Here is a 288,358-nt window from a genome sequence, read left to right on the forward strand (position 1 = left end):
CCTCTCCATCCCACCTGTTGCACCCCACCAGGGCTGGTCCCGGTGACAGTGTCGGTGGAACTGCTCCTGTAGACATTTCGCATCGTTCCAAACTTTACCCAGGGACTCTCTTTACAGAACAAATAGCAACTGGGCTGCTTTGTTCAGCGGTGGCAGGCAACAGAGAAAGAAATCGGAGCCAGGATTCTAATCCGCAAGGTTACACTGGAAGCAGCCCCAGGCTAGTTGTCAAGCAGTTTCATGGAGCTGAGACTCTAGTTGCTATGTGGCTGAACAGGGAGCTCGCCCTCTGCTCCACGCCTCTTTCTCACGGCCCCTGGAGCTCTGCAGAGACCTTGGCTGTGAGCAGCTAGCCCGCCAGCCTGGGGATGAGCTCCAGGAGGGGATGGAGGCAGGGTGTGCGCGTACAGGGGGCTGTGGGCGGGTCTGAGGCTTGGGCACAGCTGCGCTCCTGCGGGGCGGGGGTGTGGACTGCCGGCTGCCCGGGTTTTGCAAGGTTGTCCCCTTGCTCAGACGTGGCCACATGCATCTGTCCCAGGGGCTGGTCATGCGCTTTTCTGTCTTCTAGCAAACAGACAAGACCTGGAAAGGGAACTACTTTGGACGGCAGGGGAAATGCTTGGGTGGGGCCTTGGGTCAAGCTGGGGCAAACTCTCCATTGGCCAGCAGACAGGGGTCCAGGCTGTGAAACTTTGCCCCTGGTTAAATGTCTTTGAACGAGGGAAGGTACAGGACAAAATGACAGCGTCATCTGGGGAGGGGTTGAAAGAGAAAGTGGGCGTAGAGGGAGGCATGCAGAAGTGAAGTGGGAAGACGCATGGCAGACCCTGGGAGCCTGGAATCCGAGGGCACCAGCTTCCTGGGGGAAGAGCGGGACTCAGTAAGTGTGCAGCTGACAGTCAGCTTTTCCTGGACCTTGAGGACGCAGGAGGGATGCCTCCTTCAGGAGGGGGCCTGGGAACTACCCTGCTCTTCACACCTGTGCACTCGAGCAGGTGCGCACAGACGCCCCGACACACACACCGACAAGAGCACACACGGGTCCCCCTGGTTCCAGGGGCTGGTAAGCTATAGACCAGCATCTCCAACAGAAATAGGATGCCAGCCAGCTACGCAATTTAAAATTTTCTGGCACACATGTTAAAAAAGTAAAAAAAAAAAAACCCAGATACAATTCATTTTAATAATATATTTTGTTAATCAAATATATCTACAGTATGATCAGTTCACCACGTAATCAAAATAAAACTGATCAACGATCTATTGCATGTCTTTCCACGTCACAAAGTTGTGACTCTGACGAGCCCACTGAGAGGAGAGCTGAGTTCTGATGCTCTGCGGGTGTCACCAGGACAGATCACTCATCCATCTGCACCACGCTCCCTGTTTGTAAAACGAAGGGCTCAGGCCAAGGGGACACCTTGGGCGGGATGAATTAGCTCTAGAATTCGAGCAGCCCTCCCAGGGCTTCAGGGCCCTCCCACCGTCAGTGGTGGCTTAGGATGGTTGCATGGAGGGAAGAAAATTATGGGGAACACTCAGAATGTTCTGGAAAGCCAGGTTTCCTGGGGAAAAAAAGCCCCGATTTATCAATGCGTGATGTAGATGCTCCCACCCTGGCCCATCTCAAGCTCCCGATGACATAACAGCCATCTTGCCAAATTCCCAGAAAGTCTCAGCTGGCTTGTAGGAGGCAAGGCAGAGCCCGGGGCACCATGGTGAGTTCACTCCTGAGGCGGAAGCCCGTTGGTCACGGTGAGTGTCAGGGTCAGCTCCACGGGTGTGCGACCGTGAATGGCGCGGGGCATTAATACCCTGTGGTCATCCTCTTAAAATTCTTAATGACTTAAGTTTTGAATTTGTGTTTTGTAAGTGAAGTCTAGTGGGGCAATAAAGCATGTGCTCGCGTGGTTACCAGGGGATAAGGGTGGGGAGGGATACATTGGGAGATTGGGATCGACATATACGCAGTACTGTATATAAAATAGATAACCAACGAGGACCTGCTGTAGAGCACAGGGAACTCTACCTAATAGTCTGTAACGGCCCACATGGGGAAAAGGTTCTAAAGAAACAGTGGACATATGTATACGTATAAGTGAATCACTTTGTGTACAGCAGAAACTAACACAACACTGTAAAGCAACTATACTCCAAAAATAATTTAAAAACGCCAAAACCCATGTGTCCTCTTGACTCCAATTGGTCTGTCTCTTGCTGCCTCCCTGGGATGGGGCTTCAGATGCAAGCTCCCCCAGCCCCTGGCACCCCAGATGCCAGCTGGCCTCTCCCAGGTGCCCTCTCAGCAGCCACTGCCATCTTCCCACCCAGTGGGGACCTGAGCACAGCACGGGGGGAGGCGTGGCCTGAGACGGTGACAGCAGGGGACCCCGTGCAGGCGAGCCACCTTGATCCCGGCACCGAGCGTGTCTTGGCCCGGAGGCTGCTGTCCCTTGGGGGCTGCCGTGGGCTGGGCCATGGTCCCTCACTGCAGCGGCTGGCAGAAGGGGGAACCCTGCTGAGCCCCAGGATGGGGACCCCAGGAGCCTGTGAGGGTCTGCACTCACCCAGGGGATATCCCCCTGTTCAAGGGGGTGACAATCAATAGCAAATACAAAACAACATGGCAGGTAGTGAGAGAGGGAGAGGAGGGGGAAGAAAGGAAAAGTTCTCAAATGTAGTGTCTTTATCAACACATTTTCCCTGCTGTTTGAACAAGGAGGCCTGCACTGCCACTGTGCACCGGGTCTGCCAGTTATGAAGCCAGCCCTGGTGAGCACCGCTGGGCCCTGACCAGCGAGGGAAGAGAAGAATTCATTAGGCCGGCAGGTGCGTGGGATTGAGTGGCCACACTCCTACGTTCAAGGCCGAGTTCCAGCATGTAAGGCCCCTCTTTTGCCTTTTTATTTTCCTGTACCTCCGTCCCCCACCTGCACTTCACATCCACGTCATGAAGTTCTCAGAGGTCCATCCAATCCATTCTCCACCCATTAACCGATGCTTATTTATATCTATGAACAAGCATATTAAAACTCCTTTGTTGTTTTGTAGTGTTTGTTTCAAATTATATCCCAATGGTATTGTGATGTTATGCTCTTCGTTTTTCTTCATTCTGCATTACTATTGTCCTTTTGAGGCCCAACTATTGGCTCTGCAGACCTAGTTTATGCCACCTGGTTGCTTTGATTGCTGGCGAGGCTGAAAACCTCTTCATACACTCACTAGACTAGGGTTCCCCCGCCGTGACACGCCTACTCAGATACGTTGCCTACTTTTCTATTCATCTTTTTCTCTGGCTAATTTGCCAGAGTTCTCTACATATTCAAAATACCAACATTTATCTGTTATAAAAAATGGCTGGAACTTATCCCAGATAATATTTTCACCCGTCTTTTTTTTTTGTCTCAGATGCCAGTTACAGAACAGAAATCTTGACTTTCTTTCTTTTTAAATATATATATATATATATTTTATTGAAGTGAGTTGGTTTACAATGTGTGTTAGTTTCAGGTGTACAGAAAAGTGATATATATTCTTTTTCAGGTTCTTTTTATTGGCCACACCATGTGGCATGTGGGATCTTACTTCCCTGACCAGGGATTGAACCTGTGACCCCTGTGATGGAAGCATGGAGTCTTAACCACTGGACCACCAGGGAAGTCCCTCTTTTTCAGATTCTTTCCCTTATAGGTTATTACAAAATATTGATTATAGTTCCCTGTGCTATACAGTAGGTCCTTGTTGTTTATCTATTTTATATATAGTAGTATGTATATGTTACTCCCAGATTCCTAATTTATCCCTCCCCCCTTGACTTTCAAATTAGTGAAATCAATCAAATTTTTCTCTTCTGGCCTTTCCTTTTTGTATTTTGTTTAATAGAGCTTTTCCCAGTCAAGGTTATAAAGAGAGTCACCTACATTTCCCTCTGGTTTTATAGTTTTCCATAGTTTTAAATCTATTTTCTAGCTTTCTAGATTCACCTATTATATTTAAATAGGTTCATGAAGCTGAAGTTTTTGAAATTTTAATTGTGTGAAGTCCAAGATTGGCCTTCTACAATTCTACAACTTTACACAAGGATAGAAAAAGTGGGCAGAGCTCCAAGGAGCCCACAGGGAGAGGGGCTGGGACTCAAATAATGAATCAGACTGAATGCCAAGTGAGGAGCTGTTAACAGCCTAGGATGTGGCAATTAGACGCTCCTACAGCATCCCTATGCAAGCTAAGAATTCCCAAATAGGATTACCTTTTTTTTTTTTTTTTTTTTGCGTTACGCAGGCCTCTCACCGTTGCGGCCTCTCCCGCTGCAGAGCACAGGCTCCGGACGCGCAGGCTCAGCGGCCATGGCTCACAGGCCCAGCCGTTCCGCGACATGTGGGATCTTCCCGAACCGGGGCACAAACCCGCGTTCCTGCGTCGGCAGGCAGGATCTCAACCACTGCACCTCCAGGGAAGCCCAGGATTCCCTTTTATCCGAAGCTTCGCTTGTAACCAGGTCTCTGTCCCTTTGGGCTTATATTCTGTCATCCTCTGATGTGCTAAGCACTTGACGTGAGGCCCAGGGATGCCTGGCCTGCCTGTCCGCTCTCAGACACCCGTGGACACCCACTAGCTGTGAGCCCTGGAGGGCTGCCCTGTCCCTGGCACAGGCTGGATTGTCACTCCCCATTCCTCACCCTCCTGACTTTTGAGGACACAGACATTGGGATCTGCTTGTCTGCAGCGGCTCTGGACTCTGTCTTCAGTCAGGTTCCCTTTAGCCCCACAAAGGAGGCCCAGCGAAGAATTGTTGCATGATTGAACCTGAACTCCAGGGGCCTCAGAGGGTCCTGGCTGGAATGCCGTGCACTTTCCATGGCCTTTCTGAGTTGTCCACTGACTGCTTTAGCTCCTCGCTCCTCTCCACAAACATCCACCCAGCACCTAATGCTCGGTGACAGGATGCTAAGAAACAGGCAAGAATTTGAAGAAGCAGCTCACATGCTGGTTGCAAAGATTCACGCATGAAAATACAATCTGATAATGGTGATGGCCGAGGCAGTGCACCGTCAATGTGCATTTGCCAAGCCCCTGGCATATGCCGGGCAGGATTTTCGGCACTGAGACAGAGGATGGGGCAGGATGGGGCAGGGGCCCCCATCTAGAAGGGGTGTGTAATGCTATTAATAGCTAGCTTTTATTGAGCAGTTCCTTGTGTGCCAGGTGCTTTTCTAAGTGCTTCACTTGTCTGTACTCTTTCTATTACCATCCTTCTTTCGTATGCGGGGAAACTGAGGCCCAATGAGGCCAAGTAGCTGTTCCAAGGTCACACGGGTCCTAGGAGTCAGAATCCTGTATTTGAACCCAGGAAGCCTGGTGCCAGAAGCCCTGTGGGGTGGCCCGTCGGAAGAGACCTATGGTGAAGGAGCCCAGAGGGGAAGATATACTATTTTCTAGACTTCAAGTGTCCTCCTGGCAGCAGTGCCAAAGTAAAGGGGCACCCAGGACACATGTTAGCATGTGTTACACACAAATGGGCATCCCATAATCTCAGTTTTTGGCATGACAACCGTCAACGAGGCAGGTAGTCTGTGTCAAGGGATGTGCCAGTTGTAAGGGATAAAAAATGCGCTGCGAAATGGACCGTGGGCACTTAATAAGTGTCTGTTGAAAGAATGAATGATTGAGGTAGTAACTGAATAAACGAGAGGCAACGTCTCTTCTTCAGGTAGGCCAGCCAGGTGAGTGATATCACTCTGGTCCGTTTGATGGATAAAAGGCAGCGGAATTGCCCAGAAGGGCTTGTGACTGGCGAAGTCTACAGAGGGATGTGTCAGGGGCACTCACGTGCAAAGTTGTTCCTGGGCATGGCTTTGAAGGAGGAGCGTGAGGTCGTTGGGCGGAGAAGATGGGAGGGGACATACGAATGACGTCGTGGTGGGTTTAGGAAGCCGGTGGGCACGTGAGGGGAAGGAGGCAGGGTTTTATGCCGAAGCCTTCTGGTCAGGTGCTGGGCGAGGCAAGACAGACGTTTCACAACTCCCTCCCGCCTGCAGCGTGGTGCCGGGGGCCATATGCGGGTGGGGGCAGAGCCCGGGAGACCACTCAGGAGCTGGGGGCCAGATTGCAGGAAGGCAGTGGCGGCAGTGATGCTTGCGAGAGAAGATGGAAACGTGAGGACACATTTTCTGGGGTGGGACATTAGAACGACCACTACAACCGCAGCGTCTCTTGATGATGGACTAGATGTAGCCAGCGAGGAGGTGCTGTGACCTAGGCTGACTCCTGGCCCAGGTACCAGGCGGACGCTGTCACCCACTGAGATGAAGATATGGGAATGCAGGGCGGAAGCTACTTGGGGAGGTGGTGGAGGGCAGTGCTGGGGCTCCTGTTTAGTGATGATTCTCTCCTCTCCTGCAAGACTGCAGTCACCCCTTCTCTTTCTCTATGTGCTTTGGGAGAAGCTGACCCAGGGCCAAGTTCCAGGGGGCCCTGCAGGTCATAACTCAGCCCTGCCTGCTGTGATGAGCCCTGAGACGATGATGTGGCCCAAGTTGCACAATTGAAGTAAACCTTCTGAGTCTCGCTTGATCCTTGGGGAAGACGTGTGTCTTGTCTCTCTCTCTCTCTCTCCCTCTCTCGCTCTCTTTCTGGGGCAGCCACCCTGGGGGCAGGAGAAGAGTCAGCCTCACAAGGAGGCGGACATCCTGAGCTAGACAGAGACACGTACAGGAGTCAGGGCCTTGGGAGCATGGCTGTGCCACCAGACGAAAGCCCTTCAGAAACCTGTCCGACCTTGATTCCCTGTTCTGTGAGCCAAAAATTCCCTTAGGGTTCAAGTCTGTTTGAATTGGGTTTCTGTTAATTATAATTGAAAGCATCCTAATTGACACAGAAGAGCAGACTTCTGGTTGGGGAATCTGGAGCTCGGAGAGGGAATTGACGTAGAGACGGAGAACCAAGAAGCAAAGCCTCCGCTCTCGGAGAGAGGAGCCAGTGAGCTCTCGGAAGCAGAGGGTGGTTTGTAGAAGTGGCTTCCACACCACCGGAGGCTGCAGGAAAGGCAGTAGGGGAGCAGTGGGAAAGGTCTGGAAATCCTGTAAGGCTTATAAACCGCCCTGCGCCAGGGGCTGGCACGTAGAAGGTCTATAATGCAAGGTGACTCTACTTAGAAAAATGAAATGTCTATTTGTTTTGGTAGCTGGTGAGCCCCTGGTGACCCTCATGAGAGCCGTCAGGGTCGAGGGTAGCGGTGGAAATGGAGGTTGATTCCAGGGCACCTCGGGTGGACCTGTAGACAGCCAGGGAGACTGCCTCATCGTCAAATACAGATCAGACAAGGAGAGAAGAAAGGCAGCTATTAGCAAAGGAGTTTTTCAAGATGAGAGAAGGCAAGCAACGTGTACAAGCTGAGTGGAAGGAGATTGTAGCAAAAAAGAGGGAGAAGGTGGGGATGGAGGGTGCCCTTGAGAGAGGTGGTGGAAGCTGGGATGGGGCGCCTGGGAAGGGTGCTGGCCTTGGTGGGGCCAAGACACCGCTCACCTTGCCAGGTGGGAGAGGGAGGAAGGTGGGTAGGAGTGAAGGGGGCTCAGGATGGCAGGGAGACGGGGAGGCCAAGGCCGGAGGGCGTGGCCAGAGGGGGCTGTCAGAGCTCACGTCTTCCAGGGGGAAGCAGGTACATCCAGGCGTGGCCTTGGCCGTGGGTAGCTGCCGTGGGGAGGAGATGTACCTCGCAGGAGGCAGAGGCAGAGACCATCCTCCACGCGCCTGCCGCAGCACCAAATACACACCCACACACACATGGCATTCTCCCATCCTCCGGGCGTGCACCTGCCCGGTCTCACCTCTCACCCACCTCCCACCCTCACGCAGGGAGGCAAAACACATTGAAAAGGGGTGGGTAGGAAGGGGAGCCCCTGAGGATGTCGCACGTTACCTCCAAGTACTTGGGGTGGAGTGTTAGCCCCTCGGAGGGACAGTTCACTGCGGAGGTTCCGTGGCCCAGGTGGCCAGTCCGCAGTGGACAGACCGAGGTACGAGGAGGAGAGGGCGGTGGTCCAGGCCTGCCGGCTGCCATCCCCAACGGGGATGCTCCTGTGGTTCGAGGGGCTTTTCACCTGGCTACACAGCAGCAGGGTCCCTGGAAGAGTCGCTGCTGGCTATACAAGCAGGAAGCCCTGGTCACGGCTCGACCTGCCCTAGACCACTGCTTCCTGCTCTCCTTGCGAAGTCTGGAGAGTCAACCTCAAAGCCAAGTGCGCTGAGCACACAGCCCAGCTGATGTGTTAGATCCCACCTGGAGGCGGCAAACCAGGAGCCCAGCCCCAGGAAGAGAACTCTGTCTCAGTTTCCCCGATATCCAGTACCCCTTCTGTTGCTCACCTGAGCACGGACGCGTCATGAGCTGGTCCCTGTAGCAGCTCCACCCATTCGGCTCCAGCTAGCAGAAGCGATTCCACGGAGGAAGCCTGGAAACGTTGCTGCAGAAAAGCTGGCTGAACTACAGTGTGGGGTATGCAGCCGGCCTGGTTGGCACAAGGCCGAGCAGCGTGGAGGTGATCCAGTGGCCTTGCGTGGAGCGGCGCAAACAGGAAACAGCCTGCCTGTCATTCCTGGGTCCCTGGAGGAACACGGGAGCCTAGGGAAACCAGTTCTGGACACCTGCTGGAGCCAGGCACAGGCCCAGATCGCTTTTGTTTTGCCAGATTTAAAAATTTAAAACTTGGGGGAGGGGTGGTAGCGGGAAATGCTTTCACTGCATGTGTTTACTTTGGCATGGGACATGGGCTGGCATCCCTTAAAATGAGTTGGCGCCTGGCTGGGGAAATGCATTGTTAGGTCTCTTTGCAGCCCCATTCCCGGCTCAGCGTGCCCCAGCCGGCCCTGCCCTGGTGCAGTTTGCAGGGAGCCTGGAGCTGGGGCCGGGAGCCGGGTCTCCACCCACGTCCTGGGTTATTTATGGGGAGAGGGACGACCAGCCATCTGCAGTTTCCCCTGTGCCTCTTCCTAGGCCCAGCCTCCCTGTTTTAACCTGGCCCTGAGCGACCCAGACCGGGCAGGGGCTGCGGGCACTCAGAGCTGGTACTCAGGGGGCGGCCCAGGTGAGTCTCACCTGCCCAGGAGTGGTGATACGGCTCCCTGACACTGGGCACTTGGGCTGCCTTGGGGTTCCCAGCTCAGTGGTGTGTCCTGCCTGCCTTCCACAGTCCCACTGGCTTTCTGCTGCTGCTGCTGCCCAACAAGTCCCAGGAGACACACAGCTGGGCTGATTTACAACCATCTGCCCGAGAGTGTGGTTTCCACAGGGCCGCCCAGCCTGAAAGCAGCCATCGCCAATACAGGTGTTTGTGGGTTTGAATTGAGAAATTAGTCCATCATCTTGGTGCACTCTGCCAGAAAAAGAAAATGACTTTACAGCAACTATACTTCAGTGAAAACACACACACACACGTATTCCTATTGGACAGCACTGGTATATGAGATGCATTTTCTTTCTTTTCTAAACATTATTGCTGCAGGATTGGTTTTTATCTTACTTAAGTATCACTCATGCTCTCAATTATTCTTTAAAGATTGTCAATGATATTCTGGTAAATTCCTCTATACATTGCCAACCACCTCGGTCCAGAGGACAGAGATGATCTAGAATAGCTGGATTATGTCATAGGATCATTTCTAGAATTCTTAATTTGATGACCTCAAAAGATGTTAATTCTATTACTTTCAATACCCTTGGTTATTCTCTTTGACAAATAAATCGTCAAAACAGGGACGAAAGGACTTTTTATGAAGTTAACCCCATATTTTGTTTGATCGCTGGTACCCACAGTGTAAGATGTTCTCCTATCACGCCTGGAAAGAAAGCCCACCGTGGTACTTCTCGCAGCAGCGGGTGGGAGAGGAAATGAAGACCGGACGAGTCTTGGGAACGAGGACTGACCAGCTGGCGCTCCTGGCACCCGTCTTTGCCCTCAGCCTCCTCTCGGCAGACAGCGCTCGGTCGGTCCTTGTGTTGTGAGAGACGTCACGGTGAGTCGTGAGTCCTCTACTGATAAAGACGTCTCTCCTGAAGCACCACCCCCTAGACGCCAAGGCTGTCTGGAAATAGTCTGTGGCGGGGGAGGAAGAAGAAGGGGGAAGAGGGGGCATGGTCACAGGAAGTGGTTAGGAGTTCTATTTCAGTGGGATGAGCCATTCACGTCACTCATGGAACAAAGCTTCCACAAGTACTAGCACTGTACTTGAGAATATTATCCATACATTATCTAAATCCTAGATTCTGCTGAGATTGTTCCTTCCAGGGTTTTCTGATATTTGACAACTCCTAGGCCCAGCTATCACCCTTAAAAAGCACAGGCTTGGGCTTCCCTGGTGGCACAGTGGTTGAGAGTCCGCCTGCCGATGCAGGGGACACGGGTTCGTGCCCCGGTCCGGGAAGATCCCACATGCCGCAGAGTGGCTGGGCCCGTGACCCATGGCCGCTGAGCCTGTGCGTCTGGAGCCTGTGCTCCGCGGCGGGAGAGGCCACAACAGTGAGAGGCCCGCGTACCGCAAAAAAAAAAAAAAAAAAAAAAAAAAAAAAAGCACAGGCTCCTCCAGGTGGAAAATGGACAGAGGGCATCTTGAACAAGAACTCACTGGGAGTTTCAGCTTCCTCAGGCCGGGCTCTGCCCCTTCTCCTAACCTCAGTGTATGAACACTCCTGGTGAAGGGCAGCGGGGTACGCCATCCGTGGGGTGACGTAGCCTGTCCGGGAAACTATTTAAGAGCATTTACCTCTTAACTTCAGAACTGAGTCACGCCCTAAGCAGTGGGCTCAGCCAAGGGCATGTGGACACTCATCCTACTTTCTCTTCCTGCCAAGGCCGGTGAGCGGAAAGGAAGCAGAATCTGGGGGGAGTGCATATTAAAACTCTGCCCTCTGCTTATGTAGCAGTCAAGGGCACCAGCAGCTGTTTCGCGGCTCTCTCACAGCCAGCCAAGGCCTAGCACTGGCCGCAGAAGCTCTGTGAAAACAAAGACTACCTGATTAGCCCCTTGATAACTGTCCATGGCACTGTTAACCATGACCTCTCCAGGTAAAAGTGTCAATAAGTGAGTCAACACAAAGTCCCAGAGGCTCAGAACAGAAGTGGCGGGTGGTGGGGGGGCTGACCCCATGTCCTCCATGACCACAAATTCCATCTTCCTTTCTGGCTGGGCTCTGTCAGCTTGGGTGCAGGGCTGAGCTGGATATTTCAACTTTTGGAAGAACAGGAAACTGGGCAATGCTCCTACACCTCTGCAATGGTGATGTGGGAACCTGGAGAGCCTTGAATCTGACCTGTTCTACATCTGTGCCTTGATTTTGCTCAAGGGTTCAACGGCCAGGTTGGAAATCACCATGGGAGCCAGGCTGTTAGCGGGTTCAGTAGGATAGAGTTTATGATTTCAGGCAGTGTTGAAAAATTAGGATTTCCCCGAAGATTCCTCATCTCAAAGGTATCCAGTGATGCTTCTTATTATTACTTCCTTGTCTTGACCTAACTTGACCGAGATTAATCAAATCTTGGGTACAGATAACCTTACCCAAAATGCAAACAGTGCCCCAAATTCACAAACACAGCACTTCCTTTGATACAGCTGAAGAATAACTTTACTGCAGACCGTGTTATAAACCTGGCCTTGCCTGGGTTCCCAGCCCTCAGTCCATCCGTCCAGCACGAGTCCTCTTTTCTATAAGGTGAAGCAGGTGGTTCCTTCCAGCTCTGTAGCTCTCCTTCCTTCCAGTCAGTACCAGGGCCTTCTCATAATGGCCTTTGTTGTTTCTTCCTTTGAGGCATGGTTTCCAGGCTTCGGAACCCTCAAGCGCCCCCGAAGCTATTCATCTTTAATCCCTTCCCCTGCTGCCCTGGCATCTGATCTCACCCTTTAGCTCATCCAACCTCCTTATCCTACCAGATGCTCCAACGGCAGAGCTAACTGTGAACATTTAGGGCCTGGAGCAAACCTTTCAGAATCATTCTTCCTCTGCTCTGCATTAATTACCAAATTAATCACTCTTTGGAGAGAGGGCTTCTTTCCTCCGTTGCTTCTCCCGCGGGCCTCCGGAGCACAGCTTCTTGGAATGATGTCTGTCTGAATATATGGCAATCGATCAAAGTCTGGCTGCTTTCTGACATCCAAAGAGCACCCTGGTGGTGTTTTATATTTTCCTGCATTTGTTCCAACAAGTCTTTATTTTTGGTGAGCCTGAGTTTTCTGGGTTCTCTGTGCTTATCCATCTCAAGTCCCTGCAAACTAACTCATTCATGTTCCCATCCCTAACCTTTTAAACAAATGTATTTATTTTTAATTGTGGTGAAATACACATCAACTTGACCATTTTCACCATTTTTAAGTGTTGGGTGCCGTGGCATTAAGCGCATTCATATTTTGTGTGATCGCTGTTATCCTCCATCCACAGAACTGTTTCCATCTTCCCAAACTGCAAGTCCATGTCCATGAACAACAGCTCTCCATCCCCCTCCCCCAGCCCCTGGCACCCACCGTCATTCTGCTTTCCCGTGTCTGTGAATCTGACTTCTCTGGGTGCCTCCTGTAAGTGCAGTCATACGGTAGTTGTCTTTCTTTTGCTGGTTTATTTCACTTAGTGTGATGTCCTCAGGTTCATGCATGTTGTTCCCTGTGCCAGAATCTCTTTCCTTTTTTAGGCTAAATAAAATTCCATAATAGGTATATACCATATTATCCATTCATCCATCAATGGGCACTTGGGTTGCTTCCCCCTTTTGGTTCCGGTGAATCCTGCTGCTGTGAACATGGGTATGTAAATATCTGAGTTCCTCCTTTCAGTTTTTGGAGGTAATGACCAGAAGCGGAATTGCTGGACCACATGGTAATTCTGTTTAATGTTTTGAGGAACCACCATACAGTTTTCCATAGTGGCTGCACCGTTTTACATTTCCATCAACTACATGTAAGAGTTTCAATTCCTCCCCACCCTGGCCAACACTTGTCCCATCCCTATATCCTTTTCATTTACGATACATTTCATCACAAGGCGTAATTCAGGAGAGGGCAATGAAGTCTCAGAGAAGAATGAAGATAACGGGTTTCTGGAAGAGGCAACAGTTATTGCAGGAGGGCTGGCTGTGTCATATTTTCTAAGCAAGGTATTGCAAATGGTCATATACGTGGGCAAATATGTTTATAACTAAAATATACATCTATAAGTTAGATGTTCACATCTATTAATGTAATGTATTTAGATGGTAGAACCAAGCTCGTTCACCCAAGTAGTTCTTTGAACAAGTGAAGGTAGGATTCTTGCAGGCATCTTTCTGCACATGGCTACGTTCTTGGACAATATCTAAACAATGTAATTTCACATTTGGAAATCAGTGTCACCGGCAGGAATAACCCTCATACAGACAACGAGACAGTAGACAATTAGGGTGGCCAAGTTTACTTAGTTCAATTGTACATTTTAGGGCAAATCATTTAAGAGGTTCCTGCTTTGAAAGAACAGAACAAGAACCTGTTAAATTAAGAAGAAACACTGGATTTCAGAGTTCATCTCTACAATGAAATTAGTATAAGCGGTGTGTCCCTCCTAGGCTTGTCTCTTTAACTAGGTCACTGCCATGCTTCCCTCTACTTACGCAGCAGCTCAGAGATGAAACGGTTTTAGAATGATGCTGGCTGAACAATGAATGGCCTTCGAATCGTTTAAGTAAGGCAACTATACTCCAATAAAAAAAAGAGTAGCAACGTGAAAGAACCAAGTAGGAGTCGAGGGGTTAAACCCGCTGACCCCTGTGCCCCGCTATAGGCCACGTCTCCTACTTCCCCGAACAATGCCATCTTGAGTTCTCGAGTGCTTGATTTACAGCGATATAGAAGGCCCAGTCTTGGAATTCTCTATGCATAGAAATGGGCATTGTGGATTTCAGCCTGCTGTTTGGCAAGCCCTCAGCCCAGATGGGGTTCAGTAACGACTCCTGCAAGGTGTTTAATCAGATCCTAGAAGAGCCCATGACTGCCGTGTTTAATTATTCCGATTTAATGGAGCATTCAGCTGGATCCCACTTGGTTTGCGAGCAATGATTATGGTCATGGGGAAGAGGGGCCGAGGACCCAGACAGACACCCGGGACCCAGTGATGCGCTACACAGAGATAGAGGAGCTCTGCCGGGGTCTGACATCTCCAGCTGCAGATGTGTATTTATAGCCACTGAAACGGCTCTGAACCTCCTCCTGCACATGGCCTTCCTCCCGACTTCACCACAGGGAAAGGCTGGGGGAACAGCTGAGATTCAAACAACAGAACTTCTACTCCAGCACCTTAACGGCCTGATTAATGGGTGCTGATGACCAGGACATTGGGAGTCTAACCCTTCATCGTGCTCTTTAATAAGCAGGGAAAGGTATTGCATGTCAAAGGGGCAGGTTATTTTTTATTTGCTCCTGTGAAAAACCAAGCTGCTCTGCAAATTTTAGGTAGGTCTCTGATATGAGGGCTGGAAAACAGAGGGTGGTATATTTCAGAGTCTGCAGACGCTAATGGTTGAGTCAGAATTTTGATTGTAAGGATTGAATGGGGCAGTGAATTTTCTTATATTAAGATGAACTGGAGGGCGCTTATAAGATTTTTTTTTTTTTAAGTAACTTAAAGGCCCCGAATCTTATATAAAACGCAAGAATGTCACCTTTGGAAGTGACGCTCATTTAAACCTTTTGTAAAGTTCACGAGGAGATTTTCTTTGGGCTTAAGCTTCTGCCTAATTCCTGCTACTGAAAGTCAGGAAGCTTGGTCTTTGGGTTAACTTGGAGGTCATAGGTCAGAAACCCAATGCATTCCTTGGATTTTGCGGGTTTCTTACCATGTTCCCTCGCTAAGGAGCATAAACAAACACATTTCTCTCCCACCTGCCTCTGAATTAAATCCAGTCGACTGTATCTACTCTCCTTTCTGCTAGTGACTAGCATGCCCAAACTGTGTCGGCTAGAGCTAGGGAAATGCTTTTAAACTTGTAAGCACCAAATCCACAAACGCTCAAGTGAACTGGAACTCTTTCTTACTAACCAGTCACCCAAAAGTGCAAAGCATATGTAAAAATTTTCATCACCTCCTCCCGTACACCCCCAATCTTGGAAATTCTCAGGAAAAAAAATTGGCTTGATTTCAGAGGATCTGAGATTACTTAATAACCTCCAGAGGTTGGGACTACAAGTGGTGGGCCTTTGCAGCTCAGGAAGGCTTGCGTGAGTGCGGTTCACAGTGACTGCGGCAGAGGGGTGGCTTTGCCATAGATGGCCGCTCGTTCTAGTGACCCACCTTCCTTGTTGGAAAGAAAGTAGGGTCAACTCTTCAAGAAGTCATATTCACAGCTTCTCCACAACTGGAGATTGTCGGTCCATCTAAATGTCATGTCTGTTCTCTCCTTAAATTGCCGTCCAGGCTTCCCGGGCCAACAGTTTACATAATGTGGAGCAAGACACGTTAACATCCACGTGCTCGACACCTAACCACAGTCACAGTTCCTGAAGAAATCTATCAAGAGCATGATTCTTGGGCTTCCCTGGTGGCGCAGTGGTTGAGAGTCCGCCTGCCGATGCAGGGGACACGGGTTTGTGCCCCGGTCCGGGAAGATCCCACATGCCGCGGAGCGGCTGGACCCGTGAGCCATGGCCGCTGAGTCTGCGCGTCCGGAGCCTGTGCTCTGCAACGGGAGAGGCCACAGCAGTGAGAGGCCCGCGTACCGCAAAGAAAAAGAAAAAAACAAGCGTTTTGAATAGATATCTCTTTGGTCTTTGGCTCTGCAGAGAAGCAGCTATGGTTTATGGCTTCATGAGTTTGATGGAGACTTCGGTTAATGACATGTCATCGGTTTCTGCATTTTAATGGGTTAGCAGGACAGCCAACTCCTGACATTTCAGAGATAATTGTGGTATCAGTAAAGGCAGGACTGTATTTTTACGCTCTCCGCCCCTGCCCGATGTAAGCTATATTTTTAACGATAAACCTGCTCCTTGAGACTGAGAAGAGCAGGATAAAGCCTCTGAAATACGAATTAACTTTGCCACATACGAGAATGGCCTGAATACATAGTAGATCACTGCCTATGGTTAGAAAAAACCTGCTTGATATCACTTATTCTAAAATAAAAATGGTTTCTAGTAGATACATTCTAATATTTAATTAGTTTGTACCCAGGAAGTCCTTACAGAAAGTCAACGTGTTTAGCTGCTAAGGGGGGGGGTACCTTTTGTAATTAACAGTGTCTACGAGGATGCCAAGTTGCTCAAAACCACGCACACTAAGGGGAACACGACACAGGGATTTTCTACAGGTTGGCTGTTCACTGGAAACATACGTTTGAAAAAAGTTGAGCAGGCCAAAAGTCATGCGGCCATGTTCTCTGGCATGGCCACCTGGCAGACTTGAGAGATGATTCATTCTTTGCCGGTACAGACTGAGAAGTATATCTTCAAAAAACCCCTTCTGGTCTGTAGGTGTGCCCTAGGGAGGTGGGATGACTCTCCATTCAGCTAGGTTTGGGCCAGGTTCCTTTGTTTTCTCGAAGCAACGTCAAACTTGGTATCCGCTTGGTTGCCCTCTGAAGCAAAAGCATCCATCTCTGCCCAGTGACGCAGAGCTGCACGCAGGCCCTGGCCAGGACACACAACTAGCCGTAGTTCAGCTTTTACTGAAGGCAAGAGATGTTTATGGCAAACTGTCTGGTGAACATGCAGTCCAGTGATTCCTCTGAAGCTTAGGGCTTATCCCTGAACCAAACCTTTCCCTCCAGTCTCCCACTCAGCAGCAGCTCTGTGGGTTCTACCTGCGAAGACATTGTCAAGTGTGACCCAACTTCTTGCCCCCATCTTATCTGCCCGCATCATCTCTCACCTACATGGGTCTTCCTTCTCTACTCTTTCCCTTATCCCAGGCGTTGGTCAACGATGCTAGTGAGTGGCCTGCAAGCTAAGAATGGCTCTTCCATCTTTAAAGGGCAGTAAATGAGAACTGAACAGGCAACAGACAGTACGTGACTCTCAAAGTCTAAAATATCGACCGTATGCCTCATACAGAAAGTCTGCAGGCCCCTGTTCCATGCAACTCCTTCTGCTTTCGGAGTCAGAGTAAGCCTTTAAAACACAGGACGTATAATGAAGTAAACAAAACAAAACAAAAATAAAACACAGGACACGTTACCGTGCTTTCCTGCTTCAACACCTTCCTTTTGACTTAGAATAAAATCCAGACTGTACTATGGCCTAGAGTTACTTAATGATCTGGCTTTTACCTGTCTTTTCTAACGTCTCCTTCTTTCCCCATCACTACCTATTTTCCCTATATCCTTTCTACAGACTCGGGGCCTTTGAACTTGTGTCCCCTCTGCCTGGAAAACTCCCCCCAGCTCACCCTGGCCTGCTCCTTCCCCACCTTCAGAAGTTTCCTACCCACGGAGGTCTCCCCAAGCACACTGTCTACACCTCTGTTCCTCACCTGTAGAGAGGGAATGATCTAGGTAGCTGTCCTTTAGGGTTGCCATATAGACACAATGGACACAGAACAGGGCCTGGCACACGGTAACGAGTCAAACAATGTCAGTTATTACTATAGTTACTACAGTATAATTTTAATAGTAATTAAGGGAGCCCATCCCAGGCACTGTTTATTTCTTTGAGTTTCAAATAATCGGATGCCTGTCTCCTCTTATTAGACTGTATGCGAAGACAGGGCCCAGCTGGTCTCGATCACTGATGGCTCTTCCACTCCTGGCAAGTGCCTGGTTCACGGTGAGAGGGAGAGCGAGGAGGGAGGAAGATGCCTACCTGGCCCACGAAGCCCTGGCTTCCTGAGAACCCGCAGTCCCTGGATGTGTCCCGGAGGTGCGCCTGTATCTTCTGCAGGGGTGGCTTCAGGAAACAGCCTTATGAAGCCTCCCGGTCTATCCGCTGCAGGACCGTTTAGTTTTCAATACGCCGCTCATGTGAATGAAGCCCACGTGAGAAATCCCACTGAAAGGTAAATTCTAGGAATCACTCTCCTTCCTCCAAATTCTCGATACGGTTTCTGTTCTCGGAAGGTGGAGAACTTTGTACCGTGATTACTGTGGTTCCCTTCCCACTCTGGCTCACGTTCTGTCTTCTTTCTGTCTCACCTTTGATTCAAGTTTGCAGTTTACTCCTTCCTGATTATTCTTCAAATCCCTGTTACTTTATTGCATTTATTTTCTTGTAAGCAAGACCAAATGCTTTGCTGAATTAAAAATTAAAAAAAAGATCAAAATGAAAGGCAATCTTGGGTAAATCACTTGACTTTAGCCTCAGTTTACTGAGCTGTAAAATGGGAATCCCGGCACCCACCTAGTAAGGATACTGTTAGGATTCAATGAGATCTATGAGAAGGTGTAGAGGACAGTGTCTGGCACGTGGCAGCCGTTAATCGGTACTAGTAACTTTTTACTTTAAATCAGGTTGGGATTCTGTAAGAAGGCTCGGTAGTACTCAGTACAGATTAAGGTCCTAAATTACCAGGAATAAATTCTCATACACTCAGATTGTGGACATGTTAGAACCCCAAAGTCTACATTCACCTGACAACACTGTTCCTTGTGTGGACTCTTTTAAACATTTATTAAAAAAGCAAAATGTACGTTCATCTCAAATAGAACAGTTAAAAATGGTAAAGCAATATAAACAACTTGTTACTAGCAGCATCCAGTTGTTAGAAGGAAGGTCCTGCCCCACTCCTCACTCTGCTTGGGCAAGCTCAGCCTTTGCTGAGCCCGCTGCTACCTACACCGCCCTCCAAAGTAGTGCAGGTGAAACCAACGTTTATAAAATTAACAATTTAAGGTTAAATAAGCTTAAATAAGGGTGTTAAATACAAGACACTTCATCAAAGCTTCTGTACAAAGATAAAACAAATTTGGCATCGTACAAGTGATTCTGCTGGCTCATGGCACACAGGGGAGCTCTCGTAAGTAAGCAGGTTGACTCTTTTTTCAACAGAGCATTAACTATACAAAAGTGAACTAAGAGTTGAAGTAACTACTCAGTGAGCCATTTACAAGGCATATGTATCTTTTCTTTTCTTTTTTTTTTAATCAGAACACTGTTAATATTCAGGCACCGTCTGCTCCTGCAAATAAATAAGTCTCTAAAGGAACTGCATTTGAACTCATGTTAGACACATCAGTGCTTTTTCTGTCCCCCTCCCGACACGGCTTTTCCAACTATTTCCCCTGCCTCTTTCTTATTGCTATGATAATGTGGCTGTAGAAATAAAAACTACTGTACATCCAAAAAAATAGAGCACCTTTAACATTAAAGTATATGTCTGATTATTTGTTCTCATGTTTATTTTACAATTCTAAAGCCCAAGCTATGGTCAATTGTTTTAATATCTCTACCAAGTCACCTGATATATAGGACATAAAACCCAACCCTCGTCCCTCAGGAGGGAAGCCCATGCAGAGCTCCGTTTCAGCAGAGCCTCAGAGGGCCACACTGACGCCAGAGTTTACATTCATCTCGACACCAGCGTTACATTCATCTTCACGAGCGTTGCTCTCCGCGGTCACACGGCGGCTCCCTGTGCTGCTGGGGGCGTGGTGCTAGACAGAGTGGGACAGCAAGCACAGCTACGGTGGGCTGGAAGCACAGCGAGAAACCACATGTTGGCGACTGTGAAGGGACCCCGGGCTTCCCCGGGGCCCCTGGTTGGGCGGCGCTCAGGTTACGGCTTTTTGTCGATGGTGTTGAAGAACCACTCCGTGAACTTGCGCAGCTGGGCCGTGGCCGTTTGCGACTCCTCCTGAAGCCGCAGGTTGTCCTGCCTCAGATGCTGCACCTCGGCCTGCAGCACGGCCTTGTCCTGCTTTTCCTGGGGGAAGGGGGTGGAAACAGATGGTCATGCATCTGCCGGACACGCTCTCTCCTCCCAGCTGCGGTCCGAACGCTTCTACCCCTTTTTTTTTTTTTTTTAGTGATTTACTTATTTATTTCTTGAGGTGAGAGGGAATCTGATTGCCCGCTCTGGTTTCTGCCAAAAACAGGGGGGTGGGGACGAGTAACTCAGAATATTCTTTCCTTTCATCCCACTTTGCTCCCAACAGGAAGCGAGACAGCTGTTATACGGGAAGGTGATTAACCACAGCCTATACTATCCTCTCTCTGAAAAAGGGGGCCTGGGAAAAGGTATAGCCTTGGACAGGAGGGCAGAGCTTCCCGGGTGCACCTCCTTACTGGACAAGTCGGAATCAGCATAGCTGCTGATCCTGGGCTTGTTTATCATGAGCTCATCTCATCTTAAAGCTTTCCTGGGACAGTGTATTTCCCTAATGACCTTCAAAGGGTGCCACTAAAAACTATGTACAAATTATCAAGATGTTTCAGGGGCTTCCCTGGTGGCGCAGTGATTAAGAATCCACCTGCCAACGCAGGGGACACGGGTTCGAGCCCTGGTCCGGGAAGATCCCTCATGCCTCGGAGCCACTAAGCCCGTGCGCCACAGCTACTGAGCCTGCGCTCTAGAGCCCGCGAGCCACAACTACTGAGCCCGCGCGCCACAACTACTGAAGCCCACGCGCCTAGAGCCCGTGCTCCGCAACGAAGAGTAGCCCCCGCTCGCCGCAACTAGAAAAAGCCCGCACTCAGCAATGAAGACCCAACACAGCCGAAAATAAATAAACAACTAGTATTAAGGAAAAAAAAAAGATTTTTCGTAAGAATCAGACCTGGAGTTTCCAACAGACAGTAACAGAAAACGTACAAGTTTGAGCTCCCAGACGCTGAAAGGGATGTCTTGCCCCAGACAGAGGGAGGGGGGGGTCACTGTCACAGTGGCGGTGGGAGATGACTTGATGGCTAACTCCGCAGAGGCACCTGCAGCCCTGTGCCCACGGCCGTGTGGTGTGTCGGGGGCTAAGACTCTTCAGGAGACTGGCCCCCTCGGCGTGTCTGGCCCTGCCCTCGAGCTTTGCTGCTACTTCCTGTCCCTTCTCACCTCTCGACCAAAGAAAGACACCGGTCCCAAGTGGAGGCTGGTGTTAGAACTCATTGCTGACTCAGCCCACTTCCCTCAGTCACAAGAGCTCCTGGCCGCCCCACGCCCCAGGGCTCTCATTCCCAACACGGCTCAGACATCCCCAGGGCCCTGCTGCGGCTCAGTTGCCCACCTCTCCTGACCCCTTGACCCTTTAACTCCACCCATGGAATGCGTCCTGTGTCACCGAAACCTGCTAAACTCTCAAGCTTTTCCCTGGATATTCCCTTTATCTTCAGCTAGACATGAGTCTTGACTCTCTCCTGGGGATGAGGGCTTGTTCTGAAGAGCACAGGGCCTGGAGGCTGCCAGGTCAACACCTCGCCCCGGCTGCCCGGTGCAGGTAACTTCTCTCCCCTAAAATCCCAGCTCCCGTGAGAAGCCTGACATGGGCTGTAAGACCTGCCACCCCTGCTCTTTGTCATGGTTGACTATATCTCCACTCCCTTCCATCATGGAAGATTCTAGAATGTGGTTCACCTTTCTTCTTTCTTCCTCCATCCCTCATGTTTATTGATGATCTTAAGATGCCGTAGATGTTCCACCTGATTCAGTCTCTTTGTGACCTCGAAAACTGTCCTCCTCACGCCCCCTCCTGGGGCCATTTCCTGTACCTTGAAGCTATTACTGATAACCGCACATCTTCCTAAATGCTTCGAGCTCCCACTGCCTGACCACCGCCTCTTGTCTTTCTAAAATAATTTCTCCAGTATCCACCCCTCCAAAAATGATCTAATCTACCAATCTTACCTTATTGTCAGCGTCCACTGACACCCCCTGTGATGACATTATTCCTTCTCACCCACCTTAGACTCTGAGTCCCTCAGTTTAATCACATCCTATACACACTGAATGGTCCTTGTCTAACGCTACTGGTCTTAATTTCTTGTCTGAAATCGAATATTGGTTAAGTTCAACTCTCTAACTTTTCTACACCTACATCTGGAGACAGGGTGACCAGCTGGCCCAGCTGGTCTGGGACGTTCTTAGTTCCAGCTTTGAAAGTTCTGTGTCCTGGGAAACCCTCCATGCCAAGCAAGCTGGGACAGCTGGTCATCCACACTGGAGGAAAATACCTAACTTATGCTGCAGTCTTACCAAATACATCTGGTCCAATTATCCTTCACTCTACACCTTACCCTCCATCCTTAAATCTCTCAACCTCCTTCCCATCGCTCACCCTCGGCTCTGGAATAAAGAAACAACCAGAGGGGAACTTTGCCAACCTATCTCTGTTTGGACTACAGCCATGCCTTGCTTTGCAGATACCAGTGTTTTACAAACTGAAGGTTTGTGGCAACCCTGCACCGAGCAAGTCCATCGGCGCCATTTTGCCAATTACATTTGCTCACTTCATGTTTCTGTGTCACGCTTGGTAATTCTCCCAATATCGCAGACTTTTTCATTATTATTACATTTGTTATGGCGATCTGTGGTTTTCAATGTGCTGTAATTGTTTTGGCATTGTTTAGCATAAAAAGTATTTTTTAATTAAGGTATGTGCATTGTTCTTATAGACATAATGTTATTGCACACATAACAGACTACAGTATACCATAAACATAATTTTTATATGCCCAAAATATTCATGTGATCCAATTTATTGTGATATTCACTTTATTGCAGGGGTCTGGAACCAAACCTGCAATATCTCTGAGGTAGGCCTGTACTCGTGTATGAAGGCATGTGTGCACGCATGCACACGGACACACACACAGACATGCACACACACTCTGCTCTGGTAACTATGTGTGGACGGTCCTTACTCCCATCCAGGCCAGCTCCCTCTTTGTTAGGCTCAGGACATTATTTCCCTCCCAAATGGATCATCTCCACCAGCGTTCATGCCGGCTGTCACCTCTCCCTTCTTCCACCAACAAAACCCTCCCCACGGCCCCTCCCGGCCTCACCATCACCCTCCAGCTACAGCACTCCATTCCATTTCCCCGGATAGCAAAGCGGCTACGGATAACACGGTGCTGGTGATCCAAAAAGAGCTCAGCAAATGTCTGTGGAATGAATGACTTCACATCTTTTGAGGACCAAGCTCGTACAGGGTGATGGGTAGAGCAGACGCTGACTCAGTAGGAGGAAGCAGCTTGGGGAGACCAGGCTTCCTGATAGCAACTAACTCTTCTTAGGTCAGCTCATAAATGTTGGTGCAACCGATAACTCACTGAACTGAAAAACGCTAGCCTCATTCTGCATTTCTGCCTCATTCTGAAGGCTGGCCATCCAGGGCTCAACCTCATTCAGTCCGATCTACAGGACCTTGTGTCCCCTACAATGCAATACAGTAGCTGTGGGCAGGAAGATGGAATCAGACCTCAGGAGTGTCCATTTCCATTTACTGTTGGGTTTTGATTAGGGCAGTTATCTTTCTTGAGTGTCTTTTTTTTTTTTTTATTCCTAATAGTTAAAAAAGGTTGATTGTGTGAGAGAAAGAGTTCTGAGCACGGGCTTCCAATCGATTGCTTTACCTTCCGAAGGTCGGTCTGCAGCTGCCGAAGAACCAGCTCCAGCTGGTTGACTTTCCCGGTCAGTGTGGATGGAGACCGCCCCCTAGCAAGGAAGGAAAGACTTAGAAAGACTCAAGCGCGCTGAGGTCAAGACACCGCGGTCAAGAGTTCTCGTTGGTAAAGTTTTCACGTAAAACATTCTACTGGGCGCTTAGAGCCCCGCAAGGAAATAAATAAGATTATGTCAGATGTCGAAAGTGAACGCATTGCCGCTTTGGTGGAAAAATCCCTCCTGGGTCGCTTTTGATTTAAAAGGGGATTCAGAATCTCTCTACAGGCATACACATTGGTAAGAAAGCAAAAGATGGGTGATCTAAATGCAGTTAGCAGCTGAGATTAGGTAGCCCAGAACGAAGTCCTGAGAACCAAATATAGACTCCATGTCCCCAAGTCTGCCTTTCTCTGTGAAGGAAGTATCAAGAGGCTCATCACCAAGATGGACACGCAAGTCGTTGATAACTCGAGTTGACAGAGAAGTTGGAACTAGGCGTGGGTGACACTGAGAGAACATATGCTCTGTGGTGATGAGCACGCCGAGGACACAGGGGTGGAGACGGCTCGCTCTCGGCACCCCTCAGCGGGAGCCGTGGGGCTGGGGGCGGGACCAGGGCTGGTGGGCGGGAGCGTGCCCTCGGCAGATGGAGGACGGTCAGCGAGGTACCCCCGTCTGATGCCGCTGCAGTGATCAGGGCAGATGCTGACCGGGCATCACACCCCCCCCACCCGGCCCGAGAGCCTCACCGCCAAGGGCACTGACTACACGTCTTGGCAGGACCCTCCCGCGGAGCACAAGCTCCACCCACCCGGCAGCGCAGAAGCCGACTCGGGCCGCTCGGTCCCTTCTCTGGGTCCTGAAGGGCTGGGGAAGGCAGGTGGAAATGGTTTCCTGGCTGTGGCCGGGGCTGAGCTGAATCCCTGTTAACAACTGGGGCCCGGGACACGGGAGGGAGGCGGTCCACAGGAGTCACATACCCAGCGGCGTCCATGAAATCTTTGCCACTGCCAGGATCGACACATAAAGGCAGCTCCTGGGCCCCTTCCAGGTCCTGCTCGGGGTGCATATCTGTCAGGGTGCAGAAGGATGCCACTCTCTGGTCTGGGGATGGGAGACACACACAGAAAGAAGCATTAGTAATAGCCGCAAGGCACCGTTTCTTCGTGGAAATGAATAGTTGCTAAATAAAACCTTCCCCCTCCCCCCAGTCAGTTACTGCCCTGTGTGAAACAAAACAAAAGAACAAACTCAGGCAAGCTGCTGACAATCGGAAAGCATTCAGACTGGCCGTCCTTCTGGGCTGCATGGCACACTCACATCACAGCCGGGGGAGCAAGGAGCAGACACTGGATTGGCTAGAGCCAGTCTTTCTTCTGTCCACGTCCCAAAAAAATGCCCAAGCTGCTGGCTGGGCGTGAAAGAACGGCGTCGGGGGATGACATGACTGATTCACAGAACCAAGGAGAGGGACCTCTCCTCAAACTCCCCCCAAAGCCGGAGAGCTTCCTTGAGACAATGGCCCGGACACATCACCCTGTGCGTCCCCGACCCTCCGTGCTTCCATAACCATGCAGACGTGCAGACAATGAAACAGAAAGAAAAGGTTACGGAGGATGGAGACCCCACGAACAGCCCCAGACAATCACCTAGATAGGACGTGTGGTGACAGAGTAGCCCAAGTTCTTCATCTGAGTCAAGACCTGAAATAAGATTCAGAATTTTCTTTTGAACAGTGATATCTCTCCTCACTTGAGCGCCTCTGGGGGCCCACATCAGGCTCAGGTGATGGAAATACAGCTGTGTGCGTGTGAGGGGCACGCGTGTACACATGTGTGCCGGTGTGCACATCTGCATGTGTGTAAGTGTGTGTACATGTCTGCCTGTGCGCATGTGTTGTACTAAACCAGGAACTGCCCCGAGAGACGGTATAGTATTACGCGTCGCCAAAGAGCGTGGAGAGATGGTGCGCTTCACGTGTCATGGTCCTGGCCGGACGCACGGCTGTCGTGACACAACAATGGTAAGTGGCATGCCACACACGTGCCAATCCGGCTGCAGGAAGGCGTGACCACTTGGGGTTTGCTTAAATGACCAGCTCCCTGAAGGTAAAGATAGTGGTGGTGAGAGAGATTAGCTGCATATTCTCGCTAAAACCCTTAGAGGAAGATCTGCAGTGTTTACAGCAGCGAGGGCAATGATCAGCTCGACTACCCCTCCTTAGCACGGGGCCACTTCTGTTCCTGGCACCAGTGACTTCACATCCAATGCCTCAAGAGCTAGGCAGGAAAGGGAATGTGATGTTCTTCGGAACGGGAACCAGACTGGCCCAGCTCTGGGCGCTGAGCTCTGACACAAGAACGCTGGCCCAGAAATGCTGAATGGCATGCAGAGAAATCCTGGTTTCAAGCAAAAGGTACAGGGGAGAACCAGGGACACATCTGATCATCCACCACCCACCCACCCCCCGCCCCCTGGTACCCAAGCGCATCCACACTTGGGATCCGAGGGATACAGCAGGTGTGTTAGTGCTGCAGTGGCTTTTTCACGTGATTTGATTAATGGCTGAGAAATCGCACCGGGGTCCGTGTCAGGGGTGCTCTGATCTTAATTTATCCCCCTCTGTCTCCCGCTGGCTGCTGGACGCCTCTCCTAATGAGGCTACCTGGTCGTCTGGATTCTGGAGGGTCACGCACATCCCGTTAATCAGAGAGGATGGCGGAGGGGCCGGGGGCCCTGGAAGGAACTGGGCCTCAGGGATGGGGGCACCCACAGAGTCCGGGCCCTCTCAGAGCTGTGCTGAGTACCCCGCCTGATCGATCGTACAGCAGGCTCCCCAGCCACGTGTCCCTTTCCTCTGTCGTGACACCTCAACGCCCGTGACAGGTACGCAGGTGTCCTCAACCGACATTCCTGTAAAGCTTTAAGGGGCCCTTCTCCACGCTTTGCATCTTGTACAGGATGAGAGGCCTTCTGTAACTATACATTCCTGAGAGACAACCAAGCTCCCAACTTGGTACAGACTAGTAGGGGTTTTGCACCTGATGAAATAATTTGTAATTTAATTAAGATGGAGAGCATAACTTGGGCACTGCCTACTTTTACACCTGATGGGAAGTGACCAGCAGAGGTGGGCAGGAAGGAACGGGGCACACAGGCCGGGGGTGAGTGGCCCTGGGGAGGGGTAGAGGGTCTGGTCTACCGGAGTGTCCAAGATAACCCTCTGTTCTGTGATGGCCCCAAAGCAGGGAATGCTTCCCAGTTACAAAAAATCAACAGCAGAGGCATTTTTTATTCCACGGTGAATTTAACTACGGACCAAGAGGAGTGAAAGAAAAGAACTTATTCTTCTCACTTTTTAAAAGAGTCTCATTGACTCATCCACATTTTATGCAACCCGGCAATAATCTGGTTAGCTTGTATCTTTCTTAATATACTTGGCTCTGATGGTCAAGTCTAAATATCTCAATGGAAACGTCTTAGCTCGCTTCATCTATTTTTACCTTAATTGACAAAGTACCCACATATTTGAAGAAACAGAACTTGCTACTGGCAGCCACTCAAACATTCTTTGGGGAGAAACAAGGTCCCACCGGTCAGGAGGCAAGAAGCCAGAAATAGTTTTGCCAACAATGTAATTTCACAAAGAGGATTTCACTTTGAATCTGAAAAGCCTGGGAGGTTGAAATGCAACCAGAATGCTACTTGATTAAGTACAGACACTAGACTCCTCTGTCAAGGAGCTAATCTTAGTGACAAGTTTCCAGTGGGAGCTTTCTTCCTCCACAGCTTATTTCTGTAATGATAAATATTCAGTAACCAAAGTGATTACTGACATGGAACCGAAAGGCACAGACAAAACTGTAAGAAAAGGGAGGCTCGGGGCATGAACTTCACGTAAATGGCGAGCACAGTTTCCAGTCACCCACACCGTTTGGTTTTTCCCTTTTCTGTTCTTTCCCGTGCACGCAAATCTGGCTAAGAGGGGACATAAGGGCATGGCTTACACGTGAAACAATCCTTCCCTTGAAAGAATCTTCAAAAAACCTGATTCCCATGTCCGTTTCACTTGTACCATTTATTTTTTTGATTAGTATAGTTGATTTACAATGTTGTGTGCCAGGGTGGTTCAGTTTTATACACATGCTCTTTTCCACGGTGGTTGATTACAGGATGTTGAATATAGTTCCCTGTGCTACACAGCAGGACCTTGTGGTTTACTGTCGGTTTCTTATTTTAGTGCATTTAGCACTAAACAAGAGGGTGAACAGTCAGCAGACTATTCCGTGTCAATCTAGAGCTGACATGGCACAACAGTGGCCTGCAAATAATCCCTTCGACTCCAGGCAAGCTGCGTGGAGCAATGTCAGAGACCCGTAAGTCCAGGCCTGAATCGGGAGGGACGGGTGCTCTGATCAACTATAGCCATGTCTGCCGAGGGTGTAGAACAGGAGAATGTATGCCAGATGTATGCCATACGAGACATGCAGGTGTGAGGCTAAGTTAAACTAAACCTATTTCCACAAATGAGGCTGTTCTAATATGTCTTTGCTACAGCTACAAATTACAGAAAAGCTGGGGCTCTCTAGCTACAGGTAGAAAATCACAGGTTCTGTTTCTGACAACTGGGCTTATCCAATTGTAGCTTATTTAACTGACTGCCGGGAAAAAGAACATTTTTAAACATAAAGTACCTTGGTTTAGCCTTTTGCAGCCTACTGATGAACGACGCAAGGTAATGGTCTAGAATCTGAGTAATGAACAAAGAAAAGCTCTGGATTTATTCTTTAAGATACAAGTACTGTTGTCTGGTCCGCAACAATTTTCTTACTTTTGAGAGAATTTAAGTCAATTTACTATAGGAAATTAACGGTGCATTTTTCATCTAAGTAGCTGTCATTTTTCTTTTCTTTCCTGTTTCTTTAAACCTTAGGAGTCTTACCGTATGTCCCATCTTGTTTATGCTTATATGCACGCAGTGATTAAATAACAGTAACTAACAACTTCATCAAATTTAAGCTGAAGCTTCAGAACCGAAAAAGTTCTCATCATAAACATGTATGCTTATTGCGCTCTGTTTAAGAAACCAAGGGCAGTGTAAACTTCCATTTTCTCAGAAAATACACTTATGTGGAATATTTCATTCCCATGGCAGTGCCTGACAAATGAGTTGTTAATTGTGCACGTGTCACGACCACACACATCCACTTGCAACAGTGACCACCAGCGGGAAAGAGCTGAAATCCCGAGGGGAGGAAAGGCCTGTGGGGATGCATGCAGGACGCTGACACGCAGAGAGCCTCCAATCACCAGTTTATAATGCTGCCCTTGACACCTGTTTCCACGTAAGACAACATCATCCACTCAACAAATGCTGGAGAACACACCAACTGGCAACCTCTGATATTTTGATAAGAGAACTACTTTAAATCCTAGAACTTTTAAAGACACTCCACTCTTCCCTTCCCCGGCTTCACTGTCCGCCCCACAGCTGGCTTTGCTAGTGGGGTTTGTTCACTTGACCATATTGGGGGCATGGGACCTCTCTCTGTCATTCGGTCCCTCTATACTTCACATTATTTTATGTCATAAGGGAAGTGACAGATGATGGTCTCAGTGCCTAACACTGATGACAGGTGTTGTGTAGGAGTTCTGATGGGCCGAAGATCACATCTCACCCTTCCCCCCTAAACATAACAACTGCCCACGTGACAACAGGCCAGAACTGGGACTCGGCCAGTTTTCAAACCTGTCACAGGAGAGGGCAGTGAGGGGCGTGGGCTGTGGTGGGAATCGCACTTGGCACTTGACTCACCTTCTCTCTCCCAAGCCTATGAAGGAGTTCTCAATGTTTAGACACTGGTTTTTGGAGTAGAGCTGCATTACCTATCTATTCACTTACTAATTAATTTTTAACAATGCTGCATAGCATTTCTCTGTTGGAAGCTTTTCTATTCTTTTAAATGACTGGCAGCAAGCAAATTCTCAGGAATGAGACTGCTGGTCAAAGGGGGGGTATTTTCTGGCTCTAGTTACGTACTGTCATATTGCTTGAACGCAAAGATGGATCATTTTATAATCTTTATAATGATACCAGCTGTGAGCATTCTTCATAGCTTTCCAGAGCTGCTGCATCGTTTTTCATACTCAAGAGATGTGAGCTGGTACCTCATTACTGTTTACATTTACATGTGTGGTTGAATACTTTTCAAGTCCTTATCTACTGTATGATCCATCTTTTGGACTGTGCGACACATGACTTGACCGTTTGCTTATCGGGCGTTTGGCATTTTTGGGGGGTCATGTTCCTTCATTCACTGGAGACACCCAGGTTTTATCCATCACATTTATTACAAATCTTTCGCATGTTCCTCTACTTCCTCTTTTATTTTAATGTTCTCGTCCAGGTTCATAAAAGATCTAAATATTTAAATACTTTTATCTGGTCATATGACATTCTGTATGTTCTCTCATTACTCCATAATTATGGCACTGGCATGCTTCCAAAACATTAATCTTTCTGTCTTTGCTTTTTCTAGAATTGACTTTTCTAATTCCTAAATCCAAATGGAGTACATAAATTCCACTCCCATTTAACTCTTAAATATACACAGATTTCAGCCTAGGCTCTTTTTTGTCCCTTCAAAAGGACTCATTTCTATCTTCTGAATCCTTATTATGCTGCTTTATTGCTATTGATTTATAATAAACTTTTTTGTTGACCATTGTTCATCTGTTTTCCAAATGAATGCAAATATCCTTTAGATATTTGAACTGAAATGATACGAAGTCTGTGAATTAACTCAGGAAGGGCTCTCCTCTTTCCCATGTGCTTTCTATCCATTCCTATCCTTTCACATATTACGACTTTTCAGGTATCAAAGTGTCCAGTGCTTTTCTCTCATTATAATTCTAATGATGGCTAACTCCCAAGGAATTTATAATTTGATCTTGCTGATGTACCTAAGGTGTTCTTTATGACTGCTAAGTGGAAGGCTGTCTGCAAAGGTGGCTGTGTGCACATGCCACCCCTCATACCAGAAGGAAGAGCCTACTTCCATCCTGGGATTTGGGCTGGCCTTGGGGCTTTCTCTGCCCAATAGAATGTGGTGAATATAATGTTCTGGGTCTTGAAACACCATGTATCTTCTGCTTATGGTCTCCTGATTCCTTAAGCCACATGTGAAGAAGTATCATTACCCGCTGGAGACAAGGGTCCAGCTAGACCCCAGCTGTTCCAGGTACAGACACATGAGTGGAGTCCCTTAAGGCTCCAGACCCAGTTGAGTTCCAGCTAAATATACCCACATGTGTGACCTCAGCTGAAACCATAGGAAGCAGAGGAATCACTCAGCTGAGTCTAGCCAACCCATGGAATCATCAGACATAACAAACCACTGCTGTCTTCAGCCATAAATTTTGGGGTGGTTTGTTATACAGAAATCGATAACTGAAAAAATTAACAATGCTTTGAAATGAGGCTTATAAAACTATGAAATATATTTTAAAATATCTCACCTACTCTATTTTATAATCTCTAATAATTTCTTTTTGATTTTTAAAATATTTCCTAGATATAGAATCATATCTATAAATATTTCTTTACTTCCAAAATTTATTCCCTTTTTCTTTTCATTGCTTGTTTAAATGTCAAGGATTCCAATACAAAATCAGAGGACACAGTCTCAAAGGATACCCTTGTTTAGTTTCTATACTTAAGGGATCTACTTAAAACATTAAAAACATTTTTTTTCCATTAAGTATCCTGTAACTACTTGGTATAGTGCTATGTAACTATACTCAATATCCTGTAATAATCTATAAGGGAGAGGAATCTGAGAAAGAATCTATCTATCTATCAATCTATCTATCTATCTATCTATCTATCTATCTATCTATCATCATCATCTCTATACACGTGTAACTGAATCACTTTGCTGTATACCTAAAACTAACACAACATTCTAAATCAACTATGCTTCAACAAAATAAATTTTTTTTAAAAGTGCTAAGGGAATGGATCACACCCGGTCACCACCATACCAACCTGTGTCACAGCGGGGCTGACACCGATACAAAAGAATCTGATTAGCCAAAGGTCTGGAGTTGCAAATTCCTGAATTTTCCTGAGCTGACTAATGTCTCAAGGTGGCATGCTACCCTACGGAGTAGCACAGAAAACAACTGAAATTTTTAAACACAACCTCAACTCTTTCCACATTTTCTGTAAAATGTTGATTGGAAAGTTCAGAAAGGTCAGGTAACCAAAGTCCTCTCCCCCTGCAAACAGAATCCCACATTCTTTCAGTTGAACTTAGGTACCCCTGCCCCTGAGGCACTGGCTAGCTGGGATGTCTGTGCTTTTTCCTCCTTTGTCTGACGATGCCAACTCCCAGCTAGCCTCTAACTCCAGCTCAGAAATACCCTGAAGAATGGAACTGCAGAACTGGAGGGTAGGGCTGGGAGAAGCCTTCCAGGTTCTCTGGAAAGGAATTCATTTCATAGACAAGCAGGCTGAAACCCAACACAAGCATGTACGTTAGAGGACTGGTGTCCAACACTCAGTGTCGGCACAAGGTGTGTAGCTAAGTGACTTGTCCAAAGGCCAGCAGCCCAGCCGTAGGACTGCGATCACAATCACAGCCCCCCCCCCGGATGGAAAATTCAGTCACTGCTGTCTGCACCATTTTGCTTTCTCGCCCTCCCACCTGCAGCCCAGCTCCCTGAAAAACTCCACTTCACAGCAGCGATTTTATTCGGAAGGGGTGGAAGGGAGCCAGGCAAAGACACAAATGAGGGTGGAGACAAAGTGATATGTGTTGTTTTAAATCAGAAAAATGGACACAAAATGCAGAAGAACCTCAGAGGTTACAAATTATGCTGTGAGCTGAGACAGCCCAAGGGTGCACAGGGCCCTGTGCATTTGGACCTACTGGCTCCTTTGTATGAGCTCTCCTCATTCGGTTATCTTGATCTGCACTTGCTCAATAGAGATAAGATAAATTGAAGAAGCAGGCTTCCCTTGAGAAACTCATCATCTAATAGGAAGAGACAGAGAGGTGAATAATGCAGAATTCAGTGTGGTAAGCACTACGCTAATATCTATGCAGTGGGGGAATGGAGAAGACAGAATGGAAGTTCTTACACTCTCCTCGGGCAGTAAGACAACAGTGTGCACGGAACGGGCCAGAGACAATGCTGCTCCGTCTTGCCTGGGCCGCTCTGGACAGAGGGGAGACTGTGTTCGTGCCCTCTGGGGCTCGGTCACGTCGGGCCAGCGTTCGGAGGGGCTGTTATAATGCACCCTAACCATCTTCTGGTTGAGAGGAATGAAGGCTGCGTTACCAAGCAGACGGGGGCATTCTCGAGTTTCCACACGGGACGAGTATTGTAAAGCAGCAAACCCCAAACCGTTGTACTCTGTCTAGTAAGGGAGCAGAAACAGCCCGTGCCTGTTGCAGGAGTTTCTTCCCAACACTTTCCCCGCCCCCCATCTACCAGAGCTAAACGTCCCTGTACTGAATTAAGGTGTCCCTGAATTAGCTTGAGAGGAGCTTTCGACTCACCCCTCCCCCAGACTCCCCCCCAAATGGTGCTTAGGACCAGAGGCACTGATCCCAACTGATGAGAGAAACTGCCTAGCAGGGCAGCTCGTTAGACAGGAAGTCAGGGCAGCTGACCTCCACAGCCTGCAGCAGCCTGACTGCAAAGTGCACCTGCCCCTCCTGGGAAAGGAATCTGAATCCCTTTCCTGAAGCCTGCACGTCACAGGTGACGGGAACCGATGACCAGAGCTGGTGAGTCAAAGGAGAGGGAAAGAAAAGGGCCACTCAGGTGGCCATGGCCATCCCTGGGGGGCGGCAGTGAAGACGCAGACACACAGGGGAGTCTCAGACAGGTCACCCAGGTGCAGAGGCTGTGGTCATGGAGAGAATGTAGCAGCAAATGGCAGAAAGTCTGAATCCGGGTCGCCGGGGTCCCTGGACCCACGCGTAAGGTGCAGAGGGTGCCTGGGAGGCAAGCGTCTCCCTTGTCCGTGGCCCCCTTTACCTTTAGGCTGGAGAAAAGGTGCAGCTTCCCCTCCTAAATTCACAGAAGCTTTCTCCAGAGATCGTGGAGGGCAGTGTGACAGCCAGAGGGCCCCAGAGATCAGCCAGCCCAGCGCCATCCTGACCACATGGTTAGAGGAGGAAGCCGGGGCCCGTGCCGGGTGACCCGCTGGGTCAAGGAGGCCACATCAGAGTCTGCAGGGACCCCAAGCCACCAGAGGCCTAGGCCTGTGCTTGTTTGGGTGGCTTGGACCTCTGAAAGGCTTTCTCCTCCTGTCTCACCTCGTCACGCTGGGAGGAAAGACAGAGTCTGTGTCCTAGATCCCCACCTCTACATTCCAGGTAAGAAAACACAGGTGTCAGAGGACAAGTGACACCTGCCAGGTCACAGCTGGCGCCTGACCTGGAAGCAGGTTTGGGGCCCTTTGCCCGGTGCTGCTTCCCTGCGTGCCTGGTTCTCCCTAAGGAAAGGCCCTCAGTCTCAGCCCAAGCCATCCCCTGGTTTTCCTCTTGGAAGATGCTCAGAGCATCCAGACGTTAACCCGGACGATCCCTGTGTTGCTGCCCCGGCCCCAGAGGCTGTGAGTCTTTACCTTCAAACGCCCGGGCAGCATCCACGAGGTGGGACCAATCTAACCCCGTGGCCGTGTCCGGGAGGGGCATCAGGCCGGGATCTGCGCACTTGGACTTATCTGATAAGGACCCATCGGAGAACCAGAACTCATCTAGACAGAAACAAAACCAGAGTGTCAGTCAGGTCACACAGCACGGGTACCGGCCGGGCCCTCAGAGGGGCCCAGGGAGCTTTTTGTAAAAGATCTCCTGTCCCAGTAAAGAAACAGACATCCCACCGCAGTCACCCAAGAGACACAGCGCTCGAGAGGAGGGGCTTTGTGAAAGAGCCGCGACCTCCAGGCTCACTGAGAGGTCGCCAGCCGGCAGGGGCCGGGTGCAAGATCTGGACTGAGCCTTCACACGAATCAGAAAAGCAGAGGTGAGCTTCTCCCGGGTGGGCTTCTCCCGAGGACACCACCCCAGTCTGACCACCCTCAGGATCTCTTGCTGTTTCCCTTGGGGTGACTTCCCCCTGTGGGAAGAGTGTTGAAGCCTCTACTGTAAAAACGGTTGGGTGCAATCTCTTTTGTACATTTCGCTATGTACAAAAATGGTGGTTGGATTACTCTTTTGACTTAATGAGGCAGCTCGATCACTGGCTAAACCAAAACCCTCTCCCTAACTGGCACCGAATGTTCGCTAGTCTTCCTTTCTCTGTGCAAACAGGCCTTTTACATTTCTTCTCTTTAAACTCTCATCACAGGACTTGAAGCGTTTTCGTCACTAGCCATACTGGTTGTTAGGAACTCATTATGCATCTGTGGACAAATTTCCCAAAGGCTGGACCTTCTCTAAGGTGCCTCTCCTGGCCCTGCCCAGAATGTGGTATGCAGCTGCTCGCAGACACATCTGACTAATTAGACCAATCAAAATAATGACCACCTGGCCGTCTGAGCCCGCAATTAAGGAGGGGATGTAATTAACCAAGTGCACCTGTAATTTTAGCGCCCACATCCTTTGGGGAAACTGTGAAATGCTCGCACCTGGACCAGGACAGAGGATGCCTGTGATCTGGCCTTGAAGGACCCTAATGCTCTGTTTCCCAGCACCTTCCACATGCAGCTCTTAGCCTACCTCTAACAGCGGCTAGAGCTAACGATGAAGCCACTCTGTTTTTAACATTAACCTGCTTAAAGGTGGAACCGTCGCCCCCTCCATCTTGAAGGGAAACCAGTAACGGGTATTTTATCAACGCTGTTCCCGCCACCCTCCCTCTCCAAATGCTCCAGCGTGTTCTATGTGTGATGTCCTCTGTCCTTGTCTGCTTCTCTCCTGATGGGCCCCTCTGAACCCGGGGAGGCACCGAAGGGCAGAGGCTGGGCTGACCCCGCCCAGGTCCCGTCTTCACCCAGAATTTAAGGTTCAACCACCCCCACCCCGCCACAGAGAGAAAGGTCAGGAAGCCCAGGGACCCTCAGTCACTTCCCGTCTCTCAAACACATCAGCTGTCTTGCTTAAAGCAGGTTTTCTGCACCAGGTGAAAAGAAACTATTTGACTAGGTGGGAATTACTTTTGCCACTGATTTCCCTGCGGCTGAGTTGGTCAGGAATAGGGGTGTGCGTGTCGCAGCTCTGGGAAGGGTGCCCCGGGCCAGCTGGAAGCCGGTGTGCATGGGGCACGTCCCTCACCCCCTGCCTCTCCTTCCCTCGCTGGAGAGGAAAACATCATGGAGTGAAAAATTGTTCAGCTGAATGAACATTTTTACCGAAAGTACAGGCTCTTGGTCATGTATCGCTAAGAAATGTCAACCTGAGGATTTTCTTTGCCTCTATAAAGAAATAACCCTTCACCTGAGCTTCTGGTATCGCCTAAAATCAAACCTGGTACACATTCTGTGCGCTGTCTGCTTTCTCCCCAGCACCAGCAGACGACACCCTGACTGGCTCTAACAGGAATCAAGGCAGACAGCAAAATAATAGAGGGCAAGAGGGGAAGAGGCAGCGAGAGAGGAGGGCTGGGCTACAGCCCCTTGTCCCTTCCTCCTGTCCCTCCTGCGTTCGTGAGCTCAAAGAGCATCTTCCCCAAACACCCAATGGGGGACTGACAAAGGAGCCCTGACCATCTTGGATTAAAGATCGGAGCTCTCGGGCTTCCCTGGTGGCGCAGGGGTTGAGAGTCCGCCTGCCGATGCAGGGGACACGGGTTCGTGCCCTGGTCCGGAAGGATCCCACATGCCGCAGAGCGGCTGAGCCCGTGAGCCGTGGCCGCTGAGCCTGCGCATCCGGAGCCTGTGCTCCGCAACGGGAGAGGCCACAGCAGTGAGAGGCCCGTGTACCGCAAAAAAAAAATCGGAGCTCTGACTCTGTGTGGCACCAACCTGAAGTTTGGTGGCCGGGAAGCTCCCGCCCAGAGTGAGCGTGTGTGGAGTGAGTGGGCCTAGCGACCCACAGAGCAGGGGTGTGTCACAGTCAGAGGCAAACCCAGGGCACCCTTCTAACCTCCTCCAACTTCTATGGAGAACCAGGAAGGAAAAGGAGGGACATTTCTTCTTTCCTGTAAACAGTCACTCCTCTCCCCGTTGTCAATGGGACTTGCGTGTTTATTTGACACTACAGAACTGGCAAAGACGCTTAGTAAACTGGAGAAGGTTCCCTCCCTCAAGAGTTTATTTGGAGTACTATCCACTCTACCATCTACGGTATGTTTGTTAAATGCCTACCGTATGCCTAAGGATGGCGTGGAGCAGTGGGGAAGACAGGCAAGGCCACCCTCCCACAGAGCTGACACGGCAAGTGACATGGGGAGAGGGAAGAAACAAATGAACAAGATCATACAAGCAGCAGCATGTCGGAGGGAGGCCTGTCCGAGGAGGTGACAGTCACCAAGACACAGCCCAGCAGCAGCTGCCTGGGGAAGAGAAGTTCCGGGAGGAGAGCTCCGAGGAAGCATGGATTGAAGTCCAAATGCATTGTCACTCAGTAAGCAGGACGACACCAGTGTCAAGGAGTGTCACTATATATATATATATATATATATATATATATATATATATATATACATATAGCTCCGGACGCGCAGGCTCAGCGGCCATGGCTCACGGGCCCAGCCGCTCCGCGGCATGTGGGATCTTCCCGGACCGGGGCACGAACCTGTGTCCCCTGCAGGCGGACTCTCAACCACTGCGCCACCAGGGAAGCCCCAAGGAGTGTCACCTTAAATGAAGTAGGAGCCGCCTAAGTTCCTCTCTGTATTGTTTTTTTTGGCTGCACTGTGCAGCTTGCGGGATCTTAATTCCCTGACCAGGGATGGAACCTGGCCCCTCGGCAGTGAAAGAGCGGAGTCCTAACCACTGGAACATCAGGGAATTCCCCTAAGTTCCTCTCTGAATTATCAAAATGACAAGCACCGTACACACTGCTATATTTAAAATAATCAACAAGGACCTACTGTAAAAAAAAAAAAATTAAAAAATAAAAAATTTTTTTAAAAAAGCACCTAAAATTTTTGCAACGCTTGGAAAATCATATAATTGGAAAAAAAATTACTTTTTTTTAAATTTTGGGGTCCAAGCCTCCAAACCACCAAAAATTCTTTATAATACTTATAACTGACATTAGGTATCACCCAGCTGACATTTACCCTGCACCTGCTGTATTCTGGGTCCCACCAGGTACCGTATCGGTACCTGGGGATGGGATGACCACAGGCGCAGGTTCTGCCCTTGAGGGGCCGACAGGAGCAGGTGAGTCCTGCTGGTGCTGCTCTGGGGTCTGGGAAAGTACGTACAGGAACCAGCCCCTGCGCTTGGCGTGACCACAGCAGCTGTAACTGGGCTGTTCCCTGAGCTTTCCAGATGGGGAGGAAAAGGCGCGACTTAGGTACCAGAGCCTGTTATTTCAAGGCCAGTCCTCTCGAGCCACTGCTGTTCCAGAGCCCACGCTGCTCCTCCGGCCAACCCAGGAAAGAAACCGACTCGCGGCTTCTGAAGGGCAGCCAATGTCCAGGCACCGCTGCCGGGGCCTCTGCTCTCTGGCCTGGACATCAATCTTGGGGCTTCCTGTTTGTTTATCCCGACCCTGAAATCTCGGGGTCCAGCTTTACTGAGTCTGACTTTCTCGCTGTTGTTATAAATGCGGAGGAGCCTTCCCGTTAGCATTTCCTGGTGGTCAGATAGCTGTGGTTTCACAATTACTCTCCAGAAACCAAGGGATGTTTATTACAGTGGAAACTGAGAACATTTGAAAAAAAGAGAAAGAAGCGCCACATAGAGTCGGAGAATACTCTTCCTCTGATGGCCACGGATGCTGTCTGCAATGCCAGCGGAAGCAAGGGCAACTCTTCTGCAGGCGGCCGCACACCACTAAGTCTGCACCTGGGGTCTGTGGCATCTTGAGTGGGTACTAAATTATAAGGAAAACACTAATTTCTTTTATTTCTGCTAAAACTGGCTTTTAAACTTCAAGGAGCATCCTTTGCGAGGGGCCTAGGTCACAACTATAGGATTTGGGAACATATAGAACCTAATACCTTGTTGGGTTTTTAAAATTAATTAATTTATTTTATTATTTATTTTTGGGCTGCGTTGGGTCTTCGTCGCTGTGCGTGGGCTTTCTCTAGTTGTGGCGAGCGGGGGCTACTCTTCGTTGCGGTGCTCGGCCTTCTCATTGCGGTGGTTTCTCTTGTTGTGGAGCACGGGCTCTAGGCGCGTGGGCTTCAGTAGTTGTGGCACGTGGGCTCAGTAGTTGTGGCTCACGGGCTTAGTTGTTCCACGGCATGTGGGATCTTCCCGGATTAGGGCTCGAACCCGTGTCCCCTGCACTGGCAGGCGGATTCTTAACCACTGCGCCACCAGGGAAGTCCTAATACCCTGTTTTTATTTTTCAAAATTTAAGAACTCTTGTTCTAAAAGTCTACCCACATAGGAAGATTTCTACCATTCCTTGGAGAGTTTCATAAAACTCCATTTCGTAAAAAATCAGTAATTCTCTTTAAACATGCTTTAAACCTGCGAATGCTTGGGACTGCACCGAACAGAGCCAGGTAACCACATGGTCAAGCAGACAAGGATACTATGAGCGCTTTTGAATATCACTGGTTTTCGGGCCTGTGAACTGTGTGTCAAAATGGCCACTCCCTATTCTTTTCTTCTACCTGGGCCCCAAAAGAAATTTTACTCTGAAATCCACCAATGATGGAAACAAAGGCCCTAAATGCAATGCAGAAAGATCTCAGAATTGTTTCAATTGTTCGAGCTGGTCATATTTTTGTACCTCCAAGTTGAAGACATAATGATACAGCACATTCAGGGATCCCCAAACCGCCCCCAGGAAATATATATGAATCACGACATGAGTCACATCCAAAATGTGTTTGTTAAGTGTCATCTGTCTTCCAAGGTTGGATTAAGATCCTGGTCTCAGGAGAAGAGAGATTCTGAGATGGGCCCAAGTTTGAGACTTGGAAAAGCTAAAACTGTCTGAACGAGCAGCCTGTGACTGATAATTACATGGAGAAAAGGTGCGGCGATGAGGTCTCCTGAGGCTCACTGTGAGAAGATGGACTTGCCAACCCTCCCCTGTGCTGTCCTTGCTCCAGATCAGGAAACAGATCCAAATGAGTCTCTATGAGTGGAAGGTCAGATGCTTCCTGGGAAACTTTAGGAGGACACATGTGCCTCTGCGTATCCTTGCTCAACCTCTGTAGCTAACGAACCATCCAGGGCTACACGCTCTGGCAGAACTAACCTAACTGCCACTGCAAGTTTTCTCGTGAAGCTAAGTCTCTGAGAAGCTAAGAGAAACACCTGGGCGACCCCAAATAGTCCTCATTTCTCGCTCATAGGCATCTGCTGGCCACAAGCTCCCACTTGTCAACTCTCTGGCTTGTTCCAGGGTCAGACTGTTGCAGCTACTCTCAGAGCGAGATCTGCTCACAGGGGCTCTGCTGAGTGACCAGAAACCACAGAAAGCAAAAGATGGCTGAAATCTGCCTCGAGCAGATACGGGAATAATAACCACACAGGTGACTGTGGGCGTCAGGGGTCCCAGGGGCGGGCATCCTCCCAGGGACAACCAGATCCTTGCAGTTGAGCCTCTTGGTGGGGAGGGAGGAGGGAATCAGAGGTGTCTTGGGGGAGACACATTAATTCAAATTACTCCCAGCTCCCTTTTATATATATATATATATATATATATATTTTTTTTTTTTTTTTTTTTTTTTTTTTTGCGGTACGCGGGCCTCTCACCCTTGTGGCCTCTCCCGTTGCGGAGCACAGGCTCCGGACGCGCAGGCTCAGTGGCCATGGCTCACGGGCCCAGCCGCTCCGTGGCATGTGGGATCTTCCCGGACCAGGGCACGAACCCGTGTCCCCTGCATTGGCAGGCGGACTCTCAACCACTGCGCCACCAGGGAAGCCCCTTTATTTATATTTTGTCATTTGATCCACCAAACCTAGAGAATTTTTTTTTCTGAGTAGGTTGTGAAGTTTAGAAATTGGAGGAGTCACATGGCCAAATAAGGTTTCATCTGAGAAGCGCAAACAGCAAGGGCCACTCTTACTGCTTTTCCCAGAAGAAGAGACAATGAAGGCAAGTCAGGCAGTTTTTAACCTGGATAGTGGAGAGTGTATCCTGCCTGTTTCCATTGTACCTCTGAACATACTAAGAAAGGATACAGGGACGTCCCTGGTGGCGCACTGGTTAAGAATCCGCCTGCCGATGCAGGGGACACGGGTTCGAGCCCTGGTCCGGGAAGATCCCACATGCCACGGAGCAACTAAGCCCGGGTGCCAAAACTACTGAGCCTGCGCTCTAGAGCCCGCAAGCCACAACTACTGAGCCCACGTGCCACAGCTACTGAAGCCTGACTGCCTAGAGCCCGTGCTCCGTAACAAGAGAAGCCACTGCAATGAGAAGCCCGTGCACTGCAATGAAGAGTAGCCCCTGCTCACCGCAACTAGAGAAAGCCCGCGCGCAGCAACGAAGACCCGACGCAGCCAAAAATAAATACATAAATAAATATTTAAAAAAGGATAAATCGGCATACCCAGACAATAGAACAGTAGTCAACACTAAAAAGAAGTGAGCTATCAAGCCGTGGAGGAAAGTTAAATGTATTTCTGGAAAGGCTACACCCTGTATGACTCCAACTATATGACACCTGGAAAGGACAAAACTATGGAGACAGTAAAAAAAGAACCACTGATTTACCAGGGGTGAGGGGCAGAGAGGGATGAACAGGTGGGGCACAGAGGCTCTTTAGGGAGATGAAAATACTCTGTAAAATACTACAATGGTAGGTACGTCATCATGCATTTGTCCAAACACATAGAATGTACAACGCCGGGGCGGGGGTGAACCCCAATGCAAACTATGCACTTTGGGTGATGAAGATGTGTCAGTATCCTCTGACAAATGTTTCCTGTGGTCGGGGGCAGACTGAGCACCTGCAGGGGCAGTGGGTGTGTACCTGGGAAGTCTGCATACCTTCTGCTCACTTTTGCTGGGAACCTAAGACTGCTCTAAGTAAATGATGTTTATTAAGAAAAAAAATGTGAAGCTAAAAAAAGGATAGAGAGTTTACCCTTAAGCAACGTGGCTGTTAGGGGCGTGGACCACCCACACAGTGGAAAATCTGCATGTACTTTACAGTTGGCCCCCATATCCGAGGTGCCACATCCCCTGATCCAACCAACCGTGGAGCATGTAGTACTGTGATATTTACATGGAAAAAAATCTGTGTGTAAGTCGATCTGCACAGTTCAAATCCCTGTTGTTCAAGGGTCAATTGTGCGTCTTCCACATGGAAGCAAATGAAAGGTAGAATGTAAGAACTACAGTAACATCTATACTGTAGATTTCACAATCATACCTCAAGCATTTTTAAGTGGAAGATATGACATCTGCAAGAAAATAGAGTTTTACTGGTTTTAGGAAAGCTTTAAGAGGCCATTAAAGTTACCTATTTACAAAAAAGGGCAAACATTTGGAGAAATATTGGGGTATTAGAATATGTCTCTCTGACCTTCATACCTTTATCAAGAGGGAGTATTTCTCCAATTTAGGCAAATGAACTTTTCATAACAGGCAGGATATTATGTTACTTAAAGAAATAGATGGGCTTCCCTGGTGGCGCAGTGGTTGGGAGTCCGCCTGCCGATGCAGGAGACATGGGTTCGTGCCCTGGTTCGGGAAGATCCCACATGCCGCGGAGCGGCTGGGCCCGTGAGCCATGGCCGCTGGGCCTGCGCGTCCGGAGCCTGTGCTCCGTAACGGGAGAGGCCACAACAGTGAGAGGCCCGCGTACCGCAAAAAAAAAAAAGAAATGGATTAAGAATTTTATGAGACAAGGTTCATTTCCAATTATGTTAAACATTAGAAAGATTATTAGAACTTTTATTTCATTTAGCCTGGGACTTATATGTGTATTATGAAGTTCAAATTGGTTCCAAAGATAATGCTTTCTACGATGAAATTTAAGAAAACCCTGACAAGGAATATATTTCTGATTTAATCCTCATTCTTCCTATACAATAGAAATTAACTATGAAAAAATGAAATAAAGCTAACTAATGTTAAAAAAAAAATCACCCTTCAACACTGACATGTTAATAGGAAACTAACACTATGTAAAAAGGAAAGATTTTAGGATTTGAAGGAAAATCACCTGGAAATTATCTAGTCAACCTGTGTCCAATAAATTGGAGTGAACTAGACACAGAATCTAAGTGATGGGACATGGTACCACGTGGGAAGAGCCAGGGCTGGGACCCAGGTGTCCCGATGCCCACCTGCCACCTTCGCCTTCACCAGATCTGGAAGATCAAGAAGAAACAGACAGAGGAGGCAAGAAAACCAACCTTCCTCCCTGCATGCTGCCCACTGGAAAATCTACCACCATGGCACTCTTTTCTCTTTATCAGGTTTAGACACTTTTTTCTTTAAGGATGTAGTAGCTGAGCTGAGTATAAAGGTCACTATTTTACCTGCTAAAAACGTTTAATACGGGTTTTTCAATTTTCTGAAAAATTGGCAGTAGTGTTCAACTTTTAAAAAATGTCCACTTTGGGGCTTTTACCACCTTCAAAAATCACTAAAAGAGAAAACACACCACCAAATGATATACAGTTTAAAGAATAAACAAGTCCCTCCAACCCCCGTAGGAGACCCACCCCAGAGAGCCCACGAGGACAGCTCGGGCCACCCCGGGCACTTACTCCGCAGGCTTCCCATGCTGGGCGCCGGCTGGGTCCGGGGTGGCAGGGTGCTGTGGTAGGGCGGGGTGGTGCTGAACAGGATGTCACTGGGCAGGGCCTGGTCAAGGATGGAACTTCGGGAGCTGCCGAAGGAAGAACCCCTCCGGTGGCTGCAAATGCTCTCGTCCGAGAGGGTGCGGTACAGCGAGCGGCGTGGGGACAGGTTCCCATAGAACGAAAACTAGGGGTTGAGACAGGAGGAGGGAAGGGAAAACAGATGTCAGAAAGCTGACAGCGTGAAACTCATCTGACTACCTTAGGCGGGGTCCCGTACCACCGTGGGAGCATCTCTGAGCAGCAGGTGCGCGCACAGCCTCAGCCTAGGGATGCTACAACCAGGCACGCAGGTCACCGAGGCAAACGCACAAGGGCTTCCTGCAGTTACTGGGTTTGGCTCTTTTCCTCCTTTGATGTTCTGTGAAATATTACCACGAATTAGACAGGCACAGCTCTGTTCTGAAATGTTAAATGGAGGCTCCATAAGCTTTTAGCTGTGGCAGCTTCTGGAAATACAGAACGCTGCCATTTCGGGCAACACTTATTCAAAACCACACCTAGCGCTGGCTTGATCTTCATTGGAAATGACTACCTTTTAATATTAGGTGATTTCTGTACCAATCAACTACATGCGAGGTTCAACCTAATCTAGGTCATAATAATAATATTAGTTTTTGAGCGCTGCAGCTTTCTAAGCCACACACAGATTCAAGAAAGACAGTATTGGTCCAGGAAAGTCTTACTGTCTACATACTTTAAAGTTTCACTCACAGAAGTCTATTACAGTTGTTGAGAATTGAGTTATAGTAATCAATCGTAACCAGATTTAAAGAAACCATTAAAATTATTGTGTTAAATCACAGATAGGGTAGGGAAAGCTCCTACTAAAGAAGCAAGTAGTCAAAAACTCAAGAAAAATTAAATCCAATCTGAATTTCCAACTTCTTCTATATCCTGAACCACGTTCCTTTTACATCAATAATAGTAAAAGCCAGAATGTTTGCATCAAGCAAATACAGAAATGGTTATTTACGTCTGTGAATGTAAAGTATTTCTATTGTATGTGTCCCTTTCATCCTGTCAAGTCTGTCCAGCTGATGAATGGGAACCAGAGTGTGTGCGAACTGCAAAGTTAAGTTTGCGCTACGAAAAGAAGGCGATTTGTCTTAGAAGAGAAAAAAAAACACATGTCAAGGAGAAGTTTGTTCCTATTAAAAGAAAAGCTATTTGCACTTTCGGTACAATAGCCCGCACCCAAGCTTATACAGTACCGTATACATGATTTGATACGAGTTAAAAAAAAAAAAAAAAAGACTCATTCTGTTGAGCTCTTCCGAGATTCCCTCTTCACACACAACCAGCAGGCTCTTCAGAACACGATTACAGGCCCATTAGATTAAAGCGGCTTTGAGGTAGTATCTCATGAGAGTGTTATTCTAAGAACACAATTAGGTTAATTGCAGCACTGTTTTATGATAGGGAAGACGGTAGCACAAAGCCTTGCTGTTTATCTTGATCACAGTCAAGATGGCCATGCCTGACTTTTTTCTTTTCATTTGGACAAGAGAGCGCTGAATCAGAAGGGAGAAAGGCCTGCTGCATTCCACGGCTGACTCTGCCACCAAGTATTTATGGGAACGTCACATTTCATCAGTTGGGGCCTCAGTTACTTGCCAGAAGAGGAGATTGGGCTGGATTACCTGGGAGTCCTTTTTCACTTTCCATTACTTAACAAAGTGGTTTAAGAGACTGTAATAATACATAATAAAACTAAAACTAATAAGGACAATAAAGTCATCTAATGGTAGCGAGGGTCTGCGCCCTGGTGACGAAGCCGTGCCCTCGAACGTGAGGTTGGTCTGTGAGACTGACGCGTGGCCTTTCCTTGTGAGTGGGCACGGTTTACAGGCACGGGGCAAGTGCCATCTGATTTATGACGCCAGGCAGTAGAGTACCTAAGTCCAGCCCATTTCTGGAACAGGATTACCCCCAAGCAGGATGGCTTGGAGAACTCTATCCTTGGTACAAGTTCCGGAGCAAAAGTCAGGCGGTGTGAATTTTAACAGCTACTATTTCTGATGACCTGTTATATCCGGGTCCTCTGTGAAGTTGGTTCTTATCTTTGCTGTAACTCTGTAGTACATTTATCATTGCTTCCTTTTTTCACAGGATGACGCTGGGCCAAGAGATTAAGTCACATGAACAAAATCACACGGCTGATGGTCACTGCAACCGAGAACTGAGGCCAGGCCCGCCTGCCTCTAGCTTCCTCTGTCCGTCTAGAAAGCTGCCCTTCCTGACCTCTCCCAGGCTCACTCTGCTTCCTGGGGGAATAACAGTGAAAATGGCCAACCGGGCACAGAGCTGTAGGTAGGATCACGAGAGAGGCCACATGTGGGAGAACTCTGGAAGCCCTGGTGTCTCTTTACGCTTTTCCTTAGTGTTTCCGGTCACTTCAAAGCTACACAAAAGTCACTAACCTTTCTCCTCCCCTCCTCCACGGAGGGGCTGTCGGGAAGCATCAATTTCAGAAAGTCTTCTTTGGAGAGCACGTGCTGAGTTTCTGAGACATCATCTCCCACCACTGCCTGCTGCTGAGCTGCGGTGGACAGGAGACCCATCTCACCATACAGCCTGGTGAAACAAGGCAGAAGGAAAATGAAGGTGAGTCATCGGCCTATCTGTAAAACGCCGGTAGCCTTATGAATTAAAATCCAGTCACCAGCTTCACCCACCACGTTCATACACACACAGCTCTTCTTAGTTATTGAGCTGATTCACTTCTGCTGCATTTCTCCCAGATCCCCGTGCCATCCTACGTTCGTGAAATGAGTGCAAACTTAGGTTTCTGAATAATGCAGAACAAATCAGATCCCCAAAGCCCTGAATGAGAAAAACATAGAGCCAACGGTTCAAATAAGGCTGTGTCTTCCCTTTCCTAACCTGTGTCAGAAAACACAGTTTCAATAATTCATTGGAGATTATCTCGTGTTCTTTGAAGGAAGCCTGGTGCTTGTCCGGAATTTGAGAAAGCCCTTCTCTTGTGGCTGGGCAAACCCACGCACCGTCCACCCTGCAACACGGAGAGCCAGACCCCGGGGAACCTGATGTTGAACAGTAATCCATCCGGGTGCATGCCAAGCATGTTTATTATCAGCCCTTTCGCAAAGCTGTTTGGATAAATGAAGCAGCTGTCCCCCTTGATTATCAGTATATAGAAATGTATTTATGGACAACAAAAGACTGTCTAGCCGAATTACTGTTTTCAGCTCTTTTCCAGGGAGAAAACTGGGGAGCCGTTTTTAAAAGGTTTGGTCTGCAAATGTAATCTGAGCCACGGAACATTCCTGAAGACACGGTAGGTGAAGAACCAGGGGCTTGTACTGTCAGCAGAGGCGGACGGGCCGCACGACCTGAAACGTGATGCTCCAGGAACCCACGGCCCAGGGCGGCAGCTTGCAGAGGATGACCTGTGTGTGACTGTCCTGCATCACCGAGATGACCCCATCTCTAAAGCCAGGCTCCTGTCTTGCAGGGTGACGGCTCACTGGGGAATTATCAGGATATGAAACTCACATGAACATGCTCAAAATTAAGAACGATTTATCGGAGCTCGCTATGGCTCTTGCTTTGTTCCTGAGGTAGGTCAGGGACTTTTTGGCTCGGTAAGTAGCAGCAGTACTGGTGACATGAAAGCAGTGGCTGGGGAAGAAGCTTTCAAAACTTTTAAATGTGACTGAAGATGTGGTTGTCTTGGGAGCTGAAAAAGAACCCAAGACCCGGGGGATGGGGGCTCTGCACGGAACCCCCGTGGGAAGGCCCACCATGGAGGGTTTGTGACGAGGCCGTCAGACGTGCCCATCTGTGGGCCCTGAGATTTGGGGGTGGACGTGCTCAAGAGCTCCAGCCCTATCTGCTTTGGGAAAGACGTAGGGAAGAACAAAACAAACCCAGGTCTCGTCAGTAACTGCTGAGATAATAAGGTAACACCGAAAATCACTAATAGAATGCACTATTCCAGTTTCCCTATGTGTTTGAATAAAAATTGCTAGCCTTTTTTCCTGCTAACTTAGTGACTTTATTAAAATTGACAAATGATACGTCAGTAAGTATGCTCCGAGGGTCTACTACGTGTGACTCACGAGGAAGTACAGAGGTGAGCAGGACATGGTACGTGAATATAAAAGCAAGGAACAGAAATTTGTTTTAGGGACTCTGCTGGTGGCGCAGTGGTTAAGAATCTGCCTGCCAACGCAGGGGACACGGGTTCGAGCCCTGGTCCGGGAAGATCCCATACGCCGCAGAGCAACTAAGCCCGTGTGCCACAACTACGGAGCCTGTGCTCTAGAGCCCGCGAGCCACAACTACTGAGCCCACGAGCCACAACTACTAAAGCCCGTGCACCTAGGGCCCATGCTCCGCGATAAGAGAAGCCACCGCAATGAGAAGCCTGCGCACCGCAACAAAGAGTAGCCCCCACTTGCTGCAACTAGAGAAAGCCCACGGGCAGCAACGAAGACCCAACGCAGCCAAAAATAAATAAAATAAACAAATTTATAAAAAAAAAAAAGAAATTTGTTTTAATTTTATATGAGAACATCAAGGAAAGAGAAGACTTTTAAAGAGAAATATAAATGCCAACATTTAAAGAGCTTTACCAAGATGTTTCTCGATTACTCTTTTTTAGAAAATCTGTTTCTACTGGGGGCGGGGGCGGGGAATACATTAGCTTTGTCCATGCCCCAGATGCCCAAGGTTTGCCTAGAGAAGAGCCCCCCGGACACCTTACCCCTGACACTCAGCCACTTCGGGTTCCTCGGGTGGCGGGCTGTCTTCCGATTTCTTCCAGCCGATGACATATTTGTTCATGGCCCCTTGCCGGTGGTAGGCCTTGGACACGGACCCCGGGGCCTGTTGACTGCTGCTGTGAGACACGATGTACACTTTGGACGTATCCAGAGACCCACTAATTTTGGAACCGTGAGCTGAGGGGCTTCCTGAATGGCGTGAACCACTGGGGAGAAAAAGACAGAAGCTGCGATACAATCAGATCTCAGCGGTGCGGGCACGTTGCCAAACTCAGAGCCACCACGCACGACTCCTGTCCTTCTCTGTGAGCAAAATCTGGCAGCGGGGGGCAGATGTGGCCGCCTCTCTGCCACGTGCCTTTGGAATGCCCTGCTTCCCACAGGCCAAGGGTGTTCATGTGCAAAGCTGTACGCCTGTGGCCAGAAGGATGTTCAAAGCCCAGTCAGGGGAAATCTAATAGAAAAATGGGCACCACAGTGATGCCTCAGAAGGAAAGAAACTCAAATGGTGAATAAACATAAGAGGAAGGGCTCAACCTCTGCCATCCCCAAGGAAACCAGTGCAAACCACTGCAGGGTATCAGGGCACACTCACCAGACTGGCAAAAGTGGGAGCCTCTTATGATGAGCGTCCAGTGTTACCAGCACCTGGGGCAATGGTCACAAGCCCGATGTGCTTTTCCATTTTCCTCATTCAGGCTTGATGAAAATGTCTTTGACCCCAATAGTAAAATATTTTAAAGTTAAACTCTAAGAACAAACGTATGGAATCCATTTGACGAGCAACGTGGCAAAAACCCGTGTCTAGCAGCAGTAACGTTGCTCTAAAGGTTTCCTCTGAAGCAGATCAACATTCTAGAATGTTGGCAATAAGGTTTTCATGAATCCTTTCCTTCTAGACTCACGTTCTTATTTTAGAGTTTCACTGCCAACTCTCAATCCTTTACGAAGAGTAGAGTATGATGACATGAATAAGTGTGAACGACAGGTAATCACATGAGCCATTTACAGGAGAAGCCAGGATGTGGGTTTTTTTGCTTTGTTTTTTTGGCAGTTGACTTGTTTCACTTTGCAAAAGCTTGGTTAGGCTCCTATGAATGCTGCTTTGTATTCTGAGCTCTTATCTAAGTGCCCTGCCCTCGTAGGAGAAAAAAAAAACAACCAACCAACCAAAACGGGTCTGCTGAATTAAAAGCATGGAGCGGCAGGGGAGCCGTCTTAATGGGTGGTGATTCCTGCACACCCCTCCCTCCAGCCCCGTTCTCGCCTCGCACCAGTGCGGCTTGTCTTCAGGGGTCGTAAGTCCCCGTTCCCAGTTCTCAGTGCAATCCCGGAATCGCACCACAAACATAATGGACGCTTGCTCTACTCCTGGATGGCTGTTGGGAACGTGCGCGTGTGTGGCGGAGCTGGTGGGGGTGGCAGTGATGCTGGTGGTGAAAATCCAGAATCAGAGTATTAAGAATGTGCCATAGATGGTCTGTGAACTGCGAACAGTCGACCGCTGGTGCCTCCTATTTCCTTAGGCAACCCAAGGCACTGGGTTACTAACTCAATCAACAAGCATTTATCCACAGTCTTCTTAGACTTCCCTCCTTCACTCAACAAACATTCCAATGCTTGTCAAGTTCAAGGACCTGTATGTACCAAGTGCTGTGGCTACAGAGTGAAGGAGACAGGCCCAGGCTCTCTAGATGAGAGGAGGCAGCAGCCTGGGGTGAGATCCACACTGAGTACAAATCATGTCAACCAGGGTTGAGCGCTGAGAAGCAGCTAAAACATGGTGGGATACATGAGTGCGTGGGCTGGAGGGGTGACTAGCCAGGATGCTTGGCGCTGATGCCAGCCCCCAAGAGGCTCTCCTGCTCTCCTGTTCCCTGGACTGCGCCCAGTCACAACTGAGCCCCTGGGCAGTGGGCCTCAGCTCCGAGCTGACCACACACTCAAAGGCCGACGGTACTCATCAACACAGGGAACGTGCGTCCCGGTCTGGGTCCTGGCATTTCAGGATCTGCAGAGCCTCAGCACCACTGTGGTAGGTGGGTCCCTTGTGCATTAATGAGCCAAGTTCCTTTTACCTCAACACACTGACATTTCAAGTCTTATTTTAAATGTAAAACTATTAACAGATAACACTTAAAAATACTTGAATATTTTAAAATTAAAAAAACACTTTAAATTATTGAAATCTTATTTTCTCTAGCTCTCCCATATGGGTGAGGGGACAGACAGGAGGAAGTGTGCAAAAGAGTTACTTTAATGATGAATTCCACATGAGCAAAAGCCTGCAACTGGAGTTGAAATGTGGCTTTAAAGTCACTGTCAACTAAGAAGGGCAAGAAAAAGGCACCTGGATGGGAAAGGAGCCCCTCACTCAGCACATGGCCCTTCTGCAACCGCTGTGCACATGTCCAGCGTAAAGGGGTCGAAAGAAGGAACGTCGACCAGAAATGCAATCTAGCAGTTTCCTGTGCTTTCTACGAGTCTGACCCATCACATTAATGAATGCTTAAGGTGTTCCAGAAAATTGACTTCAAATCCCTATAAATATCCTGACTCTATTCATAAAAGAAGGTGCTCTGAAAGCGGTTTCCACTGAAATTTTCCTCAACGGTAATACAAAATTCTGTTTGTGATGCCAATTACATCTCTCTAACGAGGTATCAGGAAATCAGCCATTTTACAAAACCTTCTACACTCTGAACAAGACACCAGAAGATTATAAAATCCCAAGATGGTTTTTACAGCCTGGCCAATTCAAAACTGTCTCTGAAAGTAAGACAGGAATAATTCAGGTAACCAAAGCCACTGATAACACTTAAATATTATTTTAGCTAGTACTAAACCTATTTAAAGTCAAATTATTAAAGAGAGCTGGTCAAAAGTAATAGGCGTTTCTACTTTGAAATAGTTTCCATATCCTGCACTCCGTCTGCCCAGGGGAAGAAGACAGAGCCTATGGTGGGTGCTCAGGACGCCCTGTCTGCATCTCCTCCCCCTTCTCCCAGGGACACGATCCTCTGATTTTCTTCTGAGGAAGTGGCTCTCTTCCCCAGTCTCCAGCTGCGCGGTTTGGCAGACTGACCCCCAGGCCCCCAGAGCACAGTGATTAAAGCCAAGAACACGTGAAGAGAAACTGGTGGCAGGGCAGGGGGGCATGTCTGCAGGAACTTGAAAAGATCCGCACTTTCTTCCTGTGACAGGGGAGCAGTAGCACGGGAGGCCTGCAGGTGACACAGCAGGTGACACAGCCATTCTCACCGCTGAGATTTCAGGGCCGTCCTGCCGAGCCCACGGACCGGGGGGACCTGGTCTCAGGTGACATCATGTGAGCTGCTGTGTCAAAGCAGAACCTTCACAGTTCTGGCCTGCGGGGTTCCATAAGCCAAAATACTACCTTCGCTGTGTGAGCTAATTCGTGTGCAGTTTTCTTTAACTTGTCACATAAATGCCCTCGAATGACACAAATGATGTAAATGTAAGACACAGACGACGACGTTAGCAACAGGAGAAGGAAAGCAGAAAGGCGGCAGTGAGCACGTGTGTGCAGGCACCCTCGTGTTTTAGGTTTGTGTAAAAAAAATTAATCTACGGTAATTTTCCGGGACTTAGAAGTTTAAAACGTTTTTTCAAACAAGATCAGACATCACATGACATCAGTCATGAAAATAACAGCACCACTGATGAGGTCTCGGCCTCGACTGAGAGGAAAGCCGAAGCGATTCATGTGTCTGCTTTGTGGTCACAGCTACTCTCCCTTCTGCCCGTCGGTTCGCCCCTCCCGGCTTGGCAGTGGCCGCGTGAGGACGGGCAGAAGGTCAGAGGGCAGCGGGCTCGGCCTGGGTGAAGGCGGCCGAGGAGAACAGGGGCCGGCACTGGGAACCCCACGGCCAGACTCAAGCACCATCGCTGGAGAAGTGCCTCCGCCGCGGCCTTAGGGACCTGGAAGGATAATCCCATCAGGGTTCATCTGACTGCCCTCCGGCAGCTAGAAGAGTTCTGAGGAAAAGTCAGACAGTCACTCAGAGCTGAAGCAGGGAAGGCCTTGGAGACAGCAAGGAAAACGAGAGCGGTCGTCGGTGTGCAGTAAATTCTACGCACAGCCAAACCTGAATGAAAGCGTTTCTCTGCCTGGTCTTTGAAGGGAGGAATCACCAATTATGAGTTTTAAAGTCTCTGTACAGACATATGTCAAACAGGAGTTTAAAACTACTCATGACTATATCCTGCACATTCGTAGTTAGAATACAATTCCTTTAAATTTAGCTGGTCTTTTTTTTTTTTAATTGGACTGTCACTGTGAACATACTTCCATTGGCGCACACACTGGTGAGAGGGGGCCCGCGGACCAGGGGAGAGCGGGGCACGGGCCTTCGGAGGGACGACGAGAGGCCGCCCCTCGCCCCCGTCACTGTCCACTATCCCCTGAGCGCTGTCCAGCTTGCCATCTCCTGAAAATCAGGGACAACAGATTGAACTGGGAGAGAGAGATGAGTGGCCTGGTAAGGGCCGTGAGCATCTCTGTTTAGTTTTCTCTCAACTTTCAAGAGAAAGGAAGATAGAAATCACAAACGTATTCGTGTGCACATTTCAAAGGAGACTCTGGAAGCATTTCCTCTGAAGTCAGGCCGCGTGGCACACAGGTGGCAATGACCTCAGGTGCCTGCTGGTCCTACTTCGGGCCCCTCTCCCACCCCAGCGCAGGCGACGGCGCCCAGGGTGCCCGGAGTGGGCGCCGGTGGCGGCGCGGGGACTTACCTGGAGTGGGATGAGATCTCGCTGAGGTCGCCCAGGCTGCCGTCGGCAGCATGGCCGGCGGAGATGCTGGGCGCATAGCCGTGGACCGCGTACATCTTGGCCTGCTCGTCGTCGGGCCCCGGGATGTCCGAGTCAGCCCACTGCTCCGCCTGCCCGTGGACCAGGGACCTGCTGCCTGCCAGGTGCATGGGGCCGAGGACCGCGGTGGGCATGCACGGGGCCGTGTCGATGCCACTGTCCGTGGAGGCGCCCTTGATGTACGTAAGGCCCGGCAACTCGGGGTCCATCAGGTCCCCGGACCCAAAGTGCTTGTCATCGCTGTTGCCAGAGGTGTCGCTGGAGAGTGTGTTGCTGCTGGAATGGCTGGGGCAGCTCTTCTCTCCAATCTTGAGAAGAAAGAGAAACGGGAAGGCTTCCAACAAATCCCACACTTTGCTTCTTCGTGAAGAGGTCATTCCCCCCCGGACTCAGGAAGCCACAAACCAGATGATTTCACCCGAACCCCTTCTGCTCACTTGTCAGTGAGAGGCAAGGAAAGAACTTCCTTGTAAAAAATATCCTGGTTTCATGCAAAAGTCCCCCTGAGTCATAATTCCTCCATCATTCATCTTAACCTAAATGGGTATCTTTTCAAGTTTTTGTTCAATTACTTGTGCATGAAACGCCAAAGTATTGCCAGGGTGTCGCTAACCAGAAAGTAATCAACGAAGGTTACAGAAGCTGAGAAAGCACGTGGGGAATCAATAAAAGGAGGACAGCAGCCCTTCCTCCAGAAGATGCTCCTACGGCGAATGGCAGGGCCAGCCCTGCGTTTGGGGCTGAAGACCCAGGTCTGGATCACAGCGATGGGGCTTTGGACAGCCACTCGATCCCTCCCTCTGCTTATTACTCTAAGCCCAGCGATCACTGCATGGACCCAACCAGCTCACGTGCAGAAGCACGGCGTAAGCGCGAGACATATGCCCCAGAGCCCAAGTCAGGGCAGCCCCGGGGGGCTGACGAGATGGGGTGCTCTCGGGAGTGCTCTGAGATCCCTGGAAGACGAAGCCAAGAGAACAGGGTAAATGTCCCCGTCTGAGGATGTCCTGGTACAGACATGGCCCCTCTCCTCAGGCTGGGGAAACTAACGAGGCCCAAATCGTCAGTCGTGAGACCCAGCCGAGCCCCGATCTATTTTCAAGTGGTTTGGCCTTTCCTTCCTTCCTATTACATCCTCAAGCAACTCCCCTTGCCCTTTGTTATCACGCATGGATCTTCTGTGCAGGTGGCATTGATCGGCTCCATGAGGCTCGAGACGAGGTGGGGATACAGCTGAGAGACGGAGGCCACGTGTTCGCAGGTAACACTCGGCTAGCTCTACAGCTGGCCGGTGACGCACGGAGGAGACGGAAAGGAACAACTCAGCTCAAGGCCTCATCAAACGCCCACAGGTTCTGAAAGATCAGCTGCTTTATAAGGTTGGCCTCATTTGGCAACAACTACAGTTCCTGTTTTCACGTTTAACTGGAAGTTTTATTTCATTGAGCTACAGTCACCGACATGGCCCGCTTTTTCATTTTTGCGGAAAGTAAACCGAACCACGCGGGCACTGTGGGAACACCGGCTGCCTGTCAGTTGGCTGGGGCTGGTATTACTGCGCACCACCCGCGGCTGTCCACTGAGCCCCGGGCAGAGTGTCGCCCACCACACACCCCGCTCCACAGGTTCCGCTTCTGTGCTGTGCCCACAAGTGGGTAAGAGTTCACAGGTTAAAAATACCAAGGATCAAATGCTGAGTCTACAATCTTGGCTCTGCCAGTAATTTACGGTATGACCTTTCTTTGTGGTTCTTTATAAATCAAGGAGGGAAAAAAAAAAACCAAAAAACCCTTAGCTTTTCATTTAGTTTTTTTTTTTTTCCCCTCCACCCAAGAGCCTTGTGAGGTAAAAGACACCCCTGAGAATCCCTGGCAACAACGGTAATAAACCGCGTGTGCTGAGATGATCACAAGGGCCGAAGGAACGCTAGTTCACGAGGAAAGGACTCACATGAGAAAGCTTATTGGGGGAATCCTTGCAGCCTCCATCATTCTGCAGGCCTCTTTCTTTATAGGAGCTCAGGACTTTGGGAGGTGGGCCGTGCCATTTGGTTTCTGTCACAAAGAGAGAGAAGACTTAACATTTCATTTCTCGTGTTAACGAAGGAGCGAAGAAATGCAGGAGCCGAACGAATGGTTCAGTGACCGCGAAGAGGACTGTGGTTCTAGGACCTTCTCCCGGTCCCGCTGATGGAGACACCCTGGAGCAGGCAGAACTGCCCACAACGCTCATGGTCTGTTCCCCAGGCACCACCCGCCGTGACCACGTCCCAGACGACGTCGCGAGGTCCAGCGGCCAACTCGCACAGGGCGGGATGCAGCCGACCAGACGTGCACGGCTGAAGGAACGAGTGAGGGAGAGGGCAGGAGGGAGGGGCGCCTCGGGGCAGGGGTCCTTGTTACCGGGGTGTCTGCTTCCTTCCATGGCGTCCTCCCGCTCCCTGGGCCCTTCACATTCCAAAGGGCCGGAGCCCTGGTGCTCAAGCAGCAGGGGAGACTGGCACCTGGAAAGAACACAGAGCTGAGCCCGCCTTGCCCCCCATCATCCCACCACTGTCCTGTGTGTGTGCTGGCTCCCCGAGGGGCAATCCCAGGGACCCCTAAACAGAGGCTGTCTGTGGCAGATGGAAATGCAGTCTGCCAGCCCAGCCCTGCCTGAGAGACTTAGAGCATCTGGAACTGGGGGCTCTTGTTTCACCACTGGGTCCATAGAGGCACTTGGATGACACTGTTTACAGATAAAGGAGGTGGCCGACGCCAGGGGATGGAAGGACTGTCTGGGGTCAGACGGCTCGTCCCCGATGGGCTGAGGATGGGCTCACTGCTTTTGCTGTCGCTGTTTCTCTTGTGCACTGATACTTTCTTATATCAAAGTTTTTAAGGAAAAAGAAAATCAGGTTGATTGGCGCTAGACTACATCCAGGTGGACTTTATTTTATGAAAACCCCCAAATAGGACAGTTCACTCTTCCAAAAGAAACTGCAGAAAACTTATTCACGTTACAAAGGGACACCTACTTACAGAATCCCAGTTACAGACCCCGGTTTGCAGAAAAAGCCAGAAGTGGTTTTTCCATTGACAGAAAAGGCTCCCCTCTACTTTAAAAATGCAGCTCAACGGAGAAGGATTTCTTGAAGTACCACTTTTAAGAACCCCCTCTAGGATCTAAGGTAGGGAATGCACGGAACTCGGACTGCAAAGCTCTACTTCTCAGCCCAAACCGGAAGGAAGGAGCATGCCGGGGAGAGACGTTTCCCTGGGCACGTGCGAGAGCAGTAATAGAAGGTTGTCTGGTCCGGTGAAAGCCTCCCCGGCTGACCTGGCCGTTCTCTTGTCTAATCAGTGCAGCCAGCTCCTTTGAGCAGCAGAGACAACACTGGGCCCCAGCAGCACACAGAAACACTGCTGCCCTGAGCCAGGCCCGCATCTCCGTGGGAAAGCACACCCGCCCCGCTGTTTCCCCTGACTGACTGTATCAGTAAATTCTGTGTCCTGTTCACAGGTGCCCTCAGGGTCCTAGATGCTCTGCTCACACACTACAAGGGACCTGCTAAATCTGCCTTCTCTGATTCTGGGCTGGGTTTGGGAGAGAAAACGCTTGCAAGAGAGGCTGTGAATTTATTCCTCGTCAGCAGTTCAAGTGAAGGGAAACTCCCAAGGGCCATCGCCCACAGGGTCTCCAAATCCTTAACTTTTACATGTTCAGAAAGACTCTCCCTTATTTAAAAAAAAAAATCAGACAAGCTCAGAATACAGACAAATGAGTGCCACCTCCATAGAAATGATGAGCTATCCAGCCTGGATGCACCCGTCCTATCAAAGGTCTGTCTTCATTTCTCTGTCCCCCAGTGGCCCCGTGCACAGTAAGCGCTTCTCAATGTGTCCCGCAAACAAGTGCCCCCCAGGGGCCCGCAGAAAGGTGAAAGTGAGCGGTACCCGTCGTATCCAGCTTGTGGTCTCCAGGGTCCGCTCCCGCCGGGTCCGGGATCACTGGAGGAGGACTGGTTGCTGGGTGAACTTCTGAAAGGTTGACTAGAATCAGTAACCGGGCCCTGAGGGGTCTGCAGGCTGCCAACATCCTGACCTGGCTTGTTTTGTTTTACAAGTGAATTCATTCTTCAGTGATGCAGAAAAGGAGAAACACGCATCGCAGTCATGGACAAATAAACTAAGAATTGGTGATGCCATGAGATTTCAGGTGGTTTACGGTTGGTAATTTATTATAAGAAAGAGATGTGGCGGAAACAAGGCTTCACCATCTAAAGATTTCAAGCACAGCTAATGGCGCCAGTGAAACACGCGGAACCCCCAAGAACACAGAATTATGCAAACATCACTACTACTCGGTCTGTGAGACTTAATGCAAGGCACGTTGTGGTTCTATATTTAAAATCCATACAGAGAGAAAACCCTAAATTTCTGGCAAAGCCACGTATTTCCACACATCGATTGAATGCCATCCTATTTATTTCAGACACACAAAAATGAATGATCCTCGTGAGAATTCACTTGATGAAGATGTGCTCGCCAACTTCCCTGTTGCTATTAGGACCCTTCCTTATAATTTACTAAATTCTATGTTAATAAGGGACGCTCTGCAGACCCCTTTCCTTCCAGATGTCACCCTTTTCACCTGGGCTATGTACTATGTGCATTTCTCTGAATATGGGAAGTTTATAAACTCAGCAGACCTTTGAGAAGAGACCAAGAGCCCAGATGACTTAGTGTCAAGTTGAAGTAACACCATTCCTGCACCCACTCTTAGAAGAATAGACTGGAGGAAGCAGAGGAAGACCACGTGTTTTCATCTTAGCAATTATTAGTAATACCTGTATAGGCTCCCTATGTGCCAGGAATGGTTCTAAGCAGTTTACCTCTCTTGATTGACTCAATTGTCCTAATGCCCTGTGGAGGTCTCTATGATTGCTAAATTGATCTTTCAGACGAGGAAACTGGAGACTGGGAAAGGCCGAGTAACAGGCCAAGGTGATGACCCGTCAAGCCAACAGCCTGGCCCAGTGTCTGCTTACAGCATACGTTCTATTAGACGAGAGCCTGACAAGACATTCGGAGGAAACTCACGGTGTCTCCATGGCCCATAAGTTATGCGAAAGTTAAAACAAAAGGAGTAGGAATCAACAACCACAACAGAACAAATTTACTACGTTGTTCACTTAAAACTACCTTTGCGAACTATGCAACCCCCGAAAATTCTCACCAGCTTCTAATGCTGTTGGATTTAACTTTTAAACGAGTGCATTCTCTCAGGGAAAAACTTAATTTTAAGCTCAACCCCCTTTGCTTAAAATGAGAGAGAAAAACAAAGAGATGCTAATGATCCTAGGACCTCTGAAAATACTACACCCACGAGGGTGATGGGATTTCATCGCTGATTCTGCGGCTTTCTTTATACTCAAACCGTTCATATTTATCTAGACGCTCCTGCAAAATGGTTTCTCGGATATCTTTCCCGAGACGGTGTGGAGAGCGGGTTGATAGGAGGATCGCGGTGAAGAGGGATGGCCGTGGCCCTGGGGGGCAGCATCCGTGGGGAGGACCTGCACGCCATCAGCATCATTGCTGGGCCAGGAACCCAAGCACCCCAGCATCTGGGGCCCGCCTGGCCACCCTGCCTGCCCACTTGGTCAGAACAAGCTAACTCAGAAATGATTAAGCCACATAAAAGTCCCCCTGACCCTCTGAAGTTCTAGCTGCAAGAGCTTCACAAGGGCCGCCCATGAGGAAACGGTACCAGCCTTACCTGGTGCCGTCGGGCAGCTTCCGGTCAAAGGAGGTGCTGCGTGGGATGGCGGCCTGGGTCTGTGGGAGCAGCGGCTGGCACTGCAGCCTGTCAGGCGTGCCGGGCACCGGGGAGGCCCTGGGCAGGGGCTGCAGGGCGGGCGTGGGCACTCGGTGCCATGTGGTGTTCCTCCGGAAGGGGGTCTTGTACTCACAGGGGGTGCCCTCGCTGTCGAGCTTGTACTCCACCATGGGGATCCGGCAGAGCTCCGAACACCCTCTGTGAAGCCAAGAAGAGATGGTCGGGGGGTGCTCAGCGCCGAGCCCTCAGCACCGTCCCTCGCAACCGCACACGTGCTTCTCGGGGCGCACAGACAGTGATGCAGAGCCATCACCCTCAGGAGCAGCCCTGGCGACGGTGACCTTGTCTGTTCACCCCCCAGCGCGGGTCAGGAGGAGGCAGTCTCGCGCCCGTGGCTCTGATTAACCGACAGATACACCTGTCAGGTGTTTCATTCATAGGCTCTGTCTCTCCAGGTAGCCTGCAAACTTCGTGGACAGACTGCCGTGTATCTTTAACCACTTTGCACACACTCAATCACCTGCACTGAACATGGGGGATAGATAAACTTCAATCGATGAAAAACGCCTCATACATGATCTAAACAGATAGCTCAAAGTACAGTTGTATCATCGGGGATCAGAGTCACATGTTATACCAAGTCTGAGAAAAGTGAGAAACAAACTTCGCAAAAAGCTGTCACAGCCAAGGGAAAGCCTGAGTGTCCATCCTGCCAAAGTCACGTGTGGTCTTAGTTACACGGTCACTCCCACGGGTCCTCACAAGGTCATCTCCTGTGGGCTCAAATGATCAGTCAGGGATGTAAGACCCTTTAGCCTGAAAAATGTGATCTCAGACACCCCTCAAGTTACACCGTGCACGTAGTGCTACTGACTTGACCAAAGTGACCTGCAAAGCCAACTGGTGCTGTTTGGCCAGGACACAGGAAGCCTCGGTGAGTCTCAGATTGGAGTGTCAGGGTAAATCACCCCAAGTTACCACATGAATGAAGCCATGCCTCTACCTAGACGTTCCGGAGTCAGCGGAAAAACTTTCTCATATTCACTCTAAGAAATCTATTAAGGTGATAAGGTATCGCTCTTTAAACAGGAGACTTTCATCCTCAAGATGGTGGAGTAAAACTTTTCAGAATCATTACAAAAGAACAAAGAGAACAAAAACCAAAAACAAAGTGGACCATCAACAAAACTTGGAGACACCAAAACACAGTATATAAAGATGGAAGGCAATATCGAGACTGGAAAATCTATAGAGAAGGACAGTAGATAAGCTGTCACCTAGGACTGGGGATGGGAATAGAGAGTGTCTCTAAATCAGAACAAGGTTTCTTTTTCAGGTGATTAAGATTTTCTAAAATTAGAATGGGGTGATGGTTGCACAACTCTGAAAATATTCTAAAAATGGGTAAATGCTATGGCGTGTTAAATAGATTTTAATAAATTTCATGAATTAAAAGAAAAAAGATGGAAGGCAAATGGGAGAACGTCAGTGGTGGAGCAGAGAAAGGCAAACCCAAGGGTGTGCAGAGGGAAAGACAAAGAGAAGCATGGCCATCCCCTTGCACACTTGAACAGGTGCAGGAACAGAGGGGCCACAGAGAGCGGAAGGGGAAGGGAAGGGGTGAGCAGAGAAAAGTGTGACGCTGGGGTCCAGGCGGCACTGGGCCCCGCCTGGCAATACCCACCCCTGCCTCTCGAGGGCAGGAGCAACGGTCTCGGGAACCCAACCTGAAAGGAGGGACTCAAGGTCACGAGGTACCCAGAAGAGCACAGCTGAAAACAAAAGGTGAAGTAAAAGCTTCACTGGAAATGAGACCCCGAGTTGCTCCTTCCTGCAAACCCAGCTTCAGGGTCACGCCTCAAATAAGAGGGATCTTTCTCCAGAGTAAAGACAAGCAGGTGTACACCACCTGATCACCCTGCCATGAGGCTCACCACTTTTGAAATTTAAAAAGTGGATGGCTAAAATTCAAAATAAAAAATCCAGTAAGACAGGTGGAAGGTAAACTGAGGAACTCGCCCAAAACGTTACAGGAGAGCAAATGCAAGAAAATTCAAGTTCAATCTCAGAAGTCTAACATCTACCTAACAGAGAAAGAGAAGAGAGGGAAAAAAGTGGGAAGAAATGATTAAGAAATAATACAAGAGGGCTTCCCTGGTGGCGCAGTGGTTGAGAGTCCGCCTGCCGATGCAGGGGACGTGGGTTCGTGCCCCGGTCTGGGAGGATCCCACATGCCGCGGAGCGGCTGGGCCCGTGAGCCATGGCCGCTGAGACTGCGCGTCTGGAGCCTGTGCTCCGCAACGGGAGAGGCCACAACAGTGAGAGGCCCGCGTACCGCAAAAAAAAAAAAGAAACAATACAAGAAAATTTCCAGAACTAAAAGATAGGTAAAACCAGATTTGACGGTCTCTAGTAGAATGAATGGAAAAAAGGTCTGTATCAAGACGTATTACTGTGGAATTCAGAGTCCTGGGTTAAAGCAGAGACCCTAAGTGTCTAGTGCAGAGCCCACACAAAGGCCTGGGTCACTGAACGGTCTGTTCTTCTCAACAGCAATGATGGGTGAAAGGTTCTCACCTGTCAAATCAACAGTACTTGGAGCTTGGGACGGAGAGAGGGATAGAAACCAAAAACAATGCTCTGCTTTTTGGCTTGGGAAACCAAATGGATGGTGGTGCCACCCTTTGAGAATAGAAGAAATGAACAGAATAAAGCATCCTAAGGAGATACGTATGCCTGTTACACAGAATGGGGCAAGGATTATCTCTTTACCAGTAAACTTGACTTTTATTATCTTTTATTTTACCCTCCTTCCCCCAAAGCAAAATTCACCTCTCTTTATTATCTAAGCAAGTTTAAATTACTCTTGATTTACTGAATGTGCTAAGTTACTGGTCAAATTTAATTAAGTCGAGATTTACATTGGACTGCAGTTTTTTAAATAAAATGCCAAGACGCTACAATTTTTTGCTCACGGACATATTGTTTCCTAGTGTTTTTCTATTTAACTAGATACCACATCCCCTGGGACTACTGACTCGTGCATATGGCCAATGACATAATCAGAAATCATAAAGGTGGGATATTAGTATACATCAAAGCATCAAGAAAACCGACTCTTGTAGTCCCCCGGAACTGATGCTGTAAGCAAGTCACTGGATGTTCAGGTGAGCCTCAGCCTTTGGTGTCTCAAAGGCTGAAGGTGTCTGAAGCGTCCAAGTCAAGGAATCTCTAACAGAGACCAACCAAAGTGACAGGTCCCGGAGTTATGTTTTGAATGAAAGGCAAGTGAACCTTGAATCCTAGGGACTAAAGGGCACCTTGCATTTCCAGTGTTTGCTTGGGTTCCCAGTTGATTGGGTTTGGTTTAAAAAGAAAGAATGAGGGGCTTCCCTGGTGGCGCAGTGGTTAAGAATCCGCCTGCCAATGCAGGGGACACGGGTTCGAGCCCTGGTCCGGGAAGATCCCACATGCTGCGGAGCAACTGGGCCCGTGCGCCACAACTACTGAAGCCCGTGCGCCTAGAGCCCGTGGTCTGCAATAAGAGAAGCCACCACAATGAGAAGCCCACACACCACAACAAAATGTAGCCCCCACATAGCAACGAAGACCCAACGCGGCCAAAAATAAAAAAAACAAATAAAAGTATTAAAAAAATTAAAAAATTAAAAAAATTGAAAGAATGAGAAAAGAGAAGGCAGATGGCTGGGTAGTACAGGGTCTAATTCATGCTCATAGATTGTAGTCTTCAGTAAGATGCTGTAATTTAGCTTCAATCTTGGATGAAAAAAAGGTTATATAAATGCATAATCATGAGTAATATTTGAGAGACCACTGACAAAAACTTGCACCATGCATTAGGCTGAAGAGAGAGTCAGGGTTGAATATTTCATTTCCAACCTCTCGCACAAGGTCATATGTAAATGATCTTTTAATACTAAACACGGGCATTCTTTTGCCCTGATAAAAATCAGCTTAAAGAATGACTTAATTTTAAAATCAAAATTAATTCTGTTATGACACTTTTACAGTAACTACTCTTACAAAAGAGATTTTTGCTTTGTTTACTTCTATGACCAAGACAGCCAATAAACATCACTAATTATAACGTATCATCAAACCTAGTCAAACTCAGCTCTGCTCCAGAAGTATGAGGAAGTCCTTGAAGGATACATATGGAAATTCAACCAAGTTTTAGGGAAATGGGAAGAGGTGTAGAGTAAGAATTACACATTAGTCTGCAGAGGGGCTCACGCTCCAGCAGGTGCCAAGAACTGCACCTGCCCGTGAGCACACCTCTCTCTCCCCCTGGGGTGGCCGGACACCAGGCAAGATCTCAGCTCATCTGAGCATCCAACCTGGCACTGCTGTGAAGGGCACACGGCACACATTTCTGGGAAGTAAAGGCCAGTTCAAACCCAAACTGACCAAGTGCAAAAAAGACAGCACAAGAAGTCATCTCCGAACAAGTGAGCTGCTAATCTTGTGTGCAACTGAGCCATGTTCTGAAGAAAAGACTTAAGTCTTTTGCTTTCCCGCACTGGTGCAGAAATCCAGACGTCACTGATAAACGTGCTCCATCTCCTTTCGACACACCAAATCGAGTCGATGGATGTGAATGGCATTTCTAGCTTCTGGCACCGTTGTTTTTTTTTTTTTGCGGTACGCGGGCCTCTCACTGTTGCAGCCTCTCCCGTTGCAGAGCACAGGCTCCGGACGCGCAGGCTCAGCGGCCATGGCTCACGGGCGCAGCCGCTCCGCGGCATGTGGGATCCTCCCGGACCGGGGCACGAACCCGTGTCCCATGCATCGGCAGGCTGACTCTCAACCACTGCGCCACCAGGGAAGCCCTATAAACTAAATTTTTAACACTGCTTGTCTAGCCAGTAACTTTTCTGAGGCTAATAATCTCTCTCAGCCATCTATCCTGGAAGGGAAGACTTTCTGTAGACAAGAACATCATAAAAAACGTGCCGGTGAAAAATGTGACACTACGAAACTGTAAGAATAACAAGTGGTTCTGTGAGTTGCAGCCCTCAGAGGATCTTACGTTTGACTGCTTTAATCTGACAAACAATCCCATTGTCCCTCTAAACCTGGCACTGTGGACTCCGCAGGATGGCTTATTCCTGTGCGAGGGACACTCAGTAACTTCTTCACATCCACACGCATCTGTGCTCCCCTCTGCTTCCGGAAGCTCCCGAGACCAGGGTTTCCCACCTGTAGATTTCTAGTCTGCGGCTGCTCCCACATCCCGGCTCCTGGGCACGGCCAGCGCAAAGGTGGTGTCCTCTCTATTCACAGCTAACAGGCACCCACGCTCACTGCCCAGCACTGGAGCTACAGACGCACAACTTCAGAGACACCAGCAAGGTCCCCGAGATGGCATCATTCCTTTCAAATGACACCTCCAGTCTCCCAGAAGCACCCTCCATTTAGCACCAATAAGTGGGCACTTGAAGCAGAATCGCTGCTGGCCAGGTTGTGGACCCAGCTCTTTAAAGGAGCCGTTCAACCTCAGCAGCCTGGCCATCAGGACCATCACTGTCTGAGCCCAGCCAAGCTGCAGTGTTCTCTATTCACTTCCAGCAGGAACCCTCTACAGCAATCAAACTGTTCTCCACTGAAGAGAGAAGTCTATGCCCTGGGCTCAAAACCCAATGTGTAGCTCAGAAATGGGACAATCTCTTTGGACCCACGCTTCTCCTCCTGCGAGCGGAATGGTGACAGCAGAGGGTGTGTCGAGATTAAATTATACGAAGTATGCAAGCTTCCCAAGGCAACAGCTTCAAAGAAAGAAGTTAGTTTCAAACGGATACTATTAGTTGTTGCTTCTGTAGAGACAGTCAATATAAAACAGCAAAAGGCCCATACGCTTTCCTGAAAGTTCTTTCTGGATAGTATATATTTATAGAATTATAGAATTGTAAAGTTTAACTTAATGTAACAATCGGAAGTACAGAAAAGTTTAGAGCTGTGAAGTTCCCTTCGTGTACATTCATCTGTAGAAGAATGCATCATTAGCCCGTTACTTTCTTCTTTCATCTTATATCAAAGCAGGACCCGTGACTTTCAAAAACGATGAAAGGGGAAACGTCCTAGGGATAATAAATAGGGATAAATACTTTTGAAGAGTAACAACAACGATAACAAAAAAATTCCCCAAACCTAGAGAACTGAGAAAAGTTTAAAGGAACAACACGTATTCTTTTTGTTCAAAAAAGTTGAATAAATTAGCAGGACGTGGAGTGGGTAAACCATGGACCCCACAGCACGGCTTAATCATGTAATTACAACTTGCATTTACTCTGAAATTGCCTGTTGGTTTCACTTTGTTTGGTGGCGTCACAGCAAACCTTCACCTGAACCCACTAATCTAGTGACGTCTTCCAACATACTGCGATGTTATCTGTTACTTCTAACCCACACTTCCCTTGTGTGACACTTTACAGGTTTCCACCTACACTACACCATTTCAATTTCACAAAAATGTCTGAGGCAGTACAAAGGACGTGTCCAATTTTCAGAAGGCTCAGAGACTTTGGAAAGGTGAGACAGCTTTCACCCTGGAACCAGGAAGCTGACTCCTAGCTCGGTACTCTTTCCAAAACACATGCCCATCTCCTTAGGAAGCTATCAAAGAACAGTTAATGAGGCCCACATCCTGTCAGTTTCCACTAGGACCTGAAGGAGTCTTTGGAAACAAAGGCAGATAGATCCCCTCAAAGGAACTACCTGCTTCTTTTATATTATGCACTTTGTCAAAGAGCCCTCATAGCCCTAGGGATTGAAGTAATCACCGATATTTTAATCATTTTAATGTCTGTTATGCTAATAGCCTGCTAACAGCTAAAAGACTCTTTCCAAATTATACAACAAGGTGACAGGGATAATTGGGGCTCATTCACTCGAATCACAAACTCTTTCTGCTGCATAAAAAACTTAAACGCTTCCAATAGGGAGATAACTTACTGTAAAGGTAAGGGCAGTGTCAGGTTTGAAATAGGCACTAAATGATATATTAATTCACTTTTCTACCAATTTCCTTAATTTAAGATAAAAAAAGACACCTAGACTACAGATAGTAAAAGAGACATCTAGACCAGAAACCCACTTGACCAAGCCCTTTGAATTGAAAAGGTGCGTGTCTATTACACGGGAAGTGAGGCTGGCTGGTGCTGAATAATTCATCAGCTTCTCCAGGCCTTTCCTTCTCACCAGACACGGGGTGGAATGTGTCTTCACCCTCTGCACCCCAGTACCTAACACAGCATTCGACTTAAAACAGGGCCAAACAGTTCTTTGTGAAGCCAAACACTTCCTTTTTTTTTTTTTTCCTTAGAAAGTTTGTTGAGGAACAACATTCTATTACATTATATACTTCACAGTTCAACAGAGGACTCAACAGCTATGTGACGCCTGACTTTTAATGAATATATTTCCACGAGAGCGCATATTCACTGGCTGTCCATCACCACTGCCCAGTGTCACTAGTCAAGCATGAGACAGTTACTCGCCTAACGGACAGAAAGCTCGTGCTTTACTGTCCCCCTTGGCATCCTGGTGACTGTGTCGATGTCACAACATCTCAAACTGCCAAAAAGGCAGAGGTACTAAGGTGTAGATGACTGACGGGAGGGTGTGAGAGTGTTTGCAGCATGAGATACTTATTCTCCAGATATAAGCTCTTGCTCTAGTTTGAGAAAGCCATTTTTAAGTAGCAAAACTATAAATGGGAAGTCCTGTACTTTAGAATGCCACACAGACAAAAAGGAGCCCATGGATGTAAAGATTATGCCTGTCCTTTCCATTTTTTTTTTTTCGGTACGCGGACCTCATCACTGTTGTGGCCTCTCCCGTGGCGGAGCACAGGCTCCGGACGCGCAGGCCCAGCCGCTCTGCGGCATGTGGGATCCTCCCGGACCGGGGCACGAACCCGTGTCCCCTGCATCGGCAGGCGGACTCTCAACCACTGCGCCACCAGGGAAGCCCTGTCCTTTCCATTTTTAACAGCCCTGGTGCCCAGCAGCTTCTAGCACAAACTACTGCAGAGTGAAGGAATGAACGAAAGAAGTGAATGCATAGTAAACGTAAGGCAACCTAGCTAACATTCGTTCTGTAACTCAATGTTTATATTCTAGGAGGGATAAGATAATTCAAACATTACATTGGAGGACTGAGAATTGTGACCGTGCTTCAGGTTACTTTGGGAACCTCAAGTTCCATATTTTTTTCACAGTTCACATTAAAATTCATAACTTGAGGGCCCATGAGCCAATACCAGATGGAACTGATTTTTCTTATCTATACACATAAATTGGAAACCTCATCTAAAACCTCACTTTAATCCAGATTACAACACACTATCTATCTACCTACCTATCTATCTGTCTGTCTACCTACCTATCTATCTATCTATCAACTGCTAATCTGACAAAATTGAACTTTCCTTCCCATTTCTATTTCCACGTCCCCTCTGTGTACTTTGGGGAGTTGAACGGTCACGGCAACCAGCAGCCAAACAGAAGACAAGAACATACAGCTTCAATTTTATAGAATGATCAGAGAACAACAAATTAAAGTCATGACAACATGAGATAATTTCCACTGTTTTGCATTATATAGAAAAATATGTCTTGGACAGTATGTCAACAAAGTATGGAAAATCACACAAAACAGATGCGCCACAGCACAGAATTTCATTTCCATTTTTATTGGACATAGTTACTAAATCACTCACATTGTATAACAACTCGTGCATAACTCTGGTGAGTCGTTATTTCCTTTGTATCAGCCTTTTAAGTTGATGTGTTTTCCTTAAAATGGCATTGATAAAATGTCAGTCACCTTTGAAGGCTAGGGGCTGGGGCCATGCCCTGCCTTGCAAAACCAAGGAATGCTTAATTAAGAGTTTTGAAAACTGTTCTTCATCATTGCCACAGAGACTGTCTGCCTGGGAAATGTCCTTGCTCCCTTTCAAACCTCATTTCCATTTGAAGACTGCAATTCCCTAACTGCTTCTGGCCACTCATTCCCAATCACTACGCAGCCTCTCCCGGATCCATTCCCAGCACGAGATGAGTTAATAAGCATTCCCAAAGGGAACCTTCCCTGCTTGGTGTTCTCTGGGACTCCACAAGGAAAATAAAATATGGCTCTGCTTTCCTTTCAAGCCAAGGGACAGCTGAGTTATCAGCACTCTGAGGCTTGAGAATGGGACTTCAAAATGCGGGGTGCCTTCTGATTCCACATAAATACTTCCCCAGCTAAAGACTTCATTTAATCCAGCAGCTTCTGAGTCATAAGCAAACACCTTCTGACCTGTGGACAACTAGGAGTGAGTCTATTAAATGACAGGCCTCTCCCACTGCTGACAGGAGCGGATGGGCTCTGAGGAGAATTACCTTTCCCTGATGTCCTGCGGGACAAAAAAAAGCTGATCATGGAAAAAACGAATTGAGGCATTTTTCACTCTTTTATTCACAATGTTTATGAAGACTGAAATTATCTTCTAATTCATTAACTTGGCCACTTTGCTAGTCCTTATGGCTGTTATATTAAAGACAACTTAAAAGGAAAAATTACACACACACGTCCATTTAAATGAATGTTTTCTTTTGGCTGCCTCCCTGACAAGGCTTAAGACCCAATTTGTGAAAGATGGGGTCATTTTCCACGCCACAAATCAAATGTGTAGTTTTACCTGGAGGAATCTCTTTGTATATTTTGCTGCAGGAGTCATGGTACTAAGTGATATTTCATTTAAAAGGTTTGGACTTTATCGACAAGGACCCACTGTATAGCACAGGGAACTCTACTCAACAGTCTGTAATAACCTACATGGGAAAAGAATATGAAAAAGAATGGATACACATATATGTATAACTGAATCACTTTGCTGTACACCTGAAAGTAATACAACATTGTAAATCAACTATACTCCAATATAAAATAAAATTTTTTTTAAAAAGTCTGTACTTTAATTTTCAAAATGAGCAAAGTGCTGCTCATTTCTTCTTTTACACCCTCCTCTACAATTCCTTTAAAAAATCTAATAGGGCTTCCCTGGTGGCGCAGTGGTTGAGAGTCTGCCTGCCGATGCGGGGGACGTGGGTTTGTGCCCCGGTCTGGGAAGACCCCTCATGCCGCGGAGCGGCTGGGCCCGTGAGCCATGGCCACTGAGCCTGTGCGTCTGGAGCCTGTGCTCCGCAATGGGAGAGGCCACAACAGTGAGAGGCCCGTGTACTGCAAAAAAAAAAAAAAAAAAAAAAAAAAAGCCTAATAATGCAGAAGGCTAAACTTGCTTAGAGTGGGGAGGAAACGTAAAACGACATTTCACATAAAAGACCCCGAAAAGCCAAAACAATCTTGAGAAAGAAAGATGGAGCTGAAAGAATCAGGCTCCTGGACTTCAGACTATACTACAAAGCTACAGTAATCAAGACAGTATGGTACTGGCACAAAAGCAGAAATATAGATCAATGGAACAGGACAGAACACCCAGAGATAAACCCGCACATATGGTTACCTCATCTTTGATAAAGGAGGCAAGAGTATGCAATGGAGAAAAGACAGCCTCTTCAATAAATGGTGCTGGGAAAACTGGACAGCTACATGTAAAAGAATGAAATTACAACACTTCCTAACACCATACACAAAAATAAACTCAAAATGGATTGAAGACCTAAATGTAAGGCCAGACACTATAAAACTCTGAGAGGAAAACATAGGCAGAACACTGTATGACATAAATCACAGCAAGATCCTTTTCGACCCACCTCCCAGAGAAATGGAAATAAAAACAAAAATAAACAAATGGGACCTAATGAAACTTAAAAGCTTTTGCACAGCAAAGGAAACCATACACAAGATGAAAAGACAACCCTCAGAATGGGAGAAAATATTTGCAAACGAAGCAACGGACAAAGGATTAATCTCCGAAATATACAAGCAGCTCAATATCAAAAAAACAAACGACCCAATCCAAAAATGGGCAGAAGACCTAAATAGACATTTCTCCAAAGAAGATATACAGACTCCCAACAAACACGTGAAAAGATGCTCAACATCACTAATCATTAGAGAAATGCAAATCAAAACTACACTGAGGTATCACCTCACACCGGTCAGAATGGCCATCATCGCCATCATCAAAACACCTACAAACGATAAATGCTGGAGAGGGTGTGGAGAAAAGGGAACCCTCCTGCACTGTTGGTGGGAATGTAAATTGATACAGCCACTATGGAGAACAGTATGGAGGTTCCTTAAAACACTAAAAATAGAACTACCATACGACCCAGCAATCCCACTACTGGGCATATAGCCTCAGAAAACTATAATCCAAAAAGAGTCATGTACCACAATGTTCATTGCAGCACTATTTACAATAGCCTGGACATGGAAGCAACCTAAGTGTCCATCGACAGATGAATGGATAAAGAAAATGTGGCACATATATACAAGGGATATTACTCAGTCATAAAAAGAAATGAAATGGAGTTATTTGTAGTGAGGTGGATGGACCTAGAGTCTGTCATACGGAGTGAAGTAAGTCAGAAAGAGAAAAACAAATACCGTATGCTAACACATATATATGGAACCTAAAAAAAAAAAAGGTTCTGATGAACCTAGGGGCAGGACAGGAATAAAGACACAGATGTAAAGAATGGACTTGAGGACACGGGGAGGGGGAAGGGTAAGCTGAGACGAAGTGAGAGAGTGGCACATATATACACTACCAAATGTAAGATAGATAGCTAGTGGGAAGCAACTGCATGACACGGGGAGATCAGCTCGGTGCTTTGCGACCACCCAGAGGGGTGGGATACGGAGAGTGGGAGGGAGACGCAATAGGGAGGGGATATGGGGATGTATGTATATGTATAGCTGATTCACTTTGTTATACAGCAGAAACTAACACAACACTGTAAAGCAATTATACTCTAATAAAGATATTAAAAATAACGAAACAAAACAAAAAATGACGTTTCATACTCAACATCACAGTCTAAAGCAAACGGCTGTCACTGCACGGATAATTTCCTGTGTGTGATGCGAGGCTGCCGGACAGCAGCGAGCACTTTTATCCGGGTGCTCAGAGAGTCGCAGGCAGAACCAGGATCCAAAACTAACAAAAACGTGGGTTTGCAAATTTACAAATTCAAATTCTCAGAAAATTGGAAGGCTGAACCGAAAGCATTTCAAATGATACATGCTAGGCTTAAAAGCTTCCTGGCTCCTGGAAATGTGGGTGACAGGCAGGCCAATTCTGGAGTGTTTACTACCAGGCGATCAGCTAGTTCTAATCCTGGCTAAGGTTAAAAATATAGAAGACGGTTATTCCAGATTGAATGGGAGAAAAATCTGCATCTTCAGGGAATGACATTAAGGATACTCTGAGGAGACGAATGCAAAATCTCTAAATATCTTGAATAGCTTCAATAAGAGAATTTGCATTTAAAACAAAGAAAGAATTAATTATGTGCAGACCAAAGCAGATAGCATGCCCTTGGATAAAAAAATAACAGGCGGGACTTTTTTTTTTTTTTTTTTTTTGTGGTACACGGGCCTCTCACTGCTGTGGCCTCTCCCGTTGCGGAGCACAGGCTCCGGACGCGCAGGCTCAGCGGCCATGGCTCACGGGCCCAGCCGCTCCGCGGCATGTGGGATCTTCCCGGACCCGGGCACGAACCCGCGTCCCCTGCATCGGCAGGCGGACTCCCAACCACTGCGCCACCAGGGAAGCCCGGGACTTTTAAATGGTAGTTTTTATTTGTTTATTTGCTTTAGCTGAAAAACAACTCCGTATTTCTTAGGAGATTCTATTTTTCTAAATCATATGTTTTAAATATCAAATATAACGATAACTTTAACATTTTTATTAAGCAGATCTCTTGCAAGCTTAAAAGAAATGTCTTATTGAGTAACAGTAGACCAAAACTAAAAATAGGAGAGAAATGTTGTTTTTTAATTTTGGGAGAACATGGTAACAGTTTTGTCTAATTCTATAGAAGTAATCAGCCTCTAAGACAGATGAAAAGACTTGATTCTCACCACAAAATTTACAAACCTATAACTCTAGCCAATGAAGAAAGAAATTTATCTTATGGAAAAATTTCTAATAACTGGTTTAAAATTTATTTTAAAAGGCTAACACTTACAAAATTATTTTAGTTTCCAAGTTTAAAGGATTTGTTTTCTGTTATTTCCAAGACTCATTTTTTAAGAAAGTAATTTTTGTCTCTGATTTTCTTGTACGCATACCACCATGAGTGATTCATGGGATTCTTGGGGAGCAAATGGATTTAATGGGACAGAATCCTACAAGGCAACAAGAAACTCCTTGGGTATTTCCTGCGACATGCGTCTACTACTCTCAAGAAGAATTTCAGCTCGTTAACTTTTATTCTGCAAACTTACTGGGCAGATAGAGGAAACAAGACCATAGAAAGTCAAGCGAGAGGCAAATGGTAAGATAACCAATAGAAACACACTTTTGCAAAATTTTGCACATTAACCAGAGAGGAAGGTGGTATACCATTGGTTTGTTTTCTAAAAAAGACCATGGTTTAGAGCTCCTCTATCCAATATGGCAGCCACGAGCCAGATGTGGCTAACTGAATCTTAATTCGTTAGTTAAAATGAAAACTCCTTTTCCTCAGTCACACTAGTCACATTTCAAGTGTGTGCTACCCATGTGGCTAGTGGCCACTGTTTGGGTGGTACAGATATGGAACATGTCATCAGAGAAAGTGCGACTGGACAGTGCTGGTTTGGAGGATGGGCAAAGGAGACGGACAGGGTAGAAAGAGTGACCTGAGTTACTACAGCAGATCAGAAAGTGGGCACAGTCACCCTGCTATCTTTGAGTAAGGATTTCTTTTACAGCATGAAAAAATTCAAATGACTATCCTAAAGTTTTAGTTTATTTTCCTTTTAACTAAAATGAGTAAGGTGTTGATCACGCCAGAAGGTGTTAAGTGCCTTACACATTATTGCCTTATTTAATCTTCATCACAGAGTACGAGGTAGGCAATATTGTAATGCCATCTTACAGATACTAAGGGACGCTTAGAGAGAGCATGTGACCCACCCAAGATCACACAGCTAACGTCTGGATTGCAAGCATGCTTCATCCCTCCAAAGCCAGGGCTCTTGGCCAGCCAGCAGGGAACTGCATTTGAGACAGAGGCACAGAAAATGCACTCCAGATACCACTATAGACACTGCTGCACAACAGGGGCCAAGGCCAGGTGGGTGGCTTGTTCTTAGTGAGAGTTTTTTCTCCCCTTGGCCTAATGCTTCCTTGATATTGAGCATGAGAACTTTCTATTGACAATGGAATGGTATCACTTTCTAATCCCATTCTTGTCCCTAGCCCCCACCCATCCGCTCTGAGCTTTCCAAGTCCAGCCACTTCTTTTCCTAGGTGTCCCATGACAGCTTTTGAGAATGCCCTGGACCAGTTCAACCAGAATGCAGTGGTCACCAAACAGTGTATCTGATGTCCCAATATTCCTCCACACATCGATATCCTAAATCAATGAGATCTCTTAAATATCCTGTTAACCAATGACTTCAACGTCCCAACAAAATGCTTAGAAAATGACAGTTTATCACTTATTATATACTAATGACTTTTTTAAAGCTCTCTGAAGTTGCCCGAATGGTTGACATCCAGACCACTTAGGTGGAAGGTGCACGTGACCACACTTTCTGAGGACCTTGCAGGATAGCACCTGCCACAGAGGCCAAGAAGGAGCGAGCGCGGATGAGAGCCTACCTCCGAGGCGAGCCGTCGTCGTGGGGCTGGATGATGGCTACCTTCACAGTCACCGAGGTCCGGAGAAGGTCGATCATCTGCTCGTGCGTCAGCGTGGCCACGGCCACCTTGCAGATCTCCACGAGGCGGCTGCCCTGACGAAGGCCGGCCTTCCACGCAAAACCGAAAGGTTCCACGTCTGCGACGATTCCTTCGAAGTTCACGTGGAAGCCCAGCTGGCCGAGCCCGTTCCTCCTCAGGGTCATTTCCACAGTCTCGCAGCCCCTGGTCACGATCTAAGGGGGAAGGGGACCGTGAGGGGTGGCACTGCGGGGGGGGCACACATCCCAGCGACAAGATGACAAGACAAGGACACGGTTCAATCCAGACTTTACCGTAATTACCCCTGGCATCAGGCGCAATGAAAATAACAAAAGTAAAACAAAGGTTTCATTCTTCAAAGGCAAACCAGGTACAGGTGTCCTGCTTTTTCCTAGAAGCCACTGACACAGAGCCTGTGAGATTAAGACGGGCTCTGATAACTCCCCCCTCTCCTTTCTACGTCACCTAACTTGGCTCTTAAGCATATAAATTCCATTGTTCCAGATGGACTGAAGCAACTGAAAACATGTGAAGCCTTTCACCCATCAAGCAATAAAACCTATTAGACAATTTTTTTTTTTTTTTTTTGGCCGTATGGTGTGGCTTGTGGAATCTTAGTTCCCCGACCAGGGATGGAACCCGGGCCCCTGCCAGTGAGAGCGCCGAGTCCTAACCACTGGAGAGCCAGGGAATTCCCTGTTAGACAATTTTAGTCAACTTAAAAAAATGGCCCAATGGTGCAGCAGCTATGGAAAGCAGCATGGCAGTTCCTCAAAAAATTAAAATGGAATTACCATGAGACTCAGCAATTCTACTTCTGGGTATATACCCAACAGAATTTAAAGCGGGGTCTCAAAGAGGTACACCCAGGTATTTGTACACCCACATTCTTAGCAGCGTTATTTACAATAGTCAAAAGGTGGAATTAACTCAAGTGTCCATGGACGGTTGAATGGATATGCAAAGTGTGCCATATACAAACGGTGGAGAAAAAAATGGCCCAAAGCCCTTCCAAGCTAACAGTTAGCGCCCTGCCCACAGGATGGGCAGCAGCAGGAAGTCAGACTGTCAGGAAAACCTTAAGTGCTCTCTGTGCACCAGGCCTGCGGACATCCTGTTCTAGCCCCTAGGATCCCTCTCCTGGGGACAGCCTGCCCTTGCCTGCCCTTGCTTGCTTGGGTGCTAAGGACCATTCAGATCAAATGTGGCCAGTCAGCTGGCCTCCTTGGTGTCTGTAGACAAGCATCCCACTCAGTGAACTAAAGCACCAATAATTAGTTAATGCCACCCTCAGAAGTGCTTAATGAGAATAGCCCACATGCACTGAAAGAAAAACATGGGCTCATTGAGAATATCATTTGATGACCACGACATCACTTACTTGTGGGCAGCTGGAAGTTGCGAGGTATCATACCCGTATCCCCCAAAGCACAGAGTTTCAGTTTTCATAAATGCTTCATTTCCATGAAACACGCTCTGAATACACAGATTCCTATTTAAGAAGACCTATGACTGTAAGTACAGCTGTGGGACCGGGGCTGGTTCATGGTTATCACTGGTGTGGCGGACGTTACCGTGGTTATTACCGCCACGGCGCCCACCCTGCTAATCAGGCACACATGACAGCTTGGGGCTTAGGAAAATGGGGAAAGGGATTGCTGGTCTCAGTGGTGAAGTTTTGAAAGACTGAAGTTTCCAAAGTTACGAACTGAACTAATTTAAAATTGTTGAAAAGGCACTTTTGTAATATATACAACCTGAATAAATTTGTCCTTCACTTCTTTTTCAGCTTTGTTTCAACGAAGCTCTCTGACCAAAAGACTACATCTGACATGTGCCCAGCCTTCTCTCCAATATGGATGCAATTTTCAGCTGAAATTTAACATCCATATATCAGATTGAAGAGTGAAAGGTTTTTCCGAGTCCTACCTGTTCTGTCTCTTGCTCTTATTTCTTCCAACCACCTGCCACGTCCCCTACTTTTTGCGATTTCTTGGCAACAGGAGAGCATTCAACCAAGCCTTTTTGCGGTACGCGGGCCGCTCACTGTTGTGGCCTCTCCCGTTGCGGAGCACAGGCCCCGGACGCGCAGGCTCAGCAGCCATGCGTGGCATGTGGGATCTTCCCGGACCGGGGCACGAACCCGCGTCCCCTGCATCGGCAGGCGGACTCTCAACCACTGCGCCACCAGGGAAGCCCTAGGTGGGAGCTCTTATTCCCCACCTGTGTCTTTACCTGCATAGCAGACACCTTTGATTTCACTTCCCACCACTAGAAAATGCAGAGTTCACCATCTGCCCAGTAGCACCCCTTCCCCATCTCTCCACTACGACAGCTTCATCCTCTTCCTTTCCATTTCTGTTGCTCCTGTCCTGCACCAGCCTTTTGTTCTAACCCCCCAACAGTCTTTGGGTTGGTTTGTTTCCACCATCTCCTGTTACAAGTCATCCGAGATACAGAATATACTTCCTCAAATATATTCCAGATTATCCGGCACCTTAGTCACATTAGCAATATAGTCATTTTTCTAGGAAAATGGTAGAATGGGGTCCACAGAACAGTGAATGTGTCAGAACCTACGGGACGTGCATTTTGGTGGTTGGTGAAGGGGGTGTGTTTATGTTGTATTTTCCGGAGCACAAATTATGATGACTCAGTAGGTCTCCTAAAAAGACGTATTTGCAGTATTACTAAAAGCACAGTGTGCCCTGACACTCACAAGATAACTCAATTCTCCAGATACGTAAACTGATCACACACTTAATCATCCCTGAATCACATCTCAGCTTGCACACATACGCCCTCAATACTGTTGAACACACTGAGGCCCTTTCCTGTAAAGAGCGTCTGCAAATAATGACATTATTTCTCCAAGACCAGCAGACACTGACATGATTGCATTGTCTCATCTACGTGGTCTGGAATAATAAAAGGTTTATATTTGGTGGGAGGAAAGGGGGCAGGAAATGGGTATAATTTCTCTTTTTCTCATGATCCATAACCGACTAAATCGTCTCTAATTAATGAAATATCCATCCCCTTGGGGGAAGATTCACACATGAAAAATTCTTTCGTCAAAGCACATTTTGTTCTTATATTTCATTTATTCTTAAAATTCTATTGTATATGCTCAAACTAAAATCTGTATCTTCCTTTGTTAAAATATGAAGTAGAAATACAACTGTTAAATACCACGGACATCATGGTTTTGTACTGCAAATAACAATCTTTTTTATGACTTTTTTCTTCAAGTCTTTCTAACTTAACGGGTAATTCTATAAAACCTCTGTAAGAGACTGGCTGCAAGATTACTAACATATTTAATCTGGCAGACTAAACAAAAATACCTGTTGTGTAAGTACGCAGAGGTGAAACAGCGAAGAGGGCTTACTCTGACCATCAGTATGGTCAACGGTGATTCTGTGCCTATTAATTTCCCCCCGGGAAGGTACTGTCGTGCCAGCCTCTACAAACAGACATAATATCTAGTAAATTCTTGTCCTTCCTTGAAACACTATGAAAATATATCCCGATGTTCCCTTTGGAAAGTTGGCTTCACTTTTCCTTTCCAATCAATTTGTAATGGGTGTTTCGCCACCATTCATGGATTCAGCAACAGCTCTAAAGGACACAGCATTGAAAATCAAACCCTATAACACAACACTGTTAATCAACTATACTCCAATATAAAATAAAAATTTAAAAATTAAAAAAAAAATTAAATCAAACTCTACCCCTAAGAAATAGTAATTCACTTCCTAGGTGATGTAACTGGGGAGGAAGTTCCACAGCAGAAGCTACTACGAATCTGGGATTGCAGAGCTAAGGATGGTGGATAAACAGAAACCTGTACTTACCCCCAATCGCTGGACAATTTCCCTGACGTCTTCGGCACAGTTGTCCACCGAGGACAGAAGGATGCATTCTCCTCGTTCGTAAAACACTTTGATACTCACTAACCCAGATGTCCACCCAATGACATCCCTGCAGGAACAGTTAAAGACCACGTTCTTGGAATCCTTCTCGATCAGCATTATGAACTCGTTGGAAATCCCAAGGAGACACTCAATGTCCGAGGACTGGCCAAAGTCCCGCGCCACAACGTGCCACGTGATCGCGCCGACGCTGAAGAGGTGGGCATCCTTCCTGGGCTTTACTTTCTCCTTCTTCTTGGCACCCAGGGTAATGAAGCTGAATTTCGCGGACGTATCCACGGTGGCGGTTGTGACAAAGTTCTCCGCCAGGTCCTTCAAGTACTCCTGCCTCGTCCGAGTGGCCATCGCTCGAAACTTCTCTGATTTGTGGGCTGCGTTTTCTGCATTGATTACTTTCGCTAAAAGGAAGTCCCGGAATACTGCTGACTTTGGGAAAGTTACGCCTTTGGGAATTGGTGGACCAAATGGTGGCACATCTTTTGATCTAGAAACTCCAACACTGAGGGAGGAAAAGAAGAAACAAGATGAATTGTGAGGCCGTAATAGTTAGCTTCAGAAATGTGACATACACCCACACTTTCGACTGAAGCCAGCTACTTTGTAGTCTCTTGGTATGCTCATTTCTGGGTATCAAGTTTTTCTTTGTTTTTAGCAAAACTTTTCAAACTTAGTAGTTGAGGGGGTGTTAGGGGCTGAGTAGTGTCCCTCCAAAATTTGTATGCTGAAGTCCAAAACCCCAGTACCTGGGAATGTGGCTGTGTTTGGAGATCAGGTCTTTCAAGAGATGATTAAGTCAAAATGAGGCCATTAGGGTGGGCCTTAATCCAGTCTAACAGGTGTCCTTACAGAAGGAAACCTGGACACACAGGAAGATACCAAGGATGCACACACACAGAGGAGAGACCATGTGAGGACACAGCAGTTAATCTGTAGGCCAAGGAGAGAGGCCTCAGGAAAAACCAAACCTGCCAACCCCCTGATCTTGGACTTCCAGCCTCCGGAACTGTGAGAAGTAAGTGTCTGTTGTTTAAACCACCGGGTCTGTGGTCCTAGTCACGGCTGTGCAAGCGGACTAAGGTAGGGATGAGGGATCTGTAGCCAGGCTGGTGCTCTGTGGCTGGTCACCACTGAGAGGCAGCGACACTTTCAACAGCAGTGCCGTTAGCCCAGCCGGCTATTCGCGATCTCACTGCTATTGGACACAGTGATCATGCTTACAGGGCCCAAAGTTTTGAATGTCACTTTTTTTAAGGAAATGCTCACTTGATCACGTTTTGAAAATCTAAATGAAGATTTTATAGGAGCAAAGTTTTAAGAGATTCCAGAGACTGAAAAGGTCAAATGTATAGTGACGGCAATAACCATCTTAATATGGCAAAACCAATAATGCTCTCCCCTGTATCAGACAGAAGCTTTCGCTGTCTCAAATCCTTTTTGAAATAAGAGTGAATTAATGAATGAGCAGGTGAAGGACTGGAGTGAGTGAATGAATGAACCCCACAGCACGCCCCAGTTACTGAGCAGCTACTGCAGACCAAGAATGGGAACCAACCCCACATCTGCCCAGGCTGGTATTTTCTGTGTTGGGATAAACAAAGGAAGCAACCTACGTTTCATCTTCTTCATGGTAGAAAATCCTGAAAGAGGTGATTCAGGAATGAAAACATTAGGTGTGAATTCCTTTTCTGGAATGTGGCTGGTTAGACTCCAAATAGGTCACAGTCCCCAGGGATCCCTCCCCTTTGCTGTAACCTGCACACCCTTCCGCGGCGTTCATCATTTCCGGGGAGAGAGCTATACGATGGAAGAGGGTCTGGGCGGGGCCTTAGCTGGCGTGAAAAGGGAGGGAAGGACTGCTTCCCTTTGGGACAGAAGACCAAACTCACTCACATGCATGGTAGTAAAGGCGCTGAACCAGAGAGGGAGGTGGGGGGACTTGACTCATGTCCTCAAGGAAGGTCCTAGGAACATCGTGGAGGTTTCAAATGGCCGAGGGGCTGACACCATATATGACCCGTCTTCCCCTCACTACCATCCTTAGGAATAACCTTCTAGACTGAGTAGGAATTAACTTGTCCTCAGGCGTTATTTCGTAGAGAGCTGTCCCAAAGCTACATGTCTGGACTGTGGGTAGTGTAGCCACACCTGTTGCTTCCCCACCAGAACGATCAACCAGCTCAAGTGGCCTCTCAGTGCACTGGACCCTGCCCTCCCGACACTGGCCATAATCAGCTCATGTGATCACCTCTCCTAAACATGGTTTTCTCTTCCAGTGATGGGCACAGGTTCCTGGAAGTATTTTACCCATGGAACGCTGAGGAGGTCAAATCCCATCTAACACCTTACAGGATTACTTTTTGCACTTAGCTCTGTGGATCTCAAGCTACTGTCTGTGGATGCACTTAAGCCGAAGCATCAGGGCGAACTTTTTATATCTAAATGTGTTCCAAGACGGCTCTCACTGTGGAGCTCCAGAGTGGGCAGAGAGAGACATCTGTTAACAGGGCGATTCTTCTTGTCCCAAATTATTAAGCCAAATGTCTAACTGGACACCTCCACTACAGTGTATGGTGCAGTGTGGCTCGATAAACCACTATCCTATGTATCTCAGATCAAAGTGGTACCAAAAAAGAAGCAGAATCCAGGCACAGCTGTTGCTATGATCACTATTACTACTATTACTAGCCCATGATCACCATGATAGTCTGAGAATGGGGATCAATTAGAAACCCCTGGTTACAAAAGCTTATATAGTCCGTAATGCTTTCAAGCAGAGTTAAGATGGAATATTCTTTTGCCAGACCGGGATAATTCCCAGTGGGTGGAAACAAGAGTATGTTTTAGAATTTCTTATTTTACCCAAATAACTTGATAGCATTTACTGATGATTTAGACATAAGACCCCTCCACTGAGGGCAACGGTACAAAGAAGAGCCTTCCTTCACGTGCCAGTTAAAGGGTTTTAGGAAAGCAACGTGGGGTACAGCAGATTCCAGGATCCGGTGCTCCTCGTAGGAGTCCAGCTCCACCACTTTCTGAGGGACTCTGAGTTACTTAATCCCTCAGTGCCTCGTCTGTGAAACGGGGGTTAAAACAGTACCATCCTCAAAAGCACGCTATGAGGATTAAACAAAATAATGCATATGCTAAGCTATTATTAACTCAACTGTTAGCATGACTACAATTGCCACAAACAATTATCGTTTTCATCGTCGATTTAACATTACCATCTAATGCTTGTAAGAAGGGGACACATAGTAAGTTTTCTAAAATGGAAGTCATCGTTTTATATAGATGCTACTTCCCTTTTAAGTGACAGTTAGCTACTAAGCCTCCACACAGCAAGACGTTTACTCATTCAGTTATTAAAGGATGCATTTTGCAAAGAGTTTATCTTGAAAAGCACACAAACACATAAATCCCTCAGAGTTAGCTCTACAATGGCTACAACCATTGAAGTGAAAGAATCTCGCATAAAGAAACAGGTAATCAGTTAAGTTTGCTTTTTAATGATTTTAGGCTAAAATTACATAACATGGAGCTTTGTGGATGTTGCCCCATTATTTCTTTCTAGGTTCAACTGGCCCCAGCATCACCGAGAGAGAGCCCTGCTGTATCCAGGGGGCACGCCTCGGACTTCTCTGGAAGGTGGGAGCCTGCTCTTTCGCACTCCAGACGCGTGCCCTGGTTAGCAGCACGCTTTTATCAGAGGAGGGCATCTCGCCCCAGCAGTCTGCCTGGACCATGCCTCTGAGCTACGTGGTACTACAGGTCGTGATCCGCCAGAACTCACTGCCACTCAGCGCCTGTGCAAAGCTCACGGGACGAACGACGCACGGGGGTCACAGGAGTGTGTGCGGCCAACCCAGCCTTCTATAAAACGCGCCCGTGATTCAGACGGAGCAACCTAGAAAACAGCAGACCTGGACTATATTTTATCATTTCCTTGGAAATTATTTTAATGAATTTATTTTGTGACTGGTATGTTTTGAGGAAATCATAGGAAACAGACCTATGAGGTGTTTCTGGAAAACCTGGGCACTGTAACCTTATTCCCTGTGACAGAGTAAACACATCTTCATAAAAATGTCATGGAATCGATTTGACTAGTTTTCCAGAAGATTACAATTGATTCTTTGAAGGACACTCATGAGGTGGTAAGTGTGATCATTATGAATGTTTATGAGGCACTTCCAAAACCTAGAGGCACTCCACTGCTTTACATTTGAATCTCATTAGTAAATGATAATTTAGTGATGGCAACGTGGTATCTGCAAAGGCAATGACCCCATCTTTGAACCATCTGTACAAGCTGGTTTCTACCACAGGAAACATAATGCAAGCCACTTTGTTGATAGGTAAGATCTATATCAAAAGCATCCCTCCCCGGTCATTTAATTAAACACAGAAAACCTAAAAGAGATAAAAATAAAGAGGTATTATTTATCCTTAAGATTTTTTGTGCTAATCAACCACCTCATGATAGAAGCATAAACTAAAGATAGAAAGTAATTAAAAATACTTGATTTGACCTAAGAATAGCAGCCTCTACAATAACACCAAATACAATAAAGCCCTAGGCTTATGTTTCCAATCCATTAGGAAGGCTCATTTAAGATTACTCTGCATAATTACCATTCATCAGGGGAGATCCCAGAAGAATAAGCCGACTGAGCATGTTTGCACCAACGTCACCGGTTTTAAACGTACCGTTTATACAGACTAGATGTGCTTTTTTCAAATATCACTTTTTTTTTTTTTTTCAATAAAAAGTCGTTCTGAGCATTCAGGCCAGGGGTCTTGAACTGAGGCGCATACAAGTATCACCACGGGGGAAAACCATGCCGATGGGGAGAGCGTGGGGTGGGGATGCAAGCTGGCGACACCAAGCACACAGGCCAGTCTCCTTGCCCCTAGGAGGGCACGGCTGCAGTTCACAGGCCCCTCTGCCCCCTCACACGTACCCAGGCCTGGGCCCCATCCAGGTCCGGGAGGCTGCTCAACCGGTAACCACTGCTTGAAGATGAGCGCCAGGAACTCTAACAGGTGTTCTGCATAATTCCTGCCATTCATTCCTCATAACTACACATTGAAGTGGGTACTATTATCCCCAGTTTTCAGAAAAGGAAATGAAGGCTCCAAAACATAAGCTAGCTCGTTACAAAGCACCATGACGGGGCAGGAGAGCTGGATTCTCACTCAGGTCAGAGACCGGCTCTTTTACTGACACCCCACAAGGCAGGAGCCTTCGGGGACAGCTGTTTCCTAAGGAAGAGCATGGGTACAGGAAGGGCAGACCTCGTCAGTCTCGGGATTCCGAGGCACCTGGATGGCCTTTTGAAATCACCAAAGCGAGTGTCAAACCCCTATCTCGACACACCACCACACCACCGTGTGTGTGTGTTTCCAAGCTCTTAGACGGGAAGAAACATTTTACCACCAGAATGCGCTTCTTTCAGGGAAGCACTGAAATGGCCAGATCCTCCACTTCTGAGGCTGCTATCAATCAAGCGATGGTCTGGCAGGGACTGGAGGAAGTCTTTAACATTGAGGAAAGGTGAAACCTAGGACTGTGAACTGCTAGGAATTTCACTGTTTCAAAATGGGAAGAAGGCAATAATTTCTTACAGAAAGTACCTGAGTGTAAGAGTTCTCTGGTGGCGCAGTGGTTAAGAATCCGCCTGCCATTGCTGGGGACACGGGTTCGATCCCTGGTCCGGGAAGATCCCACATGCCGCAGAACAACTAAGCCCGTGCACCGCAACTACTGAGCCTGTGCTCTAGAGCCCGCGAGCCACAACTACTGAGCCCGTGTGCCACAACTACTGAAGCCCGCGTGCCGAGAGCCCGTGCTCCACAACAAGAGAAGCCACCGCAATGAGAAGCCCGCGCACCGCAACGAAGAGTAGCCCCCGCTCGCCGCAACTAGAGAAAGCCCGCGCGCAGCAACCAAGACCCAACGCAGCCAAAAATAAAATGAAAGAAAAGAAAGAAAAGAAAAGAAAGAAAGAAAGAAAGAAAGTGCCTGAGTGAAGACTGTGGGAAATATAATTAGAAAAAAAAAAGGATAATTATGGGCATAGAAATAATAATTGGAAAACTAATTGGAAGACATTTTGGGGAATGAGGTCCTGTTGGAACAACCCTGGGAGCATGAAACGCCAGGGACTCACCTGTAACACACATTTTCAGTGCATGGATTATGCACTTTGACTATGACAAAGACATGTTGAAAGTGGGACCGGATGCTTTTTGGAGTAAAAGGAAGTGCTCCAGGCTCTTGGAAAACAATGGTCACGATGTCATTTCCTATGTGCCTTTTCCTCAGGAGCTGCAGTCAGGAAAGTGAACACACAGAGTTACAGACACGGTTTTCTGTAAAGACAAGATACGTAAATGTACACAATTCACTCAGCATTCAATTTCAAGGAGTTTTTTAGAAAAGCAGAGTCATCCTTCGGAAGCTAGGGCTCCTTGACATGGCTGCGTCCAAAGACCTATGGAAAGAAAAGCCTCAATATTTAAGTTCATCTTTTGCTTTGAAAGGCAACTGGCGTTCTCTCTCCTTTTCATCTTTATCACTTTTTGCCCTGAAATGACAGCACATTAGAGCTAAAATCGCTTTAAGGAATCTTGTAGATTAAGCTCTTCGACTTAAAAGGAGGAGACGGCAGAGCGTCCAGGGGAAGGTACAGTGGCTGAAAGTCCTGCACGAGGGTGTCAGGGGCTTACATGACACGTGCATTTCTGCAACAAAAATACAGAAGACTGTTATTTTGGCGGCTGATATATTCAAGCTAATTAACTGAAATCTAGCCTTTTCAATGTATTTCAGGAACAGAGAATTCCACCAGATTAACAGTTGGAAAATCCAATAAATTACAAGTGCATCAGGAGAGAAGGAACCCCAGGTCAGTAACACCTGAACCCCTTTACTTGCGATGTTCCTTCTGCCGAGAATGCCCCCTTCACCCCAAGTCTCTCCTAGACCACTCAGGTCTCTGCTGAGCTACCAACACACTGGAAAGAATGTCCTTGGAGGGACTGCACAGGCCCTGCACCCATACCCCAGGCCCATGGCGACCACATTAGCTGTCGTGTCCTGTTCTAAGTCTTGGTTTACTTCTCCTGAGTCAGGTCATAATCATGACGAGGGCAGGAGATGTATCTCGTTGACTTTTGGTTTCCCAGTTTCTAATGGGCTGCCCAGGACACAGCAGACACCCACACACACACTGGCTAAGTGAAATAACAAGCGTTACAAACACACAATCACAGCCACGTAACACCGCGCAAGAAAATTGTGACCAACTCTGAATACACACCAACAAATCCATACACTCCGTAAGCTTACGCACCTAAAGCCATCAGGATCTGTGCTCCCAGAGTCTGGGACCCTCAGTTTTCACAGAGACAGTAATCCTTACATGAGTTGGTGATGTCACTGCAGGAACGGGGTAATCTCGGGTAGTAAATCTCTCTTTACGAGCAATAACAGAGGCAACAAGCTCGCGCTTAAATTTATTTGGCACTTACAGAACATACTTCACTGTAAAGAGCATTAATTTCAACTTTTAAAAACCTTTTAAACCCAGATACAAAAAGGATTTCATTGTCAGGCCCCTGACTTGTGATCTAGCACGATAAAAGGCCTGGAAAAGTGGGAACGAAATGTCCTTTCTTCCAGAGTTCCCTACTATGGGCCAGTTAAATCGCTGACTCATATGGTTGAAAACTGCTATTTAAATCCCGATGGTTAAAGTTATAAACACACAAAAATCGTTTTACTGCCTGAGTGAAGTTTTGAAAGCTATACTAATATCCATTAATGAGCCAGCTGTCGTCTTAAAAATGTTCGCTAGATATTTAAGTAAAAGGTGACATTTTAAGATGCACGTAAAAAAATCAGTAGCAAACTAGTCATATATTCACTGTGCTACTATTTACCCATCGTAGAGTGGACACAGATGTTAACCACAGTAAACATTTCATGAAAAGAAAAGAAAACAAGGCAAGCACACGTATCTAAAACAAGCGTCACGGGACTTCCCCGGCGGTCCAGTGGTTACGACTCCTCGCTTCCACTACAGGGGGGGGCGGGGTTTGATCCCTGGTCGGGGAACTAAGATCCGGCAAGCCGCACAGCGCTGCCAGAAACATAAATAAAAAAATAAAACAAGCATCATGACAAGCTGAAAACTGTACGAGGCTAAGATGTATTCTTCCCTCGTTTCCGCAATAACTGAAATACATGATTCACATGTACCGTAACAGGACAACAAAATTCAGGAACAAATGAAAAATGGAAAGAAAAGCTGAACTACCTAACAGTGTGTTCAATGTATTTGCTGAGCACGAACACAGTGGCCTACACTGTACTTTCCTCTGTATCCTTGAAACGTGGGAATTCTCGAACTCCTTGAAACACGGGAATTCTCAGACTGACGAGAAGATAGATGGAGCTTGCGGGGGCCAAGGCCACGTATGGAATTCTAGGCCCCTCCTTCCTCAGTGACTAGGGCGTCCGCTGGCCACCCTCCTGGGCTAACCTCAGAGGGCAGCCCAGCCTCATTAGTCAGTGAAATGCAGACAGCTATTCCTACCCATTTCTCTTGCTCCTCAAGGAAGACCATGGGTCCAGTTCTACACTTCACCACGGGAACATTTAAAGCGCAAGTGAAAGGAAACTTTAAGGCTAGTTACCTCGACGACGTGCCAACCCACCTTTGCCCCTTTCTAAGCATATTCTTTTGCTTTGTAAAATGGGCTAGAAATAGTTTTAAAATTCTAGTTAATTTAACCACGGTCACAAAATGCACTTTGTAGAAAAAGTGCGGGGGAGGGCGGGGAACAAGGAGATTCATTAAGCAGGGGAAAACAGGGCTTCCCTGGTGGCGCAGTGGTTGAGAGTCCGCCTGCCGGTGCGGGGGACACGGGTTCGTGCCCCGGTCCGGGAAGATCCCACATGCCGCGGAGCGGCTGGGCCTGTGAGCCATGGCCGCTGAGCCTACGCGTCCGGAGCCTGTGCTCCGCAGCGGAAGAGGCCGCAACGGTTAGAGGCCCGCGTAACACAAAAAAAAAAAAAAAAGAGGAAAATAAAATCTCAAGCTCTCTGTAGAGAATAAACAAAGAAAAATGAACACCTGGGCCATCAATAGGATATCTGAATCTTTTCAGAGACTAAAGAAATACAGCATCTGGCAGGTTCACGGAAACATTCATTGTCAGACAGTAAACAACCTAAGTAATTCTTGGGCTTCTTATATAAAGGTTAGGGTTCTCTTCAGCAGTTAGTTATGTCTTGTTCTAACTCGTCAATGAAATTCTGTAGAAGTCGACTCCGGAAATGGAAGGGGAAAGGGCACGGCAGCCCATAAACCAGGTTGGCCCAGCAAGACAGCAAGGCAAGTTCCTGGTCACCAAGACGCCGCCGGTGCTATTTCGGGGATTAAGGAACGACGTCTTCTAGGCCTTTCCAGACGTGAGAAGCTCCTAACACTTCTTCAGTGCCAAGAGGGCCAACTCAAGAGTCTTCAACCGCGAGAGTGAGTTAATAAATATTGTATTAGATTTAGAGTCAATTCTGCTAACTTCCCGACACTTGATTCAAGCTGTGAGCCAGGAATAAGCTCTTGGTATGACGAGGAAAGTGAAACTGTGATTCTTCACCCAATTCCCTGACAAAAAACGTACAGATGCTACAGAAATAGCAACCTGTGGGTTTATCTTCAATTCCTTAAACACACTTCAGGGTTTCACAGGTCCAGTTTTAACTTCGTGCAAGAACTGAAAGCAAGTGGAAACAACCAACCTCCAGGCAGCTGCATATGCATCGAAAATGGCATAAAGTTGAACTTGGTTAGATCTACCAGCCTCTATGCAAATAGGTTAAATTCTTTGTTCAATTCTTTTTTAAAAAAACCTGGGAAGTTTAAAAAAAAAAAGCATGTTGCACCTAATTCTGGAGGAGAGGGGGAAAGAGGCTGCACCGTAACAAGAAGATGTGACGCGGCTGGGATGTCGTTCAGAAGTCGTCTCTCAGGGTCAGCGATGAGAAAGCTTAATTTGAAACTGGAGAAGGCGGATCTCCAGAGAGAGCTTCTTGTCTTAAGAAGCAAACATGTGAAAATGAGCATGATTTCAAAGAGAAAACCACATCGTTTAATGATTACAAGTTCTGAAATTCAAAGAGATGAGTTCAGAAGTGAGGAACAAAATTAAATGTATCCCCCTTTGAAAAAACAATCATAAATTCTGGATCTCAGTCCTTGGGGTATGGTCGGAAAGCCCCAGCAGTAGGAGCAGGGCTGACAAAGACTGGTCTGTCCTGATCCTTCCCGGATTCTGACCCCGTCACCCCCCTCCCCTTCTGGACAGCCACCCTATCCCTGCAACACGCCCACCTGTCTCTGCAGCAGGCACCTTGCGTTTGCCAACCCTTGCTTAGAAAGTGTCTCCCCTTTACACGGTGTGCTAGCTTCTCCTCCTTCAGAGACCGTCCTAACTTTGCACACTTGCACACAGAACATACACAAACACACATGCATGCACACAACACAGCCCCCTCATATTCTCTGTACTCAAAAGAGCATGTACCAGTGGTCAGAATTTTGCTCTCATTTTTAAGAGGCATCTATAAAGTTTCCTGTATAAAGACACAGAAAAAGTGAACATAGAATAGTAGTCTGACCAGCAAGAAAGAGGCGGAAAACCTACACACATTACCACATAAATACAAAAGATCTTGCCTCCTTTGCTTCCACAAAAAAGTGACCTCTAATTAACCACTGTGATCTCAGATCAGTAAGAAGAGTTCAAATTTAATTACCGTTTCAAGGATGCATTGCTGATTTACCATTCTATATAACCAATATAAAAATACTATATAAAATATTTTACCAATGGCAAGAGTAAAGGCACAAACCAGCTAAGCAAGACTGAATATTTTGGAAACGGAGGAACAGAAATAAACCAAGAATGCGGATTGTTAATGATATAATAACAAAGTGAAGATAAGAAAAGATTATGACGACACAAATGTTTCTCTTCTGAAACTGGGCAATACCAGCCCTTCTGCAAAGCAATAATTCTTATTATCTGGTATAAGTATACATTCTTCTTTCTGGCCTGGGAATAAAGCTAATCATGGAAAGCTGGATATGGCTTTGATGCTTCCAAAATATTCCAGATTACTATTTATAGGTGAACCCAAGAGCAGTCAGGACCTGGCTGTAGAGAGAGCACTTAATGAGATAGATTCCTCCAATATTTAAATGGCTCCTCAGCTGTACCAATTAGGGACTTACAGAAGTATGTACACAAACCTTTTAAGGCAGGGGCTGACCATCTGTCTAAATTATATGGAGAAGGGGTTCCAGCCTAGCCTAACAAGCTCTGTCCCTATTTCCTCTGTAGATATCAAGCCCATCCCTAGGCTAAGACCAGGATTCTTCAGATGGAATCTCAGAAACCCAGGGGTTTTGTCTTTTTCCTTAGGGACCTCCATGGAGCTCGGAAACCCCTTCCAAGCAGGGCAGTTCTAACATTACACATGCATTCACACACACACACAGAAGTTTACTGTGTGCCAGGAACCATGCTACCTTCATCTGTTTATATACTTAGTTTGTCTCTGCCAAAGTGAAGTCCCACTGATAACATCCCATGATGGCTTAACTACGATCTGTCTATAGGACAAGCAGGAGGGAAGCAGCCAGGGGAGATAGCCCTGGGAAAAGTGGACTGACTGACTGCCAAGCAGACCCAGAGAGAGACCTGGGGGATTTGATTGAAAAGGGAAAACACTCCAAGAACGGGCTTCCTTATCTGGCTACGTTTTCTTTGTAAGAGTCCAGACATTCCAAAGACTGAACTCTCTTGCAACTGTCATGGGCTCTCTGAAGACTTTTAATACATCTTGGAATCAGCTTTCAGCTTGATTTATTTTTACAAGAGCAAACACAAGAAACTGTATCTGATGTGGATGCATCTAGAACAGTGAAATAGTCACAAATACCACGGGGCTAATGAGGCCAAAGTCAGAGGCGCAATTCACGTACAGACCAGTTAACTTTGCTAAGTTGTGTGGCCTCAAACTGCAGTCATGAACCCGGATGGTCACTTCAGACACTTATGCCCTTGGTATTACCATAATCTGTGGGCACGGGTGGGGTGGGTGCGAGAGACGGCAAAGTAGCACCACCCGCAACAGATTTGGAAAGTCCGTGTTCCAAGACTGCACGGTGCCATCACTGATCTATGACCAGAATATTCTGGTCGTCGTTAGCAAAGTATTAAATGTCAAAGTAAAAATGATTTTCTGAAATTATTGATAAATTAGTCCCTTCCTTTCTTAACTATTCAGGCCTTAGCTTTTCATGATAGGTCTTCAGCACTGGGAACAGGAAGATAAAATGCAAATTAAGTCATCTAAAATACTTGTCCTCTCTATCTCATAAGTTATAAATTATAATAACACCTAAAACTTATTGAGCACACTCTGTGCCAGCACTATTTTGAGTGCTTTATACATATTAACTCACCTAATTCTAACTACCGTCTAAGAAGGGTTCATTCATTCATTCAACAAACGTTAACTGACTGCTCTCCACGTTCTGGGCAGTGGTTCTGTGTGCATACAACACTCCGTGAAGAAAGAGGTAACAGTCTCTACCTTCAGGGATAAAGGAAAATAAAGCACAGACAATTGTGCCCAAGGTCACAAAGCTAAGGAGCTGGGATTCATATCCAGGAAGGTTCTAGAATTCTTGCCCTTAAGAGCTACATTTTTCTGCTGAAGCTTTTTGCCAACCTAGGAGGAGGAAGCCTCAAAGAAGGCCCTAGAATCACGGAATTCTAACACTAAGAGGGAGATGCTATGCATCATCTTGTCCAAATACGCTCAGGTGTGCCACTCCTCCCCACTTCCAAACCCTCGGAAGGTATCTCAAAAATACAGCATTCTTCCCGTCTGAGCCTCGGTGTAGAGCTCTTTCTTCTCAGTACGGGGCTCCAAGCCCCCACTGTTGGCCACCTAGACCACATCCTCATTAGATAATTGTCAAATTTCTTGAGAGACTAAGAATCTTTTCCAAGGCCACAAGGCAAATGACTGACTACAATAAGTTCAGGATACAAGTCCAATGGCTCTTATCCCCCATCCTACACTCATCCCTGTTATACTGTGATTACTCGCCTACAGCCTACGTTGAGCATGTAGATTTCCCAATGAAACGCAGATAAGATCATGTATATTCTACACATAGCAGGAGCAATTAAAAAAGCAAAACAAGCAGTCTTCTACCTCTAATGCGTGGGCATAACATTCAATGCCACGGATTCTCACTCGAGATAAAAAAGGAAAACAAAAATGGAACCAACAAGTCTTTAGGCCACGGAGTTTGTAATATACAATCTCAATGTACAGGGATTTTTGTTTTCTTAATCTCCCATCTGGGAAGTTGAAAACACCCACGTACCTCACTCCCCACCCCCATCCTTCCATCCACGTTTTTATGTGCAGGACTTTTCGGGGAGAGTTTCAGTGAAAGAAACTCTGGTACAAAGAACTCATAAAACCACACTTTTAATTACTGTTCAATAGAAAGGGGACGGGGGAAGCCAGCTTTGAGTTCTGGTAACAGCAAAGTCAAGGGACTTCGAAATTTCAGAGGTTCCCCTCTGAGAAACAACGGAGTGGATTCGGAGTCCAGTGACTCAGGTAACTGGGGAGCTGGCAGGGCCTTGTGGGTTGAATGCTCCATGAGTGGGGTCCAAAGGCACTGGTTCTATTTCCACTAACCTACTGACAGAGTCTCTGGGCCTGAGTCAGCCCTACCAGGTTTCTCAGCAACAACTCACCCAGAGTTTAATTACTGGATGATCGCAAAAGTAACTGCATGGTCTAAAATTGAGCATCTTAACGTTGACTGAGTCTATATGGCATTATTCCAAATAAACGTTTGAAGAGCTAGAAACCCTTTAGTTTACAACATGTGTAAAATTCATACGTGTGACCTAGGGATTGTAACTCCATGTCATAAAAAACATACAGACGTGTGATCAAAAGACAGATCCTCTGAAGGTAATGGGCAGAACTCTGATTACTAGAAAACCCTGTAGAAAATACAGGAAGGACAAGGGATTGAGGTTAAGTATTAGGTAGAAAAAACCCATCTAGCAATTACCACGAGAAGAGGAATAAACAGAGGAGCTGCAGCCCCAAATGTGACAAAGCCGGGCTGGAGGTCAGGGGCCTCTTCTTCCTCTTGGCTGGGGGATCTAAGGTGGTTCTTCCCACCTGGGAACAGGGCAAGTGGCCTCGCTGGAAAAATGCACCCCTTGACTACCTTCATTGCATTTCATGAGCATTCAGAAAAAATGTAAAAAAGAAAGACAAAGTTCTCTGCAACAATTAAGTTTTATTCACATGACAAATGCTTATCGAGCAACTACTATGTAGTCCCTGGTGCTTTAATTTAGCGCAAGGGAGTGCAGTTACGTGACATCAGCAAAATTAAGTTTTCTAAGCGTGGAAACAAACCTTGCTTTAACTCTGCACTCACCCCAAATGTAATCAAACCCCTAAAATTAAAGAACGCCACGAGTGAGTTACAAGATTCTTTCTTAACAATATTTTCTAGAAGTTATCTACCCACACGCAGAAACGGAAGGTCAGGTTACATTAGTTGACCTCTTCTGTAATTAATACAGTTGACACTGCTTCCCATTAAGATTTTGCCTGGCAAGCAATCCAGGTGAGTGTGGAAGAGTTTCTAAGTTCTGTAAGAAAAGAGTGCAATAAAACTTGTGCCATAATAATCCCTTTAAAGCCCAAACACTTCCAGATGATAAAAGAGTCAAAGACTATGAATGCCATTCAAAGAGAAAAACCTACTGATTCTTTGCAAATTCGAGATACACTGATAGCATGGAAGGGCTGCCCTCGGAGGTGGCATCTGTTGTGGGGGTGGGGGGTGGGAGGAGGCCGTACCTGCTGCCTGTTGTTGGGCGTGTGTGGGAGCATGGTGCACACATGGAACATAAGCTCGTAGTCTTTGTACGTCGTGTACAGGGAATGCGTTCCTGTAGAATCAGCTGAAAACAAAGATTAATTGCAAGAACAAGTTAGGCCACTGCAGACTAGCAATTCAACACTTAGAAGGTCATTATTACAAAAGGCAATTCAACCGAAAAGAACAGACCTCCCAACGATAAAGGACCAGTGTCTTGGGGGTGGCCCCGCTCTCTCACTAGGCCCTGTTTCTCCCACTTTCCAGCCCACGCCTGCGGCCTGAGTTTTGCCATCTGCTCTCACCCAGGCGCTTTCTACTGAACGCGTGGTTTCCCCTCCCTTTTCTTCTACACTCTTGCCTTCGCAGTGCTAACTTAGATGACCCACATGGGCGAGATGCTGCTGCCACAAGAAGTACAGGTGAGCACAGGAGGAGGTGTGGCCTGGCGCCGGTCTGGGTGCAATTATTAGACGGGGCTGAGCTAACCAGAAGTTATCCTTGCCCCATCGTGTGTGTGTGCACGTGCGTGTGCGTGTGTCTACAGTTAATTATCAGTTGTTCTTGGGCACTTGACCCTCCAGAACCCAGAAAAATGAAACAGGATTGACTTCATATAGAAATGGGAATGAAAGATGTTAAGGATTTCTTCCCCGAATGATGGAAGTAATTTTCTTCTCTTTCTGACAGGCAATGCGATGATGCAGTCATATGACTAAGACCAGGGAGGATGAATGTGATCTCTTACTGCATATGATGCACTGATACATGTTAAAAAAAACTATGACATCTGAATCCCTGTTAATCATACAGCTATTCATCTTTTGAAAAGCAGAATGATTCTGTGCAAATTCGAAACCCATCTGTATTATCAACAGATTACCTCACTGAGAGTTTCAGACACCCAAACCAACAGTGACTATAAAACGTTTAAATAATAATTTTAGGACGGAGGTTTGAACCACTTTGCATATGGATAAAGACAAAAAGATAAATAGAAATTAAGATGTAAACAGAACTCAAGACTGCCCTTCTCAATCCTTGATCTATATACAGGTTTATCGTCTACCTTTTAAACAACAACAAACAATACTGTTCGATATTATTGAAAACAAAGTTTATTCCATTGTGTTTGTTGGGGAAACTCTAAGTAGTGATCTTGGGCTAACCTTTTTTTAATCTGAAAATTAAAATTTTTACTTTAAGAACATTAAAACACTTCACCTTCATGGGCATTTATTATTTTCTTTCTAAATCATGCAACATATTCTTATTTCCAACATTTATATCCAACTCAGAAATAGTCCTGAAAATCCTCTAGAAAAAAGTATTGCATACAGTTTTGTGCTGAGAGGTACTCACAGAAGGAAATTTCACGCCTAAGGGGAGTATGTAGAATGTTAATCTATGGATACTGATAAATTAACTTGCAGACGGTCAGAGAGGATATTCATCTAATAAGCTCTATATTATCCAGCCCCCATTTTCTCTTTTAGCTGTTCATTAAATGCATATTTGTTATTTTTCTTAGGACTTCTTAGAGAGTAATCTTCCATTTCAACTGTCTTGTCTCAGGATCTTAAGGATGAAACGTGGCTTTGGAAGTGAGCAGGCCGGTCATGATGGAATGACGACTGCTCCTCCCACGAAGAAGTAACACTGAAGGTCAGAGGATGAACTAACCCTGCAGGTTCAATGACTCCCCTCACAACGTAAGTTACTACGATGCTTAAAATTCAGTATGAGAAATGCTGACAGATATTTCACAGTCTGGTCAATGGGCTTCAGATTCAGGAAATCATAATGAAAAAAGAAAAACGCACTTTTAGGGGGAAGCGGGAGAAACACTCTCAAAAATGTGGTCATAATTTGTCTATCTCAAGTAGTGCTAAAGGACGAATTTCTAAAATTAAGTATTCAATATTTTCAAAGTTTTTATTTTAAACATCAGAAGGGTAATGCAAAAGGTCAGCTCAAGCTTGTTCAGGGGTTTGCTGCAAATATTTCTGTTCAAAAGGAGATACAGGGGGGCTTTCCTGGTGGCGCAGTGGTTAAGAATCCGCCTGCCAATGCAGGGGACACGGGTTCGAGCCCTGGTCCGAGAAGTTCCCACATGCCGTGGAGCAACTAAGCCCGTGCGCCACAACTACTGAGCCTGCGCTCTAGAGCCCGTGAGCCGCAACTACTGAGCCCGCGTGCCACAACTGCTGAAGCTCGCGCACCTAGAGCCTGTGCTCTGCAACAAGAGAAGCCACCGCAGCGAGAAGCCCGCACACTGTACCAAAGAGTAGCCCCTGCTCACCGCAACTAGAGAAAGCCCGCACGCAGCAACGAAGACCCAACGCAGCCAAAAATAAATAAATAAATTTATTTAAAAAAAAAAAGAGAGAGAGAGATAAGGGCCATCACGGCAGTCTCCGGTTTTATCATTCTCTGCAGCCAACCAAAGAAAGGCCGGCCACGGCCTGGGGGTCTATATTCTACTGGATAGCAGAGCACCTTAGCGGCTCACAGCGCCTCTGCTCCTACCCCATTTCATTCTGTACTTAAGAGAGGAACAACCCATTTTAAAGCTGGAAGGGACATCTCAGATACTCTAGCCCGAAACTCTGACTTTTCTTTGTGAAGAAAATGAGGCCCAGATTTGCCCAAGGTCCTGTGGGCAGGCGGAATGAAAACTGCAACACAACTCTCCTGTATTTAAGAAGGAAGATATTTTTTTTTGCCCACTTCATGAAAGACATACTTTTTATTTGACCACTCCATGAAACATAATTCTTAGAGACCTCCTCTCTAAAGGCATGCCATGATTTCTTTGCATCTCATAGAAGGTCCTGCTCATAAAAATAGAAGACTCGCTGATTATTAGAATCAACATATCAAAATCTTGTTCTGAAGTTATCATTTCCTTGTACCAAAGTACTTAGCACTACCTCTGTAACGTATTAAAGACGTCTCTCAAGCCATGAAAACTCCCAGCTGATGTCAATTCTATACATAGGAGAATATCTGCATTACCTCTGTTGTAGTTTTATAGAATGTACAGCTCAGAAGCTCTTAAAATGCTTCCCCAATCCACCCCACAGCAGAGGGACGGCAGGCATGCATAGCAATGAGTCCACGTTGGCAGTGGTTCTCCTGGAAGGACGTCCCTAAGGCTGGCACGCCAGCACCTCTAGGGGGTATGTGACTGTCTGTGGGCAAGGGGAGTTTGCACAGGAAACAGAGGAGAAAATCAGAAAAGGTCTCACTGATCCTTCTTAAAAGATGTGGATACTTGCGATGGCTGTCACAAATTATTTTCTAGCCTTAATATTTCTGAGGCATGAGCTATACACATTCAGCCTAATAGTCAAACTCCAACCTTGGCGTGTGTGGAGGACACACAGGGCCCGCATGTGAGCCAACACCGTGTCCAGGTCTTGCGATCTATCCTCTAAGTGTTAACTTTCAAAAACAGATCAAAACCCCAGAACTGATGACAGGCCACGCGCACCAAGAATGGCACCACCGGCGATCTAGGCAAGTATCTCTGATGGTCGCAAGGTGAGCGGGCCAGGGGCCGCAGGGGCTCAGGTGGCCTCCATGCCAACCCTGGCTCGGCCACACGTTGACCCTCCCCCAGGGAAGAGTCCCCGCCGGCCCCTCCTCTAGGGCTAGATGCCCCCCCAGACCTCCAAGTTCAGAATCTATCTGCTCATCCTTCATTAAAAGAGCAAGCGCTCAATTGCTTGACGATAAGCAGAATTTCCCCAGATTCACAAAATTATCCTGCCTGGTATTTTTACCAGGTGTGCTGAGAGCAACTAAATGACAACACAAATACGAAGGTGAAATGCTTCGAATTTATGAGGGCCATAAGGAACACGGTTACCTAAATGGAGAGACAAGACAAATTCACACATCATAGGAGGGGACCTGACTAAGGTTCTTGGAAAGCAGCATGCGTCAGCTTTTTCATCACTGCTTCAGCTCCCCAGGTAACATCGTGAAAACGGAAACAAGCAAAGATAAGGCCGTGAGCACGGCCTGAGTGGATGTGGTGATGTTTAGACTTTCAGAAATGAATGCGGGGCTCATCCTTGCTGCAGTGGGACAGGGTGTAACGGACAGGTGAGGTGAAAAGAAAGAAGAACGTATTAAAAGATTATTCACCAAACACCGGGGAATCTCTGCTCTTGTTACATGGGAACAAGAATTGACCCTTTGAGCTTATGAGAGACACAGAGCTCTTGAGAAATGTGCCCCCTCTGCTCATCTGAGGAAATCTCAACTCCATCCCAAATAAGCCAGCTCGGCTGCTGCAGGGGGTCAAGAAGGGGAGGGCTCGGGATCGCTAGCTTAGATGTCTGGGGGTGCGCCTACTTTTGGAGCATTAAATCTGTGCACACACAAGCAAGTCTGAAGCTTACTTTTATTGTCCAGCTGAGCCCGGTATTTACTAAATCCTTTCAGCCGCACCCTCTGGCCCAGCAGATCGAGGAATTCTTCAAAAGCTGGTCCGGCCGTCTCGTTGTTGTACATCTCCTCCTCGGTGCTCTGGCCGGCTCTGCAATACAGGATCCCGATCTTGTGCTGAAAGCTCAGCTGAAATGGGGCAGAAAGGGAATTACTCGGCAAAGAGTATCAGACAAGGACGCCTGAAACTAAGCAACATTGTAAATCAACTCTATTCCAATATAAAATAAAAATCAAATTAAAAAATAAAATGGGGGCTTCCCTGGTGGCGCAGTGGTTGAGAGTCCGCCTGCCGATGCAGGGGACACGGGTTCGTGCCCCGGTCCGGGAAGTTCCCACGTGCCGCAGAGCGGCTGGGCCCGTGAGCCATGGCCGCTGAGCCTGTGCGTCCGAAGCCGTGCTCCGCAACGGGAGAGGCCACAACAGTGAGAGGTCCGCGCATCAACAAAAAAATAAAAATAAAAATAAAAATAAATAAAAAAATAAAAAAATATAAAAATAAAATGAAAACAGAAAGTATCAGACAAGCTAACTTCCAGTAAAATTAAAATGACAAAGAGCTGAGAATTCTGTTCTCAGGAAAGCATGTCAGGACAATTCCCATAAGCTAAGAAGCAAAAGAATAAGCAGCTGTCACTGTACACAATACTCCAAATACATAACAAACCCAGAAACCCGAACATAACAGTTGGAGAAACGTCAGACACCCTAAGAAATATGATGAATGGCCTTGCCCATGTGGGAGTTGCCAGGTTTCCAAAATGGAGAGCCAGGTTCAAGCGTTTATTTAAAAATACAACTGTGGAAATATTTAATCTCATACCCTCTACACAGTCATGAGCATTATCTTCCAAGTTAGAAAGAGAAAAGGGCTGCACACTTTAAAAAGTTTTCCCTCTCTGGTTCCTCACGCTTTTCTGTTGTCGTTATTTGAACATTCATGGAAATATGAAAGACTGTAATTTAAAAAAGCAAATCAAATTCAGGTCTGGTAAGGAAATTGCGATATACGTATAGTGATAGAATAATGTTTTGTTTCCACAAAAGTAACTCTGACTCAACAATTACAGTCATTTCTACATTTTTGACTGGCTTGAAAACATCTGCTAGATATACAATAGGCCATAAAGAATTTTAATAGGAATTGAAGATTTCCTGCTGTAGCTCTATCTCCCTGTCTATCCCGTATTGTGCTGGAAGCTACCACACTGCTTTCTCCCAAGGCCAGGGAGAAACTGGATCCACCTTTACAGCTTTCGTATTTTCCCTAAAGAGGGACTACTTGTCACTCAGGAAATCAGGGCACTTCATCTTACTAGCAGCAATCTGAGCCTCCAAAGGCTGGCGGATTATCAGCCCTCTCTGATTCCCTAAAGGCATCCATCCGTAACACTGTTCACTTTTATTATCAGCTGTAAAACAGAGCCTTTAATCAAAACTCATAGCTGACTAGATCAGTAAAATAAGGTAAAATGGTACTCATTTCCCTTGAGTGGCAAAGTGATCACAGCAGTCTCATCCGGGTGACCAATGACAAAGTACAATCCAAGCAAGGTAGGGATCCGCCTGCTTGGGGCATCTCGGCAGAGATGCTAGGGGAAGCTCAGAGCTGGGCGGGCAGCCGACCGCCAGTACATTCTACACACATTCCACCTCCTGAGTGCTACGGGGGAGAGGGGAGGAACCAAACGAGACATCAATCACCTGTTCCTAATTGGACCGGATAAGCTACCTACAGGGATGGCTCCCACGGTGAGGGGTTTGGGGGGCGGGTAGAGAGCGCACAGGCCCCAATCACACAGTGAAGACAAGGATCCAGGCCCTGAATGTGGGGCTATGAGATGCTGGCCATAAGCTGTTAGTGTTATGAGCTGTGCTGTACTAGTCCTTTAGCGGCGTCAAGACAGAAAAAACATTTCTATTTGCCCAGGGATTGAGGAATAAATGTTTCTGATCAACTCAACTATCCAAATAAATGAGACACCACACTTAACGCAAACAGACCATCATCCTCCAAAAGCAAGGAGTATAATACAAATGTCTCATATTATTTCACTAATTGTTTCAGAACACTAATTGTTCTGAGGGACCCAGAAGACACTCCAGGATCTTAGAGTACTTTAGGAAACACTTGGGATTGGCAATTGTCACCACAGATGTGGATCGCCTTGGTGACTGCCAGAACTGGATAAATCCTCTAACGGGACCTCTACGAGACTGCTGTACCTCCTCGACACCATGATGCTTGGACCTCCCGCCTGCTGTTAGAAGCGGATTTCCGCTCTCCCCAGCTGTCCGGCCCTGGCCTCATGGAGAGTCCCCCAGAGATCCTGTGGAGTGATTAGCGGGCACCGGTACCCAGGGCCCCACGAGCCCCCGCCCACACATCCTCCACACCCAGCAGGGGCGGCCGTACCACCACCCACATCCTGGGAGCTCACTGTCCCAAGGCTGCCACCCTGTCTGTCCCCCTGCCTGCCGCCCCCCCAGAGCCCTGCCACCTCTCCTGGTGCCACCTCTCCTGGTGCCACCTCACGTCGCACCCCTGCCACACCTGCAGCTTGTCCCAGGCAGCCCCGCCATCCCCAGCAGGAAACCCTTCCTCTGCCTCTTTGCGGAGCAGGCCCGGAGCAAAGCTGTCTGGGGCCCCAGGGGTGGGGCCGCGGCGGCCCCATGCGGGTGGAGCAGAGCCTCCCTGGACCAGCACAGTTTCTCTCTGATTCCTGACTCTTGCGGACCTGATACTTCCTGTGGACTCAGGCAAAGGCCAAATTCCTGGAGAGCTGAAGCCCCCGGAGCTTCCCTGCTGAGCGCGGTGCCATCCGCTCACACCCCTCTCCTTCTAGCCATCGCAGACCAGCCTGTGTCTACATCCCAACTGGGAACAGGACTTGCTTTCTACCCAAACAGCCCTGGGCCCATGGGAATCAGGGGATGAGGCTAAATTAGACTTCAAAGCCCCCAGGTGTCTTGCCCCAGCTCCTAGAGCTCTGCTCCAGTGACTGAGAATAAACCACTGTGGCCTGTTTACTACAAGGCCTGTGATTCCACTAAAACAGTAAGAGGATGAGACACGGTGTGAAGGAAGAGACCTCTCTCACTCCAATCTCTTATAAACCTCACAAAATCAATGGAAATGCAACACCAAGGCTGACCCCCTCCTGCCCGTGGTTCACCAGAAAGCTGGCACACCTCTTCAGCCTGATCGCAGTTCCAAGGGGAGGACAGACTCCAGGTCCCCATGAACTAAAACCCCCAGTTCTCTCGGAACAAGGCTTTGTTTCTAAGCCCTCTACACCTCAGGCTGAGTCTAACCACGCCCCCGTCCCACTGACCTTCCTTTAACTGTTGTGATGCGAATCACAGCCAGTCCCACTGTCCTGGGGTGAACGAGGCCGGCACTTGGGCGTCACCACGGTCAAAAACTAAAAACACCCACTTGCCCAAACTCTATACTGCTCCCGTGCCCAGAGTTGGACACACAGACCCTGCACGGACAGGCAGACGATCCCTTGCCTCCTGGGACTGGATAAAAACTGAGTGCTCTGTTCCAAAGGCCAGAAGCCCCGTCATTATTGACAAGAAAATTTAAATTTAAAGGAAGGTGACAAAAAACAGAGCCTCAGAATGGCCTCGAAAATAAATTCAGGTGTGCAGGAAAGTCCTTCCACTGCATCCTCCCAACTCAACCACCTGCTCTAAGCGTGTAGTATCATGGATTTAGACCCGCTTGACTTCGTGTCAAGTAAACCTGGTACGTGAGTGAACATACATCTGGGTGAGGAGGCAAGAGCAGAAGGGGTGATTGGCTTGTGAACAAATTAATCCAAAGATGCCCTAATATTCTAAGTTAGTGAGCTGTCATAATGTATCTGAATTAATTTTTTAAGAAGTCAACCTAGTGGGGAAAGATAAATTAGGAGTTTGGGATTAACAGATACACACTACTATATATAAAATAAACACAGGGAACTATATTCAATATACTGTAATAACCTAAATGGAAAAGAATCTGAAAAGGAATACATATCTACGTATAACTGAATCACTTTACTGTACACCTGAAACTGACACATTGTAGATCGACCACACTTCAATCAAAAAAAAAAAAAAGTCAACCTATATAATCTTAGGAATTCACCTGTTATACAAACTAGGATAGTCTTTTAAAAAAGGAAAAAATGGTATCTTAGAGGTTGGGAGGTGAATTTATGTAGATAAAGTAGCAAAACTTTCAAAGTCCTGATTGATAATTACTTCCCTTATGATTCTCCATGGCATGGAGTCTTCCTGTTCAAAACATCTTACCAAATGCAAAGAACGGAATGAATGACCCGATACCCACCATATCTCCCACTGATACAACATACCTTGCGCAGAGCAGATAAACACAGTGACTGCCAAACCAGGAATGGATCCCAAACTCCAAGAAAGCAGAAAACGACAATATGTCCTTTAAAGTATTTTTTCAAGAGTAAAACCCCTTAAGACCAGTAACATAAAACTGGCCCATCCCCTCCCTGGGAAGATTTTCTATCAGGAAAGTAGATAAAGACAGCACTACCCAGAAGTGACTCACAACACCTCGACAGGTTAGGGCAGCTTTTAAGGATCCTTTGGAAACCAGGATGTTAGAAAAGCTGTCTAATATCTTTCAGAGATGAGCATAAATAGTAAGTAGCTCTTGCTGACGTAATATGGAAATGAGATACCACTAAGAGTCGGGGGGCGTTAAAATGTCATATTGTACACCATTATGAAAGTATACCAGAGTCAAATAAACATAATCTCAAAAGAAAAAACACATGAATACAGTCAGAGCTCTAATTGTACTGGTGTGCTTAAAACAAGCACCCAGTTCTCAAAATTAATTCATTGACGTCAGATTGTTAACAGGTGTCCATTCAAAGTACCTGAAGGCTTAGTTGAAGAGAAATTCCCTGGCAGAGCCATTTTTATAACCTTCACTGCTTCCCACCGGCCCAGCTCCTGGACCTGTCCTGCCGGACAGACATCCCAAGAAGTGTCTGCTTCATTCTGTGAGGAGACAGTCACCTGTGGCTGCTGTAACGTCTCTCAGGGCTTGGGCGTCAGGATCCAGGCTGGGGAACACAGGGCCACCTGTGGACTCCTCCACAGCAGCCTGAGGGACCAAGCACCTCATTCGCCAGGCACCTGCTACCCAGCAGGTGAGGGACATGTAATCAAGGGAGAAGCAACAACACACCAGAAACATAAAGGGATGAAGACCACGGGGGTCGGCACCTCTCTTCCAGACTCTTCCATGACACGGAAGTGAATGTGTAACAGAGCAGGACCCTATGGGGCCTTCCCAGGACAGGCCCCTCCCCCATATCCTCTGCTCTAGCTCCTCACTGAAGTACCCAGATAACAGACCAGATAACAGTATCTGACGCCTATTTCCTGAGTTGTTTTTCAGATGCTAAAACCACCCCCAAATGGAAGAAATTACTTGATGATCATGAGCACGTAGCTCCCAGACCTTCTGGTGCCTAAGGACTGACCACCATCAGCCAATCAGAGAACTGTGCATGAGCTGATCACAGACCCTGGGGTTCCTCTCCCTCACCTGGCCTTTAAAATTGCTCTGCTGATCAAAACTACAATGAGGTATCCCCTCACACCAGTCAGAATGGCCGTCATCAAAAAATATACAAACAGTAAATGCTGGAGAGGGTGTGGAGAAAAGGGAACCCCCTTGCACTGTTGATGGGAATGTAAATTGATACAGCCACTATGGAGAACAGTATGGAGGTTCCTTAAAAAGCTAAAAATAGAACTACCACACAACCCAGCAATCCCACTCCTGGGCATATACCCTGAGAAAACCATAATTCAAAAAGAGTCATGTACCACAATGTTCATTGCAGCTCTATTTACAATAGCCAGGACATGGAAGCAACCTAAGTGTCCATCGACAGATGAATGGACAAAGAAGATGTGACACATATATACAATGGAATATTACTCAGCCATAAAAAGAAACAAAACTGAGTTATTTGTAGTGAGGTGGATGGACCTAGCATCTTTCATACAGAGTGAAGTAAGTCAGAAAGAGAAAAACAAATACCGTATACTAACACATATATATGGAATCTAGAAAAAAATGGTTCTGAAGAATCTAGGGGCAGGACAGGAATAAAGATGCAGACGTAGAGAATGGACTTGAGGACACAGCGAGGGAGAAGGGTAAGCTGGGACTAAGTGAGAGAGTGGCATGGACATATATACACTACCAAATGTAAAACAGATAGCTAGTGGGAAGCAACCGCATAGCACAGGAGATCAGCTCAGTGCTCTGCGACCATCTAGAGGGGTGGGAGAGGAGGGGTGGGAGAGGGAGGGTGGGAGGGAGACGCAAGAGGGAGGGGATATGGGGATATATGTATACGTATAGCTGGTTCACTTTGTTATACAGCAGAAACTAACACACCACTGTAAAGCAATTATATTGCAATAAAGATGTTAAAAAAAAAAAAAGAAGAAGAAGAAAAAATGCTCTGCTGAAACCCTTCGGGGAGTTTGAGGTTTTTGAGCACAAGCCACTCATTCTCCCTGTACTGGTGATTTTACAATAAACGCTGCACTTTCCTTCACCCAAACCCGGTGTCAGGAGATTGACTTTACTGCACCTACCTGCAGGTGAGTGGACTCAGGTTTGGTTCGGTGACAAATGCTGTCCTTCCCACCAAGCCCTCCTGAACTCTGAGTCCCTGGACCAGCAGCGACACACCCGCTCTGTCCCTCCATGACAACAGGATTTCCTCAACTGCCTCATGACATGACCATTCTAAAAGCGCTTTACCAGTGATGACCATGATGAACTCTTCTGTGGGATTTTAGAAGCCAACTGTTCAAGGTTCAAGTTTTGGTTTGGTTTAGTTGTTGTTTTTAATATATCAGCCTTCATTCTTGAGAAAGACAGACTGCAGGACTATCCACTCTGAATGTCACAGTGCCTGCTTCCTCTGGCTGAGAATGCAGTGTTAATTTCCTAGTGCAATTACAACTTCATCTCTTAGGATCCCAGCCATCTGAGTATCAAATACTCCACCAATATACCACAGGGAGTGTGTTACTGGGTCCACCAAGAAATCCCGCACACTCCCTCCAAGACATGAGAAAGAATTGTCCTTGGGAAATTCTGGAAAGACATCACAATTGTCTTTTTCTTTCTGCAAAGCATGTATTTAAAAACAAATCCACACATTTAAAATAAAATGCATACCCTTGGGCACCGACCACTCAGTTTCGCCTCCAAATTATCTTGCATCTGAAGTTAAAAGGCTTCTTTCCATCTTCTGGGCCACCACCTAAATCCTGTCCATCATTAATTCTCTCCCGGATGCTATTAATGATCACATAATTGAGCTCCAGGCCATCACCAGGCTCTACCTTCACCAGCCTGTCCAGTACCCTTCTACCAGAATAATGGTCCTAAATTACGGCTACGAGCATGTCACATCCTACCGGCAAACCTTCAATGTTCCCTACCACCTCCTGGATCCAGTGCTAACTCTTTAGCCCAGCATTCACTCCAGCCTCAACATATTTTGTGACTGTTGTTGTTTTAACTCCTAACCTCCCTGCGTGTGCCCTTCTCTTGTAAAGAAACTGGCCATAGTTTCTAAAAGAGCCAACTGCTCGTATCTCCCTGTTGGAACTCTACTCAAGTCTAAAGGCCCAGTTACAACACCGCCTCCTTCAGATGTTACTTTCTCTTTGCCCAGAGCACACACTGCATTTCTATGTCTCCATGACCCATGACTACACTAACGGCCGTGGTGTTCTTCGTCTTAATGGCCCCAAGGGTAGGGACCAAGTCTTAGCTTCAAGCCTCCTGATACGTGCTGTTCACGGCCATCTGTTAGCATGACACTTTGCACATAGCAGACAAGAATAAATGTTAGTTCGGGGAAAGGCCCAACGTGAGTTCTTTACACCCTGGGAAAATACACCAGCGGTCTCTAATAATCATGAATCAGATCTGCTCCTGCTGGCTGGGACATACCAAAACCCTGGTAAAAACAATGCAAGTCACAACGCAGCAGGAGGTGCATTGCACTTATTATTAAAGGCATCATGTTACTTAACTAGTATAGAGGCATAGTTGAGAAAAACTGGAGGAAAATGCTTTAAGGCATTAAAAATAAATGATCTCCAAAGGCAGATGGATGGGAAAACTCCAAAACATTCAGAAACATGGACACAAAGTCCCGCACACTTACAGTCTCCCACGTGATACACACCCCTTGCTCATCAAGTTTGAGCAGCTGCTCCGACACCTTGGGTGAGCTCGAGGCCTGCCTCAGGCACTGGATGCTCAGCTCTGGAATGACGTATTCCAGGACTTCTTTGAGAGGGAGTCCCCGTGCAGTCCCATGCCTGGCGGTAGAGGGTATGGCATCTTCCAAAATCGCTCCTCTCAGGGTTGTCAGCTGCAGGGGCAAATACAACATTCCGGTTAACACTTATTCCTGGCTACCTCTTTAAAGCATAACTTTTTAGTTGCCTTAAAAAAAGAGGAAGAGAGAATGGACTTGAGGATATGGGGAGGGGGAAGGGTAAGCTGTGACAAAGTGAGAGAGTGGCATGGACATATACACACTACCAAACGTAAAACAGATAGCTAGTGGGAAGCAGCCGCATAGCACAGGGAGATCAGCTCGGTGCTTCGTGACCACCTAGAGGGGTGGGACAGGGAGGGTGGGAGGGAGGGAGACGCAAGAGGGAAAAGATATGGGGACATATGTATAACTGATTCACTTTGTTATAAAGCAGAAACCGACACACCGTTGTAAAGCAATTATACTCGAATAAAGATGTTAAAAAAAAAAAGAGGAAGAAAGCTAAGGCTCTTTTTGGAGTGGGGCAAAAGAGGCTAAAAGTTCTCGATCTGAAAAAGCAAATTCAACACTCAACAGTCAGTCTTTGAACAACCGAAGGATTCGTGCGTCAGGAAGGAGCTGATATAACCAGACGTGCGTGAAACACGAGGAGGATTGAGACAAAGCCCTGCCCGGGGACATTAAGTCACTCCCACCACGATCGGAACCGACAGAAGAGGGATGCCGAGGATGAGCCGGGGGTCCTAGGGCCAGGCTAGCCACAACGACCTCCTCCATCCTTCCGTTTTCTTTTTCCCATTTTTCTCTACATCATCTTCTTTTCTTCCACTTTTCCTATTTAACCTTCCATGGCTGGCAATTCCCGAGGCTGAGTGGGGCGATCCCGTGGCCCCCGTGGGCAGGTGACCCAGGGCTGGGAAGACCACCACCGGACTCTGCCTCCTGATCTGTGATATGTCCTCAAACACGTCGTGAAAGCCTGGAGCCACTAGTCTGACACGTGTCATCTAAGCCCAGGTCAAATATGCGGAGAGAGGAGGCCCAGCACGGCCAGCCGAGAGCTCTGGTTCTAATCCCACCCCTCCGACAAAGCAGCCGTAGTGACGTGGTAACAACGGCGCCTAGCATTTGCACAGAGCTCCAGGGCACCGCTGTGCAACAGGACTTTCTGCGGTGATGAGACCGCCCTCCATCTGCACTGGCTGATACGGGAGCCACCAGCCCCGAGTGGCTGCTGAGCGCCTGACCCGTGACAGGTGTGACCGTGGAACCACATTTTTTATTTTATTCAATTACCTTAAATTTAAATAGTCACACGTGGTTAGTGGCTACTGAACGGGATGCTGCAGGTCCGTAACTTACAATATGTCACCTCCAGAGAGGGCTTCCTTTCCTCTTTACGGCACAGAGCCCAGTTCACGGGAGCACCGATGCACAGGCAGTGGGCACCAAAGTGCCAGGCTTGGGCAGGGCTGGCGAGGGGCTCTCTGTACCCTGATGCAGAAGGGATCACATTCTGGACTGTGTGGATGACACATTCCCATCTAATTACAGTGGTCAAGAGGATAAAACCTGAAGTGCAGGCCAGATCTAGTTCTTCATATAAATCAACATCCCCGCCTACAGAGCTCCACGCATCGGCCATATGGTGTATAACAGTCGCACTTTTCACTCAAAGCAAGACCAGCGGGGAAGTAGCCTGGGTGCTGGCGGGACAAAGTGCAGGGCCACAGAGCTGCTGCACCTACAGACACGCTAAGCCAACACCCACCCCACGGGCGGCCTCCTGGTTTTCTGCATTCGACGCTGAAGTCGTCCTTCAATTCTGACATGAATCATAGAGTTCAAGTTTGTCCTCTGCTTCAGGCCCGAAAACCTTGCATTTTGATCATTTTATCCTTTCTGTCATGTAAGGTGGCAGTCAAATCACTGCCACATCCATCAAAGGTCTTCACATTTTCTACTTTGAACAAAACACTCTAAGCCCTTTTGGTCACCGGAACGGCTGGGATCACAGCACTGACAATGAAAGCAACGCCTTAACCAAGCGGTGACCCCGAGGCCCAGCCCAGGACACACCCATGAGCGCCCAGTACCTCGCTCGTCCTGAAAGCCACCCGGTAGTTGAACTGGGACCCTTCTTTCTCCTTGGGGTCTTCCACCTTCTCCCTCCGGATGCTGACTGCCACAGGGCCGAGGTTCTCATCAATTCCAAAGTAGTTCTGGTGCTCTGCAATGGAAGAGAGCAGTGGCATGAGGAGAAGGGAACAAAGAACAGGGTGGGTATCTTTCAGTGTGTGTATCTAATCCTTGAAGACGTACAGTGGCTCTGGTGCAGGATTCCCCCAGATGTGACCCATTTATTTGCCTCCAAATCAGATGCACTTTTTTTTTTTTTTTTTTTTGCGGTACGCGGGCCTCTCACTGCTGTGGCCTCTCCCGTTGCGGAGCACAGGCTCCGGACGCGCAGGCCCAGTGGCCATGGCTCGCAGGCCCAGTGGCCATGGCTCACGGGCCCAGCCACTCCGCGGCATGTGGGATCTTCCCGGACCGGGGCACGAACCCACGTCCCCTGCATCGGCAGGCGGACTCCCAACCACTGCGCCACCGGGGAAGCCCCAGGTGCACTTTTAACCTGTCATTTTCTACTACTTCATCCTCCCATTCTGCTTCTCACTGGTTCATAAGCCGCGCAGGAGCCCCAAAGTTGAGTTTGGCATCACTGGAAAGAGTTTTGCCACCTTAGAAACTGTTAAAAAAGGAACCTGGCGACTTGAAGAACCGAGCCTGAACAGTGTCCCTCCAGCTGGGAAGGTCACCTCCTCTGGCTGATTACAGGCAGCGGAGGTGAGCTAATCTGCCACTCAGACGAGCCGGATTCATCTCGGAGAACAGGGCGGCGGCGGCAAAGACCGCCCTGTCACGATGATGTCATGGAAGCACCTAAGGGTCTAAAGCAAAATGGATCAGCTGACAAAAAATGGATAAAAGGTCATTAAGCTGCTGGGTCCAAATTATAGCTCCTAGAATACTACAACTTAGTTTACTATGTTATCAGCTCATCATTTCTTTCACATAAAAGTCAGGGTCCCATAGAGATCTAAATGCACACAATCTCACCAGAGGAATGCACGCTGGGGCCCTCCTGTCCACCTAGCACAGGGACCCCCGAGGACATTCTTCCTAAGAGACGGTCATTAGGCTTTTATTTATACACTCAACAAGTGTGCACCAGGCACTATCTCAGGAGCGGGGTAATAATCCAGAAAAACTCCCCGCTCACGAAGCACGCGTTCTAGTCTGAGCGCTGCCAGTGACAGCAAGCTCACTGCTTTGTGAGAATCCCTTTGGACACGTGAGTGAGCGCTGCTAAAAAGAAGTAAACATGCTTCACTGCAACCAGACTTTGTAAGTGTTGTCTTCTGTAAGGACCCAAACTTAACACTCAGGTGTGGTCCGACGCATACAAAACAGAGGGTGCAATCAGCCAAACGTTTATTCGTACTGCTCCTGGATTTTAGCAACCCTTCACACCAGTAATCCGTGCAGAGCAAGTGGTCCATGCAAAGCCCCTGGTGTTATTCACTTATTTCCTACTGAACTGCTGTCTGGGCCGTTCTCCAAGATGTACACTTAAAACATTGATTTTTTTCACCCCACAGGCAAAACCGCTTCTATCCCTTTTCAATGTCACCTTAGTGGTTCTGGCCAATCTTTCTGACTTAACAGTTTTCAGTTAAAAAGAAACATACTATATCAAACGTTTGTAATCTTGAAAAAAAAGCCATAGGTGTTCTAAAGGCTTTGGGTTATGCTAACATTTTCTGCCATAGTAATTTCTGAAGGAATAGAGAATGTTATTCAGAATGTGGAAAACAGGTGAAGTTCAACAAAGAAAAATGGCACTTGTATCACTCAAGGAAAATATTACCTGAAGCCGCTAATGAATACTGGCTACATCTTAAAAGGCAGATCATTTACGTTTTACTTCTTGCAACCAAACGAGATAAATACTGCCATAATTTCCCTTTTAGGCCAGGCAGGGCTAGAAGAGCAAGTCGACTCTTTTAGGGACTAAAAGGTGAATTACTGACTTAGTTCTAGACTCATATGATAGGAAACGAGCCTTTGTTTTTCATGGATAACTCTGGTAACAGTCTGGTTAACTGTTACAAACCTGTAGGGCTCCAGTGAACTTAAACATACATTGAAAAAAAAGAGTTATTTACCCCGAGGAGTTATTTATCATCAGCTTGATACATTAAGAACCCACTTCAAGAAGTTACCGGACGAAGTGAGAGAGTGGCACGGACATATATACACCACCAAATGTAAAATAGATAGCTAGTGGGAAGCAGCCACATAGCACAGGGAGATCAGCTGGTGCTGTGTGACCACCTAGAGGGGTGGGATAGGGAGGGTGGGAGGGAGGGAGATGCAAGAGGGAGGGGATATGGGAACATATGTATACGTATAACTGATTCACTTTGTTATAAAGCAGAAACTAACACACCATCGTAAAGCAATTATGCTCCAATAAAGATGTTAAAAAGAAAAAAAAACAAAAAATGCTCACATCGGTTCCTTGTTAGGCATCTCATGAAACCCGTGACATAAATCAAAAGAGCTTCAAATTATTTTAGGGAGAAACAGTGAACAAACAAACAAAACCCCTTTTCAGGATAAAACTGAGAGCCCAGATTAAGTGCATCCAATTATTAATTCTAATACGTGACAACTAAAAATCCTAAGGTGTGTGTGCTGCTCTCACACTTAGGTGCTCTAGGGACAGATGACAGAGCAGTGGCGGCAGGGGCAGGGGCTGTCTACAGGGGTGCACGGGGCAGTTTTCCGGGGTGACGGAGCTATCCCACATCTTGATTGTGGTGATTGGTTACGTAACACACTCATTTGTCAAAACTCTGAGAACTGTACACCTTTTAAAAGGGGTGAATTTCACTGTATGTGAAGTATATTTTTTTTAAACTGGGGAGGAAACAGAAGGTCGGTGAGAGGAAGAGTTGCTAGTCCTCGGAAGTGGACGGGTCTCTGGCACGGATACAAGTCATGACCATTTCACTCACCCCAGCAGTTTCACCCCACTGCCTCCAGGGAGGAGAATTACTATTCCTCAAGTAATCACCCTCTCTCTTCCCATTTTCTCAACTATCAGAGGTCCTCAACCACCGCTCACTTTCTTCCACACTACCGCTCTGCTCAGGACTCCACGGCGTCTGCCGGCAAAGCCAGCACCCACCTTCCAGTCTCTGCCTTAGCAGTCCGCCATGTGTGCACCACTGGCCACCCACGTTGGGCTGGGACCCTCTACTTCCTAGACCGCTGGAACGACCCCATTCAGAATGAGGCATCTCCCAGCTCTTTGCTTCTGGGTTTCTTGTGTTGCTCCTCCCCGGCGTCTTCTCAGCCAGGCTGTCCTCTCTGATTCTGCCTCTGTCTTCATGCTTACATGTTTGAAAGCCTATCCTTCTGTCTCCCCTTCCGTCCATCAAACCATCTTCTCCTTTAAAGTCCTCAGTGCTATCATCCAATCTCTGTCTAGGCTCTTCTCTCCTAAGTCTCCTCACGCACACGCCTTTGCCCCCTCCGCCTGTCACCTCTCCCACTTTTCTTCGCTTGACGTTCCTATTCATCGTTCCAGACTCAATGCAAACATCATGCCCAGCGGGAATATTCACCGCCTCTCCAGACGAGGCTAAGTCCCTCAAAAATTTTTTTTAAAGTATAGTTGATTTACAGTATATTAGTTTCAGGTATACAGCATAGTGATTCAGTATTTGTACAGATTTCACTCCATTAAAAGTTATTACAAGATAATGGCTATAATTTCTGTACAATATAATTGCTGTACAATATATCCTTGTTGCTTATCTATTTCATACAAAATAATTTGTATCTCTTAATCCCCTACTCTGACCCTCCCTGCTTTCCTCTCCCCACTGGTTACCAGTAGTTTGTTTTCTATGGCAGTGAGTCTGCTTTTTTTCTTTTATTTTTTAGATTCCACATATATCATACAGTATTTGTCTTTCTCCATCTGACCTATTTCATTAAGCATAACATTCTCTAGGTACAAACACATTGCTGCAAATGGCAGAATTTCATTCATTTTTATGGCTGAGTAATATTCCATTATATATATGTACCAATTCTTTATCCACTCATCTGTTGATGGACACTCGGGTTGCTTCCATGTCTTGGCTACTGTAAATAGTGCTGTTATGAACATTGGGGTGTGGGTATCTTTTCTAATTAGTGTTTTTGTTTTTTCTGGATATACAGCCAGGAGTGGAATTGCTGGATGATATGGTGGTTCTATTTTTTGTTTTTTTAGGATCCTCCATACTGTTCTCCATAATAGCTGCACCAATTTACATTCCCACCAACAGTGTAGGAGGGTTCCTTTTTGCCCACATCCTCGCCAACGTGTGTTATTTGTGGACTTTTAGGTGATGGCCATCCTGACTGGTGTGAGGTGATCTATCATTGTTGTTTTGATTTCTATTTCTCTAATAATTAGTGATGTTGAGCATTCTTTTCATGTGATGGTTAGCCATCTGTATATCTTCTTTGGAAAAATGTCTATTTAGGTCTTCTGCCCATTTTTTAATTGGGTTGTTTGGGTTGTGATATTGCGTTGGATAAGCTGTTTATACGTTTTCATTATTAACCCCTCATCACTCATATCACTTGCAGATATTTTCTCCCATTCGGTAGGTTGTCTTTTTGTTTTGTCACTGGTTTCCTTTGCTGTGCAAAAGCTTTTAAGTTTAATTAGGTTCCACTTGATTATATTTGCTTTTATTTCTTTTGCCTCAGGAGACAGATCCAAAACAAATATTTCTATGACTTACATCAAAGAGTGTTCTGCCTATGTTCTCTTCAATGAATTTTATGGTCTATAGGATTTAGGTCTTTAATCCATTTTGACATTATTTTTGCATATAGTGTGAGGAAGTGTTCTAATCTCACTCTTTTCCATGTAGCTGTCCAGTTTTCCAAGCACCACTTATTGAAGAGACTGTCTTTTCTCCACTGTAGATTGTCTCCTTTGTCATAAATTAATTGACCATAAATGTGCGGGTTTACTTCTCAGCTCTTTATTCTGTTCCATTGATCTATATGTCTGTTTTCATGTCAGTACCATGCTGTTTTGATTAGTGTAGCTTTGTAGCACAGTCTGAAGTCTGAGAGGGTGATACCTCCAGGTTCGTTCTTTATTCTCAAGATTGTTTTGATAATTTTGGTGTTTTGTGGATCCACAGGAATTTTAAGATTATTTGTTCTAGTTCTATGAAAAACATCATGGGTATTCTGATAAGGACTGCATTTGATCTGTAGATTGCTTTGGGTAGTATGACCATTTTAACAATATTCTTCCAATCCAAGAGCACCGGATATCTTTCCATTTCTTTGTATCATCTTCAATTCCCTTCTTCAGTGTTTTATAATTTTCAGAGTATAGGTCTTTCACCTCCTGTTTATTCCTAAATGTTTTATTCTTTTAGATGCAATTTTAAACGGGATTGTTATTTTTTAGTCTCTCTTTATGGTAGTTCATTATCAGTCTATGAAAAAGCAACTGATTTCTGTGTATTAATCTTGTATCCTGAAACTTTGCTGATTTCATTTATTAATTCTAAGATGTTTTGGTGGGTGTGGGGTGGCCACAACTGGGGAGAAGACTCAGCTACAGGACACAGAGGAGACCCAGTCCCGGGGCAGAGCCTGGGTGGGGTGGCGGTGGCCACTGTGGGCGTTTAGTCAAAAGCAGTATCTCGGGGGCTTTCCTGGTGGCGCAGTGGTTGAAAGTCCGCCTGCCAATGCAGGGGACGTGGGTTCATGCTCCGGTCCGGGAAGATCCCACATGCCGCGGAGCAGCTGGGCCCGTGAGCCATGGCCGCTGAGCCTGCGCGTCCGGAGCCCGTGCTCCGCAACGAGAGAGGCCACAACAGTGAGAGGCCTGCGTACCGAAAAAAAAAAAAAAAAAAAAAAAGCAGTAACTCAGAAGCATCCCAGATCTCTGTAGATGGCTGCTCCACCACAGCTCACCCTACCAGCCCTTCTTCAAAGGTACCTGCTCTGTGGTTGTGGGCTGGCTAGCTTCTGATGGCCTGTCCCTGCCGCACACCGCCCTCCAACGCTGGCTGGAGGTGGCGCCCTCTAATCTGCAGAACCATCCCGTTCCTCTATCAGCTTTGGCATTTCTTTGGCTTCTTCCTAGTTTTCTGCTCCTTTGTGGTTTTATGCCCTTTTTGTATTCCTTCATTATCATTTTCTTGTGGTGTTTGAAACGGGGAGAGATAACATGTGTGTTGAAATTGTCACGTATAACTAGCAGTCCTAAACTCACTTACTCCTAAATATCTATAATTCGAATGAGCCTGATAATGGGTTTCTGAATCTGAGCTTTCCTACTTACCACCTCCTTAACCTTGGGTTAGTTACATAACCTTTCTTAACCTCAGCATCCCCACCTCATCCGCCCCTAAAATATATATAATACATTTATCATCATTAACCTGAGAGAGGCATTATAGTTGAAGGCAGGCATATTAATGACGACAACCAAAAAAACCTCAATGAGAGACAAAAAGGGAGTGAACATCAAACAAACAGCATTATGGGGCATTTTCATTTTAAGCCCAACAGTCTGATAGTTCCAGAGTCATACATACTAAAGGAGATTCACACTTTTCATCTCCAAAGCCGATCTGTAATCAGGTTACATCACATTCAGGCTAGTCTTTTAAAGAAAGCAGTGGCATATATAATATTTTACTGAATAATTTCTACCAGTAACGAATTTCTTTTTAAATGAGGGGAACCCAAAATATGTATATCACCCTATCCACCAAAGATGGCAGGCAAATTGGTGAGAAAAACAGTTTCTTCCTTAGTGTCTGCCTCTCCAAGCCATGACCCACACTTGTTTTTGATTTTCCTGTCTCTCACACAGACATACACTTTCTGAACGCAAGTAGAGAAGACACTTCTGCCACGTACAAACCATCACACCTTTGGACTTGCCAGTTCTAAGGCCCCGTAGCTATTTTCTAAGGGATCTCTCCGCGCTTTCAGTCTCACCAAGAAATCCAGCAGGTTACCTGCACGTGTTTCTAAAGAAACCACAATCTTAGGCTGCGCGCTGTAACATTCTGTCTAGCTTTCATACGGGGCGTTCCGCACACGGTGGAGGTTAGAGCAGGGAAGGTGCTCCCTATGGCCTCCGGGAGGGAGCCTAGGGGACCCTCTCACATGACACCTGGTCCCCTTCAGGACAGCTCAGCTTGTTCATCTGCATCACAAGACCCTTCCCCTCTGTGGACACAGGACAGTGAGCCCCTCACCCACTTGAGCCCATCATTACCCCAAGCCCTTGATTTCCATAAAGTTGCTTCAAGGGGGAATCAAATAAAATCCTTCCTTGGCAGAACGGAAGCTCTGAAAAGACTGGAAAAGCTGAATGAAAATCTACATATTGTGCAAATACAACAAGGCCAGATTAAAAAAAAAAAAATTTGGTTAACAAGATTTCAGCGAAGGAAATGAGATTCAGTTTATCTCTGTGGTGCACTTTGGCTGCACAGTAAAGAAAAGAAAAAATTCTAACTCAGAGGAGTTTTAGAAAAGGAAAGGGGTACGTTGAACCTTAGCCCAGAGGCTGTTTCCAGGTACTGTCGTATCTTGGAAGGGAGAGGTATTGGGTCCGTCGCTCTTGGAATGAACAGGTGAGGATCTCAACTCTACACGCCTCCCGAGGCCAGTATGTAAAAGAGAAGCCCCGTGGCTCTGCCTCACGTGATTTCTCAGAGGTGTCAGCGCCATATGGGCCACGGCACCATCAACAAGTCCACAAGAGCCACTAGCAGCTGTGGACTATGCCCCACCGCCCTGCATTGGTTAGTACTCACAGCAGAAGCTTTCCTTTAATGTTTCTTTGTTCTTTCAATAGTCAGTTGATCATTTAATTGTCAGCTCACTGCCTGTCTGGGTTAAACCCAAGGCTGCAGGCGGCTGCTGTCTAAGCTCCTACCTATGATGTTCTCTTCTGTCACTTTCTCCTCCAAACAACTGTTAAATCACCTCCCCCATTCCAGGAGTTATAAAGACGTGAACAGGGAATGGTGAATACATAAATGGACGAATGAAAAAAACAACAGGACATGCTTTTGCAGATAATAACATTAAGAGTCATTAGAGAACCTCAAGGAATCTCAAACTCCCTGCTAATGTTTCATGGATTAAATTACCTAATTTGATGGGGAAAATGATGCATTTTTGCTATGTGAATTCTCCTTTGACCAAAATTTAACCAAAGCATTAGCTAAGCTTGAAAAATCTGAGGTATTACAGTGAAAATAACAATCTTAAACATACCTTATGTAAATTAACTCATTCATCTCCCTACCTATGAGCAGGTATCCCCATTTTACAGATGGTAATGCTGACGCTGAAAAGTGAATGATGTGCTCAAGGTCACAAGCCCCTGTGACAGAGTCAGGATGCAAACCTTGGCAGTCTGGCTTTAGAGCTCTCTCATGTAAAGCAACTCAAGGGTGATGAGGTTACCGTGAAGACTTACATTATAAAAATCAACTCATGCACAGTAAAATGAACACAACTTAAAGATGAGACAACAAATCTGTCCTGAACATAAGGACGGTATCTTGGAAGATGCAATTTTAAGAAAACCTTGAATAAAAAGCGCAAGTCTGGGGACTTCCCTGTTGGCGCCGCGGTTAAGAATCTGCCTGCCAATGCAGGGGACATGGGTTTGAGCCCTGGTCCGGGAAGATCCCACATGCTGCGGATCAACTAAGCCCATGCACCACAACTACTGAGCCTGCGCTCTAGAGCCCACAAGCCACAACTACTGAGCCCACGTGCCACAACCACTGAAGCCCGTGCACCTAGAGCCCGTGCTCCACAACAAGAGAAGCCACCACAATGAGAAGCCCGCGCACGAGGAGTGGCCCCTGCTCACCGCAACTAGAGAAAGCCCGCACACAGCAACGAAGACCCAACATAGCCAAAAACAAAAATAAATAAATGAATGAATAAATTTATTTAAAAAAAACTGCAAGTCTGGAGAAGTAAGGCAGCTATCAAAGACTTCCTTTGATAATGCATAATTTTTAGCGTCATTTGCTACAAGAATGGGAAGGAGAAAGAAAACACCACGAGAGCAAAGAAAGGGTTCACTGCGTAAAAGCTGAGAGGCCCAGATCATTATTGAGCCGAGTAGTTGTCCAGCTTTCCTTTTATTTCCTAAGTGAGACAGAGAGCGAAATAAATTTTGGATCTGAACGAATGCAAGGTAGGTGGGTTTTAGTAAGTTCTAGGTGCTCTGAGACCTTACCTTCCAGAGACCTTGACTTCCAGCTACACTGGACCAGTGTTACCAAATGCCAAGTTCGTGTGCTCAATGCACAGTGAGGCCAAACAGACCCAAACGTCGGAGTTTGGAGCAGAGAAAGGTTTATTGCAGGACCATGCGAGAAGACAAGTGGCTTGTGCCCCAAAAGCCCCGGAACTCCTTGAAGGGCTTCAGAGCAAAGCACTTTTAAAGGCAAGGTGAGGGAGGAGTGTGGTTAGTTGTTGCAGACTTCTTGGGGTCAGAATCCTGTGTTCTTGCAGCTGTCCACATAGGTCAGGTCACCATGTTCCCATAAACCTCCAACAAGACAAATGTTATTCTCTGTTCTGCAACTTTTTATCTCTATATGAATGCGAAAGTGCTATACCTTTAAAGGTCAGAGCCTTGAGAACGGACTCTCCTGTATATTTCAGGCTATAGGCAACATTCTTAACTCGTAGCCAAAGCAATAAAATACAAAGGCTAAAGTCAAAGAAACATCTAATACGGAGGCAGATTTGTTCTTCCTTATTACACCAGTAGCAAAATGCAAGGAAGTTTTCACAGTTAACTGCCGCATGGGTCAAACTATACAAAAATAATAGAGTATTAATAACTCTTCCTAGAGAAATATGAGAGCATCAGTTCCTCCTCAGTAACTGACTGAGAACACGTCTGAGGACAAAGGATGAATAGGATGAACTAGCATACAGTCCTAAAATGCTGCAGGGGATGGGAACTGTGACCTCCCAGCACAGCATACATGTTTCCCAGCCCCCACTACCCTCTGCCCCCTCAGCCACATGGAACCCATATGACTATAACCCACAGGCTGAACCCCCCTGTGCAGCTGGGTGATTCCTCCGTGCTAAGAGCCCCCCTGGACCTCCATAGGAGTTCCGTTTGTGGAGGTACTGGCCAGGCGCTATGGTTAAGAACTGAGTCGATTGTGTCCGCTAAAGGAAGAATGTGCATCCCAGAACAGCACAATTGTTAGGTGGTACTCAGTTCCCCCATGTGAATTTAATAGTGTCCAATTCGCTATTAATTTTCTGCAGTGACTGTATAAAACCAGAGGGGGAAAAAAAAAAAGAAGCCACCAGGCATGAAATTCAAAGCAAATGCAGCCATGCATCACTCAGCAATGGGGTTCATTTGATATGTAAAAGTACCCTCCTGCCCACAACTGCCACATTAGTGAAACTTAAGTGACTGTGTTTGGAATGGAGTGGCAGACTTCACCAGACACCTTTCCCCCGGGGCCCCCCCTGCCATATGGTTCTCTCTACTATTTTCTCTCTTCATCTTTTTAACCATTAAAATAAAGTCCTGCCCTTTAAATGCTGCACCGGCGGTGGGGACACTAGTTTCTTTTTAGAGAGAAGTCTCATACATTTATTGAAGAACTCCTGGGAGGACCAGGATATATACTATGTAACAGGCACTGTTCTAAGCCCTTTACAGGAGATATTTTTATATTTTTATTATGATCCCATTTTTAGATGATTAACTGAGGCACAAAGAAGTTCAAGAAGTTGTCCAAAACTGAGCTGGGATGTAAACCCAAGAGTCTGATTTCAGAACAGTCTATGCTCATTACATCAAGATACGCTGCCCTGCCTGCCAGTAACAGGCCTCCAACTACGATGAGAATGGACAGACACCGCTGCCCACTGGCAAAAAGACAATTCCCCAGCCACTAAAGAGTTGGTTGGTATCAAAAGGGGCAAGAGTTATTATACATATTCTAGAAGAATTCTTTGCTTTTATTTGTTAATTTAGCAGATGTATGTACGAATAATACGCTTCAGTTAAAATATTAAGGACAAAGATTACCACTGGAGAAAAGGATAAATTTACATAGAGCTGGGTAACAGTAGTTAAAAAAATTAGTGAACTTAAAGATTTTTACAGAAAAGAGGCCCTGGAGAGAATGCCTGGAGGTGCTGCATATCCAGCAGCCAGGGCTGGGCCAGACACAGGAAGGGCCTTCAAGGCTTAAGGGCTGGCATCTTGGGGTGTAATAAGGGAACAACAAATCTGACTCCATACTGGATGTTTCTCTTACTTTCACCTTTGTATTAATACTCTAATATTTCTGCATAGTTTGACTGATGTAGCAGTTAACTGGGAAAACTTGCTTGCATTTTGCTACTGGTGTAATAAGGAAGAACAAATCTGCCTCCATATTAGATCTGTTTCTTTGACTTTAGCCGTTGTATTTTATTGCTTTGGCTACAAGTTAAGAATGTTGCCTGCAGCCTGAAATATACAGGAGAGCCCATTCTCAAGGCTCTGACCTTTAAGGGTTTAACACTTTTCTATTCATACAGAGATAAAAAGTTACAGAACAGAGAATAACAATTGCCTTGCTGGAGATTTACGGGGAACATGGTGACCTGACCTATGTGGAGAGCTGCAAGAACAAAGGATTCCGAGACCAAGAAGTCTGCAACAACCAGCCACAACCCTTCCCCTTCTGGTATAAAAGATGCCTCAGTTCTAACTCAAGTTAAGATGGTTCTTTGGGACACTAGTCCACCTTCTTCTCAGTCTGCTGGCTTTCCAAATAAAGTGGCTATTCCTTGCCCCAACAAGTTGTTTCTTGATTTATTGGCTTGTCACATGGTCAGCTGTCTGACCTTGGACTCGGTAATACGGGCAGAAATGGACCTTGGAAAGGCCAGTCTTACACCCTACGCTGTGGTATGGATATGGCTTCTGTTGGACACCCAGTCTGCTCAGAAGCAGCTAAACACTCTTTTCTGAAAAATTCCAACCTTTTCAAAAAGAATTCCAATCTGCCCACACCTAAGAAGTCTTGTAAAGCTACGATGGGAAGGGGAAATCAAAGAAGTTCTCTGTCCTATTCATGGGCACATGACGGAACTATAAACACTAGGGCCCCTAAGCACCAGGCAGCGGGGAGAGAAGAGGGCAAACTAAGACTCTCTTTCATACACACTACAGAGTCTGCCCCATAAAACCAATTCAGCTCTTTACAAAGGATTTCTACTAGATACATACTTCTTTTGTTGTACTTGTCATAGAAAATTCCAAAAAAAAAAATGAGCTGGGCACAAAGGCCTCCTTCACAGAGTTCAGTGAAGATTTGGGAACCCCAGAGTGCCAAGGACATCCCAAACAGCCCCTCACAGCCACCTCACCTTAACCTGCAGATTTCAGGGGAAATTCAAAGAGAATGTCTTTGTGCATTTCAATACAGATAGCAAAAACAGTAAATTCTAGGGCTTCCCTGGTGGCACAATGGTTAAGAATCTGCCTGCCAAGGCAGGGGACATGGGTTCGAGCCCTGGTCTGGGAAGATACCACATGCTGTGGAGCAACTAAGCCCACGCGCCACAACTACTGAGCCTGCGCTCTAGAGCCCACGAGCCACAACTACTGAACCCGTATACCACAACTACTGAAGCCCGCGCGCCTAGAGCCCGTGCTCCCCAACAAGAGAAGCCACTGCAATGAGAAGCCCGCGCACCGCAATGAAGAGTAGCCCCTGCTCGCTGCAACTAGAGAAAGCCCGTGCACAGCAACAAGGACCCAATGCAACCAAAATAAATAAATTTAAAAAGAAACAACTAAAGCTAGCTTATAAAAAAAAAAAGAGTAAATTCTAAAGCTTAACAATTCCCCTGCCCCTCAAGGTAAGTTTGAGAACGATACTCATGGCAAGTGTGTACAGGAAGGGCCCTGGAGGTTTGCTACTTTTAAGAACTGCATCCATTTTTTTCTTTCTTCTTATTTTAAAGATTCTCATTTTAAATATATCATGAAAATTTACAACTTACATTTTAAAAAAAATTAAGTAAATGATTTTTAAATTGTTTTTGATTTATAGAAAAGCTGCAAGGATAGCAGAGAGTTCTTTTATACCGCTCACCCAGTTTCCTAGCTGTTACCAGCTTACATACTTTGGTATATTTGTTCAATTAATGCACCAATATTGGTATATTATTATTAACTGAAGTCCATAGTTTACTCAGATTTTTTTAGTTTTTACCCAGTGTCCTTTTTCTGTTTGAGGATCCCATCCAGGACACCACATGACATTGTCATAGTGTCTCTTTAGGGTCCTCTAGACTGTGACAGTTTCTCAGACTTCCCCTTTTTTGATGACCGTGGTAGTTTTGAGGAGTACGGGGCAGGGATTTTGTAGAATGTGCCTCAGTTGGGATGTGTCTAATGTTTTTCCCTAAACAGACTGAGGTTATGTTTTTTGGAGAGGAAGACCACAGAAATGCCATTCCCATCACATCAAGGGTACAAACCATCCACATGATTTGCCCCTGTTGATGCTGACCTGGATCACCTGGCTGGGGCAATGTTTGCCAGGCTTCTCCCCCCTTCCCACACTCCATCCTTCCGAGGTGAGTCACTAAGCACAGCCCACATTCAAGTGGAGATGGGGAAGGCCATGACTGAAATTTCTATAATTTTTCAAGGTTTATGAAATTTAAACTTTATAGCAATTTGCTTTTCAAGTAAAGATCTGTTGTTAAAATGAACGTTCATTAATATATTTGACATGAGTAGTGTTGCAGGTGGAAGAAATATAGGTCTCTTTATCACTATGTTTCTGTCAAGTTGAAAGATTTTTCTTTGAAGTAAAGCAAATACAGTCATTAACTCTTCTGCCCAGATCACGGCTGGCAAATACCTGGCATCTCCCCGTGCGCCCGCGGCGGACAATGATATTGCTAATGGCTCTTAGAGCGCTGACGCAGCTGTGTACACAATGACAGAAGTACCAATGAAGGAAGCATGAGCGCCCAAAGCAAGCTCCACATACATCCATTTACCTGCATCAGGAAGAGTCTAGCAGGATAACGATGAAACTATTCATGGGAATTGTCTCTTTCTTATGGATTGGAGGGGTTTTCTTTCTCTTTCTTTTGCTTCCCTACCTTTCCTTATTTTCCCATAATGATCATATAGTATTTATACGCCATTTAAAAATCCTAAACCAAAAAAAAAAAAAGATAAATATTGTCAACCTTAGTATCCCCTCCACTCTCCACGTCCATAGGCACATACATAATGCTCCCAAAGGCTCAGACACAATTCAGCCACTTTTCACTTCCCCCCTGAGTTATCAAAGAGGCGCAGCTTTATCCTTGTCTCTGGTTTGACCTCCGTTTATCCCAAAGTGATTTACTTCGTCTTCAGGAGCCATTCTTGTGTGCGTGACCTGAAGCAAGGCATCGGGCAGCTTTAGAACTCCTGAGCAACTCTCAGGTACACTATTGCCTAAAAAGTGCAAGACACACAGAAACCCACGGCATCCCTCCGCTGTCCGCGTGGCTCCGGCCCCAGTCACACTCGGGACAGTCAGCTGCTGGCCAGCGGCTCTAAGTGGCTGTAAGCCCCAGGAGGTCTGCTGTGCTACAAGGGAAGCTAAAGGCAATTCAAACCAAGACCACAGGTGGAATCCCCATCTAGCGGGCCCTAGCTCCCAGGAGGGAACCGCAGTTTCACTAGAGCTCCATGAGGGACAGAGCGGCCTGGCACACAGCACCAGGGTCATCGCCGGCGAAAGGAAGGGACATTTGAGAGCATTCACTAAGCTTGCTACAATCCGGCTCTTTTAAAAAGCCGTTTCACTGAAGGCTACAGAGGGATTTGCCCAGACAAGCAATGCTGCCCACAGGGCACCGTGGCAGGCCACTCCCCCGCGTAAATCCCTTTGCAAAGTTATTCAAAGCCGTTCAAAGCCTATGCAGGAATACACCTCAACATAAGGACAGCCATTTCACGTTAACTACCCAATAGTCAACCAGTGTGATGAACTGGGCGATTGGGATTGACATGTATACATACACTGATGTGTATAAAACTGATGACTGATAAGAACCTGCTGTATAAAAAAATAAATAAAATGAAATTTAAAAAAAAAGAGTCAACCACCTTATTAAAGCTGAAAAGTTTACCTATGACAATCGATGTAGGGCATCGTCACTTGAAAGAAGGGAGAGAAAGAGAGAAAGAGATTCAGAGAGCTGGGTCTTTTAAACCTTTCCCAGCGATTGGGAGCCATGTCATTCTTTTGAAAATGAAGTTTCACACAGGACGATGAAGAATGGAGGAAAAGAAAAGGCATTCTGGAAAGTATCAAAAGATTCCTTGAAAGCCTGCTTCCAAAGAGAAGAACTGAGTGAAGGGAAAAGAGAAAAAGGGAAAGAAAAAAATCTGCAAAAATGCTCTGTGACAGTCTGCCCAGGGCCTCTGTTTTTAAACACAATGCTGTTCCTGCAACTTGTGATGTGTTGGCAGATATGAACTCCAGTGGTTGAAGCTGGTGTGAAAAATGGGGGGGAAATCATTAATTTAATCATTGCACTTTATCTGGCAGACACATGCTTTTGTGATCCTTGGGAAAAAGCTGGGCTCCAGTCCCACACGTAGGAGGCCTCGGCCACCTGGCCGCTGGGAATCCGGGCTGCTGCCTCTGCCTTTAGTCCTTAATGGCTCTACAGAGAGACCAGCAAAAGCGGCAGCAGCTGCCATTGTAGCCAATTGCAGTTTGAAGCCACACAGGCCCACAGGGGAAGAGCGGAATCGCTAAATATAGGAGGAAGCAGGCATAGTCCCGGGCTGCAGGGAGAGAGCGCAGAGTGGCAGGGCTGGGCTGGGTCTGATTCTATGTCCTCCTGCTCTGTCCTGGCCCCGAGTCCCATCAGCCACACAACAGTCACCGTGCCCAGCACAGAACAGCAGCACACAAGACAAAGGACCCCGGGGACGGCTGTCCCGCACCTTCATTGTGCAGGCTTAGTGCAGGAGTCTAGAATTTGGCCGTCTGCCTCATTCACAGACCCGGAGTGCGCCCAGCACCCCGGAACTGTCAAACCACACGTCTACACCCACTTACAACTCACCACAGGGCGTCTGCTCTCAGGTTTTTCTTATTTATGTTTTATTGCACATTCAAAATCTACCAAGTTTGATGATGTCATTTCTAAAGCCCTGGGAAATCCTCAGTAGCAAATCAGGAAAAGTGGAGGAAATAAACCACTCACAGACAGCTCTTTACAATTATCAGGAAGTGACAGAGTTCAGGAGAAAAACTACGAAAACCAGTCAAGAGAATTAAGAGAATCTAGCGACCTAAAACTATCTCGTGGAACAGACCTTAAGGACATTAAATGGATCAGAGGGCGGCAGCCCTGCCTGGGCCCAGAAAACATCAGTCCTTTATTCCATATACACTGTGTAGACTTAATACACTAAGCTATGCAAAGGAGTACAACAAATGAGATGCTGGCACGAAGTATTTGCATAAATACACGTGTATACAGATACATACGCATATACAATTTTTACAAAATATCTTAAGCAGGAAGCCTATTTCTCCATGGTCTCCCTTTCCAAAAATAACTAAGTTCCACCTCGAGGGCATCCGTGAGCAGAGTTTTATAATCCTCTGCCCCTGCATGAACAGTCCTGGGTTATTTCCCGCACAGAGAAGATCCGAGATTCTGTGCATTCACTGGCTGGAAGGCAGTAACATCACAATGGGTGATGCTGACTCCCACCAGCAGCCAGGGCTGAGACGGGAGTGTTGGGGACACAGCCAGGGACTCAAGATGTTGACAAAGTTATTTCAGTCCCATCATGTCGTCCGTACAAGACCAGAAAGACAACTCAAGCTACATGACCAGTCACAATTCAAATGCCTGCTTATTTAGCTACGTCGCTTATCAACATTCTATTCATTCCATTGATTAATATGCTTTCCTAATATTATGATTATGGATGACTGGTTAAATCTGGAATGATGCAAAAGGGGGGGGATGATTAATTTAATAATTGCACTTGGTCCAGCTTGTAGTCCAGGGGAAAAAGCACTAAGAAGGCTCCAGGGACTGAAGTGGATGGAGTGACCTCCTGAGGTTAGAGCTACAGCCCGACCAACCCCAAAAAGAAACAGCTGGAGTCAAAGGTTGCAGGCAAGCATTCTGAAGACAGAAACGAATACTAAAATGAAGTCTAAGTACAGTCAGCTGGAATTTATCCACAGCAGAAGGCACAGAAGGAGGAGAGGCCCCCCGAGACTGACTGGGCCACCTCTGCCTCCTTCGTGCTCTAAGAGAGGTGACACCTGGGAATGGAGAGGGGTGGCAGGTGAAACCGCAAACAGAAAACTAAGCCCCAAAGAGTATGCTGTCCTAGAAGGAAGGGGCCACGGAAGCAAGTCACACCCACTAAGAAGACAGGGGGAGAGTCCCTGGGCGTTCTGCTTGGCGTGTGTTACTGACGTGCGCGTGGTACACGTTTCTCTGTGGGCCTGTAAGACAGAGTGGCGTCTCATGTCCCTGGCATGACTAACGACACATTGAAAGGCTGGGGGTTCAACTACATGACTTCTGAGGGATGCATCCTTCAAGGCTAAGCATACAAATAAAATAAACATCATTTATTCTACGCGTACTTGAAGAATTTCTGAAATAACAATACCAAGGAAATGTCTGTATCTGAACCTTTAAGCCTATGTGTAAAACTGCAAGAAGACTAAATTTGTCCATCCTACTAATTTATACATTCATACATTCTTTCCACAAAGATTCACTTAACGCTTCCACTACGTACAACAAGGCAGAAGGAGCTGTGAAGACATAAAATTAAAAAGATGAAGCAAAGGTGTAGGAGAAAAGTACAGAAAAAACGAGAGGGAAAAGAACCAGAACTGGAACCAGAACTGTACCCAGTGTAAGAGATTATTCAGAGCAATGAGAGAGCAATGGAGCTCAGCAGCGAAGACTTCCTAAAAGGGGTAAGCCTAAGTGGAGTCCGACGTCTGTGACACTCACACGTTGGCAGAGAGAAGGAAAGAGCAGACGTTTCCACATCAGGGACTAGGGATCAGCAAAGGCAGGGAACTGGGGATTTCTAAAGAAGGGATCTGGGACCTCCCTGGTGGTCCAGAGGCCAGGACTCCACGCTTCCACCGCAGGGGGCACGGGTTCCATCCCTGGTTGGGGAACTAAGATCCTGTGTGCTGCATGGCGTGGCCCAAAAAATTAAAAAAATAAAAAATAAATAAAGAAGGGATCAGTCCGGCAGCAATGGAGGCTCTGTGACACAGAACAAGCTCCAACCTAGTGGACAACGGCCTCGGACAGGCTCCGACCCAAAGCCGCATACCACAAGGGGCCCCAGGGAAGCGGCCCCGGGACACACAGGGCCCCTTACCTTTGCCGTAGAAGAACCTGCGGTAGTAATAGGCCCCCAGGTCGATGTGCTCGATGACGTAGCGCCTGACCTTCTCCCTGTGGATCGGCTGGTTCTCCCTGGGCACCTCCAGGACCGAGACGCCCGCGTTGGTGCAGTGAGAGCTGAGTGAGGCCTCGAAGGAGCAGCTTTCCCCGGAACTGAAGGAAGACGAGTTGGCCCTGGACAGCGCGATCCTCCTGTCGCCCTCCCCGCCTGTCTCATTCCGAAAGTAGGGACAGCTGAGGACCAGGTCGTTGCTCTTCCCATCCCCGTCGTCCGTGTCCAGGTTCTCTTTGGAGTTGAGGTCCTCTTTGCTCCCCAGCGGGGAGTCACAGCTGCCCGTCGGGCCCATGGGCATCTGGGTCTGGGATGCCGCCGAGGCCCCGGTGGTGATGTTTTTCCTCTTCCCCACGTTCGCCCTCGTGGCCATGGCTTCGTTGATATTAAACAAGATGCTCTGGACGTCATAATGTGCAAAGCAGCGCTGGCAGTTCCAAGGGCGGACGCCCCTCTCCAGACGCCCGTCCTCCAGCTCAGAGGCGAACTTGAACGTCTCGTGCTCACTTTTCACGGTCCGCAGCTTGCGGAAGAGGGACGTCTCCATGGACTCCGACTTCAACCTCCGTTGGAAAGGCTTGTCCCTGTCTCTCCCCAGGAGGAGGGCACTGTCCATATAGTCTAATCCTGAGATGTGCACGAATTCGCCTCTAGAAATCTGTGCTGCGGCGTGAAGGCTGGGGGAGATCGCAGGGTCGCAGGGGAAAAACTCGGGGAACCCGAACGGGGCCATCACCCTGTGGTCGTAGTTCTCTAGCCGGTAGCCTCGGAGCATAGCAAAGAAGTTCTCCCCCGACAGGCCCTGCCGGTCGATGGAAGACGTGCTCCCGTACTCCCGGTGCAGGGCGGCCCCGGTATTGGGGTTCACTGCATTTTGGTCTAGGACGTCTTCCGCGTCGATGTCACTGATGGTAACATCACTGTTGCTCCTCTGTCTTATGGGGTGCAGTCCTCTTTGTGGAGAGTGAACGAAGATGTCTCCGACGGTAGACTTCGCCTCCACGAAGTCGAGGTCGAGTGGTTCCTCTTGCTGGCGCTCACTCTGGTTGTTCTGCCCGTTGTGCATAATGGACGTGACACTTTCGTAGCTGGGCTGTGACCGGCTTTCCCACAGGGCCTTGCAGGTCAGCTCCTTGGAGCTGTCCTTTTTAGGAGGCCACTCAGACACCCTTGCTCTGACACCCATCTTGGGCACGGCCGGGGTACCGTTAGCCGGACCACCGTTCTCATTGGAACTGGAAGCACTTAAGGAAGGGGTGGGTCCCATGTTGCCATTGATGGCTTTAAATTTTCGAGCAAAATAATCATCGGACTGCATGATTCTGGGAGGACCCTTGAACTTCGACGAGGCTCTGCCGACCTTTTGCTGCTCTTCCTGTGACTGCCTGGGGTCACTCATGTCTGCCGATGAGGCAGGAAGCTCCAAGTCTCGCCGGAAAGACTGATGCAAATCCAATGACACTGTTATTTACAAAGGCTTCTTCTATACTTGTATAGAAGCAAACATCCTCAGAGTACAGTTCCTCCAAAACCAACTTGCTTCTCAGTTGCTGTAATAATTTTGAACACCTCTCTCCTTTTCAAAAGCATCCCTTAAGACATCTGGCCAGTTCCTTTACCTGAATTAAAAAACAGAAAATAGCCATTAACAATCACTGGAGCTCCAGTTCAACACATCCTCCACGTGGTTTCTCATCTGCCCTTCTCTCCAATTCCCCGTAAACTGTCGTGAAGTTTCATGGTTCCCTGTTCACACCCTCCTTCTCTCCGGAACGCTCTGCCTACTCACTGTACCTGGCTGCTTAAAATTTACACCCCACAATCAAGCAGTCCCCTCCCACGCTCAGCCCACATCTGAGCAAGGACCGCTTCCTCTATGTTTCCATGGCTTCTGCACCTACACCAATCACAGCACTTTCCCTTATACTCTTACTGCTGCTGTACTGATCCGTCTCCACCACCAGCTAACTGTAAGCTCCTCTAAGCCAGGAGCTATGCCCTTCAGCTCAGTATCAACATTATCTATTGATGTAACCTGGCTTAAATCAGGTAATCAAGCAACATTTCAATTAGTTGTAAGAGTAACACAATGGTCATGGAATTGTTTGGGTATTCTTAAACTTTCTTTCAAACCAGTTAAACTCAAAATGTCCAGCAGCACCAAGGTCAATACAAGGCATTAACAATGAGTTTCCAGAATGCTCTCTTGCAAGCAAATAAGAACTCACAGAGATCCCCTGACAGTGAGAAGGAGTCTTCAAGAATCCGGCATCTGAACAAGTACAACTTTCTAGTTCATGACACCACTAGCAAGTTGACAAATGTGCAGGGAAGCTTAGAGATTTAAGACACAATTTACCTTTGTGTCTGGCAGAAACTTGACTTCACCAACTCTCCTCTTTAATTACAAATAATTTTTCAATTTGTTCTATCTTTAATTAGACAAAAATATTTTCCAGGTATTACTATTTCCCGAATTCATGGCTGTCTGGGAATCTTACTGTTGGCACAAGAATAAAAAGAGGAATGACTCTACCACGTCTGAAAATAATGATGAGAATAAAGATGTAATATAGCTGATTTCCCTCAGCCTTCACCAAAGCATAAAAACTAACTGCAATTCAGTTAGGGATAATGTTAAAATTCCAACTAGCTAAACAGTGTAAGGACTCCTTCCAGTGGGTTCTTAATGACTTTGTGATGACCATGTGATGGTCTCCTGGAATAGTAGACATTTTCTTATGAGGGCAGCTTGCTTTCTTCGCCATTGGGGGGGAAAAAATCAGTCTGGGCATGACAACATGCTGTTTGCTCCCATGGCAGCTTCATGACTGAGGAAATAATGGTATTTTAGGGTGTGGCAAACAGAGGGGGTATGTGCAGTCAGATGCTTCCGTGCGCTCGGCAGACCAGGATATGCCCAGAGTTCTCAGAGAGAGACCAGAGCTGACGGCATCTTATCTATTTCACTTACAAGTATTGTATTGAAAAGAACCAGAGATGATTCTGAATCATAGTGATTTCCTCTATAATTTAGGTTATCATCGAATCCTTTCCCGGAAACTGAAACAAAATGACGACCGAGATACGAAAGAAAGCAGCTTCTTGCCTAATAGCTCTCTGTTGAAATGGTATTTGATTCACTGTAGTAGGCTTCTGCATAATCTATACATTCTATTAAGTCTCCTGCTTACAGAACACTCAACACAATTTGAAAGGGTAAGAAAAGCTTCTAATGGTTGGTACAGAGCTATGTGAATTCTCAAGAGGCATTAATCTGATACTCATTTTCATTATCTAATACTAATCCGTATCCTTGTTACCGAAGAAAGAACCATGCCCTGCCAAGTACCCAGTTCCAAACACTGAACTGTGACATTTCTAGAAATATAATCAGGAACTAAGTGCTCACCACCTCAGGGAATTAGGAAAAGAACAACAAAATGTACCAAAAGAAACCACGAAAGAAGGAATGAAGAAAGATACAAGCTGGAATTAATGGAATGGCAGGGGGTAGGGGATAAAAGAATAGACAAATCCAAAAGGTGGATTTTTTTTTTGAAGAATAAGAAAATAGATACACTCCTTCCCAAACCTGAAAAAGGGAAAGAAAGAAAGAAAGGGAGAATAATATTACATAAGTTTGGAAAGGAGAAAGGAGAAATGACCACACATATAGGAGGTATTGAAGTAAATATAAGTGTAAAAGAATTATACCACAAGCAACTCTACAGCAACAAACTTAGAAACATAGAAGAAACTAAGATTTCCTGGCAAAACACAAACTCCCCAAACCCATCCAAGAATGGAAAATTTAAATAGAGTGATTAGCACCAAAGAGGGTAGAAATATAACAATCCCTAACTAAATATATGACCGATGTATGCACAAAATGCAAAGAGCTACCTTAACCACGACTTTGAAACCCCTTCATCCTCTCATTTATGAGACCAAATGCTATCTAAAAATGTAGTTTGTACCTTGCTTTTCTTCCTTTTCCCTGTCGTGGCACACACTGAAATACCAATGTTCCCACAGCACATGGCAGTCAAAGCAGGAAGGTGCTCAAGGCTCGGGGCACAGGTGAGACTCTGGTCCCCCTCCCCCACTCCACCACCAGCAAACCAGCACCCCCCCTTACCAGCAGCCCACTCACACACCCCAGAAGGATGCTCTGAGTTCAAGCCACCTGCCAGGAATGTGTAAAACACAGAAACCTGAAAACTAGGATTAACGTGGACAACACAGACACTGAATAACTTGTTCTGGAAAAACTAACCATAAAGTTATCAGAGGTCACTGGGCTTGGACTCATATCTGAAAACTGGTCTTCCAAGCTTTCACATCCGTTTACATTTACAATAGTATCATTGTTTGCAACAGACAGCATTAAAACTACAAAATCTTTATTCCACAGATCTATTATAGAAATGGAAGGTCTTCCCTGGTGGCGCAGTGGTTAAGAATCCGCCTGCCAATGCAGGAGACACAGGTTCAAGCCCTGGTCCGGGAAGATCCCACGTGCCACGGAGCAACTAAGCCTTTGCGCCACAGCTACTGACCCTGCACTCTAGAGCCCGTGAGCCACAGCTACTGAGCCCACATGCCACAGCTACTGAAGCCCATGTGCCTAGAGCCCGTGTTCTACAACAAGAGAAGCCATTGCAATGAGAAGCCCACGTGCTGCAACTAGAGGAAAGCCCGTGCACAGCAACGAAGACCCAATGCAGCCATAAATAAATAAATAAATTTATTTTAAAAAAAAAAAGAAATGGAAGACACTGACAACTGTCAAAAAGTAAGGATTATTACTTTAAAACATGAATGAATAATAGCAACAAATAAAAATAGATGAACTAGTGTTGAATTTTACTACTAGGCTTGCCAAAAACCACAAAAACTGTAGCAAACTCAGAGCACACAGACCCTTTGCCAAAGAAATCTTCTGAAAATATTCCTTCAGTTATGATTTTTTAATTTTGTGCGTGCGATAAGAACATTAGCTGTATCAGACGGCCACTGGTTTTTCCTGTCTCAGATGTATTCCTCTTTCTTGTGGCAATGGGTACCATACCTCTAACTAAAATCATTTTAGTTATGTGGGGCTAACTCCACCCGTAACATGTGACCCAGGTTTGACCAATGAAAGTGCTGCATCTTCAGGCCACAGTGACTGGTCCAGGGATGAGCCCAGGGGCCAAGCCAGGAAGGGTACCCCAACATTGGTGCTCTGACCCTTGGCAATGCCCAAGCAGCTAAGGGCTCACCTTGCCAATGTGACTGAGAACGGAAACAGCAGCACGAAGCTGGGCCAAGCGAAAGAAATGACGACTCCTAAGGATGCGGCTCTGGAACCAGTTCCAGGATTTTCCAGTTGCTTGAGCCAACTGATCACCTTTTTTGGTTTATTCAGTTTGACTTAGATTTCTGTGTTTTCCAGACTAATTTTAAATGTCCTAAGAGACCCAGCTTCTATTCAGTTAAAGATCAAAGACAGGAAATTTGACGAACACAGCTACTGTGCACGGTGTTGCCCAGATTGCCTGGTCAATGAATGAATGGACGGAAAGCCACAGTTCTGGCACCAGCGTCCAAATCAAAACCAGAGCCTTCTGGGCAAGATCCCTGCTCTAATTCCATAATTATATATCTTTTAACACCTTTTATGTGTGCCACTAACAATTCAAAGTGTTCAAAGCCAAAAAATTCTTGACATAGTAGCCGATTAATAAACAATCTACAGTTGCAACAGAACTCCTGCAAATCCCTTCCGGCCACCTTTTACTCCTAGCCACATTTTCTAGCTTGTTGTAGCTCCTCGAATAAATCTCTAACAACAGAATGATAGAGGGCACCTTCCTTTTAAAGATATTACTAAAATACTTATATATTTGAACACTGTCATAAAAATAAAACACCTCAAAACAATTATAGCATTTGATTTTTCAGGAAAATAAATTAGAAATAATAACATCATCCAATTTAAAAAGTATTATGGTTCATGCGGAAGAACTGAAATCAACGTCTTTGAAAAGCAGATGTCAAGAGGGGTGGGATAGGGAGGGTGAGAGGGAGGGAGACGCAAGAGGGAAGAGATATGGGAACATGTGTACATGTATAACTGATTCACTTTGTTATAAAGCAGAAACTAACACACCATTGTAAAGCAATTATACTCCAATAAAGATGTAAAAACAACAACAAAAAAAGAAGGAATGGTACAGGCTCTGAACAGAGAGAAATGCAGAAAGGAAACAATGGAGGGAATGAAAATCTAAAGCATGAGCTGGAATGACCTCTGGAACAATCCAGAACCTAGAGGTCAGACTGTGGATGAGAGAGAGAGACAGAGACAGGCACATACATGCGTGAGTGCACACGTGCACGCACACACACGCACGCGTGCACACGAGACACCCTACACCACTAATTAATCCTGTTTGCCCTGTAGGGCCACAGATGAAAAGTGGGGACCCGGGGCAAACGTGCCTGCTTACAGGCATCTGGAACATAAGACCCCTTTGTATCTCTCATTATCTTTAGTTTTTCCCCAAGTTCTAACGTTTTGCCTGTTTCCATGAAGCATTCAGTTGAGAAATTTCTAAAAGACCGGGATTTGCACTCTTAGTAGCATGTACATGCATGCAATGAAGCTGTAATCTAGGAAGCATCCTGCAAATATTGTACCTGTCCCCAAATTATTCTTTATACTCATCAGGTATATATACATCTTCTGTGTTCAAATCCACCATGAATGTCAAGAGCAGGCAGGGAGCCGTGCAGCTGACTGATGTCCATGGGTTCCAAGCTGATGGAAGGGACAGGAAAAGGATGACATTTCAGAGAAGCGTCTCGAAAGAGCCGCCTGCGGAAATTAGGGGCCTGTGACTGGCCCCCAAACAAAGCACAGAGCACACAGTTACGGGTGGGCACCCCAACAGAACAGGGAAACTGCAATTTGCAAAGCACAGAACGCTCTTTACCCAAAGTCTCGAAGGGGTTTGGTGAGTCTGTGACACTACCGAGAAATAAGGGCCAATTATCCAGGTTGGTCCCGTCCTTGTCATCTCCTGCCCCGCTCCCCGCAGCAGCCACTGAAAGACCTTCCTGCCCCAGCATCTCAGCAGAGACCGCAGCTTCTTACTTCTCGGAGGACAAAGAAGCCAATGCATTTCTTTCAGCTCTTATCATCACTTAACGAATGTACCCTCTTCTGACCCTGTCCTTCCATGTTACCCTTTGTTGACAACCTTTTGAGCCTTGCCATCTTTCCCAAGATAAAAACCCGCATTATGGCTCACCAGCCTCTTCCCAACCACCCTGGCTCAATCGGAAGCATCTGCTCTCCTCCCTCCACGCTGGGGCCCAGCCGTCCTCAGCGTCTTCAGGCTGCACCCTCTCCAGGCCTGCGTCTGAGCTGCTCCCTGTAAACGCAGCATTACCTGCCAACCCTTCATCGTCATCCTGTTCATTCCACCCACCCCCACCCCCGCCCCGGGTGCCCCTCCACCTGCTCCGTGGCGTCCTCTACTTCCTCGTGGAAACACCCCTGTCCACACCTTACCACGTGTTCCTGTTTCTCTCTCTCCAACTCTCTGCGAGGCCCCAGGGCTGTGACTGTTTTGTTCCCCGCTTGATCTGCAGTGCCTCGCACGGTTTCCAGTACATGGTAGATGGTCCATAAATATTATTAAATGAATTAACAGATTACTAAACAAATATGGCAGGCAGTAATCCTTCATAATATAAAACGTTTACTATCGAAATGGCAAGCTCTTGTAGTTACAGAATCTACTATAAATCAGAAGTTTAATCACTTTGCAAAAACATGAGTATTATAGAAATAGGGCCAGTTGTTAACTCTTTGCAGGACACTCATATCCAAATCCTCACAACAACAGGCTACCCTGAACCTACATTCAGCAACTGCTCCACTCTGAAAGAGAGCTTCCCACCCCCACTTCTGTACCAGCCAAATGCAGTGATGGCAGACAGGTCTTCCAACTGTACAGAAAGAAAGAATGCCGTACTTCTCCTTCTAACCGTCTCAGCAGCATCTCAGGCTAAAGGCCCGTTCCCAAACACGAAGTGCATAAGGAAGCCTGCATGACCAATCCTGTCGCCTCCTGAATCGGGCAGAGCAGCCGATGGGGTGCAGAGCTCCATTTTGCTGTAGGTGGCTGGTGCCAGCGTCCTGGAGATCTGGAAGTATGCCCGCGAGTGGTACCACTCCAAAACAGGATGGCAAGAGGAAACCGTGCAATCAGAGGTCCTGGTTGAAAGGGTACCTGGGCCTCACGTCCCAGTTAGAGAGGAAGGTATATGAAGCCAAGAGCCCCGCACATCACGTTTTTAATGAACAGCTGTGAGTCTGCTCCTGACTTTCCTCTGTGATTTTACACCATTTCGTCATTCCAACAGATTGCAAAACACTGGTTAGGATAGCTTTCAACAGGCCAGTGCAGAAATGCCATGCATTTTTCCATGAAAAGCGAAAGTGCTATTTCATGAAATATTAAGAAAGCATTAAAATAAAGCGGACCCTCATACTTGCAATTATGGGGGTCACCATTCCACCCACTCCTTCCTGCCTTAATTCTACTTAAGAGTATCTTCAGTGTACTACTTTCTTAACTTAATGGATAAATGATTCACACTGCTACCTTGGTGTGGCTACAAAAAACTTAATCAATGAAAATGAAGAGTCATTTAATTTCTTCCTGAGGATTTTATAAAGAGAACAGAATAATAATCTGTAGTGAGGGCCTCAGTAGCATGAATAGGTCCTCTCCAGGTAACTCCCCAAACCTGAACACTGACCATTTGCTGGGACAGAAGACACCGGGTTCATCTTAGAATCATCACCAATTAAAAGGGATCTCCAACCTGTTCTTCCAGACAGTGTTCTCCCTTTCTTTCAGTTCATCTGTAATGTCAAGGACATCCCCCTCTAATAGTTTCCAAGTATTCTTACATTTCATCAAATTCTACGGCTCTCGCTCCCCAGTGGGTAAAAAAAAAATCAAAAATTGTCACCAGCACTCGGTGGGCACTTTAAAATCTACATGTGGACCTGTGTGATCTCACGGGTGGCAGGGCAGCCTTGAGAGAGGATGGGCTGGAAGGGGCAGTGAAAGACCCCTCAGAGAAATTCAAGAATTTCAGAGCTGGAAGGACTGATCTGTTCTCATGCTAATGGTCTTGGTAATAATTTTTCAAGGACAGAACAGAAACGGGGAAAATGTGATATTTAAGCATAATTGTGTTTAAATAGAATGTTGTTCCAAGTTTTCCGTAAGACATCAGTGAGTCTTCAAGAGCAATGTTATAGTTATAGTTGAGCCACTTACCAGGACTGCAGCTGTGGCAAAAGGATTGAAAACCACAAAATGCACAAATTATGAGCCTCATTCAAGGGAAAAAAATGGTTAAAGTTATATGACAGATTTATAATAAAAGTATAACTACCACAAAACATTTATTTTTCATACACATATTCCATCAGCTCAAATACTAACATGCATAACTGAGCAGGGAATAAAAAGAGGAACAAACGTTCCCCAGGTTCATCCTCTCTGTGGCCGGGAAGGCGACAGAGCTGAGGCGTGCTCACCGCAAGGTCTCATCACCGGAAGTGCATTTCCCGTAACATCACTAAGTTCAGGTACATTCAGCCAGGTATTCAATGAAGTTATGACTAAAGACCTATAAAGCAATCCAGTAGCTCAATTTCTTACCATAGTAGACCATGAACATCAAGGATAGAAACAATTTGACAAATGGGCTATTATTCAATAATAATGGTCATGAATGGATATAGATGGTCCGTAATAATCATACTTTGCTAAGTTTTTGGTAGATCTGAACATGAAAATTTGTTCTTAGCCATTTATCTTGAATTAAACATTGGGATGCGGCTTCCCTGGTGGCGCAGTGGTTGGGAGTCCGCCTGCCGATGCAGGGGACGCGGGTTCAGGCCCCGGTCCGGGAAGATCCCACGTGCCGCGGAGCGGCTGGGCCCGTGAGCCATGGCCGCTGAGCCTGCGCGTCCGAAGCCTGTGCTCCGCAACGGGAGAGGCCGCAACAGTGAGAGGCCCACGTACCGCAAAAAAAAAAAAAAACCACTGGGATGGTACCAAAGATAAATGTTTGGAGCATGAGAATATTAAAAAAAAAAAAGAGCAGAATTCGTCTCCTTGAGGTTTTATAACATAGAGGTAATGTATGATTTGTGAAGAATAATTCTTTTTGCAGGGAGTGGAATGTTCATGCTGGTGTCAGACCATTTTTCAAAGCACTCCATGTTGCTCTTTGGAAGAATTTCTCAAGTGATGTCCCCAGAAAACCTGATGCCCTTGGTGTAGTTAAGGACTTTTTCATCCAAGTAAAGCAGAGACCCCAGTAAAAAGTGTCTAAAGGATTCAGTCTCCACTGGAACCCTGTATTATGACTCTACATTATCCTGAATCACAATCCGTGCTGAAAAAAAGGGCCAAGCAAAGGTTTGTTAGATGGAGCCCTTGTGTGACTTTCTAAGTGAAGCGCCTATATGCTTCGCCAGAGCAGGATCCTGGTCCCCCCTATTCACTGGTGTCCCCCCGGCCCCTAGAGTCGGGCGGAGCACTTCGTTGGCACTCAGTGTTAGCTTACATCCATCCGTCTAAACTGAAATAGTTGCAAACCAAACTACCCCAAAGCACTGACTCAACATACTATCGCGACACACACAGAACACGACGATTCCCGATGCTCTCTTTTTGGTTTCTTTGCTGGCTCCTCCTCTGCTCTTTAAGTGTTGGTGCTCCTTGGGGCTTATTCTAGGCTGCCTTCGCTTTTTTTTTTTTTTTTTTTTTGGTACGCAGGCCTCTCACTGCTGTGGCCTCTCCAGTTGCAGAGCACAGGCTCCAGACGCGCAGGCTCAGCGGCCATGGCTCACGGGCCCAGCCGCTCCGCGGCATGTGGGATCTTCCCGGACCGGGGCACGAACCCGCGTCCCCTGCATCGGCAGGCAGACTCTCAACCACTGTGCCACCAGGGAAGCCCTGCCTTCGCTTTTAATTCCACCTATCTCCTTGTGCAGTTCTAGCAGGGTCACGTGAATCTCCACGCCGACGACTCTGAAATCTACCCAGAGCCCAAAGATGTCTCCCATGCCACACAGCCACGCTGCGCTATGATAGCGCACGCCCTCCAGCCCAGGCCCTGGGCACCTGCTCTCCCACTGCCCAGCTCAGGAGCGGCATTCCCATCTCCCTGCCGCCCAAGCCCAGCACCCGGGGCCCATCCTGCCCTCCCCTGACAGACAGTCCACGTGCAATGTGAGACCAGTCCACTTGACCTGAATGTTCTCAGATCCATGCAGACCTTGCTGTCTCGACTGCCATTAACACTCTTATTTCGCCTAGATTACCCCCAAACCCTTCACTACTTCCCCGTGTCCCCAGAATAGAGCCTGAGTGCTTTACGTGACACAGGTCACTCAGGGTTTGGTCCATGAGTAGCTGTCCAGCCCCTTGTCCTGCGGCCCAGACCCCACCCCATGCCCGCACGTGCTGCCCTTCATTCTCCTTTGCTCAAGGGGGTCTGCACAGGCTGCTCCCCTGCCCCAATACTCTTCAAGACTTCTTCCCTCCACTTTGCTAACAGGTGTTATTAGTGCAACCTCAGCTCACAGATTGGGTTGTCCGGAAGCCTTCTCAAATCTTACCTCTGGTTCTACGTTATCTTAATGCAGGCTCCCCTACCATCCTGCCCCTTTTTTCACACCATATGTTAAACACCACACTATTTTATCCCAGCCTGTTTACATGGCGCTAACCTCCTCTACACTCCTCTAGTTCCGGGCAGGCAGAGTCACGGCTTTGCTCGCAGCACTCAGCAAGCCTCCAAGCTCTGACCATGCTGGCTGAGGCCACAGCTAAGTGACTCATCCTCTCTGACCTACCTGTAAAATGGGAATAATCCTATCGATGTCAAAGGATTATTCTAAAGATTTGACAAGATCCAGATGCCAAGTGCTTATCTCCATGTTTCCTATAGCCAAAGTTCAAAAAAAATTAGCTGGATAAATTGATTTATATATGAACGAATATTGATTGATAAACTGACTTCCAACTGGGCAACTAAAACGAGTAAGACACATACTAGACCCAAGGAGCACAGTCATGTTTACAAAACCTAATATGGTAACTGCTAATGGATTTCTGTACAAAGACTAACAGGAACACATAGCTGATTGAACTTTGTAACTGAACTGCAGTAGCTAAGCTGATTCGCCAAGAGGCAAACAGAAGCTTTCAGAAGGTGAGGGCAAGTCCCCAATCTCCAGTCAGGTGCTACCAGCTTCCCAACTACAACTTCTAATTAAAGTTATTTTAGGGACTGCACTGTATTGTAACGAGATGATTCGGGAGTTTGAAATTTCAGTGTGTCCATAAAAAACAGGAACCCATTTCTGGTAGTAAGCTACTTTCAGCCACCCCTCCTTCCACATATGTGTATGTCAAAGAGAATAAACAAAGAGCCATTTTCTGAAATGGAATATTTTGATCATGGAATTTTTCCAGGGAGACAGAAGAACAGTTGTGGGTATTGACAGTTTCCCGTTAAATCTTTTCAATCAGAAAAAGATAAAAAGAGATAATCCTGCACCTCCTTCCCTCAGGAGGTTATTAGTTATGGCATTTTTTCAGCCATGTGGCCACTGACTTACAGATGACACAGTAGGAAATCAGACGTTCCAATTAATAATTTAAGTGGAGGCATTTGTGTCTTAGGAAAACACAGCAAAAGAATAAAAGAACTTCTATTTGGTGCCAAGTGATTTAGACTGTACCTCTGTTATTTGCGTTTAAATATAATAGAAGATAATCTGTTTTATTCTTTCAATGAAGGTTGAGTGACACTAGGTGACCAAGAAGGGAACCTGAGCATTTTATAATAAAAACCTGGGAGGCTGGAGCCTTAACAAATACTTTTAGGGGTCCTTCCTGTTGTTTACCTCAAAGAGAAGCAATCCTCTCACTTTCTTCTCACCCCTGGTATCTTCCAGTGAATCCACAGCGAAGACTCCTGCAGAGTGAAGGATCTGTCTCACCTCGCTCTACAAAACTAAAATCAATCAATACTATCGAAAACTGAACTAAACGGACAAAGCAGCTGCCTTCAACGCGTTCTGCGTTAAAACCCAACGAGTGGACCAGAGAGCCATCAATCTGAAGATGCTTCCTTTCCACTGAGCATGAAGGGCACGAAAAGAAAACCCCACCAATCTACACAACAGTCTAGTATTTGATTTTTTTAAAATAGTAATTTCAGCAGCAAACACACAACAAACCGCATTCATTAATCGCACACTCTCCAAGCCATCTCTGCGTTGTTCTCATGTTTATTTGAATTACAGGATACTGAGTTTTGCTGAACAGCATTATGAGGTTTATTATGTGATACAAAAACCCTTTGGTGGGCTTCCCTGGTGGCGCAGTGGTTGCGAGTCTGCCTGCCGATGAAGGGGACACGGGTTCGTGCCCCGGTCCGGGGAGATCCCACATGCCGCAGAGCGGCTGGGTCCGTGAGCCGTGGCCGCTGAGCCTGCGCGTCCGGAGCCTGTGCTCCGCAACGGGAGAGGCCGCAACAGTGAGAGGCCCGCGTACCGCAAAAAAAAAAAAAATCTATAGACACAGAAATACTGCAAAGAAACACCCCCATATTATGATACTAAGTATCTATTACAGGAAGGCTAATACTTGGTTTTTGCTTTCTTCCTTGTATTTTTCTCTAAAGTTCCAAATTACTAACTATATATGAACATGTAAATCCGCACATACATATATGAATAGTTTAAATTCAATAAATAGAAAAATTTTTAAAATAATCCTCCGTAAAAGCAATGCGTGTTTCCCTTAGAGAGCATATTACCCTTATTACATAAAATGAGACGGCCATCAACTTCCTCTCCTTCAAGTCCCACGGTAAGATATTTAAACATGGAAACAGAGACTAGTGTTAGATGAGCCACACCTATTGCCACTTACCTTAAAGAGTATACGGTTTTTTATAGCAAGTATTCACAAAGATGGTGCCCTCCACTCCCATGCACTGGAAATGACGCCGGTTAGAATAATAATGTCTTACATTTGCATCTATTTTCCTGTGACCCTGGGTACACCACAAGGCAGCAGTATGGAAGACAGCATAAAGGGCTCAAGATTAAGAGATCGGTGTCTACCTCTGAGGGCATGATTAACTGTGGGCTCTTCAGCCATCTAGGCATCCACTATGACTCAGTGTCGCGTGTACGATGGGGATCCAGTCTGCTAGCACACCTCAGACAGGTGCCGGGGGACCAAGTTGAGAGCTGACATAAGATGCTGAACCAGACAAATGCACAACATGAATGTTACTGCCTTGCGGGAAGGAACCAGGAGGATAGCCCATGCCGCTTGCTCGATTCTACTGCAGGGCAGCCTCTCGGGGCTGACAAAGGCAGAGGGAGGGCCAGCTTCAGGAAGGCGGCCCACCTACTGGGGACCGCCCCCGACAGAAAACAATCCGGCTTTCAGAAGGCCGGGCCACGATAAACCCAGGACCTAGATAGAGGGTGAGGAAAAACACTGCACGTACTCAATATAAAAGCTACCATGGTGTCCAGTCCGAATTCTCCATCCCTATCTGGCAATAAACCGGTCCTAAGAGAAAACTGGAACCCTGCGGCACAGACACTGATGTCAGCAAAACAGAGAAGGGGAGGGACACAGTGGGGGCTTCGTTCACGCCCCTCACCATCTGATTTTACCCCGAAGTGTCCCAGTGTCGTTGTCTTGCGTTCAGGAAGCGCACTCAATACTTTAGAAAATAAAGTTTCCTGCAAACTCAAAGTCAGGGGTGATGTCAGAACGACTCCTTCAGGAAGTTTTCCCCATAATGTACCTCTTCAATAAGGCACTGGCTTCCAGGGCAACACATTCCATTTCACTAGTCACAGAGAATGAATTCCAATGCACTCAGGGGGAAACACTTCCTCAACATACTTTATTTGGAATTTTTAAAGTATGAACTGAATGCCAATTATATAAACCACTTTCAATTATGGATGCATACTAATTAATTTGGGCTGAGTATTTCTTTAATACAGTTCCTAACACCAAAGATCTTTACCTGAAGAAGAAAAATAAAAGAATGACCACCTAACACATACACACTACTACATATAAAATACATAAATAATAAGAGCCTACGGTATAGCACAGGGAGCTCTGCTCAATATTCTGTAATGGTCTACAGAATCAAAAAAAAAGAGTGGACATATGTATATGTATAACTGATTCACTTTGCGGTACAGGAGAAACTAACACAGCATTGTAAATCAACTATAGTCCAAGAAAAATTAATTTAAATAAATAAATAAAATATCTTAGAAAAAAAGAATGACCACCTAATAATACGATACATAACCGTTTATTAAAATAAAAAGAACACTAAGAACCCTATTTCCTTATAAAAACGATGGTCATGGAAATCACTGCTTTCTCTGAATTTCTAGGGTAATGAGTAAGAGAGAGACACAGATGCTGCAATTCTGACGACTACTTGTCCCGAGACATAAACAGAGCGCCAGCCAAGGAAGACTGACCTCATGTCGGCCAGTAAGGAAATCATCTGTGTCACCAGAGACTCCCTAAGCATCATGGGTGAACCGAGAGAGCTTGTTTGACTAATCGGTATCCTTTACCATAAAATGTCAATATTAATGCATTACATTTATTTGGGGATTTACCATTTCCAAAACCCTCTTCTGTTCACTTGATCCTAGGAAGACCTCTGAAGAGACAAAAGAGAGAGACTGCTCTCCCATTTCACAGGTCAGGAAGGAACTCTTAGGGCAGCTAAGTCAGTAATTTGCTACAATCAAATGCAGCAGAGGAATCAATCAAGAGGATCAGAACGGGAATCCAGGTGACTTCATGCTTTCCACCATTGTTGGTAGCGTCTCAAAGTTACACATGGCCTTTAAAACTGAGGACTAAAAACACAACGAAATGACTACTCTGGCCAAAAGAAGCCAACCTAAGGCAAATCCGCCAACTTCAAATAAAATAAAAGTGCCTATCTCCACTGCTCTGAGGCCTAAGGAAAGGTACAGTATTGGGGGGGGGGGGCGGGGACACAGGGGATGGGCCCTGAGGGAGACGGCAGCTTCCCCAGCCCAGCTGTACCACAGAGACCTGTGCATGGGCCCAGCTCATAAGCCAGTGGTCCCAGTTGGTTCCTGCCAGTTCAGTGTTTGTTGGGCAGGGCAGATTCGACATCATCCCTACCCACAGAAGAACACCGCCAAGACTTCCACGACACCACTAACAGCAGCATTTTTACCAGTCCTTTTCGTTTCGCTTCAAAGAAACATCCTCTCTTCCTTCATACTAAAGACCACTGTCTAGTGTTTTCACTATTAATTACCCACTCAGACTCAACAATCACAACGGAAAAACTATTCTGACACCAGCGCTTCATAAACCCTGAAGCCAACCGATTTGCTTAAGGTCACATGACTACTTACGCGCAAAATGGATTTCCAGCTGGGGTGCCCGAACACTCATTGCTAGCAACTGTTTGTTTTCCTTTTTTATATGACTGTGATATTAATGGAAATCATAAATTTCGATTCACGCATCTCACTACGGCTGAGAAGATCTGCACAATATCCCCGGACCCTCCCGCCTCTATGCTTTTGCTTATCAGATTCCCCTTGCTGGGCTTCCCTGGTGGCGCAGTGGTTGAGAGTCCGCCTGCCGATGCGGGGACACGGGTTCGTGCCCCGGTCCGGGAAGATCTCACATGCCGCGGAGCGGCTGGGCCCGTGAGCCATGGCCGCTGAGCCTGCGCGTCCGGAGCCTGTGCTCCGCAACGGGAGAGGCCACAACGGTGAGAGGCCCCCGTACAGAAAAAAAAAAAAAAATCCCCTTGCTTGCAAAGTCTTTCTCCTTCCATCAGAAGTGAACAAAATCTAGTGCATTCAAAGCTATCACGACTCTCTCCCCCTGCAACTCACTCTTATTTACCCTGAAACTTTACCTTGACGGGACTCTCTGTTCCTTTATTGTATGCCAGTCTCCATCAGGTTCATCCATGTGACAAACACCTATCTATCTACCTACTAAGTGCCAAGCTGGGCAGGGAAGGATGGATGATTCGGGTCTTGGCTCAGGGGAGACAAATGGAAGCTTCCAGGTAAGGTAACTGATGAGCCAGGGCTCAGGCGCACGGCCAAGAGAATGCCCCGCTGAGGGTTTCCTGCTTCTGCTCCTCATTCAGGTGATTTAAAATCACGTTCAGCGCTGGGCACCTTCCCTTCCTTACTCCAGATTAAAAACTCACCCGTCCCTAAAACTGGAGAGCAGCAGGGGGTGTGGCCACAGAATGGTGGGTAGAGCATCACGCTTCTCTCTTTGCTCAGAGACAAGGAGTAAAGATTTGCAAATTTTACCTTTCTTCCTCATGGGAAAAAAAAATAGGTGTTGCCATCTCTGGCCAAAAGAAGGCAAGAGTGAGCCCCAAGAGGCCCATTTCACATGATGAGGGCCGCCCTGTCTCTCGCAGGGCAGCGTGCAGGAGCTGCACTGCACTACCAGACTGGGTGACCTGGGGGAGAAGCGCTGGTTCCCAGACTCTGGGATGAGTCATCTCGTCAAGGTGATGAAAGCAGAACTCCTCTGACCCCTTTGTCACTGAAGGGGCACCAACCTGTTTTTCCTGCGCTCTGTCCTGTTTAACCAGAACTCTCATCATGTATCACCATTTATTCTACTTGCATTTATAGTTCCCTTATTTTAGCCACAGACTTTTTTTTTTTCTTTAAACAAAGGCCCGAGTCTCTCCATAAAGATGCAGTGTAACTAGAAAGGTATCTTCAAACTTCAGAACCAATTTCTAAGCAAAAAGGGAAATATACCTTCTCTCTAAGAACACGGTGGGGGTAGTTTTGAGCAGTGGTTCCCAATTTTCCAAATTACCTAAGAGATATTGAAACCTGGATTCCCTAGCCCTGAGACTCAGGTTCACAGGGCCTGGGAGGAGCCCTGGAATCTGTACCTTGAAAAGGTGATTCTCATGAACAACCGGGATCGGAAGCTACTGGTTTAAACACAATAAAAGATGAAAAATAAAGCTGAATGCGTGCTTCTCAAATCTTCCTATTTTCCCGTTTCTCAAGTACTAAAATATCTTACTCAGATTAACAGCTGAATCCCTGGCAATTTTATTTACTCACAATGTTTTTTAGTTAACTTTAAGGAAGATAAATGAAATCTGAAGTTGAGAAAGCTCTAGAAACCATTTACATGAGTCCAAAGGACTAGAAGTTTCTACTCTGGTGACCAGAGTCCAGGTTTGCTCTGCTGACAAGATATACTTGGGGTGGGGGGATGGGGGGGAAAGATAAAACAGGAGTGTTTTATACACTGCTATGTATAAAATAGATAGACAACAAGGACCTACTGAATAGCACAGGGAACTATACTCAATGTCTTGTGATAACCTATATGGAAAAGAACCTGAAAAAGTGTGTGTGTGTGTGTGTGTGTGTGTATGTGTATATATATATATATATATATAAACCTGAATTGCTTTGCTGTACACTTGAAGCTAACACAACATTGTAAATTAACTATACTTCAATAAAAAAATAATAAAGATATCATGTAACATTAAAAAAAAGATATACTCCAATTGCAGTATTTATTGAGCACTTTCTAAGTACCAAGCACTTTCCACGTACTTGTCCAGTATTAACTCCAATAGCCTTATGTGGTAGGATCACTACTCTCCCCAGTTTAAAGTAAAACTTCTGGGGCTTCCCTGGTGGCACAGTGGTTAAGAATCCGCCTGCCAATGCAAAGGACACAGGTTCGAGCCCTGGCCCGCGAAGATCCCACATGCCGCGGAGCAACTAAGCCCGTGCGCCACATCTACTGAGCCTGCGCGCTAGAGCCCGCGAGCCACAACTACTGAAGCCTGCGTGCAGCGAGGAAGACAAAACACAGACAAAACTAAAAATAAATAAACTTTAAAAATAAATAAATAAATAAAGCAAAACTTCTCAAGCCCCCCAGTATGGCATTTAAGGCCCTTCCCAAACTGAGTTCCATTCGACCAAGACAGCCCTTAGTATCTCCTCGCTGTCTACTCAAACAGCAGCCCGTTCCCACCTCTGTACTTTCTTCTTGGAGTTCCCTCTCCAGAACGTCCTTTCTGTTCCATCATGCCGACTTCTCTGTGACATTAAGAACTCAGACGCTGACATTAGACCTAAGTTCAACCTGGCTTGGTCACTTACTTTTGGTGTTTCCCCTGGGCAAACTCCCTGAACCCCTAGAAGCATCTATAAAAGAATACTGTATGTATTCCACAGAGACTTGAGTTCCTGCTCCGTTCCAGACACCATTCTAGGATTGAGGATCCGGTAATGAATGGACCGGAAAAGGCCCTGCTTTCACAGAACGTCTAGTCTGGCAGAAGAAGTCACATAATAATGAGGACAGATAAACACATAAGCTGTCACGGGTGAGTGTCATAAAGAGACAGGATCAAAAAAGGTCGGGATGTTTAGGCGTGGGTGTGATGTTAACAGAAGGGTCAGGTGGCTACAGGGAAGACGAAGGGGAAGGAGGGAAGGATGAGGGCCTGGGTCACACAGGTGGACAGGAGGACGCTGGGGAGAGGGACTCCTATCAGGGAAACCACGACTGGAGTTGGGAGCAAGCCTGGCAGATTCAAGAAGACCAAGGATCCCAGGAAAGGGGTTGGATCACAGAGGGCTTTTATTCCAGAAGGTTCTGAGCAGAGGAGTGAAGATAACCTTGTTGCTGCAGTGAGAGTAGGCTCTAGTGGGCAAAGGTGGGCAAAGGGATATGGTCAGGCCAGCGTGATCATCCAGGCAGGAGAGGGTGACGGGGGCTGGAAGTGGCTGGTGAGAATGACAGATTCCGGAAGGGAGAATCTGGATCTGGATGAGAAGGTAGAACTGTTAGCACAGCTGACGAATGCGCTGAGCAAGGATGAGTCTGCCATTTGGGGCCTGACTGACAGGAAGGCTGAAGTTGGCCCTTATTAAGATGGGGAAGATTATAGGAGGAGCAGGGGTTTCAGGGTCAAACGCGATCACGTGCGCAAGATGCTTTTTAGTACAGGCCTGAAACACACGAAGAACCTGATACACAGGTGGTTGTCAGCAGCATTCCAGGCCGAACCTTGAACTCCCAGCCCAGGCTGATCCCTCCTTTCTGTGAACCAGTTACATGTTCCGTTCATCTGGGCACATGATAAATACTGACCTGCCTTGCATTTTTTGTGCAGTTTTCCTGGGGATAGGGGAATGAAAAGAAAATTTAGCTTCCAAAATCGTCCCCGCACTCTTTGAGGGTGCTTCTTTTTTTTTTAAAGAACGAACATTTTTGATTTATCCAAAGTTTCAATCCCATAATACTTGTTAAAATGAACTGCAATGTCTAGGGAACTGGGATGTATATTTTGAAAAAAAGATTCTGAGGCTTAGCTGCTACATGATCCAATCTGAACAAATACCCAGGCTTCATGTCCGTGTTAAAAACTCTGAGGTAGGGCTTCCCTGGTGGCGCGGTGGTTGAGAGTCCGCCTGCCGATGCAGGGGACACGGGTTCATGCCCCGGTCCGGGAGGGTCCCACATGCTGCGGAGTGGCTGGGCCCGTGAGCCATGGCCGCTGGGCCTGCGCGTCCGGAGCCCATGCTCCGCAACGGGAGAGGCCACAACAGTGGGAGGCCCGTGTACAGCAAAAAAAAAAAAAACAAAAAAAAAACCTCTGAGGTAGAGCAAGGCCAGGGGCCTCCTGTTTCCATCGCAGGGGGAATGCTAGGGAGGACTTTGGGAGTAAGGTCCCAAGAGTAGAATACAGGAGATGAGCCCGGTCAGGGCCAACCCTGCCTTTGGGTGCAGGGCTCTCTCTGCCATTAGCTGCATCCAGGTCTGGCCTGTCAGTTTTTGAATTTGAGATTCTGGAACTGGCAGGGTGAATGGGTCAGGGGTTCCCAAAGGCCTGTCCATGGACCAGTGCCAGGCCAGTTTCCAGAAAAGTGGCTGAGGAGAGTCTGTTAAAAACACAAATTCCTTAGCCACTCTCCCAGAATTCTGGCTCAGGAGATTGGGCGTGGGCCCCCAGACTGTTTTTAACAAGTTCCTCAGGTGTTTCTCGTGTTGATTCATCTTCGAGATGCATGGGGTAGGAAAGTACTTTGCAAAATCTAAAACATGACACAAGCATATGGTGTGATTAAGCCATTAATTCAAAAGCAGTGCTAGCAGCTTAGCTGCCCTTTAAAGTCATCCCCACATTCCCTTCCCTATGGTGATGACATTCACCTAAGCCCATACTTCTCCAACGGCTGGATCCCAGCTGGCCCAGGCTTACAGACCAAAGAGCATGGAAGGGCAATGATCTCTACAGAAAGCCGGAGTCAGACTCTGAGATGAGAAAAGCAAAGGAGAAAACGGAAACAGGTTTTAAACCAGAGTAGGTGTCCTGGGGTCAGTGTTCAGTCTAAAATATGAGAGGGAACAGGCAAAGTGGTGGGTAAAACACAGAGGACAAAGCTGGTGCAAATACAGATGTCCAAGGTAGGCAGAAAGGCACAAAGGGAAGAAAAAGATATCACACACACTCTGCTAGACCCTCGATACGTAATATTTACACAACCTCCACTTAAAGAAAGGAAATCACAGCTCGGAGACCCCAAAGAGATTCGTCTGAAGTCAAACAATGCGTTAAGTGGCAGAACAAGAATCTAATCAGGTCCGCCTGGCTACATCCAAATCTGTACTATTGACAATAAAGAATATATATTTAAAAGTATTAGACTCAAATAAATGGAAAAACATGCCTCATGAATCGGAAGACTTAATATTGCTAAAATGTCAGTTCTACCCAACGTCATCTACAGATACAATCCAATCCCTACTGAAATCCCAATGATGTGCTTTGTGAAAACAGAAAAATCCACCCCAAAATTCATATGGAATAGCAAGGGACCATGCATAGCTGAAACAATCTTGAAAAAGAAGAAAGCTGGAGGCCTCTCGTATTGATACAATATCAAAACTTATTACAAAGCTACATGAATCAAAACAGTGTGGTTCTGGTATAAAGACAGACACATGGATCCATAGACCAGAATACAGAGCCCGGAAATAAACTCTCATGTATGTGGTCAAATGATCTTCCACAAGAAGACTATTCGAGAGGGAAAGCACAGTCTTCTCAACAAATGGTGTTGGGACAACTGGACATCCACATGCAAAGAAATGAAGTCACATCCTTACCTCACACCATGTACCCAGATTAACTCAAACTGGCTCAGAGACCTAAACGTAAGAGCCATAACTATAAAATTCACAGAATTTTCTAAGAAAACATGGGGCAAAAACTTCACGACACTGGATTTAGCCATTTCTTGGATAGGACATCTAAAGCAGAGGCAATGAAAGCAAAATGATGAAGTTGGACTTCACCAAAATCAAAAGCTTTTGTGTCTGAAAGGACACTATCAATAGAGTGAGGCGAAAAGGCAACCCAGGAGAAAGTATTTGCAAATCACGTATCTGACGAGGGGCAGACAACAGCACACAGCATCCCCGCTGACCCCAGATGCTGGTGTTAGCCTCTGCTGTCACCACCACAGCGGGGTCCTGCTCTTCTGGCAGGGCAGAGTCCAGGGGTGTGGATCTTTCAGAAAGAAGACCCTCTGTTCCAGCATTTACATGCAGCCATTCAATGAACCCTCCCATTATGTGCTCCCCAACCCAGCTTCTAGCTTCTCACAACTTCAAGTCCTTCCCCCTCTATCTGAACAGTATATGAAAATAGATTAGTTGCGTAGAGTATCTGTTGAGCTTTGACAAATGGAATAAATCAGTTGTAACTGGTAGCTTTATACTCACAATCTAAAATGGCAATTGACACTCATAAATATAATACAATATGACAGGACGGAATTACTTCCACTGACAACACCAGGTTTTGATTCTACAGGAATGTGTACGATACAGTTCCAATCGTCAGACTCTAAGCTGTTAAGTTTTGGGTCCACTAGTCCAAAGATAGATAAAAGAGAATTTAATAAATGGCTGGAACATCAAGAAGCTAGGTTCCAAATCTGCCGGGGAGAGTACACTCAGAGCCTGGGAAATATCCACATCATATGTTTCGTTAAAGCTGTCATAATTTAAAGTCTCTCTAAACATCTACTGTTTAATCTAATTTTCCTTCATGAACGTTTGGCTTCGGCTCAAATCGAATCAACATTTCCATTATAAATCTCTATTTTCACATTTTCCTGGTTTGATTGTAAAATGTCTTTAGCCTGAAATATGACACGAGCAGAAGCCTGCATTTTAATGCTCTTCATTGGCAAAACGGTTTTACTACAGAACCACAATCACAGTTTTCTGCAAGCCAAGTCTGAAAGTTAGTCTAAGCAAAATGAAAAATAAAATTCTATGAAATATTCCCCAATTGCAAATTTTCTCTCCGTTCTTTTTTTTTCCCCAGCTCCCCCCTTCCCCGTTCTTAAAAAAAGAAAACCAAAAAACAACAAAACTTCTGCTGGTATTTCATGCACCATGGAAAGGTGGCCCAATGCTGTCAGGTGCCAATCATGATATTCACATCAAACACGTCCCTAGTAGTAAGGAATTCAGCACCACAGCATCATGACAGTTCTTTCAGCAAGAACTCTGTAGTGTGTGCATTGTAACTGTTGAAAAGCAACAACAACAAAAACCCTACTAGTCATTTTTATCAGGGTTACCGATTTTATACATATTAAGACAGAAAAATAAGTGAGGCACACTCCACTTAAAAGCAATTTAACGTTCAGCCAGTTATAAATGCTGGCGTGTCGAACGCCTTCTTCCTTAGGGCCGTGCTGTGTAGCTCAGACAGGAGAGGATGCTCTGACACTCACACCCAGAGTCTGACAGCAGCCAAGACCAAGGGCACACACGTACTGCCTGGACCTGTGGAGGAGGCCGGTGCTCTCCAGAGCCAGAGGACAGGCCTCCATTGGAGAGATGGGGGCTGGAAAGGGGAGAAACCACACAGCAGGACCCAGGAACCACGTGCCAGCAGTCCAGCTGCTGCCGCCAGGCTTCCCACCATCCCCCCCCCAATCCTTCTTTCCATTGGCAACACACCTTTGCGTCGATACTCATGAAGTAGGATATTCTTACCAACGTCTTACATACATGGGTGATTTTCACATACAAAAAAGACTCTTTCAGGAAAACTGAAGGGAACCCAATAAACAGCTAGGAGTTCACAGATGCTCAAGGCCATGTACTCATTCCAAGGGACCAAAACAAAGGCCCCCCTTGCGTCTGTCACTGCCCCTGAAGATCCACTCTCCTCTCACTCTGCTTCAAACAGTATTTGACGCCAGTTACGAAAGCCCAGGGACTGAAAGAAAAAGTTGCACCTAAGAAGAATCGGGCTACAAAATAAATGAGCCATTGGACTGCACTAAAAGATAGCTCTCAACACCGACAGAATCTGTACACAGAGACCGGTGAAAAGTTACCAAAACAAAACCCCGAAACGTAAATTCTGAAAAGTCCCTTCCTCTCTCATAACTGCAATATTCCTGGGAATGATTTCACGTTAAGAACTAAAATAAAATGCTCTTTTGTCTAAAAAAAACTTGAGCTGACTGACTGACAGCAGCAATAGCTGATGTGACATAGATGGAAACATTAAAAACCAATTTCTCTTGTGTGCAGATCTTTGAGAAACCGAATGGTTTAAGACGCTTGTGTTTCAAAGAAGGTGCTTTGGTGGTACCCAAGCAATTTGCAATTTTAGAATGTCCTGGTTTTTGGAAGAAATCCTGATCAACAGAATTAAGAAATATTCATGTGTATACAAACACGTAACTAAACCAATCGTAAAACAGCAAAAACACTTTGAGTTGCTTGAAAAGAACAAGAGCAGCAATTCATCCTTCCTTAAAGTTCCCACAGTAAATACACACTGACATTCACGGGTCCAAAACATGAAGGAAAAAGGGATACTTCACAAAGTAGGAAGTTACTTTTCCTAACTTAAAAATTCCTAAAACTGTAATTTTCTGCCCATCATCCTCGTCTGACAGGAGATGTGGTGTAACGACGGCTGTGGAGTCGGACAGAGGTTAGAACCCCAGCTACCCGCTCGATGACCATGTGGCTTAGGCAGGTAACCTAAGTTGTTGAGCCTCAGTTTTCTCATCTGTAAAATGGAGAGAATGACAGCGCCTACCTCGCAGGAGTGCTGTGAGGATTAAACGCGGTAAGGCAGGTAGAGCTCAGAACAGCGCTTCCCTGGGCAATGAGTTCAACAGTTCTCACCACTGCTGCCTCCTGAGCCTTGCACACCTGCCTAACACGTAACATGCTCTCTCTCTAAGGAAGGTAGTAGTTTCCTTACAGTCGTCTTGAATGACAACAGCATTCTGGGTGGAACCCTTTTTTGTAACAAATATCCCTAAAGCTTTCCGTGACAGTCTCCCAGAAAAGTGCTATACCCCTGTCAGTGACTGAATGCTGGGTTCAACCCTCATTAACGCTCGTTAAGTATAAACCAAAATAAGCTTCAGGAATGTCAAGGGCAGCAGTGCAAGCTCAAATACCCCATTCCAGCACTGGCGGGTCACTGGTCACCAGGAAGGGCTCAGCACACCTGTCTGTTGAGGGGGTGACAGGACAGACTCCACAGGTGAGGAAGGAGAGGAGGGGGCTCGGAGGAGTTTCTGGATGTTTCTAACACAGCTAGACCAGGACGGCCTAGGACCGTCTCTGAACCCTACAAGTTGGCGCTACCATCTCAAAAGTAGCAGAGGGCAGGAACCGACCCGGGTAAGGGGTCACACCTGGAGAATGACTCAGTACACGAGCGCCTGCTGCCACCGCGATTTCCGCTTCTGTCAGAGCACCTTTTTGCAGGAGAACAAGCCTCTGGGAAGCACAGACTCCCTTTCCAGAGAACCTACAGCCACTTTCCACCAATGGTACTCAAACAGCACAACCTAAAACTCAGTATCCGATCTTGCTGGCTTCAAGCTACCCAGACAGAGAGAAACACTCTACAGAATCTTTAAGAGCTTTCACTGTGCTAATTTCTACTCTGTATAATCTTGAAATCTCCTACGTCTAGTGTGTTATTACTACACATGCCCCCCAAAAGATAGGAAAACACACATACACTCACATGCACACGCACAAAACTGAGAAGAAAAGAAAAAACTATTTCCAGATCCCTGTGGCCATGGCGAGGTACCCAGGTGCTGCCTAAATTTGGGGTGGAGAGCTCAGTCGCCCTCCCCCCCGGCTTATACTACTGGCCCGCCAAGAACACGACAGCTGGGGGGCTGACTCACCAGTCATGAGAAAGACAAGATCTGACCTGGGCATCTAAATCGGCAAGGGTGTATAATATGCTGTCCTTTTTCCTACTCCTGTCACCTACTCAGACCAGCCGATGGATATTTCAGGGATGCAAGTTTTGTCTACGTTGTTTTTTCAACGTATCCCAAAAGCGTCTGACCTCGGATGCAGGTACTAGCTACACAGTCGTGTCTATGGCACCCCGGAAGGAGCCACCTCTCCTGGGTTCCTCTGTGGGGCAAACATTCCTTTGGCATCTTCCGTTGGCAGTCTCCAGCCCTGTACCATGTTCAACACTGCAAGTAAAGCAGCAGAAGCCCTGGGCTGGGGTCCCAGCTGTGAATTTGATCTCTCGTTCTGGGCGACCAGCTGCCTCCCGAGGGTGTGAGAAGAGTTCTTCCCAATACTTCCAGGGGTGAAGATGCTGAAGTTGAGGGTCAAAGGTGAGGCCAGAATATTCAAACTCAGTTTAACTTCCTCATTTTATAGATGAGGTGAAAGACCAACAGAAACTAAGTGGTTTCCTTAGTCACCCTGAGCCTGGAAAGCCCTGTTTGTTACAAGGAGCTGTGAAGACCTGAGAAGAGATCACCCCTTCTGCATCTCTTAGGAAGGAACTTTTTTTTTTCCCCCTCGGGGTACGCGGGCCTCTCACCATTGTGGCCTCTCCCGCTACGGAGCACAGGCTCCGGACGCGCAGGCTCAGCGGCCATGGCTCACGGGCCCAGCCGCTCCGCGGCACGTGGGATCTTCCCGGACCGGGGCACGAACCCGCGTCCCCTGCATCAGCAGGCGGACTCTCAACCACTGCGCCACCAGGGACGCGCGGAAAGAACTTGTTGGTTGATTCTGTACTTCCCACAGAGGAAATCTGGGCCCAGATGGCCCGGCCCTTGAAGCACAACCTTAGGAAGTCTGTGCACAGCATCACCGTGCTCAGCTCTGAGCTGCCAGTGAGTAGGACAGCCTCGTTCTATGTGCGGTAGAGGAGCTGAAAGGACTGAAGGGGGCAGCTCTTCCCGAGCTCTGCGTGCCCCGCCCCCTGATTCTGGAAGCAGAGCCAGGGGGGCACCGCGGGGCCGGCACCTGTCCACCAGGAGCCTGAGGATGGTGTTCAAGCATCAGAAGGTCCCAGGGACCCGGCAATCCAGAACTGGCTTGATGCTACCAGTTTCTGTTATTAATTCCTGTTTTTGTGCCGAGGGGAAGGCCCCAAGAGGAGCGGGAGGCCTGTGGTGTACCTGGGGGCCTACGTGCCTTCCCTGGATGCCAGACGGCAGAGGAGGCCCAGACAAGCCCCAGAGCCAAGGCCAGTGCTGGGTGGTCCACAGGGTCGGCCTGTTTTCCCCCTGTAACTCACAAGGTCAGGTCAACAGCACCAGTCAGGAGAGCCAGGGAGCGATGCAATGGCACCTTCACACTGGAGTCTAAAATTCGCTTGACCCTTTTTCCACACCTCCATTTGCCCAGCTTCAGCCCTACACTGCCTGCTTCCCGCACCACCTATTCCCTCCCCGACGACAGAAACCCACGGGCAGAGGGTCCTAAAGTGAGTGAGGAAAGGAAATATGAGGACAGAGGACAGCCAGGGTGTCTCCAGCTAATGCACAGAAGTGTTCCAAGAAAATGGCTCTGGAGGCCACCAGGTACACTTAACAAAAATACATCAGAAAATAAAGAACACGTAAGACCCTTAACAGTTTCCTGTATTCTAAGGTCCATGGGCCAAAAAGATTTTCTTTAAGAAATGAAATCAAATATTGATTTTTTTTTCCTTCTAAGCTTCAAGTTTATTGACAGTGGACACACGTCCTAAGTTATTTCCTTGCCAGTATCTGCATTTATGAGTTAAGACAATAAGTTAACACAACACAATAACTCTTATACGATAAAAGTGCTCAGTTCAGATTTAGCCTTTATCACCCATTTACTTTACCTGCTCCTTTGATGATTTTTATTGCTGTTGATGGAATTTAGGGCAGGCTGCCCCCAAATACGCCACTTTGGCATATTCATTATTTAGAATTAAAGTTACTTGAAAAACAGCCATGGCAAGAAGGACACTTTGACCCTCCTTTGTTCCCCTGAAAGCAGGAAACAAAGCTCCCATGGGAAGGCATCCTCCCTGTGCCGGGGAGGATGGAGGGCTTCCTTATTGCTGGAGAGACGGAATTCGGGGCAGAGAGAGCTGTATAAACAAACCGTGTTAGGGAATTCCCTGGCGGCCCAGTGGTTAAGATTCCAGCTCCCACTGCTGGGGGCATGGGTTCAATCCCTGGTCTGGTTGGGAACTAAGGTCCCACATGCCACCCGGCGCAGCAAAAAAAACCCCCAAAAAACAGAACTGTGTTACTTCTTCATTAATTTGCTACTCCAAGCCCAAACCCTTTTTATTTGTCAAATCTTCACAAATAATTGTTTATTTGTCTAAAAAGGCACGTACATTTGCAGCAATATGGATGGACCAAGATGTTAAAATTAAAAAAAAAAAAAAAAAGTCTGACCTCAGAGCAGCTCTTCAGAAAACACATTCAACTTTTCCAACTCAGCCTCCTCTTCTGGAGCTTGTTTTTTTAAACATCTTTTTTGAAATAAATTGATGTATAGCATTGTGTAAGTTTAAGGTGTACAATGTGACGACTGGAGGCAAGTATATATTGCAAAGCGATTAGCATAATAAAAGTTGGTTAACATCTCAAAAAAATAATACGGATGGACCTAGAGATTATCCTACTAAGCGAAGTAACTCAGAAAGAGAAAGACAAATACCATATGATATCACTTATATGTGGAATCTAAATTACGATACAAAGCAACTCATCTACGGAACACAGACTCACAGACATAGAGAACAGACTTGCGGTTGCCAAGGGGGAGGGGTTTGGGGGAGGGAAAGACTGGGAGGTTGGGATTAGCAGATGCTAGTATATATACAGGATGGATAAACAGCAAGGTCCTACTGTACAGCACAGGGAACTACATTCAGTATCCTGTGATAAACCATCATGGAAACAAATATAAAAAAAGAAAGCATATGTATCTATGTATGACTGAATCACTTTGCCGTACAGCAGAAATAAACACAACCTTGTCAATCAACTGTACCGCAATAACATCTGAACCCCAGTTTTCAGTACAGCCTCACAAAATGCTGTCTCCGGGAGCCTTTTCTATATAAGCAGGGCACATCTGCATGACCTAGAGGCAAGGACAAGCTTGATCCTATAGATAAATAAAAAGCAAATGGGGGCAGGGAAAGAATGTGAAGGCTTCAGCTGAGCCTCAAATCTCTCTTTCTTTGTATATTGTTTAAAAAATACCTACCGAAACCCATAACAGAAGACACAAGATATTGTCATTCCTTTTTTTTAAATCACACTGGATCGAAGAAAATATCCTCTGAATATTTAGCATTTGTAGCTAAAGATGTAATAATTTGGGACTTCCCTGGTGGTCCAGTGATTATGGCTTCGCCCTTCCACTGCAGGGGGTGTGGGTTGGATCCCTGGTCAGGGAACTAAGATCCCACAAGCCCCACAGTGTGGCCGAAAACAAAAACAAAAACAAAACCAAGATGTAATCCTTTAAATCTATTATGATATATATAAATAGCACTGCCCTGCTACCACCTACTTACAGAATCTTGGGAAAGTCTCTCTGGGCTATTTAGTAATCTCTCTACTGTCTGAAAAGGGCAAATTTCATTTTATAATTAGTTAATCCGCAATAAAACCATTTCAAAGATACCCAATGTAAACAGAGATACTGCAGTTATCCATTCAACCTCCTGCCTACGGGCAGGGGTGTATCTAGGCCATGCTTGCAAATGTGGGCGTTTCATCCATCAGGAATTATTCACTTCTAGTAGGGGCAATCATATGAAAGTGCACCTTTAAAGAGCTGCTCGTATGTATGGTGCATAATTATTTTGTCATAAAATTCTAAAACGCATCCACCTGTAATCCTAAACACAGGACCAGAATAACCTTCATGAAGCACATGCCTGATCACATCCAGTCCCTCAGAACCTTTTAAAACCTTCGGTTGGGGCTTCTCTGGTGGCGCAGTGGTTGAGAGTCCGCCTGCCGATGCAGGGGACGCGGGTTCGTGCCCCGGTCCGGGAAGATCCCACATGCCGCGGAGCGGCTGGACCCGTGAGCCATGGCCGCTGAGCCTGCGCGTCCGGAGCCTGTGCTCCGCAACGGGAGAGGCCACAACAGTGAGAGGCCCGCGTACCGCAAAAAAAAAAACAAAAAAAAACCTTCGGCTGTTTCCCTCTGTCACAGATTAAATGCAAATTTCTCCGCCTGGCTCTCCAGCCGTCCCTCCGCTTTACAACCTGACCCCACCCCATTCCTTACTGTCCAAGAAGCCAGAGCCTCAGTCAAAGGAGCTTGGGCCAAACCCCCCAGAAGGATGGGTAGAAAAACAGCATTGTAAAGCAATTATACTCCAATAAAGATGTTTAAAAACAATAAGCAATTAAATTTAAAAAAACAATTGTTCCACCCCATAGAGAACAGACTCGTGGTTGCCAAGGGGGAAGGGGGTGGGAGAGGGACGGCTTAGGAGTTTGGGGTTAGCAGATGCAAACTAGCATATATAGGATGGATAAATAAGGTCCTACTGTAGAGCACAGGGAACTAGATTCGATATCCTGGAAAAGAATATGAGAAAGAATGTAAATATATATATATATATATATATATATGTATAACTGAATCACTTTGCTGTATAGCAGAAATTAACACAACATTGTAAATCAACTCTACTTCAATAAAAAAAAATTTTAATTGTCTCAAAAAAAAAAAAAGAAACCAAAAACACAGTTACCTCACGTCTGTGGCAGACTTAGGTCCTATCAAGGTGTCTGCATTTACATTATCTCATTTAATTCTCACAGCAATCGAATGCAAAAAGAATTAACATCACGTGTACAAAGGAAGAAACAGACTATCACCACCCGGAACAAACAGCTAAAATCACATGACTAGGAAATGATCAAGTCGGTGTCCAGCAGTCTGGGTACACCCACGTCATCTCCAGGAAGTCACTGAGCCCCCCACGAACGTCATCTCCAGGAAGTCACTGAGCCCCCCACGAACTGCCCCTTTCTTGTGCTCACAAGCAGTCCTCCCTAAGTGTATGCAAACAGCCTGGGGCTGAGAACAGAACAGGCTTGTTTGTACACGCTGGCATTTGCACACGACAAAAATCAGGCTTTGCCACCTACTAATTCCCTGGGCGACAGCAAAACAGCTACATTTTCCAAGAATCTGCAAGAAGCTATTTTAAGTACATTTCATAAATGTATGCTCCTCCAGGAAGCTAACTGCACTCCCGGCAACCCTGTTGCAGGATCTCTGTCCAGCACCAGCCCACCGCCACCGTCGTCCAGAGGAGAGCCTGCGTTCAGCTGCTGGGTGAGCGGAATGTAGGGAACAGGGCAAAGCCACAATAGCCAACCTCTGTTTTCACCTGAGGTCTATCTAATCAACAAGAGCAAAACGTACCGTATACGAACAGAACTTGAATGGTTTACTGAAAGATTTTTTTTTATCATGATATAAGAGAATCAACATTTCAAAAGATTGGAACTTCTAACTTTGGAGTTAATATGTTCATAACAAATGTTTCACACGTGGCCATACACGTATAGGGATACAGAAAAACATATGCATGCATTTACGTAAACCCAGCCCCCATCACAAACCTTCCTTTTTTCTGATATAAAAATTAAATTTTTATCCTCTTCTACATGGAAGAGGCATTGAACTGCTTCCACGTTCTGGGACATCCTGGGACACAGGGAATGTTTTACATCGTTTAATGGTTGTAAAGACTTTCTAAATATAAAGGTGCTTAAAGGAAGAGAGATATAAGCACCCAAGTGCCTGGAATATCCTCATTATGCTCTTATCTCAATCAAAAAAGCTCCTAAAACACACCCCCTTTCTCTCAGGCTGTCGTGGCTGTCGTGTACACACTCCCTGTATGTGGGTGTGCAGCACCCGCATTCTTTTTAAAGGAATTACCAGGATTTACACATTTGTAAACAGGCCAGGCCCAGCCACAAGACTGTCTGCTCCTTTTCATACCTTTTCCTTCCAGAGAAAAATTTCCCCAACTTAAGAAGATGGTTACAGGAGCACCAAAGCAGCCAACTGCTTATAAAAACACTTGCAAGAATGTGTTAAAATCACAAGAAGCCTGCAGCAATTTTTAAGCCCAGTGATTCTGATCAGACAACTCAGCAATTCCGGAAGCTTGAGCTGTTACAAAGCTCCCTGCAGGGGAACACTCAGCATCTTTCACAGGGACTTAAATGTGGGACCACAAACTGATTTCCAACTTCGCATACACATTTCTGGCTTGATTTTGGTATGTGATGTAAATTTTTAAATTAAAGCACTTGACTCAAATATCTAATAGCCTCCGTGTGGGAGCTAAGTGCCCTAGGAGAACCATAGTGGGCTTTGGTTTAATTATGAATAATCTGCTTACCTTAAGAAAATATGGGAAAAGACAGAAAAATAAATAACCATACATAAGATCACCACCCTTACAGAAGCTGTGACTTTTTATTTTTATTTTTATCCAGTTTCTTCTAACCTCTTGTCTTCCCTAGCAAAAAAATCGAAAAGCCATTAATGCCTTTTCATTCTGATAATTATTTCTAAAAAATTTTAAACGGTCCAGAAAAAAGAAAAACTTCCCCTAACTATTATTAAGATATCCTTCTAGTTTTCTAATTTACATATAATTATTTATGCACTTAAAATGTAAAAGTCGTGGAATTACACCACAGCATAGATACAATATTATATAGGCACATGGATACAATATTGTTCCCTCTCTTTTTTTTTCTTAATTGGGGAATAGTTGCTTTACAATGTTGCGTTAGTTTCTGCTGTACAGCAAAGTGAATCAGCCATATGTATACATATATCCCCTCTTTGTTGGATTTCCTTCCCATTTAATCATCACGGAGCACTGAGTACAGCCAATTAGTGTGTCAATGACTTCTTTCCATGTCAATAAATATCTATATTACTCCTTTTAATAAGTCATTGTTGGCTTCCTTTAAGAGCTGAAGTTATGAGGCCGAATTGCCAGGTAACATTTCAGAATGTAAATTATTTACAGGCCGAGCAGAAGTTCCCTTCCTCCTTCCTTCTTGCGGTGTCACTGACAGAGACAAAATCAGCAACCTTGTCGTCATTATGCTGCAAACTGTAGCTCTGTTAGGAACACTCAGACCCCAAAAGTGAAAAAGCCCTTTTCACCTTCCAGCAGACCCAGAGCCCTGTCTAAATCCTGAGGCTGACGGAAGCTGGAGGGATCTGGACACACAGCATGCAGTAGACCATCTGAGGACCAGAAAAGCGCAGGCTGCCTCCCCCAGGCTCCCGGCCGTCAGCCGATGCACAACATAACCCCATTTTTGCATGTGAAAATGCCCCTTTCACTTCAAAAAGTATCTCAGCTCTTGATGAAAGACGTTCCCACTGCCCTGAGAAGAGAGGGAGAGAGCACAGTCTAAACGGCCACGACTATTCTGAGATGTCCTCCGTCATTGACTTATTTTTCATCTGCTTTAACCAAAGGGTTTTTATGGCCCACTCCTCCTTTGTAAGAGTCAATACGCTTTATGAACCTGCCTTCCGTCCAGTAAAAGTTTTAGCAGGCAGTCTGCCCAGCCAGCGTCAATGACGTGACTGGTCACACGGCTCCAGGCAGCCCAGCGCTTGGCTCTGCAGGCGGGTGTCAGGCGTGACCAGGTGCGACCAGGTGCGACCACAGACATGCTTCAACCTGCTCCACGCGGGGCAATGGAGGGCCCGGTGGAATTACACTCTGAGGAACACGGGTCACTCCACTCACGGAGTGCCATCTCCTCTGTGCCAGGGACTGTTCCAGGCAGTGGGCATTCTGCAAGACCAAAACTCAGTTCCCCAAATCAGTACGCAGTCTAATAAAGGAAGAGACACGCAAATAGTTTAACGTGTTGCTGTAGGTATTAGGAGCGCGAGCTGCAGGGCGCTAGGGGAGCATCAGGAAGAAAACTGACACCAGAAAACAGACGTGGGGCTGGTCAGAAAAGCTGCTCAGAAGCAATGAAACCTCATTCACATCCTAAAGGACGAACCAGAGGGAGGTGTGACCGGAGAGGAAAAGGAAGGGCCTTCCGGGCGGCGGGAACGGCTGACCACACCGAGGCAGGACAGAGCAGCAGGGAAATGGCCAGGGCTGCGGGATGGCTGCGACCGAGAAGATCAGGGTTCTCGAGAGAGAGGATCAAACGAGGACGGAAAGGGCTCTACGTCACGTTGGTGCTCTGCTTTCACAGGTGGTGGGGAATCAATGGAGACAGTCTGTTAGGAACACAGTGGGATTGGACATTTCCTCAAAGGAGGTCTGTGGCAGTGTATCAGTCAGGGCTCCACCAGGGAAAGAGGGCCAGCAATGCCTGGGTGTACACACACAGCGAGGGGAAGGGAGCTGCTTCACACCCCTCTGGCGGCTGGTGAGTGTGAAATCCCTGGAACTGGCTGAAACTGGAGACCAGAGCCCAGGCTGTAGTCCACACACACAATGTATTCTTGCTCCGGGAAGCCACACTTTTGCTCTGAAAGCCTTTGAACTGATGGGATGAGGCCCACCCAGATCACCTCCTTGACTTAAGACTGTAGCAGTCAGTCACAGGTACAGAACAGCTACTCAGCAGCACTGGACCAGTGCCCTTGACTGGACAACCGGCCATCACAGCCTAGCCAGGGCGACACGTAAAACTGACCATCGCAAGGTCTGCGCTACCTGCTGAACGAACGAACGAACGTGTGTCTGAGTAAAGCACAGAAGGAGACAGGAGAGGCCAGAGACAAGGGACCGGGAAGAGGAAGCCGCCCAGGACCCTCAGGAGAGGGAAGTGTGCACTAGGGGTTAGAAGGGGTCACGGAAGGCGGGGGCTGGAGCCTTCACACGGGTACCCGAGGAATGTTCAGGAAGAGTCATCCATAGGGAGTTGGAGACAGGAGACTAGATTCCATTACAGGTTTACTGACGAACTACCACTTACCCTAACATCACCCAACCCTAAAATGTGTAAGCCGGGGTTTCTATCTGTAAGCTCACAGTCTAGTTCTAATGGGTCAGATGGCAATACAGGACCATACAAAGTTAGATGCTAAGTCTGGGCCAACACACTGTGTAAGGTCAGCGTGGTCACAGGATGAGTGGGCAGTCGGCAGGTGCAAGGACACACTGAGTGGAGGGTGCTTTAGCTCACCGCACCTCGGGGTAATGGCAACAGAAAAAATAGTCTGGAACTTTCTGTCAGTTTGCCAGTGAATCATACAATGTCTGAGGAAATGGACAGAAAGAGAACAAGAACTTTGGTTAGTCAAGAAGGTTTCCTGGGGGCTTCCCTGGTGGCACAGGGGTTAAGAATCCACCTGCCCATGCAGGGGACACGGGTTCGATCCCTGGTTCGGGAAGATCTCACATGCCGTGGAGCAACTAAGCCCGTGTGCCACAACTACTGAGCCTGCTCTCTAGAGCCCGTGAGCCACAACTACTGAGCCCACACACAACTACTGAGCCCGCGTGCCACAACTGCTGAGCCCGCGTGCCTAGAGCCCGCGAGCCACAACTACTGAGGCCCACGTGCCACAACTCCTGAAGCCCGTGCGCCTAGAGCCCGTGCTCCACAACGAGAGAAGCCACCGCAATGAGAAGTCCGCACACCACAACGAAGAGTAGCCCCCGCTCACCACAACTAGAGAACGCAACTTCGCGCACAGCCAACGAAGGCCCAACGCAGCCTAAATAAATAAATAAATAAATTTATTAAAAGAAAAAAAGAAAAGGTTTCCTGCACTTGACGTCACATCAGGTTCCAAGATTGTCTCAAGCCCTGAGGAGTGCGGGGTATTCTGCCAGGCAAGCAGCCACCCTTCCTTCCAGAATTACGTCAGCAGAAGGTCAACAAATGCCATATTCCAAATCTACTTACTTTCCACGTAAAGCTAACGAATTTAAGAAACATTCACACAGTATACTTAAAGATGCAAAGTATTTGTACATGGGCTACCATTTTAGGACCGGGCATAAAGAATATGGGTATCTCCGTGAATATGCCTAACACATCCCTGGAAGGATGCACGAGATGCTGTGAGGGGGGGAAGTGGATGGCAGGGCAGAGGGTGAGAGAAAAACTTCTCACTAAACATGCTTTGGGACCACGGGAATACCGTTCTCCAAGTAAATAAAATGTTAAATAAATAAGTAATAAATAAACAATTGCCCCAAATCTCGCCTGCCCCAAAAGAAGACGGATTTTTATAGGCAGGACCCACCGCTGGAATAAAGAACAGCAGGAGGTTAGTATCCACAGGTAAGCAAGAGGCTAGCTTCTCTGAGTCACGTCCAAGGGCACCCGGGATACAGCAACGGCCCCGATGAAATGCAAGCCCTTTCTGGACGCGGGGTCACTGTGTGGCAATCGGTCATTGCTGGGGACAGAACCACGGGTCTCGCTCTAGTCACGTGTGAGGGTCCCTTTGATGGGGGGTGGGCAGAGCAGAGCGATGAAACATAAAAACCTTGAGAACGACCCATCTAGGAAAGAACACCAGCAACGCCATCATCCGAGTCACGTGATTCTGGAGACTTTCTTAGAGGCCTTCTACAGGGTTTACTGAAACAATTCCTGTTGATAAGTGATGAACCGACAGTACACATTTTATTTTCAAATTCCTCAGTCTTCAGGCAGTTTTCTCCAAAACACTACAGATCTGGGAGCGATCTCTCCCCTGCAGGGGCCCTGGCTGGCTGCGAATCAGCCGAAAGCACAAGGCGCTCTGCTCCCGGCGGGGTTAGCACCTGTGCCGTGCGAAGGTCACACAGAACGGCCCGGGCCAGGGCCTGACCCACGACTGGCGGTCCCCAAATGCGATTCCCATTCGCCTCAAACCCTCCTAAGAGTCAGTAAGAAGCCAGTTTTCTAGAGAAGTCATCACATAACCTACTTTTTACAGACAAGCTTTCCTGCAGGACAATTACTCGAGCAAAAGGAAAATAAATATTAGCATGAATACTGCTATTAGTAACCATGTACACACTGATGGCAGAGCCCAAATCACAAGGGTTCTCACAGAGTCTATAAACCACAGACTGGAGAACTGGATGGTTTTCCTTCTGCAGCTGCCTTGCTAGCAGGCTCTCAAGGTTGGGGTTTGGTATAACAAGCAAACACAGCTAAAGAGCCCCCCGCCCCCCCAGGGGATATTCTCAGAGACGCCACAAACAACGTCACCCACCACATCAATTTGCTTCCCACCCCGTGCACCCTTTCCTCAATTCATAACCAGCATGGAACCCAGAATATCTGTATTATGGGGCGACTGCCTTTCCACAATAGCAAGACTCACAGAAGACAAAACATTTGCTTTATAACCCCCAACGGTGATGAGCTCAATCAATACACTGCATTCATTTATTATTTATACAAACACTCACTCTGCATCTAGTGTAAGGCGGGTTGTAGCTCAGCACTGCAGGGGCAGTGAGGAGAGGGACGCAGACAGGCCTCCCCGTCTAGTGATGATGGGAACGCACCCTGTCCCACAGGATCCCAGCTCCCAGAATAGGTCTGGATGGCACCCCAGCCAGGTCCCGGTGAGGGCACTCACGTCACCGGGGCCAGGTGCGAAGCAAGGGCACTGGCTGCAGGCAGAAGCAGCGGTGCATGCAAAGGCAGGTAAGAAGAGCCTGGTCCACGCAAGGGTTGAGGAAGAAAACGTGGCAGATGAAGGGGAGGAGAAGAAAGATGCATCCATCGTATCAACAAGCACAAGCCTCTGGAGATACCAAGGGGCCAGAGTGATAAATAGCAGCGTATGCAGAGGCTTGAACAGAACTGACCAATGGGGGTTCTTCAAGAAAGAATACAGGAAACAGAAGAAGCTTTCTCTCACTGGCCGGGGTCTGCACACTGAACAGAACAAGGGGCCTAACATGGCTGGGCCTGCAAGGCCAGCACCCTTCATGCCACACGAACCCCCAGAGATGGACGTAGCCACTCCACACGTCCCCCAATCACAAGGGACAAGAGGAGCCGCTGCCCCCAATTCTAGCCTGTCTGACTCACGTCCCATCTCCCCCACTCCAGTGACCTAGGGGAACCCCCCGCCACTCCCTTTCTTTCTCTTATTAAAGCTCCACTGCAAATATTTCTAGTCTCAAACTGCCCTCCTCTCTAACCCACTTTCCCTCTTCCCGATGTCTTTTTGTAATTATTCCCGAAAGGAGAGATTTGGAACCAAAATCCTCAAGGTTGTGGAAAAGTGTGAATTAAAGCCGACCCCATCAGAGGACAAGCAGTCGGTGAGGGGGTTACTGAGAACGACTGAAGGAGCATGGCTGGTCTTAGAAACAGTTAAAAATCTCTAGGGCAGGACCTCCCTGGTGGCGCAGAGGTTAATCCACCTGCCAATGCAGGGGTTGTGGGTTCGATCCCTGGTCTGGGAAGATCCCAAGTGCTGCGGAGCAACTAAACCTGTGTGCCACAGCTACTGAGCCTGTGCTCTAGGGCCCGTGAGCCACAACTACTGAGCCCACGGGCCACAACTACTGAAGCCCGCGTGCCTACAGCCCGCGCACTGCAACAAGGAGTAGCCCCTGCTCACCGCAACTAGAGAAAGCCTGCGCGCAGCAGCAAAGACACAATGCGGCCCAAAATAAAATGCATTAATTAATTAATAAAAAAAGGGAAAAAATCTTAAAAAAAAAATCTCTAGGGCAACCTATCTGGATCGAGGTTGGTCCAAAGTGAAGGAAAATGTGCTTTAATCAGTTCTGCTGTCCTACTGGATGGAGCTCTTACCTGCCTTGTTTTGCAGCATTTGCTGAGGACTGCAAATAAGGTGACGTGGGGAGAGAGGAGTAGCCTCACCTAACTTCTTTCCAGGTAACACTTAGTGTGTTGGGTCCTCTATCTGGCAGGGAGAGTTGGTAAAGGGAGTAACACACTATTTTTGGAAAAGCCTGGACAGTTTGAAAATGTTAAGTTTTGTCGCAATGTTTAACTCTGGAACTGCACCTTAAAAACCAGCAGAGTAACAGCATGTTCTGCTAGCCAGCTGCCCACTGAAATTTATAAGGAATTCCAGACGGCACTTGAGTGTGGGCAGGTCTGTGAACTGGAAAAGCCTCTTGACCCGGGAGGCCCAGAGACCCTTCCAGGTTTCCTCTGAGGTGCAAACTTGTCACAATGATACTAAGATATGACTCGGCCTTTTTTAACCCTTCTCAAGTAAGCGGTGGATTTTCTAACTGCACGACAGTGGAAAGCAGATGCCCTTGAGAACCAAGATGTCTGATTAAAGAGATGCGTGTCAGTTTCTAACGTATTCATGAATTATAATGAAGATGACGATATACGTTTAAAAACTATGCTAAGTGATTAGGATGGGCGTGGTATTTGATGAGAGCTTCTGTTATCTGGGAAACTCACTTAAGTGGGACACTTTTTCCTAATGATTACAAATCACTGAGGTCCTGCATGTGCCTAAAACTGGGGGATTAAGGGAAGGGGCTCGGGCACAAATATGGAGAGTAAAACTAAGCTTCTTTTTTTTTTTTTTAACTGAAAATCAAGCTTACATTTTAAGGTTAAATATACAAAAACAACGGTCACTATTATTTTTCTTCTTGATCATTTTAATTTTATTTCTCTATGTCCCTAACTCACTACATCCTGTTGCCTTATTATAATACCCAGCAGGGAGGAAGGAAGACTCTTGGTGATTGTGAAGCCCAGCCACACACAGGCCAAGAGACTCTTACTAAACACAGTTTGATGACAATATCTATGACAGTGATTCTCTATCTTCATTCCTGCGCAGAAACAGAGAATAGCTGTTGAAATGCTTGCAAATTCCTAGCTATCGATAAGATGGAGTTTAGGATTTTTCTAATCTGCAGCTACCCACTGTCACATTGGATCTTTTGAAGCATAAAATATTTATTAATAATGCCACTTCGTCCGTTTACCAAATGGCATCTTGCTGTATTCAAAGGAGTGTTCATTACTCAAAAGACCCATCTGTCTAAGAGCTCAACAGAAGGTTCAAATAATCACAATCTAGTGAAGAATGTATGGTCACATTATATCAAGTCAAATATTTACATTTCTCAGTATTTAAAATATGAACGTTCCTACCCAGCCGTCTACCACAAGTCAGCCTTGATTACTATGCCTTTCCTTTCTTTTTTGCTATTTTCATCTTCTGTATTTTCAAACCAGTTTAGAAATGACAAGGATAGCTTTAACTTAAGCCAACAGGATGGCCAATCACAGGCGTCTGTGCAGCACCTTCATGTAGACAAGAAATAATCCTGACAGCAGCAGAATTTTCAACCAGAAAAGCAGTTAAACAGTATTACACAAAAGCAGAAAAAACATTTGGAAAAACCGCTGATTCTGCCTTTCTGAGCATTAATGACTGTGGCCATTGTTGCTGCTGCTACGAGCAAAAATCAGTTGTCGCCACAGCTCCGCCGGTCCCCTTTCAAGGCATCCAACACCCCTGCCATCTTCGTAATGCAGACAATAGAACCCTCGGCTGGGCAAACTCTCTTCCACTGGGGGAAGTGATACAGCAAGAAAACTCAAGAGGTATATGGGTTAAAACACACAAACGCCAATAAAAAAACACACCAAACACCTGTTTTCAAAAGGTTCTTTAAAATATTCAAGAATATGGAAAGAGGAAGGAAAGGGGAAATAGGGGGAAATGGGCAACATGAAGGGATATTGTTAAATCAGTTCACCAGGTACCAGCCTGAAGTCAACAGCAAGTACAGATGAGGAACAGCTGAACAAAAGCAGCAAGCTGGGCTTTCCTGGTGGCGCAGTGGTTGAGAGCCCGCCTGCCGATGCAGGGGACACGGGCTCGTGCCCCGGTCCGGGAGGATCCCACATGCCGCGGAGCGGCTGGGCCCGTGAGCCATGGCCGCTGAGGCTGCGCGTCCGGAGCCTGTGCTCCGCAACGGGAGAGGCCACAACGGTGAGAGGCCCGCGTACCGCAAAAAAAAAAAGCAGCAAACTGAGAGGCAGGCAAAGACAGGTGGAAACAGCAAGGACTTCAGAGAACAAGAGCCTGAGAAAATGGGGAACCCTGCTCCCTCCACCTATTAGCTGGGTGGCCCTGCCCCTTTGAGCTGGCTTCCCGTCCCTAAAGAGATCATAAAGTATGTGGTAGGACCGGCAAGAAGATTACATGAGATAATATGATGCTTGTATTTGGCCCTCCAAAAAAACAAACACGAAGTTGATGCCTTCTCTCATTTTCCCTTGAATATGTTCTGTGTTTTTTGTTTTTTGTGTTTTTTTTTTTGTGGTACGCGCGTCTTTCACTGCCGTGGCCTCTCCCGTTGCGGAGCACAGGCTCCGGACGCGCAGGCTCAGTGGCCATAGCTCACAGGCCCAGCCGCTCCGCGGCATGTGGGATTTTCCCGGACCGGGGTACGAACCCGTGTCCCTTGCATCGGCAGGCGGACTCTCAACCACTGCGCCACCAGGGAAGCCCTGTTCTGTTTTTTAAGTGACCCAGAACTAAGTTTTTCTCCATCTACAAAGATGAAAAGGTTAGATCTGAAACACTACACAACTGAAGGATTCTTATACCTTTAACATCCAAAGACTGGAAGGAACGCTGGGTGAGGGTACCAAACAGCACGTTTACTGCTCCACGCGACACTGGGGGCGGACCACAAACTGAAGGCGCCGAGCGGCAAGCATCTGAGCAGTCCGTGGAAACAGAGGCCCTGTGCCAGAGCGGACAGACAGGCAGTCCTCACAGCATGAGCTGCGGGAATTTAGAGGAAGGAGAAAGAGGGCCTGGGGGACGGGTGGGGGGCGGCGGTTGCCTCAAAGAACGGTTCCACTCTATCTTCAAAGAGAGAAAAAGGGCAGCGCACTCCGGGCTGTGCAAAGCCTCACGGAGGATGATGGATAAACAGGTATGGCTGGAGCAAATGATTCATGTTTAAGTGAACAGTAAAAGCTACAGCTGGAAAGACTAGTTATTTAGCAGAAGTGCTGAGCATTAAAAGCCAGGCTGAGGAATTTTAACTTTATCTTGAAAGCCCGAGGTTTTCAAGTCAGAGAAGGGTTTAATTTACACACAGTATTTAGCCCCGTGCCTCAAAAAGAGGAATCAGTGATTAAAAGACAGCTTTCATCAGTATCAATAACAATATGCTTATACATGGCACATGCTTCTCCAGACTCTTTGAAAAGTTGAAACCATGAGATTTGTGGCTCTCGCTGACTTACGGAATTGGTATCTGACACAGAGCTGGTAACCAATAAGTATTTGCTGAATAAAAGAATGCACAAGTGAATGGATTACCCCAGGAAATACGGTGTCGGGAAGAAAACGGGAGAAGGAAAAGGGGAAGAGAGAGGCAGGACCAATGGAATGAAAAGCGGATTCCTGTAATTAACACACTCAAGCCGACACTACAGTGCAAGTCGTCGCCCCTGGCCCGGCTACAGATGGGAGGTGGCCACAGTGTCCAGGGCAAGAAGCCCGCCCTGGACCCAGACAGAGGCGGTGTCTCACCTGCTACCATGTTTACACTCTTCCCCACTCCGGCATCTACGGAATGTTTCACTCCCCTTACAAATATATAGGTCTAAATCCTCTTCTACTATAAAACTCATTTTAAAATTTGACCTTTTCTGTAGTTTGCGAATATTTCCTCTCTCTGTTGTCAGACTCTAAATTCCTGGAGTACAAATAACATTTCCATTGACTGTGGAGCTGGAGCCATCAATGAGTGACCAATAAAAATTTTCTGATTAAGAACAGATACGGCATCAACAAAAATCAAACTTCTGCTAGGCCGTCTTCATTCCTGCATTCGGGCGTTCATTAAGCATTTACTGATGGGCCGTGGCAAGGGGTGAAAGATACCGAAGGCAAGAGCTCTGACTTAAGGAAGCTTACAATATACCCAAGGAGACAAGATGAACAAACGAAATCTTCCCACGACACTGCTTTCAACTTCCTCTCTAAGAGAATATGGTTTTTTTTCCAACAGAACAACTATTGAGGACCAAAATGGATACATTCTGTTTTTGTTTGTTTGGGGTTTTTTCGTTTGTTTGTTTTTAAAGTTTTATTGGAGTATAGTTGATTTACAACATTGTGTTAGTTTCAGATGTACAGCAAAGTGAATCAGTTATACATATACCTATTATCCACTCATTTTTAGATTCTTTTCCCATATAGGCCATTACAGAGTATTGAGTAGAGTTCCCTGTGCTGTACAGAAGGTCCTTATTAGTTATCTATTTTATATATAGTAGTGTGTATATGTCAATCCTCTATTTTAAACTTCTGCCTTGATCTCCTGTCCGTGACTCCGAGCGATAGATGTTAACAAGTGGTAAAATTATTTAAATGCAGTTATCAGAGAAAGTCAGAAAAGAAGGGAAAGGAGGAGAGATCTCTAAGTTAGATGTAAGATACAGCACATCAGTGGCAAGACTGTCTGGAACTTCAGTAACAGGACAGAGATGTTCCAGTGAGAATGGCTCACACAGGAGAAGATACAGGAGGGGGCTATGCTGAAAGAGGGGATTATGAAATAGAGTATTTACATGCAAAGTTCTGTTTTTCACGAATTTACTTTAATCCAACCTCTCAAGTAATGAAGGCTTCAACAGGAAAAACCTTTCCAACAATGACTCCGTCAAATCAGTTTCCTTTATTCTTTCTCAGGATACCGCTTAGGTTCCTCTTCAGTTTGCTTTTGCAAGAACCCTGGTGTAACGAAGAATGAAACAATTACTTATTTTAACTAGCGCGCGCTATTTATGTAACGCAGATGGATCTTGACACTATGGCACACGCAGGGATGTTTTCTTTCTAGAAATGGGATCCGCAGCCAGCCGTGCTTGGGGTACACCCTGGCCCTGCAGCTGTCGAGGCAAGCTGGACACTGTTCCCAGGCATGCCACAGAGTTTGTCAGTTTAATTTTATCTAACAGGCTAAAAAAGGTTCAATTATTTTTATTAAACTAACAACAGAAAAATAATTTCCAACAATGAACGTCTAAGTGAGTGATCTGCGCACCATACGCCTAGTCTGTAATTAACAAAACCAAATGTCCCCTTTTTTCTCCCTATTAAGTATTGGACTTGCGTCCTTATAATAAGTGCCTCTGGAAGAAAAGCAAATAAGTTAAACCAGAAATTGCATTTACAAATGGATGTACATTCATTAGTCAATTCTGGCCGAGGCTTTTACTTGAAAATCAGATACAACCCACACTCGAAAACTCGAGGCTCTAAATGGCAGAGCATGTGCGCAGCAACACTGAGGAAACAGGCGACGCTTGCCCCGAACAGATGAAATCACCCGGAGAAGCGTGTTGTCTTGCAGTCGTGTTACCCCCAACCCAAACTTAAAAGGGAAAGTGTTTCAGACTCAACGACTCACCTCCGGGGTATTTAGGCCAGAGCGGGAAAGCAGGTATCCACCAAGGCAAGTCTGGGGGTAACCCAACCCACGGTGACACACTCCACTCACTGCCTGACACTCACCTGGGGCCACAGAGGCCATACAACCCCTCTCAACTTAACACCCCTACAAGGGTGAGCGTGGACACACCCACTTTTCCCAAGTCCTGAAGACAGGCTCTAACCACGTGCCACAGAACACAGATTCTAAAACTGCCATAAACAGGCTCTCACCAAAATATCATCGCCAAGTCCGAGACAAAGCAGACAGCCAATACATAATCCACCTTTTTCAACCCCACTGACAAAGCCCCCAACTGCCAGTGTAATCTAATAATTAGCATATGTAAGGGTAAAGGTCCAGACCATGACGTCAGCTTCACAGCAAATCAGCAGATTCAAAAAAGGACCAACCAGCACACTCGGTCTTTGGAAATTCCAAATAAATGAAAGGATGAAAAGGACAGAACAGCAGGAGAGAGTGGACTGCATTTTCAGTCCTAGCAAGCACACACACAAAACACATTTCTAAACCAAGCCATTCGGTGAATTCTCCATTATAGAAAAGTACGGGTTGTGGCGGGGGGGGGGGGGGGGGGGGGCGGGCGGAATTACCCATCACAAGGGTGTTAACTCACAAGAGCATTAACTAAAAAGCTGCTTCTCTGGCAACAGTGTCCTTGAACAGCATTTTGAAGTAAAGACAAGCCAAAGTTAGCCCGGAGGACTGTCAACAGTTCAGGGATCACCGACACTTGGTGATAGCCCCCGAAGAGCTAACGCAGAATTCCTTAGACATGACATTCCGGCCAAAGATAGCACAAGTGTTCAGTCTGAAATATCGGCCTCAAGAATTCAGGGTCCACTGAGCTGTTCAAAGATGTTTAATGTGTAGACTGTGATTACAGCTGTATCAGGATACCTCTGCCTGTTCTAGAAACTAACAGAGGAATAAACTCACCTAAACTGAGCCTCCGTCATCAAGGGTTGGGCTGGCAGCCGAGACCCTCCAATTTCCCCACATCGATTTCATCTACTGGGGCTCCAGGCTTTTCGTTGGCGTGTTGCTCAAGCAGAGATACCCAACTGGTGATCGCCATTTCCGTTTTAAAAGAAAGACCGAAATCCAAAACTTCTCTTCCCTCCCTTCAAGTGGCAGGTAGGGCCACGGTGCAGTTTTAACACACCAGGTGAAAATTAATTCCGTAAATGTGCTTTAACTGCTGCGGACCCTGATAGGAATACGACCCCTGTCACTCAGGGGGCAGTTACTAATGGAACATAAACTTCAGATATGGAGAAACCAGATAGGTAAGTCTGTAGTCCAAAGACAGAAACAAGATAAAGTCCAAAGAAACGATGTGTCATCGGGAGCTATTTTCAATCACACTTGAGAATCTTTGAACTTGAGCTTTGTAAAACTAGGCATCTTACCCCTCTCTTCTACCAAGTTTAAAAAAGAAGAAGACTGAAGGGCTCCAAGTTAATGCACACTGGGGTCAGGCTTAGGTCTGCAAAACAAGAGATAAGATGATTTACCCAGAAAAAGTTAAAGTACACTTCTTTTAGAAAGTTCATTTCATTCCCATTTTTTTAGACCCAGATACCCAAATCTCAATGAGTACAGAAAAGAGAAAATCAGGATGGCCAAGAGAGACACAAGCCAGCACTTGTGACAGTTCTGGGACCACGGTCAAGAAGAGAGAGAAAACCCTACACCCAACAAAGGTAAATTTTCACCTGTGTTCCATCAGCAAAAGATGGAACAAATACTAAAGAGGACCGCTCAATAAAGTAAAGGGACAGAAGGAGGTGAGGGGCTCATGTGGTCAGTGCCTGTCAAATCTACCGGAGGTGCTGGTGCAAACGTCTGTTGAACAGAATCAGGAGGTGTATAGGACGGACAGGAGGACATAATGCGTTGAATGCCAGCTTTGGTCCAGGCTCCATTGAAGGCATTCTATTTTAGGTAAGATGTCCAATGACGTCATTATCAGCATCCTTATTAAATGTGAGATAAGGGGCTCACAGAGTTTAGTTAGCTCTTCAACCGAGGAAGCCACATACTCCAGGGGTAGGTGTTTAATTTTAGTCACAGGTTTAGAAAAAATGTTCTTGTGTGTTTCTTCAGTATGCATACCATTGACTCTCCCAACCCCACAGGATGAGATGCCCTACCAGACGATGACCTCCACCAGAATTTCCATTCCCTACCACTGAACCCTGGTTACCCCAAACCCTAGGCGCTATGGACTTCCTGAAATTCCCCAAGAACATTTTCTTTCCAGCCAACGAGTCCTCCATGTGTTCTCACCGCCTTTGGGAGCTGTGGCTCTCACCTCCTTCTGTATTCTGACAAACATTACTCAATAACATCATTACGTATTTATTTACATGTTTCTCTGTCCCACTAGACGAAGAATCTAGAAAGCAGAGAAAGCTATTCAATTTCATATTCTCTCACTCTGCCTAACAAGGTACCTGGCACAGTGAAAATGCAAAACAAAAACAAAAACCAACCAACCAACAAAAAATGTCAGCTAAGTGAAACATTGCCAGGCAGCCCAGAGCTGGAGAGTGTCACCAAGCCAAACATCCTGTACCATCATGACACGAACTACTATGTGACCAGATGACAGATAAATCCCACGTTTAAAACATTTAGGCAGAATGTTTTTATATAAATTGTTATATCCACACCAACAAAGCAATGTTGGTATGGAGAGTAAACCAAAACAAAGACACAGCCCTCCTGGAAAAAGCGACAAGTCGTAACAGCATCATTTAAACAGAACCCTACCTGGAAACTGGCCATCATAGGCCTTCGTCTTGAACAGTGAACCTTCCCCAGAGAGCTTAGAAGCAAGGGGAACCATCACCCCCTTGAGATTCAAATTCTAAAGAGCAAGAAGCCTAGAGGCCTGTAAAATCTGACTGTTAAAGGCCTAATTCATGACAAAATATAATTAAAGAGAGAGTTTTGGTCAGGGAATGTGGGGATGTAGAGAAAGAAGAATCCCGTAGCAAATGCTGACGTCCAGAGCAGAAGGACCCTCAGCCACTAGAGGGGGCGTCTCCACTCTTGTCCGTACCAAGATCTAGCAATCGTTCAATTCACCGATCTCCCTTGTTCCACTGCAGAGACGCCAGCAACCTTCCAACCTCTGCCCACCTGCAGGGGCCGAGAAGAGGTCGCCTTTTAGGGCCCCATGATGGTTATATTTATTTTTGTAAATTACTAATTGGGCATCCCTGATACATACTCAGCTTACTGTGCACGGTTAGTCTGAGAGATGCTGAAAACCATGGGTCTGAGAGTGCGCTGGGAGAAACAAAGTTTCTTTCCTGAATGCCAAACAGTGACTATTACCTGCAAAAGTCTTCTGAAGGAGTTGGCTGGTGCCTCTGCTGGCTGACACACCATCCTTCACATTCACACATGTTCTCCTCCAACTGCTACACTGTGTGAATCGAGTTTTACTGAAGGTAATCGCTCTTGGTCAACAGCAGTTTTTACTAAAGAGACAATGATTTACTCAGCAAGACTCACTGTCCTAATGGAAACCAGACTCATAACCTCTCAGGGTAGAAACGTCATGGAAACACCTTGGCTACACCAGTACGAAATTAATACTGCCTGGACAGGGCTGAGGCTCGTTTCTGCCAAACTTAATTTGCAAAAACCAGCCCAAGGCTACCATGATATAAATTCCCTTCATGTGTTAATTTCACACATGGAGTCCTCATCCCACCAGTAGGGCGGTGACCTCCAGTATGTAAAGTAGGCGAGTGTCTGGACATCAGCCTTCCAAGCCCCTCGGGGAGCCAGAGCCCAGCTTCCCCCACCTCCCCCCCACCCCCAGCCAGCCCACAGGAAAGAAGGATGACACTGGAAATCAGCCTGGAGGAGGAAAGTATTTCAACTATGCAGAGCACAGTCACTGGGCACCAGCATCTCATCTGATAAACTTTTCTTCCACATCTTCATACAGAAGAGATGCTGTGGATATGGGCAAATAACAAGATAAACTCAATCAGCTCAGCTGGATCCAATGGGCACATAGTGCTTTGCTTTCCACAGCCAAAGGCACAAGGCTGGTAAGAAGTGCAACCCATGGGACTTCCCTGGTGGTCCAGTGGTTAGGACTCTGCGCTTCCACTGCAAGAGGCACGGGCTCGATCCCCGGTTGGGGAACTAAGGATCCTGCATGCCAAGTGGCGTGGCCAAAAAAAAATTAAAAAAATAAAGAAGTGCAACCCCTCTCCGCCCAGGTCTGTGTCCTTGAGGGAACTGTGCCAGGTTCTGTAAAATAAGTACATTCGATGTCTCAGCTTAAAGATACTGTTTATAAAGACCATGAAATAATGAGCTGTGCAGTGTTAGAACGCATTAATAAAAGCACTCCGAAATACATATACAGTATGTTCACAACACTATAACTCAACCACACATGGACACATCTATTCATTGAAAAAAAAGATGAAGAAAATTCTCCAAAAATGTCATCAGTCTTTATAGTTGGGTTTGGGCGCTTGATTTTATTTTCTTCTTTCTACCCAAATATTGCATATGTAGTACACATACTTTTAATGGGGAGAGCCCTATGAAGCAAAGAAGTCTTTCGATACAAATATAACTATCTTCTGATTTACCAGTAACACCTGTATATATTACCTTAAATCAGGAAATTGCTCTATCAGAGAGAGTGACAGTGTTTCTACCAAAGGCTACTTTGATGCAGATATAAGTTGACTGCATCTGTTCATCAGGGGCATAAAAGTCCTCTGATTCAGGAAGAGTAAAACCTACATGTTGGCAAGTCATTCTGGAAAAAAATGTCCTCCTGTTGGTTCCCCCTGATTCGTTTCTTGACTTTTTATCCCTGTTATCTCTATCACACAAAGTACTGTTGGACTTTGAGGGCCCACAAAAGAATTAGCTCAGTACAGAATTATCCCTTGGTCAGTCCTGGATTGCCAGCAAAGAAACTTAGTTTGAGTTTTTATTTATTTATTTATTCTTATAAATTTCTTTACTTATTTATTTATTTTTATTTTTGGCTGCATTGGGTCTTTGCTGCTGCACGCGGGTTTCTCTAGTTGTGGCGAGCGGGGGCTACTCTTCGTTGCGGTGCGCGGGCTTCTCATTGCGGTGGCTTCTCTTGTTGTGGAGCACAGGCTCTAGGCACGTGGGCTTCAGTAGTTGCAGCACGCAGGCTCAGTAGTTGTGGCACGTGGGCTTAGTTGCTCTGCGGCACGTGGGATCTTCCCGGACCAGGGATCGAACCCACGTCCCCTGCGTTGGCAGGCGGATTCTTAATGACTGCACCACCAGGGAAGTCCCTTAGTTTGAGTTTTTTAAAAAAAAAGAAAAAGTTCTCCCTGTGATGATGCAGCAGCAGGGATGCCAGCAATTTCCTACCCATCAGACTATTAGGTAGAACCACTTAAATACCTCCTAAGCCAACCTCATCCCAGATCAAGCAGTCAGTAGGTAATCAGTCATCTGGTCATTGGTAATTTATTTACCCAAATCCTAACATTCGAAAGAAGTTGCTATTCCCTGGCAATCACGTGCCTGCTGGTCCTTAATAAAATCTTTGGGAATATAAAATTCAATTCAGTACTGTTTTTCGGATCATCTATCGGGTTAATTAGTACTCACAGATTCCTTTATAAAGTTGTAATTCCTCCCATACAGGAAGGTTTTCCAATGATTGCTTAGTCCTCGTGGAAACAAAGTGACTGCTTTTTGGTTAACTCGGTCAGCAGGAAGGGCCTCCAACTCTCAGCCACCTGGGCACCTGGCAGGTGTGGGCAGCAGGGCACCAAGGAGTAGGCAGGCCCGGCCTCAGGCCAGGGCGAGGCCTCCAGCCTTCGGGAGACTGTGGATCAGGCCAGGAACCCTTGTGCAAAGCCTCTCCCACAGCAGACCCAGGCCCTGGTTTGGGTTGGTGCTGAGTTCTACCAATGAGCCGGAATGTAAGCTTCTAAGTGGATATAATTCCTGACAGGGAACAGAATCATGAGAGGTACCATTACAGGAAAAATACCAAAAACAGAAAGTCTGGGTAAAAAGAAATGTAAATTATCCCACTAAAGATAACAGATTTTAGAGCCCAGAAATTTATGAGAAAAACAGGTAAATAAAACACTGCTTTATCCTAAGCTAGAATTGTAATAGATGTCAAAGGAACCTTTTTTAAAGCATTAAGCTTGCATTCACTGAGTATTTATTAAGCACTTACCATGTGTCAGACAAGTACATCATGACTCTTACACACCTGTTCACACATATGAGTCAGCGGATACAGACATTCCCTACATGGACCAGGTCCCTAAGAGCTAGACTGCGATCTCCACGTCACCAAGGTCAAATCAGACAAATAGTATGAATTCCTGGACCTTTCTGATCCATGACATAAATGACCACCTCATTCTTCTACATTCTCTTCCCAACTCCACATCATTATCTATCAGGGTAAAGGAAAGTGAGGTTTCACGTTAATTTTAAGAAGTCAGCTTCGCTTATTTTAAATGGATTTGCAAATACATGTCTGGTCTGTCGCTAAGTGATCAGAATAAGTACTACATCTTAGGCCTTGGCTTGCCAGACTCCGAGGGGCCCCTGTTAGGAAGCTGCTCTGTCGACTGAAACTTGCTGACGAATCCATCAGCGTGCAAAGCTAACCAGAGCCCCACTCGACACAAACATGAGACCACGACAATGGATGGCAAAGGTAATACACTTAACAATAAGTCTTTCGATATAAGTCGTTCAAACCAGGGGCTTCCCTGTTGGCACAGTGGTTAAGAATCCGCCTGCCAATGCAGGGGACACGGGTTCGATCCCTGGTCCGGGAAGATCCCACGTGCCGCGGAGCAACGAACCCTGTGCACCACAACTACTGAGCCTGCGCTCTAGAGCCCGTGTGCCACAACTACTGAAGCCCGTGCGCCTAGAGCCCGTGCTCCGTAACAAGAGAAGCCACTGCAATGAGAAGCCCACGCTCACCACAACTAGAGAAAGCCTGCGCGCAGCAACCAAGACCCAACGCAGCCAAAAATACATAAATAAATAAATAAAAAAGAATTCAAACCAGATCTCATACTAGTTACCTTTGAGTTTGGTCCTGGCTTGGGAGACTGCAGAGATCACATGCTCAGTCCATGTCTCTCTCTGTCACAGGGACACACACACAGTCTCCAGGACAAGGAGACGGAAAACAAATGAGCAGAACAGCAATCTGCCTGCGTCCAGGAGAAACAGCCCAGGGAATCTGCTGGTTGTTTCTGCCTCATCTACAGACATGATACAAAAGGAGGAGACAGACTTCTACCTTTGACTGGCAGGTCTTAGGTGGGACCCTGCCTAAGTTCCTTATCACTGCAGGGCTTGGAATGCCTCTATACAATGGAGCTCTGAACGACGGGACAGCTCCCAAAGGTCCACACAGACAACTGCAGGAGTACAGATCTTGATGGAAATCCTGTTTACTAGCCTCCATCTTAACCTTCTGAATCAAAATCCCAGGGCAGGAGAGAAGGGGACGGGGACGTAGGGCAGTTCAAAAACGGCTAGCTCAACAAAGACCTCAGGGGGGGCTTCCCTGGTGGCGCAGTGGTTGAGTGTCCGCCTGCCGATGCAGGGGACGCGGGTTCGTGCGCCGGTCCAGGAAGATCCCGCATGCCGCAGAGCGGCTGGGCCCGTGAGCCATGGCCGCTGAGCCTGCGCGTCCGGAGCCTGTGCTCCACAACGGGAGAGGCCACAGCAGTGAGAGGCCCGCGTACCGCAAAAAAAAAAAAAAAAGAAAAAGAAATGGGGGAAATGGCCCACATGTAGCTGGGAAAACCAAAATGTTCCCCTTAACAAGACAGGCCAGGCTTGTCCTTATAGAGTGACACAGATCCTAATAGCGCAGTTCAAATGCCAAGGAGAATCACAAATTTGTAGCACCAACACAGAGGGGTTAACACCGTCCCTATTAATCACGCATGTTGTCATAGGTAAGCTGGAGTCTACCCCTCACCAAGCACCGGGGAAGGGAATCTTCACTTGGCTAATTGCCTGGTTGAAAATTAGTTTGGGAGTGATCTTTATGAAGATTCGTACTTTAAAAAGTCAAAGCTATCTAGCAGTAACTCTAGTACACGCTGCCTATTATAGCATCTTAATGGAGGGAGATATAGTAAAGAAAGAAAAGAATCACAAATAACATCCAGTCTATTCTGTGGACACGTTAAGGGCATCACATTATTTCACAATGAGTGATTGTTTTTCCATTGCGACTACTGCTAACTCATGTTTCTGCCTCCTAATGGATGGCTGCATATTCCTGAGAATGGATTAGAACCCAGTAAGGTCTGACTGCCATTTTAAAAATGAATTTAAAATAACATCAGTACTGGCTTTATCTGTTTAATCTACTTGCTAAGCAGACCCAGAAAAGGGGATCCCCTCAATGGAGGAAAACACATCTTTTTAGACAGAGGGCAGAGATTCAAGACCAAGAAAATACTTCATGTATTCACTTTTTTCCCCCAGCACTATGCATATTTTAGCACATTTTAAAAGGGAAAGGAGGGCTTCCCTAGTAGCGCAGTGGTTAAGAATCCGCCTGCCAATACAGGAGACACGAGTTCGAGCTCTGGTCCGGGAAGATCCCACATGCCGCGGAGCAACTAAGCCCGTGCGCCACGACGACTGAGCCCGCGCTCTAGAGCCCGCGAGCCACAACTACTGAAGCCCGTGCGCCTAGAGCCCATACTCCGCAACAAGAGAAGCCACCACAATGAGAAGTCGGTGCACCGCAACGAAGAGTAGCCCCCGCTCGCCGCAACTAGAGAAAGCCCGTGCACAGCAACGAAGACCCAACGCAGCCAAAAATAAATAAATAAATGTTTTTAAGTGTTAAAAAAAAAAAAAAGGGAATGGAGAAGAAATAAAAATTAGCAACCCGACATACACCTGCGAAGCTCTGTGTCTGGAGAGCCGGGATACAGAGGAGAGCTACGCAGGCATCTGGCATCACCTGTCAGGCTGCCAGACCACTGTATTTTGAAGCTATTCAGACGCTTTCTAAAGAAGAAACAGAAAAATCCTATGTGCCTGAACTGGGAGGTGGGAGAGCCTACTTGTAACTCAGCCCTTGTCAGACAAAATCCACCAGCCTCAAAAGGTTCCATAGCCTTTTAATAAACCTATTGTGTGGGTTAGTGCCTGAAAATAGTACAGTTCCGCAGGCAGATCACACAAGGAATCGTCCCTACACACTCAACTTCCCAACAACAGACAAAGGGATGGAAAGAACACCAAAATGTATTCACGGGCAGCATGCGAGCCCCTGCGGTCATCTCCCCGCCTGGACTCCTCACCTTGTCTGAACACACAGCAAACCAGTTTAGCCCAACAGTCTATACAGGAAAATCAGGGTGGGGATGCAGGGACTGAGCGCCACGATTCACTACCATCTTTAGGAGACTTTTTCCTCCCCACTGAAATAGACATGAAAGTGATGACTACATCTTAGTGGTTACTGACTTTGCACTGCTCCCTTACACTAAAACGGAGTTCTCAGCCTTCACTGTGTACCAGGATCACCTGGGGAAGTTTTTAAAGATACAGATGTCAGAAATGTAGTTTCCAAGTCAGTTTTTAAGTATCAATTTTAAATATCGGCATTGGTACTTTTTAAAAGCTTCTTGGGCGATTCGTATGGATGGCTAGGGCTGAGAACCACTGCTTAAGATAACAAAGCTTTTAGGTCAAGTCAGGTCCACTGCCCAAGCCGAAGGGCCACCAAGAAAAACCTGGAGGGCGGGGGTAAGTGTTACCAGAAAACTGGGTTGGCCTCTCAGTGGGTGTCGAACCAATAGACACAACCAAGCCAAAGCACAGGCGAAGGAAGGATTTACAAGTACTTGCAGCAAGTAAGGAGATCTCTGCGGGTCTTTCCCAAAGCCTTGTCTCCCCCAACAGCAAAACTGGAGAAGTTTTAAGCTAAGGGTGCATGCATGTTCATGAGAGGACTTGAGCAGGGGAGAATTCAGCACAGAATTGGGGCAAAGGTCAACAGAGTCCAAGCTTTAATTGACTGAAGTCTGGAGGGTCAACGTCATCATTCCATCCTCCACCTGCGGGGTGGCGGGGGGCGCTTAGTTTCTGCAGAACTCAAAGGTATATTACTACGTGTATCCCTTTAGGAACCAGGACCCTGTCCCCAAGGCTGCACTATTGTTTCTTGACTGTTCCTCCCTTGTTTCTGCATCCCCTCCCTTAAGATCATTAATTACTGAGACCTGTTCAATAGCAAGCACTCTGGCCAGGCTTAGATCACAAAATGGCTTAGACCAAGATGGGTTCTTATGTAGAGAAAGCCATTCCTGGTTCTCCTTCTCCAGGGACGGCCCCCCCCCACCCCCGCCACCAACCTATCTGCTTACATGAGCACCCGGGACAAAGCCTGCAAAGGCTGGGCCACCCAGAGGTCACGAGTGCTACTCTTCTAGAAACCACCGCTGGACAGAATAAAAATCAAGTCACAACAGTCGGCTATGAAAAAAAGTCAGATAAGATCATAAGAAAGTGAAAAATGAAAACCCACATTTTAATACTCCTTAATTCCCGATTTTAATTTAGCCTTTGCTTTTTCCTTCCTTTTTCTCAATATATTTATAAAAAAGGGATTCTACCATGGCTTTTTACTGTGGGAACAATAAAGCTGAGATGGGAAAATAATTGTGTTTTACAAACGGACTTTAGTACATTTATCAGATAAAACCGAAAGCCAATGAATAAAATAGCTAGATCAGTTGTAATAAGCATTACCTCACTGAATGCATATAAAAATCTTACCATAGGTTATCATCTCTATTTTGCCAATATCCAAACTGTGACACATAAAAGATTAAGTAAATTGCCCAAGGTGACATTAAGTTAATAATCTGACAATGTGTATAGCACACCCTGTTGCTGTCCAACCTTAAAATGAAAGCCCTTTCACGTTCTTGTCACTAAATCATACTATTTCCACCAAGCCCATTTGCTAGATGTTTGTCTCTGCAAATACATGCGATGCCAGCACAGGCAGCCAAGAGCTAAACTCTCCTTCCGAAGTCTCTGGAGCAGCTCTGTCCTCGGAGTGCCTTCATGTGCAGGGTGGGAAGACAGCCCAGGAGCTGTTCCCACCAAAGGACAGGGCAGCTTGGAACAGAAAGTGCTCGTAACTACCAGCTGGTGTCACCAGTACGTTGAGGGGAAGAGAGAATCAAAGAATCTGACCTTAGAAATATGATCACATTTGTTAGCAGGTTATTAAATATAAAAAGTTGGTTTACTTCACCAAACAGGTAGACTCTATTCCTCTCTCTAGACAAACAACCTTCTAAAAGGGAAGGCTGCCACCCCCGACTCCTATTGTGCCTCAAGGTGTGAAGGGGACCAAAGGACCCTGAGACTACAGCCTCCCAGATCACAGAAACCTGGGGCAGAAGGACTGCGGAGTTTGGAAGGACTCTTGGAGGATACAGTTCCTTTTCTTCTCAGCTCCTAAGCGGCACTCTGCTAATTACCAAGGCAAGTTGCTTTTATCAAGGAAAAACAATGATTTTACTTCAGAACCAACATCTTAACCCCATGCATTGTTCTTCACTGAACTCTTCCTTTATGAAATCTTCCACTGATCTTTCCTCCAAAGAGAAATGTTTAATAAAGACAAACAAAGGCAAGAAAACTTACAAAACTCCAATGTGTTCTCTGAAAAAGCCATGCTGGCTCTCAGGTCTGTCTTTACAGCACAAAACTGTGGCTGTTTTCCGAATAATAACGCTGTAGAAGGCGTGCGCAATATTTGACAGGGCATTTTAAACGTTTCGTAATGATAACCCCTAACACACTGACTTTCTTATTGGTTATATTCACCCTTCAGAAATCACGCAGGATTATCATTTCAACTAAGAAGCCCCTGCAGAGTCAACAAAGCTGTCAACGATCTGGCGTTCATAACCCTTAGGGACAAGCGTGTTTTGAGAGGCTTGATACCTCAAGTGGGTCTTCAGGCCGTGGGTGGGTCGTTCATATTATTCTATCAGAACCAACAGTGGTTGTTCCATATTATTCCAGCACACATCCTTAAAGCGCTGCTGGGATTCCATCTGGTTTTACAGGATATCAGTATGTTTATCTTTTTTTTTTAATAAATTTATTTATTTTTGGCTGCGTTGGGTCTTCGTTGCTGCGCACGGGCTTTCTCTAGTTGCGGCAAGTGGGGGCTACTCTTCGTTGCGGTGCACGGGCTTCTCATTGCGGTGGCTTCTCTTGTTGTGCAGCACAGGCTCTAGGCACACAGACTCAATAGTTGTGGCACGCGGGCTCAGTAGTTGTGGCTCGCAGGCTCTAGAGTGCAGGCTCAGTAGTTGTGGCGCACAGGCTTAGTTGCTCCGTGGCATGTGGGATCTTCCCAGACCAGGGATCAAACCCGTGTCCCCTGCATTGGCAGGCAGATTCTCAACCACTGTGCCATCAGGGAAGTCCCAGTCCCCTCATTTCTAAAAGGCGGATGATAATACCTACATCAAAGTACTGCTGGGAGATGAAATGAGACAGGTGAAGTACTAAATAGTACCTACCACATAGTAAAGAGTAAGCAAATAAAGCTGCAATAGTGTACAATCGTAATTATTAGGAGGAAGAGGAAACGGCCTGCAAATATATTGTGAGTGCGACTAAAAGCATCTGCACATTCGATCCTAAGGTCCCTCTCGTGTGTGATCAGACTGATCAGGGTTACATTTTGGGAAAAAAATTACTTGTAATACAATGGGCATAAAGTACACTGTCATGTATCCAACCAGATAGAAACTAACAGGAAGCCCAAGAAATTTGAAAAAGAGACTTAAAAGAAAGAATTCCCTAGTTATCAAAAAACACATATCTCACTTTGTCCATCAAGAAAAATAATTCCAAGTACAAAGCAGGTTTGGTTTTGTGTTTTAAATCTGACTAGCATGAATCAGTCCACAAGAAACCAAGGTGCTGGACCCATCAAATTAAGGGCCAAATCCTACTTGGTTCAAGTGATGGATTCAGGGGGACCAGAAAACTAAGAGTTCTCCCAGGCTTGGGAGGAGGGGGCCGAGGAACCAGTAGGACTGCCTCTGGGACACAAGGAGAAAGGGTGGTTTATGTGGTGGAATTTGCCCCGCCTGCCCTAAGCCCTTCGTGACCTCAACAGATTCTCATACCTTCTGGGGCCATATAAAATCCCACAAACCATCTTTTTCTACACATCTTTTTTTTTGCTATGAATAAAGTACACCAAAATGTACATGTCTAAATGCATTCATTTACCCACTGAAATGTGTGTATTAAGTGCCTAGAATGTGCCAGGCATCCTGGAGGGGGCAGAGTTCCACAGTCATCTCAGCTCACTAGTATTACAGTAAATGAACCTTGTATTAGAGCTACTTGTATGTACTTTCTTCCTCTCCCATTAGATTACAAACTCCTGAAGGGGAAGGGCTGCATTTTAATCATCTTGTTTTCCTTGGCACCTACCAGAGGGCTCCACGTACAGAAATTACCCAATAAACATTTACTGAACCAAATCACCCTCCAGGACACATGGGACAGGGGAACTCACGGCCTCTCTCCCCTGAGGTCTTCAGATTTTAAGACTGCCTGCCTGAGGTGGCTAAACCTTTCTAAATCTGGCTGCTAGATTTAGATGTGGAATGAAATGTTTTTAAACATAACCTGGAAAATATTAACCCACCGTTAAACGCTATGAAGATAAGCAGCAAAAAAGGCAAACTTGAGGAAGAGATGTGAGATGACCTGAACGTTTTCTGTATAGGCTAATGCATTTCTCAATGTCCAAGCCACTTCAGAGTTCCAACTCGCTCTTCACATCCTGGTCCTGACACATCATATGGCAATGCTGCTGTCAGCGAGCAAATGACCTCCCCCCAGCGCTGTTCCCCTACTAGAGAGATCTAACCTAGAAACTAGGATGCTTCTTCAGAAACTTGGGCAGGACAGTGAGGAAGTTACCAGTCTGAGAACATTTTAAGTAAATGGAGATAAACGACGGCCCCTCCAGAGGTCCACAGAGTCCTAGGATTCTACTGGCCGTAACAAAATTGGCCAAGAAGGAAAAAGGACAGGATCACAAGGAAGCCTAGCACTGCCCTGCCTATATTTATTTTCATTTCTGAAAGGTAGAAGGTTGAAGGTGAAGCTGAGAGCAGGCAGGGGAAGAACAAGATGGTCCCGGCATCAAAACAGCAGCTTTCTGATGCCGAAGGAGTTAAAAACTCTTACCAGAAATCTGAAAGATGAACGAAATGCACACCCCTCTCACACTATGGTACCGGCTGTCTTGGAAAATTTTATTCATCTTTGGAAGAGTAAGAATTTGGAGCTCAGCTCCAATTTTTCTGCGTAATCCCCTAATGATAATAATTGACTTATCCCACAGAACGAGTCTTCTAATCATCTGATAAACAAGCTTCTAAGCCTGTATGAAGGTTAAATAAGTCCTAACTTCATCAATGAGAAATGAGGACATGGAATGATAAAAGCATCTATACAGGATTATGCAAGGAGTACAGCATCTCCTCCGTTCTGATGCTATGACAGAATTTACAAATTACAGTGTTCTCATTACGTATAAATTTGTGCGAGAATAAAGGGCCTTGCAAAAGGGAAAATAAAAGAACCAAAGCAAATGAACTCCACTTATATATATATTTTTAACAACACATATGTTGTACAGATTTGTGATATCACCTTTAACTGGGGTATAACTATAACCCATGTTAAAATAGCCCTAAAAGGATTTTCAATTCAGGATTTTCTAATGGCATCCGCATCATAAACAACTAAACAGTTGAAAGAAAAAGAAAGAAGAAGGGGGGGAGGAGAGGAGAGGAGAGGAGAGGAGAGGAGAGGAGAGGAGAGGAAGAAAACTAAGAATTGGCAAAAACAGTTGTTTGATTTATGTGACAAAGAGCTAATATCTGAATAAAGAAGTTTGAAAAAAAAATCAGTACATGTAATAATTCAAAAGTGGGCCGAAGAAATACAAGTGGCCAATAAACATGTAAAGGTGTCTAACTTCAGCATTCATTTTTAAAAAAAGAACATAAATATTAAGACAGTGAAATAGTGTTTACATTAAAATCAGAAACAAAACATTGAGATGTTCACTGTTGGTGAAGGCTAGAAGCTCACTCATAGGTCAGTGATGGAATCGTACGTGAGCACAAACTATCTAGAGGGCAATCTGGCAACACCATTGACATTTTAAGTGTGTGTACTCTTTCATCCGGGAATTTACCCTAAAGAAATAGTTGTACAAGTCTATATACAAACATTTTGTTAGGAATAACTAACAAGCACCTCGATGTCCTCCAACAGGGATTAAATAAATTATAGTCTTATCTACACAATGAAAAACAATTCACCATTAAAAAGAATAGGCAGGAACTACCTAAATGTTGACAATGAAACGATGTCTACAAAATACTGGTGACCAAAAGCAACCAGAAAAACAGTATGTATTGACTAATCCCATTTTTGTTTTTTCATTTCTGTTTTTTAAAAAGTGTGCATGGAGATTTCAAAGGTCTATCCACAGAGATTGCCTTTGGCGAGTGAGATTACAGGGGGGATTTCTGTGTTGTTTGAACCGAATACATCCATAAATCTAAAAACTAAAGCATATAACTTTTGACAAAATGAAGTATGCTTAAAATTATATCGTGAGCATGTGTCACAAACGTTTATACGGTCGCATATTCTATAATAAACCCACACCATCGCTCATCAGAATTAACCGTAAAGAAATTAACCTGGAGACCACGCCCTCTAGGTTAGCCGCTGTACACACCGACTAGAGAAAACCTAGAAAGGGTTCGTTCCAGGCAGCAGCCATCTCCCCAGGGTACTGGAAAGCGCAGTAAAGGACAGAGGCAGGCAGCAGGAGGTGCCCCTGGCTGGCGGGAGGCTGGTGTCAGAATGAACTCATCACCGGCTTCCGCAGGGACCAAGGAACCAGCTGAACAAAGGGAGGGTCTTTTCCTTAAAACAAACCGAGGTAACACTTCCTGTGCTAAAATGTAAGTTATCTCCCTCCATCGTTGTCCCCCCTCAGGATTTACTCTGGCTCCAAAGCGTTCATCAGCACTCAGCCAAGTCACCGAAGCCACATTTAAGAGAGAACAGCCTTTTCAGGCTAAGAGGCTCTACTATCGGTTCCCTGATTCCTCCTCTTCTCTCTCCTACCAGTGCTTTCACAATTTCACCATTCAACGTACATACATACATACATATTACGTGTTTATAACCTGTGATAAGGAAGCATGTGATGGACATCTACTCTCTCCTCCAATAACACCTTGCCACCATTTAAGTGCTTGCTCACTCATCCACTGAAAAACATTTTTAAATGCAGGCTCTCAGACCACAGACTTCAAAATGCACCCACACACGTAAACGACAGAGGCTGCAGAAATAAAGATGATCAAGAGATGTGACAGCTACATGCAGGACCTGACCCTAGACTGGACCCGTGTGGAGGGCAAGCACCGTGCAGGACACCTGGCGTCAGATGACGACCCTGGAACACAAATTATAGATTAGGTGTAAATAACGAATCAATATTAAATGATCCGAAGTGGATCACTGAACTATTAACTAAGTGAACCTCTCTATTTCTAGGAAATACACACAAGTACTTGGAGGGTAAAGGGCTGTGATGGATGTAACTCATTCTTAAACAGTGTAGAACTGTGTGTGTGTGTGTGTGTGTGTGTGTGTGTGTGTACAGGCACACGTGTAGATGGAGAAGAATGGTAATCCACTTTTGGTAATCCAGCGTCAAAGACCAAATGTGCCAGGGGATGGTTCCTTCTGACAGCTCTTTCACAAACCCACCTTATCTCCTGCTGTTACAGAAAACACAGTATTTGTGAGCACGCACACACAGGAAGGGAGCCCTGGCTCTGCCTTTATTCTGTGTCTGAGGGACACATCTAGGTGACCCCAGGCACAGACAGCTGGAGCTCAGGCAGGAAGCCCTGGTCCTCTTCACCTCTCCCTCCACCGCCTCCTGGACTCTCCCTCCATCACCGTCTTCTCCGTGCAGGTCTCCCCTCCCCTCACCATATGCCACACAGCTCCACCAGGAGAGCAGCCCTCTACCCACCATTAAGCTCACACTGTCCCTTTGATCTCAGGGACACTCCGTGTAGAGATGCACAGCGCAATTTCTAAAATCACATCCTCTTACACACATCAAGGGACACTCACAGGAACTTGCTAGCGACCCCTTCTGAGGCCTGAAATTTAGGCAACTCCAAGCCAAACGGGCCTTCTAAAGCAATGCTCACCCCTGTCCGCTGAGGAGGAACAAATCAGAACATTCAATCTGCGGGCTTCCCTGTTGGCACAGTGGTTAAGAATCCGCCTGCCAATGCAGGGGACACGGGTTGGAGCCCTGGTCCAGGAAGATCCCACATGCCGCGGAGCATCTAAGCCAGTGCGCCACAACTACTGAGCCTGCGCTCTAGAGCCCGTGAGCCACAACTACTGAGCCCACGTGCCACAACTGCTGAAGCCCGCGCGCCTAGAGCCCGTGCTCCGCGACAAGAGAAGCCATCGCAGTGAGAAGCCTGCGCACAGCAACAAAGAGTAGCCTCCGCTCACTGCAACTAGAGAAAGCCTGTGCATAGCAATGAAGACCCAATGCAGCCAAAAATAAAAAATAAATTATAGAATCTTAAAAAAAAAAAAAGAACATTCAATCCGCAAGCTGAGGGGAACAGAAACAATCCTTTTTGAAAAGCCCATGCATGGGACACGTAAGCCCATTTTCAAGCTGGAGGCAGCGTTGGGGTAAGGATGGCCCTGCAGGTCCGGCCTTCCTGGCTGGCTTACCTCAGCGGCGGCAGCAAGTTCCTGCACACACGGCCAAGAGCAAGATTCTGCAGGAGAGGAAAGAGACCTAGCTCAGACCCACAGGAAAACTCCTGCTCAGCGGCTTTCAGAGCATGATCTGAGGCCCCGGGGGATTCCCAAGACCCTTCCGGGGGTCCACAGCTCAAAGCCATCTTCACCAGGACACCAAGTGCAGCAGAGTCTCCCACAGGCTGACACATCATGGTGTAAAGAGAGAGAGGGATCTAGCTTATACTCTGACACCAGATAGTTAAGAGATTTGCAAAAATGGAAAACGAGGCCATTCTGTTCATTAATTCCTTTGGTTTTGGAAGCAGTGATTTTCATAAGGTATTTATTTATGATAAGATGTACATGGCTTATTGCCATTTTAAATGAATTAAGAAATATTTTAAAACGTCTCAGTTTTAGTTCTAATATCGTAAGTATCAGTAGAGATAAGCTACATAATCAAAAGCTCCTTGGGATCCTGAGTAATTTTTAAGTGTCCAGGGGGCCCAAGACCAAGACGTTGAGAACTGCTGCTCCAGGCGGCTATTCCGGTACTAACTTCTATTAGACGGCATCTGCTTGGAAGAACAGAAGTGGCCAGTATTAGGCACACAGCACTACGTGCCAGGCGCCCTACTAAATACTTTACGTGTGTCATTTCCAAACCCACAATCATCTTAAAAAAAAAAAAATCCAAGAGAACTATATTCACCATCCTGTGAGAAGCCATAATGGAAAAGAACATAAAAAAAAGAATGAATATATATGTACAGCTGAGTCACGTGGCCGTACAGCAGAAATTAACACAACACTGTAAATCAACTAGACTTCAATAAATAAAAAAAAGAGGAAAGAAAAACAATCCAGCCTTCCTGCCCTCCTGGAGTGGAGACTGGTGCTCTAAGGACTGGTTACTTGCCCAAAGTCAGCAAGTCACAAAGAGCGGGGCATGAACTCAAGTTGGCCTGGCTCCTAAGATCTTTCACTACATCCTTTTTTTTTTTTTTTTTGCGGTACGGGGGCCTCTCACTGTTGTGGCCTCTCCCGTTGCGGAGCACAGGCTCTGGATGCGCAGGCTCAGCGGCCATGGCTCATGGGCCCAGCCACTCCGCGGCACGTGGGATCTTCCCGGACCGGGGCACGAACCCGTGTCCCCTGCATCGGCAGGTGGATTCTCAACCACTGCGCCACCAGGGAAGCCCTACATCCGTTTTTTCAAATAGGAATCATGAGAATTTCTGCAAACTAAACTGGAGCAAAGTGGCTGGGGCCCACTCTCCCACGTGACACTGGACAGACCCAGGATGCAACAAAGCAAGTGCGCAGTTTGGATGAAACGTCACTGACTGGGCTTCTCTGCTGCCTGCAAAAGACACAAACCTCCAAGTCCAGTTTACCTCTCTTGTCCCCCTCACAGTATTACCTGTGTCCCTGATACACCATCGGGTGACCTATCAAGAAGGGTATAATTGGCCTTGGCTTTAGAAAGCCCACCATTTGCAATCTCAATTTTTATGAAACATTGAAACAGTGGGTGAAGATGTACTATTATTAGTCCTTCAACTGTAGCTGAATTTAAGATTATGTGCAGGGGGGAGGGAGTGGAAAGAAATTCTCACTGACAAAACTTGTGCAGCCAATACAAGCCATTCTGAGCTTAAAAATCTAAAGCATGGTATGGTGGGTTCCTCAAAAAATAAAAATAAAAAATTAAACCTAGAATTACCATATGATCCAGCAATTCTGCTTCCGGATATATACCCCAAAGAACTGCAAGCAGGGACTGAAACAGATATTTGTACCCCCTTGTTCATTGCAGCACTGTTTGCAATAGCTAAAAGGTAAAAACAACCCAAGTGTCCATCAGATTATGGTTTATCCATACAACAGAGTATCATCAAGCCTTTCAAAGGAAGGGAATTGGGACACATACTAAAACACGGGTGAACCCTGAGGACATTATGCTAAGTAAAATAAGTCAGTCACAAAAGGACAAATACTGTAGGATTCCACTTATATGAGGTCCCCAGAGGAGTCGAATTCATAGAGACAGAAAGTAGAATGGTGGTTGCCAGAAGCTGGGGAGGGGGGGATGGGGAGTTATTGTTTAATGAGTACAAAGTTTCTATTTGGGAAGAGGAAAATGCTCCAGATGGATGGTGGTGACGGCTGTATACAACAATGTGAACATAACTTAATGCCACTGAACTGTACACTGAAAATGGTTAAAATGGTAAAATGTATGTTATATATATCTTACCACAATTCAAAACTAGCATTCATCAAAAAGGTTTCCTAACATCAAGCAATCAGAAAATAATATATTAATGGGTATCTTATGTTACGCTTTCAACCTTCACTAAATGTATTAAATCCACCCAAGCATTCGTCCACACAGCAAATGTCCACCGATTGTTTCCTGGTCATTAGCTCCTGTGTCAGGAGCTAGTAAAGGAGACAGTCAAGTCTCTACCTTGGAGCACACCCACCAGGGCACCCAGGCATAGTACTCCATACACCAAAAAGCACCCTGGGGCAGCCTACATGGCAGACGCAACCCCGCACTACAAATGATAAATGTTTCTTGCTAATAAAGCATGCACTTGTACAATTAAAAAAGAAAAATTCAAGTCCTCTAAGCATCACTATTTTTCAAAGTTTTAGGCATCATCTTTTCTTCTCTGAAGAGCCTCTCTGTTTTCTACAGGTTTTTTTTTATGCTGATCTACTATAAAACCCTCAACTTTAGTTTATGAAATAAGTCTTTAAAAATCCTACTGATTGATTGGGGGTGGCGGGGTGGGATGAACTGGGAGATCGGGATTGACATATATACACCAATATGTATAAAATGAATAAGAAGAACCTGCTGTATAAAAAAATAAATTAAATTAAAAAAAAATTTTTTTTAAATCCTACTGATTAAACAGTCTGTGTTTCATGACTAAGTATCATGTAGTTAATTTCTCTTATCCAGCAGAGAGGCTTTCAATTTTGTGGTAATACCCCTCACACAATGAATGTAACTCTGTAAAAGGCACTTTTCCTTCCTTTGTTACAGCAAACATCCTGGAAACAATTAATGCCCTGCTCCTTTAACCAACGGCTTTTGTTTATCGACAGGAAGGGAAACCACAAATCCTCCGGGTGGCATTGGGGACTCCAGAGTTCTGCTTCATTTCCTACCAAGCAGGTGGTTTATATGAGGCAACTAGCTATTGTTTTGGCTTTGGAGGAAAAAAAGAGAGCATTTTCTGCAGAGCAGGCTTCCCAAGCAGCAGACCTAGGGCTGGGGCCGTCACAGAGTGTTAAGGAAGAGGGACCACCCTCCTCCACCCGCCTCCGCCCCGCTGCTCAGAGAGGCACCTCACACCTCAACAGGAAGCTCTGCCGGAAAACCAGATCTGCAGACACACAGAGGCCTGGCCCTGTGTCCCGACCAGCAGGTTCTTCAGCTGTTTCCCCAGTGAATCCAGGTTCTGAGAAGGTGACGGCAAGTATTTTCTTTCCACTGAGAAGAATACAAATACTCCCTCCAGCTCAAAAACTCACCGTTTCTCCGTCGACTCTTAGGACATGCCTGCTAGTACTCAGGGCAGGCAAGAAAGGCGAAGTTTTAGTCTCGTTTTTTTGTCCTAAAAATAAAAATTCCTTTCAAAATGATGAGATGTCTCCGAGGGGCCAAAGTGGTCGGCGCTGATTTCTGTCCGTGCACCTGTGACCTTTGGCGACGTGCACAAGGGGTACCACCTCTCCCCGCATCCGGGCCACCAGGAAGGAGCACCTCCCCCAGATCCATGAGGCAAAGTCACACCTCCCCATCAGCGTTAGGCCAGGAACCCGAACCCAGACCTCACCCACTCCAGAAGCACAGTCCACGCGGATGTGCGCCCAGGGCCAGATTCAAGGAGCTTATCATATCAGGAGAGAACTTCTGAAACACGGGGGATTCTGTAGATCATGCCATTTGCTCCAGGAAATGCATTCTGGAGACCAGCTCACCTGTCAATGCCCAATGTTCAACGCCAGCGACCACTCACCAGCGCCAGTAACCGGGCTTAACTGCTTCAAATAGTTGTACTCAGATAGACAGATGCGCGCACGCACGCACACACACACACACACACACACACACACACGGAGCCTTGGTGGTCTCTGAAAGCAGTGTCCAATCTATTTGAAGGTCTACTTCTACGCTGCTGTCTAAATCGTGGACAAGATGTCAGCTCAGCTTTAAACTATGTTACAAACCTTGATGTCTGCCCACTAGGAGGGGTCTGTTTTCACTGCCAATCAGGTCAGCGCCATGAGACTCTCAACATGGGTGGGACTGCCTCTCACGGAGATATTTCCCTCTGTGATTTCAGTTTGGCCCAACATAAAGCACTGCTGTCACTCAAGTATTGTTTGTTTTTTTCTTTGGTGGCTGGTGTGTGTGTGTGTGTGTGTGTGTGTATATATATATATATATATTTTTTTTTTTTTTAAATTGTGCTAAGACCACTTAACATGAGATCTACCGTCTCAACAAATGTTTAAGAGCACAATACAATACTGTGGACTACAGGCAGGACGCTGTAAAGCAGGCTTTAGAACTTATTCCTTGTACATAACTGAAACTTTATACCCATTGGACAGTGACCCCCGCCCCCCCGTTCCCCACCTGCCCAGCCCGTGGTAAGCACCATCCTACTCTGTACTCTGAGTTTGATGATTTTAAGCGGAATCACGCAGTGCTTGTCCTCCTGTGTCTGGCTTATTTCACTGAGCATAACGTCCTCCAAGTTCATCCACGCTGTCACACAGGACAGGATGCCCTACTTTTTTAAGGCTGAATAATATTCCACTGTATGTGTACTCTGGTGGTTTTTTTAAGTTGGGTAGAGGTAAGAAGGGAGAAAGAAACTGGAAACAGAGCCCCTTCGAAGGTACTTTAACAATATTTACTTAGCACCTCCGGCGCCCAACCCTTCCCTAAACGCTGTCCCTGTAGGAGTCGCTGCCACCTGAAGCTTTCTGCCTAACAGAGGGAGCCAACCTCTCCACAGAAGATGGGGACCAAGTGTCCAAAGAATATCATGGAAGACGTCTCTAGTAGGTACTGTGAGGGGTCCAAGGAGGAGGCCACATTGTACCTGGGAGGAGAGAAACGGGGGAAAAAAAGGGTAGAGCAGGTAGCACTGAGCAGCTGGACCACAGCCAAGGTGTGGAGAGTCAGGGGGCAGGGCGAGCTCTGTCCCTTCGCCCCTCAATTTTGTCAGGAAGGTACAAACCTATCCAACTTTCAGGCAGGCCTTCCTCTCCTCCATCGCAGCCCAAGGGGGAGTCAGGAAGCATCTAGGATTGGATGCCTCCCCACACCTCACAGAGAACTCCACCAGCCCTGTAACACGGCTCCTCCGAGAGAATTCCATCAGGCCCTAAACACGGTGCTTTTGTGTCTAGACTCTAGACTCCAGGAGGGCAGGGACCAGGTCTGGTTCATGACTGCATAGCCAGTACTAAGCACTGTGCTTTGTGCTTTCAAAGCACCTGAAGAATAGTTCCCAAAAAGAGAAGAGAGAAGGGAGGGGTAGCGGGAGGGGAAAGAAGGGAAAAGTCAGGCAAGGAAAAAGAAAAGAAAAAGCCGTCCTCAGAGACTTGAGAGCCGCTGAGAGCAGGAGCGGGGGTAGCTGTGTGCCTAAAGAAGGAACACTGGGTGTTTCCAAACGGAATTCCCACGGCACAGGATGAGCCACAGGAAACCACCAATACTCTGCATCGCTGACCTGAAAAAGCAGCTCGTGATTCAGCCTAATATCCATCTCCTCCTCCGTGGGCTGGCCTATTCCACGCCTACCTCTATCATCAATGGTTTGTCTGGGGACAAGGCCAGCCTTATCCGTCTCTCTGTGCCCCATCAGCCAACGGCCACGTGAATGACCCGCCAGCACCTCTCACTCAACGTACAGAAGAGAGTTCACATCCTTCCCGCAATCCGCCCCGCCCACCCCTGCTCGCAACCTGGGTACCAGCCCCGTCCTCCCTCACGTGCCCTCCTGTGCCACCTGAGCCATGGAGCCGCAGGGTCTGTCTGCTCAGCACCACCTCTTCTGGCTCTGGGCGGAACCCCCTGCCCCTGGGCCCCTCAGGGCACCTCCCTGCCACCACATCAGTGGCTAGATCAGGGTGCAGGACCGAAGCGAGCCGCCTACATCTTTTCTACGATGATGCAGGGATCTCGGGAGATGGAAGTCGGTTGCCGCTGAGGATGCTAGGCCAGGAGAATGGAAGCTGCTGGCCGCCATCCTGCTGACCCCATGGGAAGGGCTGAAGAACTCAGCAAAGCAGAGAAAGGGAGTCAAGGTACAAGGCAGAAAGGGTCTCTGGGCCAATGCTGGAGCCCCTGGATCCAACAGTGTCTAAAGCATGCTACTCCCAGACATCCCAGTTACTGGACCTTTCTTTTGCTGCCTAAGAAGGTTTAAGTTGGGTTTCTGTCGCGCATAACCAACGGCCCAGGTGAATACACCTATTCAAAACTGCACCATGCATAACTTCAATCTTGAAATAGCCTTCAAATAAGTCCATAAGGTGGAGACAAGCACCTTTGACCTGACAAGCACAGCATACAGTAAATGACCTTTCCCAAATAAATATACCACCACCCCCCACCCTCCAAGGTCTCCTGGTTTGGTCCCTTTTATCAAGATGTTCCCATCACCCAATATACCCAGCAGCCTTCACTGTCACAAAGCTTTCTCAGACATTTCCAGGGGGAAAACGTTTTCGAGAAAAACTTCCTAGACAGTGTCTTCCTCTCTATGCCTCCCAAAGGTCATTACTTGTACCTTTTGCTTTTGCTCTAAACTAACATTTTTCAGTCCGCCTCATATGTGATTTATTTACAAATAATTCACTTGTGAGTTTTTAATGAGCAGAAGCCTTAGGCATAACAGGTAATCAATGAATAGTTGGGGAAACAAATAATCACAAGCAGGAGAGCTTACATTTGCTGACGATGATGGTACAATTAATTCAAAGTCTGTATCCCTTCCCCATAAATTTATGACATTAATTTTTCTCTGAACTTTGAAGAGGAAATAACTAAATTACCATGACTATTGGGATGGCCTTGATGTGATGGAGGAAGTACTCTGGGCTCTTTCAGTATTTTCCACAAGTAAGATAAATAAGGAAGGCTCTTGGGAGCCAATACACCCGTGCTCATTAAAGCGAAAAAGCTCGACCTGCCCCACAAACACCACAGAGTCCAAACTCTCAGCCATGGCAACCAAGCCGCCGGCAATCTCTCCAGCCATCCTTCCAGGTCTCTGTCCTGCCGCCCCCACAGAGAGTAGTTTTTCAGATTGCTTAGGGAGATGGTGGACCAGCAAAAAGTCCTGCCGTTGTTTGGTGAACACCCCTCTCCTCGACCCAGTGTGTAAAACGTAACGAATAATAATATAATTTTAATGTGGGAGCCAGGAACAATGTTACTGGCAGCAAGACGTACGTGATGAATGCATGTGCATCCCCACAAGCACACCTATCCAGCAAAAAAATAAATAAATAGGACATTGAACCTGGCGTGCACACCTGCACAGGTTCTTCCATGATCACTGGCTAGTTTGCTTTGTCATCTGCATGTAGACAAGGAAGACATTACAAATAAGAAAATGTCATTCCTTAAAGTGGCGACTTATGTTCGCTACCTTTTTTAAAATTTATACTTTACTGAAGTACAGTTGATTTACAGTGTTGTGTTATTTCTGCTGTAGAGCAAAGTGACTCATTTATACATATATGTACAGACTCTTTTCCATGATGGTTTATCACAGGATACTGAATCTAGTTCCCTGTGCTGTGCAGTGGGACCTTGTTGTTTATCCATCCTATATATAAGAGTTTGCATCTGCTAACCCCAAACTCTCAATCCATCCCTCCCCCTCCCCCTCCCCCTCGGCAACCACAAGTCTGTTCTCTATGTCTGTGATTCTGTTTCTGTTTCATAGATAAGGTTCATTTGTGTCACATTTTAGATTCCACATATAAATGATATCATATGGTATTTGTCTTTCTCTTTCTGACTTAACTTCGCTCAGTATAATAATCTCAGGTCCATCCATGTTGCTGCAAATGGCATTATCTCATTCTTTTTTATGTCCGGTAATATTCCATTGTGTATATATTCCGCACCTTCTTTATCCATTCATCTGTTGATGAACATTTAAGGTTGTTTCCATGTCTTGGCTATTGTAAACAGTGCTGCTACGAATTATGTTCGTTATCTTAAGAGCTGAACATTGATCCAACCTTGGGAGCACCCGTGACCAAATGGAGCCCGTGCACAGTCCTGTGGTTTCCTACACTCTCTACAGGTTGAACACAGTTCTAATGTAATGATGTAATGATGTCATTTTAAGACTGGGGGATCCTTTATTATGAAATAGTAGTTATTAAATCAATGAAGAAAGGAAAGAATAAAACAAATTTGTGAAATTCAAGTACCTCCTCTATTTTGAAAACAAGTACAATTAGCCATCATAATAAGCTAAGAAAGTCTACTGGAATTCCCTGGAGGTCCAGGACCCCTCGCTTTCACTGCCGAGGGCCTGGGTTCAATCCCTGGTCGGGGAACTAAGATCCCGCAAGCCATGTGGCATGACCAAAATAAAAAAAGTCTAAATTCAAACAAAAGACTACTGGTGTCCATACAAGGTAAAAGTGCCCCAAGTGATAACTTTGCTAGTAGTGCTGTCTCTGTTTTCCTACACTGAAAGGGCTAGAACCCAGTGACAGATGAATTTCTTGAATCATACTTAAATTATTACTAACACAATATACAAGATGGAAATCTATGATGAGCTGGGCAAACCAGACAGAAAATGAGGGACGGAAAATAAATCGGTATAGATTTGTCTATTATAGGCTTGACCACATCTAGAACAAAAGAAATAAATCTGACAGCGAGCGCAAAGCCACACAATACCTATGTTGTCATGTTTCGGGGTGGAAGGAAAGTATGACGGCTGATCTGTATCAAATGTTTGCTAAGTGGTAAGGATGTATTTCATTTAAGCCCCATTACTTCAAATTGTTCAGATTTTAAACAATTCTTTATCTACTCAACAGAGATGTAGCGCTTTATTTTATATAGATAAAAACAGAAAATACAAAGCTAACTCCTGTAACTGGTACACAATTTGGAGAAAAAATACAATGAAGCCATTTGAAATGTAATAAAAGGGAATACCCTCTACCCATCCATTTAGGTTATCCCCTGTATTCAAGAAAACATAACTTGTATCAACTTTCTCAGTCCAATGTATCGGATCTTTAGATGACCGTTCTTATAAATACAGTCAGCAAAGTATACTTTTCTAGAGGCTGAGGCTTATTTTCTAGCTAAGTCTCTGTACTTTCCCCAATAAAAAATGGTATTTTACAAACTCATCTATGGAAGTGGTCATCATAGCGCCACAGAACAATCCAGGCCGTATTATACAAGCACACGTGAAGAGGTACAGTTTCTGTCTAAGTGAAGTGGGGCGCCGGTTGGAGGGGGTGGGTGGGAGACAGATCAAAGGTTGAGAATTTTGCATAAACGGAAAGTGATGCAAGAGGAATAATCTTTGTTCTTTCATATCCCTTCTCCTCCTCTCTCTTCCGTACTATTTCTCTCACCTCCAAAATGTCTTTCCACTCCAAAGGGGCCAACAGCTTGACACCTGAGCCCCTGCTCACAAATAAAAGAGTAAATAAGTACTACAGTGAAACAACACAACGAGAACAAAGGCAGAAAACCCGTCCTGGGAAACTCTTTCTCCAACACAAGGTTCCCTTCATCTTAATAACCTGATAAGGGAAAAAAGCAGAGAGGAGAGGATGCTGGTACAGACCATGCAAATCACAGGGTTTGTAGAAATGGCAGAAAGCAAAGATGCGGGCTTGGTAGTAAGACAGCTATTGACTTTCACACACCTCTCACCGGCCTGCTGAATTGAATGAAATATTTCACGGGCTCAAAGTAAGAAAAACGTAGTGAGGAAGACTGGAAAAGGTGGTACCTCTACTCTGCAAAAATAATAATAGTACTAGAAAGAAAACTATGGAGGGAATAGAACTGGAATGATATTTCAAAACAAAAGGCCAACAGGAAACGAAGATAATATTTACTGAGCTTGGCTTCATCAGCTAATCCAGAAAAATCCCACATGAAAGCAAAACGCAAGACTCAGTTCCTGCTCAAAACCTTGTCTGTTTGCTCAGAACAGTGATGGGGCTGCGACAGGGGCTGCAGTTTTGCCCACACCGTCCTCTGCTATTCGCTCGATCATGTGGGTCCTGTCTCTATCACCGCGAAATCAACTCAAAAGACAGTTGTAAAACAGAATGTCCAGGTTTCTCTCATCCACATCTTCAGGAGCAGACGTCCAATAAGGTATTTATTAATATTTCGTCAGACATTTTCATTTTATGTAGACATTATCATTTTATCTCCACGATGCCTCTATGACTGGGGATTCCCAATGGGATGTGCAGGGGAAGGAAATCAGTTCTCATCTCAGCAGGCTCTAACAAGACTTACTCCAATCTGAGTCTCCCCAGTTCGAAGGAAGAGCACCCTAAATCGTCACACAAAATCAGAGAACTGAAGAGAAAAATAAAATGGAGCGAAATACAAACCCACAAGTAACCAGCCATCCTGAGTGACTTTATTTATTTATATATACATATACATATGTATATATCGTGCGTGTGTGTGTGTGTGTGTGTGTGTATACACACACACACGTCCGAAGGCAGTAATTCTAACCCATAAAAGTATAAATTAGTTCTCACTATTACCAAGATAAACTTCTTTTAAGGTAGAACAAAGAAAAGCATTGATCGACACGACAAGGTATTCTTCTAGGCAGAGGAACCTCCCTCTTCTGGAAACACCCAAGAACAACACACTTCTGAAACCTCACACACAGAAAGCAGAGTAAACTGCCTAACCACTAACCACAAAGCAAAAGCACTGGGAACACGGGGAGTGAATGACACTGTCACACACAGCAGAATTAACCTCATTACCAACTTGACGCTGTCCTGTACGCTGGGGCGCATCTCCCCATCAGGAAAAACACCTGTCGGTTTTTGAAGCTAAAATTGACGAATGTTGCAATTACTACTGCTGGAGTGGCTCTGCACAGCTGGGACAGGGACCTCGATGGAATGGGAAACTGACCTACAAAGGCCAGGGGACCAAGGAAGGCTATGGTATCACAGGAGAGCCTGGGACGGTAGGCGCTATGCGACTGGTATTTGTCAACTTTTTTGTTACCTTTATAATACAAGAAAAATATAGACTTTGATGAATTTGATCTTTTAAAACTCCACTGAATTTATAAACCCATGACTCTCAGTCTCATTATTCCAAGTACCACCTGTATTTCTCGAGTAACGTACCAGGCACTGATTTAGATGTTCAGGATGCGTGAGCTGACGTCCCCAGTGAAAGTTCCACTCTCCAGCAACGTGAACGCCTCGCCTACCCGCACACTGCCCAGCACGACATCTATGATCCATCTCGTTTCTGGACTCCTCAATTAGGACAAATCAGGTCTAGCTCCTGCTGCATTCAGCACCTTTCCCAAAGGCCATAAAGCAACGGTTCTCAAAAGTGTAAACTGTGGCCCTGCTGGCATCCTGGAGGCTCTTCAATGGGATGTGTCAAGTAAAATAGTTGACTGGTGGGAAGCAGCTGCATAGCACAGGGAGATCGGCTTGGTGCTTTGCGATGACCTAGAGGGGCGGGGTAGGGAGGATGGGAGGGAGGCTCAAGAGGGAGGGGATATGGGGACATGTGTGCATATGGCTGATTCGCTTTGTTGTGCAACAGAAACTAACACGGTATTGTGAAGCGATTATACTCCAATAAAAATCCATTAAAAAAAACTTTCATAATAACTCTAAGGCACTACCTGCCTGTTTGCATCCATGGCACAGAAGTAACAACATGTAAAACCGCTGGCACCTTAGCACCTTAGCAAGGCAGTGGCACCAAACTGTACTAGTAACCATATCGCATAACCGCCGTTAAAATGAACCAACAGATGAACGGAGGGGTCTCGCTCAACGTCCTTGATGAAGAAGTCAAATAATTTTATCAAAGCACGGTCCTGGAGCGCGTGCTTGTCAACATCCTGTGTGATGAAAGGGGAGCGCACAGCAAAAGCCCCACGCTGCATGCAGCTGGGGTTTCCAGGGAAAGCACCTGTGAGACCAAGCTGTGGGGTGAATGAGCCACTTTTTCAAGAAACACCACCTTTTTACTTGAAAGCACGATATACAAACTGGGATTATTCAGATATGGCTCTCTGGAAGACATTTTATAGAAAAGAAACAAAACGGGCCTGTTTTCAAGGAAAACACTGACAAAATAAGAGTCAAGATTTTCATGCAAAAACTGGGCTTTTGGAAAACTGGTGTGTCCACATCCACTGTGAAGCTGACAACTTCCCTATATTGTCTTTAGACTTTTCTCATTGGTGATATAATTTTTTTTTATATTGCACAATGAAATGTATCAACATTTGTGAGATTTTCCAAATCACCAATGCATGATATTCAAAATCATGAACAGAGTTTTAAAAGTTCATAGCTAGGGTTTTGGAATCTACATCTCAACCAACCTTTAAGAAACTACCACTTGTTTAGCATAGTATCGAAGAAGAATCCACATTTATCTAAAAAGAAATTAAAACACTCCCTCTTTTCATCTACATTATCTGTGTGAGTCTGTACTTTCTTCATACATGGGAACCAAAACAATGTGATATCAGAATGAATGCAGATGCCAGATGAGACACCAGCTGTCTTCTACTAAGCCAGATATTAGCAGTATTTGCAAAAAATTATAAAACATTCTTCTCAATAAGGTTTCTTTCGTTTTGGAAAATGGATACTTTTCATAAAAATGGTATTTATATGAACATGCAATAGATTTATTATTTTTTAAATTCAATAATGATTTTTTAAATCTCTTGGGGTTTATTTCTAATGGGATCAATAGCTATAAGTTACATAAATAAAAGCTCTTTGGAGTCCTCAATAATTTTCAAGAGTATAAAAAGGTTCTGACAGTAAAACATTTTAGAAGGAACTTCTAGATGGCAACTCCCACAAGGAAACAAACTTGAGAAACAAAGAAAGCAGGTAAACTAACATTTCTTAGCCATCAGATGATAATGTAAAAAAAGCAGTTCCATTTTAACTCATTAGCCAAATACACATTGATTGAGGTTTCTCTTTAGAGACAGGCAAATGGGTAAAGAATTTAAACATCTGGGTCTCCGTTAATCTCTTATAAAATTTCCCAAATGACTAGTCTTGTGTGACAATACAGTCACACTGTATGTAAATTCACGCAATTAGCTCACTGATACTTGTACATTCTCCCAAATTCACCAACATTCACTGCATTGTCTTTTGCCACCACTGGCTGAGACTTCTCACTGAATTATTGATTTTCTGCCAATTAATTACCATAGTAAGATTCAGCTGGGCTGATCTCTGTAGAACTTGTTTTTTTCCAGTCTCATTTCTCTTGTATCCTTTAGTGTCTGTTGGGGAATCAAAATAATTGGAAACCTAAGGATGAGATAGATCCTGAATTCTAAAAATACCCTTGGCATAACTAACAAATAACCCAGTTGTCAGATACTTAATTGGGCAAAGATCTATTTTCCACTGGATTCCAGACTTTGCTGTTTTTCACTTAGATCTTCCCTCTGTTCTCTGACAATTCCACAACTTCACTAGGTGATCTTAAAATAAATCAGTTTTACTGAACCCAGCCCAAGACTGGTAAGAATGCTCAGATACTCTCACTCATAAAAGTGGAATGCTTGAGTTACCAGAATAGGAAGACAGAAAATTCATTATCTTAGGAAAGCATGAGTCTCAGAGAAGGAAAAAGAGTTTCTAATTCCTGAAACAATACTTGCGCAGCTAAGTGCACACTCTTACAGCAGCTCAAAACTCACCTACTCTACGATTGGGACCCCCAAGCAAAAGAGGAAGTTCACCTCTGCACAAGCAATGGCTTCCTCTGCAGGCCTCTACGGCCCGCCTGAAAGTACCCACAGTCCAGGGACGCAAGACCCGTGCAGGCCTGGAACATCATCTGTTCATCCCCCCGAGAAAGAAGATCCCCAGACACCTTACGGGACCACACAATGGGTCAGGACGCCGTCCTCGTGTCCCCATTCCCACACTCTCCCATCCCTATCTCGGAGGTTCCATCAGGACAGCTATTCAGAGCCTCAAGAATTTATCTTAAGAATGCCCATCATGACGCGCTTTTTTGGTGGGGGGTGGGGGGGCTGCATTGGGTCTTCATTGCTGTGAGCGGGTTTCTCTAGTTGTGGCGAGCGGGGGCCACTCTTTGTTGCGGTGCATGGGCTTCTCACTGCGGTGGCTTCTGCTGTCGCGGAGCACAGGATCTAGGCGGGAGGGCTTCAGTAGTTGTGGCACGTGGGCTCAGTAGTTGTGGCTCCCGGGCTTAGTTGCTCCGTGGCACGTGAGATCTTCCCGGACCAGGGCTCGAACCCATGTCCCCTGCATTGGCAGGCAGATTCTTAACCACTGCGCCACCAGGGAAGTCCCATGACTCTTCTGGATTTCTCTAAAATGAGGCTGTCACCAGTGTGAGCAGTGAGGTTCCATAAGGCTCCATTTATTTTTGTGCACAACTGGAGGGTGGAGAAAGTAACCGATTTAAGCCGAAGTTTAAAAACTGAAGAAGGAGAAAGAGAAGAAAGAAATGTAACTCAGTAAAAGCATCAACATTAACACAGTTGCTAGAGGAAGAGGGACATTTTGAGTTCATACACATTCTTTTCCAGAAAGAGGAAGGTATAGAGAAAAAGCACAAAGAACTTGATGTCGGAGGCTCACTCAGACCCCAGCCCTACCTACTTCCTGAAAAGGAGCCTGGCTCCGTGGAGCTGGCAGCATCGGGCCCAGGCCACAGAAGCTGTCCCACACAAGGTCACTGCTGCCTTTCTCCTGTACGTGCCCCACCATAAAAAAGATAAAATGGTCCTCCAGTGGAAGAGGCTGAGCTCTTCCAACTAACGGCAGGCCAAAGTCACAGTATCAAACAGCAAATTCATTACCAGGCACCAGAGGAAGCAAACTGGAGTGAGAAGTAACCCCTGAAAGAGAGAACTGAAATCCACCCATTGAAAACACAGTAACACAAACAGGAACGGCTGTGCTTTGTAAGGGTTTCCTCAATACAGTTTAGCACAAACAAGAGGCACTAACCCATGATCAAGCCGAAGGGCTACTTAAAGGCAAAGCTGGTAAGTCAGGTTCACTTAGAGGAGTGGGTTGTTTTCTGGGGACGAGGACAGAGAGCTCGCCCGCCCTCTCGGCCCTGCTGGACCCTCCGGCACCCTGTGTGAAGGTTTCATCCCAAATAGGAAGGATGAGAAAATAGCCAAGGGTATTTGAACGGAAAGACTTAGTAAAACAAAAATGAGTAACGCTGCCTACTACCAAAATATTTCGCATGTGATTCTCTACTTCCCTGACCAAACTGGAAAATAATTCAACTGTTTACAATTTCAGGGATGTAGTTTAAAAAAAAAAAAAAAAAAGAGTATTGAAACTTTCCACGTTGGTCGGCAGGCGGTTGGAATCAGTCCTGAGCACGGGGACCAGCAGGTCCTGTGCTGCTTGTCACCTCCTCCTCTACCCCAGATCTGCCCGGGTGCAGGGGACCAGGTGGGCTGGGGAGGTGCTGGAGAGGGGCCAGGTGTTCCCACTGGACCAGACAGGACAGCAGGGAGCGCGGGGACCTGCCACAAAGGCCTTCCCAGACCAGCTACCCCTCATCGGGGCGCAGGGATGTGGCCACCTCCAGCTGGGTCTTCAGGCAGACACGGGCTTAACCTCTAACCTGGCCCTGCTTGGCTGTCTAGCACCTCCGCCTTTTGGCATTAAGTCCTCTCAGTGCAATTTATCCACTAGCGTGGCTTTCTCTCAGCCCTCTAGTCTCCCCAGTGAGGCCACGACAGGACAGAGTCTAAGAAAGTCAGAAAGGTACGGTCCCTGATAGACATGAGAGAGGCAAATGTTTCAGGGCGCTTGTGACAAAAAACTCCAAGCTTACCGGGCAGTCAGTGAATGGAGGTTATTTCTCCTTAAACGATTGATGGGCTCTGGCTACAAAACCAACTGATCCTGACTCCAAAGTCATGGAGAATTTAATTTACTAGCATATGCTAAGTAAAACTCTTCTTTAAGAAAATAAACACAGTTGCAATGGTAACAGCCAAGGCCTCTAAGCCCCGCCTGCCAGGAAGGGCCACTCCCCTGGGTGCTTCTAGAGGGACTGTCCTCCTGCTTCAGTGCACTGAGCCCTTTCCCACTAATCAGTGCTGGAAAGGGGGTCACCAGAATCAGGGGGGAAAGATGACGGAATTATCTGTTTCCACGAACTTAACTACCGAAAATAAACCACCAGAGAAAAGAGAAGGGAAAGAGGTGAAATTATCAATTCTTAGACACAGACGCGCACACACGCTCTTAGAGGCTGTCTGATAGCGAGAGAATATTTAGCACAGACATTTGCAGACACTTACTGTCTGAATTAAAATGGGAAGCTGCATAGATGGAAGTCAGTGAATAATTAGCAGTGAAGACAATCTGACTCTGCTCTCTGCCAGATACAATTACTTTCACTCCATCTCGGGAGGTAAACACCACATCTAAACTGGTAAAGCTGAATGGGACCACCTGCCACTTGTTTTCCAAAACAATTGTGGCCACCTAAAATGCTCACGTCTAAAAAAAAAAGTCATATTCTATTATGAGTCAAGACTGTTGGTCTTAAATCAAAATAGCCTCTGGTTCATATATGAAAATAAAACAAAAGCTGATTTATCATGCTGTCTGTACACTCCTGGCCCTAAGGCATCGGAAGGCTAAGAAAAACTTGGTGAATCATCAAAGAAAGGAATGTTTATTGTTGACCAAAAGCTTGGTCAGCTGATAAGCCTTCTAGAATTTAGGGGAAAAAAAGTTCTTTTTCAGAACCTTTTCAACCATTCCTTAAAGAACCTTGGGAAACTGGCAACAGGACTAATTTCTTATATAAAATAAAAATGAGCACGAATACTTCAGACTTCAGTTTATCCTTTCCATGTGTTCAGAGAAAAAGAAAAAAAAACTGAAGTGAAAATGCCGTTCTCTCCTTAAATGCTGTATTTCAGACTTTTCTGTTGTACAACTTAGAAAAAGAGAAGAGGAGACAAAGTTAGTTGCAAGTAATGAAGAAAATCAGTTCCTTGTAATTCTTAACCTCAAGAGTCTCTGTTTTAAGAGGCCCAACCCTAGAGCTGAACCTAACGCAAGTAAATAAATCCAAATGACGTAGGAAACTTAGATGCCAGCTCCAAAATGACTCTGAAGACGTGTCTCCTCTAGGGCTGCATAAACTATCACATTCCATCTCACACGCTTATAACCACCACAAAAACAACGCGTTTAAGAAAAATAAGGAGATGGTTTTCTAAAAAGTTCAAAATCCAATATTCTACTCTCTCACAAAGACGTCTTTAAAATGTTACACTGAGTTATCTGGTCAAACTCCCCTCTTGAGGGTCAAGAAATATCCATTTGCTTAACAGGAGCACTAATGATGGGGCATGTTCATGGGGTCCTTGCTGTGGCCTGGGCCAGGCTGCGTGCATTCAGCCCGTGGCTAAAACATTAGCTCACCTTTCCAGATATTCTGAGCATCAGCGGGACATTAACTAGGGGTGTTCCTTCTAAGGCCTGACCCACAGACTACATTACATTTTTTTAAAAAGTAGCTCTGTAAACTAAGGAATTCTGAAAAAACTCTTTGGAAAGATTTACTGTCTCTAGGGTGCTTTTCATAAAACCATTTATTATGGTTTCACTAAACTGATCAGAGTGAAACGTTCCAAACTATCTATAAAACGTTGCTAGGCATCTTGAAAGTTAGCAGAGTGGCAAGAGTTTTCCAACAAGTTGTCTAAATAAAAGGAAAAGACAGAAATTCTCAGCCAAACAGAGAACAACATAAAGATATTCCATTTTTAAAAAAAAATACCCTCTTGTGAAATAAGCAATATTCGCAGAGCTAGAATGCTGAGCTTTAGAAAAGCTGACCCTTAGCAAGCAAAATATCTGGACCACCTGTCCTAAGGGGTGTCTCTTCTCCGTGGACACGTCAAGGGCAGAGACCCTGCCTGGACAGCCACGTCCAGCTCGTGTGAACGGTCAGTGCCAGCCCACACGGGCAAGCTCAGGCCCCTCTGTCAGCCCCGCTCAGCTGCTGCCCTGACCTCCTGCTGAAGGGTGGGACCTCTGACCCTCTAGCCCCTAACTCCCATCAACCGCGGGGCTGGCCCCAGTCCCATTACTTCTCAAGGCCCGCTCCCCTCTGGTCTTCACCACCTCACTCCATCATCCCCTCCCACGACGTCCACATAACTACACAAATAGTGGGTATAAAACATGAACCAGAGGAAAGGGAAAAGGAAAACGTAGCTGGAGTCCCAAAGTGGCGAAGGCCCACGAAGCAGGCTATGGGGAGGGGAGAGTGAATGAATAAAAATGAGTAGTTGGCGCTGGGAAGAGGATGAAAACAAAGAAGTTGAGTCCGGGGGTCTGGTGTCCAAGATCAAACATCAGGGGAGACGCGGCCAACGCCCCGAGGACCAGGGCAGGGATCCCTACCGTAACTCCATTCTGGGCTCCTGGCCACACATCCCAACAGCTCTGTCTGGAGAGACTGTGTGACATAACTAACTGTTTTTCCCAAAAGTTCTGTCCTCATCCTCCTCCTGGGAGAACCGTCACGGACCAGCGCCAAAGGGAGCAGAGTTCAATTCTCCCGTCCCCAGCCTTGTTCTAACTAGTCATTGGGGTACCGGTTCCAGGACCGAGCCCCCCTGCAAGGATACCTAAATCCACGGATGCTCAAGGCCTTCACAGCTGGCCCTCCATGTCCACAGAACCCGCGGACACTCAGCCCGCTGTGTCTCCTCGGAGCTTTCAGGAACGTCAGTAGCTCCAATGTTCTCACCAAAGTTTCTCCCAGGCCGACAACCCTAAATGGCCCGAGTCTCCTGAGTTTAATAAGCTCTCTCTTAGATCTAGTCAGAATCTCTCCTGAAATTACCTAATACCGTTTAACTTTTGAAAAACGTCAAGTCCAAAAGTCAGGAAGAGTGGTCATGGGCTGAAAGGCTCACAGCGGAGGGACCGCAATACTGATGCGGCATGGGGCCCATCCAACCCAATCAGGATCTCTGGGTTGGGGCCCGAGCATCCCACCCGTGATTCCAATGGGCAGCCAAGTTCGATCAGACTACAGAAACACTAGCAAAGCCCTGATTCTGACCTGAGGAACAGCCGGTTCCTGCTGGGCACTTACACTGCCCTTTGCTGCATCACCTCAGTGATCACCTTTCAGCTGCCCTCTCACTTCATATAAATCCACCTGCTGGTGGAAATCACTGGTTGACTGGCTAGGGAGGGGTCGAGCTGGGTCTCGGGGTCATTCCTGGCAGCGCTCCCTTTCATTCGTACAAAGGATACTACCCCATCGCATTTAATTTCCAGAGAGCACATCCTTGGGGCAGTGAAGGCCTCACTCTTATCAACTGGCTAAGAACATTAAAGCATCTAAGAGGAAAATGTCGAAGTCCGGGCCCCCAAGCACAACTGAAGATCTAGCGAAAAGTTTCAACCCGAAACAACCGCCCTCCACTCCATCCCTCCCTACTCATCGATGCAGGAGCAGGGACCAAGGACAGGCAGAGGTCATTGGGAGCACACCACTCTTTGTGCTCAACTGTCACTGCTGTCACTGGGCAGATCCTGGCTCTTTTCAGCTGTCACCTTCCTCACAAAGGAGAGAGGGCCAGTGGCCTGGACACTCTCTCCCTGCGAGCTAACTAATCTCATTCTCTCCAGCTCAAACTGGGCTTGAGGGCTGCAGAAACATTTATTGTGCTTCCCCCACAATAAGGGTTTTCAGAATCCTGACTTTCATACAAACGGTCTAAAGTAACTTTTCAATGGGGGGCGGGGGGAGGGACTAGGTTCGTATATATTTCCATCCTTAGGATTAGAGTCTGTGCAGCAATGACCTTTTTTTCCCCCCAATTAATATGCTCTCAAAAAAAAAAAGGAACATCTGACTGTCAGAGACATTTGAAATTTGAGTTTTATTCTTTTAAAAATTTCAAAGGAAAAGTCCTAGTTTCATTACGAATGGATCCACAAATCCTAAATGTTGACTAAGTCAGTGTAAATATTAACACTGCCCCCCATCGGGGCTGGTAAGTTCCATCACCTGCAAGTCCCACTGGTTGGGAAAGAAGTTGAGTGATCTCCCTCGCTGTTTTCAAAACTGCTCTGATTCCCTAATGATGCTTTCAGAATACTACCTTTATAAAGAAAAGTTAAGCTGGGTATGGGGATGAGGATGGTGGCTGCACACAGAGGAAGGTGGGGTAGAAAACCAGGCTCCAGCAAGTCAAGGAGCGAGTCTGGAAGTAGAGCTACTCATGTTCAATTCAATTCAGGCAACGCTGGAACACAGCGTAACGTTCCGAGTTCACTTCTCTCTCTCTCAATCTCTCTCTCTCTCTCACCCATCTTCCGTCATCAGATAGCACCAAACCTAAAGAGCATTCATGGGAAGAGTTTTCCAACATTCACGGGGCTCCAGGAAACCTGCCCCACGGTTTACCTATTTGGAGAAACATAAGCTGAACAATTGTGGATATTAAAACAATCACTAAAGGGAAGGAGGGCTTCTTCCCATGTCTTCCTGGCTGGGGCTTGATTAGTTAACTCCGGAACTCTTTCACTCCCAAGGTGGAGGGGCCGGCCTGATGGGACAGCGGCTCCCCAAGACCCAGGCCCCCAGGTGGGCCCCGTGCTGCCCGGGCCTGGGTGGAGACACGGCCTAACCCTGAGACTCTGTCAGCATTTGGTCTTCACCCCAAGCTAAGCCCTCCAACTTAACCTCTACCAATAACAGATAAGTATTTTGGCCTCTACTTTTACTTTGTTTATATAGTTTCCAACTCTGTCAAAGCCTGGATAGGAAAAGAGGGCACTACTTACTGGGCCTGCCTGAGACCCCGACATCTTTGAATGGGTGTCAGCATCAATTTCATTTCCCAAAAGGACAGTGCCATCTAATATCCTTGAGTTTTTGAACGCAGCTAAAATTAAAATGTGGTATCTATAAACACACACACCGCCCCCAGTCAGGATACCTGAATTTGCATCACGGTTGGTTTATTTGAAAGGTAGCTATTAAAATACATTAGAAACGCTTGCAATTTAAAAGAAAGCCTTAGACCCTCATTCATTCCACAAAACTTTGCTGACTGCCTGTTATGTCTCGGAACTGTCCTGGAAACCGAGGCTCCAGTGGTCAGGAAGGTGGTCCCTTGGTCTCTGGCCCCAGAGCGTGTGGCCCGCCCGGGAAGAGAGGTGAACCCCAGGCAGACACCGTGAGCTGGAGTTATGTGCCAGGTGGAGAAGATGAGGATGCTCGGGGCGGGCAGAGCTGAGTCCAGAACCAGCAAGCGGGGCAGGAAAGTGCTCTCAGCAGTGGGAATGCTTTTAGCAAACTATGCAGCAGTGGCGGTATAAGTTTGGAATTCATTTCACTGGTGTCTCAGTGGAGAACTGAAGGATGAGCAGAGCTGCTCAATCAAGCACGGAGTGGAAAGGGCTGGGAGGCGGGCACAGGGCAGAGGCGGCGTCCCCGGGAAGAAGCGCTACAGGACCAAGGGTCTGGGTGGGAAGGTGCAGGTACAGATGGTGAATCCAGCAGAAGCCAGGCGACGACAGCCTCCGTGGTGGCACTTAGGGGTCTGGACTTCAAGATTTGATCTGGGAGTCGGAAGAATCACTCAGGCCACTGCTGTAAACGATCCAGGCAAGAGAGGCAGCTCTTGGCCTTGTAGTTAACAGTGAAGACTTCAGAAATTTCAGAGTAGAGCCAAACTGAATTCCTTTTGGACAGGATGAGTCTGAGGCATCTGAAAGAACCCCTCTGCGATGCAAATAAACACCTCATTTTAAAATCTGTGCTCTGCAGTTAAGATCTTCACACCTCCATTTTCTGAAAGCCAGACACAGCGGCATGGGCAATGCAGCCGGTCCTGAAACTGACAGGGCTTGCTCGTCTCTGTGGCTTTATCCTCAGCCTGGCCCTGAGCTCTTTTATTTCTTTCTTTCTTTTAAATCTTTTGGCCGTGCCGCACGTGGGATCTTAGCTCCCCCACCAGGGATCAAACCCGCGCCCCCTGCATCATCAGAAGCACGGACTCTTAACCACTGGACCACCAGGGAAGTCCCACCCTGAGCTCTTAACTGTTCTTACCTGGCTCTCCAAGACACACTTGCTCTGTTTGGTCGCTGTTCCTTTAAAAAGACAGCTTGTGCCCAACTCAAAGACACCTGTTGTCCTTCGATTCACCCAGAAGGCCTTAGAGACTGGTGAGCCAGGCTCAGAGATGAACCAAGACAGTCAGGCCTCAGAAGCATCTCAACTCTGAGACCGTCCCTGGCCTCATGGGGTGAAGGGCAGTCACTGAGACGCCTTCCGTGATACAAGCGTATTCTCCGGCTCGAAGCTGCACCCTGAATTATGTGATACCCCCTGCCCCGGGTAAAATGCTTCCAAACCTTGAGATTTTTAGCCTGTTCATTTAAACTTAATTCAACAATTGCTGACTGAGCAATTTCCTGGACGACCTGAAATCCATTAGGTCCAGTAACATCCCTTCCCTGAGCAAATCAGGGGTACCCACTGGGCAAACAGAACTGGGCCGCAGGCTTTAATACCTGGACCACGACAGAATGGGGGTGGGAGTCCCAGATGTGGATTACAGATCCGTTCTTTTTTTAAGTAAACCACGGAGCTGCTGCTGGTCATCTGGAACACAGCGGCTACTGCGAAGCTACCCACTCTACCCAAGCCAGGAGGCACCGAGGCTCCCGATGGACCTCATCCAATGGCTGTCTCCTGACATCTTGTTTCTCCCAGTAACTGTGCCACTGGGCTGCAGGATTCAGGACAAGAGAACAGCAGGCAGCTTTTCAGCGAAGCCCTGCCAGAAGAATTTTGGCCAAGGGCAAATTTTTACCTGTTGCAGGAAATTGCATCACTTGCTGTACATTACCAGTTCACAATGTGTTACCAATTCTGGGGAAACCCACAATCCATGGTGTGCAGCCTTGCGTGCCCACCCTGACTGACTCGCTGGCAGGACGCAGCCGTGATGGCTTCTGAGAGTTTAGCGAGGGAGGCTGCACTGGCCCCTGTGGGCTCTGAGACAGTCTCCCTCCCGGACGCCCTGCTGGAGCACCCAGCAGAGCCAAGTAAATGGCTTGGTGCAAGGCCTGAGCCTCCCATGAAAATGACTGTCACCACACACTGCAAGGCTAGAGGGAAGCCACAACACAATCTTAGCAGGCTCTGCAGAAATGCATTGCTCCAAGGTACTCCCCAGGGACTTCCCTGGTGGTCGAGTGGTTAAGACTCTGCCCTTCCACTGCAGGGGGGCACGGGTTCGCTCCCTGGTCGGGGAACAGAGATCCCACATGCTGCGTGGCCAAAACCAAAAACAAACAATGAAAAAATCAAAAAACAAAAGTACTCCCCAAACCATACATTAATCCCGTCTCTACCTTGGCATCTCCTGTCCAAGATTAAGAAGCACCTTCCTGAAGGTGTGTTAGACTTAATCGGATAAAAAATTTAGCAACGAACTGTACTAGCGATTAGAAAGCAAACACTTGGGCTTTGCTTGCATATGTGCAGGGCTCTTGCCAGAACCACGGGCAATAATCCAGGTCAGAGTTTATCGCCTTCCCTTGGCCTGAACAGGCTCTGAAAGCAAGGCTTGGCCTTTGCTGGGTGCTTTTGCCAAGGATGCTTGAGAACTTTAAGCTCAGCTCTGGAAGGAGCTATAAGCACGACAGACGCTTTGAGTTTTCAAACGAAGGGACAGTGTTGGCGACAGTTATCCCTCCCCTCCCAAAACACAGCCAACATTTCTTTGCCTATCTGGGCTGTGCAGTATTAAGCAGAATTAGAAAACAGATTCTGAAAACAGAAAGCATAAGATCAACTTTACCCTCCCTAGTAAGTTAGGGCCAAAATCAACACGCCCTTTTACTTCCAGTCAAGCGCTTCTAACTTATTCTGGTTACTTCAAGCTTGGAAGGGCAGGACGGCCTCACCGGGGCCCACTCCTGACCCCCTGTGAAGCTGGAGCTGGGTGTGAAGGCATGACAGGGTGAGCTGCTAGGATGACAGCAACTGAAACCGGCTTTTTCTTTTTCTTTCTTTTTTTCTGCCTGGGGGTGTCTGTTTATGTAATCTCCTAAAAGAGATGACAAACTATGTTAAAGAGAGCGGCTGCTGGAAGGCACGGCTCGGTCCACCTCATTGATCCGGGACTCCTGGTTCCAGAGCCGGAGGAATGCAGCCACTCTGGGAAGGAACGGAAGCCTCAGGACACACTGCAGCCCTGCAGCCAGCAGGGGGTAACGCAATCATCTTCCCCGGCCGCTCACACTGGTTATGTAATGTTCCACAAAATCACGCAGGCCTCTATAAACACAGTTGTTTTTCATGACAAAAATACTTCCACTCCTCCCCAAGCATAAGGCAAGGAACCTGCTTCCTGTGGCCGGCGGTGGCCGAGACAAATCCACAGGGAGAGAGAAGGCTGAAGCAGTGGTCCCCGGCCGCCCCTCTAAGGAAAGCAGTGAACCCCAGGGGAGGCTGTAGCCAGTTGCAACGGGAGACAGACCTACTCATTCATTCAGCCACATCTGAACACCAGGCCGGGCATGATGGGGACCAACATGTCCCACAGCTGCAGCCTCCAACCAAGGCAGGCAGCCCCGACGGCCCCAAACACTCCCAGGAGCCCATGGACAAAAGTTCAAGGAGTCGTTTGAAGGGTAATTTAAAGGAATCAATTTCCGGATCCCCACCTCGCCCTTGCACTCCTTCCTGAAAACGCAAGGACACTCCTATCTTCCCAGCAGCTCCCCTCTCACTAAAAGCTTACCTGGGTGCATTGTTTCAAAGTTCAGAAAGCTGTGGGACCCCCAAAAAAGGGGGTAAGTCAAAATGATGATTATCAGGGAGGTATCCTTTAATGATTAATCATGGCCCCTTGAACTCAGAGAGATTCCTCATTTTATGTGTCTTAAACATATTTCTGTTAGGGGTAAAAGTTGGCCCATTTGGGGATGTCCTGGATTCAGGGGGAAGAGAAAGAAGAAGAAGAGACGTAGGTTAATGATATGAATTCTCTTAAATATACCTGGAATTTTTCCCCAAGCTGCCAAAATGTTCAAGCCAAGCTAGAGACACGCCACACATAACAAATAGACTTGAACTATTTACAAGTACATTTCTCAACTACGTGGTTAAAATCAAAATGTGAAAATTCTTTCAAATCATACCGTCAAAGATTCATTCCAACTAAGTCAATCCTCGTATTATTTTCATCTTCTAAGATGTTTAATATTTTCGACTTCTTTTTCCCAAAAATAAATCATTTGAACTTGTGATTTACAAAACGAAAAAAGGTCGGATGTCAACTTAAAATGTAAGTTGACATTACATTACATAAAATGTAAGAGACATATGTGTACTCCCATGGGAGGGAGTACACAGTTTATAAAAGATTATTTCAGAAGGTACAGAGACAAAAACATTGGAAGACAATGCCCTAGAGACACCCCTCAGATGGGGAGGCCAGAACAGCAAAGCCAGGTTGCAAGGCAGTGGGGAAGCGTCACTACCAGAGACGGATGACGAGCTTCCTCTGAAGAAGACGAGGAAGGGTCACTGCAAGCAGAGAGGAATGGCGCCAAAGGGGAGCGGCCCGTGTGGCTTAGAGGGGCAGAGGTCTCCGAGCTCGGAGGGCAGGCGGAATGGGCAGTGAAGGACCTGTGTGCCATGCTGAGGGGCACAGGACACATGTCAGCGTCCAACAGAAGTTTTTAAGCAGGGGCGTGGCATAACTGGGTCGCTGCTTCTGCGAAGAAAACGCTGGAGGCCATACGAAGGATGAGATGGAGAGGGTGAGAAACTGGCAGCAGGGAGGTGAGCTGGGCAGCGACGTCCAGCAGAGCAGAGCCATCTGTGGGGCTGGGGGCGCCGCATCGTGCTCTCCAGTACGGCAGCCACCAGCCACGTGCGGCTCATTTTCAGTTCAATGTGAATGGCCACATGTGGCTGCGTGTACCGTATCGGACACAGGGGCTAAAGAGCTATTTCAAAGTTCTAAGAGGCACGATTTCTCCTGAAGTGAGGCAGGGGCAGTGGAGATGATAGATACTCAAAAGCATTTCTGAAGCAGAACTGGAAGATGACGGCGACCAACTGGACACACCACTGTGAGGACTGAGTTAAGGAGGACAGCAAGCCTGGTCTAACTGGCAGGCTAGGTGGCTCCTGACATTACAGTACTAGGAAGAAGAGAGTGTGCCAGGGATTTGTGGGGAAGATGAAAGCTCCAGAATGGACGCATTTACTTTGAAATGTATCAAGACTATCCAAGGAAGACGGCAAGAAGGCGGCTAGAAAAAGGTCAGGCAGGTAACGATGTGGAGGTCACCATCACAGAGGTAGCGAGAGAGGCCACTAGGAGGGTAGGGTCACCCTGAGGGAGAAGACCAAGGGAACTCCAACATTTCAAAGGTATTGAGGTTAGGAGGGTCCAGCGACAGCACAGAGGAAATGACCAGAGTTACCCAGAGAACCAGGGGAAGAGAGGGCCACCAAGGAAGCCAAGGGGAGGGAGATGGGGGTGTTGAAATGGGTGGGGTGTTCATTGGGGTCAAAGCAGTGGAAGCACGAAGGGCGGGCCTGAGGACAAGCCGGGGATATTCTCTCGAGACCAAGAGCTGCACAGCGTGGGCGGAAGGACAGGCAAAGGGCAGGAGCCCAGCAGTGCGTGTGGGCCAGGAGGTACCAGAGGGGTGGGAGCGCTGGTGGATGCTGTGAGCAGGCAGGTCCTGGGCACTGACCGCTCACTGGGTGACAGGCGAGGGTACAGTGACATTTAGATGCACCTGGGGCCCTGAGGCCCCGCTCTAACGCCAGCTACAAGACTACGTCACCACTCTTACCAGGATAGTTTCTTTTTCTAGGCCCCAACACAAACCATCAGAAAGGTAGGTAGTTTACCTATTGGTGCCTAAGTAAAAGGGTATCTGGCAAAAAGACATCCTTTGACATCCAGGAAATGAACTGACCAGGAAGCTTAACAGGAATGGACATGATACTCAATCCACAAAAAGTCTCTTGTCATCCTACACCTGTCTGTCACCTACATACTCACTCTTTAACACCTGATGAGTGGTACTCTTCAAGCAAACGGACTTGATTCCGCATGGGGATTAATCACAGCCAGCAGAGGAACACAAGGCACGCAGGATCTTCCCCACCCCAGGTTAAGACTCTTCAGAGGCTCCAGCAGGCTGGTAAGCTTGAGGGAAACTCCCCTGCAAGAATCCAGCCAAGTTTCTTCCAATCACCTTGGTCTCTGACTTTCACGATCACTCACGAGAGGAACAGAGATCCTCGAAGAGAACCTTGGTTTCCTTTGTGTTTTGGCTTTAACTGTCAGGCAGTGGTATTTGTTTCCTCACCAGCGCATCCTCTCCTGTGCTCTGGGGTGTCGGCATATGAGCCCCGCAGCTCAGTAAGGCCAATGAGGAATAGTAACTTGGGGCCACTGGGTACCCACTGCGTGCCAGGTGCCAAGCAAAGCCCTTCCACAAGCATCCTCAGAGATCTCACAACCAGCTTTCACAACCGGCATCACGTCGCATCACACTTAGAGATGGGGAAACCGAGTTGCAACTCACCAACGTGGTCGTGAGCTCTGATTCAAACCCGGGGCTGCCCAAGTGTCCAAACCACCACGGTAGGTGCTCGAGAGACAGGCTGATTAAAGGTGGCTCCAAACCTCTCATTCATGCCACCAAAATTACGCTGACTTCTGAATATAATTTCAAAAACTAAAAAAGAATTTTTTAAATATGGGATTTCTGATTCTCCACCCATCCACCACCCCTTCCGACACACATCACACACACGCACTGGCTGTCCTCACAGCTCTCTGACCATCGGGCAGGGCTGCTCGGGACACAGCGCATTCGGACCATACATCTGTGCCTCAGACGTGGGAGGCTTGCAAGTGAGGTAAGTTCAAGGGCGCTAACACTGCAGGTATTTTAGAGGCATCTTTTGTAACAGCAGGAGAATGGACTTCATAATCTATTAATACTCTTCATCTATGATCAGTACAATTTGATAGATACTAAAAGCTGACTTCGGAGTTCCTATTCAAACATAATCCTTAAATCATGCTTTCATAAGTCACACAGACTAATTCACAGAGAGACAATTAGCCTTTGACACTGCACTTAATTTAATAAGCCATTTCAGAATTTTAATAGAAGCACTAACAGGCGTGAAAGAAGAATGAACTATTTTTTTGAGACCTTATAACTTACAAATTAACTAATTTTTATTTGTAATGTAAATGTCAAAAAGCATAGTATCAAAGGGCCAGCAATTATAACGCTAAGAAGACACGGGTATTATCTGAGTCAAGGTATCACTGCTCTCACAAATAAGCAAAGAGTATTAATGGTATTTTTAAAGTAAATGCCAAAGTCTCTAACTTAACTCTCAGTACCGACTGAGAAAGATGCCCCCACTGTTAAGGAAAGACAGCTGTGAGAATTAAATGAAATAATATATTCAAACGCAAGTCATTCAGTGTGTTACCAATAAACTACATTATTAATAGCAAAAAGTAAATTCCCTAAAATAAATTTAATGCCTTAAAAGTATACATATATGTATGTATTTTTCCTATGCAACAAGCTTAAATGAAAGAAGGTAGTCAAAAGGTTAAAACAATATAATGCTTAAACTCTTACATACAAGATCAGCAAATAATTTTCAAAGGATATCTACCTACATGATATTAAACTTAAATTATAAATACTTTTATGGTAGAGAACATGTACCAAAAATATATTTATTAGACATAATAGGTGCCTAATAAATGCTTGCTAATTACTTGCCTTGAAAACTTGTTTTATAACTCAAAAATACAAATCAAGCAAGATTATATAATAAAATAAAACAAATTTACATATTGAGCCAAAAAATTATATTGAAACAGACAAATAGTTTTAAAGGATACATATACCCGGCATATAATTCAAATTTTTTTAAAATAGATCCTAGTTGCAGTATAATTGCTTCACAATACTGTGTTAGTTTCTGCTGTACAACAAAGTGAACGAGCCTTATGCATACATGTATCCCCATATCCCCTCCCTCTTGAGCCTCCCTCCCACCCTCCCTATCCCACCCCTCGAGGTGGTCACAAAGCACCGAGCTGATCTCCCTGTGCTATGGGGCTGCTTCCCACTAGCTATCTATTTTACATTCGTAAGTATATATATGTCGATGCTACTCTCACTTCAACCCAGCTTCCCCCCATCCCCGGGTCCTCAAGTCCATTCTCTATGTCTACTTCTTTATTCCTGCCCTGCCACTAGGTTCATGAGTACCAATTTTTTTTAGATTCCGTATATATGTGTTAGCATACAGTATCTGCTTTTCTGACTCAAATCTTTTAATATCATTTTTTTTCCTGTTACAAAATTAACATGTTCATTTTAGAAAAAACTGGAAAACAAATGCAAAAAGAAGAGAATATGATAATTAGACATAACGCAACCACAAGTAATAACCACCGTAAATTTTTTAATGTATCCTATTCTGTTAATGCATATGCATGTTTAATTTTCCTGTAAAATGGGGATCTATTATATATATTGCCTAGCAAGAAAATTTTTTCATTTAATATTCTGGGCACATTTTCCCATGTCATTAAAAGACCTTATAAAACAAGCTATTTAATTGATTTAGATTACTTGATCGTATGGAGAACCATAATTTAATGTCTTACTGCCAATATTTTTCCAGTTTCTCACAGTATAACTAATACTGCATGAGCATCTTTATATAAAAATCTTTTGGACTGTGATTATGTCATGGGGTAAATTCCTCAGCCCAAATCCCTACACAGTTATTAACCTTCTACTTCACTAAAAACTGCACAGAGCTTGGCCTAGCAGACTGGAGTGGCCAGAGCACAGAGCATCAAGGAAACTTACACCATCCCTTCTTTCCTCCTGCCTATTAACCTTTGACCCAGTGCCCTGGAAGAGCAGCTTTGTTTGACATCTTCAAGCACAGGTATAGGGTTACCTGTCCCCACCTTTCACCTTTGGAGGGGAATGGACAGAGAATCTTAGGTACAGCTTCACACAAGGGGGCAAATGTCCAGCAGGAGACTGGGGCGGAGGACAGACCACCTGCAACAGGTACAAAAGACTCTGAAATAATAGAAAACAAATAAATGTGTTGGAATCCACAGGCATGTGCCCTGCTTTCAATATTATCTCTTCTTCTACCCTCTTAAAACCAGACCTCAGCCAATTATATGGTCCTCCTCTCACTGGAAAAATTACCTTTGCACTTTGCTATTGCCAGGTGACTCAAGTTAATAAAGGTTTTCTGTATCTGCAGCATACCCATATCTCCCTGCACATATCACAAACACCAGGTGGCCTGTGTGCAGTCGGGGGTTGACCAGCACTCCAGGTAAGATAGACACGCGGGCCAGAAATACCTACCAAGTGCCAGGTAGACCAACCTGGCCAGAGGGGCTATATGGCCTTCCTCTACCCCATCTTCAATTCCCAGCATGAAAGAACTCTTCCAAAGACTTCCCCGTCCCCTAGCTACTTCCTCACTATAGGCCAGTCTTCATAAAGTTAGACACTACCTAACGCTACTCCATATCTCCCATTTTAAAGAAGGGGAAGCTGATTTTAAAAAGTGACCTCTTTTCTAATGGTTTGTATTCCACAATTTTAACCTCATTCTTCTGAAAGCCAACTCAAGATAATCACCCACATCAAACTGCCTGCAGAGCAGTTTGGAAGCTGTTAGACCGGTATGGTGAATCACATGACTAGTCATGACCATTAGGAGAGTATTATGACTGTGATATCTTATAGTTGCTTGTCAACGGTGACACAAAAGTACACAAAATCTGGAAGGCCTTCTGTTCACCAAAAGACAAACGAACTATACTTTACAGAATAAGCTGGCCACCAAAGATAAAAAGCTGTGAAACACATTATCTGCTTACTTTTTACGTAACAAGTTGAAAGTGAATACGCTGCGCTTACTGAAAGTGCTTTAAAACCTCGCCTTCACTTCTATCAATTTACGTCCTCCATGAGAGGGTCTCTCTACAACCAGTGTTACTAAAACAAAACGGAGAAATTATTTAGCTATGTGTTATCCCCTGCAAATAGCATGTCATCAATCTGACGCTGATTAGATAAATTAAGAAGTTAGCATTACATCTCAACCTTTAAATACTGATACACGTGGTATTTGTTCAGAATTAATAGCATTTAACATGGGAAACTGCTCCTTTCTGCATTACTTCTGTTTGGTCACAGTCGCAAAACAAGAAAATGTGATGTGTATAATTGTGACTCATTAATCTCCTCAATGCACAGTCTTAGTGAATAAACTGCACAATTTTTTAAATGCCTTTCTTTCTTCCTATGTGTGTTGTGATCACATTCATAGGAGTGTCATCTTCTGGGTTGTCTAAGGACTACTGAAAACAACAGGAAGGAAACAGCCTTGCTTATTTCTGTAGTCCTTTTTTTTTAATGAAATGTATGAGAAATTCTACCACGAGATCTTGATAAACAATAAAATATTTGTAAGCTCTCCAGTATCTGCCTTCAAGTCTTACAAACACAACTCCACATGCAACACTGACAAGGACCAACCCTGGCAAATGGACGGGAACCCAGGTCCCGGGACTGGCTCAGGGCTCAGGCCCCCTCAGCATGCGGTGGGGAGGGGAGGGAACTTCAACACCAGTCTCCATGAGCTTGAACTCGGCAGAACACCAGGGCAGGTGTCTGATAAAAGTAGGATAAAGTGAATACACAGGATGAAATAAATAAAAGGCACTACCATAGGGAGAAGCACCTATGTCCAGGCAGTAACTCTGACTTATGTTCCTAAAATGAGTTTAAAAAAGATCTGTATGTGCTAACAATAAGGCCCAAAACACAGAGAGCCACAGACGTTCTCTGACCTTCAGCTAAAACTTCAGCTCCTCACCCAGAATGAGCGGGACACTAAGCAAGACTTTTTCAGTGAACTCAACCACGTTTCTATTCCAAAAGGTATTATTGAAAATATTGGTATTTTTATAAGACCCTTCAGACTAGATTTTTTTTCAAAGGTATGTTGATGGCCAAGCTGCAGAAATCCCAGACCAGAATTAAAAAGCAAAGTTACCGATGGTCTCTAACAATCATTACACTGTCAAGGGGATTATCTCCAGGTACCAACAAGGTTCTACGTATTCTCCAAAGGCGTCAAACATGCAACTGTCTCCCAGCAATTCTGGAAATTACCTGTAATCTAAACGTTCAGAAGAAAGCAACAAGGATTAAAAACTGTGAACAAAATAGAGATACTACTTTAGAGACAAAAATAGAAGGTTCTGGAAACCTCCAATCAAGTTGTATTTCGAGAACAGAAAAGATACAATGGCGAAAAAATTCTTGATGTGGACCGAACTAGTTCATCTCGATAGAGGGAGTGCAGGATAGGATCTTTCGGGTGCTGTGTGCCTTTTCAATCCACAGCATCTGAACAACAGGACGCCGGAATGGTTTTGGACACAACAACGTAAGAATCGCCCCCGGGGTTCAAGGCAGGGCCCAGCAGGTCTTTATTCTGAGTCCAATAATAACAGAGACACTGAGTGGGAGGTGCTGGGTGAAAACCACTTCTGTGAGGATTATTAGGATATGTGCAATTTCTCTGGCATCTCCCCCCCCCTCCCCACGAAGACATGACCCCTGAGAAACCATCCCCCCTCCAGAAGCAGTCCCTTCTCAAACCATTCCACCAACAAATCAAACCAACTTAATGTATGAAATACAGGCCCACGCTCCCTGCAGAGGCTGACAAATACTTCGTGCAACAGCCCAGGCAGAAAAAGATAAAGGGTTTGGGTGGCTGGAACAGTAAGTTACAAGGGCAAAGTCCAATGCGAATGTTGACCTATTAATGGAAAGTCCAAGCGCACACACCTTCGACGCGTGTAATGCAGGGTGTAGTCAGACACCAATCAATCACCAGGCCAGTTTTCCTCCCTTGCAGATAAGTTTAACATTTCAGTTGAGAGAGAGACCCAGTCCTCGGAATTGATATACACGTGATCAGCTGATTAGGTTCCACACGGCTCTTTTGTTCACTACAAACAAAACGATGTAAAACACTCCCAAACTTCCCGCAGCGTGAACTGCAAACACACCACTGGCAGCTGCTCAGCCGCGGCTACTGCCCCCAAACCAACTGAAAGGCTCAAGGCGCGCTCCTCTTTGCTCCAAGTTATCCTTGGCGTCTGTGCTCTCATCGCTCGGGAGGTTCCCTGAATCCTTCCGCGCTTAAGTTACTGGCAAAAATTGGCAAACTTGGGGCTTCCCTGGTGGTGCAGTGGTTGAGAGTCCGCCTGCCGATGCAGGGGACACAGGTTCGTGCCCCGGTCCGGGAAAATCCCACATGCCGCGGAGCGGCTGAGCCCGTGAGCCATGGCCGCTGAGCCTGCGCGTCCGGAGCCTGTGCTCCGCAACGGGAGAGGCCACAGCAGTGAGAGGCCCGCGTACCGCAAAAAACAAACAAACAAAATTTAGCAAACTCCGCACAACCCATCTGCATAGTCTCCTGAGCAGACAGCAGCCAGCAAGAGGAAACCAAGGCAACTTCCAGATTATCAAGAGGCCGTGACGCTCCTGCTGAAATAAAAACCACTCGGCCTCTCCGTCCTTAAAAAAACGTCAAGCGTCATTTATTTCAACCAGGAGTTTTTCTTCCCCCCTTTTCACTGGTTAGTGGGGAATGACACAGGCAACGCTCTCACTTAGTTTGACCACCTGGAAGGAACATCTACGTTTGGGGATCTCTCTGCACATCCTTGGAAGCCCCCTGGGGTGACTAGAGAACACAGAACTCAGAGCCCGCGCACGGTGGCCACTCCCCCGCCGCATCACCCTCGGCATCCAGGGGGCACTGACCTTGGCCCCTCAAGCCTGGACAGACTCACATCTGCTCCCCTGGGTCCCCCAGGCAGCCAATCCCATCGATCAGACTATCACTTCACGAGCCTTTCAAGCGGCTGGCAAATAGTCTATTCAGAGTTACTTGTGGGGGAAAAGCAGTGTAATGTTAGCTCATTAGAGGAGGGGGAATCACACGCACAACCGCTTCCTTAGGCTTCGCCCGTGACCCTGTGACAGCTCGTCTCTGAGTGGGAGAGACCCCAGGACCCAGGGGAACTTCCTTCTGAATGACACGCAAGCCAGAGCCCCTGCCATCTTTGGGGAGGTTTCTGCTCCCCAGAAACCCTCTGGCTCCCGAATAAATGATTACTGGGATCCCATTCAAGTGTCTCTTAAGCCTTCTATTACGAGTCTGAATTTTAAACAGAGGACGAGGTCCTTTTATTACATTCCCTAATCCACGTCCCCAGGAACATTTTTTTCAAAGTTACAGAGTCTGTCTGCAACCTCATTATTATTAGAACTTTACTCTCCCTTCCACCACCCAGAACTAAGCTGCACTTTAAGAAGACAGCACTGCCTCCACTTAAAAAAAAAAAATCCACTGAGAGCAATATTATTAGGAGATCGACTCTATTTCCAGAATGAAAGTGCCGTAAGACCAATACCCCTTTCTGCCTACCGACCCTTGTAACCTGAGTCCCCCCCTAAGATGGCACCTGGCAGGACAGACCAGGCAGGAAGCATTTGACAAGCGAGCTACTCCATCGGCGTGCCCACATGGCCACAGGCAAGGCCAATTCCACAGCATAAGCACAGAAGCACGTGGAGGGGCGGCTCCATGACACTGCTCAGCACCGCCTTGAAGTCAGCTGTGGTCAGGTCATTGAGTTCTCCAGAGGATGGGAGCACAAGTGATGCAGACCCTTTCTGGGGTCTTCGGGTGACCACCACCTGGGTGCCCCCTCCCTTTCCAGCCAGCCAGAGCGCAGACGTGCCCAGTGGGCTCCCTCCAAGCAGTGAGGCCCAGGCCCAGTGGTGGAGAAACAAGATGGAAGGAACCTGGGTCCCTGAGTGTCAGGTGGAGGACAGCAGCCCACCTGCCCAGATCTCAGGCTGTCACACAAGAAAGGAGTCAGCCTGTCTCTTGTCTGGACACTGTATTCTGGAGTCTCTTTTAGAGCAGGGAGAACTACCCCAGCCAATACAGCCCTAAGGCAAAGTCTTCGCACACCGTGTGTGTGTGCACCTTATATATAAACATTAAACTAGTACTGATGAGAACATTTTTCCTGGTTTTGATCATGGATGGAGAGGTTTAGCAACTCAGAACTCCAGTAATAGTGGGTATAGCAAAGGGGGCAGTTAATTAAGTCTAGAATTAGATTTTTTTAATTTTTATTTTTAAATATGTATTTATTTATTTATTTAGGCTGCACCGGGTCTTAGTTGCAGCACGAGGGATCTTTTTTTTTTCTTTTTAGTTGCAGTATGCAGACTTCTTAGTGGCGGCATGTGGACTCTTAGTTGCAGCATGTGGACTCTTAGTTGCAGCATGTGGACTCTTAGTTGCGGCATGTGGGATCTAGTTCCCCGACCATGGATCGAACCTGGGCCCCCTGCATTGGGAGCACAGAGTCGTAACCACTGGACTGCCGGGGAGGTTCTTAGAATTTTATTTTTTAAGTCAACGAGGACTTTATTTTACTAGCCAATATCTCAACACAGGTGACTTAAAAATCTCCTAACAGTTCAGGTTTATTTTCTTAGTCTCCATATAGTGTCATAAAACAAAAGTCAGGAAATTTTAGTCTTCCAAATTGTTGCATTTGAACTAGAAATTACAGTCAGCCCTGCACATCCCCAGGTTCCACATCTGCAGATTCAACCAACCATAGATTGAAAATATTTTTTTAAAAAACTCCAAAAGTTTCAAAAAGCAACACTTGAGTTTGCCATGGACCAGCCAACTATTTACATTGTATTAGGAAGTATAAGTAATCTAGACATGACTTAAAGTATATGGGAGGATGTGTGTAGACTATATGCAAACACTACACCATTTTATATGAGTGTCCCTGGCTTTTGGTATCTTGAGGGAGGTCCTGGAAACAATCCCTGTGGATACAGAAGATCAACTGTGTTCCTCAAAGATGCCTTATTAAAAACAAACAAACAAAAAAAACTTGTTTAAGAAGTTAATCACAAAGCTAAGAATAAGCTTTGCAAAAATAGATATATTTTCCTTTACCTGAAGTTTTCCAAGTAGCAGACACAATAAGTGAATAATGTGTCAGGATCCATCGCTTCAGGAGCAAGAGAACTCAGCTGAATGCCCCGAGCTGGCCCTGCAGCATGTGTTAGCAAACTTACAAAAGAAGCACCTACTGGTACTTCCCTGGTGGTCCAGTGGTTAAGACTCTGCACTCCCAATGCAGCGGTCACAGGTTCGATCCCTGACTGGGGAACTAAGATCCCACATGCCACACGGCGAGGCCCCCACCCCCCCGCCAACAAAAAGAAGCACCTGGTTTTCAGAATACATAGGAGAAACCCAGGCAGAAAATGGCCCAATCAAATATGATAATCACACCTCTGCTGGGAAAGGGGAAGATAAGACTTAAGGAAAATACACAAATACCTAAAACAAAATTGTTTCTAATATCACTTGATAATATGATCTTTGAAAAGAGCTTGTGACCAAGGTGGAGGTAAGCCAGGCTGGTGTAATATATTTAAAAATATACGGCAAAGCAGAAATCACTATGGTGAGTGAAAGAAGCCTTACACAAAGAGTACACACTGCAGGATTCCATTTATATGAAGTTCAAGAACTGGTAGAACTTACCATTGGGGTTGGAGGGGGGAGGAACAGTGGTTGCCTAGGACGGAGACTGGCGTGGCAGACTGGGAAGGCGCCTGAGAGAACTTTCTGAGGTGGCAGGTATATCTTAATAGAAGTATGGGTTACATAGGTATATACATTTGTCTAAGCTCATGGAATGATACACTTAAAACGTATACATTTCACTCTACAAACTTTGCCTCAAAACAGAATGTGAGTTTTAAACTCATTTATGGTATGTATGCTGAAGTGCTTAGCAGTGAAGTGTACTGATGTGTGTACTTATTTTGAAATGCTTCCAAAAAAAAAAAGAGGGACTGATGGGTAGCTAGAGGTGGATAGATCCGTATAAGGCAAACACAGTAAAATGCTAACACTGTGGGGCTTCCCTGATGGCGCAGTGGTTGAGAGTCCGTCTGCCGATGCAGGGGACACGGGGTCGTGCCCCGGTCCGGGAAGATCCCACATGCCGCGGAGCGGCTGGGCCCGTGAGCCACGGCCGCTGAGCCTGCGCGTCCAGAGCCTGTGCTCCGCAGCGGGAGAGGCCACAACAGTGAGAGGCCCAAGTACCACAAAAAAAAAAAAAAAAAAAAAAAAAAAGCTAACACTGTGGAATCTAGGCAGTGGGTATATCGGTGTCCACTACACCAAGTAATTCTTTCAACTTACCTGTATGTGTGAAATTCTGCATGATAAAAAGCTGAGGGCAAGTACATGCTAGTATGCTGAGATGTCTTGTTTTAGAATCTAAAGGAGAATGCGAATCTTACCCAGCATTTACTACTACTTCCTGCGACATAAAAAGAGCATGCGGACAGCAAATGAACACATGTTCCAGGGAGGCCAGGGTGGTGGACAAGGTGCTCGGCCTACCTAAGCTCTCACTGTCCAAAGCCATGCTTCCTAAGGCTGCCTCAGTTTAAAACTTTGATTATTCAAAATAATTTTAAAGTAAATCACTTCGGTACATCAATTACCAAAAGTTATAAATTCCTAAATAGAAAGTCTTAAAAGAAAACAATGTGACCTTGAATCCCAAATATAATACTCTGTGTCGTATTCTCTGGACAAATAACTGAAGCAGATTCAGTGATTTTATACCAAAACATTGTGGTCAAAAGGTACAAACTTCCAGTTAATTAGATGAACAAGTCCTGGGGGTGTAATGTACAGCATGATGCCTATAATTAATAATAGCGTAAGGTATATTTGAAAGTTGCCGGGCTTCCCTGGTGGTGCAGTGGTTGAGAATCCGCCTGTCGGTGCAAGGGACACAGGTTCGAGCCCTGGTCCGGGAAGATCCCACATGCCGCAGAGCAACTGGGCCCATGCACCACAACTACTGAGCCTGCACTCTGAAGCCCTCGAGCCACAACTACTGAGCCTGCATGCCACAACTACTGAAGCCCGCGCTCCTAGAGCCCGTGCTCCGCAACAAGAGAAGCCACCACAATGAGAAGCCCACGCACCGCAGCAACGAGTAGCCCCCGCTCACCACAACTAGAGAAAGCCGCGCACAGCAACGAAGACCCAATGCAGCCAAAAATAATTAATTAATTAATTTAAAAAAAAAAAAGCTGCTGAGACAGTAGATCTTTAAAAGTTCTCATCACAAGAGAAAGACAAAACTTTGTAACTATGTGTGGCGGTGTTAACTAGACTTCGTTAGCTAGACTTATCATGATGATCATTTGACAATATATACAAGTATGGAATCCTTATGTTGTATGCCCGAAACCAACATAATGTTATATGTCAATTACATCTCAGATCAAAAAAATGTTCACTTTCTACCTCTGATGAGTCCGAAATATTTTCCCCTTTAGGTTTACAGACACATTCTATAACCTTTAGCAAATTACAATGGGGAAAAAGTTGAACTGACTACACCTTACGTGATAGAGAAGTTAATCATCATTCCAAAAATAAGGTCCATCACTTCTCTTGAAGCTGCTTTTGTTAATAAAGTTCAGTTTGGAGACTGAAAAACCCAAACCAGGCTAGGATCTGAGTTTGGTTTTAGGCCTCTGAGTAAGTTCATGGAGACAGTACTACGATCAGGCGAAGGGCTAAGAGACAGAGAGTTTGATTTGTATTTGCTGGTCCCCTGCAGAGCCAGGAGTGGCCTTGCATACAAGAGCCCTTCAACAAAAATTAAAACCCTGACCATTTTCCAAAGCCTAACTCGGGTCCTCCCTTTTCCTTGAATGTTCTCCTGACTATGCCCACCCACCAGGCCCTCTGCCACCCACAGGGTCTTTCCTCTGAAAGAAGCTGTAGTGCCCATCTTACACAGGAATCTTCTAATATACGTCATGTGTGGCCATCAGCTAGGCCAGGACACTTACAGCTCATCAACTACCAGGGCAAGCCACTCTACCAAAATCAGCAGACCTAGGAGGCAAACCATTCTCTTACATTCTCGTACTTATGAATCACCACCATGAGGAAGACTGATTCCAGCATCACCCTAAGGCCCCCCTGAGGCCTGAAACACTGAGTTGGTTCATTTGCTGACTGTGCCAGACACTTCCCTGGGCCAGAGGACTGGGACACAGTGACCAGGTCCCTGCCCCCAGGGTCTCACACCCTAAGTAAGGGCACCCTCTGCTAACCTGGAAATCTTAGAACACCAAAGTTTAAAGAGACCTCAAGACTGTGTGGCCCCGAGTCCCCATTTGAAAACTGGCTCCTACTCACTGCCCTGGAAGCAAGGGAAGTTAGACACAGACGCCGAAGCACCCCCGCAAGCCCTCACCCCACCTCCGTCTTCTGCAACAGCAAGGAAATGCTACTTTGCTCTTCCATGGGATGTTCCAAATGCTTTTTTAAAAATTCTCATCTTTCTCCTTATTTTTACCTTCCCAGAAAGTTCAGTTTTGGGTTGGCTGTTTCTTTGTTTTTGGCCACGCCATGTAGTTTGTGGGCTCTTACTTCCCCGATCAGGGGTGGAAGTCGGGGCCCTCGGCAGTGAATTCCCTGGACCGCCAGGGAATTCCCCAGGAAGGTCAGTTTTTAAATTTATTTTTTTTATTTTTGGCTGTGTTGGGTCTTCATTGCTGCGCACGGGCTTTCTCTAGTTGCGGCGAGCGGGGCTACTCTTCGTTGCAGTGCGGTGGCTTCTCTTGTTGCGGAGCACGGGCTCTAGGCGCACGGGCTTCAGTAGTTGTGGCACGCGGGCTCAGTAGTTGTGGCTCACGGGCTCTAGAGCTCAAGCTCAGTAGTTGTGGCGCGCGGGCTTAGTTGCTCCGCGGCATGAGGGATCTTCCCGGACCAGGGCTCGAACCCGTGTCCCCTGCGTTGGCAGGCAGATTCTCAACCACTGCACCACCAGGGAAGCCCAGGAAGGTCTGTTCTGAACAGGTGAAAGCTTGCGGGGATGGATGGAAAAGGAGTGAATGCTGTCACGAGGCTGCTCCCTGGAGGCTGAGCCTGTCTGCGTCCTCCTCCAGGTCCTCCCACGGCAGGAGGTACAGCGGGATAAGTGTTTGTGGACCTAGTGGCAAAGAAAATAGGAAGATGAAAGGCAGTGCCTCCTAAAACCCTCCCGGGGGGCCTGTTCCTCACTCCTTCCACGTATCCTAGGCTGACTCCACATCCCCTGTGCGCTTCAGCTCGTCTGGGAAAGAACTGTGAGATGTGATGCCAGGCTGGGAGGATGGATTTAGAAAGCTCCACATAGCCAGACGCACAGCAACAGCAGCCATCAGACATCACCCAGATTTAACCGGCCTAAAATTAGCAGTCGGAGCAGAGCAGTTACTGCACGGATGGCGTCAGAGCTCTTCTGACGGGCTGACTGCCAGTTTTCAACAAATTGTCCTGCTTTCTCTACCAGGGAAACAATATTTTGGAACAGAGCCAGCCAAGCATTTCCGTGGCTGTTCCCGTTCTCGATTCACTATTAATGTCTGATAATTCAGTGACAAGGTGAGCAGAGCCATTGTTTTGCTGCAAGCCCTTATTCTTTGGGTGAGTAAAGTATGGTGGAGGAATCCTTTCAAATATTTAAATGCCTGAAATTTATTTAGGGCTTCACATTCAACTGACTTAAACAAAGATGATGCAAAGCTAGCGAAGTATAAAGGCAAAACGAAAATTGGTTTCCTCTGCTCTTTCTTTTCATCCTGGCGAAGACTCGGGAGCAAAAGAAATGTTCTCTGCAGGATCACAGCAGCGCCCTCTCACTTCCCAGCAAAGACGAGAGAACCCGGCTCAATCATCAGAACTGCTACCTCACCACAAACTACAAAATTTCTCCCGAATAACAGAGGATCCACTGGCTGACAGAACAGGGCATTTGGAGGCTAGAACAATGGCTCAGTAGCCTGCCCCCCGGCCACCACTTCCCGCTTGTAGGGACAGTAGTGGGATAATTCTGGCATTTTCCTCTGCATGCACTTTCTTTACCGCACCCCCCCCATTTCTTCTATGATTTATTGAGATCAACAGGACCTCACGAAGCATCTAGGCTGCCACAGAGGGCAGAGAGATGGGTTTAAACTCTAAGAACTAAGATTCATAAAGCCATGTGTGTTCTCGCCTTAAATCTTAGTTTTCACATCAGTACAGGGGGATAATCCCATCAGCCTTGCAAGGTTCTCGTTCAGTCTGCAAGAGACCATAAATGAAAGTTCAAGCACAACTGCTGTTTTGAAGTCTACCTTCAGGAATCTCTCTCCCCAGTTCTTTATCCTGTTCCTAAGTCAAAAACATTAGCCTCTCTCTCTCATTCCTCTCATCATTTAAGACTTTTTAAATAGGAAAACAGATCCATTATTCCAAGCAAATGACTTACGATGACCCTCAAATAAACAAAATGGCTGGTAAATTCGGTGATTTTAGTATTATTTAGGCTAATCTCTCAGCCTCACCCGCAGTTCTCATCATAGCATACACACATTTAAACAAGCAGGAGTTAGAATGATATCCCCCTGAATTCATGCAATATAGGAGTTAGTAGTAGGTCAGGATATTAAGATAAAAGACTTCTACCTGTAAAATTAAAGCTATGCTTACGGAGCACCTACTATACGTAAGGCGTAAGTAATGTTCCAACATACTCTGCAATCCTCCAGTTAAAAGGACTAAATTAACAGGAGGTATACAATATACTACTGATCGGTTTTAAAAAATCATTATTTCCTGTAGGAATTATCACGGATTGAGAGAGAAAAGAGAACGTTGCACAATTCAGAAATCCTCTCTTTCCAGTTATCTTTATTAGGGAGTCCAAACCAGGCTTGTAAGTGAACTACAGCTTCATCTGATTCCAATAAGGCCAGGCAATGTGCTTATCAGCTGGGGTCAGACCTTGAAGCCTGGGAAAGGTGTAAAGCACACCCTCTCCCCCCAGGGTGCCCGCCCTCCCCAAACCACAGCCCTCAGAGCCAGGCAATAAAGGTCCTGATGTAACAGACGGAACTCTGCTGTCGCCCTCTTCAGAAACTACTTCTCCATTTTTACCAGTCTGATATCAGAGTTCAATTACAGGTCATTTCAAGTGACCCAGAAGAGATATAAAGTGGGGCATAAAAGGTTGTTTCGGTAGATCATTTACAATAGAAATAATGAGAACCTTAAGGCAACACTTACTTAGTTCAACAAAAGCCAAGACACACAGCTCTTTCATGTTTAAACCCTGGGCTTTCAATCCTGCCTTTATCAAACATTTGCTAAGTGCCTATTATGTGGCAGAAACCAGGGCAGTACAGGGATTACAGCAGTAATGACCAGAAATGGCCCTGCCCATATGGCACTTAGATTCTATTGAGGCGAGGCAGAAGACAAACATAGAAAAATCAATATACAATATCATGTCAGGCAATGATAAACGCTATAGATTAAAATCGCTCAGCACACGGGGAGGCTGCGTGGCGTGCGGATGCCCTGCCCTCCCATCATCCCTTCCAGCCCACATGCCCTCCAGAGGCTGGGACACTGGCCTCCCTTGCACGAGGGGTGACCGTGTGCTCCCGTTCTAGCCAACATTAATCTGCACTTTCAAAGTTGTTCTTTCTCTTTAGAAGTTTCTGGATGAGCAAATGATGAGTTACGTCCTTCTATCCTGATTCTGGGTCTGGTGTCAGCTGTGTGTCGATAGTACAACGCTTCCCAAACAGTTGAGGTCGACCAGAAACATTGCAAGGAGGATGGTATCCTCCATCACACTATCATTCTCCCCGCACCCCCAAAAAATTCAAACCTCAAGCTAAGCAACCCACTACCAACTCTGGAAGAAAACTGGCCAAAGTAAAAACTGTCCTCAGGAAAAAGAATAAATACAGTAAGTAGAGGGTCCATGAAGGGTAGAATCTGTCTTAAGCTTCCCTCACAAGACCCTGCAGGCCCCCTAGAAATTGTTTCCAAACAGCTGTGAACTCTAACCAGAGAGGGTGGGAGAGCAGTGGTCTCGGGACCCGGCCCACACATTTCAAAGGGTAACAAGCAAACCTTTAAGATGCAAAAGAAAATACTCCAACATTCATTTTTGTTTATTATCAGCCTTCTTAAAATTTATATCATTATGTTTTATAGTGTCCATATCTGAGCATGGTAAAGTTTTACATGTATACGTATATATATATATATATATATATATATATATATATATATACACACACACTATACTGTACATATACACACATGCACAAACATATATAGACAGATGTGTGTATGTGCACATATGGACACTAAACACAGGAAATTCTGTATAGATGCGATGCACACTGGAAAAAGTTTAGAGACCCTACTACAAAGAAATAATTGTTCTTTGGATTAGGGCATTAAACACTCCAAACAACAGCATGTGTCCTGTAGGAAGAATCCAAAGTGTGATTCCTAAAATTTCTTATTAGAAGCTTCACTATGAAGAGGACTGTATCCCCACCCTATTCCTGAACCATGTGAATATCCACTGTTCCACAGGGAACCGAACGATTATCAAAACCCCCCTGAAGACAGTGAAAGCAATCATTATGCAGACTGCACCCGCTACTGTGCCCTCAACGCTACAGTCAGAGATTTTTTTCTAACGTCTACACAATAGTTTGTCTCAGCATACATAATTCTGTGTTCACCCAAGAGCTCTTACTTTCCACAGTAACCATTTTTAACACTAGCTCTTTACCTAGATTTTTTGGTTTGGTTTGGTTTGGTTTTGCCTCAGAGTAATTGAATACACCACCAAAGCAGCCTGCTCTGGACTACTCTGATTTCCTCAACAGCTCAACTAACTGGGAGCTTCTTCTGGCGGATGTAGCAACTGCGCAACAGTGAAAAATAGGGAGTAATCCAATCGGTGGCACTCAAGACACCCCTTATGGCTGAATGCTTATTTGTGAAATAGGAAAAAAAAAAGAGTACGAACTAATGAAAACACTGGGAAGTTGGGAAAAGGTGGTTCTCGTCCCCAACTACCTGAAAGCAATTCAAAAGCAGACAATACCAAACTGCAAGGGGAGTTTAGGGAAGCGTACAACATTCTGCTTCTTCCCACCATCTTTTTAGTGCCTGGAGCCTCCAGAGGTCACAGTTCACAGTGTGGCCCCCGCTTCTCAGTCACTCAGTCAGTCACTGAACATCTATTTCTTAATCTCCCACCACGTAGAGCACAGTTCAAGTTACTAGGGACACACTGAAAATGAACTCAGGTCTTAGAGTACCTTGGTCGGTAGGACCAGCAAAGATGGCCTGACGTGCTCTTTCGGGATATCTGTGTGGAAGAGGCATTCAGTAATGGGCTAGTTATAAGAAATTAAGAGCATTAGTACTTAACCATAACCAAACCTAGAAGGAAACTTCCGGAGGCACCATTCGTAGTTCAGCCAGTTTAACAATTCTATCAGCAACTTAGGTAAAATATAAAAAACAGTCTGATCTAATGTGCAGACAGCATTTGTTCGAGAGGGCAGGCAAAGGTGCTAAGTAATAGTATCAAACTCCCAAAAGCATCATGGGAAGGACAAGCTAAAATAAAGTTAGACAAAGTCCGATAAACGTTAGGTCTTGCAGTGACATTAGGACAGGACGGGAAGACGTGGCTTCAAGACAGCGTGTGATTAGGACCCAGAGGTTCGAGTGAACAGGAAACTCACTGAGTCTGAGTAGGAAAGTGAATGTGAACTTGGACTGTATCAGTGCAGGCAGGACACGCAAGCTGAAGGAAGGGCACCCCTATTCTACTCTGCGCAGGTCAAGGTGAGTGGGAAGACTCTGGCTCTGAGCCCCACTTGGACAGGTATTGTCCAGTGAGCAACTGGAACATCTCTACGGAAGGATTAGTTCTGCAGGCCACCAAGCGGTGGGGGGGAAGTCAAATAAATAGGTAGAATTAGATTTCGACTCTACAGGTAAAAAACACCTCCTAGTGGTCAAAACATGAGAAAGGTGGAACTCTCCACCCCTTACTAGATCACGTGCAGAGTATATAAAGGGATCCAAGCATCAAAGAAGGGTTAGTTGAGCCGGTCATTGATTTCCAAACTCTGGTTCTTAGCAAAGTTTTCACTGGCCTGTGCAAAAGGAGTAGTGTCTGTGTATGGGTGAGTACGTATGCACATGGGGGTAATTTTAACCAATGCCCTCTCTGGATGAGAAGAACTTTCCTTAAGTCAGCATGCATACTCTTCCCTTTTTTTTTTTTTTCTTTTCTTTTTGGTGTATCAGTGTGAAATGCATTGATAGTAGACAGTAACCGCTGTTGTAAACCTTCAATACATCTATACCACAACATAGTGACAAACCTGAGAATCCCTAAAATTTGATTTTTGTTTCTGATTTTTAATTTACAGGTAGATAAAAACAAAAAGTAAAGGAACGACATAAAGGGACCTTATGGACTTTGTGGTACAAAGAGGCTATGACAGCTAGACTCAAATTACTGCATCTCTTCTTTGCTATCACCCAAGTTGGCTATACAATGTTGTACAGGGAGGAAAAAAAATATCTATATCTATAGCTATAGCTATATATCTATATATCTATATGTGTGTGTGTGTGTGTGTGTGTGTGTACATATACACATATCTCAAGGAATTAGGTTATGCTAAATGTGAAATCTCCCAAGAAACAGAACCTCTACTGTGGGTAACATCCGGCTCCCCTGGACCACTCTTTGGAACCAAAGTTTATGAATCAAGTTCAGAAAGGATCAAAATAATTTACCTCTGAAGTTCTGAAGCATTTAAATTCCTATCACACTGTTACCCTTCTTTTAAAAGGGGTCACAGCTAGATATGATTGCAACAGAAAAGCAATTTCGGAGTCATTGATTTCCAGGTAAACTAAGTAAGCTATAACTCTCATGAATGTTCACATACAAACTTATCATAAACCAAAGAAAGAAAAGACACAATCGTGAAAAAATATAAACTATCCCAATCAGTCATTTTCATTAATCCATACATTTATTTGAAACATTAAAGAAACCTAAAATCTTGGTGCTGAAAGGGATCATGAAAAAACTTTATCCAAACTCATTGGTGCCACAGGCACTAGAGGCAGGAAGCTAGAGGTTCCTGTCTCTCCTGCCTGATGCTCTTTCTATCCCATCACCCTGCAAGGGAACCAAGTACATTAATAGAAGGAGAAAATCTGCAACACGGTTCCCTATATACTTTAGGCCTGTACTTCATATTTCATGCAAGTTCAAAACAGATTAAAAAAAAAAAAACCTTTGCTTTTCAGCTAACAATAACAGTCTGAATTTTCTTCAAATTCGGCATGTCTTTGAAGGGATTTGTAATCCTAAACCGTCACCTTAAGTAGATCATAAGTTCAAAGGCTCACTGCCTTCCTCAATCTTCCAAAAACAAACAAACAAACAAACAAACACCTTTGCATCTACCAATCATGACTGGGGTTTGGGGGCTGTATCAACATAAACACAGTTCTTTGCAAAGTATGCAGTAAATTCAACCCCTTTTAAACTAGTTTTGATGACCAAACACAGCACTTTCAAACCAGTTTCAATTACCAGACAACCGCCCTTTCAAAGTAGCTCACTATTATTTCCTCACTTTGAAGAAGAGACAGATTTTCAAAATGAATAACCCAATAACCCTTTTGCCTCAGGTAAAGAGATCCCCCAAGGTGCACAGGTGTTTACCAAGCTCAGGTATCAGGGAACCCTTCTAAATACCATTCCAGTCTCAAGAGAAACAAAATAAAACAAAACATACAAACCCTGTTACACAGCTTTAACTACAATAAGTATCATAGTAGTCAAATCCTGATACTGATAATTTCCCTCTTACATTCCAGAAAATTAAAGCTCTTCGAGAAAGACTAAGATTTAAAAACATCAAAAGTAGGTGATGGAAAATATACACTTAAATCAACTAGGGAAAATCTGCAGCCCATACTCTAAAGCCAGAAGCTCCACTTCCATTTATCTCTTGTTTTATTTTCCAGACCAAATGCTTACACTGCTTCTTACCCAAGTTCATTTCACCCCATCTATAGGTAGCATATGGGTACTGATAAAAGCTGTTTCTGATTTCATTTCATTCCCAACTTCCCAGATGTTTGCGAGAGAGGTTGTGTTTTTTTTTCCCCCTTCAGCTATTTGCGAATATGCTCTGATTTAGAACCAACAGATTTAACATATCGTATTTTAGGCTGGGCACGACACAATAAATAACAGCTATAATGAATGTCGAGATATTTCACCAGCTTATAAATAAGTTTGCCTACGTTGGCAAGACTTCGATAGGCTGCCATGATCTTGTTTTAGAGAAAAAGTACAGAAAACACATAATTGAGAACCTGATGCTACCAAAATGGCCAACTACAAGCCATTGTACTTTAGAAATGAAACACGCGGTATCAATTGGGGAGAATAAAGACGGCCCCAACACAATCCTTGGTATGACACATGCATGTATACTTCAACCCATCTCAACAGAGGCTTTAGGAAGAATCAATGTTATGTGTACCGAAAACTCAAGAAAGACTGCACTTTCTCATGAATAATATTCTTTTATACTTCTCCGAATCAAGCAATGAACTACTAAATTAAGCAGAAAACATCCTTAGCAGAAATGTTATATAAATATAATTACAAATCTCACTGCAGCACTTTGAATTACTCAAGTCAAAACAGACATCCTTAAATTTCTGACTAAAAACAGTAACCAAGTTGTCCCTTGAAATCCATCTTTAGGAATGCCAGAAATAATAGGCCACCTTTTGATGTCTGCATAAATATTGGTTTTATAGGGAAGTAATGTATTTCAAGGAAAGCAACAGTTTTGGAGATCTTTTTTTTCTCCCATTACTAACTGGAAAACTGGAAAAAATTACAACCTGGATTGCAGACAGGCAACTCAAAAGCGCAGTTTACTAAATGCCTGTCATAAGAAAGCCATCTAGTGTTAACATTTAGAAATGAAAACTGCAGACAAAAGAGGCAAAGAAAAGAAACATCTAAGTGACTATTTTGAACTTGCTGAGCAAACCTATGAGAATCCCCAAGATTCTTTGTTTACAAAAAAAAAAAAAAAAGTCCATCCTTATTAAAAACCGTGTCTAAGTCTAAACAAAATCCCAAGACTGTGCAATTGCAATTTTTACCAAAATCAGGTTTTGGTGACCACCATTCTGTGACCAATGCACTTGATGTTTCCAATACTCACGCTGGAGTCATCCTGGGCTGAATTAATTTAACCGAAGCAGGTTAATGATGACAAATATCTCCCAGAGGGGTCATGCCAACTTGTTTTCTCTTCCCGAGAAGGATCGGCTCTCGCTGGCAGACGATGAACCGAGACTGATTCTTTGGGTTTGTGGCGCGGTTGAAAATTAATCCGTAGGTGCTCGTGGGGATACTCCCGGGACCTGGCCAAACGAGCTTCCACGAAACGGGGGCCCGAGCAGGACCGCGAGCCGAGGATGGAGCGAGACGCGGAGCCGGGGAAGCCGAGGAGCCGTCGGGCCCCGAGGAAGGGCGCTCGCCGGCCGCTGGGACCTTACAAAGAGGGGCGAGCGCCGCGAGGGCTCGCGCCCCGGGCACACGCCTTACCGGGGAATAAACCCCGCAGCAAGTTCAGCAAGTGACCCCGCCCGGCGCGCTGGGGAACCGCGCCGGGCAACCTTCTTCTCTCGGGTTAGTCACAGAGGAGTCGCTGCGCGCCCGGAGAGTCCTCCTTAGTGCTCGCGTCTACGCGACGGGAATAACCTTTCAGCCGATCGATAAGTTTGAGAACGAGCGGCGGCGGCTCCTCTCCCACCCCTGGCTCGGGAGCGCGGGCGCATCTGCCAGCCGGACCCTCGCCCCGCGCCCCGGCCCCCCGTCAAACCCCGAGGCGCCCCCGAGGGCGGCCCCTTCACCTCGGGACATTCCCCGGACACGACCCGGAGGCTCCCGAGCTGAACCCCCCTCGCCGCGAACGCACCTCGGAGACGCAGTCCGCCGGGACCTGCTACAGCCCGCGAGCGCGCGGCGGCGCGTACCGGGGTCGCCGCCTCGCCGCCCGCCGCTGCCCGGGGCTGCCCATCGGCCCGGACCCTGCCCGCGCCGGGCTCCGGCGGGAGGCGCCCGGGACCCGCCGGCTGCGGCTGGAGCGGTCGGCCTGCGCTCTGGCGGGCGGGCGGGCGGGCGGCCGGGGCGGGGGCGCGGCGCTGCTCCTCCTCCTCCTCCGTCCTCCTCCCGCTCCGCCGGCTCCTCCCGGACTCCCGCTCTGCCGCGCCGGCTCCCGACACCTCCGCCCGCCCGCCCGGCGGCACCGCCCCCCGCCCGCCCCGCGGCCTCCCATTGGCAGCCGCCTGCCGGCCCCCTCGGCCCCGCCCCGCGATTGGGCGCGGGCGCCGTCCGTCCCGCCGCCCCGCGGGGCTCGGGGCGCAGCCGGTGCGCGGTTCCCAGGCCCCGAGGCGCGCTGGAGCTGGGCGGCCGGGAGGGGCTCGGCGGTTTTCCTGCGGAGGGCGCTGCGCGGGGTCGCAGCCTACCTGAACCCGCAGTCCGGGGGCGCTGTCGCCGTCCTCCTCGGGACTCGTTTTCACCCCTCCCTCTGGCACCGATAAGTTAAAAACCCCGAATCTGTTTCAGGGATGTCGTAATTGGTGTCTTCCTGCGTTCTCAGGCACAGTTGCCGAAAATTCTTACTGAGCAAGACATAATCTTTTTTTAATTCCTACAGTTTGAGAAATGTGATTCTTAACTGGGGAAATAGATGTGTCTTGGGTTCGCACGTTGAGCCAACCAAACCTGGCACGTTGGCCCCGCAGTGACGTGCCATCTGCTCTGCCCTGGCTGCCGCGGCCTTACCGGCGCTGGTCGTGGCTAAAGGTCACTGTACTGAGGAAGTCCTGAACTTCCTTTGGTGCTTGAAGATAACGTTGAAGGCTACGAGACGAACAGGGGGGCTGTTGCGCTTCTTAAGAAACTGAAGGCCTGGAATAATATCAAGAAGGTCTGTGCCTCTGAGCAAATGCGCGCTGGCAAAGAGCAAAGTGAGACACAGCGGAGTGTGCACGGCAGGGGACCCTGCATCATCTATCACGGGGACGATGGCATCGAGGCCTTGAGGAACATCCCTGGCTCCCTAATTCTCCTCGCCCTTTAAAAGGAATGATTCTGCTTAATGTAAGCAAAACTGGACGTTTGGGAACTTGCTCCTGGTGGACAGCGTTTCTGATTTGCTTTCAGCAAAGTCAGATGATCTGTAGGGCACTTGAGTCCTTCAAGAGTAACTACCACCTTCCCATGCACAAGATGCTCAACACAGACCTCGGCAGAACCCTGGAAAACCCCAGAGCACCGCACAAGAAGAGTCATCGCAGCGTCCTGAAGAAGAATCCGCTGAAATACCTGAGAGTCATGTTGAATCTAACTAAACCCACGTGCAAAGACCGTGCGGCTGGGCATCATTCTTCACCAGGCTGAGAATCACAAACTCCACGTGGATAGGGCAGCGGCGGCGGTAGAAGCCGGATCCGATGGGGAGGGGTTCCAGGCAAGAAGCCTTTTGTAGGAAAGAAAGGAAAGGAAGCCGTTGGCATAAAGAAGCAGAAGAAGCCTTCTGTGGGGGGCTGGGGGAGGAGGCCGCAGCTACCAAGAAACCGGCCACTGGGGAGCCCGCAGAAAAGAAAACGCACCACAGAGGAGAAGAATCCTGCCGCATAAACTTAGATGTGTGTATCCCTTGAAGGTCAAATCATTTTGCACAGCTCACTTTGAATAAAGACCTGATCAAAGAGGCAGTGAGAAACAAACGCACGCACGCACGCACACACACACACGCACACACGCCCTCGAATCTGGCTCCGCGCCGCCCCCCTGCCAGTGTCCCTGCCCGGCCTCCACTCTATGGAGTGGAGAGAATCGCGCCCGCCGGCGCTTGGTCCCCGCGCCTCCCCCCATCCCACCCCAAAGAGCCTGAACGTCGCCACAGCTGCCTGGCGCTGCGCAGGCACCTGCCACAGGACGCCGCAACATCGCCGCATCGCTGTGTTCACAGGAAGACAGCGGGGAGGGCCAAGCCCTACTGTATGCCGACCCCCGAGGGCGCCCCGGATCGCCCAGGCGCTCCCCTGACCCCAGGAGCTGTGGTGGGAGGATGCACGGGTCATCGCGCAAGAAGTCAGGCGGTGCCAGCGCGCAGGAATGCTGCGGAGCCTGGAAGGAGGCTGGGAGAGGCGTGCAGTCCTGGCGCCCCCGGCCCAGCCCCTGGGCCCGCCCACCCCGCCTCCAGGCAGCCCTCCGCCCAAGGGAGAAATGCTGTTGGATCTTGATCTTGACGAGGAGAAAGAAAATGAACTTTTGTTACCCTCCTTTTCTACTTTGCTAGGATATCTCGATCACCCAGGAGGAAGCTTTACCTGAAACTGTTCATGTAAATTGCCTGACACTTGAATTGGGTGCTGAAACATTAAAGGATCTCAGAGGACTTTTTTTAAGCTATACAGGAGTTGACTCTGCCTTAAGGGATCAGTAGCAGGAATAGACTCTACCTTACCTTCCAGTCCCACCGTAGGATTTCCTGAGCTGGCTTTACTGTGGGAGAGCTGCTAGGGCTGTGTTTCCTGAGACTGGCTTCAGAGTTTTCAGTTCCTCCTTTTCTGGAAGCAGAATTCTTCCTGGAGAGATAATGTTGTCTGTACCTCCCTATGCCCAAAACATGCCCTAAAACATAACCCTCTTATAAGTTAGAGGTGGTCCCTCCCATGTTATATTTCTTTGTGATCCAAAGCCTATAAATATTGTACAGCCTTTTCTATCTCTGTAAAATAGGGGCGTACGATATGGGAATGCGTATAATAAAATGCATCAGAGAGCAACGTTCTGACATGACCAAACTCCTGAGTTCTCCCAGCTGTCACCTCATTAACAGCATTTACCAAGATTGTCATTTATTCATTCAACAAACATGTATGGAGACCTTGTGGTGATCCAGAGGTGCCAGGTGCTGGGGATATAAACCTGCAGAGGACATGGGCCCTGCTTTTCATCATCGCTCCATCTCATCTGTGCCCATCCCCATATCTGGCAGATGCTCTACGAGAGGTATGGACACAGGAGCAGCCTTGGAGGGACACTTCCTGCAGAAGCCAACAGAGGATAAACGCCCCCCTTCACAGCACTTTGTCACAGTACTTCTCACTCTTCATGTAACTGCACATGTCATTATCTTTTCCACTATTCTGTAAGGGCCATGAAGAAAAGAGCCACTTCCCCCTTAGAGTTTGGACTCCTAAAGCAGTGATGATGTGAGTCCATGGGTTGTCACCAAGGTGCTGAGGCCGTATTTTTTTAAGCGCTTGTAGTTGACAGTAAACAGTTGTGTGCATTAATGAAAGTCCCTGAGAGTTTCTGGCGTTCCCAGAACCACAGGTCACATGCAGCCCTCTGGAACGTTCTAGGCCTCAGCAAACATGACCAGGCCTCTTGGCCAGGCCTGGCCAATTCTGGATGGTGGTGATCCGACCCAGGGCCAGACCTACAAAGTGTCCGCCTTCTGGCAGACTGTGAGATCTTCAAGAGGCCAAGCTGAGGGATGATTTGGGACCTTCTTCACCAAATAACATATTCTGGAAAAATCCTATTAGATGTAATGCGTGTGTCCTCCCTCGCTGGTCTTCTTTCCTGCAGCCCTCTTGTTTCCTGCTCTTTCAGAGAAGGGAAACTTAGACCGGAGGCTGTGGAATTGCAGCATCTGTTAAGATATCAGTTCATCATTTTGGCCTTAGAATATCTTACAGAAAAAAAATTCTTTTTTCTATTATAGCTATAAACTTCCCTAAAGTTTTAAAGAAAAATATTACTCTGAAGTGTGAAGATGTATTTGCCTAAAAGCCAGGGTGAACGATCCTGCGTTTCATCACCTTCACCTTCCCTCAGGTCAAGACTCTCTTGTTCTCAGGCAGAAATAGAGACACAGATGTAGAGAACGAACAAACGTATGGACGCCAAGAGGGGAAAGCGGGGGTGGTGGTGGGATGAATTGGGAGATCGGGATTGACATATATACACTAATATGTACAAAATAGAGAACTAATAAGTACCTGCTGTATAAAAAAATAAATAAAATAAGATTCAGAAGAAAAAAGACTCCCTTGTTCTCTAAACATCACTTTCTGTCTCTCAAGTCTTTTTTTCCTCCTATGAATTTCATCATGCTCTAAGAGCTCCTAAAGCAACAAACTCAAGGGAGTAATGCTGTTTACACTTCTGAATCATCACATCAGCTCCCTCTGAAATAATTCCAACATCAATCTCACCTAGCTTCCTCTAAAAGGTGTAAAGTTCAAAGACATACCAGCTGTCTACCCCATTCCAAGATTCTGAGCTTGTCGGCCGACCTTGGCTGGTACTTGTATCTATTTACCTTTGAACGGAGCAGAACGGGAGCTTGATTTCCTAGACACACTCCAGAAAGCTTCTACTCACAGACGACATGCATCTACTGTAATAAACCTGAAGAGCAAGTTAAGTAAGTGCTTAGATTCCCACCCTCGTTTCTTCTTTCCCTTCTCTACTATCAACTCACTTTTTGAAAGTAGTTCTTTTAAGTCAAATGAAGATTCATCGTCTGCCACAAATATGTATTGATTGCGTGCTACATTCAGGGCATTATGTTAGACTCGAAGGACCCAAAGGGCTGCACCCCGGACCATTTGGGAATTTCATGAGAAGGTGCTCCAGGACCATCAATGAGTGGTGCCCACAGGGAGAGTAGGAGAGCCAGCTGTCTGCAGGCAAAAAGCTTGGGCCTCGTGGTAAAGGCTTCACCAAGGGCATCACACTGGCCGAGCCAGGAGGAAAGAGCATTCCAAGCAAGAGGAAGCACAGTGAGCAAACCCACAGGAGCTGACGGTGTGACACATGTTTGGGAAACAGCTGTGCCCTTTAGTCAAGCACGGGCTTATTCACTTATGTAACAAACAGTTATATGGTGCCTTGTCCATGCCAGGTCCTGTTTTCTTGGAGGAGAAATACTCCCATGTGGAAGAGCACCGGGCACTGCTTCACCTTTTCTCTCAAAATGGAAACAGAAACTTGGTAGGATATGGCCTTGTGAAGCAAAATAAGAAGCGCCAAGTTCTGCTACAATTAAAGGGAAAATGATGAAGCTCAGAAAGCTGGGTTCCCGGCCCTTGTCAACAATATGACAATATTGATGTGATATGACATATCAATATGCAAATGTTCCTGATAAAAAGAAAACACGTGTTCCTCTTCAAGTGGAACCCAGTAGAATAATGTCAGAGTTATTAAAGAGTGTGCTAGGGGCTTCCCTGGTGGCACAGTGGTTGAGAGTCCACCTGCCGATGCAGGGGACACGGGTTCGTGCCCCGGTCCGGGAAGATCCCACATGCCGTGGAGAGGCTGGGCCCGTGAGCCATGGCCGCTGAGCCTGCGCGTCCGGAACCTGTGCTCCGCAACAGGAGAGGCCACAGCGGTGAGAGGCCCGCGTCCCGCAGAAAAAAAAAAAGAGTGTGCTAAATGTCACATACTATCCACAGGAGTAAGAAGAAACCCATCTAATAATTTTTTAAAAACCCTCAATTCTGCAAGTGTACTTGGAGGCCTACTGTGTTCTGCCCTGTAGCATACAGAAGAAGATTATTACCTAGAAAAAATGAGACCATCCTCAAGGAAGTACGAGAGAGCTGAGCTAGGATTTTTACATAGGAAATAATTTGAAGAACAGTGCAAAGGCAACACATTAAAAATGTCCTGTTGTATAGACATGTGCTATAGAGATCTGGAAAGGCAATATTGGGTGGAGTGATCAAAGATCAGTGACCAACATGCTTCCTATATGTTGGTCTTTGCTCTAATGTTCCCAATCCAATGTATCTCCAAGAATCATCCAAGACAGATGGATTATTCCTTTTCTGATGATCCAAACTTTTGGCCATACCTATTCATATTTCTACCCCTTACCTTCTCCAGCCCAGACCCACAGCTAAATGACTTGTGCAAACTTAACCACCCTTAAAATTGTCTTCTGCCCTCTCGCTTCATCTCACTTCCCAAAAAACGGCCTAGACTGTATGTAATTCAAAAGCATCTGCCTCCCTTGCCCTTGCTTTTGTAGCCCAAAGAGTGGATTTTTAGGAGCTCACACATTTGGATGTCAGACCCTGGCTCTGAACTAGTCTGCATGCTTCTTAGATACAGGACTATAGACAAGTTATATCTGCAAGTTCCATTTTCCTCATCTGAAAAACGGGGACAATCATACCTCAGAGGGCTGTGGTGATGATTCCAGATGATTTAGGTTGGGGTACAAAGTGTGTGGCACAGAGCCTGGCATGGCATGAGTGCCAAAAACACAGTGGGCCACCAACGTTTACCATTTCCTCTTACCATTCAAGGTAGGCACTGGGATTTTATTTCAAGTCCCTCACACCAAACCTAGCACAGGGTAGGGGCTTGATAAACATCTGATGAATGAGTAAAAGAGCGGGTGGATGGATTACGCTGAGAGATAAAGTCCTGTACTTGTTTTTCAATTTTCTGCCATAGGAGACTTAAAGTTTATATCTTTTTTAAAAATATAAATTTATTTGTTCATATTTATTTTTGGCTGCATTGGGTCTTCATTGCTGTGTGGGCTTTCTCTAGTTGCGACGAGCGGGGGCTACTCTTCATTGCAGTGCGTGGGCTTCTCATTGCGGTGGCTTCTCTTGTTGCGGAGCATGGGCTCTAGGCACGCGGGCTCAGTAGTTGTGGCTCGCGGGCTCTAGAGCACAGGCTCAGTCGTTGTGGCACATGGGCTTAGTTGCTCCACGGGATCTTCCCGGACCAAGGCTCGAACCCGTGTCCCCTGCATTGGCAGGCAGATTCTTAACCACTGCGCCACCAGGGAAGCCCCCTAAAGTTTATATCTTAATCCTCCAAATTTTATTCCTACTTGGGACTTACAGTATTCTTTAAACAGTGTTTTTGGTTCTACTTTTAAGAAATAACAAAGTAATAATAATAATTATAAGAACTTAGAAGTTGAATGGCTCTAAGAACAGATGCTATTCTACACCACTAGATGGCATCTACCAATAATAACACCAAAAACACCACGCACACTCTGACAGGAAATAATTCTAAAGAAATGAATACAGAAAAAGCATATATACACACACATATATGCATATATATTTACCCTTGACATATGGTTTCTTTTCCATATTGGTTATGAATTTAGAGCTGCCAACAGTTTGGCAAACCCTTGCTTTCTTGTCTCCTATAGCAGTTTTAGTTGTTAAACTCTAAGCACCCTCAACGTGCAAGACATTTCATAGTACCTGGTGATGACTCTCCGAATCTTTCTATTGTGTTGATGGAACAACTTACCCCTGGTTAAAAGAAAAAGTTAGAAAAAGCTGAAAGGCTAGGGAGAAGATAAAAAGGCAGACGGACCCTTCTGCCACACTTAATCATCCCTTTATTCATTCAACAGCTGGGTGCCGGGCTCCAGAACTGTACCAGGGTTATAGTGGTAAATAAGACTCACTTCTGAGGAGGTGCTTGCTCTCCCATAAAGGAAAGCTGTCAGAATATTAAGAGACAGATGTTTATAAGACGACATTTAAATCATATAAGAGGACAGGCGTTTCTTAGAAACTGTTAGGAGTTACAAGGGAGAAATAGAGGTGGATTCCAAATGTCTGATCAAGACCAGAGAGTTTCTGCTTTCCAGTTCCTAGGGGGATTAGCAAGGCTGTGCTTCCTCGTTCTGACATTTGGTTGTCTGTGGCATTTAGGCCGAGAACAGTTGCACTTGAGCATTCTTGGGGGAGACCTAAGCTAAGAGAGAATAAAGGGAGAGAGACAGGAACGTAAAGGAACAATGGGCGAGGAGACAACGAGAGAGAAATATGAGAAGAGTGGCCAAGAATAAACCATGTAAATTCTTTCCACAAATTCAGAACATTCAGTTTTTGATACTGAGAGAATAAGCCCACATGTTAAGATTGAAAAGTAAGGCAAAAAGGATGAGAAAACGAAATCAAAACACCATAGTATTCCTAAATCCGGTGTTTCCAGAAACTGTAAATGCAGGTGCAGAGGTTGCAAAAATGAACTTTGACTACCGAGAAATTTTACTCCCTTCTTTCTGGAAAGGCAGAGATGTGATGGAGCAGAGAGCCTGTAGCGACGCCATTTTCATTTGCCTTCAAAAAACCTCCATCAGTATTTTGCAATACTGACTACATCTCCACACACCTAAAGCCAAATCTACCGGTTTCCCCGAAGGCTGGCTCCTCTTGTCAACCTTGACCTCTGTGACCACAGTGCTGTCACTCTGCTAAACAGCGGACACAGCAGGGTGTCTCTTTCTCTGCCCTCCGTGATGCAACATGGAAGTACTCTGGTTTCCCCAAAGGTCTCTCACACCAGTCTCCTTTGTCACCCCCTCCCCCAGTGTAACCCCCTCCCCCAGATGCTTTTCTCCCCAAGCATAGACAACTCTGCTAAATGAGCTCTTTGTTTTCTGCCCCTCAACTTCCAAATCACTGGATATACAGTACTTTACGTGTACAGGTTCCGGCTCAAAGTCCTTCCTGAGCTACCTGGGGCCTACTGGATACTGTCCAAATTCCCCTCACCTTCCTAACGTTCAGAGCTTCCACAATCTGGCCCCCACACAAGCTTCCTGGACCTCTTGGTAATGTTTTCTCACCCACTTCCCTTTGCCCCATGTGCTGCCTTCTCCTGGAACCCCTGATCCCGCTCTGCCCACACCCTCTGAAGCTCCTGTTCTTCTCTACCACTTCACACTTGGTGCTCCATGGGGTTACCGCCTACGCTTCCTCTTTCCCTAGGAAATCCCATCCGTCCGGTGTCTACAGTCACCACCTTCACACTCTTCACCCTGAACCTCAGGGCTGAGTCTACATCTACCTATATGCCTCAAAGGTAGCTCCAACTCAATATGCCTCAAACAAAATATACCCCCAAATTTGACCATCCTATGAGCTCCCCAATCCCTTCTTTTCCTGTGATCTCTGTTTCAGTAATGCCATCTCTACCCATGTATTTCTCACGTCAGAAACCTGGGGCTTCTCCAGAACTCCTCCTCTCTCGTCCACTCATCTAGTCAATGACCCGGCCTTCAACTCCCCCCGCCCCAGGTCTCTCCTGCATATATGTGCCTCTCCTGTCCTAACGCACCATCATATCTTGCCAAGACAATAGCAACAACCTCGTAAGCCATCTGTCTTCCTGTCTCCCGTCTGGTTATCTCCCATCCATCTGCCCCACAGCAGTCTTTCACCCACACGAGTCAAATCACTCCCCTCCCTGCTTCATACACACTGCTGAATTTCACATAGATAACCAACAAGGACCTACTGTAGAGCCCAGGGAACTCTGCTCAACATTCTGTAATAACCTACATGGGAAAAGAATTTGAAAAAGAACAGATACACGTATATGTATAACTGAATCACTTTGCTGTACACCTGAAACTAACACAGCATTGTTAATCAACTCTACTCCAATATAAAATAAAAATTAAAAAAAATAACTTCAGAGTCTTCCTATTGCCCTCCAGATAAAACCTTAACTCCTCTCAAGTAAAAAAATTTAAAAGACAATAGACATATATATATGTAAAACTCAATCACTTTGCTGTACAGCTGAAACTAACACATCGTTGTTCATCAACTATATTCCAATACATTTTTTTTAATTTAAAAAATAAAATAAAACAATAAAACCTTAACTCCTTGGTCTGGTCCCCTGCCCTCTGCAACCTCCCACCTTGCTCTCTACCAAGCACCTTTCAGTTCATTCTGCTTCTCACACCTGACCTCGGAGCCCCCAGCCGACTTTTCTCTCTGCCACCAGCTCCCCTCTCTCCCCGCCTTTGTCTGGCTAAATCCTATCCATCCTTAGGGTCTCAAAAAGCAGTGCCTCGGGGGCACCCTCCTCGACCCTGCACTAAGTTATGTCACCCCTGTCTTCTCGTGGCATCCCAAGCTGGTCCATTATAAACATCCCCTGCATCCTTGTGTGTGTGGCCCTTGTCTTCCCCACTAGAATGGAAACTCTGTGAGTGCAGGAAGTTTCTAGGGCCTCGATCATCTCCTCTATGAAATACTCTGCCACAGCCTGATCTACATCTGAATTCCCAGTCGCTGTTGCCAAAGATCCCAACCTGAACCCCAGACAGTCCTCTGCTGGTGCATCTGGGGAAAATGGGCCCAGGGGTGATTTGTCGCCTCGGCAGGGGTTCGAGAACGTGCCTACTGGGAACCAATTCATCCAAGGGAAAAGGACGTATTTGGCCACTTACAGAATCTCAGAGTTGAAGGGGAGGTGTGATTCTTAGGGCAAAATGATGTCTATCTCATATCAATTTATCTTGGAACCTGCCTCCATATACCCATAGCCATATTCTAGGGAGGAAAAGGGTTACACTTTAAAATTACCATTTGAAATCCAGCGTGGCACTAGGGCACAAGCAAGTTGCATTTGTCTTCTTCTATTACAGTGTGACCCTACACAGTGAGATTGTGCCTAGATTCAGCCCTGACCTCCCAAACAGCACTGGCACATCTGAAGCAATGCCCTGCAGAAGCAGCAGCAGGGTGTCAGGGACTGGGGCCAGGAGGGAGAGGACAAAAAAAGCCCATGGAGGTGATGGTGTCTGGCTGTGTGGCTTTACCCAGTAAAGGAAGCTGCAGCTCTTACCAGCTGCAGCGACCCAGAAGCCACAATACACCTGGTGGAAGATACAGGAAAGAATCAGTCACGTGTACTTGAGACTCAGCCCTGAAGATGCCCAGAAACATGTGAGCCAGCCCATGATTTTGTACAGAGGTGGTATTCTGTATTAGCAGAAAGGCCAATGAAAGATCAATGATTACACGGAATATGGTCCCTTCCATACCTGAACCCAGACTAGGGAATCTTCGGTCACGTCCAAATTGACTGTATGTGTCACTGGGTTTTATAGATATTATCTCGAACTCCTTGTTATTATTGTAATAGGGACAATCTATGTTTTGTCTCTCTAACCGCATTTGATAAGAGATGGAGATAAATCTGTCTTGTAACTTGGCCACTGTTCAAGGAGCTTTGAGGAATGTTATGGGTGTATGGTATTATTTCGAGAATATAATACAGAGGGAGGCAGGACTCATATGTTTTTGCCCTTCTGAGGGTATAAAACCTGGAAACTGTACAGACCTACCTCGGTGGCACTGTGGCTTCCATTCCAGACCATGGCAATAAACCAAATAACCCAATAAAGCAAGTCACGTGACCTTTATGGTTTCCCAGTTACCTTATATAAAAATCACGTTTACACTCTACAGTACTCTATTATAAAGTGTGCAGTAGCATTATGTCTAAAAGAAACAAGGTACAGACCTTAATTAAAAAATACTTTGTTGCTAAAAAATGCTAACCGTCATCTGAGCCTTCAGCAAATCATAGTAGCAACATCAAAGATCACAGGTCACTATAACAAGTAGAATAATAATGAAAACGTTTGAAATAGTGCAATAATTACCAAAATGTGACACAGAACCACAAAGTGAGCAAATGCTGTTGGAAAAATGGTGCTGGTAGAATTGCTAGATGCAGAGCTGCCACAAACCTTCAGTTTGTAAAAAACGCAATATTTGAGCCGTACAATAAAGCGAAGCGTGATAAAACAAGGTATGTCTGAAAATGGGCTTTTGTCTCTTAAGTACATAGGGCCAGGATGCCAATTTTTTCAGTATCTTCTTATGTTTTAAACATGGTCATTTCTTCATTATATCTTTTCTCTCCATTACCTACCCGGCTGTTTCCCATAGGAAATTAGAGGAGAAGGGTGTCAAGAGTAAGTGTAGAAGGTATACGTGGGCGAATAATTATGATAAAGTGCTCTCTCCAACTCTATTCTAACAAAAAGCAATTGCGTTAGGGTTCCTATTAGGTTCATTATTCACTTTTCTTCTCCATGCAATGACACAAGTCATCAATAATAGACTATGATTGCTTCCTCCCAAAAGACAAGTTATATGAGATAAAGCACAAAGCAACAAAGTCTCAGACAAGATTTTTTTACGTTAATGTGTTGTTCAAGACAGTTTCTGATTGCCTGGTAATTACCCACCAAGGACCAGCTCTGGTAGCCTGTGTTCCCCAGGAAGGGAACGGAAGGGACTCCTCAAGACTTGCGGCACCAGCGAGGGCATCATACAACATCTAACAGTCAAGATAGTCAGTCAAGTGCTCCAAATGTGCAGTCTGATCATTTATTATCATGCATTCCATTGGCTATTACTCAGTATACTTCCTGAGTAAAGCCTGCCCTAGAGGAAAAAAATGATACCTCTGTCTATTCCTTTCCATATGTCTGTACACACATTAGTGATACCCTTCAAACAGGAGGCTCACATTAGCTCAAAGAATAGACCACATTACATTTCATTTGCTCTTGTTCTGATCCTTTCATGCTTTCAGTGGTTTACCAGTGGGAAACCACTAGAGGGGACCCATCCCGACAAGATTAGACAACATACAATTATCATCTTTAGTATTCCCACTTGGAAAATTGACTGGTATTCACGGGGAACAATAAAATCAAATTTGCTTGCACTTTACGCCCAATTCATGGTTATAAAGAGCGGATCCGGTGAGGGGGTGTGTCACCGTGTACCAGTGGAAGACACCAAAGAGGAAAGTGCATCTGTATCGACTGTAAACATATAGTTAAAGCACTGAGATCATTCATTCCAAACAGTCTGTTTTCCCTCTTTCCTGTAAAGAAATATCAGTGCTCTTGGTTTCTTACTTGCTATTTGGAGGTCAGAGACTCTCCCTTTAGCGTGGTCACTTATCAAGTCAGTATGTATTGAACTCTTATTGTATGCTGAGCACCCTCCTGGGGGTAGTGGTGCCACACCACAGGTCCATCTCAGAGGTGAAGCTGGTTCATATCTAGTTTGGGGCTGTAAAACCCCAAAAGAGGATAGGGCACATGACAAGGATATTAAAAAAAAAAAATAACCCTAGAATACATGCCTATTCATTCATGTTTTTCCATTCATCCACCCACCTCAACATCCATCAAACAGTCTTTGTGCGTTGTTGTATGCCAAGCATTGTGTTAGGCACTGCGGTTCCAAAGGTAAATTAGCTACAGCTCAGTCACTAGTGGAAGAGAAAATAAGTAGATTAGCAATTTATTAAAAAGTAGGATAGTTTCTAGGATTTGAATGCACTCCAGCAGTCAGGAAGAGACACGATGTGAAAGTCAGCCCCCCAAAATGCCAAATACTTAACCAGGTGCGGAAGAAGCCTGTTTTGGATTAAGATGCCTTTCCCAGTTCCTTTTTAGCTATCACTTTTCTCTGATTTTCACCTATTCACTCCTTAACTCTGGTCAAGGCAATAGTTCCCTGTATTTTAACTTTGTTACTGGCTTCTACTCAAGGTTATAATATATCAAGGTTATTTTTGAACAAAATCCAGGGAAATATTTTCCAGTTTAGAGATAATGTGAAAAGAATTCTTTCACTCTTTAAGATGAAATCTCCTGGATCTGAATTGACATTTACTCCCTAAAGATTTTAAGCTGGTCTTTTTATCTGAAATTATTGCTTTGCTAAGGTTACATCTTTTTGTGTTATCATTTCATCCATTTTTACATTCTGGCTGGGAGGGTAAGCAAAAAAATCAAATTTAATTGACAGATATGAGGAAATGTAAAAGTCTAAGTCTCCGAGTCCTGTATAAACCCATCCATGTGGCATGGCCATAATTTTCAATACTCCTTAAATTCTTAAATACCACATGATCCATTCAGTGATTTCAATCTGAATGAGTATTTTTTTTAATAAAAAATAACAACCTTAGCATAACCTCTTGTTCTTGAAATTTTCAGTCAGGATTTGTACTAACAGAGATATTGAACTTTATAGGGATATTCCATTTTAGTTTGAGAGAATATAGATTTTATCTCTATTGCCATGTGTAGGTTCGACTATTGTGTACTTAACTGAACTTTAACCTGCTTTTCCATCATCCTTCAGTACATAAAACTTGGCTAACTAACCCTTTTTGGCTCTTTCTAAAGGAAACAAGACATAGAACATGATACCGTGTTCCTTTTTGTAGCTGCTCTTAAAGTTTATCCCGTTTATAAGTAGGAAAATAGATAAGGCTAATTAAAAGGGCAATAAACACATCAAGGAAAGAGACTGCAATCTGGCTTCCAGCTTGGGAATTGTTCAGAGAATATGACAGTATTATTCATCTTTGTTGCAACCCAATGATTCACCTGTGACCATTTTCGCTCCCATGACTATTCTCTTTGTGACAGAACTTCTTTCATTCAAGTAAGACAGGTCCTACTACCCAAATGTGACAACTGAAACTCTCCTATGTAGAGTCCTGAATTTGCCTCTAAGGGAAGATACAGGTACTGAGGCAACCTTGCCTATAAGTGCCATATTTGCAGGCAATGATATTTCTTCTCCCATTGAACTTGGAGCCAGGAGGTCTGAGGTCTAGCCTGGATCTGCCACAGACTAACTATGAGATTTAGGGATTTCACTCCATCACTGAGCACCTCAGTTTGTTTGGCTGTCAGTGACGGAGTGGGAATTAATAATGTCTAAGATTCCTCCTGGCTCTTACCTTGTAAGAATATGTAAGGAAGGGATGGGGCGTATGCAATCCTTCAAGCTTAGCAGAAGCTACTGTACTCTGAGAGGTTTCTGCTCAGGGACAGAAGAGGAATATTTCTGATTCTTCAACACAATGCCACTTTCTAAATACAATCGGTTGTGTTTCTGCATTTGTTCTGCTAAAAGCATATTCAAGGCAGGCCGTTTCTAAAAACCAATGATTCAAAAGAGTTGGGTTGGCCTCCTTTAGACTTACTATTTTCTACAAATTAAAGCAGTTACAGCTAGAATATGTAATCATTTTTATTTCATTTTAAAGATCCACTAAGTAGAGTGGAAATTATTTCTGAGCCGTGGAGTCGGCTCACAGAATCTGAAAGTCTAAGAGAAAACTACAAAGGTTTCCTGGTCTCTCTAGGAATCAATCCAAGACAACAAGAACCTTTACTGTCGTTATTTTATTGTTGTCGTTTTTAAAAGTACTTTAAAATATTATTTTTTCTTAAAGAATTTTGACGTGGTAGCTGTGTGTCTTTTCATTATTTTTTTTTCATCAGCACTGATCGGTGTTAATCTCTCACTCAGCTGTGTCTGAGCAGGAATCTTCTCTTTCAAAGTATTGGACTCAGCCGATAGTATCTAACCAGCCTTGTCTGTCACTAATAAAGTGATTGTCACATGGAAGTTTCTTCTAGAATGACTTCTACGTTTCCCCAGGGAGCAGTACTGACTCTTACTCATTCTTCTTTCATTAGTTACCAACCTCTTCCTAAAGGTCAAAGATTTTAACTAGGAATCAGACCTGCTGTATGACAAGTAAGAAAAGATTTATGGACCTGCTCCTCTGAGCAACAGGCTATAAGTTTGGTCATCCAAAGAAAATGCCTAACTTTATGAGTTTATCCCCTGCAACAAAAGTTAATCCTGTTGATCTTTATGTTGTGATGTGCTTCTTTTCAAGACCAACTCAAATGGGGAAAAGAGGAAAATAACAAAGAGCCAAATCTTTTGGCAAGAGACAGTAAAATGTTTATTCTAGATTTTTTTTTCTAATTAAAGTGCTGTTTTAATTGGATTAAATAGGTTTTTTAGGCCTTCAGCGGTTTGGGTATCCAATGTGTTTGAACCAGGAGGGCAGACCCAGGTTTACGGGAAATGAAGCTTAAATAAATGTGGGTGCTCCCTTTAAGAAAAATATTACAGAATTAGAAATACAAAATTAGGTATGAAAGTGTACTCCCTTCTCTGCCACTACCTACCTGCTTCGGGTGCTGTGTACCATGGGACTCACTCCTACTGGGATACAAACCCTGGCCCAGCACCTTCAAGCCTCTGAATTTTATGGAAAAGAAAAAGCCTCATGGATGCAAAAGAGAGGCATTTCACCACATTTGTGAGCTGTAACCTCTTCAGTCAGGATTCACCTAGAAAAACAAAAACTATTCAGGGTGGGACATTATACAGGAGATAAGGGACCTGAAAACCTAAACAGAAGACAGGGAGACAACATAGAAATTAGCAAGAGCAGACACCACTTCTGTCCCCAGGGCAGGAGTGACAATGGGTAAAGCCACCAGAGCCCAGGCCCTGTCCGATCTGCCGATAACAGAGGAAGAAGCTGCTGGTGGGAACTTGAAACACACGTATTAGTTACCCCTGGCTACGTAACAAATCACCCCAAACATTATGGCTTAAAACTACATGTATTATCTCATAGTTCCCGTGGATAAGGAATCCAGGCCTGGCCATAGTGGGGTCCCCAGGCTGTGGCTCCCTCAAGGCTGTCACCTAGGTATCGGCCAGGGCTACCAGCATCTGAAGATCTGATGTAAGTGATTGTTGGCAGCGCTCAGCTCTTCCTGCGCTGTTGCCCACAGGTTTCCGTCAGTTTCTTGCCACACAGGGCAACTCACAACGTGGCAGCTGGCTTCATCAGAGCAAACAGGTGTGAACAAGACAGAAGTCAGTCTTTTATTTTCACCTAATCTTGGACGTTACATGCTGTCATTCGTGCCATGCTCTGTTCATTAGAAATGTCCAGCTCACACTCAAGGGGAAGGGATCAGACAGGAGCATGGATACGAGGAGGGTGGGGTCCTCAGGGGCCATGGCAGAAGGTGCCTACCACGCAGGGAGACACAGACCCCGCAGAAGACGGCAGAAGAAGCAGAGCGGGGTGGAGAAATATCCTAGCTCTTCCTTTGTCTCACCTTCTCATCTCTTACAGGCCCCCAATGGGCAGGAGAGTCGTGGAAATGCAGTTCCGTGGAAATGCAGTTCTACGTACAGCAGAGCAGGGCAAGGGCAGGGGTGGGTCTCAGATCAGACTGGTTACTGACCGACATAGTATCCTTTTATATTTTCTGATGTAACTGGACAAACTGCACAAAGGGATTTTTATCTGCAAGAGAACTATTTAATGGTAAGTGGGCTCTTTCTAGGACCAAAGGGTATTACTTTTACCCTCCTATGAGATGGCCCTGTGCTATATTCCAACCTTCCTTCTCACCAAAGAATCCCCAACACACACACATGCACGCACACACACACGCATACACACGCACACACACACGCACACACACATACACACGCACGCACACACACACCCAATTCTCGCTCTCTCAGTGGAGTTTCCGTACCTGGCTGGGGGCAGGTAGGACATACCTGCCGCCTGCACAGCTCTAGCCCAATTATAACCTTTAACTGAATATGATCCAGCTCTGACTCTATAGACTGCATTTCATCACCAAGACAAGTCTTGGGATGCCCAGTTAATACTTTCACAGAAACAGAGGAATGACTAAAGAAGCTGTGGTGCATATATATATATATATATATATATATATATATACACACACAATGGAATACTACTCAGCTATAAAAAAGAATGAAATTATGCCATTTGCAGCAACTTGGATGAACATGGGTGAAGCTGGAGGGCATTATGCTAAGGGAAATAAGTCAGACAAAGACACATACACATATAAGTATGACATCACTTATATGTGGAATCTAAAAATATACAACAACAAAAAAGCAGACTCACAGATGCAGAGGACAAACTAGTGGTTACTGGTAGGGAGAGGGAAGGGGCGAGGGGCATGATGCGGGAGGGGATTAAGAGATAAAAACTATTAGGTATAAGATAAGCTACAAGGATATATTGTACAAAACTGGGAGTATAGCCAACATTTTATAATAACTATAAATGGAGTATAACCTTAAAAATTGTGAGTCACTATACTGTACACCTGTAACTTATGTAATATTAGACATCAAGTATGCTTCAATTTAAAAAAAATACCTCACAGAAAAGGCGGGGAGTCTGTGGGGCCATTGTGACTTCTCTTATTCAAAAACTTTGGCAGGATTTTTGCAATAAATCAATACTCTGATATTGACCTATTTCTCTTTTCTATAATATAAAGAGCCAAAGATGAATCTCTAGACCGTGACTATAAAAGTAACAATAAGCAATGACCCTCTGATGTTGTAAGACACCTTCCAGCAGATTGCATTTTCCAAAGACGGCTGCAGCAATGTCTCTTGTCTCTCACGCTCTAAGCTCTTGCTACACCCCCATTAAGAGATGGTATTTATGTCTACTCCCCTTGAACCTGGACCAGCGTGTGTGACCGCCTCAACCAATAGGGTGTGTGGTGGAAGCGATACTACATGACATCTAAGGCTAGATCATAAAAATCCCACACACGTGCACCTTGTTCTCTTGCTACACTCACTCTTGGAGTCCAGCCACCATGTTGTAAGGAAGCCCAGGTAGCTGCAGAGAGGCTCACAGGGTGGGGGAACAGCGGCCTCTGGTTCCAAACCCAATGTTTGCCCAAACAGCAGCCAAGACCAAGACCAACAACCAAGACCAACCCATAGTTACATGAGTGAACCATCTTGAAATGCATTCTCCAGTCTCCCATTGAGCCTCTCCACCTGACGCCACTTGGAACAGAAACAAACCATCCCCACTGAGCCTTGTCCAAATTACAGATTTGTGAGCAAAATAAACGGTGTTGTTGCTGTTTAAGCCTCTAGGCTTTGAGGTGGCTTCTCACACAGCAGTAGGAAGCCCAAGCACACCCTTTGGGGAATCCCCCCAAAGCCGAGGTAGAGTACATCAATTAGGAATGGAATTGGCTAGAAGGAATAGCAACGCTGACTTAGGCTGGCTTACACAGACAGGGATTTCCTTTGCTCACATAGCGGGAAAACTGGAGTAGAAGGCTGCTGGCATGGGTTTAGAGGCTCAGCTCCATCAGGGTGATTGCCTCTGAAATACCCCCATCCTTTCCCTCCTGCCTCATTGTAACAGGACTGCAGTCCTGGCTCCGGTGCAGTGTCCGTGTTCAAGGTAGGATGAAGCAGAAGGGAAAGAGGCCAAGTCAGCCCATTTGCAACTTTAAGCTTCTCCTCAAGCTCTCTCAGCCTATGGGTCTTTTTTTTTTCTAATTTTTTTAAACTTTTATTGAAATATATAGTTGATTTACAATGTTGTGTTAGTTTCGGTGTACAGCAAAATGATTCCGTTTTATATATATATTCTTTTGTTCGATTCTTTTCCGTTATAGAATATCTTGTATATCTTCCAATATTACAAGGTATTGAATATAGTTCCCTGTGCTGTACAGGAGGTCCTTGTTGCTTACCTATTTTATATACAGTGGTGTGTATATGTTAATCCTAAACTCCTAATTTATCCCCCGCCTTCCCCCTTGGTAACCACCGTTTGTTTTCTATGTCTGTGAGGCTATTTCTGCTTGTAAATAAGTTCATTTGTATCATTTTGGTGCAGCTCCAGCTGGAATAGATGCAGGAATAAGGAGTTCCTGCTCAGTACATGGAGGCTGACAAAGCAGAAGGGAGTTGAGTTGAGTTGGTCTCTGGAGCACCGAACAAAGTGTTTGCCCCAAGACTTTGCAAGGGGTCCCAGCATGAGATGAGGAGCCTCCAGAAACAAAAACGAAAAGAAATGAGAAACCAGGTCAGTTTTACCACTCAAGGAAAAATACAATTTAGGTTTTGTTGTTAAATATTTAATATTTTCAAAAATTGGTAAAACTCCATATCCGTATGAAATCGGCATTTTCCTCCGGGTCTTCAAATTTCTCTTTGCAGATTTTTCCCGAATTTCTGTCGGCCGCCCAACCTCTCCCTGAATTCTACTTCCCCTATTCGCCCCAGGCTCAAGTCAGATGGCCTCTCACCACTTCCGAACCAACGCATCTAACTGACCTCACTGCCCACTGAAGCCTTCCTCATCGGTCTCCCCTATTAATGCGAAACTTCAGCCATCTTTTAGCCTCTCCCCCTCAGTTTCCCTTTCTTGTACCTTTATGAGAGAACTCTGCTTCTCCGTCCTCTCTGCCACCAACTTAGCTTAGGCCCCTGCTAATTTTCTCTAGAACTAGTACAATAAACCCATTGGCTTTTTCATCCCTCTTCTCTCTCCTTCTTTCTAATCCATCCTGTACTCAGTTGGGATATTAGGGTTGACTTTTATATGGTTTGATATAGTTTTGTAATTTCCTAGGAAGATAATATGGTCTATATAAGTGGCTTCTCCAGCCATATTGTCTGCCCGTTTGTAAATAAACACATCATTTACTCATCAAGGGGTCTCGGGCCAGGTTCTAAGGGTGTAACAGTGGGTTCAGCTTTAATACCTCGAAAACATGGATGCAGAGAGACAGAGTAAATCTTACTACGGAAACACCTTCCCAACTTCCAAGGGCCTAAGAAAGGGAATTCGATCATGGCTAATACATACAGATAGCATGATCTTTCACATGAAAAACGGAATGTCTGGCTTTTCTCTATCATCTTCTGTCATGTTAGTGGGGGAGTCTTGTTCAGATGTGCATTCACCAGCTGAAGGGTCCAAAAACACTTATGTCTACTTCAGCCTGGGAACACGTGAAACATATTTACCCCTCTTCCCTCCAGATTTATCAACTTGAACGAACTGGAGCAATGCAGCTTGATAGACAACTTTCCCAGATTAAGTTTGAGTATACCTCTGGTCTTGCCCGCTCTCTGCTCACAAACATCTAATGGCGCCTCCTTCTCCTGTCTCTGCTTCCCCTCCACGATGGGCTAAGGTCTGCCCCTCCACGCCCATTCCTCTCTGCCATCCAGCTGTCCTCGAACCTCCAGGGCAGTGTGACAGTGGTTCTCACAAGCTGCTTCTTCTGTTTCAACCATGTTCTTTCCTCAACAAAATCCAATTCAAAAGATGTGTGACGTCATAGAAGGCATGTTCATTTATCTAAGTAATTTATAAGGGAATAAAACCACTTCTTCATCTTTATAATAGGAGTTTTATCATCACTCTTACATAAATTTGGTACTCAGTGAATATTTGTTGAAAAAAAATGAATGTAAGCTCCTTCATTTATCAGCTATTTCCCAAACAGACAGGTTCTAACTTACAAGATGCTTGTAGTCATGACCGGGTTAATAAATTGTCCTCTGTAGTCAGTGATGCCGCCATCTGCCACTTTGTGTACAGGCATTTGTCCTGCGTTACAATTTACAGCGCTTGCACTGACATAAACTACTCACCAACCAAACATGGGTCATTCATATGCTAGTTTTTAATTGAAATGTAATTGACCTACAACACTGTTAATTCCAGGTACACAATATAGTGATTTGACATTTCTCTACATTACAGGATGTATCACCACTCATTCATGTGGTATACATTTCCCCACTACTACATACACCTGTATACTCAGATGGTATATCTGGCACCTCTTCTAGGACTTGGTCTAATACCACATCAGAAGTCAAGTTCCGAGGAACCTTGGAGGGGAGGTATCTACATGTCCAGATGGTCTACTGCATGCAGGACCCTGTACACGGGGCTCCTCTGAGTTCCAGCCTTGGCCCTGACTTGTCCCATGAGTGAAGCAGATTCACTAGCCAGTTCCTAACGTGGATACAACCCCCACATTAATTCAGCTTATTCCACTCTGGTTTTCAACTAGGCAAACTGGAATGTGGTTTGAGATTTAGGACACGCCAACCTTCATTCTCTGCACTTTTTCTGCCTTATATCACCAGCTAGCAGAAGACTCCAGCTTCTCTCTGTTTCAAAGCATGACCTTCCATTGGAATGTTTTTCAAAGTTCTTAAGAAATTCTCTATTTCTTAATTTGCTTGCAAATCCAAGAGGTCCCCAAGCTCTAGCCTCCCCTAGATCTGTGTCTTCACACTGTCTCCCATGAAGATTCTTATACTGTCTTCAGTCCTCATAATTTAGGAAGGGCTTCCAAGCCCAGAGGAGTTAATTTTGAAACACAAAGGTTGCCAGCTCACCAGGTTAAAATTACTTTACATACAGCCAATAACAGAAGACCATCCCTTGCACTCTCTTTAAAAAGATGGCATTCATCTCTCCACATAAGGATACAGAGCATATAAAACCAAAAGACAGCATAAACCTTTCTGGAAACAATACCAGATAATGGTAGAAACATAGCTATCCTTTTCTTTTCTGTAACTAGAGAATTCTAGTAGCCGCTGCCCTGAAAGGCACTGCTAAAGATTACAAGGTTGATTTTAGTTGTATCGTTGAATCCTTCCTGTTTGGTGTGTATTAAGTATTATTGGTTCTAATCAGTTACATAACATGGCCTCTGTAATACTTCTATTTCATTCATGAACGTATTTCCCATTATACTTTGTTTTGTTTTGTGCTTTTTACCTTTCTTCTTAAGCTCAGGCTAATATAATTGCTATAACTCAGAAGTTAAACGACATAAGGTCAGAACTACTACCAGCAGAAAATCGAAAAATATTGAATATTTTCCAGTTAAGAGTTGACACAGACATCTTTTATAATCAGAAAGCATTGAAATATTTTATGTTTGCATTTTATGCTTATTGTGTTAATTTCATCTCATTCCTAATTCTTTGTTCTTTTTATTTGATACCTAAGGCTCTCCAGCACTTCCTTTTTTTCCTAATATTTATTTATTTATTTGGTTGCACCAGGTCTTAGTTGCAGCAGGCGGGCTCCTTAGTTGCGGCATGAGAACTCTTAGGTGTGGCATGCATGTGGGATCTAGTTCCCTGACCAAGGATCAAACCTGAGCCCCCTGCATTGGGAGTGCGGAGTCTTAACCACTGCACCACCAGGGGAGTCTCCAGCGCTTCCTTTTCTTAACAGCAGTGAGCTCCAACCTGGCTGTTTTAAAGCCTGATGCCCAGTGAGAACTCAGTCATGATTTGTTGAATGAAGAAAGGAGTGAATGAATGAAAAGAAAAACAACAATAACAACAACGGAAAAACAAAGACCAGAGTCTATGTGTTCGTGTGTAATTTTGGTCATATGAATTCTAACATCAGGTCACATGAAGTATACTTTTTAAGTTCTATTTATAATAATTCAAGGTAATGATGATGAGCTGTCAAAGCTCACACAGTTGATGAAGGAGGTAGGTCTGGTACACGGAAATGTTTTAAACCCCAAATCAAAAAGCATAAGCACCCTCTTAAAATGAGAATGCTCCTTTGATGCTCTACGCCTTTTCCAGTTAAAGAAACTGAGACCCGGAGAAATTACACGATTTGCCCAGAGACACACTGTTAGGCAAGGTCGGGGAGCCTAGGCTCTTGACTTCCCTGGCAGTCTTTACCCCATAAAGTTTCTCTCCACCCCCAGCCCATCTGCTGACTCTGGGCATGGCATCTGTATTTGATCCAGCTTCTCAGAGCACATCAACTGTGAGCCGATTGGATGTAAATACAGAGAGAACAGAAAACTCTCTTTCTCCAGGCAGCTGGAAAGTTTCACTTGGCATTTATTTTTAGCATCTTGTGTGTGCTCTGGAACAACCATGGCAACAAAGGCACCTGGGAAGACCTTCAGGAGACAGTCACAGGGACAAGCGAATTGCACAAGAGGGAGGCTGCTTCACCTCGACGGGGACGTGCGGGCAAGCTGGACATGTTCCTGTCGCCAGGAGAGAATAAACTCAGAATCAGCGGGACTCGCCTCCACTTCGGCCATCAAGGAGTGATGAGATCATCTTTGTAAAACTGTCTTCCCCTCCCTTCCTTTCCTTCTCCCCCAGCAGCACCAATACAATGTGTAAATAAAGCCAAACAAGTTGCCCCTGACTTGGAGATCTCATCATATGTCATGTTTTGGTAAGTCTAGTCCTTCATGAGACTTCTGCACACATAGCCCTGGAGAGGAAGTGACTCAGCCTACCAATGATGAATGGCTTCATCACCTCAACAAGGATGAAATCAGAAGCTCCCTCCTTGCCCTCGAAGAGCAAGTGAAAGGGCGACCGCAGGTGTGAGGCTGCACCCAGGGGTGCACCAACCCCTGAGAAGCCAGATCGGCTTTAAGAGATCCCACAACACCTGGTGAAAACCCTCCCTCACACTAACTTCGCACGTGGCTCTTTTGCTATGCCAAACACTTCCATTTACTTTGGGGAAAGGACAGAGCCATTTCAGGAAACTCACCAGTTCCTGAATTTCTCTGTCTAGTTCTCCAACACTGACAGATCCAGTGAGTGATTCACACCGGGTCACGGTGCTTGTGCTGGTGATGTTTGTATATCTAGGCTTCCCCACCTTCACATGTCAAGACCACCACCATGCCCTTCCTTCCCCAACGCTTGGTGAAAATGCAGCTCTCTCCCTTATACTTGTTGGAGAACAACCTACACTGAATGAACCCAGGGTACACTGTTGATGAGAAGTTTGGCCCAATGACGTGAGACACACTTCAGCTCAGTCTTGGTCATTTACTATTTCTCTGCCTGTGCTTTTTCTTTTTTAAATTGTTATTTGTTTTTTTATTGAAGTATAGTTGATTTACAGTGTGCTAATTTCTGCTGTACAGCAAAGTGATTCAGTTATACACATATATACATTCTTTTTTTGTATTCTTTTCTATTATGGTTTATCATAGGATATAGAATGCAGTTCCCTATGCTATATAGCAGGACCTTGTTGTTTATCCATCCTATATATAATAGTTTGCACCTACTAACCCCAAACTCCCAGTCCATCCGTTTCTCTCCCCCTCTCCCCCTTGGCAACCATAAGACTGTTCTCTATGACTGTGTGTCTCTTTGTTTTGTACATAGGTTCATTTGTGCCATATTTTAGATTCCACATATAAGTGATATCATATGGTATTTGTCTTTCTCTGTCTGACTTACTTCACTTAGTATGATAATCTCTAGCTGCATCTATGTTGCTGCAAATGGCATTATTTCATTCTTTTTTATGGCTGAGTAGTATTCCATTGTATGTACGTACCACATCTTCTTTATCCATTCAGCTGTCAATGGACATCTGGGTTGTTTCCATGTCTTCGCTATTGTGAATAGTGCTGCTATGGACATATGGGTGCATGTATGTTTTTGAATTATGGTTTTGTCCGGGTATATGCCCAAGAGTGGGATAGCTGAATTACAACCCAATCGAAAAATGGGCCGAAGACCTTAATAGACACTTCTTCAAAGAAGACGTACAGATGGCCAGGAGACACGTGAAAAGATACTCAACATCACTAATTGTTAGAGAAATGCAAATCAAATCTACAGTGAGGTACCACCTCATGCCAGTCAGAATTTCATGACTTTAGAAAGAGATTGAACATTTCAAACTAAATTTGGAAACTTTCCAAGAATAAATAGAGATGTACTGCATTGAATTTGTGTCTCAACATTATCTTGAAACATGATAGTGACTGATAAAATGTTTTTTAATGGGCATAGCTTCTATAATTTTAAGCACATTTCAATAAAATCCCAAGTTTCACAGCAATAGTGCTACTCTGGGTTAGGCCTGTACACAGTCCCCTCATTCAATCATATTCAAGAATGAGGACAATGTTGTTCACAAAGAGGTATTTAATAAAAAATAAATAAAGCAGGAAAAATCCATCATTGTGGTCACAGGGCTGGAAAGGCCTCTATTGATCTTTACTTCCCCACAAAACCACATAAATATGTAATGGTGGTATTGAGCCAGCTCCCTCCAAGCAAATGAACTATGGCGTCACTCAAGAGATATGCATGTTTTTATGGAACAAAATCCTAAAGTTAAAATAAGAAGACAGTTTCTTATCTGACCCCAAACTGAGGAAGATTGGAGGAAGTGATTCAATTTATTGCTACTTTCTGTTCCTAACAAATTCTGTGAAGCATCAAATATTCTCCGAATTGGAAAACATCTGAAAAGGCATATTCATCATTGGTTGGCTTTTATCCCCCCATAAACTTCCAGCCACAGTGTATCATACTGGGATGAGTCAATCACCAATTTTAAATTCATAGACAACTATGTACTTGCTAGAGGCCAAGCCCAGATCCAGAGTAGAGGTTGGTCCTGGGAGAAAATACTTAGTGCAAAGAAGCTGCTGTGAATTTAGGAGCCAGAGCTCACTTCTCTGGACATTCATTCTCCATGACTGCCAGTGCTCTGAAGTACAGCTGTCCCTCAGTATCTGAGAAGGAGTGGTTCCAAGACCCACACCGCCTCTCAACCCCCCGGGAATACCAAAATCCCAGGATGCTCAGGTCCCTAATACAAAATGGCATAGTATTTGCATATAATCCATGCACATCCTCCCGTACACTTTAAATCATCTCCAGATTACTTATAATACTTAATACAATGTAAATGCTATGTAAATTGTTGCCAGTGCACAGCAGCAAAGTCAAGGTTTGGGCAAATTTAAGTTTTGCTTTTTGGAACTTCCTGGATTTTTTTTTTTCCCTAGCATTTTCCGTCCATGGTCGGTTGAATTCGCAGATGCAGAACCCCTGGATGCAGAACCCGGGGAGAGGGAGGGCCGACTGTATTATCATTCACAGTGGCTACTTTTCAGGCACAAATGAGGGGCAGTAGACAGCCAGTCTAGCAGCAAAATATAAGCATTCAGACAGGTTCTTTATCAGTAGGAAAAATGCAAGGTATAATTGTAAGAGAGGAGCCTGTTGTCAGTTTAGAATATTTGCAGTATATGTATTAGAAAGGAAAGCTGTGGGTGGAAAATAAATTCCCCTACATATTGCAGATTGGGAAATGGCCATCATATAATCTTTCCGTAAATGTAATGAGACTGCATTTCAAGTTGTACTGCTCTCTCTGCCAAAAATGAAAGCCTGTTTTTCAACTGATTTTTCCCCAAAATAGATAATAGAAAACTTTGAATTCTACATAAAATAATTGTGGAGATAATTTTAAAAACCGTTTGAATATCTTCTGATCCACTCCAAGTAAACAAATAGGACGTGGCAATATTTGCACAGCCATGTGATATGCAGGGCATGACATAGTTTAGACAGAATCTGGATCACTAAATTTTAGACATAGAGGAAAATATTATAAAAACAAAACCCAGCAGTACAAACTGAGAAGGTGAAGACATTTGTCAGGAAGGTATAGGCACAAATATATCTCAGCCCCTGAATGTCCTCCAAGAGTAAATAATATGATTGATCCAGGAAAAGACTGTGCTGGAGAACGAACAAACAGAAATGAAATAGGCTACTCCCTAAAGCCCACATTCCACCAGCACTTCCGCTAAACCAGAGGGCTGTCCATTCGCTCATTCTATCTCAATCCCTGCCTTATAGAGAGAGAAACCAATGGGGGCAATTTCTCCCTTGAAATACATCACAGTTTATTGCTTCTTTGCAAGAACTTATAAAAAGAGAAAGAGACACATATGTTTTCACATAATTGTAGGCAACATGACACAGTTGAAAATGCATGAGAAATGCACTCAGTAAGCTTGGGTTCAAGGCCAAATAAGGAACTTAATCTCTCTGAGACTTGGTATCCACATTTATACCCAGGGACTAACAATCCCTCCATAACGGAGACGTTTTGAGGATTAAACGTCCCAAAGCCTCTGAAAATAACATGCAACTATTGCTCTAAAAGGGACCATGGAAAATCATCTTAGCCACCCCCCTTCTAGCTCTCAGCAGAATCACATCTCAGTTTTCATGGACTGAGTTAAACAAGTTGAGAAGGTTGCAGGATGGAAGGTTCTTGGCAACATTCCAAATATGTGCTATCCAACTCCTTCACATCATGGCTTGTCTCCATTTCTTTCTTCTCACCTAAGATGAAAAAGTTACTATGTGATTAATGGCCTTTGTTTTCATGAAGCCTGTAGGGTCACTCTTTTAGAGACAGAATCCTGCCAAGACTCTGTTTCTTAAAATCATGCTTGTAGGTATGTGTCATGCTCCCTCCAGTTTCTCTAGCTCATTTTCTCCTGGTCCCAGGATTCTGTAAGTGTGAATTCAGTTCTCATTCTGCTGCAGCACTTCCTGGTTCCCCGTTGTAACCCTCCCAGCCGTCTTACACTACTGACAGAGTGTCAGCTCCGTATCTATTGTAACCTCTCAATATTTTCCTGCCTTTAATGCACATAATTGCTTTGTCTTGTACTTATGCATTTTCCTCTGTCCTTGCTGCACTTTTCTCAGTTCAAATTTACCAAGCACACGTTGAATTCCTGTATTCTAAGGCCTCCGTCCCACCTGTCTCAGTGTTAACTGCAAAACTAATAAAGGGTGGTCTCATTCCAGCATCCAGGGGTTATGAGGTACTGAGTCTAGAACCAACACCCTGGAACAACAGTTGTCACGCAATTTTAAGTTAGCATTGCTATTTTGAAAATGTCGCTTTTGCATATGAATTTCTTATCATGGGTAGGATCCTACACATAATAACTATGTAACTTAGCTCATGTAGTCCTACTATTTTAGTATAGTACACAGTCCAGAATAAAATTCTCTGTGAGGCTAAATACTTGTGGTTTTCCCTGGTTCTCTCTCTGGCTGATTATTGTCAGAGATAAGGACTTGATTAGCCTGACCAAGTTTGTGCTTCATAGAACTAGAACTTTTGTCTTCTTCAAGACAATTTCAAAGGGAGTTTTACTGGGATATAAGTCACATAGTTAATATGTATTGAGCAGAACAGATTCAACACTGATTTTTTTTAATTGAAGTATAGTTGATTTACAATTTGTGTTACTTTAAGGTGCACAACAAAGTTATTCAGATATACTTTTTCCCAGATTCTTTTCCCTTATAGGTTATTGCAAAATATTGAGTATAGTTCCCTACGCTATACAGTAGGTCCTTGTTGGCTATCTATTTTTTTATATAGTAATGTGTCTATGTTAATCCCAAACTCCTAATTTATCCCTTCCCACTCCTTTTGCTTTGAGTTGACCCTTTGCTCACTTTCAGAGAGAAAGGAGAGTGACTTAGGCAGAAAGAGGTATCTCCCCAGAACTGGGAGCAATCAAGCAATAGACTGATAACCATAGTCCATTCTTATGAGAGCGGAGGAAATGTATCCTTTCTCCATTTTGTCCCCAACCTCTAACCGCTACAATCTTGTTAACAGGTGAAATAAACTTTGACTTATTAATTCAGTGAAAGCCACATGCTTTGAATGAAAAGAGGAAAAATGGCTTTACTTAACATGGGGGAAAGGTTTCATATCAGCTCTTGGCTCAGGGAGTCAGCTTCCCTTGGTGGTAACTGATGCTTTTTACAGGCTTTCAAATCAACTTGACAATAATAACAGAGGTAACAGTCCAGCATATTTGGGGAGAACTACTGAATGACATGAGATTTCCCACTCAGATCTAAGTTTTGGACCTCATACTTTGAAACATATAAGAGGAATTTAAATCTCCATGAAGTTTGTAGTCATCATCCAAGCTAGACCCAGAAAGAACTGAGACTTGGAAAAAGGAGGTATACAAAACCCCTGTTCACCAAATTTTGGCAAATCTTTTACCCCACTCATTTATTCCTCTCCCTCCAAAGAGCTTCTTACAGCCCACACTCAAAGTCATCAGCATACCTAGGGAGGCACTTTTCCTCATTATTTCAATTTATTTCCTCCAGGACAATTGACTCTTTTTTCAAAATGAACACAAAATTCACATTTCCTCCCATATTTAAGATTCATTCTAACCACCAGAGCTTTCTACAGCATTTAGAACAGAGACTCTTACTGAAATATCAGATTTTATTTTTAATTCAAGGCATTGCATGTATGAAGCAGCTCTCTGTAAAGAAGCAATTGCTATAAAATAATCTCTCACTGTGTCCCTCAGGTTCAGTGATTTAAATGATATTCAGGAGGCTGAAAGTGAGCACTCTCTTTTGTGAGCAAATAAATTGAGGCATTGAAAAGTGAAGTCACTTGTCTTAAATCAACCCATTCAATAACTAGTGAACGTTTAAAATGTACAAAGTAATATGGGAATTACAAAGAAACTCTCTGATACAGTCTCTTACCTCGTGATCTTGTGTTTATGTTGAAAATGGCAAAGCTAGCATGATGAATAATAAGGAGAGGAATGCAGTGTCACAGAATCCAATCCTATGGCAGAGAAGGAGATGAGGTTAGACACCACATGCGGTGGAGGGATGGGGAGATTTAAATGATCTCTGATATTCCGTAATTCCATGAGAGGAACTGGTCACAAGGGCCAGATCCTGTGAGTAGAGCTTGAGACAAAGCTCAAGATTTGATGTCTGTCTCTCTGTCCATTCTTGTAGACTATCAGGAACCCCAGTCCTATGCAGTCAAGTTCAAACTTAGTACCTGGACTTCAGGAAGGGAGTTATGGGAATTACAGCCTCACGTGTCAAGGGAAGCCAGACATGGGTCCTAGAGCCCACACCTGTCTGAAGGAGGTGGTGTCTTCTTTCCTTCAGTTGGTGGAGGCTTTGCTGCCTAATGCTACCAGAACTCATTTTTCTGTTTGTTTTTTGGGTTTTTTGTCCTCGCTGCACTGCATGTGGGATCTTAGTTCCCTGACCAGGGATTGAACCCATCCCCCCTTCGCTGGAAGAACAGAGTCTTAACAACTGGACCACCAGGGAAGTCCCCCAGAACGCCTCATTTTTTAAGACAAGCTATAAGTGAAAACTTTTCGGTGAAATCTTATCATTTTTAAGTATTAAGTGTCATTTTGTGACTTTGAGACCTCTGCTTTGGGCAGTTCCAGTATTTTATGGTGACATATGTTAGACTGAGGTCTCAGATGGCGAATGTAGGTGGTTTAGCAACCAGTGCTGTTGCAGGTTGTAAACCATTATCCCCTGGACCATTGCATTGACATGAGCTTATTAATAATTGATTGTAAAGGAATTGTCTACCTGACTCAGCCTATCCTCAAGTATCCTAAGGGGTTTCTGTGGTACAGCAGCTATTGACTTGAAGAATATTTTAAATAACCTAGCCGCTGCTTGGCCAACAGCTACAATTCATTGTGATAGACAGAACCACCTAATATATGAATGACCTCAAGTTAGAGTTATTTACCTTCCTAAGCTCAGGCACAAGCCATGTCCCATTACATTAATAATGACAGAAGAGTGGATTTCCCCCAGCCTCTCCCACCATAGTATAAGATACTCAGGGGAGAAACCTGAGCTTTGAGCTAGCCTATGTAGAACTTAGTAAGCCACTTGAAAGATGGTTATCATTGGGCTGCAGTGTCCAACACAACTGACTGGAGTTCCTTGTGATGAATACTCCTTTACATCTGGGTGCCATTGCACTAGCGCTTGGCAAGATAATCAAGGACCAATATCAAAGGTGCCATGCTATTTGCTCAGGGTGCAGGGGGAATCTTCCCAACACATGCACCGAACAGAAAGCACATGTGACATGAGGCTGGTGGGCACACAGCAGGTTATTAGATAACTGTTAAAGACCTGCTCTGAACGGCAGTCTAGGAATCAGCTCTCCTGCTGCTGTCTCATTTCGATCCAGAAGCTGACCGCCCTTTAGCTAATTGGAAATGCATATAGCATCTGATCTATGTGAGGGGAAGGGAGACCTGGGGAAAGGTCCATTATAGAAGAGAATAATTGAACCCAAGCGCTGTAAGATTGGGGGAGATGTCAATTATCTCATTTTGTCACTTTCTTCTGGAAGGGCCTATTACTACCATGTAATTCATGGGCCTGGAGAGAGCCATAAAACCATGGAGAAGAGGAAACAGAAGAATCCAGGCTATTAAAACAATGTGAGGTAGGGCTTGTAGGTCTTTATCCTTTATTTTGGAAAGAGCTCACTAAAACCTAAATATAGGGTAGAAGAAGAAGATTAGTTTAAAGACTGCTCTGTCTTCTTGACATGAATTTTTACTTATAAAGAAAATACAACTCCATCACTAAAGCCTTTTTTTTTTAACTAGACTTTTTGTATTCAATTGTTTTCATATCTTTGACAGTGGGACAAGAGTCTAACATATATACTTTCTGATAGCAATGCCCACAAAAAGGATATTAATTTCACAGACCTGAAAAAATAAGCAAAAGATAAAATTAGTGTTAATTTTCCCATATCCAAGCTATGGAGTTAGGAAAAGTCTTTTGTAAACATATATTCCCACCCTCCAACCCATCTCCCCATGAAGCATATGTGGGTAGGAGGGAAAGCAGGAGTGTTTCTTTAGCTGCAGCCACAGTACATGGAGCCAGGGAACAAACACCAAATCAATCGTGTCCAAGAGACAATACCAACAGTCAGTGCTAGAGCAGCACCCCAAATGAGAAACAAACAAGCAAGGGCCTGCGTTGGTTTGGAAAAGCTAGAGCACGGAGTCAAAGGGTTGGAGATACACTGAGAACCAAGACAAGGACTCATGCCTTAAGCAAGTGAGAATGGAGGGACCTTGTGTGACGCTTGAGACAGCTGACTACTGCCCTTGCAGCCAGTCACCTGTGGAAAGGAAACGGGATGGAAACACTCTATTTGGAAGACTCTTATCTTCCACTAGGCCTGCAGCATGCCTCTCTCCCAGAAAGACCTGCCCTGGATGCATTCCCTCCACGAGGGCTTTTCTCATTAGCTCTCTTCCACTCTGTCAGAATATTCATTCTTTGTCTCCTCAACAAGTATACGATATCAGGTATGTATCCCCACATTTTTGCCCAATCCAAAGTTTATCTGAGCAAGTATGAGTTAGCTATTGAACACAGATATTCTTAGAAATACTCTAGCTTTTTCCATATTGTCTTATCTTTATCCAAAGATAAGCATTTGTAAAAACTATTGTTATAAATAAAAGCATGGTAAAATTAAAAACGAAATAAGCACATTATACTTTTCATTTCTAAAACGTATTTAATTTCATTCGTATTGTCTTAGTTCCTTCATGCTTTTAAAATGTATTACTGTTTTTCCAAGTATCAGACTGTCTCATGCAAGCTAAATACTGAACTACTTCCTTTTTTCCTTCCACAATTAAGTGAATATTTATACTAGTTTAGTCTGTAGATTTACTATATGGGTCTATATGAATATATATATAGACTTTTCTTAAAGTTATTAAAGTGTGGTAGGTCCTTAAGAAAGATTCAAAGTAACATAAAGTTACCTTTCAAATAAGCAAATATATACTTCTCTACTAGATTATTACCACCCCCCAGAACAATTAAAGGAACATTTTATGCATTTTGTATTGCTAGACTCTATTATAGTAAGACTCTAATTACAAATATGAATTATTTAATAAATTAATGAACATTTATTGATGAATGCATTAGATATGAGACCTTCTTGCATGTGTGTGTATGTGTGTGTGTGTGTGCCTGTGTCTGTGTACATCTCCACATGCTTTTGGTCTACTTTTCCTCCTCTGAATTCCTTATACTCCAGCCAAATGGGATTACTCATTGTCATGTATATAATCCCATCCTTTCACTGTTTTCATTTATTTATTCATTCAGTAGTTATTCATGCAATCAGTTGTTTGGTCAAGAAAATAATTGTATTTTCAAAGTGCTGGAAGAAAATATCCAGTGAAAATGTCTTCAGAAATTAATCTAATAACATATTTTCAGATAAACAAAAACTTGAGAGAATTCAACACCAGTTGGCCCATAATAAAATAAGCATTAAAGGAAGCAATTCTGGGATGAGGAAAATGATTTTATGTGATAGCTTAGAGATTCAGGAAGTAATGAAGAACAATATAAATGGTAAATAAATGGGTAAATCTAAATGAATATTGGCTATAAAAATCAACAATAATAATGTCATATGGTTTAAAATATATGGAGAATTTGAAAACAATAGTATATAAGATGGGATGGGGTAAAAGATGTTACAGAATACTAAGGCCTTTATATTGTCCAGGAAGTGGGAAAAGTACTGATTTATATTAGATTTAATAAGCCAAGGACGGATGTTCTAATCTCTAGATAATTACCATGATAGTAGTAAAACAATGAGATGATGGGGGATAGATATAATAAAAGTACTTAATCCAAAAATAGGTAAGAAAGAAGGAAATAAGAACAGAAAAACGTTGGGACAAATAGAAACAAATAGTAATTACAATAAATGTAAACAGACCTTATGCTTCAATTGAAAAACAGAAGTACTCAGGCTGGATAAAAACAATTACATTCTGCTTACAAGAAACACATCTTTTTTTTTTTTTTTTTTGCGGTACGCGGGCCTCTCACTGTTGTGGCCTCTCCCGTTGCGAAGCACAGGCTCCTGACGCGCAGGCTCAGCGGCCATAGCTCACGGGCCTAGCTGCTCCGCGGCATGTGGGATCTTCCCGGACCAGCGCACGAACCCGTGTCCCCTGCATCGGCAGGTGGACTCTCAACCACTGCACCACCAGGGAAGCCCAAGAGACACATCTTAAATATAAAGACCAGGGAGGTTGAAAGTAAAAGGATGGAGAAAGATAAACTATGCAAACTCCAAGGAAAGGAAAGGTGCAGTTATCAGACATAACAGGCTTTAAGGAAAGAAGTATTACTAAAGGGAAAGAGATGACGTGGAAGTTATAAAAGTTTTACAGTCATATCTACCTAATAACAAGACTCAATCTATAAAGCAAAAATTGACAGAACTAAAAATAGAAATGGAAAATTTGAAATCATAGTGGAAGATTTTAAAATATTTTAACACTTCTCAGTAAGTGATAGAATGCACATACAAAAATCTGTAGGGATATAGAAAATCTGAACAATGTGACAAACAGACTTGGCCTTGTAACATATATAGAACACTGATCCCAACAACTGAAAAATATACTTCCTTTTCAAGTTAACGTGGAGCACGTAGCAAAATCAACTATATGTTTAGACATAAAGCAATCTCAACAAATTATAATGGACTGTCCTACAGATTTTGTCCTCTGATCTCTGTAGAATAAATTAGAAAATCTCCACATGTATGAAAATTAAGCATTAATGCCTAAATAGCACATTAGTAGAGTAAGGAATCACACTGGAAATTAGATAATACTTTTTTAAAGATTTTTTCTTATGTGGACCATTTTTAAAGTCTTTATTGAATTTGTTACAATACTGCTTCTGTTTTATGTTTTGGTGTTTTCGGCCACGCGGCATGTGGGATCTTAGCTCCCTGACCAGAGATCGAACCCGCACCCCCTACGTTGGGAGGTGAAGTCTTAACCACTGGACCACCGAGGAAGTCCCTACTATTTTGAACCAAATGATTAAAAAATTACTACTTGACAAAACGTGTAGGATGGAACTCGAGCCACGTTTCAAGGAAAACTCATGGTTTAAAATTATTAAAGAAGAAATACTAAAAACAAACAATTTGTCATCTGTCTCGAGAAGTTAGAAAAAGACAAAAGAAGTTTAAGGGAGGAAATAATAAAGATAAGGGTAGAATTTAAAAAGAAAATAAACACACAATACAAAGAATCAGCAAGCCAAAGTGGGATTTTTTGGAAAGGATAACAAAATTCAATAAATCCCAGGCAAAAGATAGAGAACAGAATAAAGAAAACACAACTAAACCATATCAGGGCAAAACCACCTATAATACAGATACTAAAATAATCATAAGAGGATATAATGAACAACCGAATGCCAGTGTATTTGGCAATTTAGTTGAATTGGACACATTCTTAGAAAAATACAACCTCTCAAAATGGACACACACAAAAAATAAATTCATAGTTAAAAACCTTCTCAAAACAAAAACTGCTCACCCAGATGACTTCACTGGTGAATTCTTCCAGACATAAATAGAAACAGTAATGCCTATTACATACAAATCCTCCCCAAGAAGAGAGAGGGAAATTTTCCATGTCTTTTAATGAGACTAGGCTGACCATGGTACTAAGAGTATATTAAAAAGTCCCAGAGCAAACATGCTACTCAGTTAAATGTTGAAAGCTTTCCCCCGGACACAAAGATGCCCACTATTGCCACTTCTATTCAAACTTTTCCTGAAGGTTCTAGCTAGCCAGAGAAATAGGACAAGGAAGAGAAGAGACATAAGAACTGGTGGGGAAAAAGAAAAAAGACAACTTGTTATTCACCAATCACAAGATTGTTATGAAGAAAAGCCAAAGGATCTACAGATAAAGTATTGGAATTAATAAATGAATTTATCAAAGATCTTAAATTCAATATAAAAATTGCTTTTCTTATACCAACAATAAGGAGAAAAATGAAACATAAAATGGTACTGTTTACATTAGCATTAAAAACTACCAAGTGCTTAGTAATAAATAAAAAGAAAGAGATGCAAGGCCTTTAAAAACTATAAAAACATTACTATAAACCATAAAACATTACTGAGAAAAATGAAATAGAAGTGAACAAATGGAGGAATAGACCATGTGGACAATGGGGAGGGGTCTTTTGAGGGGCTGGTAATATTCTACTTCTTGACCTGGGTGGTAGTGACCCAGGTGTATTAAATTATGATAATTCAAGCCACCAATGTACAATTTTTGCATTTTTCTGCTTGTATGGTGTACTTACGTGCAAAGCTCACAAAAAGTAAATAGAGAAAATAAAGTTCTTTGTTTTATACTATTAATAAATAGTTGTAAAGTCATGTATATGCGTTTTCCCTTTTTGACTTTTTGTGGTCCAGCTTGGTGTCTCTGTGACATCAAACATGATTCTAGGAAGAGAGCTACAATGATAACACTGTAGGTATAGGAAAAGAATTTTGACTTGTGACCTATCAACCAGAAATCAATTACCCTGAGGGCAACAGGAATGGCCACACCTATGTCAATCGAATTGCCACTTTAAATTGTGTGGAAGGGCGTGAAATACGATTTAGTTTAGACCTCGGTACTCAATCCAACTGCCATATTGTCTGCCTGGGCTGGGCTCTGGGGTCAAGGAATAACACCACTGTATAACACAGGACTGGACTTTCATTAAAACATGGCACCAGAAGGATGACGTGATGCTTCAATTCTCAGTCCAAGAGGAGGGAGAGGCATTTGTCTATGGGTCCTCCAGGACAGCATTTTACCAAGATACTTAAAGAAATCTAGGACTTCCCGGGTGGCGCAGTGGTTAAGAATCCTCCTGTCAATACAAGGGATATGAGTTCGAGCCCAGTCTGGGAAGATCCCACGCGCTGCGGAGCACCTAAGCCTGTGCGGCACAACTACTGAGCCTGCGCTCTAGAGCCCGCAAGCCACAACTACTGAGCCCGTGCGCCACAACCACTGAAGCCCGCGCACCTAGAGCCCATGCTCCACAACGAGAAAAGCCACCGCAATGAGAAGCCCGCGCACCGCAACGAAGAGCAGCCCCCGCTCGCCGCAACTAGAGAAAGCCTGCACACAGCAACGAAGACCCAACACAGCCATAAATAAAATAAATAAATTTATATATTAAAAAAAAGAAATTTAACATGAACATGCTGGGGTAAGTCGGAAACGAAACATGAATGGTGGGAATGGTGTGACAAATGCTTCTGAGGATTTGGGATCTGAACTCTGGTCTTAATCTTATCCCCATGGTGCAAGGTGTGCATCTACTCAGGCCATTTCCCAGATAGGGATCTTGTTTTTGCCTCTGGCCATGTCTCGCTTCTTTATGGTTGCGATACTGGTAAGGTAAATATTGTCAAATGATTTTTTTTCTCTTCTCTAGAAATTTCTTCAAAGATTAGGCACATTACTTTTGATTGAGCCAGGAAGAAATAGAGAAATGAGGGACAGATGTTGACTGTTGATTACCAGCTAGTCCCATTTTCCATCGTCTGGCAACTTCATGCACTTTCACTCAGGCTATATTTACCCCAAAAGTCAACACATTCAGTAAAAAAGAAAACAAAAAAAAATAGTGATGTAAATTAGACCAAAACATCTGGATATTAAGTGAATTGGCCAGATGTTTTGGTGGTTTATAAATAAAAGCCAAATAGAAAACAAGAAAAAGAAAGAAAGGATCAGAGAGTGGGCAGGGACTTAAGATGTAGCTACCCACCCACGCCCTCCACCTCCTCAGAGCCTGCAGGGGATGAATCTGTGTGAATCATTATGAGGGGGTGAAATTAAAGGGATCAGAAATTTTGGAACTTAGCCCTGAACAAAGAGGAGTGACCTTTGTTGTACTGAGGAAAAATGGACGTTTGCCTCAGACTTTTTTGTATCTAGAAATGATTTCTCAATTGCTCATAATTGTTGAATTGTATTTCTACTGCTTCTCAGATCCCAGCCAAGATATCAGTTCTCTAAGAGAGCTGGTTGCTTTCCCAAATTGGAAATAGATTTGTTTTCCGGGTTGGAATTACTGATGAAAACTGCAGGCATTAGTTTCTCCCCCGCCCCCCCCCCCACCTCCTTTTCTTTTTTAAAGGTGAAATATGTCTTGTTTGTTCTTTCTTTCTGAACACAACATGAGTCATCGAATAATTTTCAAAACAGTTTTGGGAAGAGCTCTGGTTTGGGAATAAGACTGTGCTCAAAATCAGGTTTTTGCTTTTTTACTTTCTAACTTTGGGCAACTTAACCTCTTAGGGTTTCAGTTACTACCTCCAATAAGATGGAAATAATAATTAGCTCATAAAGTTATTGGGAGAAACAATAATGGACGTAACAAACATAAGAGTCCCTTTCCAAGTTGAACTTCCCTCTACTGTTTGTGATTTGGAAGGGGCAAAGCAGTTGCGGTAACTACCTCTTAGCCCAGACAAAGTTTTTTAAAAGGCTGGCTGACATAGACTTCCGCAAAGAAAAATGGGATCAGAATGGAAAATTATCCCGTGTATCATCTATATGCAAGTTAATGTGATACACTGAAATAGAAAATATTACACATGTATTTTTATTTATTCCTTCAGCAAATATTCACTGAGTACCTATTATAGCCAGAAATCCTTCTAGGTGTTGAGGACACAGACCTTAATCTATATATAAATTAAAAGGTGGTTAAGTCTATAAAATAACACAGTTAAGCAATTGGGAGTGCTGACGAATGAAAATTAATTATGTTGGTAACTTGCAAATATTTCTGAGCCAAGGAAAGATATTACATCAATCAGATAATAGTAACAAGGCAATAAAGACTTGTTGCTGTATGAAATACTGGCAGGGTAGCCCTCTCAGGCTGTGATTTTTACTTAGTTGTTGTGCATATTAAACCATTGTGGAGGAGCTGCCATTTGGACTAAGCTATAGTCCTCTGCAAGAAAGAAACTGAAACCACTGTATTATGGGAGAAAAATTAACAGAATATTTCCCCCACCAGAGCTCCAGTTCAAACAGAATGTTCTTTTTCAGGGAAACTAGCATTGCAAGGGGCCTTCTCCAATAGTCTTGTATCTCCAGATACTGTGTTCTGATTCTAAGGTCTATGTGTTCTGAAATGATTGCCCTACAAAATGTTATAGAAAGAAAATCTCTTTTTGATATTGGATAAGTCTTGGGAGAAATATTTCAAGTTTCCAAGTTTTTCTTTGATATAAAGGAATAATTAGTTGGAAAAGAAATTAATACCACAATGAAAAGGTCTATCAAAATACCAGAAGAGGATCCTTGAGGGTAGCAGTTACTAAAGGACTTTGAAGTGTCTGCAGGGAAGGAACTATGGAAATCAAAGTCAGCTTTTTATTACTGGGCAAGAATTTCAGTATTTAACCTCAGCTACTGACCTGGTCTCTTACCTCATACAGAAGGTAAAAGAAGCACAAAAGCATGTTCCGTTCCGAGCCCCAAGTCTCTTGCCCCCAAATGTAAGCGTATTCCTGAAAATGTATCTACACACTCACCCCCATTCTTACTTTCTTTTCCTCAATACAGCTTCCTTTTTCCCCAAAGTGAACAGCTTCCTCAGAGCTCTGAATCCTATGCCATTCAAACCCGTAGGAATGTTCTCCTCCAGGCTTTGGTCTTTCCCTTTCTTCTCTTCTTTTCCTTTCTCCCCTCTTCCTCCTTTTCACTTAGTACCACTGCCTCCTTTTCTTCTGTATGCAAATACGTGTAAGTCTCTCCCATCTTCAAAACAGACACAAAACACACCATCATCACTACCACCATCACCACCATTACCACCATCACCACCACCATCACCACCACCACCATCACCACCACCACCACCACCATCTCCACCACCACCATCAGCACCTCTCTCTCAGCTCAGTGTCTCCCTTTTGGTACTGCCCTCTTTTCAGTCCTTCTTCTCCTGCTTATCAGACAGGTCCTCGGAGCTGTCTCCACTGTCTCACCTTCCCGTCCATCATTAGCACAATCTAGCATCTGGCTGTTCCTCTTTTATTACTCAATAAGAGATCAATGGTGACCTCTTGGATGCAAAATGCCAAGGATGCTTTTGAGTCCTTTTATGAGATGGCCTTTAGAACATTAGACAGGTGATTACATCATGCATCCGTTGGCTGCATATTCTCTGCCAGCATGCTGGAAGTACAAGGACAAGTAAGAGGTTTCATGTGGTTTGTGTTTAAAAGTATGACTTCTCTTGGCTTCTGACAGTCTATTTGTCTTTGGCTCGTTTTCTATCTCCTTGGCCTCCCCATCTCAGGGTCTGCTGGCTTCTCTTTTACCTTCCCTTTAACAGTTGGTTTTCCCTAGAATTCCATTATTAAGGCTTGTTTTCACTCAATCTCCTCCCTGCGGGCACTTGATAGGCAATTCAACCTGTGCAGTTACCTGTGCTCAGAAGAGCCCCGCCCTTAGATGGATGCTCTGCACTTGCCATCTTGAAATTCCTAATTTTTGAACAAGGGCCTCTGCCTTTTCGTTGTGCACTGGATCCCACAGATTATGTAGCCTGTCTTGCTCCAGGTGATCTCATCTACCACCAAGAATTCCATTACCCCCTGTGACTGACTAACTTTCTAGGTGTTAGACCTAGTATGGAATATTGACCTCTGAGAAATGTACCTTAAAACTCTAACTGCTCTAAACTTCTTAGCAACCCTGGTATATATGATCTATTCTAGGCTTCTGGTTTTCTGCCCAAAATGCCTTTACCCTTTCTTTCTGCAGGTAAGGCCACAGTTTTCCTCAGGAAGCAGTCTTGGGTCTGTTTCAGCAAATGACCCAGAGCTTGATTGTGTCTCTGTAGGGCTGCAGTGCCAAGCAAGATTCAAATGACATCGCCTTGGAAGATGTTCAAGATGGATTGTACTCATTGGTCCCCTCCAGGGATATGGGAAAATCTTTAAAATACTTCTGTGAAACGTCTGTTGTGAATCCAGAAGCATGGATTAGCTGTAGAATGTGCTACCAGGTAACCCAACCAACAATAGTGGCAGGAAGTTATTTGATGAAAACTAACAGAATTCTCAAAACCTCTCCTGAATAATGATCATTTTAAAGAATGGTTAGTTCCAAGCCAGCTTTATGAAAAAGTTAGTTACCAGAATCTCATGTCTTCTGCTGTTGGTAAAGGGACAAAGGAGGTGATGAAAGAGTTAATCCCACTAGGGGATCGTAAGTAGAGAAAAAAGTATGGGAGACCCTGTAAGTTAATGATCACTCAAGAAAGCAGGTTTGCTTAACCACAAGACCAAGCAGGCTTGCTTAGCAACAAAATCATGCAGCAGAAGCATGAGACGCGACCGAAAACAGTAAAACAATGGTGGAATGAGACCCACATCCTGCCCAGTGAGCTTAGTAAATCAACGATTCCCAGGACATGCTCCTGGGGGTACACTAAAAGCAAAAATATAAGGAAAGGGTGACATTGTACTAAAACCTGAAATGATTTATCATTTTTAGTATATGTTACCACCTTTCTGCTCATTTCCGTTGGGCCATGGCAGTCCCAGATTTACCATGTAGGGACCAGAAAACTCCCCTGCCCGACGTGGAAGCTGAGCTGATGACGGAAGAGTGACGTCTACTCAAGAATGAGGAAGGATGTGGTCTTCTCCCCCTCCCCACTTTTCCTTTGATGATAAAACTGGAGCCTTCTAAGCTCTCGGGCACGTCACCCTCTTGCCCGCCCACTTGTAAGACTCACAAGCATCCTATTCTAATAAATCACTTTTTAGCTCTCATTTTGCCTCTCGCTGAATTCTTTCTGTGCTGAGAACCAGAGCTCCTCAGAGCCCCTGGAGACACATTTCTGTGGTTCCATGAGCAGCTAGGAGGATATTGTTTCCATTTCTCTGTGGCAGAGGGTATGTGTTCATCTGAGGGTGATTTCATATCATTAAAAGGAAGTAAAAGAGAAAGGAGTGGAAGCTAACCTTGTTTTCTGTCACTGATCATTATTACCTGGTATCAGAAGTCTAACCTGGCCAATCCTTACTTTTGCAATGGCAGTAAAATTTGTGGTCTGTATTAGCACAAAAAAATAACACCCCAGGCTTCCCTGGTGGCGCAGTGGTTGAGAGTCCGCCTGCCGATGCAGGGGACGCAGGTTTGTGCCCCGGTCCGGGAGGATCCCACATGCCGCGGAGCGGCTGGGCCCGTGAGCCATGGCCGCTGAGCCTGCGCGTCTGGAGCCTGTGCTCCGCAACGGGAGAGGCCGCGACAGTGAGAGGCCCGCGCGCTGCGATGAGGAGTGGCCCCCACTTGCCACAACTGGAGAGGGCCCTCGCACAGAAATGAAGACCCAACACAGCCCAAAATAAATAAATAAAAATAAATAAATAAATAAAAATAACACCCCTTTCCTGGTATGAGAGCCAAAAGATGATGGAAAGCTGTCAAAAATTGCATTATCTTACGTTGTTCTTTTCACATTTCTCTAAAAATTGATAGAAAATGTAACAGTGACTAATAGGGCCTAGTTAATCTTAAAAAATTCTTGTTTCTCAAATAAAATATTGAACTGTTAAACCCAAACCTAAAGGTTTTTTTGTTTTTGAAAAGCAAGTTAGCATGATAATCTGAAGAAATGTTAGGCCAAAATAATGGGCCGTTAGCGTTGAGGGGATTATACATTAATGGATCCCAGTAACTGCTCTTTTCTCTTTGTCCTTGAAATGTTATCCCAGAAGTGAGCCTCTTCCTCCCTACCCCAAATTCTCTTCTTTGTTACACGCAGTCTGAAATTGTGATGATACTAAAGAAAGAAAGGGGAAAAAAAGAACCTTCTGGAGCCCTTCTTCTAGGTCTGGTCCTTGCCTGTGTCTGTGAATGAAACTCCTAAGACGTTCCCACTCTAACCCTTGCTCCCAAAACCTTCTGTAACTGATGCCAACCTCCTTCCTGTTCAGTGGTCCTGACCTCTGTTACATCTTGGGGATAATTTAAGGGAAACTGCAAGAATCTTAAGGGCCAGATAACATCAGACACTGCAACAGCTCAGGTCCACCTGAAAGAAGGAAACTGTAAAAGATTTTACAGACGGTAGCCTTGTCCACATTATAATAGTACCCGCGGTTCCCTCTCAATCCATATCTTCTGGCCAAGAGCACATCTCTTTCCCAGTTACAGAACTTTCCCAGTTACAGAGTGGGGGCCATTGTCAACAGAGGCAGAAAATGGGACTTCGATATTCATTTCAGCTCTCCCCTTGGGGTCCCCATCATCCACTCGTGGGCCCTTGGCATCTGGAGATCAGGACCACCACCCAGCAGAACTAAAGTTGCCACTCCTGCTGGGCACTGCTGACACCTCGGAGCTCAGTGTGCCCTTCAAGCTCATGCCTGCTCTTCCCCGACATGCAGGAACCACTCGTCACCATGAAAAAGGAGTGTGTCCATGTTACCTGCACCCTACCCAGCGGGTCATGGGAAAGGAGCCACTGTCTCGCTCTGCCCTAATCATACGTGAAGTCAATAAACAGGTCATGCCAAGGGTGTCAGAGAGCTCCCTGCTTAGATAAGGATAACTCAGGATGTGAGAGAAGTTGTACCCCATCGTGGGAGATTTTCCATTCTGTCTTTTATGAATAAATGTGACATAGAAAAGATTTTTTTATCATAAAGGCTTGCACTCAGAGACTAGGAGGAAGAGAGGAGACCCCAGCCAGGGCTGGATTTAAAATCACCTGCACCACAAGCTGGATGCCCTGTGTAGCTCCCTCTCACTGTGGTTTTGTTCCAGGCCCACACCTGACCGTCTTTGAATGTACGCTGCTCTCTCGTGCTGCTGGGTCTCCACGTCTGCGATGCCCCGCTACTCAGACTGCTCTTCTCCACCTGGCCGAATCCTACACCCTTGAAGGATTCGACTCTCCTGGGAGTCTTCTCTGATCCTCCAGATTGAGACAGACATCCCTGTTCTTTTTCTCATCGTACTTAGTGGTTCTTTCCATCAGCTCTGTTCAGGCAGGTCATTGTCCCTGGTCTCCGACAGTCTGGCATACAGGAAGGAGGCATTGAAAGGATGAAAGGAAAAGGGGGGGGGGAGGAGGGAGGGAGGGAGGGAGTGGGGGAGGGGGAGGGGAGGGGAGGGAGGGAGGGAGTAGGGAAGGGAGGGAGGGGAGGGGAGGGAAGGGGGAGGGGAGCGGGGAGGGAGAGGGGAAGGGAGGGAGGAAGGGAGGGGGAGGGAGGGAGGGGGAGGGGGAGGGAGGGAGGGAGTGGGGGAGGGAGGGAGGGAGGGAGGGAAAAAATGAAAGGCGAGAAGGAAAACGTAAAGAGGGGGAAAGAAGGAAGGGCATGCTGAACACTAAGACTTGTTGTCTCTAAAGAGGTTTAATTTTGAATTCCAGCTCTAAAGAATGTCACCCAGGTGAACAGCCGGTGGGGAACGTTAATGGACGCATCTGTCCAGCAAACCCGTTTTCTTCGTGCGCGGTTCGTGGAGGTAAGCAATAACAGTCCCCTATTCAACCACTCTTCCTTTCTCTATCAAATACAGCCCTTCATTGAGACAGCATCGCGTTAAGCAGTAACTGCTCTCTCGTTTAACTAACAACACTTAAAGAAAGATGCAGCTGAGAATTAGTTTCGTGCAAGGTAAATACCGTTTGGATTCTCAAGGCTGTGAAAGGGCAAAGCATTTAGACTTGACATGAATCACTGTCGGCCTCTGCTTCCGTGCTGCCCAGCTCTGCTTCCACCAGCCCTCCCCAGCCCTCACCCGTTCTGACCATGACATCAGAAGCTAGTGTGTCAACACAGGCATAGAAAACAAACTTATGGGGACGTCCCTGGTGGCACAGTGGTTAAGAATCTGCTTGCCAATGCGGGGGACACGGGTTCTGGCCCTCGTCTGGGAAGATCCCACATGCCGCTGAGCAGCTAAGCCCGTGCGCCACAACTACGGACCCTGCGCTCTAGAGCCCACGAGCCACAACTACTGAGCCTGCATGCCACAACTACTGATGCCCACGTGCCTAGAGCCTGTGCTCTGTAACAAGAGAAGCCACCACAATGAGAAGCCCGTGCACCACAACGAAGGGTAGACCCCGCTTGCCGCAGCTAGAGAAAGCCCGCACGCAGCAACAAAGATGCAACGCAGGCTAAATAAATAAATAAGTAAATTTATTTTTAAAAAAAAGAGGGCTTCCCTGGTGGCGCAGTGGTTGAGAGTCCACCTGCCGATGCAGAGGACACGGGTTCATGCCCCGGTCCGGGATGATCCCACATGCCGCGGAGCGGCTGGGCCCGTGAGCCATGGCCGCTGAGCCTGGGTGTCCGGAGCCTGTGCTCCGCAACGGGAGAGGCCACAACAGTGAGAGGCCCGCGTACCGCAAAAAAAAAAAAAAAAAAATTTAAATAAAAAAAAAGAAAACAAACTTATGGTTACCAAAGGGGAAAAGTGGGGGGGATTTGGTAAATTAGTAATCTGGGATTAACACATACACACTACCATATATAAAATAAGTAACCAACAAGGACCTACTGTATAGCACAGGGATCTATACTCAATATCTTGTAATAACCTATAAGGGAAAAGAATCTGACAAAGAATATATATATGTATACATATGTGTGTATAACTGAATCACTTTGCTGTACACATGAAACTAACACAACATTGTAAATCAACTGTACTTCAATTAAAAAAAAATATGGAGCAGCATAAGAACATCAATTTCCAAATGAAAACAATAATGCTGCCAAAAAAAAAAAAAAGAAGTGAGTGGGTTGAGACCCTGAGCCCGGAACCTGGTCTCCGTCTCTAGGACCCAGAAAGTGAGCCTTGGGCACATGTGTACCTGGTTTCTGATGCAGATGAATCTCACTGAGCCCTGTAACCTGTTTGCTTGAGACTCTCAATAGTTTGCCTAATTCTTGCCAGCCTCCCGGCTCAGGCATCTTAATTCCATTCCCTTAACCCAGGGCCACCAGCTGCGGTCCTGCTGTCATCAGATTTCTCTCTCAGAGCCCTAAGAGTGCCACCTGCCTGGCATGGCGAGCCACCCTTGCCCCGTGTGCTGCCCGGATCCTCCCTCTATCTTGAACCACCTTAAATGCGGAGCCAGTCTAAGCAAGCCCAAATGCCCGTGCTTCAGGCACCGAGATTAGACTGGCTCTGGGCTCAGGGACAAGGCCCGTGGCTGGATTGACTCTGCCATCAAGGCTGTGTCCTGGTGCTGTCTCCCTCCGTGTCTCTACCCACTCAGGTCTTTGAGGTTTCACCCTGACGTACAGCCAAGTTTGCCCAAGCTACGAAAATATCCTAGAAAATGGCGCAATCGGGTATTACGCAATTTGTCAACATTTATGAAATAACATGTCCATACCATAGCAACGTCCCTCCCATTCATTCAGAAATAAGATCAGAAAAGTGAGCAGCTGGGAAGGTCTCTCTCTGCTTGGTTAAAAAATGAAACAGAATAAAATGGAATGAGAAGTGTAGGCAGAATGTTGTCAAGCACAGAAGGCAATAATCAAGAATTTAGCAAGATAATAGAGTATTCGGAACCTCCTCTCATTTTATGTATCTGCAGCTATGTCTGTAATTTGTTTCTCATAATGCTTAGCATTAAAGCGTTCAGTGTGAAATACATTAAAATCAGCTTGATGTAGTCCTTGGTGCTGTGAGTGGAATATACACGCTAAAAGAACACAGATGCGCGGCTAAGGTTCAAAGTCCCCCCACCCTCCCCCCTGATGTTCACTCCAGTGCCCTAGATTCCCACTGTCAACCTGCCCAGAGCCTTCTGCTCTGTCCCACGCTCTTAGCACTATCCTGCTTTAGAAGACCCCTCGGGCAGAGCTTTGCCTCCTGGTCTTGAGTTCTGCAGCCCATTGGGCACTCCCGTTGGCATTCCATCCAGGGCAGAGCAGGAGAGCTTCCTCCGAGCTCCCCTCCCTCCCGACATCCTCAGACCCCGTGGAGGCTCAGCTCCCCTGAGACTGAGGCATCTCATCTGGGAGCCTCCCACCCGCTTTATGGAGGCTCCATGGACACTGTCCAGCCAGATGCGGAAGGGACAGTTTGTTTTCTGTTAACACAGGTTGTTTCAGGAGGGCAAGCCTTTTCCTCTGAACACTTTCAAACACGTTTGAACAAACACAACAGTTTTTAAACAAAGTTAGAGCAAGGTCTCCTCACACCTTGGAAAAGCTGTTTGGCCTCGGGGTGACTCATTCAGCCCTCTGTGAAGTGGGGAGGTTTTAATGAACAGCACCTGCCTCCCGAGGCCCTGAGCGGCTTGGCTGGCTCTCCCATTGTTTCTGTTGCCATAGCATATGTGTATTCCACGCTTCAGTAAAGGGCAGATCTGCAAGTCTGAGTCACCCGTGTGCGTGCGTGTGCACGCTGGTAAAATTATATGCAAACCACGTCTTCCTAGCTTGGCAGTTAGCTAATTCATTGAGAGCCAGGGTAAGCAGTTGAGACTAATGTCTAAACTGCCTTAATTACTGTTTATAGAACTCCATGGAAAGCCGACAGGGCAAGGTCATTATTATTACTGTCCGGCTTCAGTTGTAGGGGGTCGTGGCAGGGAGGGCCCTGGAAGTTCACTCAGGGTTCCTGGGTTCCTGGCTCTGCCAGGCACCCATTTTGGTATTTTAAAGGAAGTCACTTTGTTTGTAAATCTAATCCAACGTGAAAAGTCATTAAAATACTTAAGAGTCTTTGAAACTTGATAGATGGGTAACTAGAAGCTAAAAGTGCATGAATAAGCCAGCAATGGGGTAACAGCGCTCGTGGTATACAGATCGGCATGGTTTTCAACAAACATCCCGTAAATCAGTGTTCAGTCGAGGGTTGGCCTTTAAAGCATGATTGGAAGGCTTTGGTGATATCAGTTCAATCCGAGAAGTATTTATTGAACACTAACTCTGCTGGCCATTATGGGAATAAAATGATGAAAAAAATACCCATTTGCAGGGAGGCTGTGATCTCACCGTGGAGCTGAGACATGAACACAGACAACGAAGGTCCTGGGATTGCACTGGAAAGTGCTGGCAAGTTCGGAAAAGATACTAAGGTGGCCAAGGAAGAAGGTTAGTTACAAGTTTGCCTGGGACATCAGGGAAGGTTCGTGAAAGAGCTGTCATTTGATAAAAGCTTTGAAGGACAGTAATACTGGGGGGGTTTTTTGAGGTGGGGAAGTGGGCAGAGAGGTAACGGGAGGAGATGGAAAGTGCATCTGAAACAGAGGAAACGGTAGATGCCCAAAAGGCCTGTCGGGGACCCTGGAAGCTTGTCCCCACTTCTCTTCCTCCCCCACATTCCCATCCCATCCAAATCTTCCCCACTTTTGAAGGGATGACTAGAGTCCCACCACTCCCTTTGGCTGAAGACTAGGCTTATCCAGGGTGTAGATGGCAACGAAGCCAGGCAGGGCAGGTAGTTGGAGAGACTGAAAAGACTGAGTTGTAGGAGGGTTTGGCAGAAGGTACAAGTGTCAGCAGGCAAAGGGTCGAGTCTGCATAACTAATTGATCCACTTATTTTTTTCATTCAACAGACATGTGTCTACCATGTTGTTTTGTTTTTCTACCATGTTTTTGGCATTGCGCTAGCTCTTGGGAATATAAGGAAACGGAATGAATGCTCCCTGACCTCAAAAAGCTGAGATAGGCAAAAGCAGGACATGGACACAAGCATGTGACAGCAGGCAACTGTAGGTTCTCTGAGGTGACACAAGCGAGTCACCACAGGGCCACACTGGACGGAGGCCAGAGATACATGGGTGTCAGACGGGCAGGCCCGCGGGCTTTAAGTGGGGGGCAGGGATGGGCTGGCAGGATGGAGTCGGGCTCTGTAGCTCTGCCAGAGGTGGGGTTTCCTACTTGCAGGTGTGAACGGTGCTGAGACGTCAACCAGGGCATGTGGTTTGGAGCATGACATTCTTAAAAGTCATGTTCAACATTCATGAATGGGAAACAGGAAGAAACTCATTTTCCCTTAGTAAACATTTTTAGGGAATTCCCTGGCAGTCCGGTGTTTAGGACTCCACACTTCCACTGCAAGGGGCACGGGTTCAGTCCCTGGTCTGGGAACTAAGACCCCGCAAGCCACGTGCTGTGGCCAAAAAAAAAAAAAAAGGAAAAAAAGAAAAAAAATTTACGTAGAAACATGTTAGTTTACTAATCAATAGAGTGCCCCAAACCAAATCAGCAATCTCAAAATGGCTGTCTTTTCCCACTTTTCTGAAAAATCTTTTCTCAGATTTCTTTTGATCTGAGTACTTTTGGGGAGACACAATGAATGACTGAACATATAGACAGTCATTCCCCGTGACAGTACCAATGCCTCATGTTACGTGGTTTCAGGGTTTCAGCTCACTGTGGAACTTAAGCTGATTTGTCCTGAATTCATCTCAAAATTCTTAGTAGTCATGGTAGCATCAGTAAAAGCTGTTTTAAAATTTTTCTTCCCTAAGGTTCTGTCAGACTTCAATGAGAAAGGACCAACTTCCATTTCACCAGCTAGAGAAGAAGCTGTGCAGAGAAACCCGAGTTAATA

The 288,358-nt window shown here is 45.9% G+C and overlaps 1 protein-coding gene and 1 pseudogene across 14 annotated transcripts; one reads left to right on the forward strand and one right to left on the reverse strand.

Moving 5' to 3' along the window:
• Window positions 1-18,585: 18,585 nt before the first annotated feature.
• On the reverse strand, window positions 18,586-238,859 carry SIPA1L2 (signal induced proliferation associated 1 like 2). 14 transcript variants are annotated; one of them, XM_089897410.1, is made up of 22 exons: window positions 134,184-136,222; window positions 126,076-127,772; window positions 107,588-107,721; window positions 105,372-105,581; window positions 97,077-97,251; window positions 92,646-92,749; window positions 83,827-83,984; window positions 77,576-78,152; window positions 73,638-73,912; window positions 58,793-59,050; window positions 56,968-57,147; window positions 55,435-55,535; window positions 54,983-55,086; window positions 52,955-53,340; window positions 48,178-48,402; window positions 45,869-46,022; window positions 43,353-43,572; window positions 34,176-34,307; window positions 25,183-25,236; window positions 24,514-24,637; window positions 23,503-23,584; window positions 18,586-19,861 (listed from the first exon to the last, which is right to left on the reverse strand). In XM_089897410.1, exons 2-22 carry the CDS (start codon window positions 127,550-127,552, stop codon window positions 19,715-19,717), a joined length of 5,277 nt encoding a protein of 1,758 aa, XP_089753536.1. In that variant the 5' UTR covers window positions 127,553-127,772; window positions 134,184-136,222; the 3' UTR covers window positions 18,586-19,714. The 14 variants fall into 14 exon arrangements, with proteins under 14 accessions (XP_089753536.1, XP_089753544.1, XP_030619363.2 ...); XM_089897418.1 differs by having other exon boundaries at window positions 105,393-105,581; window positions 134,184-136,220; XM_030763503.2 differs by having other exon boundaries at window positions 56,968-57,051; window positions 105,393-105,581; window positions 134,184-136,218.
• A 568-nt stretch (window positions 238,860-239,427) lies between these two features.
• On the forward strand, window positions 239,428-240,342 carry LOC111163948 (large ribosomal subunit protein uL4 pseudogene; annotated as a pseudogene).
• Window positions 240,343-288,358: the final 48,016 nt, after the last annotated feature.

This window comes from Delphinapterus leucas, chromosome 16 (genome assembly GCF_059928025.1).
Source record: "Delphinapterus leucas isolate spDelLeu-1000000601 "Yukka" chromosome 16, BTC_Dleu_Yukka2, whole genome shotgun sequence".
In the NCBI taxonomy this organism is placed as follows: domain Eukaryota; kingdom Metazoa; phylum Chordata; class Mammalia; order Artiodactyla; family Monodontidae; genus Delphinapterus; species Delphinapterus leucas.

Excerpts from the sequence above, each read along its gene's own strand:
- SIPA1L2 (XM_089897408.1), bottom strand. The coding sequence starts at position 127,552 with ATGAGTGACCCCAGGCAGTCACAGGAAGAGCAGCAAAAGGTCGGCAGA. Across the intron at positions 53,341-54,982 it reads CCCCCAATAAGCTTTCTCAT|ATTGGAGAGAAGAGCTGCCC; the intron begins GTGAGTCCTTTC and ends TTTCTTCTCAAG. Across the intron at positions 48,403-52,954 it reads GAGATCTCATCCCACTCCAG|TGGTTCACGCCATTCAGGAA; the intron begins GTAAGTCCCCGC and ends TTTTCTCCCCAG.